Consider the following 264,337-nt stretch of genomic DNA (forward strand, 5'->3'; position numbering starts at 1 on the left):
TGTCTGTATATATTGTAAATTTGGTATATTTGTGCACATAAATTCCCTGCGTGGGTCATTGCTTTGTAAATACAGCGTTCCCCTTTGCTTCACCGGCTGAGCTAGCTGTGGGGTTTTTTCCCATTTCCTAGTTAGTGGGGGAGGGGAAGCTGGGCCTTCTCTCTCAACCCACCACAGGATTCAAAGAGGCTGAGTGGCATGGTTTAGCACCAGACTTGGTAAAGTTAGAAAATTATTGGACCCAAACAATTATGTGATTCTGTGAAAATCATAATGGGATAAATGGAGCTGGAATAGAGCAACTCCATATCTCTGTTCCAAGCAGCAGAGAAGACAACCCTTCCCCACTCTACTTACTGACACCTCCCTGACCAGCAAAATTCCTTTCAGGTATCTTGCAGACATGGGGAATACACTAGTGCCAGACCCAGCAGTTTTAGATTTTTGCCTGTATCCTGCTTGCAGAGTCTCTTAGTGGATTTCAAAATGCCTGGACTAACAGAGAGACAGGACACAAACCACTGCCTCTTCCCCACACACCCTTGCCTACTTCCAGGTCTCAGGTTATTTTAAGTGTTTTGTTCATTACAACAGGAAGATATTTGCTTGCAGCACATTTGCTCCACAGCTCTGCTTGCTAGGCTCTACCCTTCACTACCAAACTCAGCCCATCATCAGAGCAAAATAGCCTGTTGACCTTTCTGTTCGGCAGTGCCCTTTACATCCAGAACTCTTTCTGGAACAACTCACCCAAAATGTCCTTCATTTTCAGCTATGTGGGAAAGCTACAGCAGACAAATTATAAACTCATAAGGAGATTTTTTTAAAGTTTCACATAACACTTTTCAAGGATGCATGAGGGGTCTCTTCACTGCAAGGACAGAGCTGATGCTGGTCACCACTCCAGAAAGAGTCACAAAATCCATAAGTGAAATATTCATAAAGCTTGTCATCTGAAAAAAAAAAAAATATATATATATATATATGCCAAGAAAAAAATGTAAAGAAACACACAGAATCAAAGAATCACAGAATGGTGGGGGTTGGAAGGGACCTTCAGAGATCAGCCCAACCCTGCTGTTAAAGCAGGACCACTCAGAACAGGTTGCAAAGGAACATGTTCAGGCAGGTTTTAAAAGTCTCCAGAGAAGAAGACTCCACAACCTCTCTGGGCAGCCTGGTCCAGTGCTCCAGCACTCTCACAGTAAAGGATTTTCTCCTTAAGTTCACATGAAACCTCCCGTGTTCTAGTTTGTACTCATTGCTCTTTGTCCTATCAGTGGGCACCATTGGAAAGAGTCCAGCCCCATCCTTCACATATTGATCAGCACTGAGAAGATCACCTCTTAGTCTTCTCTTGGATGCATTCCTACGTGACCTACTCCAGGTGACATTGCTCTGGCAGGAGGGGGTCCCTTCTAGCCCCTAACACTCTATAATTCTGTGATTCTCCAGACTAAAGAGCCCTGGGTCTGAGCCTCTCTATCCTTCTAAGAGATGTTCCAGTCCTGCCAGGATCTTTGTGGTCCTCCCAACTGAACAGTGAAGTGGTTTTCAAACACTAAGTAAAAAACTTTCATTATCCTTCCCAGCAGAAATGATACCCACAACACAGAAGCTAAACTGACTCAAGCCTCTGTCATGGGCAGTATCAGAAGAGCTCAAGGTACTTACTCTCCAGTTCTGTTGGCTCTTAAAGTCACAGGGCTGTCATACCGGCCTGGCTGCAAAATTAAGTTGCTCTTATTCCAGGTTCCACAATGCCTTTCCTCTGATAGAAATCCTTGAGATGAAGCTCTGAATCCAAAATTGCACCCTCCTGTGGTTATCAGAGAAAATAAATTGAGCACAGCTGACTGAAATTATTGTGATTCAATTATTTCATGAACACTTCAACTAACCACATTTATCAGCCTCCTAAACTCATAAATCATAGCAATCTCTGCTGGGAAATTTGAAATTGATGTGGCCCCGCCTGAATCAGAGAAGGCAGTAGGCATCTGACAGCCTTGAGGAGCAGCCTTGTGTGAGTTGATTGGAATTTCTGGCAGTATTAATCTTAATAACCTCAGGTAGCTTCCTCCCCGCTGCTGATGTCTTTCTGTGCAAGTAGGGAGGGAGGGAGCACTGCAACAATTACTCCCTCCTTCTCTCCAGCTGACTCTGTTTTCTGATGACTATGGGCACCTCAGTCATGCTCAGCTTTCCTCTGTAGCTCTTCTTGTCCCTCAGCAATGACCAGTCCAAAAATCTGTACAGTTTAAATTGTGATTTGAGCCTTGAGGTATAGGACACAGGAACAGAAACTAAAATACCTGCCAATACAGCATCATGAAGACTCCAAAACAAATGCAGCTGTTTTTCCTCTCTGTCTTGCAAGAGGTGCCTGTGAACTGCAGTAGAAATTGCGCAGAATTTATCAATGTCACTCAAACAATAGATTGAAGATATTAAAGCAGTATTAACACTGGAAACAGATGATTAAAACACAGATCAGAAATATGCATCTATCTAAGAAACCAAATCCAGGTAACCATAACTCACAACTGACAGGATGGGCAGAAGAGTTGTTGAAGCTCTCTGGTAGCTTTCTCCTTTCTGGAGAAAAAGAGGCTAAAGGGTGGTCTTGCTCTCTGTACAGCTCCCTGAAAGGAGATTGGAGCCCAGTGGGGTTGGTCTCTTCTCCATAGTGACAAATGATAGGATGAGAGGAAATGACCTTAAGTCACACCAGGGGAGGTTTAGGTTGGATATTAGAAGAAATTTCTTAACTGAAAGGGTCCTCAGAGACTGGAAGAGGGTCCCCAGGGAAGTGATTGAATCCCCATCCCTTGACAAGTTTCAAAGATGCAGAAATACGGTGCTAAGGGACACGTTTTAACACCAAACTTAGTAGAGTTATACAATGGTTGGACATGATCTCAAAGGCCTTTCCAAACTGAAAAAATTCTATGATTCTATGGTATTTACTCGGTAAAGGATTAAACAGCTCCTATATGAGGAAGCCTTCAATAATGTATTTACCAGATTTCTCCCCTTTTACTAGATCACCTTACAGAAAGAAAGCAACAGCATCAAAGCACCTGTGCTCCATCTACCCACCAGCTGCTATCAGTAGACATGTATGGACCCCAGCCTAAGTCTCTTGTAATCGCAAATAAACGTGTCACACCGCCCATCTCCGAACAATGAGGAGATGTCTTCCTGTTTGTGCTAGTCTATCATTATCCTGAGTAGCATAATCCTTTTTTCTTTTTTTTTTTTTTTTGAAGGATCTTTAGAAAGCTAACTTCTGCTTGAAACCTTGATATATGTATACTGAGACATAGCTGAAAGGACACAAAAGTTTTGGTCTGTTTTTAGGGAAGTAGGGCATCTCTCTTACAAGGCTACTCCATGTAACACAAGGGATGAGCCACACTTTGTTGCATGAATGCAATCACAAAATCACTGACATTTGCTTGAATTTAGACTGGTGTTTATAATAAGAAAAAAAAAAACTGTAAGTAAAAACCCAAATACAACATTCATAATTTGGCTTAAATTTCCTCCCTCTGAAAGACATTTCCTTATCCAGCTCCATGCACTGCTTTTCCACATAGCTCCAAATATCATTTCTGCTATTTTCCAATCTTTCTTATCTTGTCAGTTCCCTGAAATTTTTTAGAAACTCGTCAGTAGTTCAGAGAATTTGTCTGCCAAGTCTGTTCCCACCCCAGGATTCAGCTCATCGAGTAGTATGTGGTATCTTTGGCTTTTCCAAGGTTTCCCATACTTTTCTAAATTCATTCTGTTTAAAAGCTTTTCCATAGTTCCTCCTGCCAAAATCCTGAACTCAGGGCAGCATCAGAATAAATGGACAATTTGCTGATAAGGTACGTTAGAGGTCTTCCCTGCTCAGCACAGCTGCTTGGCAGCTTTTGCTATAGCTGCAGGGCAACAGCAACCCGTACAATTGCCATGCTTCCCCACACTGGGAGCTTGGATCCTGGATTTAGTGAGACTCATTCATCTCTTTCTCCCCAAAGCTATCCTCTGTGCTGGAGCACTAAAACCCCCTTACAAAGTTGAGGCTGATGTAGGACCAAGAACTGCAGCAACGAAACAGGGCAGATTTTCACAAGAAGAGCTCAAAAGGCTTAGTGTGTGCCCAGGTAGCCAAGAAAACCAACAGCATCCTGGCTTGGATCAGGAATAGTGTGACCAGCAGGACTAGGGAAGTGATTGTCCCTCTGTCCTCAGCACTGGTGAGGCCACAACTTGAGTCCTGAGTTCAGTTTTGGGCCTCTCACTACAAAAACATTCAGGCGCTGGAGTGGATGCAGAGAAAGGCAAGGAAGCTGGTGAAAGGTCTGGAGAACAGGTCTTGTGAGGAGTGGCTGAGAGAATTAGGGTTTAGTCTGGAGAAAAGTAGGATGAGGGGAGACCTTCTGGCTCTCTACAAGTCCCTGAAAGGAGGTAGTAGTAAAGTGGGTGTTGATCTCTTTTCCCAAGAAACAGGACAAGAGGAAACGGCCTCAAGTCACACCACAGGAGGTTTAAGTTGGACATTAGGAAAAATTTCTTTACTAAAAGAGTGGTCATGCTCTTGAGGAAGGTGGTTCAATCCCCATCCCCAGGGGTGTTTCAATGACATCCCTGTGTCTTTGAAGCACAGGGACATAGTTTAGCTCCAGACTTGGTGAAGTTAGAGAGTTAGTTAGTAGAGTTCATAGAGTTAGAGAATGGTTGTACTTGAAGATCTTCAAGGTCTTTCCCAACTAAAATGATTCTATGATTATTCTTTTACTGGAAGGTAAGTCAGTGTGGAAAGGAGGATGTGCCTCAGACACTTTATTAATCACATCAAATATCTTGGGTTGCTCTCATAAGGACAGTCCCCTGGAGTCATAAATAGGGGGATAGTGTTTGTCATAAACAAATGCTTTTGCACATCTAACTAGTGTGAGTCAAGAACCAGCCTCCTTAGAATGGTCTCTCTCCCTTGGGTTGATTACCTACTGAAAAAGACTACAGCTGCTCGCACAGGCAGCTGTAATTTGATCTCTGAAAAGAATAATAATCACCTAAAAATTCTGACAATGCTAATCCAAGTTCAGACTAATAACTTATGGATGAACAAGAATTTGACAGCAACTATTCTAGAATAACCAGCTCCAATACCATCAACTAAAATGCTGCAATACAAAATAGCAATTTTCTGGCACTTAAATCTGTTAATAGAGGGAGATTAACACTAAATAGTTTTAAGGACCTTTAACAACATAGACAAGTAAATAATTTTATTATTGTTTTCAGCTTCTTAGTCCTGTATCTTTTACTTTACTTCATTTACTGCCAATTTCTTCCATCTTTCCTGTTTGTTTTCCAAACTCATCTTCCCCCGATCTTGTCTTTTTCAATTCACTTTTCCCTCAGTATTTGTCAGTCTTCCTTTTTCTTCTCCTTTGTCTCTTTCTCCAAATTTGTGTGTCATTTTCTTACCACTCCACTAGCTTCCCACTGACCAAAGCAGCAGGTGAGATGGTCAGGAGCAACGTGCAAATTATTGTGGAGATCATCCATGCCTTCACACCTTTATGGGAAAGCCAAGCTTCTCTAAAATCTGCTTTGCATTTAAGGCATTTCACTTCACTTGCTGTTCCAGATATCACAGGCTCTCTTCAGCCTCAGAACAGCATTTATACAATAGGGAACACAAAGTTTTAAACACTTATCCCCCAGAAAAAAAAAAAAAAAAAAAAAAAAAGGAAAAAAAAACCACAAAACAAACAAAAAAAATCTCCATCACCCTTGACATCCTCTGGGAATCCAAATGGCAGCTCCATAGCACTACCAACTTGTATTCAAACACAAATCTTAATGATCATTACTTACTTTGCACTGCTTCAGTTATGCCAAAAGAAGTAGCTACCTCTTGGTGTCAGACTAGAGTAGATGATACTGTTGAATACTATCTTAAACAGGATGTAGAATTTCAGTCTTAAATTACTGCAAGAGGTACCAACCTGTAGGATTTAGGAATTCCAAATGAAGAGGCAAATACAAAAACCATGTTGTTGTTGTTGTTGTTGTCATTTGGAAACTACAATGGTCAGGCAGCTTCATTCTCTGCAAAGCACTCTTTTCAACTAATTTCAGTGTTAAGCACAATCCAGATCACATGGCTTCTTATTTCTTATTTTTGTAATTCTACACTAGGCACATGCATTAAGTGGGTGACAAACAAAAGATGTCCAGCACCAAACCTGGAATAAAACAAGTTTGCAAATGGCAGCATTGTCAGCTTCACATTTTCAAGGAACGCCACAATTTGCTTTTTCAAATTCAAGAGCTATTAAAGCTTCTTACCTGGATGCAATCTGGGGGGATGGGGGGGGGAAGTCATTTAAGAGGTTGTTTGTTTGAAAACACAATGATGTGCTTACCAGTGCTGATACCTGACTGCATAAACAGTATTCTCCATGAGACAATAAAAACAACCCAGTGCTCGGAGATTGGTTAGAATTCATGCTTTGAATTTCCAAAGCAGTGACAGACTCCTTGCTGTACAGAAATCTGCCTGCTTCCATAGTCTCAGTGCCAAGGAGTGTTTGCAACAAGATAGTTTCCAGAAATAATACTGGGATTCAGTAAGAAATTCGTCTGAGACATGAGTGTTTTCTGAAATCCCCAAAAACACAACTTGCAACTACAGCAACAGTTGCTAGAGAGAAACAGGCAGGAGCGATGCGCTGTCTCAGCACTAGAAATAAAGCTTTAGAGAATAAGTTAAAAATAGTAACTCCTATTTTCTATCTTCACTGGCAAATAGCACCTGTCCAGGGAGGTAAGTAAAGAATGGACAGGCACACAGGGATTCACTACCAGCGCTCTTTGTAGTGTGCAGCAATTCATGGTTCAAAAGGATTTTCTAAGCCAGGGATGCTGCCTTTATATTTAGCTGCCTTTCATGAATTCATTGGTCAAGAACTGGTTCAGTTACTTTCAAGTCATGTAAACTTTAACATTAATGAGATTTTGTTTCTTTTGTGGGTGGAGAGGGTACGTGTTAAGGAGGAGGGCCATAGCTTACCTTCATGCCTGTAGAAACCACCTCATTTCATATGCTTTGAGCTACCACATGCAGGTACCATTTAATAATCTCTAGTTCTGCTTATCAGGAGAGACAGTGAACAATGACTCCCTATTAATCCTCTCCCTCTGCCACTTGTGATTTTATGGACTTTTATCATTCCCTCTCAACCATCTGCCTTTCAGTCTATTTAGTTACCCTCATACAGGTGTTGCATGCTATTCATCATTTCTGTCACTCTCCTCTAAAATTGTTCCTAGTTTTACTGCATTGGGTTTGAGATGGAAGAAGCCAGAGCTACAACCATTTTCAAGAGTATACACAGCAGAGACTTATAAATACATTGTTGAATGGATTTACAATATTTTATTTTCTCCTCTATTTGAATTGCAGTAATTCCCAACACGTAAAAAATTTCACCTCTATTAAATTGATGCTTTTAAAGATGCAGGAAACTCTTAAGACACTACTTTCAAGTAATAGCCATATATTGGTCCCCAGGAGTTAAGTAAAACGACTCTTTTACCCCATATCCATGGCTTCACATTTCCTGCACTGAATTTCATCTACTGTTTTATCACCCAGCCACTCCGAACTGAGGCCCTTCTGTAATTCTTCAGTCATCTTTACTACTCTGAACAGTATCTGCAGAACTTTGACATGTCTCTGTGCAGCCCTTTATCCAAAACATGAAGCCCAGGCACAGATTTTTGCAGACTTCATTGGTAATTTCTTTTTGCCATGACACGTGAATCCTGCTTTCTATTTATCTTTGAATCAGTTATTTAACCATCTTTGAACCTTTCCTCTTATCCTACAGCAGCTTGCTTTCTCTAACAGCCTGGGATGAAATCTTGTCAAAAGCTTTCCCTTTCTGAAGGTCATTTCCATATTGCTGCCAGTGCTGTACCTGTAGCTCAGATCCTGATTCAGAGAGCAGAAAATGATTAAACGCTGACCCTTTCCTGCTCTCTTGAGTCTACTCTAATATGTTCCATTGAAATTTGACCTGCTACTCCCTCCCTTTCCATTGTTCATCCCCTATATTCTTCCCCATGGAATGATACATACACTTGACAAAGCTAAAAGAAAACAAAGTATTTCATGTTACTGTTTACAGAGCTTTCCAGCCTGTGTAAATTTACAATATTAAAGAAAATACAGCCACTTAAAAATTAGTCTGAAATTTGTCCCAAATTTATTACACGCTAAAAATCAAATCAAATCCCACATACCTTTACATAATTTCCTGTTACCTTCACAGTGTGAGCCATGTGCATTAGCAGACAGCAATGCTTCATTAGACTTTTATTGCTCTTGTGAAGAATGTTTTAAAGTTTTTAAGCTGCAGGGTTTGTTGTTGGTTTCTGGTTTTGGGGGGTGAGAGGGCAGGGTGTTGTACAAAGACTGAAAGCTGCACATGTAAAAGTGCTGTACACAAGGTTGTGTGAGGCAGGTACTGGTCTCCTCTTCCCAGTGACAAGCAATAGGACAAGAGGTGCTGAGGGACATGGTTTAGCACCAGCATTAGCAGAGTTACAGAACGGTTGGACTTGATGGTCTTAAAGGTCTTTTTCAACCAAAATGATGATATGAATCTTAAGCTGAAGCGCAAGAGTTTTGATATTCAGACAACTGAGGCACTACTGATTTGGAAAATGTAATATTATTTCTTTTACATTTCACAGGTGAATAGCTCATGCCTAATTACATATTGAGACAATCTGAAACAGCACAAGTTTAAAATCTTAGCGCAGAAACCAGCCCAAGTGAATCCCCGACGAAGCATTCATTCTGGAGCAGACAGGCACCATCACCACCCAAATACAAGCAATAGGGCAGATGATTTAATTAGGTTACTTCAAACCCATGAATTCTTCCAAACAAGCTCTTTAAGAAAGCCAGAAGCAGAATCCAGCTTTCATCTATTCTGGATGTTTTGGGTTATAGCATTCAGCCAGACTCTCACAGAAACAGCTGTGTGTACACAACAAATCACTTCTGGACATGTTTCGATCTGCGAGTGGGTAAGGACAAGAGGAGGTGAGCAGCAGGCTGTCCCTCAACATTAACACTCACGGTTGCCATAGCAACAGGAGGAATCACAGGAAGAGGCTGGTATTGATCTTTCCATCCCAAGTTCATTGCTGTTTCTTCAGCGTGGCCTTACACAATGTCACCACAACCAATACTGCCACACAAACCCAGGCTCTGAAGTTAATGGGAAATAAGAGTGTTGAAAAGGCAACTGGAAATAATGAATGCTGAGGTTTGTCTGACTGCACAAAGAACAAGCAGGAAAGTTCTCTTCAAGCTGTGCAAGGGGAAGGAGGGATGTCAGTACACACAGGCATGTTCCACCATGCCCTCCACCTAACAGTTCAAGTCTCCTGCACATTCTCCTATAGGGCAGCATCTGTCTGGTCTCAGCATTTGTCAACAAGACAGCTACCAACACTTAGGCCCCGTATGGCTACCTACAGCAAAGGGGAGCAGGGATACAGCAAAGGATATTTTGTGCTTAGCTAAAAGCCTGCTACATCATTGCAGCATGCTGCAGAATGGCACAGAGCCAAAAGGATAAGAGAGACTACTTCCAAAAATTAAAGAGATTTTTCAGGTTAACAATGGCATAGCTCCAGAGTCCCTCAAAATATACTACAGCATAGCTAAATTCTACAAATGTGGGATAATACACTACATGAGTATATATGCCACTTCAGTAAAAACTAATATTGTTTTCAATAACAACACAGAGCTCAAAATTGCATTTAATTTGTAAATTACAGGATAGAACTTTGTTGAAATTACTGTAATGCTTAAATGGAAAATAACATTTTGAGCATTTCACCTTCACAATCAACATTTCTTCTTAAGATATGCAAAATAGGAGAAAAAGGGTTTAAAAATATTAGACTGAATGAAGAAAGCCTATTAGACCATGTATTTATGAACACTAAAGAATGGCCAGAGTATTAGCAGAATGTGGCCCCAGCTAATTGCTGAAGGCTGCTTCTATCAGAAAGGTAAAATATTATCCTTGTAAAAAAGCAGACAACTTCTGCTACATGCACCCTACATTGTCCCAGTTTTGGATTAGCATAACATCTCCGTAATCCATTATATTTGCATAAATCTGAAGTAATAAGAGTATGGCAAGTACTCAATAGACCCAGAAAACTTTATAATACAAAAAGTGATTAGTCCTTCACCCAAAAAAAAAAAATCACCTAATTCACATAACCTTCAGAAAATGCATCACAGTTTTCCAAGGCAAATGTGAAAGACAAATTGTCTATATTAGTACAGACATTAATAACAAAATGTTAACGTTATGCTTCAAAATACATAGATCCTGAAAGGAAAAAAACAAACAAACAAAAACCACCCCACCACCACAACTCTGAAAAAAATACCAAATGTGTACATCAAGGTAACACCTTCATCATAATCTAAATAAATTATAACAGTATGTGATATTTAAGAGCTCTGGGAACCCTGTTGATAACAAGTCTTCCATCATAACTTAGAGAGGCAAAAAGCCACGGATCTGCTGAGGACCATTCAACTGCATAAACACTGTCTTCATGTTCTTCATAAGTTGCTATTACACTGTCCTGAAGGGGCTCTTTAATCCTAAAATTGAAAACAGACACACACAACAAGAAAAAAAGTAAGGGATCTGTGAACACACTTGATTTAAAAGGCAGTATTTAAGTGTTACTAACATCTAGATATGCAAACTCCCATTTCAAGTATACAATGCAGTAGTAGCCTCAAAGGAAATATTCAATACCAGATGTCTGCAGGCACCTAAGTGTCAGATGACGCAGCAGAGTCAAGTCAGTACTAAAAAACCCATATGCAAGGACAAAGTGTCTCTTATTCTCAACCTCAGTGCATTTCAGTCTCTCTGAACCTAAACTAAGCATCTCTCTCTCAAACAAACCACAGAGTATGGTCTAAATGCACTTAAACACATTTTTTGCAACATCTTTTCTCTCACTGTGCTCTACTCCCTCCTTGGCCCTGTTGTTATTAATTTCTTAAAGTAACATATAATCAGAGATGTGGAGATAGCCAAGAAGTTGCAGTTCTTAAATCAGTCTTTCTGGTGTTGCCATCCCAGAGCCATTCTCTGCAGGGTAATGGAAGGGAGATGGAAGCACTACTCTGAACATCTCCTATTTCTAGTTACAAGACTGGATTCTCCACCTACTGTTGCACATTTCACCTGCCACTGCAACACCCAAGCTCCTGGTCACCTACATCATCACAGACAGAGATTCTCTTTTGAATTGCAAATATTTAAAAACAGATTCAGGCAATTCTCTGAAATTCAAACCACCCAAGAATCATTGATTCTGCTCTGCCCTGCTGCCCTCCACTCACAGAGGCAGTCTTTCCTCTCACTGCAACACCACAGCACATTATTCTGTAGCTACAGGGTAGGTGAATTTTCAGAGGATGACCTTAGAGCTCCCTCACCCACAGAGAATCACCTCTGACCAACAGGAATCAGTCAGCCTTTCAGAAACATCCCCCTGCCTCCCAGAAACAGCCTTGCGTTACAGCTGCAATCCTCCCAAGGCAAAGCAAAGCCAAAGAGCCTTGTGAATGCTACTCAACCATTTAAACAGATGTGGCTACAAAAATGAGGTGTTTGCTTTGGCTGTATATGTCCTGAACTGCTGCACTCTGAAAGCACAAAGAATGGGGGGGCTGAAAAGGACTTCTGGAGATCATCTAGTCCACCCCACTGCTAAAGCAGGGTCACCCAGAGCAGGTTGCACAGGGTCCTGTCCTGGCGGGGTTTGAAATTCTCCAGAGAAGGAGACTCCACAACTTCTCTGGGCAGCCTGGTCCAGTGCTCAGGCACCCTCAAAGGAAAGAAATTTTCCCTTATGTTCAAGCGAAACATCCTGTGCTCTAGTTTGTGCTCACTGCCCCTTGTTCTATTGCTAGTCACTACTGTCTTCAGTTGGAAGGGATTATAAAGATCATCTAGTTCTAACCCCCCTGCAATGGGCTGGAACACCTCCCACTAGAACAGGTTGCTCGAAGTCTCATCCAGCCTGGTCTTAAACATTTCCAGGGAGGGGCATCTCACGGGCAACCTGCTCCAGTGTCTTACTGCCCTCAGAGTAAAGAATTTCTTTCTAATGTCTAATCTAACACTGCAAATAAAATTCAATTGAATTTGAGAAAGAAACCAAAATCAGTCTGACACTACAGAATAGCTTAAGGTGTTTAGTTTCAAGGACTTTCATCATTTTCTTACACTACCTTTAAGGTCAACCAGAAGGGGAAAAAAGAAGAAAAAAAAAAGGTCACAGTACAACCAACACACAGCCTCTGGTTAATGGCAAAGAGCAGGCTTGTTTTGCACTTCTCCTGAATATGTACTTTGACACAAACCACCTAACAGCAGAGAGCTAATAAACACATACACACACACAGACACTTCATCTCCTCCAATGTGTTTTTCTAACTTCCTGTTAACTGACATGCCTGGTTAAGCGAAAGTTGGTCATGTCCCCAGACAGCAATGTGCTCCACACAGTGCTCACCCACTTACCCACAACTCCATTATTCTGAAGGTTTCAGATGTCTCTCTGGAGAAGCAGGGCAGTAATGCACAGTACACATGGCTGTCAGGGGACACGACCGACTTTCAGTTAACCAGGAGTCTCAGTTAACCAAAGGTTGGGTAAACAAGGACAAATACACTTCTAGATTATACTATTTTCTGTATGCTCTGAGTTGTTTCAGTGTTCCATTTAAATAACACAGCTCATCTAATTTAATTTACAGAAGTCATAGGGGACTGAGCATTCAGGAAAGAAGCCTGCAGATGAACTTCTGTTTGGCATTTCCATTTGGAACTACAATTTTTAACTGTCTTTTTTTATTGTCTATTATTGTCTAGACACTAAATCTCTTCTCTTGTAAGAAAGAAATTGTGCACCAGAAGAAGAAAGCACGTTATTCAACAGAAAAAGGACATGGACCTGATAGAGAGCGTCCAGAGGAGGGCCACAATAATTATCAGAGGGTTGGAGCACCTCTCCTATGAAGACAGGCTAATAGACTTGGGGTTTGTTCAGCCTGGAGAAGAGAAAGCTCCAGGGAGACTTTATAGCTGCCTTCCAGTACCTAAAGGGCGCCTATGGGAAAGCTGGGGAGGGACTGTTTAGAAGGGCATGTAGCACTAGGACAAGGGGCAATGGTTTTAAACTAGAGAAGGGCAGATTTAGATTGGATATTAGGAAGAAGTTCTTCACTATGAGAGAGGTGGAAGATCACACCAGGTTGCCCAAGGAGGTGGCAGAGGCCTTATCCTTCAAGGCACTCAAGGTCAGGGTTCACAGGGCTCTTAGCAACCTAATCCAGTTGGGGATGTCCCTGCAGACTGTAGGGAGGCTGGACTAGAAAACCTCCTGAAGTTTCTTTCAACCCAGTGCATTCTATGATTCCATGTGGTTCTTCAGGCCACAAGAATCCAGCTTTTGGTGGGGTTTTGTTTTAAATAGCACAGATCTACGATAGTATTTTGTGCAGACTACTTGTGCATAAGAATGGCATAGCTTTGAGACAAGTATTGAGAATCTGAGAAAATCCTTATGGTAGTGATAACTTGGTGTAAAAGAGCTAGATACTATACTAGATAATCAGGATGGAAAACCATAATTTCACCACAATCTGCATCTCAGGAATAACACAGAAAATCCAAAAGAAACTGTTCACAAGCATCCTTTACAAGCACAATGAATGAAAACAGATTAGCCTTTAGATTATGTCATGGGTAATGAGACCGGGATTCTGCTGGTGGAATAAAGAACAGAGTTTACTTCATGTTTGTGAAAGACTATTCAAAGTAATTTTAAAAGAGCAGATGGAATAAGGGTGGTTATGATGGGGTCTTTTTGGTGACAATGGGAATCTCTTGGAGACTTGTCTGCATTTTGGCTATGGGTGTGGTCTTTTTGGCAATCCCAAGAGCAGGCTGAGGATACCATTTTTGAATCTATATGGAGCGAGGACACTCAATTGTTCCGTTTGAGTCTCACAACAAACTATTTACTCTGTGAAATTTTGCACATTTTTATTTCTGAAAGAATCAACTCAGACTCTCCTAAATCCCCAGATATTAAACATAATACGGTCAATGTGAGAAGTTACAGATTTAGCAGCTATGACACTAACATTTACTTAAGCAAGGCAACAAATACCTTGACCAAAAAAACCCAACGTGTATATATACATAAACAGAATCTACAGTAAAAGAATATTTCAGTCACAGCAGATAGTGGAAAGTGTATTTATCTTAAGATGTTTTTATCTATTTAGATATTTTAATTATCCTTCTGTTTTTATCAATTGCTACAATTTCTCCTTAATACACCATAAGTAATCAGAGTCTAACACATCATAGCACTGATGAGCATGTTTTTCCTAATACCCTATTCTTGATGCATCGCTGATTAAAAGAACGCTGCTAGACTTTTATGTGCATTGTTCTTATCTCAGAAGCTTTCCATTTCGTAGTTGGCAACTCCCGATGACAACGTCCAGGTTATTTGTTGCCTTAAGTTAGATGCGTAACACCAGACACCGATGTGGAAAGCATTTAAAGTGGCCTGGACACTGCAACAGTCAGCAGATCTTTGGCAGGTTTTAGAAGGGAGGAATGTTCAGAACCTTAAAAATTTCACCAGTTAGGAAGTTCAGAAAGAGGAAGAGTACCTGTGCAGAGGTGAATACGAGATAAACTTTTTCTGTGCTACTTCAAGATACTTAATTCAGGTTGCTGCCAAAACACAGAGACTTCCATTTTTACATAAAAAGTAGAAGCTCAGAGGTGTACAAATGTAGTTGCTGTTCTACAGATAGTTCAGTGTAGGTGCTTGGCCTACTGATCCCTTGATAGGGCAGCCTGACCAAACTATATTTGACAAGCATACTTAGTCATCACTTGTGAAGTTTAGCATGCTATTTTCTTCCTAGTCTGAAATTTCCCTGCCTCTTAAAAAGTTCCTTTAGTTTATCCTTTTCCTGGCCAGTCTAACATACCCTTTTCCATCCTTTTCTATGCTCTTGCCTTGCATCAACTAACACAGCACCTAACTCTAATGTCATCAAGAACTCATAGTAAGAAATGTCTAATCTCTACCTACATTCTACGTAACTTGAAGACTTGTGCCACAGAGAGCTGAAACTGGACTGCTTTCCCTTTGTAGTCTTATTCACATTGCACAAGTCTACAAGCTTCTCCTCTGGAAGGAGAAGGGCTTTCATTTTGCTAGATAACTTTGAGGTTAATTGTGTTACAGACTTGAGAGAGAAGCCTGTTAAGCCCTGGATAATTGTTTTCATGTAGAGAGCTGTTATTTCCAATTACCTCTCATGCTAACAACCACTTAGGTTTGCAGTGCTTGCAGTTCTGTTTTGTCACCACAACATTCAGTAAAACGTTTTTCAGACTTGCAAAAAAAAAAATCATTAATTCCTTATCAGTGTCAAAATTAAATCCTCTTTAATCTAAAAATTACTATGAAATAGATGTGATTCAATAAAGCAGCAGCTTGTACTGCAGCATCCAAAATGAATCATGAAAAGCATGCAACTGGATTCCAGGATAGGTCCCATGGATGTCCTTTCCCTTTAACTGCAGGAGAAAACTTAGTGACTGCTAAGGTTTTGTTTCTGGTAAGATTAGACAACACACTGCTTCCTTTTTCACTCTTAAGGAAAAGATAATTCAACGATCTTTATACTGAAACACAATTTTTCATATATTATAATTGGCTAGTCATAATATTGTAAGCATTAACAGGCTGCCCAGGGAGGTGGTGAAGTCACCATCCCTGGAGGCATTCAAAAAGCATGTAGACATGGCAGGACATGATTTAATCGCCATGGTGGTGTGGGGCTGACAGCTGGACTTCGTGACCTTAGAGGTCTTTAGGTCTTTTCCAAACAAAATGATTTCATGGTTCTATGAGGGGTTAAGGAAAGAAATAACATGAGGAGGGGAATAGACATTTTCAAAGCAAAATAGTCTAGGTATTGGAAAGTGTTGCTGAACAAGATTTGGTCCACTTCCTACACATCCAAATCCTGAATATTACTATTCCCAAAACAGAAACTACTTAATTTGTTTTAATAGTTGATTCTATAGCATAATCCTATGATTTCTAGATATCTCCAGGCCACAAATACCACAAGCAAAATCTCTTGACAGCTGTGTGAAAATGCCCTGAAAGCCTGTCTTATCAGGAAGGTTTGCCAAATCCTTTTCAAAGTATCAGTGCTGACAATTCATTCCCCTGAAGTCACAGGTGCACACAAAGGTGTTATGTTAGATCACACAGTTTGGGTGCATTATTGTGAAACCATGCAATTTGCTTATTCAAAAAGCTCCAAACCATATTGCTATTTAAAAAAAAACCAAAAAACACAAAAACCCACACCACACCCAAACCAAACAAACAAAACCACCAAAACCCACCATCTCCCACAGAAAAAACTTTGAAGAAAATCTCTTCTTACAAAGAGGCCATTCTCTCTGGTCCAGTATCAGAACGAGAGGACACAGTCTCAGGCTGCACCAGGGAGGTTTAGGTTGGATATGAGGAAGAAGTTCTATACAGAGAGAGTGATTGCCCATTGGAATGGGCTGCCTGGGGAGGTGGTGGAGTCACCATCATTGGAGGTTTTCAGGAGGAGACTTGATGGGGTGCTTGGTGCCATGGGTTAGTTGTTTAGGTGGGTTGGATTGGTTGATGGGTTGGACGTGATGATCTTGAAGGTCTCTTCCAACCCAGTCTATTCTATTCTATTCTATTGCTGAAGATGTTCCTATACTTCACCCAAAGTCCACCACATGGACAAACAGATAAAAAGAGAAACTTCAAAGAATAATTCTTTAGTAAGGATCAAATACAGCAACTTATAGTTTGTGGTCTATTATTTTAAACAAAGATACATGACTGAGTAAAGAAAGTTATTTCCAAATAATTATTTTTTTGGCTATGAACCTTAAGAAGTAGGCAGTCACTACAGAAAATCTGTCAAGAATAAACATGTGGGTAGACTCCCTGTTCTACAGCACAGTTCTACATGGCTGAACAAGAGTTAAACTGACATATTTCATGCTTTTGTCCCCATCCAAGAAACAAAATTAGAAAGTTTAGTCCAAAATATATTAACGTTATCAAAACTCTCAGCTCCGTAGAATAGTACTACAAGGCAAATAAAGGTGGTTTTGCTAATTGGGGGGGAGAAGAGGCGAAAAACACTTTTAAAATACAACTAGTACAAAGTCTTCATTTTCCATATAATCCACAGAGTACTTTTTACTAGTTATTTTCTACAGACCATGAGAAAATAGTCCATGAGGAAAGAGCCTTTTTCCTTCTTCCCTCTTGATATTTCAACCTTCTTTTGAGTGAGATTTGGTCACTCATCCTGAGGGTGACTGGCTAGAGATACTAGTTGTATAGACACCTGCTCTTCCTGGTATATTTCAAGGTACACCAGAAGAAGACATTACCAAGACTTGTGTGCTATTAAAAGCAAACCAGATGTCCTCCAGAGATATTAACGCTTTCAAGAAAGTGTAGGACATACCCAAGCAGAAACCAGAAAATTCACACCACCCCTTGCCCCAAACACTTTGCCAAACCATACAAAAAAACCCTTGGGTTTTACAGAAGAGACAGGACCCACAGAATGCTGTGGATTCCTCAGAGAGGTCTCCAGGAAGAAAAGGGGTACTGAAGCCTAAGTATTTAGCACCAGTGATTGACTAAGAAGTATTCCCAACAGGTGTTACACCCTGCTTCAGTGGTGCATTCAGAACTAAACAGACATTGATCTGAAAACAATTTAAGGCTGGTGTGCACCTTGCAAACAACATTCCAGCTCAATGTGTATCTCAGAGGAAGAGGGAAGGAAAAAAAAAAAGCCAACCAACTTTCACAGTACTCAGCAAATGTTACAAAAGCCAGTGTGCTTTCCCAGTTTTACAGAGAATAGATTAGCAGCTGAAAAGCATGTATTTAGCAAGCAAATGCAGTGTTGATACTCTTGTAACCTCTGGGAACAGGTAAGGGCTCTACATCATTACTATACAAGTCCTTCATGATGTGGTTTGCATGCATGATATTTGTTGTATTGGTTTGCAGTGTCTTGGCTTCGAAATTTCCTATTGCAGAAACAATCACTTGTGTTTTAATTAAGCAATTTGCATAGTTTACAGCCAACAGAAATTCAGAACTCCAGATAACAACATTTGTTAAGCACACTATTTACTTGCGATGTTATTTATATTAATATATTCCCACCATATATATAAAAAAAAAGTGTCTTTCTCCCTTGCATTTCTCTTCCATTCAGAACAGAATAGAAGAATCAAAGGTAAGGAACCAAAAGACTTAAGTTTAAAATGCTGTAGGTCAGTTATTTTCTAGAATGCAAGTACATACCATTGATGTGAGCAATTTTCTAGGTGCTGAATTCAACACACTTTGATTTTCCAGGCACATACATCCCCTATTGCTTCTAGAAACATCTTGTACACTTAGAATTAACATTTCTGTATGTGGGACAGGTTCCTCATAAAATATTAAAAAAGGGTTTCAAAGTCCTTTATGTGAAGCCAAATCATCTGGAGTAAAACTACATCTTTATTAATAAAATAAAGGTGCAAGAGCAACCTTAAAGATGCAACTAGAGATGTAAGCTTAACTTTATTTAGCTAAAATTTAATGGAATTTTAACTGAAAGAGCTGAGTAATTGGATTTTTTTTGTGTAAGTTCTTGTCCCTCATCTCATCTGACCATTCTTCATTTAAAAACAAACTTAAAGTTCAGAAAGAAATGTGCCTGCTTCATTGAAGATAGCTTTGTGGTTTAAATAAATAAATAAATAACAGAAGTAACAAACCAACTGCTCAATGCAGAAATGTAGAACATGGATATTCACAGCAGCAAGGAACAGAAAATTACAGACTAAAGCCTGTAGGTCTCAAAGTATTTCACATGTTTCAGAATCATTATCTTCACTCTGTAATGAAAGAGTGTGCTAAAGATGACCATATAAGCTGGTCACAAAATTAGAAAGCCTCAGCCCACACTAGATCTATAGGATTCTCTATATGCATGTACATATTTATATATTCATAAAGGAGTACACAGATTAAAACAACAATGAAAAAGTTGAAAGCAGATTAAAATGGAGGGGAAAATAGATTGTTTTAGCATCTAAGTTAACTCTTTCCTAAAAACCCTATGGGCCTCCAAAATTAAATGCAAAATGTTTCTTTGCACACTCAAGAGGATGGTGTTTACAAAGACTTGTAATATCATGCACTATCCTCTACCAAGAGTGGTAAGAACAGATTTCTGGTTTGCTTGAAGTAGGTCTGATGAGTTGCTGGTTTCTATAGCAGTCACCATTATTATAAGAGAAATTTACAAAAACAAAAAAAGTATTTATACTTTTTTTCTCTTGGTGAGCAGAAGCTCACCTTTAGACTGGTGATGTTTGCCAAAGGTTAGAACACATACATAGAAAAAGTAAAAAGTAGACTGTCAGCTCTCACTTAGCCCACATAGGTGCATGTGCTTGACTTCATCCAAAGCTCCCCTTAAGTGACTTCACTGATCCAGTGAATTTCAGGACTGATCTTCAGCATCACCATCCCCTTCCTTGCAGTGAACACACAGTGACTGTGCCAAGCAGCTTTAAAGAGTGTACTGCACCCAAGATTAATTAAAGCAGAATGATGTATGAATTAGAACTACTTACCTGACAGGCCTGTACACAAAAATCCTAGTCAGCAAAAAAATAGCAAGTTAACCACTTACAATGAAGCAAGCCCAAACTATAAGCATCCACATAAAACTCAGGAAGCATCATACTTCTCTTCTTGATGCTGGTCCTCTTGGTCACTTAGTTCATCATCATCTACCATATGTCCAAAGGGTTCAGAAGAAATGGACACCATATTAGACAGGATAACTCTGCTATCACTGCTTCCTGTGAGGATCAGCTGATCATGAGAGTGATTGTACCTGACATTCCAGACCCTAAAAATGAAAGCAGAAAGAACAAGAAACTATTCTTGGAAGGTAGTGCATCAAACATTAAATGTTGTGGTTTTGTAAAAACTGATCTTTGACTGAAATGTTTTAAGTACATACAGAAGTGACATGCCTCATTCCAGAGATTGTTTTTTGCCACCTTCATCTGACTTTTAAGCTTCCACACCATCTGTTTTCTATGAAGTGTCCTTAAAACTCAACAAATAAGGTTCTTTAGAAAAATCCCAAGAACAAAACATACCATTCAGTGGTATCACTCCTTGAGGGTACACACCACTTCATTCCTTAGTATGTCACAGAAAGATTTAAGTTCTAATTATAAACAAATTTCCCCAAAGCAAAATGTGGGTTAGAAATAACCTGTTAAACAAAAATCTCACAACATTCTTAGAGTGAAGTTTAAAATAGACACTAAAACAAAAGGAGGATTATATTGCTCTTCAATTTTCCCATTTTACACATCAAGTTAATACCAAATGTCTTATGGTTCATGTTTTATTCTTCTTCTTTTAATCTTCTGGTGAAAAAAAAAAATGCTGCTTAATTCACATCTCAAAGTAGCTTCAGGGTCCAGATTTATCTCACAAGAATTACTCCAGCCCAAATTTATAAAACATGAACTGTTCCATTTTTTTCTTAAACACTGAAGCCTCCAAACATCAGACAAGATTGTCTCCTTGCTCCAGACACAGGCCAGAGCAGTAGATAGAAGCTCAAGATATTGTCTGAGAAAATACAATTATTCATTTGCATATTCTGGTGTAAGGACACTGAAGAGCAGGAAAAGACCAGAGCTGAAGTATTGAACATTTCAATCAGTGGAGAACAGAAGGATAGATGACACCTGCTTTTCTGCACATCAAGCTCAAGTTGGGAGGGCACAATTTTTTTCCCAGCCAGCCCCTACAAGCCCAAGTCTTGGTCTCAAAGGTGCACCTTATCTCCCAACAATGTTAACAGTTTCTTGCCAGTTAGACTAACAGTCTAAACTCTTCATTCACAACCACACAAGGAACACGTTAAAACATTTCCTCCGGGTGGGGGGAGACTGGGGGGGGAAGAAGGTTCACAACAGCACAAACATAGTTCATATTGTTCCCCAACAGTAAAATAATTAGCTGCATAAATTACAGAAGCCATCCACCCGCAAAGCGGCATGCAGATAATTTGTTCTACCAGTGGGAATGCTCCTCTAGTGTCTTCACTGGCTCCGTGACATTTCTTGTGTCCCAGAATTTCACCTTGCAGTCATCTCCACAGCTAGCCAGGTAGTATTGCTTATTGGGATTAAAGTCTAGGTCTCGTACCAGCTGTCCATGTGCGTTTTCTATGCAATATATCTGTCTGTAAAACACATTAAAAAAATTAAATGGTCTGTAAAGAGCTAACTGCACTCCACTGACAGGAATCTGTTTCCCTGGAAACTTGCATAATCCCCACAGCACCCACAGTCCTAGAGTTCCCATTGCTAATGCATAGTTTAGGGAAATCCCAGCTGTTAACCACAGTGACTTGGATAGATTTCTCAGCTTGCTCCGAAACTTTGCTCGTTTCTAGTTTGCATTAGGGTCATCTGGAGCTAGAAGGAATTAGACATTTCGGATGACTCTAGCACAGCTCTCTGACAACCGTTAGGAAACGTTTGCTACAAAGCCACAATATTTTCAGGTATTTCCTAAACAGTTAAGCTAACTCTGTATCTGTGATAGCTAGTTCTCCCTTAATGAAAAATTGGGATGCAAGGGATGCAGGAGATATGAACACAACTTTTTATTATTGCTCTGTTTTGAACTTACCTGGCATTTATTTATTTACCAGTGTCCCTTAAAGCACTCAGCCATGCACACACTGGACCACCTCTGGAAACATTTGCTGTTCAAAACATCATGTTCTGTCACCTTGTCTCTGAGTTTTTCTTTGTTTCCACTATTGATTTACCAGTTCTCAAAGCCTCTCATCTACCAAAGTTCTGCTTCGATTTGACTCTACAGCCTTCACCAGAACTTGTCAACACCCCATGTTCTTTTTTAGTTCTCTTAAATGAAAAATACTTCTCTTCAGAAAACAGGCTGACCAAAACTTTGCATTTCTTGAGTACACATGGTTTCCTGTCCAGCCCAGGTAGATAAGTCTTTTGCTGTTGATACCTCCTGACACAAAGCAATATAGCTCCATAAGGAGAGATTCAAAGCTTATTAAGACTATATGAAACCCTATCCTGAAAGCTATGGCAGTCACATGGGACAGGATATTAATCAGATATCCAGCATCAAAACCATTCTCAGGAGAGTGTTGCTAGCAGCAATAAAATGCCTTTTTCCTCCTTTATTGCACCTGTCACCCCTCATGGAGATGTGTGTAAGAGCTGAAAAAGAAACACCACTTGCCCACTGTATATAAAATGGTGCTCACCAGAAGAGCCTTTATCCCAACTCTTTCATAAAAGTTATTGAAAGTATTCATTTAATGCAAGATAGAGATGCTTTTTCTAACGAGACAGACCATGAAGCAGACTTTACCATATCTAGAATCACAGAATCATTTCAATTGGAAAAGACCTTTAAGACTGCCAAATCCAACCATTACCTAATCTCTACCAAATCTGGGACTAAAACATGTCTCAGCACCACATTTCAACATCTTTTCAAATATTGCCAGGGACAGGCATCCAACCCTCTCCCTGGGGAGCCTGTTGCAGTCTTTATAGCACTACTGTATTTAACATTTTCTGCTTTGAAACACAAGCTTAATCTTAAGGTGTGCATGATAGATGTTAAAAAAAGGATGATTATAAAAACATCACAAAAATCAGCCTGAAAAAAACTTCTCTCCTTTGACCTTTCTTTCCTGTCTCGAAAAAGATGAAGCTGGATTTCTGTATATCCTTTCACAAGGCAAAAAACCAGGACTTTCAAACCTGATCAGAAGTGTACACAGGGTGACTTTTAATTATTATATATTTATTTTTAGCTTTTGTTTCTTAAATTAAATAAACCATTTTGTCAAAAACACACAAGGCTGGCAAACAGGGATTTATTGCTAGATTCCCAAACTGGCAGAAACCATAGAACCAAATTTAAAGTCATCCCCCTTTAAGGCAACAAAAATTATTACAAGACATCAGTCTTCTCAGTTTAGTGATAAATTACTATGTGTTAAGGGGATAAAGTGTATCTTAAAAAAGCTTGCACAGGTTTTAGTAGTCATGGCAACAGATGTGCACAACATCACTCCTTTGCTTATCAAAATCATAAGTGAGCAGAGGAGAAAACACCTTATTAGGTATATTCAAAGCTTTAATTGATTGGGTTATGATTTTGATAGATTCAGTGGTTTCATCTCACTAGCACGCTGCAACATTTATATAGTCCAATATGTTTTCTGGTAAAATCAAGAGTGATGAGTGAACTTAACCTGTGAATTACCTTCAGAGATTGAAGCTACCTTTAAATAGCATGTTGAGAAGACAGTTCATAGCATAGTTAGGACTGTTGTTAAATCAATTTCAGAGTGAATTACAGAACATCTTCACTCGGGTAATGTTTATGCATTGAACAAATCATCCTGAGACTAGTACATAGTACAGTAAAACTCAATATTGGAGCTGGACTTGAACTTAGACATACTTTCCCACCAAGACACTTCCATGATTCTAGAACATCCAAGTCTGAAGCGACACCAAGGCAGGTGAAAGGACAGAAAAAACTTCAATAAATTGCAAACAGATCAGCTATGCAAGCCAAATCATTCCTTCTGTGAGTGATAGCTTTACCTCATTTGTAATCTTAAAATAAAATAAAAAGATACATTAGTAGTGAAAAGCCTCTCTCCAAAAGAGATTCTCTTTCTTAGAGAACAAGACTGTAATTTTTCATTACCTCATGCTTCGTGTATCCCATCCTCGAACAGTGGTATCATTGGCTGTTGCAATCTGAGTACAATTGTGGTGTGGACTCCATCTTCCAGAAGTAAATTTTAATTGTCCTTTCCCTTCCAAGGCTGCAGAACTAGAGAGCTAAAACAATGAAACAAAGCTCAATATGTTTCTAGATGCTACCACTGAAAGAAAATCAGCTCCACTGAAGACAAAAAAAATTTGCACGATAGCTTATTGCTCCACATGTAACAGACTACCGAAACCCTAGGATAAAAAACAGGAAAAAAATTAAAAAGCTAGAGGTGATTTTGTAAGTCAAAGTTCTTTGTAGAAAGCAACTTCTGCAATACATTCAGAAGTATTAGAAGTACTCGACTGAAAGAGTGTAGGATCATTTGATGAAGCAGTAGATAGACAATATGGGCACACTACAGAAATCTGTAGGTGCCTCAAGCAGACAAATAAACACAAAAATATCCATGAAATTAAATGTGTGAGACTTTTTCCATGTCAAAATGCCAAATTCTATCTGTAGGAACAGAATTATAACATCAAGAATAAATGTGTATCAGTGTATGGTCCCTATGCCTATGCCATCATATACACGCCTACTAAAATAGCAGTGGGTAGTAGATCACAAATCTACAACCTGTGAGAATTAACAGTTCCAACCCGAGGTTTGTGTGTCATTGAGCCGCCAGTTCTGCAGCCCCACTGTTAATAAAGAGAAAGTACAAAGTAATTGACTTTCCCTTTGAAGTTGTATAGCAAGAAATCCTTCAATTCCACCTAAAAATGGGGGGAAATGAAGATGCATATGCTGAAAATTACTTCTAATTACTTACTGAAACTCACTGTTTAATATGTAAAGGGAGAGGGAGAAATAAAAATCAAAATACTTGTATTTTAATTATTAATATAATTTATACAACTGTGAAGTAGCCAGGCAGACAGGATGAAAGAGACTAACATGTGCACACCGTTTAAGTAAACTTGAACTGATATAAACAGAAAAATACACTGGCAATACAAGATTGCTTAAGTCTACTTGCACGTGCTACCAATGTCCAGTTCTGTATTTTGCTAACTTTTGACTGTTAGCTCCACCAAGATCATATTTATTTAGCATTCCTATTAACAATCTAGCAATTACAACTCTTCCATCACTAGAGGCTATGCTACCTAAGATGTGTTGTCTTCCAAAAATGTTTCAGGTTTATTTTTTTTCCCCCTCTAAAAGGTAGAATTCCCAGCACACAAGATCCTAAATTGTTCATGAATTAACAAATGATGTAACACCGTGATCAAACTCCAGTATGGTTCCTTCTCAACTACAAATACTGTCTGAAAGTGTTCTACAACTTCCAGGTTATTAATACAAAGAAAAATACCGCACAGGGAAGTGGACACAAGATTAACAAAACAAAATAAACAAAAAAACCCCAAACTACCAAACAACACTGCTTTATTTTGACACATAAGAGATTCCAGGTACACGAGAAGATGCATCCTGTACTATTTCTTAACATAATATGGGGGGGGCCCACAAGAAAGAGAAATTATATGGATGTCAGATTGGCAAATTTATCCTTCCCTCCCTTGATGTGTTGCACTCATCTGCCATTATAAGTATTCTGCCTTTTATGCAAGGAAGAGTTCTAGTGACCTGGTAACATCTAATCTGAAGTCTGCATACAGAAACACTATCATAATTTCAGCAGAATCTACCCACACCTCATGAACTGGTTGGTCTTCTCTTGGGTTCAGATAATGATTATAATGATTATAAACAGCAAAGAATGGGCAATTTAATTGCAAAAGGTAATGATGCAGTGAGCATAAGATTAGTTTCAGCCAAGAAGGTAATGTCTTCAAAACAATAACAAAATAAGTTATCAAAAGGACAGCAGAAGTTTGCCTTAATGCAGATACAGGCAAATATTCCTATATTAAATACTGTAAGGAAGAAATAAAGCTAGCAAAAACTCCTGAAATGGGGGGGGGGGGGGGGGAATAAATAAATAGAAGAACAAAACAATGCAACAAGAAAACAGCAACAAAACCACATAAAATGAAAATAATTTTAAAAAACAAAACACAGGACAGCAGAAATCCCACAGAACTACATTAAATTATGATTAGTAAATATTTCCATGGACATGCTGACCAGAAAATTCAAAGAATTAACCCAACAATAATTTTATTACAATGAAGCTCTGAAAATATCAGGAACTTTAAAGTTTGTCAGGCTAATTCTAATCAGACAACGTGACTTGCAGCTCCCAGGCTGAGAGGAGATGCCTCAAATAAAGGACCAAAGTTTTGTTCAGTGCAGGCAAGCAGATCCCAATTCTAGCAACAGAAGGAAAAGAAAGTGGAAACCATATTTACATTCCCAAATGTAGTATGAAAATGAGGAAGTTAGTTTTGAGCAAACAAATAGTAAAAGGAAGATGTGACACGCAATATTTTAGTAAATAAATCCCAAGAACAATAAAATGGGGGGGGGGCGGGGATGAAAAATATTGGCATTCATTACAAGATTCCCACACATAATTCTAGAGACTGGTAACACCCTAGGCAGCATCCCAAAGAAAACCATATTTCAGAAACATTAGGAAAAACTTGAGAGTTGTAAGAAAGTGGTTGTGACAGTGAAAAAACCAAAACTAATTAACAGTCAAAAATAACTTCAGCGAGAGAGGACAGAAAGAGCCCAAAGACAGAAAGGAGAAGAAAGGGAAAACGCTAAGGAGTCTAACAGCACTTCAAAGAGACATGACCAGCTATAGCATGGAAGCAACACCATCCACAGAAGTAGTTTTTCATGAGGTTTACAAAAAAGCATATCCAAAACCATCTGTGTGTTATGCAGGCCTTAGAAAAGTAGTAATGACTAACACAGGAGTAATGCAATGCCAGCAGACATAATACCACAGACAAGCTCCTAGACTCTTGCCTTCAGAAACCCTCATCAATTTCATAAGAATTAATGATACTTTGAAGAGGGTTTGGAAGGTAACAACACCGATTTGAGTTCCAGGTGAAAAAAAGAAATGGTGAAGGAACCCAAAGACCTTAATTATGAACACAAAGGATTGCACCATATTACATTACACTGATACTAGACAAAACCTAGCAAAACAGTAACTCAAGACTTCATCTACTTGGACACAGTCAGACGGTACAGAGAAGGTGATGGACACAACATCTTGACTCTTCAAACCAAATGAGAATAGAATGGAATAGAATAAACAAAAAGGAGAAAGAAAAAAAAAAAAGAAGAAAAAAAAAAAGGTGATTCTGTAGCATCCAAGAAAAGAAAGTAAGCCTGAACAAGTGGAGCTGAGGAGTTCATTCAAGAAGCGTCAACAGATCAAGTGAATAATAACAATGTCCTTGACATGATCAATTTGCATTTTTAGGGACAGACACTGACCTAAGTGGCTCTATACAGAGCCATTTCAAGTGCTCCAAATACAATCTATATAATGACATAAAAAAAACCTACTTTTTCAATTTTCTGTAAGGGGTAGCAAAATCAAACAGAAATCTGTCACTAGTACCTTTTTACTTATGTTCCTGACAAGAAGGTTTTAGCTACAACTGAAATAATCTGAACAGACAACATAGGACTAAATTAAATTAATACTGAGAACTCAAAGCCGTACATAATAAACAGAAATGTATACTATGCTTATGCATACAACAGTTGTAAACTAAATAGAGGGTTGCATGGTGTTAACCAACACGACTCAATATCCTATTATCTGAATTCAACAACCCTTGGCACTGCCCATCACCAATTCTTCTCTGGTACACATTTATCAGATTAGCATTATTTTAGGTTATTCACTGTAAAACCAGTAAGAAAGGGGAAGTCTGGAAAAAGGAAAATACCAACCATTAGCAACACATACAAAATACTACATTTGAACACTCATATTCAAGAAAATTGGAAGATAATTCATTTTCCCCACCCATACTGAAGACAAGAAGATATTTAAGGAGCAGTTAAAAGACTGACAAATTCTGTGCCAGTGAATGCTGCTGTTTGTACCATATTCAAGTATGCCACGATGTGTTAAAAAAATCTCTTACCACAGCTTTGTCTGAACTTTCCTGCAAATCCCACAATAATATGTTATTATCAGCCAGCGAAATAATCTTTTTTCCGTCTCCCATTGGTTCCCACATAACACTGTAAAACAGAACATGAAAAAACAAAACAGAATCTAACATTAAAACCAGTCAGAATTTCCACTGCCAAGCTATTCTAACTCTGCAGATCTAATCTACTAAAACATTGAATCTTGAATACTGTTACGCCTTGAGTACAGCCTTCAGTTCTGAGCCACTCACTGCAAGAAGAGCAATGAAGCTAGTGAAGAGGTCTAGAGAAAAGGTCTTGTGAGGAGCATCTGAGGAAACTTGGATTGTTTAGCCTGCAGAAAAGGATGCTGAGGGAGACCTGGCTCTCTACAACTCCCTGGGAAGAGGCTGGAGGCAGGTAGGTGTTGGTCCCAAGTAACAAGTGATAGGACAAGAAGAAATGGCATCAAGTTGTGCCAGTGGAGGTGTGGACTGGATGTGAAAAGAAACTTGTTGACTAAAAGGATTCTCAAAATCTGTAACAGGCTTCCTAGGGAGGTGGTTGAATCCCTGTGCCTGGAAGTGTTTCAAAGGCAGAGATGCATTGATGAGGGACTTGATTTAGCACTAGAGTTAGTAGAGTTACATAATTGCTAGACTCAATGTTGAAGGCCTTCTCTATGAAAACATGATTCCAAATTGTATCCTTTATGGTTTCCTTCAGCTGAAATCCATTCCATATTTTTACATGCAAAACATGCCATTAGCTAGCAACTTAGCAATTTTAACACACTCTACATGATCATTATTGCATCTAATATGTTGTTCTCATTCTCAGTGAAAACATATGAAGAAGTACCTCGAGGTTTGTCAAAAGTCCATCACTAGACACAATTTTAAGTTTGTTTAGTTTTTAGCATGAATCAGTTGAGTATCTGGATTGAAGAGATGAAAGAAGGTTGCATGAGTAGATGCAGACTTGGGCAAGTGAGCCCAATATTAGGCAGCAAATAGCTACCTTCTTAACTTGGCGCTGCACACTATGCACGCTCCTATTTTATTCCAAAATTTGCATTACTTCTACCTTCCTAAGACAGTGAGTATGACCTGGGTGGCCTCAGATCTAAGCCAAATAACTCCATGTAATCCAGTGGTATAAAACTCTAAAAATACTAACACAAAGTAGATGAAACAGCTGGAGCTCTGACTAAAATGGTATGTTAGCTGATTCCCCACCCACTGAAATTTTCCTCATGTCAACACAGCAGATCAAAGAACGAACCAGTTTCTGCATGTCTTCTTCTGGAACCACGACCTGCATCTCTATCATGTTGTCAATGCATGGAAATTGACTACTAGTGGAAGCTCATTTGTAATGAGCTTTCATATATTAGGACAAAAATCACTTAATTTAGTGCATTAAGCTGCCATCAGGTTTATAAATGTGTTTTAGCAAGGACATGTAACTATAACGATTCTATGATTGCTTTAAATTGGACTGCTTTGTCTGTAGTATTGCTAATCTTATCTTCAAAAGTGTTTCTTGTTGAAGTTGTATAGCACAACTTGGGAGGAAAAAAAAAAACAAAACACAAAAACACACACAACAACACCCCCCCACACACACAAAAAACCCACCACAACACCAAAACTTAGAAGCAACTACAAATTAGTATTGATAAAAATGATGAAGCCTTTTCAACTGCATATCATTTTGCCCAGAAAACGAGAAGTAACTAACAGGCTTCAGCATGGGTATTTCACAATTTCAAGAGTTCTGCTGCACAGACATATCAATTACATCTTTCAAAGAGATTAAAACATTTTATGAACACATATAACAGGATTAAAATAGAAAAAGGCACTATAACCTGCAGGCAATCAAAGCCAACCTTTCAAAATCCAGTTTTCCCAGAATGAATTTAACAGACATGAGGATCATCACACAAGTGAAAGGGTAATTAAGGAATCTTCAGTTTGATTCTGATCACATTTATTGTAAATCCACTTTTCTTACATATTTCTGAAAGTATAACTAGTATTTGGGGTTGATATATGTAGGTATTTTAATTATATTAAGATACTAATATTAGATAGTGTAGTAGATTTTTTTTAGGTATAGACAAATCTAGTTTGACCAATTAACCCTTTAAGAGTTACTCCAGCCAGAGACCAATAATCTTTATATTTGTTGATGTATTTGCTGTACAAGCTAGACTGGAAGCACTTCCTTTGATGTTTTCAAAAGTAGGAAGAAATTTCACATCTTTGAATGTCACTGAGCTTCAGGGTAAAGAATTCTTATAGTTGAATATACTGTGCTAATTAGAGCCAATTACAACCCAGCTGACATACCTTGGAATGAAAAAGTCTCTCCATACTCACTCTGTCCTTGTGAGATGCCCATTTTGCTTCTATTTAACTTGTCTTTTATCAAAGATCATTGTCTTATGGGTGTGGTTGGAGCAATCATTTAGATTTTATAGGCTAAGTGAAGGTTATCCAAACCACTTTTTGTTACACATTCAGCTGTATTCTGCAGTCATGGGAGAGGGGAATGTGGGGGGGGGGAGGGGGGCAGGAAATACTGCTGAGTGAAAAGAAAAAGAAGGGGGAAAAAAGCTTATCAAGACAAGATAGAAATTTTAGAAATATTTAAGTTTTGGTTGAGAACAGCTTTCAGACACAGCAGAGCTGGTGATAATCCTTAAAAGAGGAAATCAGATAAACAAGGCAATACTATTTTCCTGAGTGTGCCAACAGTTGCCAATGCTTTCGGTTTGCAGAACCGGGCAAGAAAATTGTCAAATTCACAGCTGACACTCAAAAACTGAGTGTCGACATCATAGCTGCTCTTTAGATAATCTACAAACAGCAGAAGAGCAATTATATTTGTTGCCTTTTACCCTGTTTTGTTATCATCTGACTCCCAATGCTTCAAATTAGCTACTAGGTTTTGGAGAATTTTTTCAATTTAAAAAAAGAAAAAAGAAAAAAAACTACAAAGAATGTTATCCTAGTAAAGAAAAAAAAAGAGAACTTAAAATATTCACTCAAATGCACACATGAAAGGAGTCTATTATCTGTGGTTTATGCTGAAAAGATAGTTAACACCATCATTTATTAACATACTGAGCTTTTACAAATGAACAATTCAAAGTTCTCCATTATAGACTGAAGAAGAATAAAGCAACATGCAAAGGCTTTCATTGATGTGAACTGCAGTCAGCCACAATGTGTTGGACAAAGAAAGCATTAACTACTGCTTAACCATAATTATTGAAGTGACAACCATTTATTTCTATAAGTAGAAACATTGTGCTTGACTGAAAATTTTCATGCATAGCAAAATGGAAAACACACCCAAACATTCAGTAGCTGGGCAGAAAATCCTGCAGCCTCAATGCAGCCCATCAGAGAAGTTTGTGTTTTATGGACTCAAAACCCTGCCCTCTCTGCAGTACAGTGATTTGAATTTCAGGGCAACTCTGCTAATTAGGTGATTAAGACACTATTCCAAAAGGAAATAAAAGACTGAGGACAACCTGGAACCCACAATTCTTACTGTTTACACAAGTGCTCTATGGAGTGGCCACATTCCTGAATAAAAACAGTTCTGGATATTTTGTAGTGTGTTGAAGACCATCCTGCAAGAAGCACACATAACTTATTTTCAGCCACTAAGGTGCATTTTTGTGTCCAGCTCCTAAACCAGTAACCATAGCTTCGTGAAAAACTCTGAAAGTGAAGTTATTTGAAATGCTTTTCTAGGTAAGAGGCTTCTGAGAAGAATGAGAAATTAAGTTAAATATTATTTTGGCCAAGAGCCCTATGGACAGCAGGGTTTTACTCTGACTCTTAAATTATTATTATATTCAGAAAAATAAGACTGCTGTATAAAGGAATACAAACATAACCCAACAAGGAAGCAACACACAAAAAACACTTGCCTCTGAAATGTTTTTAGTTTTGTTTTCCTTAAATTATAACACTACAATGTTGGCAACCCCCTAAAATCATACTGGGGAAAAAAAAACTTAGAATAAAAGGTCATCACTGATACTTGTGTTTACTTCATTGCAGCTGCAATTAAACATGTTTAGAGTGAGCAAAAATAATTGAGATCCTTGCTTTGTGGGCCCAATTAATTTCAGCATTGAAAAGGTGTATATGTGCATGTAAACACAATAAAGCCAGTCGAATGTTAGGAATTCACAATCTAACAGAAAGCGTGGTGGGGAATTTATTACAAGAAAGCTCATTTGAGAGGAAACATATCTGCTTTGCAGGGGAAAACAATCTGAGGGCTTTCATATAGAATCACAGAATCACTTTGGTTGGAAAAGACCTTTGAGATCATTGAGTCCACTCTCTAAGTCTGCAATATGGTATTCTTCAGGAGATGACACCATGAATATAGCATACCTTGCTGTTTGCAACATACAACAGCTGCATGGTTGGACAGGAGATGATTAAAAACAACCAACCAACCACAACCACCACCACACACCCAAACAAGAATATTCCTCTGAGGACATTTCTCCAATGACTTGAAACGTGTGCCTAAGAAGAAAATTGTGATTATCTAGGACCTGCCTTCCTGCCTGAGGAAAATTTGTACCCCTTCTGTACAAAACAGTAAAACCAAGAATGATCTAGGTTTACCTGGCACAGAAGTAACCTCTAACCCCACTTAATCCAGTGACTATGGATACTAGAGGGATTTGAGGAATTCTTGACTGCAAGAAGTGGCTGGGACTCACTAGTGTGGTCTCAGTGCAGAACCTCCTCATCACCACTGCCTGAGACTGACCACTGGGCTGGACAGACTGCAGGGTGCTGCAGGACAACCCTTAAGTTCTCAAATATATTTCAACACATTTATTTAACCACAAATGTAACAAGGATTCATCAAACAAGCATCCAAAAGGCATTTCAGTGCCTTAACTGCTAAGGAAGTGTCAGCAATATTCTTTTCTCCAAAATTAACCCAGAATACTGTGCTAGGAATGAATCTTACCCTGATGAACAAATATTCTAAATCCTTAGTAGGGGTTTAGAGAGCAAGCTGGAGTCCAAGAGCAAGAAAACAGGGCAAAAAAAAAAAAATGTGCAAGAGTAGCCTCTAATGGCAAGGCTGATGACAGAGCCAAAATAAGCACTGCCCTTCCTACTGTGAGTGCATGATGCCAGACCACCACTGATCTCACACAAAGCGACTGTGTACACCAGAATGTTGGTCTCACATTGAAGTTTGAAAAGTATTTACACTTTCCATTGAGTAAAATTGCTTTTCTGATTTATGGTTGGTTCTAACAACCATTGTACCATGTCTACAATAGTTTTGTATTTTTCTAAGCATCTGAAATATGTAATTAAAAAAAAAAGAGAGGGAAGAGTATTTAAGTTGCTATTTGTGGTCAACACACCACTCAGTGGGACACAGCCCATTAAGTGACATAAATTTGGCACAGAAGGTCCATTTCCTCCTTTCTGTGAGCTGTTTCCACTTTGATTGAGGCAGGAATAGAAAAGCTTGCTCTAGAACAAGATCCTCTAACCCATCTGTGCTTGTCTGAGATAGCATATACACACCTTTTATCTCTGCCAGACAGGACATTTGAAATCTTTGCACATTATATATATATATATACACACACACACACATACACATACACACAAAGAGTGGAGATTAAATGTTAGTAGGTGTTTCTGAGCACTAGTACTGAAAAAAAGTCAAATGACAAGGAACAGAAAATTCACATTAACCTGCTACAAGCTATAGTAGAGGGAAAAAAACTGCTTTCTGGCATTCACATAAGTTCATATCCTGACATAAGCAGTGATATGGCCCCTATTCCTCCTCCAATGATCTGGCTACCACAGAGTTCTGGCGTCCCAGCAGGAGCACCTCTCCTCTGAAGACAAGCTGAGAGAGTTGGGGTTATTTGGTCTGGAGAAGGTATGACTCCAGGGAGACTTCACAGCAGTGCCTGAAGGGTGTGGGGATTGAAGAAAACGAGTTAATCACTTTTGAATCTGAAACAGACCTATACACAGGCCTATAAGAATGCTGGAGAAGGACCTTTTTACAAAGACCTGTAGTGACAGGAGAAGGGGTAAAGCAAGCAAGAAATTCTTCACCATGAGGGTGGAAAGACTGTAACAGGTTGTCCAGAGAAGTTGTGGATACATCCTCCTTGGAAGTGTTCAAGGCCAAGTTTGAGAAGTCTTTAAGCAATATGGTCTAGTAGGTGTCTCTGCCCAGGGCAGGGACGTTGGAACTCGATGATCTTTAAGGGCCCTTCAACTCAAACAATCCCATGATTCTATGATATTAATTATCAAAAAAAATTCAATGATAAAAAGATAATTAATCTGATAATTAGAAAGTATTCATACAAAAATGAGTAGCAAAGAATTAAGATATTATCATGAAAAAAAAATAGGAAGTTGAGATTTTTAGAAAAAACAGTCTAGACAATATACATTTGAATACACTAATGTCCAATCTTGTCCAAGAGCCACCTAACAAATATCACCTTCTATTTACTACTTCTGAGTTTAACTATGCATTTAATCTTCAAGGCTCAAACTAGAAATCAGCAGCTAGAAACAGATGCTTAAAACTTACAGTACAATGTATGACATAATTAAAAATCAAGTGAATTAGCTATCACTTCTCAAGTCTAATTTCTTCTTTTTCTACTAAACTAGCCAATGAATAAACATTTTCCTACAGCCAGATTTTGAAAAGGAACAGAGACTGATTTTAAGTATTGTTCCCTTTTGATAGAATTTAAAATTGCTTCTACTAGAATACATTTCAATATGACGACATCATGATGGTTACCTTAAAGAGCAGGTGTCTGCATACAGAAACCAAAGAAGGCCCCTTCCACTCCTTTGCACAACAGGGCAATATCCAACATCACTGTTGCATTGCCCTTAGTCAGTTTCAGTTTAGAGTTGTCAGATTTCATTTACAAAACCTTGCTGTGCTATCCCACCTTTTTTTCATTCTGATAACTGTCAAAGGGACTGTACAACACACACAGTCACCTTCTACTTTGTATCGTTTCCTAACAGGCAGACATTGCTGGCCCTACAGCAGACCATATTCTTACGATTTCAACTTCTCCTGCCAACGGTCAGGAAAATGGTCAGGTGGTCCCCAAAGTAACACTGCAGTCAACAAAATACAGACCGGACACACTAACATTTCTTTCATACACACACAAAGCACAGAACTTGCAAATACACAATGAACAAATTTGACTTTCATTTAAAGCGCAGAAGAGAAAGGGATACCCCCTGCAGTACTGCAGCTCTCCTTGTCTTTTCTTAGGCAACAGAAAGGAGCAGTTAAACAGGAATCATCTAACAAATTCTTATCCTTAATAAACAGTAAATTACTTGCACTTCTACCAAATCAGTTGAGCAAAGACTGAAAAACAAACACTAAAGTGCAACATCAATTTTATATTCCATAAAAAGACTGAAATGTTAAGTATCACACTTCTGTGCAACAAAGGTTTTGGATGGGGGCAGGTGAGGAGAAACACATTAAACCAGTACACAAGCTGTTACTCCATATGTGTTTGCAGGACTGTAATAAATGTTTTTAATCTATGAAACACGTGGGACTAAAACTCTAATTTGCATATTTTCTTCTGGCTTTTTTTTGTTGTTGCTGTCCAAGGTGGAATAGTGTTAAAGTGTATAGCATAGCTTCTATAATATAAATCTGCAGAAAACTAACAGCACAAGTCTGTTCTTTAAGCTTATTCTGCGAGTATAAAATATGCAGAATCCTACCAGGCCATATTGCCATGGGCTGTGTTGTCAAGGTGACAGAGTAGCTCCAGGGTTTGAGCATTGCTTGATGAATCATCAGGGGATTCATGACTGCCTGATTCCAATTCCTTCGGCATCCTCCAAACAGCAGCACATGTCATGACTTTACTGTCTGAAGCTAAGCAAGAGAGAATAATGTCAACAGATCATTGTACGGCAGACAGATTTTGTATACAGTGCACCAACATCTACACAAATCCATAAGCAATGCACATCTGCTGTTAAAAATATTTTAAAACGTTATAGCAAAATGAATTCAAAGAAGGCAGAATGCAGATCTCAAGTTCACAGTCCAGTTGCTGCCACACATAATTAGCACACATGGAAGGTGCTTATCCCTGTTTAAAGGCAAAACTCAGCGCTCATGGAACATAACTGGGGGTGACAAGCTTTCCAAGCTTCATTCCTCATATTGACGTTAATGAGGATGACCCACCAATTACATTGCTTTACTCCCTGAGAATAAGGATTTAAACTAAGCACCACTGCAAAGCACCTAGCCCTATCCTCTTGTAGCCCACCCTTTAGATATTGTTAAGATCCTCTCTCAGTCTGCTCTTCTCCAGGCTAAACAGTTCCAGGTCTCTCAGCCACTCCTCATCAGAAAAATGTTCCAGTCACCTCAGCCTTTTTGTGGCCCTCTGTTGTAGTATGGGTGTAGGTGTTCAGTCACCCTAGAGCACAGCTTCCAGGCCAAGATGTTAGCAGGCGAAGACATTTCTTACGTTACACAGCAAAGTTACGTACGCTATCAGAAGGCACATGTGTCACATCTTAATTGGTTATTTTCCAGTGACATGTGTGTAATTAAAGCATACATAAAGGTTAAAATAACAAAACTATATTCTAACATCCAACCAAATTGTGCCACATTTCTCTCTTCAAAAAAGAATGTAAACATCTTGTAACTAAGTCAGAAACCAAACATAGCTGTTCCAAAGCTATCAGAAAACAACCCTTCTCCTACAGCCCTCCATTAACATTTTCCTTTGAAGGGTTCTCTTCAGTTGGATCTATAGAATTATGTTTTACCCTTTACTACCAATAAATAGAAAACTCAATTTTATAATGAACAGTTAAGTAAACTTCTCTCATGGCCTCAAGTTGTACTAGGGGTGCTTTAGACTGGATATTAGAAGAAACTTCTTGACTGAAAGCGTTCTCAAAGACTGGAACAGCCTTCCCAGGTAGGTGGTTGAATCTTCATCCCTGGAGATGTTTCACAGCAGTAGAGATGCAGTGCTGACGGATGTGGTTTAGCATCAGACTCCATAGAGTTAGATAATGATTAGACTCGATGATCTTAAAGTCTTTTCCAATTAAAAATTCAAATAAAAAATACCATCCAAAAGAGAAACTCACACACACGTAGCAAAATAATTACATGATGAACAACCCAACCACAGAATGATGAGAAAGTATGATGGTCAGTGCACACCTGGCATTGCCCGTCACCCAATACAACAATCTGGAGAGATGCAGATGGGGAGAAGACCAGTGTAGCAATGTATATACTCTGGTGGTTCTAGCCACTGGCCCAGGTATTTATCCAGAAGATAAATAGGGCAGTGCCATCCACTACAGTAGGAACAGAAATCAGCCACAGCTATCTTAAGCAAAAGCTGAGGACCAACTACTTGCTGTAGGATGTGTTAAATGTGAAAAGCCCAGAGGACAAGCAGCAATGAACAATGTGCTTTCTCTGACATCATTTACATGCCACTCTTCCACAGTTCTTTCCCCAAGTACATCATATCTTAGAGTGCCTTATTACAGAGCCATAAGCAGACACAAGCAGTGTCAGCTTCCACCAGTGGAAAGGTAAACAAGAACAACTACAACGTGTGTGTTTTCAAAAGGAAGGAAGCCAACTCTGAAAAGGGTCTTCTTAGGCTAAAATTACATTAACAGGAGAAAAAAGGTCTTTGTTGTAAAGGTCAATCTGAACATTGTATATGCAAAACCAGCCCCAAACAGCAGAGAATAGGCCAAAAAGCAATTGATATGTAGGAAGTAAAGGCAAAATACAAGATTTCAGATGTATTAAAAATATAGACAAACAAAATAAGAACCACAGGTATTTAGGTCAAACCAGTAAGAGAAGAGAGTCATTTCTGCAAGAAGGAAAGAGAGGTAAGAAGAAGAGTTTAACTGCAAGCACAGAACTCAGAACACACAAGCACAGGGTATTTGATAGACCTACTAAATTTAAAACATGATGCACACAGCCTATACAAGTTGAATGCAGTATCAGAAGACCATACCTCTTGAGATAATGAATAATCTTTTATTAACACTTAATTTAACTAATTGCCATCCACACTAAACAGCTATTTCCAAACCATTTGAGGAATATCCTTCACTCTAAATCTGTGTGCTACTGAATGAAAAGGAGGAAGCAGAAGCAGATGTCCATGGAATCTTTTGTTTGGTTTGGGGTTTGTTTTTTCCTTTTTTTCCTCCTTTTTTCTGCAAAGAGCAAGTCAATGCACAGCATGCATCACGCATTATATAAATAATAAATCATAGACTCACAGAATCATTTTGGTTGGAAAAGATCTTGAAGATTATCATGTCCAACCATTATCTAACTCTACCAGGGCCGGTGCTAAAATCACATCCCTCAGCACATCATCTCTGAAACACCTCCAGCAGTGGGGATTCAACCACCTCCCAGGAGAGCCTATTTCAGTCTTCAGGAACCCTTTCAGTCAAGAAGTCTCTTCTCATATGCAACCTAAACCTCCCCTGGTGCAACATGAGGCCACTTCTTCTCATCCTATCAGTTGTTATTAGGGAGAAGATGCCAACACCCACCTCAGCACAACCTCTTTTCAGGGAGTTGTAGAGACCCAGATGATCTCCCCTAAGCCTCCTTTTCTCCAGACTAAACAAGCCCAGTTCCCTCAGCCACTCCTGAGCTGTTCTCCAGACCATTCACCAGCTTCATTGCTCAAACACCTCAATATCTTTCTTGTAGTGAGAGCCCCAGAAATGAACACAGTACTCAACCTAAACTGAATGTGCAAATAATAGCTCATAGGGTGAGATTTATCAAATGTTTCACCTTGATACTGTATACATGACAGAATATTAAAGAACAGCACAGAGGAAGTTCGGGTAGATTTTAATCACTGAGAGGTTGGTACTGTGCATACAGAGTGTGGGCTGTTCCACCATTATCAACATCTAAGAGAAGCAGCACGAAAGTATATCATGAAAAACAAACTACACATTTCTCAAGCCATCTTCCCTCTCAGCAGAGCACCACATGGCTTGAGATGGCCTTGAAATGTCATTTTTCATTTCTGACATTCTGATTGTATGTTCCTAGAAATATTTTTTCCTTTAAAAAGGCTTAGTTTCTTGGACAATCAGGTTTTAACATAGAAAATCCTGAAACAACTACAACAAGCACTGGTTTGAAGACTGAGGGAAACTGAGGAATGAAATAACAACCTAAATAAGTAAAAAAAAACCACCAAACCCTGAATCTTCCCCTGACTCAGCCTACTATAACACTTTGGTGTTCTGACAATTGTCAAGAGCCACTAATGAAATGAATCTGTTTGAATTTTTAATGTGTGCAGCAATTTTACCTGAACTTTATATTTGTTTTCAGCTTATTAGTACAGAATCTGCTACAGAGCAGGATTGAAATGTACCTTGATACTCCAGACAGAAGAGATTTGACTGAGCAGTGAGAACAAGTTTATCAGAGCTCCGCATCTTGCAGACTTATCTATGCCAGTTCTTGGAGCCCAGCACATAGTGCCCCCTCTGGAAAGCTGCTCGGCTGCTCTGATGATATGATGTCTATCAGGAGCTATTTGCTCTTCCAGAAAGCAAGAGAAGCTTATCTTTTGGAAATGCAATTTGACCACAGCAGATTTGTCTATTAATGGCTGATACTATGGAGTATGTTAAGCAATTATTACATTTTTATCATTGGAAAAAAAAAATAAATATTAATTGCTCTACATCTTCCATATGTGCATGGATTCTCTAAAACAGTTCTAAAAGTAAGGATACCTGACAAACCTACTAGGCATCTCTACAGCACTGTAGTCATCCGCTCTTTCAAATAGTGGAATTATTTCTTTTCTTCTGACCTTGTTTACAGTAATAGGTACCTTTTAATACCTGCATTAGATATTAAAGAAACATTAATAGCAATATTAAGCAACATCAAGAAAGGCTCAGTGACAGAGTTGCTTCTTCATTTTACTATAAATAGACAAATTCTACTGCCTTCTAAAGACTACATTAATTACATTTTGGTAGTAAGTGTTTCTTCCTATGCCACTGTTGCACATATGTAAAATTAGCTGCTTCTTATAAAATAAGCTTAGACAAAATAAGCTTATTATGGGAAAGGACTATTTGCAAAGGCATGTAGTAATAGGACAAGGGATAATAGTTTTAAACTAGAGAAGGGTAGATTTAGATTAGGCATTAAGAAATCTTTACTATGAGGATGATGGAACACTAGACCAGGTTGCCCAGGGAGGTGGTGGAGGCACAGTCCCTGGAGGCATTCAAGGTTAGGCTTGATGGAGCTCCAAGCATCCTGATCTAGTTGGGGATGCCCCTGCTTACTACCGGGGAGTTGGATTATGTGACCTCTAGAGATCCCTTCCAACTCAGTGCATTCTATGATTCTCTTGTAACATAGATACAATGACAAAAGGGTCTGAAGTACAGGTTGCTACAGAATTTTATGCCATTCCATGCCAGTTTCACTTAATTGGGAGCAGTGGTAAAGGATAACATTCACTATGCATCAGAAAGGGCAAACACTAAAAGCTGTAACACACGAAACTCCTCAACCCTCAGCCCATTGTCCTCCTCTTTCAGTTAGGTTTGAAGATGCTCATAGAAAATGGCAGACTCTCCAGCTGTTGGATGACTGCCCATCACAAGCTGTATGTGTGTCACAAATCTTCATATTCTAATTTTAAACCTTGGGTAAATTTTGCAATTAGATGCATGACTAAAACCTGTAGAACAGACTTGATCCAGAGCACTATTAGTTTCTCCTTGCATTTTTTTTCTGTACTTATCTACAGTTCTGACACTTTATTAATTCCCAGATGTGTGAAACCAAAATGGAATTGCCACAGCCTCCTGTAGAAGAAATTTTAGATACAGCTAGCCTTAAGGAAGGTTTACTTTTCCCTTACACAAAGATAACATTTTCTCCCCGATAAAAAGAGAGGGCAAACACTAACACTGAGTGAAAGTTTCACTCCATTATGACAGATGAACTGGAGCGTTTTTGTGAGTCATGATTCCTCTCAATCAAATAATCCCTAGCAACAAACCTACAGAAATCCATAGACCAAGAGAAGTCTCATTGCATAGAGATTCAAGTCCCACAACCAGCTTCTCCGGGCTGTGTGACAAACTCACTAGCAGTATACATATTTGTGGAGTCACCCATACAGCCTTATTTCCCAAGTGAGCATATTAAAGCTTAAAATTCCAGTATTGCTAAGTAATTTCACTACCACTTCTGTAGTGCCATTGCTTACCTAGAATATCTACAGGCATAGAGAAAAATCCAGGTTTTCTCTTCTTTTACTCTCTTCATATCACCCCACTGCACACATATACACCTAACATCTCTCGTATTATTTTTTCAGAATATGAGACCAATATGAATGCAACATTTAAATGACAATGCCAGTCACTCTATAAAAGAAAGAAATCCTAGCAAAATACATGGTGTCTATTTGAGTCATACTTACATGCCTTCCTTAAAGCTGTTTACATAGTTTGAAAGCTCTTTTCCATCCCCGAATCATACTGAAACCGCAATTTTTGTGTCACAGCACCAATGCAGAAGAGAATGGATAAGGTTAAGCTAGTTACTGTTGGAGTCATATCATTGAGTGTATTACAAAGAAGTTATTTGGTTTAACTAAACATTATTGAACCTTTGAGAATGTGTCGGTTCTAGTTTTATGGAGAACAAGTGAAAGTTTTACAGAAACTTTCCTGCATTCCTGAAATACTCTTCACATAAAATGACTCAGGAATGAAACAATGAACTTTTGAATCTGTCACATTTGTTTCTTCACTCAAGAGCAATGCCTTGTTCTAATTTATCACGCATGTTCTGTAAGCATTTGGGTAAATAGAGATAAGAATGGAGCCAGATGCACTGTTCCATCTGCAACAACCACCTGTTAAACACTGCCCAGGTTCATCAATGCCATCTTCTGGGCAGAGGACACCATTTGCTGGAGCGACCATACACAGCTTCATCTACCTGGCTCTGTTGAAATAACTCAGGTTTACCAACAATCTAACCAGAATTCAGGGAAGGAGCAACTAAGCTCACATTTTGACAGCACTGTTAGGAAGCAACTACACATGATGGTGGCAGCAATGAAGGTGCAGTAACCAGCCATGGGAAACAAACTGTGGTGAGTTCAGCTGAAGCCTGAGAGAAAAAGAATCACGGCTACAGAGCACGAGGCTCTCTTTAGATGCCTACTTTACAAGTCGAACAAGTGAGAAAAGTCTCTGCATGCAGAGTGTGCAATTTACAAAGGGTCACAACTTGGTCAAATCAATACCAATTTTCACTGCAGCACTCAGAAGGACTTCTCAATGAGGGCTATTTCCATTACAATTTTCAGCTTGCCACTACCAACTGTTCCAACACAGAAAAAACCCTAAAAGTTATAGACAGGTGAAGCATCCAGTTTATCCTCCTCCAAACACCACTGCCCTTGGAGAATTGCTTCAACTTGAAGTAATACCCTCCCAGAAAAAAATAAACCTGAAAAAAAAAAAATCTGCTCCCAAAATGTAAACATAGCAGTATGTTATGAATAAATTTTAAAAAGAACACATATGCAAGATTAATTACATGTACCTGTTACTCCTTAACAGAATTATGTCACAGGTAACAGCTCAATTCATTGTTCTGTTGCTGGAACACAGTAGCCAGCAGACATTCCTTAACTACACAATCTCTTAACAATTACAACTATAGTAGATGCAAAAGGAAATAACATGGATACAAAACTACAGATTTCTGATTCTGGGTGCAATACGTTTGCTCAGCACATGAAACTCATTCCTGCCTGTGTGAAAATTTGCTATTTTTTAATGAATTTGCAGATTCTTAAGCTACAAGGGATTGTCTATGCACTTAACACAACTTTGCTTCAGCAGTTCCTACAATGAATGCAATAAATTCCTATAGAATGAAATAACTGAGCTCTCTCATATCTCCAAACTTAGAATCGTAGTATTATTTCAGTTGCAAAAGACCTTGAAGATCATCAAGTCCAGCCATTGTCTAACTCTACTTAGGCTGGTGCTAAACCACATCCCTCAGCACCACAACCCTCTGCATCTTTGAAACACCTCCAGGGATGGGGAGTCAAGTACCTCCATGGCGTGCCTCTTCCAGTCTTTGGAAACCCTTTCAGTCAAGATGTTTCTTCTAATATCCAGCCTAAACCTCCCTTGGGGCAACTTGAGACCATTTGCTCTCATCCTACCACTTGTTACTAGGGAAAAGAAAGCAACACCCACCTCACTACAACCTTCTTTCAGGGAGTTATAGAGACCCCAAAGGTCTCTCCTCAGCCTCCTTTTCTCCAGACTAAACAACTGCAGTTCCCTCAGCCACTCCTCACAAGACATGTTCTCCAGACCCATCACCAGCTTTGTTACCCTATCCTGGACCTGCTCCAGCACCTGTCTTTCTTGTAGTAAGGGCCCCAAATCTGAACACAGTGTATTACTTAGAGAGAGAAACCTAAAATGTCATTCAGTATTATAATAAAAGACTTCATCAGAAAATGACAGAAAACTTCAAAACTTGAAAGAATTCACTGAGCATCCGGCATCATGCAAATCTGTTTATACAGACTTCTTGAAAGACAGAATTTGTTCTCTCTAACAACTTTTAAAAGACCTTATTACCCAACTCCAGTTAACATACTAAGAAACTGACTGATATCTGGACAACTGGCACGATAAATCAGAACAGATGTACAAGACAGACATTGTCTAGTTTATCACTGTAGAGAGTTAGTGTTCTTACTTAGATCTCTATTTGCTTTTAAGTTACTGAGAACAAAAAAAGCCATATTCATGTTGGAGCTGCAAAAGATTTTCCAATTGAAAGCAACCCAGTAGTTGTTTTCTTACACTGTATCACCTTACAGAAAGGTTTGTGGTTTGTTTGTTTTTGTTTGTTTTTAAAGAAGCTAAAGAAATCATTTTCTATTTTAAAACCTGATGGCTTGAGTTCTAAAAAGTGGAGACACTTCTATCAGTGAAATACTGCTAACACAAATTTAAACTAGAAAACCAAAGCCAATATATGGAATACAAAAAAATAAGCCTCATCAGAAGTGTGGATGAGGATCAACAGTCTGAAATTTCAGCAGGGACAAGGTCCAAGTATAACCAGAAACCCACCGACTTTATCTTTCAGATGTGGATTGAGGCACACCCAGAACTTGATTAAAGCCCTACTGCTTATCTGCATTCTGCTTGCCACCAGTTGGCCCACTGGAGTAATTGTTCCAAAAAGTGAAGTTCATATATTTACAGGCAGTAAATAGAGAAATTGTTTGGGAGTTTTTTAAACAGAAGAAACTTATGTCAAGAGAAGCTATTGAAAACAATATTGATCTTTATTCTTTGACAACAAAGATTAATATAAGATTTTGATAAGTTAACACTTGGTTCAACAGGGAAGTGAAAAAGATACTGCAAAAGTGCAAGAACAGAGGTAAAGGGACATATACAAAATACTACCACATGCCTCTCTCATCCCATCATTTACCAGGTTCAGGTGGATTCTGATCCCAGCTACACAGGCCCGTATAAGCCAACATTTCATCTTTCATTCTTCTGGCACACTTAATGAATAGAACCTACCATGCCACCAGAGTGTGCTCTGACATAGAGAACAACTGCAGCCTTGACCTGTCAGAAGCTTGAAGCAGTCATCCAAAGCAGCCTGGATCCAGCTCTACTCAGTCCTCCCTAATTACATCATTTTACATTTAACTTCTTCCGAGTTCAGATACATTGGAAGAGGTTGCCCGGAGAGCTTGTGGATGCCCCCTTCATAGAAGTGTTCAAGACCAGGCTGGACAGAGCCTTGAGCAACCTGGTCTTGTGGAAGGTGTCCCTGCCCATGGCCAGGGGTTTGGAACTAGATAATTTTTAAGACCCCTTCCAACCCAAACCATTCTATCATTCCTTATGGTCTTTAACTATACATATACATAAATCACCCTTGATTATTTTTTCTTCTCCCAAAAGTCAAGCTGGTTGTTGCTGGCCTCCTGTTCTCTTTTTGAGTAATTTCAAACCACATTATTTATGTTAGTAATTCAGGATTTTAAAACCAATTTTCTGTAATCAATAGCTATACACATCAGATGGCAGTATCTACAGGAAAGATGTTTTCATTTCACTTTCTGCTGTCATTCTGCTTGATTCCCCTGTGTTTAACCTTGAAGCCCAGATGACAATGCTTCCAACATCACTGCCTGCAGACATCCACACTGAAGCTGGAGGAGCTGAAGCATCACTGCCTGACAGGGTTTTGCTCTTTGATCAGCTTAGGTGGTGCAAAGCCAGCTGGCTGCAGTTATTCTGTTGCCCAGGGAACAAGTGAAGTGTATACTTCCTAAATCTGCACAGGAGGCCCTTATGCAGCATTGCCACAGCAGCTCTTACTGTGCAAGGCTGAAGTGGTGAAGCTGCTATAGCTACAGCCCAGCTGGTGCCCATTAATGCTCTCAGTGTGACAGGAACAAGCAGCTAATATTCAGAAGCCTCCTTCTTCCAACTGACAAAACAGAGTTATCACTCTTCCTTACTCATGTAAACATCCTTCCCCTAGCTTTAATAAAATGATTAATTTGGGGGGTTAATTCTTCAAGTGTGCATCTTTTTTTAAGGAATAACCTTGTAGGCTTTTTAGTCAACTGACAACAAGATAAACCATACTCTATGTGTTCGACAACAAGTCCCTCACAGACAAAAGAGGAGGGGTGGTGGGGAGGCAGAGAAATACCACACCATTTTTTTTTCTTGGTTAAGAAATTCATCCTTTGTGCTAAGAGCCCATGTAGCCTTTCAATTTGCATTTTTCTGAAACACATGGGATAAGACATATATAGAAATAAATATGTTTTCCTCCCCTCTACTCTGCCCTGGTGAGGCCATTCCTGGAGTATTGTGTCCAGTTCTGGCCTGCCCAGTTTGAGACAGACAGGGAACTACTGGAGAAAGTCCAACAGAGGGCTACAATGATGAGAGGATTGGAGCATCGCTCTTCAGTGGAAAGGCTGAGAGGATCTGGGGCTGTTTAGCCTGGAGAACAGAAGACTGAGAGGGGATCCTCTCAATGCTGATCAATATCTAAAGGGTGTAGGTCAAGAGGAGGCAGCTGGGCTCTTTTCAGTGGTCCCCAGTGATAGGACAAGGGGAAATGGGTACAAACTGCAACACAGGTTTCACTTAAAAATAAGGAAGGTGAGGGTGAAAGAGTACTGGACCAGGCAGCCCAGAGAGGTTGTGGAGCCTCCTTCTCTAGAGACTTTCAAAACTTACCTTGATATGTTCCTGCTCTAGGAGAACTGGATGACATGATCTCTGGAGATCCCTTCCTACCCCCACCATTCTGCGATTCTGCAAGGAGTTGTAGGCAGTTTATTTTTCTTTACATCACTTAAATGTGCTGCAGCCACTGCCACTTTTCTTTGGCTGCACCACTGCAGAATCTGTACCTGCACTAGCAAGGAGGTTGCACTGGATGATCTCCAGAGGTCCCTTCCAACCCTCCACCATTCTGTGAAAAGCTGCACAGCAGCACAGATAGGTATGTATTTCTTCTGACACTTCACATGACCAGATCTCCTAAGTCATGCTTTATATCTTATTTGATACCTCTCTAGGTATTTTAGCAAAGTAGGAAAGAATGGAGAAACCAACCCTAACTCCATACTTTTGTCTATGATAATTCTCCTGCTTTTGTCACCACCAGCACACCATAACAACAGTAGAAACCAGTGAAAAAAGCAAGGTTATCAGCAGCTGGATAAAAAAGCATTGAGAGCTGTAACCCTGTGCAGAGTGGAGCCACATAACACACCAATAAAAGTTAATGAACCATATTTACATGTTGGCTCCCACCATCACTGAGGCTGGTGAAGCTGAACACCATTATCAACATGGGTACTTTTACACAAAGAAGGACAAAGGCATGGCCTGGAGGCACTCATATCAACCACAAAGCCATGGCAGGTGTCAATTAAGTAGGGTTAGATTACAGCAATGAACTAAGTGTCCCAGTTGATGTTCTAATAGGTATTAAAACGCTTAATACCTATTACTACTTAGCAGGTTAATGGGAACTGCAAATTACTTATCCCCCCACTGAATCAGGCACCTTACCAGGCAGTTGTATTTTCAAGGGTCTATCTAAACAACCTTTAATACTCCCATTCTACTCCATAGTAATTCCAAAGACAATATGATGACTTGAGAGGTTCAGGGAAGTCTACTTCAAACAGGACACATCCAACATGAATAGTTTGTATACAGGGTAATGAACCTATCTTTTAAAATCAACCTAGGGGACCCCGGGATTGAAGAGAACATACTTTGGCCTGGTCAGGGGTCAGCTCTGAAGGATCCCATGGAAGACAGTCCTGGAGAGTAAGGAGATCTAGGAAAACAAACTGATTTTCAAGGTTTACATCCTCCTAAATTCAAGAGTGGTCCATCCAGACAAGCAGGAAGTGGAAGAGAAATAGCAGGAGGCTCACATAGGTGAACAAGGAGTATGTGGCTAAATTCAAACATAGAAAGAAAATGTACAAGAAATGGAAGAAGCGCCTGGCGACTTGGAAGGAATTTGGGAAAAAATATCCTGCCACGTAAGAATGTGGTAAGGAAACCAAATCTCAGCTGGAGTTGAATGAGGCAAGAGATGAAAGTAACACACTTCTACAGATACAGCTTCTACAGATATAGCAGCAGCAGAAGAAAGACAGGAGAAAATGTGCACCCACTTCTGAATGGGGCAGGAGGCTTGATGACAGAGAACACAGTAAAGTCCAAAGCAGTTACTGTTTTCTATGCCCCAGTTTTCACTATCCTCAGGATTCTGGAATCAGAGGCCCCCCAAGACAAGTCGGAAAGTCTAGAGCAATAAAGATTCACCCTCCACAGAGAAGCATCAAGTTAGGAACAATCAAACAAATGGGACCTGTGTGGATACATCCACAAGAGCTGAGGAAGCTACCCCATGTAATTATGAGGCTACTTTCAATTACCTTTGAAAGGTCATGGTGATGGGGAGAGGTTCCTGAGGACTTTAAGAAAGTAAAGGTCAATCCTACCTTAAAGATGGTTAAGAAGATGTATCTAATGAGCCTTCCTAGGAAGGTGATAGATTAGGTGAACATGAAAAATATTTCCAAGCATAGAGTGAGTATTCAGTACAAATCTAGGAAGAGCACACCGTGCCTGAAGAACACAACTGCATTCTGCTTGGTAAACATGGGGAGAGTAGTTGCCATTGTTTATCTTTACTTCAGCAAGACTGGTGGCAGCAATTTGAACATCCTGATAATGGTTGCCAAATAAAGATGAAATCCTAAATCAAGGGATAACAAGTCTCTCTGCTTCAAGTTAATTATATTATATATGCCCCTCTACTTCTTACACTTTCCCTATGTATCTTCTCTTACACACTGGCTGAGACACTGCTGAGCTTGACTCCTACAGCAGTCTTACACAAAACGGCTTCTAGTCCATGTCTGCCAACACTGGTTTGGCATCAGGAGAATCATAGAATCATTGCTATTGGAAAAGACCTTTATGATCACAGAATCCAACCATTATCTAACTCTACCAAGTCTGGTGCTAAACCACGTCTCTCACCACCACAGGTTAAGAGAACACAATCCAACAGATATCTATGCACAGAGGCTTTCAAACTCATACAGCAATCAACATTCACCACTTCTATAGCGATTTTCCATCCTATGGATCAGGCAGTCAATCATGATGCTTCAATTAAGGTTTTAGCTGAGCTGTACAGGGAAGTTGTGAACATCTCATCCCTGGAAGTGTTTATGACCAGGCTGGATGAAGCTTTGAGAAACTGGTCTAATAGAATGTGGTGGGTTGAGAGCAGGCCTAGCTCTCCCTCCCCCACAGAGAAAGAAACCACAGCTAACCCAGTTGGAGAAGCAAAGCTATATTTACAAGCATATATGGAATGCAGGTTGCATATACACAATATATACAGTATTTACAATATATATACAGAAATATACAGCAATGAAAAATAACACAACAAAACTCCCTCCTCCAGAAGAGGAGGGTTTCCCTCCCTGTAACCCCCTCTCTCCCCACTACCTCCCTTTTTTCCCAAAAAGGGCTTAGAGAGAGAAAGAAAGGCAGTTATTAAGGAAAAGAGATATTATTAGGCTTCAAAAGCACATGCAGGCATTAGTTTTGCTTATCTGAAGGTCAGCTCCGGCTAGTTTGCTGAGAAGCAGACAGGCTGGAACTCCGAAAAATTCCCACTGCACTAAAACTTAAAGTTGCATTCTACCAATGAAATTCGTTTAGAATATCATGTTTTCATTTTGATACCAAAACATTCAGCCAGAGTGTTTCAATACTGTCCCTTTCTTAAAGGCACAGCCTCAAACGGTCACATAGAAGAATTCCCTGTCCACAGCAGGAGCGTTAATTGAACTTGTAAATAAAGGATACAAATCACATGTGACAACTACAACTCCTAGAAAACCAACAGGTCCAGTTTACAGAGGATGTTAGAGGAACACCAAGCACATTTGTGTTTTTTCCCTTCAAATTACAGGAATAAACTTTCTTCTGTATATCCCACCACTACCATTGACAAGAGTACTGGGGAATATTTAGGGGGACGCATTCAACTTCCCTCCCCCTTTTAATGACAGTAGCATCTCACATAATTGTGCCAATGAGTTCTCTACATGGAGTGTTTTCACTACAGCTAAGGAAAGTGAAACCAATGAAGTCAGTGTCATCTGCTGTCTTCAATATTAAGCAGCTGAAAGCATCACCAGCAGCATTATTTCCAATCCCCTCACTGATGAATTTTCACTGCAGGAAAGTTGTGGGGGGTTTTTAATACATAAGTTTACTGTGCAATAACAGCAATGCACCAGACAGCCATAACTCACAGCAGAGTTAATGTTTTAAATTAATGGATTTGGAAATGCAAACTTTTCACCAAAATTAAACAGCAGTTTAATGGTTGTATGTCTCCACATTCTACAACCCAAGCTATTTATGGAATCTTCACAACCCCTGCACAGTGGTTATCTGTCTTGTTTGGAAAAAGAGAACAGAAACACAAGGTCTGTGTTTGCACATGGGTGAAGTTGAAAACAACCTTCTCCATTCACACTTCATGCCCTCTGGTGGCTTTGTGTGTCCCTACATGTGATGGAAGGGCAGAATCTATTCTTGTAGGAACTGAAAAACACATTTGCACTGGGAATGCATCCGTTTCCATATATTTCAATGGATTGGAGTAAGAATCTTTAATCTTAAGAGAAGCAGAGGCAAGAGCAAACAAAAGATGACAGCAAAATAGAAAATTTTTTTCAAGTATTTAAAACTATCTGGGAAAGGTTTTTAATCAACTTTAAGAGAGCTGCTTTTGTTAGTCACTCACTTTACAGATAGAATCGCTTTTGTTGCAATGGTAACAACTCCATATCAACCAACCAAAAACATGCAAACACCTCAATATTGTTACACTTGATAGAGATAAAGCTTTATTTTAATTCTTCCTACTGAGAAGAAACTATCTTGCTCTATCCCATGGGTTTAAAGAAAGGATATATCTGAAAGGCTAAAGCTCAAAACAGAAGACTAATTTCACCATGAGCTCCTCAAAGTGTCATTAGTGTGATGGTGCCAACTCCTAATCTCACAGGAGTTGACATTTTCAGGTAATTCCACGCCATGCTCCTACCAAAGGCAAGAACAACAAAGGAGACCAGAAAACTCGGTGGTCAAAAAAACTCCATCAGATTAAATTCTCTATGTAGAGAAATTAATTAATGCAGGTAGAGAAAAGACATTCAAGACATTCTGCACTAGGAACTGTTAGTTACAGCTCAAAAAAAAAAAAAAAGCAGCTTTTTATAGCAAGACTAATCTTTGAACCTAATGTACAGCAGTTTCTATGAAAGCCAGCAAAACACTGGACATCCTTACAAAGAGCACCAAGAATAAAAAAGAAATTATTTCACAGCCCCACAAGAACTTGTTATGCCTATCACAAACTGAGAGTGCAAGACTAGTGTCTAGATCCAGAGAAGGGCATAGCACAAGCTGGAGAAGGGCGACATAAACAAAGAGGATAGAACAGCTGTCTTATTAGGTGTTCAACAGGTTAGGATGATTTGATCCAGAAGGAAAACAACTTGTGAAGAACATGACCTAAGTTTACAGAAGCAGAAATACAGTGATAAGGTGCAAGAATTGTTATTACAGTTGTAAGTCAAATGCTTGGTAAGCTGTGTCTGTACACTGCCACCAGATGGTCTATAAGTACACCAACAAGATTAAAGCATAGAAGTCCAACTACTGAAATGTTCACTTTACCTTCAGCTGATTGCGCATTTCCAGTCAACTGGGATCTAAATATACTGGGGCTACCTTTCCTGTTAATACTGTTCTTCATACATTTTCCAATTATTAATTATTTCCATCATGAACTACTATACATGACACCCAAAAAACAAGACAAGTATTTCTCCTAATGCTTTTAGGAAAAATTTTAAGGAAGTTGCTGTCAGCTTACCATTCACACATCTTCCTTTTTGGCCTTACACTTCCAAGTGTAGCTCTGCTTAATACATCTTTCATTCTCTGCTCCCACAGGAAGTAGCCCTGAGTTGCACCAGGAAAGATTTAGGTTGATATTAAAAGAAACATCTTGACTGAAAGAGTTTTCAAAGACTAAAATAGCCTCCTCAGGAAGGTGGTTGAATCCCATCCCTGGAGGTCTTTGCATTGGAAAAGATCCTATGATTCAATGAATTGATAAAATGCTTTGGGTTGGAAGGGACCTTTAAAGGTCATCTAGTTCAACCCCCACTTCAGTAAGAATGGGCATCCCCAGCTCTCAAAGCCTGATCTTGAAAAACTCTAGGGATGGGGCCTCCACCACCTCTGTGGGCAATCTGTTCTAGTGTTCCACCGTCCTCATAGCAAAGAGCTTGGTTAAGAATTAAGAAGAAAACTCTAAGATTCTTCTCTAATCAACTCAGGATAAAGCATTCTGTGAAAAACTGCCCTAAATGACAGCTATCATTTTCTAATTGTACTTCATGAGACCAAAGTCACACATTTCAAGGACGACAAAAGTACCAGACAGCATGTGACACCAGTGGATTCAGAGTTGCCTGAAGTCTCAATAGTATCAAGAACAAGAAGAAATGTCAGCTGTTTTGGTGGGTTTGTTTTGTTTTTAACTAGGTGAAGGAACGACTTCTGTTGAAGATCATTCAGTGAGGAAAGGTAGGGGTGGAAGAATCGAGGCAACCTCTAAAAGAATTCTTCAGTATATTCCATATAATTTATTGACAGAATATTTAAGAGTTTGATTTATTCCCTTTCAATGAGTCAAGGCATGAGCATTTTTTACACCCCTGATTACACAGAACTTTCATATAAACTCAGAAAAGATGATCCTAGCAAAGAGTTCTCATCCATGATATCATTAATAATTCAGTATCTGAAAGCAGCTAGAAAAGAAATTAAAAAGTGCCCTCTTCAGAAACAAGAGGCTAGGATTATACAATTATCATTGTTAAACACACATTTGCCTCAATGAATGTGTGCACCTAATACCCAGTAATTAAACATTCACTTCAAATTGGAGAAGTGTGAAGCTTTATCTTGAATTCAACTTCAGGACTTACCTGCACAATACCAACCAATCCTACATCACAACACAACCACCCCGTGGCACTAGACACTGTGTAAATGCTTTATAAAAAGGAGAACTCTTCCAAAATAATCTCTTCTCTAGAAGGACTAAATTATCTCTCAAATTATTTCTCTCAGTGTTGTGGAGTAAGTGGTACAGCAGAACCATCACACCATTAACATCAGCAGAACATGAATTCTTGACCTACTTTCACGCCTTCATCTGTTTCATATATAACTTTATCATGTATTTGCCCTAAATTCTGAAGTAAAGGCATGTTTCCCTGCAACACATTCTCCAAACCAAACCACTTGTGTATTTTAATAACAATCTGCAATGATACAACAGGTATTTTATTTTTAGGTTACTCACCTCACATCATGGCCCTCTTCAAGTTACTGCCATACATATATGACCTTTATATATTACTCTAATATCCTGACATTGTTTTATTCTTGGGGTTACAATTTCCAGCAAAAGTTACAGCAGCAATACTGGTGCAAAAATCCAAGAGCAATCAGCTTGTCTGATGCCAAAACCCAATTATTAACCTTGGTTAAGGGTTTTTTTGGTCTCAGCAGGTGCTATCCCTCGCAAACTAACAGGTAAGGGATGTCCTCCTCTTAAATCAATGTTCGTATACCTCACACACTGTCCACATCTGCTCTCAACCCGCTTGACATTAAAGTAACTAATTCCAAACATCAAACATCATTTCACCATATTCTCGTTTTCAGGTTTTCAGCTACAAAAAAAGTATTTTTCCCAAACACATCATGAGCATTAACCCCCTCTACCAAATATTCTGTATAAGCACATTAAGGAAAAACACATGCAAGACAAACACTCTCAAAAAACACACAGAACCTGTACCAACCACTGCACATCCACCTAACCAGCAAAGCTTTTCAAACACCTGATTACTGTATTATAAACTGGACTGACAAATGCAACATTATTTAAAAACTGAGGTATTTCCAAGTATTCCCCAACCTCATCTTGACCCATGGATCTATTTTCAGCCAACCCTACAGCAGGGGCTTCCACCATTATATACAAAAATATTACACACTCCAGTCTGTTGGTATTTCTCCCTTTTAAATCAGAACACGATTAGAAGTCCATTCAAATGGCTTCCCCCTTTCCTTCCCATAGCCTGAAACTTCAACGATGCCAAGACCACACATAGATGATATTCCAACTAGGGCTTTGTCAGGTTTTCACTGTTCTAGTTCCCAAGTGAGTCTGCTCCCATGTGACCTATAGGGTTTTAGCATTTCACCTCACCACAATGAAAATTTTATCCTAGTGTAGGCTAGGATGCTCTGTTGAGTAGGCTTCTTTAAAACTTTAAGAAGTAATATACAAGTGAAATTATTTTCTCCTTAACAGGTGAATAGAGCTCTTGGATGGATACCAATTTCTTGCACGTTTGAAGACTAACTTATCTTCATTTTTAAACTTATGATTTAGCATACCATTATTCTCATTGGTTTATATCATTATTTGAAGGGTAAACTCTTGACCCTCATCCCACCCTGTCATTATTCTTTTCTGGTATTTAAAAGTGCATTTCTAGTTAGATGCTATAACCTTAAATACTTTGTCACCTTTCTTGTTCACTTTAAAATTGTCACTCCTGTCTTATTTTAATTTAAATAAGGTTAAAAGTGAAGAGTCAAATGACTACAGATAGTTAGAAGAGCAAAAAAAGGAGGAAGGTGCAAAGTTCCTAGATCTGTTCTGACAGGGTTTTTCCACTAAATACAGCATCCTCCATTTTAATTCAGAGCTGCTGCAAAGCAACTGATTTGATTTCTGCTTTGTTGAACCTACCTTTAAAATACTAATAAATACCAGATGCAAGTAAGCATGTGTATTTTCAGAGATTAAGCTTTAACCAACTAAAATGCAACTGTAGCACACTAGCTTATTGCCACTTTTACTGTCATCACTCAAAAACCTCTTTACATTGTACCTTTCTCTCAAAAACTCACCCTGAACTTTAACAATCGAATTTAATTTCAAAACCTAGACTACCAAATTCATTTCCTTGCACCCCCAGCCCACCCCCCACCCCAATTTTTACAGTACTTTGAAGCCATAGTAGTGAACATGAAGTAGAAAATGAAGAAAACCAAATGTGAACTTCCCCATCCAAGAGAGTCTTGGGTGTCGTAGCACATGCCAAGGGGCAATGTTTTTAAACTAGAGCAGGGTAGATTTAGATTAGACATTAGGAAGAAGTTCTTTAGTATGAGGGTGGTGGAAAACTGTAAGAGGTTGCCCAGAGAAGTTGTGGATGCCTCATGCCTGGAAATGTTTAAGACCAGGCTGGATGAGGCTTTGAAAATCCTGGTGTAGTGGGAGGTGTCCCTGCCCAATGGGAGGGGTGTTTGAACTAGATGATCTTTATGGTCCCTTTCAACTCAAGCCATTCTATGGTCTTTCAACTTTTGATTAAGAGCCCTGTCACATCAATTCAAACCCTCTTTCAGTAACACCAATAAGAGCTTTGGAATCCTTCTCAAACACAGAGTGAGGGCTTAAAGTTTTCCATTTGATTATTGACCCCATAAATAACCTATTTACTAGCTGGATACAAGTATTGGTTTTCCTCATACAATTCTTAGCATCCAGTAGAAATTAACAAATTTGGCATTACATTATTTGGTAAGTTTTATCCCTCCAAGAGAAAAGAAAAGCAAAAAACATCAGATCCAGAGTATTTGAAAACATACAGCAAGACTGCCAGTATTTGGCTTTGAGGCAGTGGTATTAACTGTCAAGTAGCTAATTAAGTAAACAGTTTGAATGTCATAATAATGTTACTGGGGATGATAACTGGATACTGTGGAAATATTTTTCATGGCATTTTAAAAATACGTTATGATTAAAAGAATAGCTAAAATCTGGGGAACATGAACCCTTTTACCTTGCATAAATCTGTTCTAGGAAAGAATCTGCCATCTGAAGAACAGAAAGTTCAGGTGGCTGACACAAAAATGAGGAATCAGTACTTTTGTGTCACTAGCTGTAAAATGTTTTTAAAAAGTTAATCAAGAACCAAAATCCCTCTTCAAACTGGGTACACAGTATTACTCTCTCAGTTCAACCGTTATTATATTCCCTAAGCTTCCCATACGAAAGGCATACCTCTACTCAGACAAAAAACAAAGGACATGGGAGCAGTGAGCAAAGTGCTCCAGTTGCACCCACTGTATCTTTTTGTCACCAACCAACATAAAACCTTATCAATATCTTGGTTATGCTAAATATAATTGACAGAAAATAAAAGAAAATTCACTATCTCTCCCAATATTAGAGGAAATTTCAAGACTCCTGTTTTGGGATAATGAGTGCTTCCTCCTATCAGCTTGCCTCTATAATTTACAAAACGCAAATGGTACATTCTTCCACTCTTCAACACCACGTTTCACCAATTAACGTAACCTCTAAAAACAGCTATCGATAATGGACACGCATCAAATCTCACTTCCTCAATCTCTGTTTCACCAGCAGTCAAGATTTGCCAGTTCTGGGCTCAGATACAAGAGATGGTCACAATTCCTATGACTCTTCCTGACAGCATAAGCTCATTTAACTGACACTGCAGTGAGGAAAAAAAAGCAAATACAATACATAAAAGCATCTTAGAGGTTTCAACTGCTTCATTTGGTTGCATTACTACTTCAAATAAGTTGTCTGCTAAACTCTGTATTCCTTATTATTCAGGCCCAGTGCTGTGTGCTTTCTGCTCTATGCATTGCTATTTAAAGTCATCAATAATCATTTAAGAATCTGATCTTGTTGTCTGTAGAAAGTTTATGGTTGATGATTTGCAATGAAGATGCATGAAGTACAAACAATAATGTTTAATGCTCAGAAACTAGGTAAACTAAAATCTAGAACACAAAGAAGCTAGAATACAAAACATGCACATGAATGAACAGGTCCACTAATGGAAAACAGAAATCTCAGAAATTTACACCATTTGCATACAGGCTGAGTTCTAGCCATTTCAGTAAGCTCTCCCCAAAGACCTTCAATTAATACCTATTGCTATAAGGAATTGCTATACCCTGCTATAAAGAGATAGTTTTACAACTTTTCTCAAGGCAGCCTATATTTAAGTACTGTTTTCACCATACTTTCTAGAAGAATACTTGAGCTCAAGAAGAGATACAAATGGAATAAATCAAGACTGGTTAGCATTAAATGGTACCTTAGATACGTGAAATAATGCACTTGATAAGCTATCTTGTATCATCTTGCTGTTCAGTTATGTAGGGAAAAAGGTATGTAAATTCCTTGAAGTCTTTCAAACAATTCTGTGCAGCACAATATTTTAAGAAAAATGTAAAAAACAGAGAAAAGGACAAAATTACCTCAGAAAAGCTAGACAAAGAAATGTGAGACTTGTTTTGATTTTCTTGACAACTTTCTCAGATTCTACTCTGAAACTAACTGGAAAATTACTAAAACAACTTCAGAGTTACAGGCTTGATTGCTGCTTTCTCATTTTCTTCATGGATCACTGGTGAGGGGAGGAAGTTACATCCAGTAAGTTAACCAGAGAGTAACAAGCAATCAAACACAGGCCAGTAACATTTCAATGCTCTCTCTTAGTCAAAATGCCCACAATAGTTTTCAGTTTAGAAAACAGGAAAAAGCTCCTTATTACTCTACTTATCTTCTCTAATTGTTTTTAAAAGATTCACATGGGATTTCTGAAAGAACTTAATATTTCAGCACTTTTGTTTCAATCCAAAGGAATCAGGAGAACCAAACAATTCTGGAACCTTCTCTGCAAACCAGCCACATGGTTGAGCAGCAGGAATTCCCATGTCTACAGCTGTCCACAAATTCACGAAGCCTGAAAATCACCACCTTATTCTTGCCCATTCTTTCTTGGAAAAACAGTCCAAAGACAACTGGACTCTCATTTACTAGAGGAAATATTATTTATTCCAATTGACAGCACAGATTTCTTGCTTGTCAGAAAGAAAAAGTACTCCCTTCCCCAAATGAGGCAAGTGGATTATTCAAGCCTCACAACGGAATCACCACACCTGCCTCACCATGGAAATGCACAGAGATCCTTAATGCCACCAGCTCTGCACCTAGTGTTTGGCTACACAAGGAGCAATGCTACTTTTTCTGAGGCAATATTTAGGTAAGAATTTACAGTTCCCTGTGGGCATACATACATTTTACATAACATTATATAATGGCCTTTTAAAGCTGCAGGTGAAGTTTGTTTGTCTAGAGCTTGGTGCTGGCATGATGCTGTTTTGAAAGACATTTACTTCCACTTTCAAAAGCAAACATAAAACCCAATAAAAAGAATGATGCCTAAGATATCCAGAATAGATTCTATTTGCCATACTTTGCATTCATCAGGCAAGCAATGCTTCTATTTTGCTGCTCTCCTTGACAGGAATGCAAGGTGACCTAAAGAAGTGAGACAAATAAGGAACATGTAAAGGTACAGCAGAATTGTTGTGAAATACCTTTGCTGGAAAAGACCTTTAAGATCATCAAGTAAAACCATCATCTAACTCTACCAAGGCTCTCAGATCTCTCAGCACCACATCTCTGCAGCTCTGAAATACCTCCAGGGTGGGGATTCAACCACTTCCCTGGGAAGCCTCTTCCTATCTTGAGAAGCCTTTCAGTGAAGAAGTTTCTTCTAATATCCAACCTAAACATCCTCTGGTGCAACTTGAGGCCATTTCCTCTCCCCCTGTTACAAGGGAGAAGACACAAACACCCACCTGACTTCAACCTCCTCTCAGATAGCTGGAGAAAGCAAAACACTTAAAACAACTTCAACATGATTAGAGAAGACTCACTTTTATTGTAGCAAGTTGCTAGTACACCTTTATCTGCAGGACTGGTACTAATGTGCCAAATTTCACCCACTTGATGAAGGAGAACATTTTTGTTTATAATGTTATTTTCATCATCAAAGTCTATGATGTGAATCTGCAAATACAATAAGAGAGAACATTAGGGTTTCAAATGTTTTCCTGTGGGTCTTAATTATATACGATGACTGCACAGAACAGTTTAACTAAAATTTTATAACCAATATCTACTTTAATTATTAGAATATCAATTTAATATATCATTGATTTCATGCAGGATATACTTTTCAAGAAAAACACAGGCAATTTCCTTGTTTTTGAGGAACTATCTTGTTTACTCCACTGCACTTTGTAACTTACAGCTTGAAGGTAATTTTTCATTTTATAGCTAATAATAAGCAAGCCACTGGTACTGCAATTCACACTTATAATATAACAACAAAAAATAACAATACAATTCATAGTCTAAAACGTCTGCACCAAGTCTGTATCCGAATCACTGGATTTAAATCTCCTCCAAAGAAAGGAGGCAGGGAAAGGACTCACATTTGAAATAAATACTGTAGAATCACGGAATCATTTCAGTTGCAAGAGACCTTTAAGACTGCCAAGTCCAACCGTTATCTAACTCTACCCAGTCTAGTGCTAAACCAGGGCCCTCAGCACCATGTCTCTACATCTTTTAAACACCTTCAGGGATGGTGATTCAATCGCCTCCCTGGGGAGCCTCTTCCAGTTAATACCCAACCTGCTATCCAACCTAAACCTCCCCTAGGGCAACTTAGGCCCATTTCCTGTTGTCCTGTCACTTGTTACTATACTAGGCAGAAGGGACCAACGCCCACCTGGCTCAAACCTCACTTCAGGGAGCTGTAGAGAACAAGTCAGAAGGTCTCCCCTCAGCCCCCTTCTCTCCAGACTGATCAGCCCCTGTTCCCTCAGACACTCCTCACAAGACCTGTTCTCCAGATCCTTCACCAGCTCTGTTGCCTTTTTGTGGACATGATCCAGCACTTCCATGTCCTTCCTGTAGTAAGGGCCCCAAAACTGAACTCACCACTCAAAGTGTGGCCTCACCAGCACTGAGTACAAAGGAATGATCACTTCCCTGTTCCTGCTGGTCACACTATTCCTGATCCAGGCCAGGATACTGTTGGCCTTCTTGACCACCAAGGCACACTCTAGCTCACATTCAGCTGGCTGTTGATCAACACCCCCAGGTGACTCTCTACTGGGCAGCTTTCTAACCACTCTGCTCCATGCCTAGAGCGCTCATGGGGGAGTTGTGACCATGTTACATAAATTCAGCAAAAATCTTTTTGAGAGTTCAATAATCAAACCATAGATCTGTACCAATATATAAATCTAACACTTTTTATACTATTCAGAAAGATATGGCATTAAATTTAAAGATGAGCAAAACAAATTATGTCTAAACATATAGATAAAATCTTTTTTAAAGACATACAGTAGGTTTTGTTTGTTGTGGGTTTTAAGTAGTTCCACATTACACTCTCATTTTTCCTCCTCATTTTCAGTTGTTTTTCTGACACTGCCTCAGAAATAGAAGAACTTGAGAAGATTCTAATCTGGCACAATATACACAACTAACTTTACTCATGGGAATAATTCTGCTAAGCTCAACAGTAAAATTCTCAAAGATTCAATATTTAGAGAACTGTATCCTCATTAAAAATTCTTTAGCAAAGGATGAACGATGAGGAGGGGGGGGAAAAAAAGCCATGCTGTCATGATAACTGCATTAAGTCCACTGAACTAACTACTGAATCATTGCAAAAATCTTACCTACGTAGTATTACAGAAAAGAAATGAACTTACACATCACTTTCTTTTTTCCCTTTGGCCAAACGTTGCCATCAGCAGTTCCTCCTACAACTATAACGCTGGGCATCACCTGTATTTTCTTTCATTCTGTCATCCCAGGCTTACACTAGCATCACTACAGTTCATTAGCAAGTTGTATTTTCAGCCTTCATGTGTGGCCCTTAACAGAGAAATCTACCCAGGAATCAAGACACCATTCATCTTGGGAACTGGGACATTATTAATCTACTCCAGAAACTACCTAATTTCTAACATAAGGACGAAACACCAAGTGCTACACAGTGTTAGCATCTAAAACACTGACAGAATAGAAAACCTTTTAAGTATTCTTCTCTGCTTTGAAATAACAGTATTAATGGGAAAACATTTTCATCAGACCTCCTACAAATGGCTGAATTGCTTCATACAGTAATAAACCTCAATGAGGCACAAGTTACCATGCCAGCTGTACAGCTCCTGTTCTTTCATTTGCACTACATCTGTCCATGACCAGAAGGGAAGAAATATTCTGCACTTAATGGCACTGAGTAAGAAACTTCTCTGTGCAGTGCTTGGTCAAGCACTAAAGGTTGCAAGCCAGCTCTTCAGCTAGGTCAAGGAGCTAAAGACATTTAAGTATACCTAGAGAACCTAGTGCTGAATTAAGGAGTAATGACTTGAGGCCTAAGGCAATTCTTGGGGATTAGCAACTAGCTGAGAAGAGCTGCTGGCCTGAGGCACAGCTAAAGGTCAATAACCCCCAAACATTTGTTAATGCCCTAGGAAATAATTTCTGTTATTAACATTATTCATTGGGAATAAAAAGCCTACTCAAGACAAAATGTGTAAATATTTCTAAAATACACCAAATCAGTTCACTGAAATCAAAACAATTATTGAAGATCTGCTGGATATGAATGAAGTGGGACTAATTCTCCAGCTACTATTTTGTATCAGGATTTAAGTAGTTGAACCAAGTGAAAAAAACCTCACATAGAAAAAAAATAATAATCAAATATCTGAAGAACATCTGAAACAGCACAATTAAAATATAACTGTGTAAACTGAGCCAAGGAAGTCACAAATTTTAGTTTAAGTTGTTAAATTTATGATCAGAAAGTACACAGCTGACTGACAATTATCAAAACCCAAAAAATCTAGTTTATGAAGCTTCACATAAATGGAACTGTGCAGGTAGCAGGAGTCCAATCAGATGCAATCAAGGTTTAAAGACTTTGTTTATACTTTGCACCTCACAAAAATTACAAGTGATTTGACAGAGAAATTACCTGATTATCATATCTGAGAGACTGTGTTCCAACCAAAAATCTTATTGCATCCGTTTCTGCTGTCTGAGGCGTTAAAGCCCGTGCCTAGGGAAGAAGAAACCATTAGAAAACTCCAGTTAATACAACCCATTAATTTCAGCAAAGTTTTTTAATGTTATGTATTAGATATCATTTGAAGCATTAGATTCTTACAGTCTACATACTGTCCTGCCCCTTATGTCTATTTTGGTTAATGCCTCTTTTTTTGTTGTAGTTTCTCATAGCTGTGAGGTGCATTTCAGTCTTCATAGTTATGAGGAGCCTACAGGTGCTAAATACATCATCTGGCCTTCAATATAACAGTGATGATATCCAATATTATAGGAGTTCTTCCAAACTAATTCTCCTTTTTCAACTGAAAATACTCTATAGAACAGTCAATTCCTAAACACATCAGCTACAATACAGAAGAGGATCTTCATAGTTTTCAAACCACAGAGGCTGAAGATACCAGCACAAAACCAAAATTTTCTCACCATTAACCATCAAGTTTTGAAGAGAGTTAAAAAACAAATTCCTTTTTTTCCTCCATTCCAGGCACTAGAGAAAATAATTGTCTGAGTAACAGCAGAAAATGGTGTTTATCTAACAACATTTTGTCATAATTTATTTGTTGTTGCTATCGTTAATGAGAATATTAGAGTGCCTTGCTGCTTCAACTTGCCCCAACCACAGTCTTGGAAGAAGCATCTAAACAGTTAAGGACCATCAGAGACATTAAGTATAGTTTGAACTAAACCTACAATTGCTAGCTTGCACTAGTCATTGGTGGAGATGGTAGCTAATTTTAAGTAAATAGAAAGTAAATTAACACTAAGAAGACTTTTACAAATCATAAGTAAACCGTGAGGAATGTCTACAACTTCCCCATGCAATAGATACCCAAATAATATTGTTCAATATTAATTTTCTGTCAAAACAGAAAAGAAACCATTGTAACTCACATACTATTTGGCATAGAATAGTTCAATGTCTGAAGATCTCTGCAGTCTGTATTGTAAGCGAATCTTCTGTACCTTGGGCAGTGTGGTTTAAGCACTTGCCAGTGAAGACTGAGGCAAAAAAGTTTGGTAATCTCAGCCACCTTCTTAACCAAAGTGACCGGGTGTCCTTCCAGATAGGGCTTACTTCTTCCCTAGTCTTTCTTTTATCAGTGACATGCCTCTAGAAGCTTTTCTTGTTGCCCTTGATGTCCCTAGCAGGATTTAATTATATCTGGGCTTTAGCTTTCCTGACCTTGTCTCTGGCTACTTGGACAATTTCTCTGCATCCTTCCCAGAATACCTGCCCTTGGTTTTACCTCCTGCAGGCCACCTTTTTGTGTTGAAGAGTGTCTAGGAGTGCCTTTTGTCAACCCTGCAGGCCACTTGGTGCCTTTGCCTGCCTTACTTTTTGTTGGGACAAAGAGGACAAATACTCCAGAAGGATTCAGGTAACTGCTGCATGGCACTTCTTACTGCCATCCCATTCTGCAGCTATCCAATAACTACATTCTGGATTCAAGAACATTTAGCCTCAATATAGTCTTGTTTGAAACATATTTTAAAATTAATGTCAGAAGGATGCCTAGAAGCTTGGAAGGGAATACTTGAAATACATTATATCACAATATATACATTTAGAAATACTTAATTCTAGAATAGCAACTTGAAGAGATTTGATTTTTCTTTAAAAAGGCAAAGCAATCCAAACCTTCATCTGGGAGCAACAAGAACCAACTCATTTTTCCAAATAAGCTCTGAACTCCTACAGAGCAGGTAATTCTTATCTTGCATCTGAAATGAGTGGTTTAGACAATGTGATATTTTGCTGAAGATTGAGCATTTAAAAAAGAGTTAAAAATGCAATGGGCTTAGTAAGTATGGGCTAGTGGCACAACAGTTGTATAGAAAAAAACCACCAGGGAACATAATGTAGTGAGTAGTTCCTGTTCAAAACATATTCAAACAGAGATCAGAGCGAAATGGTACCTGTTTATTTGTACTGTCCTATTTATGCAGTGCTTACCTACAACAAGCCTAGACAGTGTTTTTGATTGACAGAACCAACTAAAGTTCACCAAGAAAACTGCAGAAAAAGCTTTTTATTTTGTCTCAAACAGAATTTACATTTGCAGATCTTTGGCAAGAGCTCCTTTTCATTTCAGATCTGCTTTCAATTATCTTGAAGAAAACACTAGACATAAGCCAGCAGACATGTATCTCTTTCAATCAAACAAGCTTCTCTCATGTTGCTGACAGCCAAAGGGGGGTTTCCAGCTCTTTTAAAGCCTTTCAAGTAGTATTACAGAATCATAGAATTGTTTTGTTTGGAGAAGACCTTTAAGATCATCAGGTCCAAGCATTACCTAGCTCTACCAAGGCTGGGGCTAAACTATGTCCCTCAGCACATCTCTGTCTCTTTGAAACACCTCCAGGGATGGGGATTCAACTTTGGAAGCCTCTTCTAATCTTTGTGAACCCTTTCAGTCAAGAAGTTTCTTCTCATATACAACCCAAACCTCCCCTGGGACAACCTGAGGCCACGTACTCTCATTCTATCACTTGGTACCAGGAAGAGGAACTCCCACCTCACCCCACTCTCCTTTCATGTAGTTGTAGGGAGTGAGGCCTCCCTGCTCCTTGAATTTCTCCAGACCAACCTACCTCAGGGCACTCAGAAGACCTGTTCTCCAGAACAGATCCATACTGCTTTCAAAAATAAACAAACAACTCAGTATAACAAATACTGATTAATCTCAAGCAATACAGCTTACTGTTCTTATAAGAAGCCACCACCCACAGAAAACTAACCCGCACATAGCCCCAGAAAGTACTATTTACTGAGAAAGCTATTGTGATGCATAGAAAATATGCACAAGACACAGGAAAGATATGAACATGAGAAAACAAATTGTCCTTACACAGAGCCACAGTAAAGCTGCACATGCTAGACAACACAACATACATAATTAGGTCATTTCAGAAGGCCTGAGACTAGGAGAACACTATTAGCTAGCAAAGATTAAGACATCAGGAACTACAAAGAACATTTTGGTTGCAAGTCCAAATTTCACATTCAATAACAGCTCTACGATGACATGTACATGGTTTAGAGCAGGTAGTTTTATAAAACAGGTGTGGTAGGAAAGTAACTGGACTGACTGATGCCCTAACCAAGTATTTTAACAGTTTATAACTATGCCGTCAAAATGCCACTTAGCTAACACAAAGGAAATCCTGTCATTGGAAAGCAAACACTGAAGACTTCTCCATGTCATGCAAGTTTGCCAAGGAATCTGAACAAACTCCTCCTCCTTGGAGGCTTTTAAAAAAATCTGTGTATTTATTCTGTACAATAGTGTGTAGCATCCCCAGTTCTCGTTTATTCCATCAAATTACGGGCTGCACACGAACACAAAACAGAAAACCAAAAGGAATGCCACAATTATCAATTCATCCCTACACTTCCAGGGGAAATACATTCTTCTGGGTGACAACAGATGTGGAACAACTGCTGCAGAGACAGGAAATTCCATCATCATGCGCCAAAGGCAGTCCTGACCAGTAGTCTGTGTATTATGGCGCTAGACACTCTTAGCCACGCAGAGTCTTTCAAAATCAATTTGGAGAAAAGTTAAGGCTGAGGTAGAAAGGAGAGCACACTATCCTGTGCAACCTGCTCTAGGTGAACCTGCTCTAGCTTGTGGCTTGGACTAAATGATCTCCAGAGGTCCATTCCAATGCCTGTCATTCCATGAGTCTAATCTCAAGAGATTGGAGCTGCAATGCTTTTAGAGGCAGAACCACAAATTCTGCACAAACCACGTTCTACTTCTACCACCACAGAAAGCAGAACTAATCCCATAGACAAGACTGCCACTGAATCTCTACACTTTGCTGTTAAATTCTCCTTCCCTTCTTCACAATTTTTTTTTCCAATACACAAAGTTACTTTTTTAATTGCCTGTGAATGTCCTAAATACAGTTCAAAGAGAAAGGGATCTGTACTTTAATACATATTTTGTCTCGCTGATGCATTGTGCTTGTTTGGAATCAGCAAACAAAAAAACACACAAATATTCAAATGTTTGGGTCAGTGTATTACACTTAATACAGTTAAAATAATTTCTGCAATCAGTCTGTACTTGCAAGTAGCAAACTTGCAATACAAAATATAAAGGACATGGCATTTGTCTTCCAGTCCCCAAATCTCAACTTAAAGTTAGTTGACCATCTGTTTATGCTGAAAACCAGAAATAGTGTAGTGCTACTCACAGAGGGTGGGGAAGGCCTGGCCTTGCTGATGCCTCAAGTCTGGAGGTAAAATTGCAAGTTCCTCACCTCCCCAGAGAAGCCCCAGACTGCTAATGTCAAGAATATTATTTTTGCCTTCTGGCACGATTTCAATTTTCCAGTAGGAAGACTGATTTTTACCGAGGCAGGACAGCCCTGCTTCTCCCACCACAGTAGGAGATCCTTTATCATCAACTGTGGTGACTATCAGCAAAAAGGCTGGCAGCACACATGCCCAGGTGACCTTCAGGGCTCTCAGACAGCTGCTTTCTCCGAGTCTTTTACCAGAATTCCCACCACTGATGCATTTAGTGCACTGACCCTATTCCAAAGATTGACAGATTCTGTAAATACAGCAACAAAGGCAACCCTCAAACAAAGCCTTGCACAGCACAATCACACCTAGAAATTCCATTCATTTCTCCTGAACCGTAACAGTAACAATCATGTTTTAATAGTCCTTCAATTTCACATCAAGAGTCTTTATCATACCCAAGATTAGCAAGATCCTGCTAATTGAGGGTCCTAAAATAAGTAGTTTGCACTTATACACTTTATGCATTATGAACATGTTTGGGGGATTATTAAGAGAGTTTTGCTTCTTATTTATTCTCTTTCCAGTAAAAGTTTAAGCCTAACATGCTGGATTGAAGTGCCATGAGAGGTCCTCCAAATTGAAATGCTGCCCTCAGGAAGGGTCCTGATAAGAGAAGCAGATAGGAAAGTAACTGAAATAAGAGACTGGCACTCACAAAGCAAAATAACTTTAGAAAAGAAAGATGACTGAGACACGAACCAGGAATTTCACCAAGACATTATTGCACAATTTCTTGGACCAACTCAATTTCAAAATAAATCCTCCAAAGACACCTGTAAAGCTGTATCAAAATTATCATCTCAGTTCTGTTTAGTCCATTCTTTTACGCCACAAGACCACAAAAGCTTTCCCAGGGAAGAGAACACCACCGCCAATAGAAGTTATAGAATCCCAGCTGAATGGAGATTGGCAAAGATGACACCCATCTAAAAGAAGGGCTGGAAGGAGGACCCAGGGTACTGCAGACCTGTCAGTCTTACCCCACTGCCAGAGAATGTAGGTCATCCTGAGTACCATTATATAGTGTGTGCAGAGCAACCAAATGATCAGGCGCAGTCAGCATGAGGTGATGAAGGGCAGGTCCTGCTTAACAAACCTGATCGCCTTCTACAGCAGGGTGACCCACACAGTGCACGAAGGAAAGGTTGTGAATGTTGTTTATTTGGGCTTTAGTAAAGCCTTTGACACTGTTCCCCACAGCATCCTCCTGGAACAACTGGCTGGATATTAGGAAATACTTCTTCACTGAAAGGATTATCAAACATAGCAATGATTTGCCCAAAGCAGTGGTGGAGTCACCATCCCTGGAGGTGCTTAAGCAGCATGTGGACCTGGCACTTAGGGACATGGTTTACTGTCAACCATTGAAGGTTGGACTGGAAGATCTTGAAGGTCTCTTCCAAGCAAATATATTCTGTAATCTGTATTAACTTTGATTACAGCCACTTTCTAGGGCCTTTTGCTTCATCCTCCTGCCAGGCAGTCCTGCTCCCTCCTATAGAGCATGCAGGAGGTCCACAGCAAATGTGCAATTATGAATAAAGGCTGAGGGCCTTGGGGCTTTTTAGCCTGGAAAAGAGAAGACTGAGGTGCAATCTTCTCAACACTTATAAACACTTAAAGGGTGGATGTCACGAGGAGGAAGCCAGTCATTTTTCTGTGGTGCCCAGCAACAGGACAAGAGGGGGTTGGACTGGATAATTTCTAGAGGTCACTTCCAGCGCTCGTCATTCCTTGATTTGGGGCAGTGGGGCACAGGCCCACATTGCTCCCAGACAACACAAAGGCTAGCTTTCCAAACTTTCTGGAAGACTCACCATATATAACCTATTAAAAAGAAGCTATGAGTTTTATTAAATACAGGTGATAGATTCTATTCTGCAAGAGACTTAACTATAAGCTTTATTAATTTTGAAGCACAAGTTACAACCATCACAAGCCAATCACAAAATAATAGCACAGTTTCAGACTTCTGTAGATTCAGCATTTAGTGCAGGTGAATATTACACACTATCTCCTACACAAGAAGGAAACCAAACTAATATATAATTTGCTAAGAAGATCTATTGGTATAGGCAGGATGACAGAGCACACAACTCAGAAGCCAGAACACCCAAACCTGTTACAAAGAATCCTCACATATTACTTTCAAAAAAGCACCTTGGTAAAGGTGCCTAAAAAAATAATCAAAAGTACACTTGTACATCTGATATTTGTAGCACTACATCTGCTGTAGAATTAAAGCCTTGTCCTGTGAGCAGCAGAAGAAACAGCTGAGTTGTTATCAATGCTATAATGTTGCCAAAGAGAGTAAGTAACCGGTGAATAAAAGCTTTAGGGTGGTAAAGAATCATCACTTAGGGTCATTCTCACCCATCCACCAACCCAGCTGGTAAGTTCCCCAGAACTTTTAGAAACTTTTTAAAATACAAGACCTGGGTTCCTCCATGAAGATGACAAATAGAATCATAGAATCATTCTGGTCATAAAAGCCCTGTAAGATTGAGTCAGACCATTATCTGACTCTACCAAATCTCCAAATTAGTGACATGGCAGGTCAAGTTCTTAAGCTGGCCAGTCCCATTTTCTCATAGCCATAAACACTAATATGATGGACACACTTGTCCACAGACATAGAACCCACAGCAAGAGATTCACACACACATCAAGTAGCTTTACAGTTGGGTATAACCCACAAAAGTTTGGAACTTATCAGAAATAAGCAATTTCATGCCTTCTCCTCAAAAAAAAAAAAAATTAAAAATAAAAATCAATTCCTCAAAAGGAAGAAACAACGATAAGAATCTCTTCGAGATTGCTGGTATTTTCCTACCACTCCAGAGGCAAAGACTTTCTAAAGGTGGACCAGAGACTGCTGTCAGAGGCAGGCCTGGCCGTACCAGCCAGGCTGTGCATGACCATAAGGGAAACAACCTCAGCCCATGCACCCACACTAGTACACCTGCCCTGGAAACAGAAAGACTTGCAGCAGGGACCAACTTATGCCCTGCTCAGCCACCTTTAAACCCCGCAAAATGACGGGCAGGTGCCGAGAAGCACCAAAAGCCACTGGTGCCACTGGTACCGGCTCAGGGAAGGTGATGAGACTCTCTAACCAGCCCAACACAGCCCACGCCAGCACTCTGATACCCCGCTGCACACACCCAGCCTCGAAGCCACTACCTTCCCACGGGTAGAAGCGACACCTCCCCACTCACTTCCGCACCTACCTGAAACTCCAGCCCATAAATCACGGGCGCATCATCCTCCATGTCGACCCCACAGCACCACACACCTTCCTGCCCGCAGAGTTTTTGACCCTCGGCGCTGTCCGTCGCTCGCCGCTTCCGGGAGGTGCGTTCGTGCATGCGCAATCTCCCTCGGCCGGGCCCAAGGCGCAGGCGCGATAGGGAAGCGGCTCTGGGGCTGATGGTGGAGCGGTACTGTCATTGCCGGGTCGCTGAGGTGAGGGAAGAGTGGCCTGTGAGATAGTTGTGCTGGCTAAGGGGTGTCTGCGTGGGTGCTGAGGCTGCCTTGGGGCGCCCGATTGACCTGTTTGGGTTACGGCTTTAGGGAAAGCCACGTCCGTCCGCGTGGGGCCGAGGTTGGCGCCGTGGGGCGGATGGGAGCCAGCGAGCTGCTCCCATCAGCGCTTGCTTCCAACCAAGCCCCGGGCTCAGCGTCCTGCGCTGGTGACAGCCGTGAACTCACCCTTTTTTTAAATGGGGACCGAGCTGGTTTGGGGGAGCAGAAGAGTGGATACTGTTTTGTCTGTGTTTAGTAGGGAGGTATTTGCTCTTCAATCACAATATTTTTCCTACATGCGAAAAGGACAAAGAGGAAACCACCTTCAAGTTTACTTAATTCTGTGGGTAGGTATTAAATACAAGATGTCAGGTGACTATTTTTAAAGCAGGAATTTCAGTGTTTGTTTGAGACTTTGTTCAAAGCCACATATCAACAATACCTGAGTAATAAAATGTAATACTTGTTTTCATGGGGACTTTTCCCTCTTCAGCTACCATGGAGAACAATGAAAGTAATGTGAAAGAGGCAAAGAGCACCTCAGATGAAGATGACAGTGGAGACACAGTTCAGCAGAAAACTCAGGAAGACATTCTCTTTCATGAGGAAACCATTGATCTTGGTGGAGATGAATTTGAATCTGAAGGGAATGAAACTGTATCAGAGGAGTCAAATAATTTTGTAGATAAACTTAATGAACAAATGATGGAGAGTGTCATCATTTCAGATTCTCCAAATAACAGTGAAGATGACACAGGTGAACTTGGTTGTCTACAGGAGATTGTAGAACAAATGGAAGCTAAAGATACCCAAAAAGCGCAGACAGAAGTGGATAAAGAAGAGTTTTTAAGTAATGAAAGTGAAACTGAACAGGAAGAAACACCCAGAGATATTTCTGAGATTGGAACAGATGATCAGGCATCTCTAAAGGAAGAATCAGTTCAGGAGGCATTGAAGGAAGAACCAAAGTTGGGAAGCAATATTCCTGTTGAAACAAAACCAAATAATATGGAGGAAAGTAATCCTGAGGGCCAGATATCGGCACCCAATACTAGCAAACCATCTTCTGAGGCTGAGCCTATTCCTGTGTGTACCATCTTCAGCCAAGGAAGCAATGTTAATACACAACCACAGTTGTTCCTGCCTGATGGTTTTGAGCCTCAGATGGTAAAATCTCCCAGTTTTGGTAGTATAATTGAGACTCCAGTAAAGTCTAATCCACAGGTGGTTCAACCAAGTCCTAGTCTAAGCAAGTTCTTTGGCGATACTGTTAATACCAATACTTTAGCTTCTGATTTTTTTGATTCGTTTACCACATCCAATTTTATTTCTGTTAGTAATCCCAATGCAAGCTCTTCCATTCCAGAAAAAATGTCTTCTCTTGCTAATGGTGGAGACAGTTCTTGTGCATCATCTAAACCAACTCTTTCTGTGCAAAATGGGAGACCTGAGGGAGGTGGTCCTCCATCATCTCTAGAGGCAACTCAGTCCCCAAAGCCCTTCTCACAGATCCAAGCTGTTTTTGCTGGGAGCGATGACCCATTTGCCACAGCCTTAAATATGAGTGAACTAGACAGAAGAAATGATGCTTGGCTTCCTAGTGAGGAAACCAGAAATGTTCTTATTTCAGTTGCTACACAACAATACAGCACTGTGTTCATAGATAAAGAGAATCTCACCATGCCTGGATTAAAATTTGATAATCTCCAGGTAAGAGTCTATTATTATGTCTTAGTGTATGGTTATATTTTAGAAATACAACATAAGAGCTGTCCAGTAATGTGCATACCATAGTGCTCCATATTGTTGCTGATGATCACCTTGTATGTATTATATCAGTTCTCAGTAGAAAATTCCATGTCATTCCCTACTCATACATGAAGGGGATACAGCCAGATCTGATTTATTAATAATGAAATTTCTTGGGCAGTTTGAAAACCAATGTTGCCAGTTTTTGTAGTTGGTTGTGGGTTTAATTTATTTGTTTCTGGTCCTTCTACTCACATTTGGAATGTATGCAAGCTTACTGTGCTGTACTGTAAAGTTTGAGAGCAGACAGCTTTCTTTGCTTGTGGAATTCACTGTTGCAACCAAGAGGAAAATAGCATTTTTCACTGATGTTCACACTACAGTCAGTAAACTGCATCGTTTGTATCCAGACTGAGTTCTAGAGCAAGCTACAGGGAAGGGATAACCCCAAAATTAAAGGAAAAACTCCAGATGAGATCATGAAGGAAAAAACATAGGAGTAGAAACTCGTTTCTTTTCTCCTATCAGAGTTCCTAGCTGGTGAGAAGGCATAAAGAGGGTTTTTTTTCCAGAATGTGAGGAATTTCATTTGGCTCTGTTCAGTATTTCTCATGGAGCAGTTTTATCCTGGTTATTCAGACAAGGCTATCATAATGGATTCTTTTTTTTCTTGAAATAATCCTGCTCTTTCATCTATATGCCTCTGGATAATAGATTTATTGTCTGGAGAGATGTTGTTGAGGATTTGGATACTTTAATCCTTAATTGTAATATAACAAAGATTATCAGTCAGTACTCAAATACAAAACAAGAGGAATTATCTGACTAGTTTTTAGTTTTCTGTCACAAGCAATAGATAATACCAGTTCTAGACATCTGCCATACTGCTGCTACTTCTTGAGTTAGCTTTATCTTAAAACATGGTTTGTCATCACAGAGCCAAATAATCAGTGTGAAAGAAAATACTGTAATAGGAAGCTACTCTTTTTCCTCTCCTTCCAAAAATAGTGTTAGAATCCTTGCCATCTTCCCTCAAAAATCCTTTAAACCTTGATGAGTAATTTGAGTGTGTAGCATTTCTCTCTGATGGTTAATGGGGTGGACAGAAGGAATGATCTCCACTGCAGACCCCAGGAATGAGAGAGAGCTTCCTTATTGCAGGCCTCCTTTTTTACAGTGATTCCAGTCAAGGATTAAAGGCTTATTTGCTTGGAATCTGGGTACATGCCTATATACAGATCTACCATTTAGGATATAATTGAAAAGAAGATGTTATGGCAGTGCCCATGTGATGGATTTCTACAGTTAAGACCTGATGTAAAATCATCAGTGGAATTAAAGGGCATTCCTACTGCTTTCTCCATTGATTATAATTTATAAGCAGTCACACAGGCATGCCAGCAGGAACAAGTTCTGGAGTGCTTTATATTTACACAACTTTCCTCTGCTTCCAGTTACTGCTTTTCACCGGTCTGAGCACATGCCTTGACTGACCTGACATCCCCTACTTCAATGTCATTGTTTCACACACTTCTAGTACTACAAATTGCATCTTTTACTGGAACCATAATTGTAGAGTACTTGACATGTCAACTGGAACATTGTGAGAGGCATGTTTTCAATGTTAAATCTGCTTCCAACAATGGTCATTAAAGCGTTGGTATGAATAGATTGCTAATGCTAAATGCAGCTGCCAAGTTAGCTGGAAAGTGCATTTAAAAGGAAGCAACTGAAATTTTGTATGAGGTGTTTTGAAGAGCTCAGTCCTTTTTTTCTGTCCTTGCTCACTCAAAAAGTGTTTGTTCTTATTACAAGTGTGTTGTCTTGAGCATTAAGTGGATAACTTACATCAAAAAAACACTAAATATGCTTAATTTCAGCTGTGTGCTACACTTTGCGGGTCATTCAAGAAACATTGTTTAAGATGTTTTTGCTTGTGTGTATATGGTTCAGATTATCTGCATATTGCCCTCAGGAATAAGTTGGAATGCTGTTTTTTGCGCTCTTTGCATTATGGTTTTTCTTCATTAGTTACTGTCTGCTGTCATTATTTCCTTTGTTTCATTGCATTAATTTGTAATGTTTCCTCCTCCAAAGTACTATTAGGAAGGATTAAAAATGCCTTTGTATTTATGTCATTTTGCATGCACTGTCTTTTCTTAATCCTTCAGACTCTTCTGTCCCAAAGATGGAAATGTTGTTTATTCATAGGATAAGTGACAGCATTAAAGGTAAAAATTATCTATGTAGTGAAACAGTAGTTGCAGTCTCATTCCTCATGACACTAGTCAGAAAATGCAAGTGTATTTCCCATCACTGTCTGTGGGGAAAGTGCAAATATCAGTTCTATTTATTATAAGCTGTTCTTCATTTTATGCAGCTCTCCTTTTTTTTTTTTTTTTTTAGGCAAAAGGCTTTGTGGTTTGCTTCCTGCGCTCTGTGCTAAAAGCTTCGTACCTCAATTGTTCAAGGGAATGTTTTTGTGTTCCTTGCAAATATCCCTTGGAATGCTTAGATTTTTGCATAGTCCATCTTAATTACTTCTTGCTATTCAGGTTACCACAGATGTGAAAAGATATAGTGGAATGTAAATGAATTAGAGAAGGGTGGTGAGGAGTGCAGAGGCTCACTCTTACAAGAGTAGCTAAAAGGAGGGGACATTTCACTTCCAAGAGCAATAAGAATCTAAATTTCTTAATCTTCTAGTTACCGTAATTATTGTATGATTTTCTGGGTTATTGTCCTGCAGCCTAGGGAATTGTTTTTAAGTTACAGAATTTGTTACTTTTATTAAGAAAAAACAACCAAAAATGAGAAAGACAGGTGTTATGGGTTGTATGTCTACCAACGGGTGTTTAAAAATAGGCAAATATGTACCCTGCCACAGGTGGGACCATAAAGCTCTGGCTGCTTTAGGTAGGGAACACCAAATATGAGCTTCTCCTCTTCCTTCTGTGAACATTTGCTTTTCACCAAGAGGATGGTGATCAAGTCAAATCTTTGCTCAGGCTGAATAGGGGTTATAAATTGTTTTCTGTTTAAAAAAAATATATATATATATAAGTATACTGCCAATATATTGCTGAGTTTTTTTCCTTATTTCCACGTTTCTGTTCTAGATTAAAAACACATAAAAACATAAGATTGACAGAATTCTTACAAAAGCCATTTCTGGTACCTGTTTTTGGCACAGGATGACTACTAAAACCTTAGGGGACTGTCTTGTATCCAGTAACTTACAGAATCCCAGCATGAATAAGATACACACACACCCTCCCATCACACCCTGTCTTACACTCTGTAGTAGCAGACATGGTACCTAAAGAGTATGCAGACAGTAAGTAGAATAGGTTTCAACATCTGCCAGTGTGGCCCACAGTTTTTCAATAGCTGTTTGATGTTAAGTTTGAATTTCTTGATTGTGTGCTTAATATCTCTAGTAGAAAGAACCACAAGGATGCAGATGGGAGGGCAGAGAAATCAATAGCTGAACAAGTATTAGAAGGTGAAATCGAGGCACAGAGATGCCATATACAGAATTCATAGAATCAGTAAGGTTAGAAGAGACCTCAAAGATCATCAAGTCCAACCTGACACCCAGGACCTCATGACTACTGAACCATGGCTTCAAGTGTCATGTCCAATACCCTCTTGAACACCTCCAGTGATGGTGACTCTACCACCTCCCTGGGCAGCACATTCCAATGGCCAATTACTCTTTCTGGGAAGAACTTTCTCCTCGCCTCCAGCCTAAACCTCCCCTGGCACAGTTTGAGACTGTGTCCTCTTGTTCTGGTGCTGGTTGCCTGGGAGAAGAGACCAACCCCCACCTGGCTACAACCTCCCCTCCCTGGATCCTTCTGCAGGCTGAGCTGTCCTAACCATCTCAGCCTGTAGAGCCAGGCTTTGCCTTCTTTGTACTCACAGAATCACCAAGGTTGGAAGATAGCTCAATTTACTCAGTTTATTGCTAGAAAAGCTGGAAATAGAATGTGCGTTTGGCCTTTTGGCTGCTCTGTGTTGTAAAATGTAGAATTAATCTTGTCTAACTAGAAATCTTTTTCAAATGTCTGTCTCAACTACTCTCAAGTCTTCAAATTACTGATCTTGGAAGACTCCATTTTTCTGACTGATTCCTGCAGTTAATTCTTTTGACGTTCAGCCTACTTGTTGAAGGGTTGCTCTTTGTTTTGGTTTATGATCCCTCAAGGTTTCTTTTCTGTGGATACTTAAAGCTAGCTGATCATGTGCATCTTTATTTATTTATCAGTAGATTTCATCTTTCAATAATACCCTTTATGAAAACATGTAAAACTTACTGTGTTTTGGAAGATCTTTGAGGAGTATTTTGTAAGGATAATAATAAGAAAGGCAAGTAAATCTGAATGTTTCTATGCCAGCAGAGCCAAACAGTGGAAAAAAAATGACAGCAAGTGATGTTGAGTAAATCCAGAAGTTTTCATTAAAATGCCATAAACATATATGCATTTATATTCATTTCACACAAAAAGTACTGGAAAATAAACATTTCTCCTGGGGAAAGAACTGTCTTGTTAAGCTTTAATTCAACATTTCATTTTGCTGAAATAATGTTCAAAAGTGTCATGTTCTGTTTCTTCTTATTTTGTTCCATGACCACCAAGGGAGATGCAGTAAAAGACTTAATGCTTCGCTTCTTGGGGGAGCAAGCTGCAGTGAAGAGACAAGTTTTAAATGCCAACTCTGTAGAACAGTCATTTGTAGGCTTGAAACAGCTAATTGTAAGTAACAAATCTTCATAATTCAATATATATATATTAAATACAGAGCTTCCCTCAAGATAATTGAGAGCTACTGTCTGTGAGGAGAAACTAAAAGCATTCTGTGTATCAGTCTATTCGTGATCTTGCAAAAGTACAAGCCAAAGTACGGTAGAGAATGACACCAGGGTTTTAAGTATTTGGTTTGAAATGAGATAGTGAACTTTTTTATTATTAATATGCAGGAGATAGAAAAAAGGTAATTTTAAGTTATTATGAATTTCATTAGCTGTTAATTTTCGTGTATTGTAAATTGGTTGTGAAACAGATTTTAATTGCTTTTTTATTTATCTTTGTATGTATTATTTATTGGTTTGCCGTAGTGTTTTACAAAAGGTAAGGACATACCTGTTGTTGTAAATGGTGAGCAAAGATGATTCCACTTTAATTCTTTTATTTTAGTGGAGGAAAGATAAGGTCAAGTCCAACTATTGACTAATTCTACTAATTCTGGTGCTAAACCTTGTCTCTCAGTACCACATCTCTGCCTCTGTAACACCTCCATGGGGAGGGTTCAACCACCTTCCGTGGGAGCCTGTTCCCCTCTTTGAGAACCCTTTCAGTCAAGAAGTTTCTTCTAAACCTCCCCTGGTACAACTTGAGGACTTTTCCTCTTGTCCTATCACTTGTTAGTAGGGACAAGAGACCAACACCCACCTGTCTTTAACCTCCTTTCAGGGAGTTGTAGAGAGCCAGAAGGTCTGCCCTCAGCCTCTATTTCTCCAGGCCAAACAACCCCAGTTCCCACAGCCACTGCCCACAGCATGCGGGTGTAGAATTAGGATAGGCTTCGTTTTCAGACTGGTACCTGTGAGCTGGTGTCTGAATTCTGAAGTCAAAGGAGTCTAAATTTAGATGTGTAAATCAGAGATTCCATCTGGAAGTTTTAAGTACTGTCACACACACTGTAGGAAGACACCAGTGGCAGCTGAAATCAAAAGTGAATTCTAAGTCCTATTATGAGGAAATTTGTTAGGTTAAAATTCTCATATGATCTTGGGTAAACTCGTTATGGGAAGGAAAGAAGAAAAGAAAAGCAAAACACACAACAGCAGTATTCCAACCCTATCTGCTGCAGAGGTAAATGCTTCATTTGTATCTGCTGTAATTCTCTGTGGATGGAAAAATCATGCTAAATGACTCACCAGTATCCCAAATCTTCATACCATAGGTGTTCTGGTGCAACTTCGGAGCTTCTTTATTCTACCATCTAATTGCTTGTTAGCTTACATGGCCATTATAGTAAATACAAATACATTGGTACTGCTTTCAAAGGCTATTCTAGAACTTCATGCCTTTGGTGATTAATCAAAGGAATTCTAATCACTCCCCTCTCAAAATATTTTCTCTAATCAAAGATGAAATTGTTTAGAACAGATTGTTTTGATATCATGCTGCTTTTTAAGTCATTTTTCTCTTCTCAATATTTGCTTTCTCTCCCTTGCTACTTCAAATGGGTAAACAGTAGTGACAGTTACACTTCTCAGATTTTCTTTTCAAAGGCAAAAATAACTCTTCTCTGATCATCCCATCACATGTGTGGATTTGAGTCTCTTCTCCATAGTAGCAAGTGGTAGGACAAGAAGAAATTGCCTTAAGTTGAACCAGGGGAGGATTAGGTTGCAGATGAGGAGAAACTTCTTGACTGAAAGGGTTTTCAGACACTGGAACAAGCTCCCCAGGGAGGTGGTTGAATCCACATCCCTGAAGGTGTTTCAGAGATGCAGCAATGTGTTGCTGAGGGGCATGGTTTAGCATCAGCTTTAGTAGAGTTAGATGATGGTTGGACTCAATGATCTTAAAGGCATTTTCCAACCAAAATGATTCTGTAATTCTATTACTATCTTCATAATTGTCCTAGGAGCTCTTCTCAGAATTTCTCCTGGTTGAAACTAACATCTTTTTTAGTCTCACTGTGCAGAACTGAACACACTCATAAGTTACATGTCTCTCTATGTTAATGATGGTGTTCTACCTTTTCTGTTACTCTGATACTGTAAATCATCCAATCACTGTTTAGTGATGTTGTCCCTACCTACATTGACAATACCTCCTAGATGACCTTTACAAATGCACTTACCATCTGTGTTCACCCAGGTCACACAAAAAAAGAAAAGGATGAGTAACTTCTCACTTTCCAGTAAAGAACATTTACATGTACAAGCTGAAAAACAGTTCTGTGGGTAAGGTGAAGGTCCTGCTCACAGCAAAGTCTGATGGAGACTGAAGTCCCTTCTGGGGCATCATAGTGCAAACAGACTTCAAAGGTTATTCAAGTACAATTAGTTTTCAGAAAACAAATGCTATGAAGAAGGTAGTAATCTTAACTTCCAAAGGTCGCCTTGTCTGATGAGACCACCACCAGCAGTGTCGTTTCTAAGTCAAAAATGTGTTTCCCAGGAATTGAAGTCAGATTGTTAAACTCATCTATCAAAATGGTGTGTCCCACATGAATTTGGTCTCTAGTTGATTTGAGTAACCCTAAGGTGGATAGTTCATTTATAGATCACTTGTGCTTCCACATTTTAAATTTCTGTGATAGAATGGGAAACAGTGAATTGGAAATGGTTTCACTGGCAAAGAAGTTGAGCGCTTGAACTGATTGTACAAGTTGAGGCTTTTAAGAGATTGAGGAGAGCTGGAGCAGTGCAGCAATCTATGTGCTTGTTGTTAAGGTCTTAACTTGTAAATAGAGTTACATATCTGTAGAGGCTAATTGTTTACATTTTTCAACAGAAAACAGAAATCCAAGTTTTCAGTTTCTGAAAAGTTTTAGTAATCTGCTATAGGAACGTGCATTTACGTCTGGAGCAAAGAAACAGGGTCTTGTCTTCACAGCATTGCATTATTTCACAGCAGCAAATACAAGGTGGAAGCTGCCATCATGTTAGTTTCTGCTAGTCTGTATTTAAGATTGTTTACCCTCATTTGAGTAAACAGCACAAGTATTTTGTAATAGAGACTTCTTTAATATTTTGGGTTGTAAGTTGTTTGCAGCCATAGGAAAATTATGTCTTTGATACTTGGCACAGCTGAAAAAAAAAAAGCTCTATCTTTGCTCCAAGTATGCATTCACTTTTTCAAGCTACTAGACCAAGAAAGGGTTACTAACTAGGTTTTCTTAACTGATGTGAAAGTGCTCTACCAGCATAATTTACAGGGGAGAAGAATGTCATAGCTAGTGGAGGAGGACATTTTAATCACTTTAATGGTGTTACATGTAGAGTTAATGACTCCCCTTGAGTCTATTAAAAAAAAAAATCATACACTGTTACTTTTGCATGTGATTAATTTTGTGTTCTTACATATATTTTCAGTTATAACAAACTTGTATACAGTGGTATGGCATTCATGTTCTCTGTAATAAGTTGGAAATTATAGAATCACAGAGTCATTTAGGCTAGAAAAGACCTTTAAGATGATTCCAACCATTAACCCAACACTACCAAGTCGGATTCTAAACCATATCCCTTAGCACCATGTCTTCAGGTCTTTTAAATACCAGGGGACCCTGTTCCAGTGCTCGACAACTCTTTTAGTGAAGAAGTTTTCCTGATATCCAACATAAATGAATATTTTTGATGCTATAATTGAAGCTGTGGTATCCATATTTGCTTTGAGCATTTACTTGTGACTTACAGACAAAACTCATGCCTGTTATTATCAAGACTGTAGACCACTCTTTCCTGTGGTGTGACTGCTGATCTGCAGGGTGTTGAGGGGTATTTGAAACAAATGCATAAAGATTTCTGGTGGACTGGCAATTGTAAGTCTAGTGCATTTGCCAGAGACAACAATGTGTCCTGCTAATTTCAAATTAACTTATACAGCCAGCAGCCTGCTATTAAGCTTCCACAGAGAATTAAGCTCCATGACCACCAGGCAGCTCTAATTTTGAAATCATGATGAATACTATGTTTCATTTTCCAGCAAAGACTTGTTTTTACAGTGGTCATCAGACTAGCTGTCTTGTTCTACAAAGCAATTTTTGTCCATGCTTGAAACAGAATTTTTTAAATGTTAGCACCTAAGTTTGTCATAAATGTTCCATTATTATTTTTGGATCCTGACTCTCACTAGAGAAGAAAAGTTGATAAGATTTAGAGTCTGTGTCCACTTCTGTTCTAGGGATAATAAGAATTAATTTGTCTCTGCAGAAGAGGAATAAATTTCAGGTAATCCGTGTCAGCGTCTTTCTGCTTCTCTAAGTTGATACAGATATAAGTTGAAGGATGTTAAAGTGTCATTATCAATTCCTGCTCCTCCATGTAGATGTCTCAGAAGATGCTGTGTTACTTCATGGGCTTGCTATCAGCCAACTTGTGCATTTCCAGTAGAGCTCAAAATTTTTATCCTGGCTTTGACACTGCAGAGGAGAGGGATGAGGTGGTTAGTGTATGGAGATCTTTGTAGTAGACCTTTTAACTGTATGGCTTGAAAATGTGGGCTGGAGAGTACAAAAACTCAGGAATAGTATGATCAACATGACCAGGAAAGTGATCCTCCTTACTTGGTACTGTTGAGACCATGCTTTGAGCATTGAGTTCAGTTTTGAGACCCTGACTTCAAGAACATTATTGAGGTGCTGGAGTGTGTCCACAGAAGGGCAATGAAGCTGGGGAAGGGTCTGGAGAACAGATCTGGTGAGGAGCAGCTGAGGGAACTGGGGTTGTTTAGTTTGGAGAAGAGGAGGCTGAGGGAAGACCACCTGCCTCAATCTACAGCACCCTGAAAGGAGGTTATAATGAAGTGGGTGTTGGTCCCTTCTCCGTAGTAACAAGTGATAGGACAAGAGGAAATGGCCTCAAGTTTCTTAAGGGAGGTTTAGATTGGGTAGGAGAAGAGGCTTCCTGCCTGAACGGGTTGTTAAAGACCGGAACAGGCTGCCCAGGGAAGTGGTTGAATCCTCATCCCTGGAGGTGTTTCAGAGATGCAGAGAAGTGGTGCTGTGGTACATGGTTGAGCATCATCTGTGGTAGTGTTAGAGAATGGTTTGACTTGATGATCTTAAAGGTCTTTTCCAACCAAAACCATTCTATGAGCCTATGCTTGATACGGATTCTGTGTTCTGGGGAATGATAGCAAAGTCTGTTTTCATTGGAGGAACTGCACTAGAGGTTCTAACCTGCCTGAAGTCAGAGAGGTAGAAGTAGGCATTAAATACCTTGTAACAGCAAAATAACTTGGACATGATTATTGACATTTGGTTCGCAATTTTTTCTCCTTTTTGGAAGAAAACTAAATTATCACAGTATCACATACATTAGAGGTTGGAAAGGACCTCAGGAGATCGTCAGGTCCAACCCCTCTGCCAAAGCAGGATCACTTAGGGCAGTCCACACAGGAATGCATCCAGGTGGGTTTTGAAAGTCTCCAGAGAAGGAGAATGAGTACTATAGTATATGCAAACATGTAAGCAAACAAGACTTACAGTTAGAATCTCCTATGGTGATGTTTATTCTTTTGGTTTAGTGATCTGATAATACTAATACTTAATTTCACTTTTTGCTTGATTAGACCTGCATCTTTGACAAATGACATTCCGCTTCTCACTGGCCAGCTCTACTGACCTTGTCATTATTACTGATGAGTATGTGTAGCTGCTTCAGGCAAAATAAGCAGTTGTGCATTTTAGGGACTTGATGATTTTGCTGCTTATTCTTTTCTTCTTCCCAGAGCAGTAAGAACTGGAGGGCAGCAGTTGACTTGTGTGGGCGGCTTCTAACTGCACATGGTCAAGGCTATAAGAAAAGCGGACTGCCTACCAACCATACAACGGATTCTTTACAGGTATATTTCAAGTACAGCCTTGTCACTTTCTTCCAAGAAGTGGCTGTTGTGGTTTTTTAACATGATCAATCTTCTTTTCCCAGTTATTGCTTAAAACCTGAGCTTAGTGGTTTTGGAGCAAGTCATTTTTTCTCTTTGTTTTTCTGAAGTAGGCCTTCATTTACAACAAAATATTTTTTTAAAAGCAAAATTCTCTCTTGATTGTATGTTTTTAAAGATAATCATACTAGTGATCTCCTAGTGAAAAAAATAATGTCTTTTGCTATCTTGGAAGACTGCACTGAAGCTGACAGAGACCATCTAGATGGTGAACTTTGTAGTAAGGTTTCAAATGTTAGACATATGTTTCATGATGATAAGAAAATAAAACCCCAAATTAATAAAGGTTCTTGAAACATGACGAGTGTTTTACTGGACAAAATGTGACCAGATGACAGCACAGGGGTTTGGCCCTAGCAGCTTAACAAGCTCCTGCAATTTCACCAGAAACATAACAAGATTTTAAGAACTGCCCTAAAAGTGGAAAACCAATTAAAAATCAGATTGATACTACTTACAGCTAACTCAGTTTAAAGAGAGATGTTCTAATTTTGAAGCAGGCTAGTTTTTAACCTTCATCTTCAAAATCTCAGTACCTTTACAAACAATTGTACCATCAGTCCTCTGTGTTTTGTTTGAAGGATCTTATAAAAGGTATTCTGTGAAAGAGCTTGGAAACATAAATCCTTGTTCTTATCAGCAAGTGACATAGAAACCTGAAGTTGAAATTGTATTTGTGGCTTGAGGTTGAAGCTAATAGCATACTTTTCCTTTTGTGCCTTTTTTTTCACATATATATATGTATGTTAATTTTTAGCTCTGGTTTGTGAGACTGGCATTGCTGGTAAAGCTGAATCTATTCCAAAATGCAGAAATGGAATTTGAACCATTTGGAAATTTAGACCAGCCTGATCTTTATTATGAATATTACCCTCATGTATACCCTGGACGAAAAGGTAAGGTACTTGATTTATACAATGCTTTTTGGTTTTCCCAGTCATTATAAAATAAAGGATTTATTTTGCTTTATTTATTCCAAAGCATTAGTAAACTTTGAGTTTTATCTTCCCAAGATTTTTTTGTCATTGGGGGGTTTTTTGTTGTTTGGTTGTTTTTTTGAGTTTTGGGGTTATTTTTCCCCAGAAGAACATGGTTAACTACTTTGTTAAAATATTGTTTACATTATGGAGGTAGTGAAAAACAGTGACATAGAATCATAGAATTGTTTTGGTTGGAACAGTCCTTTAAGATCACTGAGTCCATCCATTACCTAAGTTCACCAAGTCTGGGGCTAAGCCATGTCCTTCAGCAACACACCTCTAAAGATTGCACATCTTTTAAACACCTCCAGGGACAGGGATTCAGCCACCTCCGTAGGGAGCCTATTACAGTATTTGAGAACCCTTTCATGAAGAAGTTTCTTCTGATACCCAATCTAAACCTCCCCTGGTGCAACTTGAGGCCATTTTCTCTTATTTTATAACTTGTTACTAGGGAGAAGAGACCAACTCCCGCCTCCCACTAGCCCCCTTTCAGGGAGCTGTAATGATAATGGTTAGAAAAAAAGGGGCAAAACTCTTCCATAACAATATAGCTGACACAGCACTGATTTGCAAGAGAGTTGGTTTTAACAAGTATAATAAAAAAGTTTGAAATGTTAAAAATACAAGCTTTAATAGTTTTGTCTAGCCAGAAACAGACTGTGACAGATGATGAGAGAGGTGGTAGAAACTGAATCTAAGCTTTTCCTCTTAAATTCATCCAGTTTTTATCAATATGCTATTTTTAACACTCACCTGCCCATGCACACATGCTAATTCAGATACTCTTTTCTTCAGTGTCCTGGTTTCTAGGTTGATTTTTTAAAGATGTTTAAATTTAGAGCTAATTTGATAATTTTCTATAGTGAAAACAAAACCTGCAACTGGTTAAATGTAATATTATTTGCTAAGTAATTTAAGATAAATAAAATTCAATAATTTAGTTTGCATCATGTTGTCAAAGAAGAAAGACACCATCAGCCCGAATTATTTGTAAGTGGTTTATCTGTCATTGAGGGTATCTATGGTAAAAACATGAACATAAGAAAAATACTCTTATATGCCTCAGTTAATTTTTTTAACAGTTGAACACACCAACTGGGACCCTGATCTGATAACTGTGTAAGGAAAACAAGATCAAGGTTATAGGGAACTGATCTTGTAGCTATCTCATGCAAACACAATGTGATTAAGATGTGGGAACAGCTCTCAAGCCTTCATTAGACACTTTATGGAAAGAGAGATGCTGTTTGCAGAGATGTAGGAGAGAACAAGCAATTCTCTTCTGGCTGGCATTAAACAACATAGTGCTGGATCATAGATGCAGAAATTTCCTATATCTGCATTATTAACCAGCTAATTTAGATTAAAAAATAGATATAAATCAGTCCTGTATTTTGCTTGAAATGAAACAGTATGAACCCACTGGTGTTTGGTAATTCTACAAATCATGTTTTGGTGTAACAATCAGAAAATAGTTTTGTTTCAACATTTTAATTTTGATTGATTGTATATAAATGGAGTAAGCACTTAAAAACCAAGAGTAGAGATACAATTAATCTGTACATTATTTATACCACTTAATATTTTGCATCATTTCTTTGTATTAAAAATATTCACAATAAGACATGTAATAAATTAGAAAGTTTTATGTTTTTTCTATGCTTGAAGTAAGGGGAGTTTATATACCTGAGAGTCTTACAGCAGTGAGGATCGTTCCTCATCCATTAATCTTTAAGAAATATACCTCAAAAATTGGAAATGCAAATAAATATATGAGGGCTTGAAGATGGGTTTTTTCCCCATTAATTTATCTTTATATGACCAACGTGGTCATACTACAGTTCCTCTGGAGCTCTCCTGAGGTTCTTTCCCTTTTGGCAACACGACCAGTCCCTGGTTTATCCTGAGATTTTGTACAGCATTTGCAGCCATGCTGTGCATGGATCCCATTACCGTTGTTTTCATTATGGCTGCAAGATCTTTTCTCTCTGAAATCTTTCTGTCCTGATTTCTATGGTATGTTTCTTTGGTCATCTGCATTGTCTGTAGGTGTGTACCATCAAGGGAGGTAAAAGCTCTCAGAATTCTTGTGTCAAGCAGTGAAATTACTTAAGTCTGTCTTTGACCATTCCTGCTTGATATGAAGTGGAGAGCAAACCAAAGATACAGCAGCATTGTGTGCTACAGCAGGCTGGAGGGTGAGGATGGAGAGTGGCAGTTTACCAAAAAAAAAAAAAAATATTAAACAGAGTGGCTGAACATGAGCCAGCAGTGTGTTTAGATGGACAAGAAGGCCACCAACATTTTGGCATTTTGGCTTGTATCAGGAATAGTGTGACCAGCAGGACGAGAGTGATTGTCCCTCTGTACTCAGCGCTGAGGAAGGCCATACCTTGACTCCTGGGTTCAGTTTTGGGGCCATTATAACAAGGGAGGCATTATGGTGGTGGAGCATGTCCACAGAAGGACAATGAAGCTGGTGAAGGGTCTGCAGAACAGGTGAGGAGCAGCTGAGAGAATTAAGGTTGTTTAATCTGAAGGAAAGGAGGCTAAGGAGAGACCTTCTGGCTCTCTCTCTACAACTCTCTGAAAGGAGGTTGGAGGGAAGTGGATGTTGGTCACTTCTCCCTAGCAGCAAGTAATAGGATAAGAGAAACTGCCCTCTGGTTGCATCAGTGAAGGTTTAGATTGGATATGAGAAGACACTTCTTGACTGAAAGGGTTCTCAAAGAGTGGAACAGGCTCCCAAGGAACGTGGTTGAATCCCCATGCCTGGAGGTGTTTCAATATGTGGTGCTGAGGGACATGGTTTAGCCCCAGACTTGGTAGAGTTAGATAGTGGCTGAACTTAAGGATCTTCTAGGTCTTTTCTAACAACAACAAAAAAAAAAAAATCTCTGATACTATATATTTTATATAAATTACATATATTTCTGTCAAAGTAGTGTGAGTCTGGACATACACAACTGTCGGTTTTGCATATTTCTCTAGGTCTGTATTACTTCGCTAATATCCACTGTAGTTAGAATTTTTAGCCAAAATCCATTTAAAAATGATACAAGGAATAGTTGACTGTGTGAGATTTCATTTTTAATGTGTCTGTGTTTACTCAAGCAGTGCTCTGGATTTGTTTCTTTTATTCAGTTTTGAAAAACAGATCCCCCTAAAGGAATCCTGTCATACATGGTCTAGAACTGTCACTCTAACCCATGTTGTAAACAAGTTTTTGGTGCTGATCACAGAATAAAATAGAATCGTAGAATCTTTTTTGTTTGGAAAAGACCCTTGAGTCCATCATAATCTAACTCTACCAAGACTGGTGCTAAACCAGAGTAGTCAGACTTCCAAATAAATTTTTCAGAAATAATATAGATATTTCAGTTAATAAATGTATAACTTTAAGGGGTGAGAGTATCACTAAAATATTTAATTGTGCTTCCTTTCCCAAGGCTATACCGTCTCATTGTAGACAGTACCAGCTTCATATAGTATTTCTTAAAACTGATAAAGTTACTCATTTCTAAATTCTGCCTTGATGCAATTCTCAGTTGGTAAGTTTTATGGTGCTGTCTTTATGGCAGGGCCATTGTTGCAGAGCCTTTCTATGTTCGTTTTCTTTGCTTCAGCACAAACTCCAGATTAATGAAAATGTATTTGTGAAACCTTTCAAACCCATTTCTTTATTCAGAATATCTGTGTTCTTAAAACCCAGTGCCATTAAATTCTGAACTGTATGGAAATTTCATGGGGGGAAAAAAGAGTATTTTCTTTCAGTGGTTACAAACTTTTAGGCTCCTTTCTGTTCTTCATGCTTTCTGGATTGAAAGTAGTAAGCAAAAGCTTGGAAACTAGTCCGTTGAATCTGGAATTTAAATGTGCTTCTAATTGTCAGTCAGTGAGTCTAGGATTCAGACATGCTACATCATCACTGTTAAAAATCTTACAGATTATACAAATAAGCTGTTGCAGATGTAAAGGTGTGTGTGTGCATAAAATCTCAAGGAATTTCTCTTTTATCCATTGAAGAAAGGGGTTGTTTGGGTTTTTTTTTCTTTTGACTGTCATAAGATCCCATTTTACAATTTCTGTAAATTTTGCCCTGCTGCTTTTTGGTATTTAAGGTTTAATGAATAAACTGAAGAAGGAGGAAAGCATTTCTGGTTGCTGATTTTGCAACAAGAAAATACAAAGATAAAATGGCTAGCCACTGGAATCCTCTTTTTTTTTTTTTTTATCTGCTCTAAAAGGGCTGCAATTTGAATTTGATTGACGTGAGGTGATGTTTATGTTATGACAGTTATGAAAATGTGCAGCTGTTCATAAAGGAATAGGAACTGAAATCTGTGGTCTTCAAAAATTCTACCTGATCTTACTAGTTATTCCATCTGTTCCCATGCTTTTGGTGTATCCATTTTACTTTCATCAGACAGCTTTTTCTCTTTCCAGTTTCGCCTTTTGTGTGTTGATTTTATGTATTTATAAAAATGAGATTAATTCATGCCAAAGTGATAGTCAAAAAACATATTTTTTTGAAAAATATTCTCCTCTGTATTTAAAAGTAATAGTTGAGAAAAGAATTATCTTAAACCATTTTTCCATTATGAATGTTTTATAGACAAAATTATTGTGAAACCCCGAAAGAGAAGTAGCAGAGGTCAACTCTAAACCATCAAGCCAGAATAAGACTTATTTAACTTAAAAGTAAAATCCCAGGCATGGCAGTAATTGTAGGGTTGCCTTTTGCTGAAATTGTCTGAGCTTAGCTGACATGGGTTTGCTGGGTAAGAGGTCATTGCTTCTTTAGAAATCCAAACATGAAGACCACAGGAGAATGGATTTTGCTCTCTAAGTAAACATTTTAATTACAGGATATGCTGATTGGTTTAAATATTTCCTTGACACGTTGCCTTGTTAAATTCAGGACTGAGTTAAATATAATAGAGGACATGAGTTTGATTCCAAACAGATTTGCAAAATGCAGCACATGCCAAAATCCAGTGTTTTCTATAAAATTCTCTTGATTCCTAGTGGGATATCAGAGGAGTATATATGCCCACATGCATAGGCACCCATTACAGAAAAATTTGTGTTACGCTGTGTGCCGTAAATAGGTGGCCCAGCAGTAAGCAAGTAGGTGAAACCTTTCAGGCAGTATAATGTCATTCTTAATCGAACAAACAGATGCATTTCTGCTACAGCTTAGTGTTACTGTAGCCTGCCTTATTCTGTTTCTTACCCGCTGCCAGTGTGTTTGATGCAAGTAGGCAGCTTTTGCCCCTGCTGTTAATTAAATTTTGTGCCCCGAATTCTACAACCTGCCTTTCAGATCTTCATAACACTATTACTATTGGTTTACTAGAGTCGTCAACAGATATCCTTTACCTCTTCCTAATTGTTTTCTTTTCACATAGACAAAGGAAAATGAAAAGCAGGATTTTGTAAGATCCCAATTCTTTCAGCTGTCACTATCTTCTTGCTAAAATGTTAAGGGATATTTACCCGAAGGCTAAATTTATAGTTGGTGGAAGACAAAGTGGAATCTGTGGTTTGTGGATTTGTGTGCAATTTCTTTTTCTGTCCTGTATACATTTAGTAATGGGGAATGGATTCCTCCACACTCTCATTCTTTTAGCAGAAAAGCTTCTGATGCAACATGATACATAGAACAACAAATCCACATCCTGTTGTTAAGACCAAACTTCTTGGTGAGCTCAGAGTTAACTGTTTTAAGTCAACATTTTGAGTGACTCTTTTATTCGCATTTTAAATTTTTTAGCAGTGAAATTATGAATTTGGAGAAGATTTACAAGAGTCACGTTATGGTTTGCTGGTTTGCCTTTGCCTTTTTCATCTCCCTTTCACCCCATGAAGCTCATGGTAAGCACACAGGCAACCATGCAGACTTCTGTGAGATCAAAGACTCCTAACCACCCACCCTGTGAAAAGATTTTTAGTATCTTGTTGCTTCTTTTGACTCTTTCTTGACATTTTTGTTTCAGAGAAGTTCAGAGATGATTCTTCCATTTTCTTTGAGAAAACTATAGATTCAGATTTTGGATGCTGGTGACAATATAAGTAAGAAATAACTCGGGTTTTTCCCAGCTGTTAGCCAGGAGGTATAGAATTATTTTGGAGAAGAAGTCTCTTCACGTGAGTTTTTCTGTTACAGACATCTATTTCTTCCTGAGAAATGTATGTAAATTGTAGTAGCACTTTATATAAGTAGCACTCATGGAAAGCTTTACCAAATCTAAAGTAAATTTATGGTCATTTTTTTAAGGAGAAATTCTTTTTTTCTTTTTTTCAACCAGTTTATTAGTGTCAGAACTGAAGTAGATATACTATCCATACTTCATATCATTTAACTAAACAGAAGTTTACTTGGAGACAGGAACATATCTGGGAAGATGTTCTTAAGCATGAATCTCAGAGTTTCTTTTTCATAAACAGAGTATTTAAGGTATATCTTTGGATGAGTGGCTTGGATAAGTGCTGCCTGTTTTTTATGAGCAATTTCCTCATCTAATTTGACTTGAAGTTATAAAAGACTGTTTACATGGAGAGGTAAGACAGCCTTAGCAGTTGAAAAAGCTTGTTTCTTCTCTCTCCTGTTTTCTTGCTTACCACACTTCTGTGAGAGCACACTTAACAGTTGTGTATGTCACCTGCAATTGATGAGGATACAAAGAAGGACAGGGACTTGCTGGAGAGGGTACAGCAAAAGGGCCTCAAAGATGATTAGGGGACTAGAACATCTCTCTGATGAGGAAAGCCTGAGAGAACTGGGTCTTTTAGTGTGGAAAAGAGAAGACTGAGGGGGAATCTTGTCAATGCTGATAAATATTTAAAGGCTGGGTGTCAGGAGGATAGGACCAATTTTTTTCAGTGGTGCCCAGTGACAGGATGAGGGGTAATGGGCACAAATTTGAACATGAGAAGTTCCATCTAAACACCAGGAGGAACTTCTTTAATTTAAGGGTGATGGAGCACTGCAACAGGCTGCCCAGAGAGGCTGGGAAGTCTCCGTCTCTGCAGACATTCAAAACCTGACTGGATATGTCCTTGCATGACCACCTTTAGGTGAACCTGCACTGGCAGGGAGGTTGGACTCAATAATCTCCAGAGGTCCTTTCCAACCCCCACCATTCTGTGAGTCTGTGAAATGTGAGGAAAAGGGCAGAAGTATTTGGTGATTCTGAGATATATTTTTTCAAGTTAACAACCTGTTTAATAAACAGTAAGAGAAATTCACTGGTTGGATTTGCTGAATGTCTACAGTAAAACTTCTTGCAGGATGCTAGTTGTGTCATGAGTTTCAAAAGGGGAAGAGAAGGAAGAGATGGTAGACTTTTAGAGCCTCCAGTGTGAAATAGTGATGTGAGTTCTGATTTTAAAAGTCATTGCACTGTCTACTTTCACACCATGGGCCAGCTTAGAATCATAGAATCATTCTGACTGGGAAAGACCTTTAAGATTGTCAAGTCCAACCATTATCTAACTTCACCAAGTTTAGAGCTAAACCATGTCCCCCAGCACCACACCTATGCCCCTTTTAAACACCTTCGTGGATGAGGATTCAACCATTTCCCTGGGAAGCATCTTTCAGTCTTTTAAGAACCCTTCCAGTCAATAAGTTTCTTCTGATAACCAGTCTAAACCTCCTCTGGTAACTCTAGCCTATTTCATCTTGTCGTATTACTTGTTACTAGGGAGAAGAGACCAACATTCATTTCGCTCCACCCTCCTTTCAGAAAGTTGTGGAGAGCAATAAGGTCTTCCTCTCAACTTGCTTTTCTCCAGGCTCAACAATCCCAGTTCCCTCAGCCACTCCTCAGAAGATCTGTTCTCCAGACCCTTCACTAGCTTTGTTGCCCTTCTCTGGACTTCCTCCAGCACCATAATGCCTTTCTTGTTGCGAACACCCCAAAACTGAACCCAGTGTTCAAGCTGTGGCTTCACCAGTGCTGAGTACAGAATCCCAGAATGTTAGGGGTTAGAAGGGACCTCAAGAGATCAGAGAATCAATAAGGTTGGAAAAGACCTCAAAGACCATCAAGTCCAACCTATCACCCAACATCTCATGACTAACTAAACCATGGCTTCAAGTGCCATGTCTAGTCCTTTTTCGAACACCTCTAGGGATGGTGACTCCACCACCTCCCTGGGCAGCCCATTCCAATGGCCAATAACTCTGATGAACTTTCTCCTCACCTCAAGCCTAAACTTCCCATGGGAAGGGGAAGATCATCTAATCCAACCCCCCTGCCAGAGCAGGATCACCTATACCAGATCACACAGGAACTCATCCAGGTGGGTCTTGAATACCTCCAGAGGAGGAGACTCCACAACCCCCCTGGGCAGCCTGTTCCAGTGTTCTGTCACTTCCATGGTCCTGCTGGTCACACTGTTCCTGATCCAGGCCAGGATGCTGCTGGCCTTCTTGACCACCTCAGCACATGCTGGCTTATGTTCAGCTGGCTGTCAATCTACACCCCCAGATCTTTCTCTGCTGGGTATATTTCTAGCCACTCTTCCCCAAGCCTGGAGCATTCATGAGGTGGTTGTCACCCAAGTGCTGCAGGACCAGACACTTGACCTTGTTGAATCCTATTAAGTTGACCCCAGCCCATCAATCCAGGCTGTCTGCGGATCCTTCCAACACTCTTTCCCAGTTTAGTGTCATCAGCAAATATACTGAAGGTGCACTCAGTGCCTCTGTTCCATCATCACAGAAATACCAAGTGATTGAGAAGTAATTCATGAATACATACATTAATAACATTTGGAAGCAATATAGTTCTGAATGCATATTACAACTGAGGTCTTAGTCATGATAGGAAATAAATCAGATTCTTACTGGGTCTTCCATTGGCCTGGAGTTGTATTGATCATTCTGACATCCTTCTGATGATGTAGATTGGTAATGGGTTCCTTCCCCTCCTGTGGATCCTAATAGTGTGGCTTCATTCAGCAATATGTAAGATTGATAGTTTACAAAATATGCAATCACAACAAGTGTTTTGCAAAACATTGTATAAGTGTTGTAAGAATGGATAACGTGAGACATTTCATCTGCACTCCATTAAATATCTGTTTCTCTGTACACTGAGCTGTTCTGTGACCAATTCATATTTTCTGTATGAGTATGAAATTGACCTTTACTGCATTTTACAAGAGAATGAGATGATGCCTACTTGTAGGCATTGTACTTGTAGAACATTGTCATTAACCAGAAATGTTGCTAATACTTCAGACTTTGTTTGTATCTCAGATTTTCCCAAAGCTTTTCTGAGGTGCAAAACCTTTTTTCTTCTTCTTTTTAATAAATATCTTTGCCTCACAAGTTCTGTTGAGTCCAGCAGTAGGTTCGTGGTTCTTGTATTAGCACTAATTAAGACTGCTTTCTCCAAGAGTACCAAACTAGCTGGTTTTAGGCACTGCTTTTTTTTAATTGCCATTGGATGGTGGAGCTAGAACTTGATCACCAGAGGGATGGTAGAGTTGGAGTCACAGGCTGCATTTACTGCCATAGGTTTGCAGTGCAGGTTCCTAAGTTTTCAACATGTCTACAAAGCAACTTCTCTGTGGTATTCTGGCACAGAATTTCCTTTGAAATTATTTTTACCTTCCTTTTCATTATTGTTCACCCTACACACTGACTGTATCTTCACTTGTGTCATTCTATGTACTAGTCTGGATATGTAGATCATATGTTTAACATCTTTTGTGACTGTTTGGATAACCTTTTACACAGAATTGTCTCATAGAATTTCCAAGGCAGCTTTGTTTTCTTCATCTCTGCTCCACATAAGATGATGCATGAAAGTTGTGTGTGTATCTGTTACTGGGACACAGCAGTCACAGAAGCCATGAGGAGTAGTTGGTACTAGTGAAAGAGAATTTATATAGATGTAGGTGGCTTACTCTGAAGGTCATAATTAGTGAGGTTTGTGATTGCAATTTTGTCAACCCTTAAAAAATGCCTAGAGGCAGTGACTCATTGTATGTAGCATTTAACTCTTTGCTGTACAAAGAGCAGGTGCAAAAAATCTTTCTAAAAAGAGAAAAGATGAGGTGAGAGGTGACTCAAGAGGGAAAACCCATTTGAATATGTCTAAAGTTAGCAAGTATACTATAGTAAAGTATTAGAACTGTAGCATGGTGTTTTGCAAAGCCTGTTTCCCCATTATGCTAGCTCTCAGTTGGTTTTAACAGTAGCATTTAGTTAAGTTATCCTTGTATCAAGATCTGCAGTTAGCCGAAAGCAAGATGTTGCACACACTAAGACTTCCTAAAGCTCCCAAAACTGCCCTTGAATTCACCCAGGATGCTCTTAAACTTAGAGAGTCTTTGCTAAATATAATAGTAATGATAAAGTAAACTACTGTGAAAAGGAAGACATTTCTTTTTCTACCCAAATGCTGCCTAAAATTTTTTCCCTATACTTTGTTTTCAGTAAACTAGAAAATACACAAAACACACCATCTTATGAGGAGTCAATCTCACAGTGTAGGGTCATTTAGTAATTCTTTGTGAAAGAGCTGACATTAAGGAAATACTACTCAGACTAAAAGTAGTTCTGGTGTCTTCTCAGCATGATGGACTCTGTGGACATTAATGGGGGGGTGGGGAGGGGAAAGAAAGAAAACACTTTTTAATACATTTTACTTTCCAGACTTGATCATTTTTGGACTTAATGTGTCTATTGTAATAGTAGTATTTTTGTTCATTATGCTGGTTTTATTTCTCATGTTGGATTTCTGTTATTGTAATTTTTCTGTAATAGGAGACTTTTCATATCAGCTTCATTTGGAAAAGTATTGCATAGGAGTTTTGCATGCCCTGATTATATAAACTTTCTCACAAACATGTTTTTAAGGCAAATAATTCCATCTTATTTCATACTCATTGATTGTAAAATCTGCATAATTGCTAGATGTGAGGACTAACACTGCAGATGCAACTTGAGTAAACTTCCATGGTTTTTAATCATTCATTTTAATTAGTTATAAAAATCTCTAATGGAACATTGTACTTCCTTTCAAAACTTGGGTTTGAAAATTTGAATTAGATGCACTTTTTTCTTGCCTTCTTGATTATGGCTACCTAAGAAGGTTACATATGTATTTACCTATTTTAAAACATTTTGCAGTAAGTGACATGTTACAGCTGAGGAAAGGTTTGCTCTTCTCTCTTATTTTACATCTTTTATCAGGAAAAGAAAAAGATGTGAAGGTAAAATGAACTTCATATCATATACACTAGTGAGAAATACTTTGTGTGTTATAGGCCAATCACAAACTCATCATTACAGCAAATTCATTCAGTACATTTAATTGTGTTTCTAGGTTCCATGGTTCCCTTCTCTATGCGGATCCTACATGCTGAACTTCCACAGTACCTAGGGAATCCTCAGGAATCACTTGACAGACTGCATAGTATGAAGATAATCTGCACCAAGGTAACAGCTTCTCTATGCACTAACACATCTTAATAGTTCAGAAGTGTATTTTATTATCCTTATAAAGAAAATTAAATTTCAACATTGACTTGATTTTTATTCCCATCTTGATACAAAGAAGGAGCTCACTAATAGAAGCAACTAAGCACTCCTGCCATTTTAGCATACATCTTTCTCTCCTCTGTGGTAGCTCTTGACTAAATTGAGAGGAAGAGTAAACATAATTCTCTTGTTTTCATGCTTTTGCCAGGCAAGACATGGAGGACAGTAAGCAGATGTCTTTAAGGGCAAGTAGAAGAGCTTTCTTCCCTCACTCAGCTGTGTCTAACTAGCTCAAAACCCAGTTGTTAATGATGTTGATCCTTCAAAAACAGTCTTGATTCTTCAGAAGTAGGGTTTGGAATCAACAGTTATTTGGAAATACAACCTGCCAAGTTCAGTTGGGAGTTTGTTTTGTTTTGTCCAATGCCTTAGTACAAACATAACACCTAAACTATAACTTGGATTTGTCAATACTAAAATTGGAGCAATAGTCGTCTACCTTGTCCACTAAATCCAACACCCTGACTGTAATGCGTTCATCCCCAAATGGTTTTACAGAAATTTTTCCCAAGTAGACTAATGCAACAGTGACTAGGAAAGTAACAATGCAGTATACTAGAAGAAATACGCTATCATGGAAACAGAGAACGGTGTCCATTGAAGAAAACCTTTAAGATCGAGTCCCAGACTCTACCAAGTCTGGTGCTAAACCAGCATCACATCTCTGACTCTGTGAAACACTTCCAGCGATGGGGATTCAGCCACCTCCCTGGGCAGCCTGTGCCAGCCTTTGAGAACCCTTTCAGTGAAATTTCTTCTCATATCCAAACTAAACCTTCTTCCCCTTGGGAAACTTGAGGCCATTTCCTCTTGTCCTGTTACTTGTTAGTAGGGAAACTAGGTGACCTCATCAATGTTTATAAATATGTAAAGGATGGGTCCCAAGAGGATGGAGCCAGGCTCTTCTCCATGGTGCCCAATGACAGGACAAGGGGCAATGGGTGGAAGCTGAGGCATAGGAAGTTTCATGTAAATATGAGGAAAAATTTTTTTTCACTGTGAGGGTGACAGAACACTGGAACAGACTGCCCAGGGAGGTTGTGGAGTCTCCCTCTCTGGAGATATTCAAAACTTGCCTGGATGTATTCCTGTATGATCTGGTGTAGGTGATCCTGCTCTGGCTGTGGGGGTTGGACTAGATGATCTTTTGAGGTCCCTTCAAGCCCCTGAAATTCTGTGAGTCTGTGAAGAGAGACTTGACACCCACCTTGCTACAACTTGTAGAGAGCAAGAAGGTCTCTCCTTAGCGTCCTTTTCTCCATTACTGGCAGGCTGTTCTCTCCAACCTTTTTCCTTCATAAACAGCACCCCTCAGTTTGGAGCAAATTTTTTCTTGCAGGATTTTACAGGGCTTCTGTTGATACTTGACTGCCCCAGCCTGCAGCAGATCAGCTGTTTCACACCTTGGTTTTGTGTGGTCTGGTATTAAGTGCTGCTTTGTCTCCCCTCAGTCATGAAAATGCCACTAGAGTCCAAAAAAATTGAAATGCTTTCTAAGTTCCTTTATCTTGGAATAGAGGAAGAATGTGAAGTGACTACTGAGCCATCTGGCTAGCTTTATTGAAGTGGCTGTATCTCAGTTATAGAAACATAGAATCAATAAGGTTGGAAAAGACCTCAGAGATCATCAAGCCCAACCTATTACCTAATACCTCATGACTAACTAAACCATGGCTTCAAGCGCCATTCCAATCCTTTTTTGAGCACCAGGGACGGTGACTCCACCACCTCCCTAAGCAGCACATTCCAATGGCCAGTTACCCTTTCTGTGAAGAACTTTCTCTTCACCTCGTCATCATGATTCTCCACAGATTAAAGATTATCAGTCAACAGAGGAATGAAAGAAAAGGAAATTAACTCCTCTCAGAACAGAATCACAGAACTGTCAGAGTTGGAAGGGACCTCAAGGATCATGTAGTTCCAACCCCTCTGCCATTGGCAGGGAAACTTTCCACTAGATCAGGTTGCCCAGAGCTCTCCCTTCTTTACCAGACCTTCAAGTCATATACAACCTTGAAGAAGCTCTGCCTGTGCTCTTTTCCATGAAGTGCATAGCCTCAGAGCATACCCAGTGTACCGTAATACAAGATTTTGTTTGAATGTGAGGTATATTAAACTTGTTCCTTTAAGCAAGGGAGACTGGATGTGAAAATGAAATAGAAATAAAGGAGATTTGTAAATTAATATATACATATTTCTCTGCCTGTATGTTCTTGAAGAAGAGTTTTGTTTACTCAGGTTCTTATTCCATGATCCCATTAACTGCTAGTGGCCTAAGTCAGTGCAAGTTCTGTGTGATCTCTTGTGGCCTTGGGGAAAGCTTCTTCAGGGCTGGCTATATGACTTCCACTAGGTCTTCCAAGAAGACTTCTGTTCTGTGCTCTTGCTCTTTGCTCACAGATTGAGTTCTCTTTTTTTATTCTGCCTTCCTCTGTCTGAGTCTGCAAACTTTCTCCCAGGTCAGTGTGTTCTGTTGCAGTCAGAAAGAGGATGATCACAGAATCAGAGGATAGTAGGGGCTGGAAGGGACCTTTGGAGATCTAGTCCAACCCCCCTGCATCTCCCTTTTCTTCCACTAGAGCCAGGATGCAGTAGCCAGGACAAGCCATTGTCTTTGCTGATGGTTGCCCCTTTTTGAAGTACAGTATACAGAAATGTACAAAATGGACCAAAAAAACATGCCAGCCTTCTCAAGGGAATATTGCTCATCAATTACTCTAGGCACCTCATTGCAGATTACTTCATTTGTTTGCATTCAATTAGTTGTCTTTTGGAGCAATTCAAAGACAGCTGTGGAAACAAGAGCGTGAAAAAGCACAGCTTGTAAAGACAAACACATTTTTAAAAGACAGTTGTAAATTGCTGATAATTTAACCATTTATAATCAGGATTAGCTGACAATTGACATTGTTTATATGTATATTTTGATTGTTGTACAAATGCTATTGGTCTAATAATCCTGATCTCACCTGGAATGGTCGAGTGTGAGGTTCATAATACATATGAAAACCCCTTACCATAACCAAGAAAATACCACAAAGGATGTATGCTTAGTAGTCTTAATATTCATATATGACACTTTGGAACCATTTGGGTTGTAACAGAAGTAATTGGGGAGCTTTCAGCCAAAAGCCTCTAATGTTTTATTTCCCTATTTTAAAAAGTGGAAAAATAATCTTGGGTCATCCAGATTTGCGCATGGGCACACAAATAGTCACTTGGTAAATGAGATGGTCTTGGAATCATAAAAGCTAGAAAAGACCTATTAGCTCACCTAGTCTGTCTGCAACTCAAGGTTGTTTTCTGGTTTTTAATGAGCTGGCCTATGGAGCTGAGGCCACATCCCCTGGGAAGCTATTCCAGGCTAATGCTAATGCATTCCTATCATAAGGAAATTCGTCTTTTTGTTTCTCATCCTTAATGTAATTGTGGAGTTTTTTCCTGCCTGATATGTCCTTTTAACCTGCTAAATTCCCTCTTGATTTTGCTTGTGTGGATTCTACAGACACGTGTCAGCTTAGGATGAGCCATTCAGCTTAAAGCTCTAACCATATCTTGGCTTGGTCTCTTCATCTCCCATCAACTCACACATTTCTGGTACCTGAAGCAGAGTTAGAGGTTGAGTCCAAAACCAATTTTCATTTTCCCTGTATAAGCAATAATACTTATGCCTTTTCCAGCAGTCCTGCAGATCTGTAGTTGGGTATTTTACATCTCTATCTACGGGTATAACATTTGGGAAAGAAATAATCTGTACTACTAAATTCCTGTCATAGCTTAGGAATGGAATGCAGTGAAATTGTTACTATCTGTGTGTTATTGCTGTCTTCACAACATGAATTGCCTCACTGACTTGTTGCCCATATAAGCCCACTTTGAAATAGTCTCCAGACAGCCAAAGCAGTAAGAGTAATCTAAATCACAAAACACTTTCCAAGCATTCATTTGAAAACATATGCATGATCTCTTCAGTGCTGAGGACATGCTAATAATGCTTACCTGGAGACCACAATGTGAGAACCACCATCAGGCTTAATCTAAACTCCTTCATTCTAGTGCCTAAGCTTCCTAGTTGATAGATGGAGATAGTGCAGCATATCTCAATTTTAACTCTTAATCCTTTAAGTGGCAGAGCTATACCTGGGCTCTTCAACTGAGTTGGAGTTGCAGTGGCAAGTGGGTTAACAGTTTTGCTTCATTAAAAAGCCTCTACAAGTGTTATCCCTGCAACAGTTTTCAAAAACAACGTGCCATTTGTCCACCAGACGCTCCCCATGTGGCATACCATTCTCCTTCATGTTCTTCCCTGACTCTTCCATACACACTCTTCACATCTGCTGGTCTCTTAGCTACTGACTGGATTTGGATTTTATTTTCATTCAACTTCCAGTTCTGGCTCAGTTACTAAGATCACATTAGCATTCTGGTTTTCTCTCATTAGAATCATAGTGTTGTTTTAGTTTGATAAGGCCTTTAACACCAATAAGACCATTCTCTAACTCTACCCAAGCTGGTGCCGAACCATGTCCCCCAGCACCACATCTCTGTGTCTTTGAAATACCGGTAGGAATGAGGATTCAACCACCAACCCGGGGAGCCTATTCCCATGCTTTAAAAGCCTTTCAATCCAGAATTTGTTTCTCATACCTAACCTGAACCTCCCCTGGCCATTGCCTCTTGTCATATCACTTGTTACTAGGGAGGAGAGACCAATTCCCCCCTCACTACAACCTCCATACAGGGACTTGTAGAGAGCCAGAAGGTCTCTACTCAGCCTCTATATCTCAAGACTAAGCAACCTCATTTCCTTCAGACACTCCTCACAAGACCTATTCTTCAGATCCTTCACCAGTTCCATTGCCTTTCTCTGGACATTCTCCAGCATCTCAATGTCTTTCTTGGAGTGAGGGCCCCAAAATTGAACACAGTACTCATGGTGTGCAGGGGGACACTCAGTTACCTGGCCCTGCTGGTCACACTATTCCTGATCTAGGCAAGGATGCTGTTGGCCTTCTCAGCCTACCTAAGCAAGCTGCTGTCTCATATTAAGCCTTTGGTCTGGGGAGTATTTGTCTTGAGGCCTTATTTGATGAGTTTGTGGAAACAATGATGGATCTGCACCAATCTGAGTACCCAAAAAGTTACAGCTCCAGAAGCACCAAAAAAAACCAAGAAAAAACAGCGGTCATATGTAAAACTGGTGTTTAAAATGAATTGCAGAAGTGCTCAATCATATTTCTATTTATAATAGAAACAAAGATGTTTAGAACTACCCCATGCTGTATCACTACAACAGTTTACTCTCTGTGGAAAAGTGGGATGAATTGCTAGAACTAAACATGTCGTGCCAACTGACCTAGAAATATTAACTGAGGAACTTCCCAAATCATTAATATTGCTGTTAAACAAGTCTTTAAAAACTGGGGAAATGCCCAAATACTGAAAAACTGTGCATGCTGCTCCTATGCTTCAGAAGGGCAAAAGGAGATAAACCTAGGGAATAAAACAATTAGCCTCAAAGCAGCACCAAGTTCTGTTTTAATTATGTTGAGCTTGAGGTGACAGCTAGATACTCCCAAGCAATGTCACAGAACAGTCAATGCAATACTCTAATTGTATGCTACATTTTTCCTTTTTTTAATTTTTTTGTTGATAATGTTAGCACATTTTCAGAGAAATCCCTTGCCTTTTTAAACAAGGCAGCACATCTTGTTGATGAACACACCTTACTATGTTTAGAATTTGAAGAGGAAGAACTTCCAGCCTGATTGAGAATGAGGAGTCATCACTAGATGCTTTCCAAGGGAAAAGAAAGATCATGGGGTTTAGAAAACACATGACAAACTGATTTTGATTTGTGGGAGAGAACTGGTAGAGGTTTTTTCCTCTGGCAAAATGCCTTATTACACACTCAGAGTTTCACACTGGAATGTGGTGCTTTGGCATCTAAGTGATTTCTAAGTGGCTACACTGCTTGTGATGTGAACCTGAGATGCTGTTTGTGATCTCCTAAACTGCCTCCTATCAACCAAGCTACAGTATCTACTGCTATATGCTTATAGTCTCTCAAAAGTTGGTATTAGATGATCCTACAGGTCCCTTCCAACACAGACTGTTCTATGATTCTGTGTAAATCTGAGGTGAGCCCTCTGTGAACAAGGCTTACACTGACTTGATGATCTTTGAGGTCACTTCCAACCTTGGTGCTTCTGTGAATCTTGTTACCTTGTATTTGTCATAGGTTAACAATTGCCTCAGCTGACTTGTGCTTACTGCTGTTAGTTCACCATATCTCTCCTTACTTTTAAGTTCCTTGTAGCTAAATGACACCTAACTTCAAGCTTTCACTCTAGTCTGTGAATAGAGCTTCCTATCTCACAGGGCAGTTCCCTCCCCGCTAAGATGTCTAAAATAGGTGGCATGGGGTTTTTTTAAAAGGAGATTTCAAGCATTGTTCTATAACCAAAGCTGTAAATCTGTAACACAAAAAAAGGGATGATCTGTGGGCATCAGCAAACAAATTTGGAGAATCACTAATGGGATTAGAAAAAGCATTTCAAATGGAACCTTGCATATGTATTTTAAAAGTGCTGGAGATACAAACTTCGTTGCATATACATTTTCATTCTCCCAATAAATGTTTCATTAATACAACAATTTACATCATTTAAAATCTATAATAAATTTTAAATACTAATAATAAAAGCCAAACTTGGAGAAGGAAACTAAGAACTAAGAGGAGTACTTCATTAAAGATAAAAGGGGTGAAACCAGAGCCCATACTTCATGTGTGAGAGTCAGGAGGCAGTGGCTTTCTGTGAAAAATCATTTTTACTTTCTTGGTGGTCATTAATGTTCATTCTCTGGGGAGGTCATTAATGTTCATTCTCTGGGGAAGCATGTTTCATGTTTTGCTTAACACAATGCATATGTCCCTTGAGTGTGCTGACATTTAACGTTCTGGAAGTACCATAAACCTGAGCTCTAACATCCTTCTACTGTACAGTGGCTTTCCTGGTGCAGTAGATCTAGCTATCATTATAATCAGTAATTTTGAACTGTACCTAGGTGAAGCATTCCTTCCTGAATTGGTTTACATAGAGACTGTAAGTTGTAGATCATTTGCCTTAAATACGTAGTACTATTTAAACTTACATTGATGACTTTAAAAAAATTTACTGCAGATATTAGAAAATTTGGAACAAGGCTTAGCTGAAGATGGAAGCATGACTAACATTACACAGGAGAACAGACAAGGTAGGTATTCCTTACCCATTTCTTCTCACAGGCAGGGTGTTTTTTTTAATCACTTGCCTAAATATGCCAGTAATTTTCACAAGACTGCCCCAGACTTAAAGAGCCATTACAAATAATTCTTTAAACCAGTGTCTATATGGGAAGGTGAGGACCTACCTGTCAGAACTCTTCTGCCTGGTCTTCAGATTGACTCAATGTAAAGCAGCTTTAATGATTTATTGTATTTGACTTAAGACAGCATCTAGATCTGTCCTGAAAAAGTGAACACTCACCTGAGCAGCATTTGCAGATACAGCCACATGAATACATTTACTGCCCTTCTCAAAGGACTAGGAAAAAGAGAATTAATCTGATATTGAAGATTTATCTGCAGCACTTCAGGAGTTTCTGTTCTCTCTGTACATCTTGTATTCTTCTTGCCTCTGTTCTCCTACTTTTCCCTGTTATCTCCTTTCTCCTGTCATTACCCCATATTCTTTTCCTTTTTACCACTTTAAAACCAAGGCACTGATTCTCCTTTAAGGTACAAAGACTTTGTCCTATCTGTGTCATAATCCTATGTCCTGCTGTCTGCCTCACTGGTGAGTTTCTGGCTCCTTGGCTTTTCCTCTCCACTGCTGCTTTAGAGCTGAGATGAGCTCAGGAGGAGGTGTAGTTAGAAAAGCAGCAACTAGTAGTTACCAAGGGACAAGGTTGCTGAAAATTTGGAGAGATCTTCATATGTCTACTGTGAAGCTGCCTGTAGGTTTAAGACTGCCAAAAAGCCCCTGGGACCTCTGCAGAGACTCTTGACTGCTGTTGTCTGTGGAGGTCAGCCAGGTCTGCTCCCTGTCTGCTTCTTCACTGCATTTGGAGCTCCAGGAGGCTGATAATGGGTTTGATTTTTTTTTTTTTCATCTGAGACTAGCTGAAGCAAACCTTATTAACTTTATGTGAAGACAGCCTTAATTCATTATGAGGATTATGCTTAGCCTGTAATTTCCTTATTGCTGAAGTTAGAAGGTGCCTCACCAATTGACTTAGGCTGCAACCAGAGCACCTTATATACCAGGTTTTCACCAGGCAGAAGGATTTAGCATTGCACCACTTGTCTGGTAACAGATTCCATGAGATGCCCATTTTGCAACTTCTCAGTGTTCAGGAGCTCAAGCTCCTATTGAAATGAAGGGCAGTGTAGAGTACACAGTCCTTGACAAATAACAGGAGTCAATATCTAGTTTGTTAACGTCTAAATCCTAAAAGCTGCAGGTGGTTACCAAACTATGGGGACATGCAAAAAAACAGAGATTAACATAAGTGAAACAAGAAAGGAAAGTTATTTAATTATGTCCAGCTTTTACAGACGCCCACAAGGAAACAAACCCAGAAATATACCATAAAATAATTGCTCAATGTTTACAGCATCTTCTCCATTAAGAGCAGTAGGGCTCTGTGGTCATGGGGGAATTTCTAAAACAGAAGCCAGGAGCAATTAATGACTTTAAGGTGCAGCCTTGAGCCCCACATTATGCCCCTCTTTTGAAAAAGATAATTTGGAGAGGATTGAAGGAGTTTTTCCTTTTAGGAAAGGAGCAGACATTTCACCAAGCTCTTTTCTTATTTGTAATGGCATTTATGTGTGCTGAAAGAATTATCTGTGTGACCTGCCATGCTTTCATCAGGCACTACATTATTGATACAAATGAGTGGTCTCAGTTATCACAGTCTCATTGAAATGGCTTCTTCTCCCTTTCCTCCCCCTCTTTCAAATCATTACAGTGACCTTGGCAGCAGATTGACTGAGATACATGTGTTTTCCAAATGTACTGAGTTAATACTCTTAGTGTTTATTTCTAAGGATCAGAAGAATATTTCTAGCATTGATCTCTGGTACTGTAACACAGAAGAAAATAAGAATCCATGTGAACCATTCTCTCACAGCATCAGGAGTCTGTCTGCAAAGCAAGAGAGAGAAATCTGCTGCTGCAGCTTTTAATACTCCAGGATCACGGGGAAAGCAGACAGGCTTGGCAGATTTATTTTTTTTTTTCCCTAGCATCTCTCAAAGCCAGAGGCAAGCACAAGCAGTCCCAGACTCAGTTCTCACCCTGCATGTTTTGGCTCTGAGATGACATTTTAGCTGTGTTTGATTTCTGTGGGTTTTTTTCATTTATCACGTTTAATGCTGTAGATGACATGTTTTTAAACTGATATTTATAGTCACTTGAATCTTTTTATGCACCTTTTGTTCTGATACTGAAAACCATGTGGCTTCTTTTGGTGGTTAGTATTTAGCCTGAGCTCAAAGCCGAGCTGCTGTCTCTTGCTCTGTGTTGTTGCATTGTGTACGGTACCCAGAGCTGCTTGAGCAATTTCCTGGGAGAGATGCAGAATTTTCTGTCTGATGGTGCAGCACGGCTGAGAATTACAAATTCTAGGCTAAAACCCAGTGGTGTTAACGAGGGGAATCTTTCAAAATCATAATTCATAGGACCAATAATTGATGGCAAGAAAGAACCTCTAATTTATTTGTGCAAATTCACAAGCTGCTCTTATTTTGCAGCCTCTGTTCAGCTGTGGAGGTCACGTCTGGGCCGGGTGATGTACTCCATGGCAAACTGTCTGCTAATGATGAAGGTACGTGGGTGGCAGCAACTGCAGAGGTACCGTATATTCCAGAAGAGAATGTCAGAGGAAGTGCAAGAGAATTACTGGTGCATAGATAAAGGAAGGCTGCTTGACTGTACGTGAAGGTTTTGCTTAGTGAAGGATTAATTAGACTTAATAATGTCTTATTCAATAGATAGCTGTTTGCCGTAATGTTCTTGGGAACATATCTCTACTTATTTCTCCCCAAATCATCCTAGAGAACATGCAATAGCAATACAGGATTTGCATTTTTTTTAAGTGAATTTTTCAAACACTTAACTAAATGCTGTAATTAAAAGCAATTATGTGCTCTATTTCAAATTGTGCACTAGGAATTTTGCTCTGTTTGTGAGGATTAATAATACTGTAGCCTTTCTATGTGATGAAGATCCAGAACATCTAAATACATCCTCTCTTGTCAGCCTGTCTCAGCTGAAGATAAATCTTCTTTCAAGTTTAAACTCTCACTATTGGGTAGGGATGGAAGAGAAAGTAATAAAAGCAAAAGTAACTGGCTTCCACCATTTGGGTTGAAAAATCCCTTGATACCTCCTTACTTCTTTAGCCAAGCCTGCTCCATTTGGCACAACACTCTTGGCTTCTTCCTATATTCAAGAAATAGAAAGGGAACTTCTGCCGTTCACCTCATGGTCAGGGAAACAGGCATCACCATTCTTGCAGCAAACTGGTGTTGTCCTGAGGGTACCTACTTCACAAATCAATTAGCAGAAGCAGCCTCAGAGCAGAGCTGTCAGCAGGATAATTTTCACAGGCCAAGATTCACACTGTTCACTCTGCTCTTTGATTGCCCATGGTCAAGCCAAACGTGACCCTCTGATGTTTACTGGGCTACTTCCCAAACAGAGAGCCATTCTTGATATTATAATACCTCCACAAGCATGCAATTTTTAGATAAGATCCAGTTATTAAGAATTAGTAAGCATTTGTGTTTTGAAGTAGGTACTTAACACAGTTGAATATTTTAAGGAACTTTGTTTTTCAAAAAGGGAGTGGAGAAAAGCAGGAGTTGCCATCCCAAATGAAGTAGAGTATGTAAATAAGACAATGCTGGCATCATGTTTTCTAGAATTTCGCTTTGCTTTTGTCTGTGAACTTCTTTTTAATGCTTTCAGTGTCTTTTCTTCTTGTGTGCACACAAATCCACATGCACGCACAGTCCTCACCTTTCTTCTGTTCTGGTCCCGTTAGTGCTGTTTTCTTCTTGTATAGAAATGTGTTTGTGAATATTGATTATCCCCTTTTTGGAAATGGTACTGCAGCTTAGGTGCTTCTAAAGACTAATTCTATTTAGGGTCCTATAACTGCATGCTGATAATTACTTCCCTACAAAATTGGTGTATCAGTGCATTAGCTATGGAGTAGTTGTGAGTCTGTTTTCAGAAATATCCCTATAATGGAGCAGTAAAGAGTTTTTAAGGAAGCTTTTTCAAACCAAGTATCGTCCTGCTGCAGTTAAAATCAGAGTAGTCCAAGAAGTTACATTTTCCTGTGTACGTGATGGATCCTCTGTGAGAGAATTGTATTGATTATTTATAAATATAATCTCTTTAAGACCATTCTAACATGCAGCAGTGCTATAATCATCTCCACCTGCTAGAGTATTCAGTATGAAACTATTCAGATAATCTTTCAGCATAGTTCTGTTACTTCACAGTTAAATGAGCAGGGTTCCACATATTTTAATTTACTGTTGCATAATATACTTTTCTCATTGTGTAATACACTTTTTAAACTGCATTTGTTGTTATTCAGGTATTTCAAGTGTATGTAATTTTTTTTAAAGAGGGAAAAAAAAAGAACCAAAATTGATTTTATTCTCCAAGTCAGTGCCGTCTATTGCCATCTAGCGAACACTTACAATATTGCAATAGGGTCATGTTTTGATCCTCAAGTACCATTAGGTGAATGGAGTAGTTTGTGTTATTAGTAGATTGATAATAAAAAACTATTGAAATAAAACTATGTGACATTGGTATATAAAAAAATTTAACCCCAAACAATAAAACACACACATGGGGGGAGGGGAGAAGAAAAGGGGGGAAAAAATTATTATCTTACTTTAACTAACCTCTTTCTTTGACCAAAAAGACTTCATCAGTATTTAATAGGGAATAATCCTATCAGGATTGACTCTTGGAAATAAATTTTAAATCCCCACTTTGGTTAGATGTAGAGCAGATAAGTATTTAAATCTATTTCAGTTATCTTCAATTCTAAGTTTATTTCATGTCATATCTCTTCTGCATTACTTACCTGACTCAACACTGTTTATGTAGCAAAACATTTTTTTTGCCTTTTTAAATATGGCCTCACTAGTTTCGTAGGTAAGTGTCTCATTAAATTCCTGAGGTGGAAGGATATATTATTTGGGAGGTGGTGAGTGAGATACAAATATGTGGTTCGTCCAGATTTGTGCAGGAAACATATAGTGGAACAGAAAATTAATCACAAGTCTCCTTTACCCAGAGATCATCTTTCCTAGCTACAGAATTCTGCCTGCTGTGTGCCTTTATCTGTGTGACCAATAACAGAGTTCAGGAGCAGTTTAAGGCAGTCCTATACAGATCTTTTCCTGATCATCCCCTTTTCTTTGTACAGCATTTCTTGAATGTATTCTAGCTTCCCTCCATGCATCACTAGTGGAGTTAGCCAAGTGACAAAATCAAAGGAGTGGTGCATCTCACTCATACCAACTGAATCAACATTTCCAGTTGCATGTGAACAAGGGACTACTTAAGGGAGGAGGTGGAAATACAGCAGGAGGGGAAGGGGAGACCACACAATGTGTCGCTTGTGTTTTCCAAGAAGCACAGACTGAAGTCACTATGAATGCATACCCTAACTATAGCAGCACAAGAGAATATTCATTTTACATGCCACTGATGCTTTACTTCAACAAACTAATTACAAAATGTCTGTCATTTTACTAAATCACCATGGAAGTGGCTTGAAAGTTTTTGAAGTTATTTCCATCTGAACTAAAACCACTTTTGACACTGTCTTACCAGACTTACCTCTCTAGGGAATAAACACTTAAAGTACTTCCCATATATATTCCAAATGCAGTCTAATTAAAGGCACAAATTGCACTTTTTAGACCTCTTCTGTGTTGTCTTAGCTGTTGCAGAGCTTGCCTTTCCTTCATAAAAAATAAAAGCATTAGAATTGATTTTAATTTGGGTCTAATATAATTAAACCTGTACAATGAAGGAGGTAACAGCTTGTACTAATGATGCAAGGGACTGATGCCTAAGGACTTTGGTTCCTCTATGATGTAAAGGAGAAAGGCTGCATGAATCATCATGTCTTTTGCCTGACTGTGGATTCATAGCACTCTGCTTTCATAACCCTTCCACAAGTGTGCTAGAGAGGAGGATAAGTTGTCCTTCTCCTCTCTTCCCAAAATACAGGATTTATGAACTTTGTATAACTGATTTTTAGTCTGTGGTTTATTGAAGCTACTCTCAGCATCCTACACATCATTTTGTGCTTATTTCTCAGTGTAACTAATAGTTTAAGTACTTCAGGTGGTGGTGAGGGAAACGTGTGTCATGCAGTGTCCATGAAGGAAGGTGTTTTTCTGCTGCAGTGCATCAAAGGAGAAACAAACCCCACTTGCCACTTTTGTGCGAAGAAAATCCAATAGCTTACTAGAACTCTTTTGGAGGAGTATATTTCATGTTAACTCTGACCTTTCATAAGAAAAGATTCTGCATTAAAACATAATAGGCCACCTCTTACTCGTATCCTGAGCTGTGTAATTTCAGTCCTTCTTTTGGGATCTTTTGTGAAGGTGTGGAAAATCTGAGGACTTGCAATCTTTAGAAATCAAAAAGTATTATCTTTAAATCTTAAGATCACAAGCTATAGTCACTGGGTTTTTCTACATCTTACTTCTCACAACCACAACATGTATCAGCCAAGATTGGCTCCTCTGGGAGGGTGTCTATTTATCATTGTCACAGACAATTTTTCATATACCCTGTCATATTAGCGAAGCTGGGAAGGAAAACAAAGTCTTCAGTAGATGAGAGCAATTGTAAAATATGCTCCTTCAGAAGGAACTGTCAAATAAGATGCTTTTATAACTTACTGTGTCACATGTAGGATACTCCAGAAATCACACAATGGTGTGAGGGGAAGAGTAAACGCATAAAAAATTCACTGTGGGATCCTGGAGTAACTACAAAATGAGGTTGGTTTTAGAAGTAAGCCTGTGATACTGTGATAACGTTCTACAGTTTCATCCTGGGGTCATCCTTGCCTGGGCTTAGGGGTAGCTGTGAACATACAGCAGTCTCTTTTCCTGTCCTGGAAGAACTGGATTGCATGCCTGACACAGGTACTGCAAGGCATGGGGTAAATAAGCACAAATGTGCTGTCATGTGGAAACAGGGTGCCATATCCACAGATGCAGTGTGCAGACTTCACCTCTACTATCAGATTTTAGGAGGTGTGAATGTTTACATACTCCCAGTTAGAATGCATACGGGGATGTAGAGTCACTTGATAGGGCATGCAAAAGGAGAAGAGAGCTGTTTGATTGACTCTAGGCCAAGTCTGTGTAGCCCCTCAGAGTGGACCTCCAAGACTGCTTGTTCCCAATAAGGATAGCAAAAAAAAGGTCCTGCAGAGTGCCTCCTGGGCTGTTTACTACTTTACTACTATGGAACTTGTAATTTCTCTCATATACAGATCAGACTCCAAAGACTTTTCTTGAGTTTTAGTGTGTATGAAATAGTTAGTATGTTCCAGACAGTGACCTGGTAGAATCATACAATGGTTTTGGCTAGAAGGAATGTTTAAAAGTCATCTAGGCCAGCCTTCCCTGCAATGAGCTGGGACATCTTCAACTAGAGTGGGTTGCTTTGAGCCCTATCCAACCTAACATGTTTCTGGAGATGGGGCTTCTACTGCCTCTCTGGACAAAGTGTTCCTGAGTCTCACCACCCTCAGTGTAAAATATTTCTATCTTCTATCTAAATCTCCCTCTTTTAGGTTAAACCCATAACTCCTCGTCCAGGTCCAGCTGAAAAGTCTGTCCTCATCTTTCTTAGAGGCTCTTTTAAGTATTGAAAAGACACCTTAAGGTCTCCCTGGAGCCTTCTTTTCTCCAGACTGAACTACCCCAACTCTCTCGCCCTATCCTCACAGCAGAGTGGTTCCACCCTTCTGATCATTTTTGTTTCCTCCTCTGGACTCACTTCAACAGGTCCATGTCTTCCCTGTAGTGAAGACTCCAGAGCTGGACACAGTGTTAAACCCTTCTAAGCAGGACCTCGGGAAAAGAAATTGATTACACATGGGGCATGCTGCCTCCTCACATTAAGCAGGAGATGAAGAGAAAATACCTTTACCAGCAGCTGCGATCACATTAGGGAAAAATTAAATGAGTACTATAATTTGACCAAGAAAAATGGCAGGGTAGAGAGTATCCCAAAATGTCTGCATTTTGAAAGATTACTCTTTGATGTCTTTTGCTTCCTAACACCTACTCCAAATACTTGTCTTAAGCTGAAGGGCAAGAGCTTCAGGAAGCACCAAATTAGTACAGCAGAGAGTCTTCTACCTTTGCATATGCCTGGCTTTTATAAGCAAAGACAGCTTTTCTCTGCTTCTGCTCAGGATTTCTCCAAGAAGCTATAGCTAAGGCTAGCACAACCCTGTGCCCATGAATGTATCACAGTATAACCAAGGTTGGAAGAGACCCCAAGGATCATCAAGTCCAACCTGTCCCAACAGACCTCACAACTAGACCATGGCACCAAGTGCCATGTCCAGTCTCTCCTTGAATACCTCCAGGGACGGTGACTCCACCACCTCCCTGGGTGTACTTACAGCACGTCTTTCAGTCAGCGCAGAGCACATGCAGAGTTCCTCAGGTATGCCTGCCAGAGACCATATAGCCAGGCTCTAAATATTTACTGCCCTGATGACTGAAGTTCTGCAGTTTAACCATGCAACACCCAGACTGCAGGAACCAGCCACATGGGCAATTCTTTTCAGTGGGAAATGGACCATGATTTTGTTTCATCTTCTGTCACTGGTTGTTATCTGCAGTGTACGGTTCCGTTTGGAGCAGGCAGATCTCAGAGCTGACACTTGCCAGCACAGTCTTTGTCACTTGGAGCAGTGTCTGGAGTTCAGAACCAGTTCACCCCTCACTTAATTTTAGCACAAATCAGCATTCTAAATAGATTACCTGCTCATTTTCCTTTTATCTGGTGTGGCACAAAGGAATAAGGGTTTGGGTAGAAAGACAGAGGTTTTGCTTCCCTTGGCAGTAGTGTGGTGGTCGGAGGCTGTTTAGGGGCCAGCGACCACGAGATAATTGAATTTTTCAGTATTCAATCAAACTAAGAGGGGCAGCAACAAGACCTCCACTCTGGACTTCCAGAGGGCAGACTTCAGGTTGCTCAAGGAACTAATTCAGAGGGTTCCTTGGGAAAAAGCCCTTAAAAATAAAGGCATCCAGGAGGGCTTGACCTGCTTCAAGGAAGAACTGAAGAAGGCGCAGGAACAAGCTGTGCCAATGTGCCGGAAGAGGAGCCGCTGGGGCAGACGGCCAGCCTGGTTGTGTAATGAACTTTTAATAGAACGAAGGGAAAAAAAGAGGGTATATCACCTTTGGAAGAAAGGTGAGGCAACCCATGGAATGTTTAAGGATGTAGCCAAATCATGCAGGAAGAAAATTAGGGAGGCAAAAGCACATTTGGAGCTTAAACTGGCCTCTGCTGTGAAGGACAACAAAAAGTCCTTCTATAAATATATTAATAGCAAGAGGAAGGGTAGGGAAAACCTCCACTCCTTGGTTGACATGGAGGGAAATGTTGTATCAAAGGATGAGGAAAAGGCAGAGGTACTTAACACCTTCTTTGCCTCAATTTTTACTAGCAGGACAGAACGTCTTCCAGACAGCTGGCCTGCAGAGCTGGCAGAAGGAGCCAGGGAGCTGCATAGTTTCCCTGTGTTCCAAGAACAGGTGATTGGAGCTCTCCTCAGCCGCATGGATCCCCACAAGTCCATGGGACCAGATGGGATCCATCCTAGGGTGCTGAGAGAGCTGGCAGATGAGCTGGCCAAGCCGCTCTCCATCATTTTCCTCCAGTCCTGGCTCACTGGAGAGATCCCAGATGACTGGAAGCTTGCCAATGTGATACCCATCCACAAGAAGGGCCGGTTGGATGAGCCAGGGAATTACAGGTCTGTCAGTCTGACCTCAGTGCCAGGCAAGATTATGGAACAGGTCATCCTGAGTGCAATCACACAGCACTTAGAGGATGGCCAAGGGATCAGACCCAGCCAGCATGGGTTTAGGAAGGGCAGGTCCTGCCTCACCAACCTGATCTTCTATGATCAGGTGACCTGCCTGGTGGATGTGGGGAGGCCTGTGGATGTAGTCTACCTGGACCTCAGCAAGGCCTTTGACACCGTTCCCCACAGCAAACTCCTGGCCAAGCTGTCAGCCCATGGCTTGGAGGGGAGCACACTGTGTTGGGTTAGGAACTGGCTGGAGGGCCGAGCCCAGAGACTGGTGGTGAATGGTGCCACATCCAGCTGGCAGCCAGTCACCAGTGGTGTGCCCCAGGGATCAGTGCTGGGCCCCATGCTCTTTAACATCTTTATTGATGATCTGGATGAGGGCATTGAGTCCATCATCAGTAAATTTGCTGACAACACCAAGCTGGGGGCAGGAGTTGATCTGCTGGAGGGTAGAGAGGCTCTGCAGAGGGACCTCGACAGGCTGGACAGATGGGCAGAGTCCAATGGCATGAGATTGAACACATCCAAGTGCCGGGTTCTGCACATTGGCCACAACAACCCCATGCAGTGCTACAGGCTGGGGTCAGAGTGGCTGGAGAGCAGCCAGGTAGAGAGGGACCTGGGGCTGCTGGTTGATGGTAGACTGATCATGAGCCTGCAGTGTGCCCAGGCAGCCAAGAGGGCCAATGGCATCCTGGCGTGCATCAGGAACAGTGTGGCCAGCAGGAGCAGGGAGGTCATTCTGCCCCTGTACACTGCACTGGTTAGGCCGCACCTCGAGTACTGTGTCCAGTTCTGGGCCCCTCAGTTTAGGAAGGATGTTGACTTGCTGGAATGAGTCCAGAGAAGAGCAACAAAGTTGGTGAGGGGTTTGGAACACAAGCCCTACAAGGAGAGACTGAGGGAGCTGGGGTTGCTTAGCCTGGAGGAGACTCAGGGGTGACCTTATTACTCTCTACAACTACCTGAAGGGAGGTTGTAGACAGGCGTATGTTGGTCTCTTCTCCCAGGCAGCCAGTACCAGAACAAGAGGACACAGTCTCAGGCTGCGCCAGGGGAGGTTCAGGCTAGATGTTAGGAAAAAGTTCTATACAGAGAGCGTGATTGCACATTGGAATGGGCTGCCTGGGGAGGTGGTGGAGTCGCCATTATTGAAGGTGTTCAGGAGGAGACTTGATGGGGTGCTTGGTGCCATGGGTTAGTTGTTTAGGTGGTGTTGGATTGGTTGATGGGTTGGACGCGATGATCTTGAAGGTCTCTTCCAACCTGGTTTATTCTATGTATTCTATGTATTCTAAGCTGAAGAGTAGATGTCCAGATTTTTCATTCTTGGCATTTAGCTACAAACAGAACATGATCCAGCTGGGGGAAAAAAAAAAATTCCCTATCTGTGCAGTTGTAGTCTAAGTGAGAAAAGACCAGTCTAGTCAGCTACTAGTGCCTGCAGTGATAGGTGGAAATGCTGTCCCGCTCACAACTTGCAGTGCCTTGAATTCCGCTTGAACAGATCTTTACAAAGAAAGTGACCTGAAGACTGAAGAATACTGACCTCAAGTATCTGCTTATGTGCTTTTCACCCCATAGGACTACGTGCTTGCTGTAGATGCTTATCACACTGTCATCAAATATTACCCACAGCAAGAACCTCAGCTGCTGAGTGGAATTGGAAGGATTTTCCTCCAGGTATGCATTTTATTCTGAATCTACTAGATGATGTTGGTGTTAACAGTTAAGTAGTGAATAATTGTTGCATTAAAAGTTCATCTGTTTTTATATAGAGTGCATCAAATTGTAGAGGCTGTGGTCAAAACAAACAAACAAACAAAAAATCTGCCATGTGACATTAGATCAAATTGGGAAATATAAAGCACCTATCCTATTTAAAGTGCACACATGGACATTAGTGAATGTGCTGTAGGAAATTGTGCTAAGAATTTAGTCAAAGAGCAGCATTCTGCTTTCCCTAAAACTAATGGCAAAAGCTCCCACTGACCTCAGTGAGCCAGAGCTTCAGGAAAAATCAGATTTCTCACTGCCTCAAACTGCATGCAACTCTCAGTCACACTGTAAAACGGGCATCTTCATCTATAAAAAATCTTTTGTCTGAGTTATATCCCTGAGAAGACCAGGGAGGGCACATTAAAAGAAAGAATAGGACTGCACAAGTACAATACATTTTTATTTAGCTATGTACTTACTATAATAAAATAGAAAAAAAAAATCTAAGTTCAGCAGTACTTTTGGTGTATCAGAAAATGATGCATCTAAAAAATTTGTATGCATGTTTTAATTTTTAATACAAGTTCTTTGCAGTTCTTTCACACTTATGGTACTGGTATTTCAAACTCTGCTTTTTCTTATTTATCATAAATCTAATTTTGAGTCATAGAGTATGTACAAACAATATTATTAGTGCCATTCATGTTATCCAATTCTATTGAACTGGAATAATTTGGTCTTGATAGACAATTAAATCATTAATATTATCTGGTTAAAATTGTAGAGTGTGATTCAAACTCAGTTCTGGATATTAAGTTCTTAGCACAAGCATGTTTTCACAGTGTGGCAGACATTTATCTTTAGAAGACTCTGATTTAAAGTGGATCTCCATCACTATAGAGTAATAATATTGTCTTTGCTGTGTGCATGAATTAGTAGCTAATAGGCAACCAGGTAATCAGGCATATTAAAGAATGGTACTGGAAACATGAACATGAGCCAGTGTGTGCCCAAGTGGACTGTATCAGGAATAGTGTGACCAGAAGGAGCAAGGGAGTGATTTTTTTTTCCCTGCACTCAGCACTGGTGAGGCCACAACTTGAGTCATGCATTCAGATTGGGGACCCTCATTACAAGCAAGACATTGAGGTGATGGACCAGGTCCAGAGAATAGCAACGAACCTGGTGAAGGGTCTGGAGAACAGGTCTTGTGAGTAGCAGCTGAGGAAACTCAGGTTGTTTAGCCTGGAGAAAAAGAGGCTGAGGGGAGACCTTCTGTCTATCTACAACTCCCTGAAAGGAGGTTGTAGTGAGGTGGGGGTTGGTCTCTTCTCCCTAGTAACAAGTGACAGAACAAGAGGAAATGGCCTCATGTTGTACCAGAGGAGGTTTAGGTTGGATATGAGAAGAAACTTCTTGACCAAAAGGGTTCTCAAAGACTGGAATAGACTCCCCAGAAAGGTGGTTGAATCCCCATCCCTGGAGATTTATCATACTGTTGAAAAATAGCACCTTATTCTGGTCTTATTCTGGTTCTGGTCTTACTGGGAAAACAACTGGGCACTTTACTGGTGCTGCCTTGCTGCTAAGAGTGTCTGCCCTAGTGTCAAAATCTCTGATCTGCTCATACCTCTGTTTGCTGTCAAGAGATTCTCACTCTCAGCAGGAATGCACTTCTTAACTTTGGAAAGAATTATATCTGTCCACTTTCAAAGTGGTGCTCATGGGCTCCATACAGTCACTCAAAGTCATTGACCTCCAGGACACTAGCTGTGACAACAGGCCTGTCGTATTTAGTGGGTTTACTGGACAAAACAAAAGCCAGTATGAAGAGGTAATGATTTTCTTTCATGTCGTCCAAGGTAGCAGTTAATAAAAAGCATCACTTCTAAATTGATGTCTTCCTTTCTTCTAGCACCTTAAGGAGAAAATTTTTTATCGTTTACCACATTGACCTTTTTGTGACAAAATCTTCAGCTCTGGCCGTTGCAGTAGATGCAAAATTTTGATGTATTAAGAGAAATAAGAAGTGTGCAGGTACAGAAAACCATGATGTTCAAATTAAAGAGAGAGAAACCTGTTGGAGGCCTGGGCACATGGTTTCAGTAAGATCACTGCATGCTTTGCACACTCTGTTGACAAGGCACTCAGTGAAACCATAAACCATCTTGCAGGGAAAATGGGACAGCAATATTCTTATGTTCAAACGTCACAGCTTCTCAAAATCAGGTAGTGATTCCCAAATAACCTCAGATTGTTTTCTTAACTTTGAACATCATCCAGGAAAGGCACAAGGGAAGCCAGACTTTAGTTGCTTATCAGCCACAGGTACTGTTTGACATGTATGAAACAAAGCAATAATGAAGTGTAAGTTCAGGAATTAATTAGATACAAAAGGTATCATTTTTCAACCTATAAAATCTTAATGTGTGTATCATTGGGGTCTTTTGAGCTTACTAGTGTAAGGCACCATGTCTCTTCATGAGGCTGGAAGAGCCCTAGATCTGATACAGCTGTTGCCTTAACGTAAGTGGGAAACTAGGAGGAGAGAAATGGGGAATGCAGGAAAAGACAGAGGCTATCACAGAGAAATCTTCAGAAGTGGCTGACCTGTGAAACAGAAATTCACATAAAATTGGGAAACTTAATAGATTTGAGTCTCTAGGATATTACTGGATGTTGCTAATAAACCATGTTTGCTGGCTGAAATTAAGTAACCACATTAAAGAGTTTAGAAAGTGGAAAGCTGCCTGAGCTCTGCCATACAGAGCTGAAAGCAGTAAGTAAATCCTAGGAGTAAGTGAGAAAAATAATCTTGGTTTCCAAAACAAACAACAAACTTTAGTGTATAGTACATTGGAGGCTCCTTGTCAGAGGACATGATTGTTTGAGGTTAACAGAGGAACTTTTATTCGAAGTGCTAATTATTATTAGATACCGAAGTAATGTTTTCAAGACTTAAGTTAAATAACATTAAATTATGAAGAGCACTTTAAATATTTTACCATTTTAATGACTAATTAAAACTAATTCTTTATATTAAGTGTTCTTCCCCCCAAAAAAAGTCAACTGTTTCCCTGTCTCAGAGGGGGAAAAAATGAAAATTAAAAGTTTGGCATGTTTGCTGAGAAGATAGAAGATGCTGCTAAGAAAGGAAAACTCTTCCTGATCACAAATAAGGTGTGATTTAGTCTCACAGCACATTAGATTTAAACTCATCAAGCTCCCAGTGGAGCAAACTGGTAGTGTGCTTTAGAAATTGATTATTTTCATGGTTAGGGACTTCCTTCTAATTTCCAGGCTAAAAATATTCAAGGACGGATTCATTTACACTTGTGCCAGCATTATCCTTTAGTTAAATGTAATTATTTTCATGGTGCTTTACACCTTTAGTGGTATTTATAGAAAGAAATTGTATCCTTTGTCATTATAACTGAATGTGTAAGTTTTTAGAATGACTCATTTTGTTCTGAGTCAAGTTACTTAACATCTGAGAGAAATGCATCTGTTTCTTCAGACAGACTATTAATGGGTATTCTATAAATGCTTTGGTAGTTGGACAGATCACAGGATGTTAGGGGTTGGAAGGGACCTCCGGAGATCTTCGAGTCCAACCCCACTGCCAGAATCTAGCACAGGTCACACAGGAGTGCATCCAGACAGATCTTAAAAGACTCCTGAGAAGGACACTCCACAAATTCTGTGGGGAGCCTGTTCTAGTGCTCCTTGATTGTTACAGTAAAGAAGTTCTTCCTCATGTTGAGGTAGAATTTCCTGTGCTGTAGTTTACATCCATTGCCCCTTGTCCCATCACAGGGTACAAGTGAGAAGAGGCTGTCCCTTCCTTCTTGACAGTTGCATCTTTGACAGTTTTTGATGTTCACTTGGATCATCTCTGAAAGACAAAGAAGAATAATTTCTTTATGTTGTCAAGGGAGAGAAGTAGTTAGAAGTAAAGCAGTATCTGTTACGTCAGTGATGTTAGCAGAGCTTTGGATCCTGTCACTATGATACTCCCATAAGCAAATTAGGAAGAATTCTAGATGAAACCTTGAGATTGGTGTTTGCTGTGTCTGAAAAATGCACTGGGATAGCCATTCACTGGAGGACTGGAAGGACTTGCTGGGTGATCTTTTCCACAAGGATCCCTTGCAGTGGGTTTACTTTTCAGCTAGTTGGTTGTGTGATGAAATTAGAAATGGGCTTGTAAAATGTACCAAGGGAGTAGTGCAGATACTGTAAGGGCAGGATCAGAATGCAAAATAATCTTGGTAAATTGATAAACTGAAATAGTGTATCAGCTGTGATGGAAACAGCAAAGGCAAAACACTACTAAAGACTGAGGGTAATACACAAATACAGAATGGGAAACAAGATACTGCTCTGTGGAAAGAGGTTAGGCAAAGGGGAGGTAAACTACACTTTGGTAAACAAATTGGACTTCCAAAATACTGTGGCATGAAAGCAAACTTTATACTCAGATGGGAAACATGAAGTAATTCTTCCATTCTCAGTGCTGGTGAAAGATCAGTTGGAGATCAGCAGGCACCCAGGGAGGATGTGAAGTATCAGGAGAGAGTTCAGAGAAGAACAGCAAAGTGTTACTGATGAGAAAGGGCTGAACACTGTTTTGCTTGAAAATTAATTCTGATTCTAGAAGAAACATAGGAGGAAGTGCAATAAAAATGTTCATGTGAAAGGCTGTTCAAAAGAAGGACTTGTGTTATTCTCCTGGACCGCTATGGATAGGAGGAAAAGTTGGGTTGCAGTAAGATAGACTGAGAATGTATTGGTAACACTGCAGGGGTGTAGGAATTCTGCAACAAGTTTCCTGTAGAAGCTTTGTAATATTCACCACCTGAGAGCTTTAAGGAGACCTCAGCACATTTCCCACAAACATTTTTGGTAATGCTCCTGAACTAGTTTAGGTTTACTCATTTTGATAGATTCGTTGTACCCAGTACTAAGTTTTCTTCTCCTTCCATCTATCCAGCCCCAAATTACATGAAACCTCACCAAAAGAGTGTATCCTTCTACAAAATGTGTGTTGCTTAGTTATCAAAGAGACCTTTTCCCAAGATTTATTTAATTTTTTTTCCATCTCATATAATAATGTATGTGACGTACCCTTCCCTTCCCTTCTAGGAATCCTCTTCCTCCCACATAAAACCTGTTCTTCTCTATGCCAGCCTTCAGATCCCTCATTCCTTCAGCCTGCATGAGCCACTCATCTCTGTGTTTTTTCATCTGCAAAGGGACTGTCTCCCTGGTACCCTCAGTGGCCCATTGCATTGGAGTTTTCTCGGGCATATTTTGGTGTGATGCTCTGAAGCTACACAGTGCTCCTGGCTAGGACCACATAAGCTGTGGGTTAATCACGCAGAGGTCCCACCTTAGCTACCAGGGAACTGTCTTCCAGTTCTCCTTCCTACTGACAGCTTCTCCCTTGTAGGCCATGCCTCTTGTCACTTCCTGCAGTCTCCCTGGAAGTAATCCCAATCTTATCTCATTTTCACTTAACTTTATAAACTCTGGACTCAGTTACAACAACAACAAAAAAAAGCCAAATGAGGAGGTGGGACACTCACGCCATACAGCCCACGGGAGTTCCACAACACACAGCTAAGAAACACTGCCTTAGTTAAAACCTCCTGTGCTTTTGCTGTTTGCTTGATGTGGCTCTTCAAATACCTTCTTTGCTAACAGGTTTTAGGCAGTCAGCTTGGTACCAAACGATGAGATAATGGACTTCAATCAAGGTGTCCATGTTCCTAAACTTTGTAAGCTGCATCTCCTTTCTTCTTCTTGTGGTAACTTTCTTATGGTTTTACTGTCTAGATTGGAGACATCAAAACTGCAGAAAAATATTTTCAAGATGTTGAGAAAGTGACTCACAAATTGGATGGACTGCAGAGCCAAATTATGGTTTTAATGAACAGGTAGGTAATGTAACACCAACATGAAGCTTTAAAACCGAGTTTTGCAAAGTATGCATTGTGAGCATTAAGCAGCCCTGGACACAAGCCTGTTCTATTTCTCTCTTCTGTCACAAGACTGAATGGCTTACAGATCCTGGAGGTGGGTGTTACTCAGTACAGGCTTGTTACCTGGATTGAAATTGGGATCCTTCACTTGACTGTACAAAGCTTTTTCTCCTTCCAGGGGCTGTGTATTTTTCACTCAGCTTTTTCAATATACATTTGCTTAAGTAACTCTGAGGAGAGGAGAAGCTATTTAGGGGACCGTATCCTATAAGGAGACCTGATAGTAAAATTACCACCTGATAGTTTCAAAGGCTGATGGAACACATTGTAGTAAATGGAGCTGCATGATGTGGGGCTGAGTTTGTAATGGTTAGCACCTTGACTTAATATATTTAGGAAATACTGTTCAAAAGTGCTCTGAAAATTATAGAGTGTGGCTAATTTAATGAAGGGAAATAATTTCTGGAAGAGGGTGTCTCTGCATTTAAATTAATAAAAACACAGTGAAGACTGTTGCTTTGGTAGGCAGAATATCTAATAGCCAGATGATCCAAGCTGTCATTCCATGTGTCCATAAATCAGTCTCTCCTTGCTGGTTGTAATTACCCCGTGTAGAGCAAATGTCAGAAACTCTCACATCTATAACACAAAAAATAAAAAATGGTGTCCATTCTTTTTAAAATCTATTATCACCTTGGGGTTTTTGAGGAGAACTCATTCATATGTCACTTACTTTCTAGAGCATTTCTCCACCTTGGTCAGAATAATTTTGCAGAAGCTCATCGATTTTTCACAGAGATTTTAAGGATCGACTCATCAAATGCTGTGGTAAATCTCCAAATTGCTACATTTATAATGAACACCTAAATTATTCTCATAATGCTGCATGCCTGGACTTAATTAGTACCCAGAATATGCTTAGAGCTTTATAGAAACATTGGGTGTGGGATGTGTGCCAAGGGGCTTTTAGTATATGTAAGGATAAGATAGAAAATGGGGTGGGAAATGCAAAGCTAATCTGTATGAAGGGGATGGATACTTAGGCATGCATATAGAAATTCCAGAACATTATGTTTTACAGGATCTTCTCAAAAGCACTTTGATTTCATTCACAGTTTGTAGTGTAGACACTTGTGTCAGAAAAGGAAATGGCAGCTGCCAAGGTCTAGAATATTAACTTCATTTCACACAGCATTGAGGGGATGACATTTATAACACATTGTGTATCAGAGCCTTGGATTCCCATCTCAAGAAGAGATGAGAGAAAAGCTGTTTGTTTATTTATTTGGGGGATTTCATAGAATTGTTTCAGCTGGAAAAGACCTATTAAGATCATCCAGTCCAGCCATCAACCTAAGATCACCATGACCCTGTTCCAAAATGCCATGTCCACACATTTCTTGAACACTTCCAGGGACAGCGACTCCACAGCCTGTTCCAATGCCTGACCACTCTTTCACTGAAGAAGTTTTTCCTAATACCCAACTTAAACCTCCCCTGGCACAATTTCACTATTTCCTTTCACCTGATACTGGGGAGAAGAGACTGATCCCCACCTCACTCCAGCCTCCTTTCAGGGAGTTCTAGAGAGCAATGAGGTGTCCTCTCAGCCTCCTCTTCTCCAGACTAAACAATCCCAGTGTCCTCAGCTACTTTCTTGTAAGACCTGTTCTCTAGTCCCTTCATTAGCTTTGCTGCCCTTCTGTTTCCTCATTTGGCAGCTTTCGGTGCATGGTCCTAGCAGAGTGCGCCCAAGAGCCGCAACACATACCCCCAGCAGCCTGATCCAAGGCCATCTAGAGACTGAGGGCCTGAGTTGAAGCTGCACAGGAATCACATCATTTTGCAGGCTGTAACGAAGGAGGAATTCTAAATTGTGGGAGAGCAGTAAGGTTTCCTGAAGGGAGAGAAAATGAATTTGTTCTGAAAAGGCTGTGTTCTTCCTTTGTCTGCAACTTTTAGACAGTGTGAAGGTTTCTGCTGCTAAACATGTTACATGGCTTTGTACTGAGACAATCTTTTTGTAACTCATAAAACCTGTTTTGTGTGGAGAAGAAAATGGAACCTGACTTGATCATTTATGACGTATTTAGACTGTATCTGCTGAATTTACTTGAAGTCAGTTGCAGATGCCTTTGTGAGAAGGTAATTCCTTCCTGTTGCCTATGTGGCTCTTTTACATGTAAGCCAGGCAGAGAAATACTTCTGAAGAGAGAGTGAAGTCATTAAAAGAAACCTGTGAAAATGAGAGCATAGAATTTCTGAAATCTGTTTCAACTGACTTTGAAAATTAACTAATGTCCTGCGCTATTTATATTTTCATTTAGACTTTGTCTTGTAAGAGTTTCAGCTCTTGGAAGTCAGCAAGTCCTAATGGCACAGGATATAAATCTTGAGAACAACAAGAGGAAAAGGATTGGATAATGTATTATCGTTACATGCACACACACAAAACAGTCATTCTTGCCACCCAGTAAATCTGCTCTAACTCTAGATGCCAGACTTCTTTTTTGTCCTCTCTCATCACTTGTCAATACCCACAGATGGGAATAAATAAATAGGTGTGTATTCAAAATGTCTTCTTTTCTAGGCTAATAACAACGCTGCAGTTTGTCTTCTTTACCTGGGAAAACTGAAGGACTCCCTCCGGCAGCTGGAAGGAATGGTTCAGCAGGACCCTAAACACTACCTGCATGAGAGTGTGCTCTTCAACTTGACAACCATGTATGAACTGGAGTCATCTCGCAGCATGCAGAAGAAGCAGGCACTGTTAGAAGCTGTAGCTATCAAAGAGGGTGACAGCTTTAATACTCAGTGTCTCAAGTTAGGATAGTTCATTTCCAACTAATTTTCTCCAGCAAGGCTAGGGTTTTTTAATTGTATATACTCCTGCTAATGTGTAAATGTAAAATAAAATCCATTCAACTATGAGTATTCAGTGCCATTGCTACAGAATCTCTTGTCTCTGACAGCCTTGCCACTGTGAAGACTTTGGGCTGACCTACCACCAGTCCCTACAAGGCTACTGCTGCTCAGTTATTCCTCATTACAGTGGACAGTATACTATGCATGGGTCCCTCAAGACCCATTGATGAGATGCAGCCACAGGTCCTGAGGCAACTGGCAGATGAGGTGCCTAAGCCACTACTTTCCATTGTATTTGAGATGCTATGGTAGTCAGTGGGAACTCCACTGGACCAGGAAAAGCAAACATAACCCTCATTTTTAAAAAGGGAAAACCCAGAACTACAGGCCAGTAACATCTCACCTCTGTGAGCAGATCCTCCTGGAAACTGCCAGGGCACGTGGAAAATAATGAGGTGATTTGTGGCAGCCAACACAGCTTCACTAAGGGCAAATCGTGACGGACCAGTTTGGTGGCCTTCTGTGACAGCACCACAGTGTTGGTGAGTAAGGGAAGAGCAACTGCTTTCATCCACCTGCACTTGTACAAGACATTTGATGCTATCCTGCACAACATCCTTGTCTCTAAATTGAGAGAGATGTGGATTTGATGGATGGATAATGAATTGGCTGGGTGGTCACCCTCAAAGAGTTGCAGTCAGCAGCTTGATGTCCCAAGTGGAGACCACTGTTCCTCTGGGGTCAGTACTGGGACTGGTGCTGGTTAATGTCTTTGTTGGTGACAGGGGCAGTCAAGGCACCCTCAGCAACTTTTGTCAATGACACCAAGCTGTGTGGTCTGCTTGACGTGCTGGAGGGAAGGGAATCCATCCAGAGCAGCCTTGACAGGCTGGAGTAGTGGGCCCTTGACAACCTCATGAAGTTCAGCAAGGCCAAGTGCGAGGTCCTGCAGCTGGGTGAGGGCAACCCCAAGTACAAATACAAGCTGGGTGATCAGTGGATTGAGAACTTACAGCCCAGAAAGCAAATCACACTGTGGGTTGCATCAAAAGCAGCATGGCCAGCAGGTCAAGGGAGTGAATTCTCCCACTCTACCACACTCTTGTGAAACTCCACCTGGAGTACTGTGTTCAGTTCTGCCCCCCAGCGTAACAAAGACAAGGAACTGTTAGAGCAGGCCACAAAGCTGATCAAGGGGCTGAAGCGCCTCCTCTGTGAGGACTGAGAGAGCTGGGGTTGTTCATCCTGGAGAAGAAAAGGCTCTGGGGCAACCTTGTGGAAGTTTTACAGTATTTAAAAGGGGACAACAAAAAAGGTGTGGAAGAACTATTATAGAGAGTAGTAATAGGACAAGGGATAATGGTTTTAAATGGAGAGAGGGTAGATTTAGATTGGACACGAGGCAGAAATTCTTTACTGCAAGAGTGAAGAGACACTGGAACAGGTTGCTCACAGAAGGTGGATGCCAGCTCCTGAGAAGTGTTCAAGGCCAGGTTGGATGGGGCTTTGAGCAACCTGGTCCAGTGGAAAGTGTCCCTGCCCATGGTAGGGGGTATTGGACTAGATGATCTCTGAGTCACAGAATCATTTCAGTTGGAAAAGACTCTCAAGGTCATTGAGTCCAACAAATTAAGGGCAAAAAAAAAGAGTGGATCATCTTTGGAAGGAAGGAATGGTTACCCATGAAATGTTTAAGGATGTTGCTAGGTCACGTAGAAAAAAAAATTAGAGAGGCAAAAGCCCATTTAGAGCTTAGACTGGCCACTGCTGTGAAGGAGGGGCAAGGACAACCTTCACTCCTTAGTGGACATGGAGGGGAATATTGTAACAAAATACGAAGAAAAGGCAGAGATACTTAACACCTTTCTTAGCTCAATTTTTAATAGCAGCCAGGCAGAAAGGGAAGTCATTCTGCCCCTGTACTCAGCACTGGTTAGGCCACACCTTGAGTACTTTGTCCAGTTCTGAGCCCCTCAGTTTAGGAAAGATGTTGAGTTGCTGGAATATGTCCAGAGAAGGGCAACAAAGCTGGTGAGGGGTTTGGAACACAACCCCTGTGAGGAGAGGCTGAAGGGGCTGGGGTTGCTTAGCCTGGAGAAGAGGAGGCTCAGGGGAGACCTTATTGCTCTCTACAACTACCTGAAGGGAGGTTGTAACCAGGTGGGGGTTGGTCTCTTCTCCCAGGCAGCCAGCACCAAAACAAGAGGACACAGTCTCAAGCTGTGCCAGGGGAGGTTTAGGCTGGATGTTAGGAAGAAATTCTTCACAGAAAGAGTGACTGGCCATTGGAATGTGCTGCCCAGGGAGGTGGTGGAGTCACCATCACTGGAGGTGTTTAGGAAGAGACTGGATGAGGTGCTTGGTGCCATGGTTTAGTTGATTGGATGGTGTTGGGTGATAGGTTGGACTTGATGATCTCAAAGGTCTTTTCCAATCTGGTTAATTCTATTCTATTCTAATTACAAAGTCTGGTGTCAAACCATGTTCCTCAGCACCACATCTCTGCATCTTTGAAACACCTCCAGGGACAGGGATTCAACCACCTCTCTGGGGAGCCTGTTGCAGCTTTTGAGAACCCTAATGTTTAACAGTCCCTTTCAGCTCAAACAGTTCTGGGATTCTACAATTCCAGTGAATAATTTTGACTGTGATATAGCAATTAACATTCTGTAACAGAGATTCTCATGCATTTAGCTGGAGGTCAGGGGTCATGCTGTATTATTATACTATCTTCTGTGCTTTCAGGAAGCTTGATTTGTCTTTCCCAATTCTACATGATCCACCATCATCCAGCACGCTCAAGCCATTTGTCTTTTTACAATCAAGGAGTAACATGCTTCCTTTACCTTATCCTCACTGCACTGTAAATAACAGCCTGTGATCTGAGCAGCAGAGAAGAATTTATAATCCCAGCAGTGTCAAATAAGCATTACAAAAGAAACATCCTGGAATCATCATCCCCTGTTTTCCGAGCTCCCCTAAATTCCTATTTATATGTAGTACTATGTTACTACTTCAATGTGTTTGCTGCCTTCTTGTTACTGGATCAAAACACCAGTAGAGGAGACTGGGACTGGGTGACCTCTAAGCTCAGTGAGCCATTAAACAAGTGACATCCTGGTAGACATGCAGAATAATTAAAATTTAAATGCAAAGGGGTGTGATCACTGCTGGATGTATGCAAATTGCTAACTGTTTATAAAGTGCCAGAGAGAGTGTCAGTGTCACTTTATGGTTTGGATTCAACAGACATAGGAGTTAAGTGTTTGAATTCCCCATACTCATCCAGTTATACATCTGAATGCTCTGTACACTGTTGAAGCATTAAAACTAAGGACAAAATTATTTGTCCTCAAAACATTAATTACACCAAGCAATCCTGTTCAATTCAATGAATTTGGCTGAATTTAATGCGGGTTCCTGGTGTAAATAAGGACAGAGCTCACTTTCAAAACACAGCATGCATGTGTCAGCTGGCCAAGTGAGAAGAGCTGTGGAAAGTGGAGCCTGAAGGAGCTGATTGTTGTATCCCAGTCTTAAAGCTTAATGTGCCTTAGCAGAAGTTTTGCATTTAAATTTCTGCTTTTAATAAAAGAGGAGCAAAGAGGCTGCACTTCAGATAATTACAATATGCACAGAGACCCTGATCCTCAAAAGGACTTAAGCATCTCTCTGTCATTCCAGTGATAGCTCAGGTGATAACAGGATCCACTAACCAGCTGGGCCCTTATGTTCACCCAGTGCCTCAGTTTTCGGTCTGGACTCATTAAATGTTCCTCAAAGGGCATATACAGACATGTCTGAGGCTCCACAGTGTGCTGGAAAGGAAAATCATTTCTCCACCTACCTCATTCTTTATGTCAGCAAGAGCACTTGTGCAGTCCTGTGCAAGCTGGATGAGCAAACTGACCCAGTGGAAAAACTCCCTCCTTAGCTTCATCCTCATCCTGATGCTTTCAACACAACAGTGTGCTGGGAATTACCAGCCCAACTGAGAAGGCTGCCAAGTTTTCTGCACTGTGGTTGCCTAAGAAGTGGTAGATAGAAAATTACAGAACTGAACTGCAGAAGTATTTTGGTTGGGAAAGACCTATAACATCATGAAGTCCAACCATTATCTAACCCTATTAAGCCTGGTGCTAAAACATATCTCTCACAACCACATCTCTGCATCTTTGACACACAGGGATTCAACCACCTCCCTAGGGAGCAAGCCTGTTCTGCTCTTTGAGAACCCTTTCAGTCAAGAATTTCTTCTCATAGTCTCATAGTATCAGTCAGGGTTGGAAGGGACCACAAGGATCTAGTTCCAACCCCCCTGCCATGGCCAGGGACACCCCACACTAGATCAGGCTGGCCAGAGCCTCATCCAGCCTGGTCTTAAACACCTCCAGGGACGGCGCCCCAACCACCTCCCTGGACAACTCATTCCAGGGCTTCACCATTCTCATGGTGAAGAACTTCCTCCTCATGTCCAGTCTGAATGTCCCCACCTCCAGCTTCATTCCATTCCCCCTAGTCCTATCACTACCTGATATCCTGGGAAGTCCCTCCCCAGCCTTCTTGTAGGCTCCCTTCAGATACTGGAAGGTCACAATTAGGTCACCTCGGAGCCTTCTCTTCTCCAGACCAAACAGCCCCAACTCCTTCAGTCTGTCCTCATAGGAGAGGTGCTTCAGCCCTCTGATCATCCTCGTGGCCCTTCTCTGGACACCTTCCAGCACGTCCATATTCCTCTTGTAATAGGGGCTCCAGAACTGGACGCAGTACTCCAGGTGGGGTCTCACCAGAGCTGAGTAGAGGGGGAGAATCATATCCAACCGAAACCTCCCATGCGGCAACCTGAGACCATTTCCTCTCATCCTATCACTTGTTACTATGGAGAAGAGACCAACACCCACCTGGCCCCAACCTCCTCTCAAGTAGTTGTAGAGAGACACAGAAGGTGTCCCCTCAGAGTTCCCTTTCTCAAGACCAAACAACCCCGGTTCTCTCAGACACTCCTCACAAGACCTGTTGCCCAGACCCTTCTCTAGGTTTGTTGGTCTTTTGGGGACCTGCTCCAGTATCTTTAATGTCCTTGCAATGAGGGCCCCAAAACTGAACCCAGGACTCAAGATGTGGCCTTACCCATGATGAGTACAGAGGCACAATCACTTCCCTAATCCTGCTGGACACACTGTTCCTGACACAGACCAGGGTGCTGTTGGCCTTCTTGAGCCAGCAGGTACTCAGGAGGCCAGGTTCAGCCAGCTGCCAACCAACACCCCCAGGTCTTTCTCTGCTGGACAGCTTTCTAGACACTCTGTCCCACTCTTGCAGCCATATGGTGGCCCACCTAATTTATTCTAAAGCCTATTACTGACCATCAACAATTTGTTTTGAGTCCTCTTGCAGAAAGCAAGACCACTGATCTCTTAAGCTGGTCATGAGAAACTGAGAGAAATGCCACTTTGGAACATTTTGGATTAAAGCAGAAACTAACACAAAGGTACCAAAACAGCTAAATGTAGAAGGGTTGGTTTTGGATAGCTTTGGAACAGCTATGTTTTGCCCTTGAGTTAGGAATGCACACCTTATCAGTAACTGAGAGAAAGAAAGAGGGAAATGTAGGGGAAGATTTGCCTTTGTTCGAATTAGAGAAGGTTGTGTTTGATCTCTGATTTCGAATAGAATGTAAACATCTTGTAACTGAAGGGAGAAACTTGGCAGAATTTAGTTGGATGTGAATATTGTTTTATTTTAACCTATTGCATGCCTTAATTACACACACACCAGTAGAAAATAACCAATTAAGATGTGACACATGTGCCTTCTGACGGAGTATACAACTTTGCTGTGTAATGTAATAAACATCTTCGCCTGCTAACATCTTGCCCTGGATGCTGTGCTTGTAGTGACCCTAGGGTGATCAAACACCAAAACCATATTACTACAGCTAACTTCAAACCCCTCAACTCAATACCACTTCTCCTACCTCACCTCTTTTGTTTTTTTTTTAAACTCTAGTCCTGGAGGAGTTGAAATATTCCCCCTGCCTGAGCTAACACTGCCAACGTGATGTTGCAGGAACCACTTACATAAATTTTCATACTACATCAATGCACTGAGATTTTCCACTAGCTGCAGTAAAACAGACTCATATTTTTGGACCAAAAATCGATTTCATTTGCACTTTTAGACACATGGTGTTTGGGAAGGGGGGAGAGAGTTGGGGGGGAACAAGGCAGGGGGGAACAGTGGGGACAGTGTGGGAAATTTGCCCTGAAAATCAACCATGGTTTTCAGCTGAAGGAGCAGTGTGTTCTTCCTTCCTCCCTCCCTCCCTCCTCTCTCTGGAATGATTTCTATTAATATTAACAATTTTTTTTCTCTCCAGCTATTTCCTCCCAGTGTAACCTCCCATATAATATCTTCACACGTGTGGAATCTTTACACCCAGCCCCAAATTGCTTTTTGTCCTGGCTGACAAAAAAACATTTTCAGAGAGCAAAGCTTTCATCACCCTTTCAAAGACACTTAGAGCACTAAAGGGCATGGGCTCAAAAAGCGTTGACAGCAAGACCCCCCCAGCCTCCAAGAGCTCTCAGCAGCAGAATGCATTGTGCTATGAAAATGATGAACGATCCCCAGCAGGGCGATCGTGTGTTATTCCTGACAGGCAGGAGATGGGAGCTGCACTGGGTGTATATATATTCCTCCAGAGACATGACAAAACAAGGTGGTTCAGTCCTGCTTCCCAGGTCACTTGCTCTATTATTTGGGTGTTGGTCTCTTCTCCCTAGTAACAAGTGATAGGACAAGAGGAAATGGACTCAAGTTGCACCAGAAGAGGTTTAGGCTGGATATCAGGGAAATTTTCTTGACTGAAAGGGTTCCTTGAAATAGCTCCCCAGGGAGATGGTTGAATCCTTATCCCTGAAGGCATTGAAAAGACACTGAGATTAGGTGTTGAGGGACATGATTTAGCACCAGCCTCAGTAGAGTTAGAGAATGGTTTGATGTGATGATCTTAAAGGTCTTTTCCAACCAAAACAATTCTAAGCTCACCCAAAGAAATGTAATCAGCAAGCTGCTGAAACCAATTGCTGTGGGCAGCTGCTTCACTGCTCATCCCCCATCACAGCCTCCAAACTGTAAATCCCTCCCGAGGAGAGGGTGTTACCTGCTCTCTCTTCCCGGTCCCTCTCCTAGTCTGCTATGGCTGTGCTGACAGCTCCTGCTGCTGCCTCCTCCACTTCTCTTGCTGCAGAGAGAGATCAAAATAGAAAGGCCCATAGGAGGAATGCAAAAATTCATGTTGACTATTGTTAAAAACTCCACAAAAAAGCAGAAGAAAGATGAGTTAGATTGGACACGAGGGACTGACACCAGCACCAGGAGAAAGCAGTCATTCCACTTTACATTCAGAAACACAATTTTCTGTGGTGTATAAATCACAGAAATAAAACTTGCTGCTGGCAGTAACTTGTTTATTCCTGTAGCTGTACCTTCAGAACTCCACAGAGTTTATTCCTGGACAAGTGTACAAGAGGACACTTGCTGTACAAGAGGACACTCAACTGCTCCTTCCAGACAAGTGGCACTAAACTCCCTGAAGTGATGAGGCAGATGACATGGTACCATGTCCAAGCAAGCTGACTTGATGGGTGTCTGACCAGAGTTAAACTCTGCTGGTGACACTGATTTTTCACCCAGGCTTGTGACCCACTGCACAAAAGCCAACAGCCTGGATGGAGCACTGGGCAGGCTTGCATTTTGCAAGCGTGGGTTGCGCCTGCAGCCCCCTCCCACAAATTCCCCCATGGGCAGAATGAAGGGTCAGCTGTGTCCCTGCATCTCATCTAGCTTGTAACCCAAGACCTTAATGCAGGAAATGTGCCCTTTCTGGTTACACTATCCAATTTAAGATAAACACTTCAAAATTGCAACTCTGTTTTCAGAAACACAAAGAAATAGAGCCTCCCATGCTCCCCGGAGGTGATTGAATTGCAATCCCCAGAGGCATTCCAAAGATGCAGAGATGTGGTGCTGTGCTACATGGTTTCACACCAGACTTGGTAGAGCTAGGGAATGGTTGGACTTGATGATCTTAAAGGTATTTTCCAACCAAAATGCTTCCATGATTCTATGATATAAAGGATGTCAAAATGGTTAAAAGTAACATAGCTCCGAAGAGAGTCAAATGTTGCCACCTCCTGAAGAAGGTCTGTGCACACCCATAGGGAAAACAATGGGAAAGTTCAGTTACCTACTGCCTGCTACACTAGGAAAATTCGCAGAAGCAAAAGCTTCAGCTTCTTTCTGGGTTCATGTTTACTCAGGACTGCAAGGCAAGAGCTTGTACTGTACCTGGCTGAAATCACAGAATCACAGAAACACTTTGGTTGGAAAAGACTTTTAAGATCATCGAATCTATCCATTACCTAACTCTGCCAAGGCTGGTGCTAAACAGAACTGTCAAGAAGTTTCTTCTAATATCCAACCTAAACCTCCCCTGTGCAACTAAGGACATTTTCTCTCATCCAATCACTTGTTACTAGGGAGAAGAGACTGAGACCCACCTCACTCCAACCTCCTTTCAGGTAGTAATTGGCATACAAATCACAGTCAGCACAAAGCCCCTAAGAACATCTAGAGAGATGATGCAAGCAGTACATCTGACCAGCTGACAAAATTTGTCATTGTAAAGAGCAATGACCAATACCAAAATGCTTCAGTGTCCATTGCTGAGGAGCTGCACAGGGTCATGGTATGGGTTCCAACACCCTTGGCCATGGGCAGGGACACCTCCTACTAGACCAGGCTGCTCAAAGCCCCATCCAACCTGGCTTTTAACAATTCCAGGCTTGGGAGCCTCCACAACTTCTCTAGACAATCTGCTCCAGTGCCTCACCACCCTGATGATAATTAATTTCTTCCTAATGTCTCATCTAAATACTGCAGGGCATGTACTGAAAATGGGATCTAGGTTGTCTACCTCTGCTCTTCTCCATCTCCAAGCAAAACACACACAGCTAATGCTTTCTCCCGTGTTAGAGAAGAACAAGCAGCAGACGCAGCACAAGGAACAATTACGGATTAACAACAAGAGTAACTCCGCTCTTCAACGCGTCCTTAACGTCAGCACAGAAACAAACAAACAGCATCCCCAAGTCAAAGTAATTTTATTAATAACTCCATAAAGCAAACTGCTACATTTTTTCTGAGAGAAAACCACAGCTTTAGGTACCCAGGGCAGAACTTGGGAAGCTGCCTGCAAAAATGCCTATTATGCAAATTTATCTGATGCACATTTTTAGACAAGAATGAAGCAGGGTTTATTTTCTTTAATTAAAACCAGAATCCTACATAGTTCATTAGCATGGATTCAGAGCAGAATGAATATTAATGTAGCCCACCTCTCCCAATTTTACCTGCCAGAAATATAAAGGAAAACTTAAAAAAAAAAAAGAGGTTAGAAAATGGATTCCTGAGCAACTAGAAATGCAGTGGCCTAATGTCACTGCAAGGCTGCCGGCATCTTTGGAAGGTCACAGAGATCTAGAAAACCTCTTTGACTGGAAAAAGGCAAATGACACTGCCAAACTGACACTGCCATCTTCAACAAGGCAAGAAAAAAGATCTGGGGAGCTCCAGGCTGGTCAGCCTCACTTCAGTCCCCAGGAAAATTAGAGAGTAACACTATGGAAGTCATTCCAGGCATATGAAATATCAAGTGATGGGCAACAACCACTTAAGGCCAATTTAGCAAGGGCATGTTCTGCCTGGCCATCCTCACTGCCATCCAAGTTGCCATGACTGGCCCTGTGGAGGAGGAGAAACAGTAGATGTCTTTCACCTTGAACACAGCAAGGCCTTTGACAGTGTGTCCCCAGGAGCCTTGTAGCCACTAAGGATGTGAACTACAAGCTAGGTGAAAAACTTCTAGACCATCAGGTTGGAATGAGTCAGTGAGCAGTTCAAGTCTAACTGCTGGATGACTACAAGTGATATTCCTCAGCAGTCAACACTGGGCCAAAATGTGCTGAACATCTTCTTTGACAGAAGACAGCACAGTTTGTCTAGGCTGGAGAACAGAAGGCTGAAAGAAGCCCTAACTACAGTTTCCCACTAGAGAAGGGACTGCAGAGAAGACAGAGCCAGACTCTTCTCAGGCATTCCCCAAAAGGGCAAGAGACAACTGCAAGCTGTGACTGGGGAGATGGCAGTAAAGAACAAAAGCTTCCCCATGACAACAGCTAAGAGCCAAAACAGCTGCCCAGACACACTGTGGAACCTCCACCACTGAAGGTTTCCAAACCTCAACTTAAGCAACTCGGTCCAGCTTTAAAGCTGGCCTGGTATTTTTCAAGGAGTTGGACTAGATGACCTCCAAAGGACCTTTCAGCCTGATTTTTTTCTATGATTCTGTGATCTCAGTTGTGTATGTAAGCAGAAGTCTAACCAGTGAGAAGCCACAAGTCACGTTTACTCTGACAAGGGCTCCAGGCTGTTCCACCTGTCATGTCTCAGACACCATTACTGTGCTCCTTCAGCCAAAAACTTCATATACTGTTTCCGAGCAGGAAAATCATCGGCAGGCCTGTTGTATGCTGTCCAGACAGGCTCTCCAACGAACAGCCTCATTGCCTTCACGTAATTCTGTCAAAGAACAAGAAGTGACAAGTAATTTAACAGCTCTTTGCCATGGGATCTTCATTGTGAAGTTCATGTTTCATTTGCACTTCTGCAGATTTTCGAAATCACTTCAGGATGGACTGAAAGCTTCAAGTGCTCCAGAAAATTACACAATTACACTGCCATTCCTGCTCCCAGCTACTGCAGTGGGAGATTTAGCACCTGTGCTGTGATACCTTGTGTCACACCCAGTGCCTCCAGATCAGGAGGAGGCAAAACTTTCTCCCTGTTTGAAAGAAACCTGAAAAAAAGTCCTGTCTTGTGCAAATCTTTTGCACTGGATCCACAATATTAGAGTAATGAAGCATCTAAACCCTACTTGCTTAGTTAAACAACAGCAACCAGAATACCCAAGATGGCTACAGGATGTTTTGGAGGAATACCAGAAGCTTCAAAGTGAGATCCATAAAAGCTCGAGTGGGGAGGATGTCAAATATCTTAAAAACCTCAACGCTACAGAAAGTGTAAGGTCTCCAGATTTCAACAAGAGAAGCAACAGTCCCTACCAGTGGCTCACTAAAAGTATGCCAGGAGAGAGGCACAGCTGTGGCAGCAGGAAATGTGATTCCATATAGGTCCTGGAGAAGTCCTCCAACCACTGAGTTATGAGGATCTCTTCTATCTACTATGCTTTAGACCTCACCTGTTTTGTAAACACTAAGTGCTTCTCTTGCACTCAAGTGCTCAGGATTGTCAAGGATAAAGTTAGGCCCTTAAAGAATTTAGCTGCAAAATGCCAAGGGTTTAAAAGCACCTCAAGAATTGACTTTGAAGATGGCACTTCTGGACTAAAGTTTCTGAAGTGGACAAACATTTAAGACTTCTTGTGGATACAACCCGGACCTCCAACGTTTTGTCTATGTAAAGAAAAATCCTTCAAATGGCCATTGTGGCTTACTCAGTGTGGATCTCAAAATGCAGATGTGAAAAGTTGTGGGTTTCACCAAAGCAGTATCTCCTTTTTGTGACATATTTGGTAGCTGCTATCTGGACAGTCGAGCCAAAATTACACAGTCCTCAAGACTATGACAGAGCTGGGATTTTGCCACAAAGGAGAGAGCAGACATTGCCCCATTTTTCCTGGGATACCACTGAGGTAACAGACATGGTTATAAAAGCCCAAAACGACAGACACACAGATCAGGACCACGTGTGCCAATCTCACAGCCACACTGCCAAAAATACTTTCTGAAATCAGGTCACCTCCTGTGGAGCCAGCATCCACTCTAGCACACGCTAGCTGCAAGTAGCAGCTCTGGACCCTTAAATCCTTCTCTCCCTGAAGGTGAATTCAGCACTCATGACAAACGCCACTGCTGGACAGACACACTCTGTCTATCCCCATGAAGACAAACAACAAGGCAACACAGAAGGATCCATCTCCCCCTCAACCGACAGCAGGGGCAGTTGTGGGAAGGCCAGTCACAAGGCTTGGCTTCACAGAAAGTACGCTAAGGCTATCACATGGCAATGACTTGCAGTTGCAGCTGACGAGAGCAAGCTGCATTTGTGACCTGCAGATGAAAGGTTGAGATGCTGTGAATTATTTAGTATTTTTCATATTCCTACTTCATATTTAATATGTTTTGCTAACGAACTGCAAGCCCCAGCGCATGCAGTTACTGATGTGATATACGCTCACATGGATCTGACATCAAAATGTGCAGTGCCCTCTAACAACATACATTCTCATCCAGCGTGAAGCGGTGGTAGATGCCAGCAGGGAGGGTTATCATGTCTCCTTTCTCCATGGAAATACGGATCCATTTGTCATCCTGGTCTCGAACATCAAAATAGCCAGATCCATCTAAGACGTAGCGGATTTCATCGTCTAGGTGTAGGTGTTCTTCGTAGAATGTTTTTATCTAGGAATAGCAAGTATCTCTTAAAAATCCTCAACACATGCTGGAGCAGGTGCTCGCACCCAAAGGAAGCTCTGATCCTGTGAGAAGCCCATGCTGGAGCAGGCTCCTGGCAGGACCTGTAGCCCTGTGGAGAGAGAGGAGGCCACACTGGAGCTGGTTTGCCAGCAGGCCTTGTAATCCTTTGGAGGACCCGCACTGGAGCAGTCTGTTCCTGAAAGCCTGCACCCACGCTAGAGCAGTTCATGAAGAACTGCAGCCCATGGGAAAGACTCACACTGGACAAGTTTGTGGAGGATTGTCTCTTATGGGAGGAACCCCCACACTGGAGCCGGGGAAGTGTGAAGAGTCCTCCCCCTAAAGAGAAAGGAGTGACAGAAAGAAGGTGTGATGAAACCCCCATTCCTTGTCCCCCTGTACTGCTGGGGAAGAGAAGGCAGAGAAGTGTGAGTAAAGTCAAGCCTGGAAAGGAGAGGCTGGGGGAAGGTGTTTTAAGATTTAGTTGGGTTTAGGGTGTTTTTCATTACTCTACTCTGATTTTGTTGGTAAAAAGTTAAATCACTTTTCCCCAAGCTCAGCCTGTTTCACCTGTAACAGTAATTGGTGAGTGATCTCCCTGGCTCTACTCTTACCTCAACACATAGTATTTTCTCTCCCCTGCCCAGCTGAGGAGTGATTAGAGGGACTTCAGCGGGCACCTGGCGTCTACTCAGGGTCAACCCACCACAGCTGGCAAATGAAAATTTGATGGGAATACAGGAAGTGTCATTGGGTTGCTGTCTTCAGGTGAGAGTAGCATGCCAGCACCTGGAAATAGGGAAAGCTCCTTCTAGGAGGCTCATCTGAGAGCCTGACATCATTCACATTCAGCTGTTATGAAATCTCTGGAGACTTCTTTGGAGTCTTCTCTGGAGACTTTCAAAACCCTGGATGTGTTCCTGCACAACTTGATCTATGTGAACCTACTTTAGCAGGAGGCTTGGAGTAAATCATCTCCAGAGGTCCCTTCCAACCCTCAGCATTCTGTGATTCTGTGACACAGTCAGGGTAGCAGCTTCCTAAAAAGGGAAAAAAAAGTCCTGTACAGGGAATGTACCCCACTGACTCCATGAGGTTAATATTCACTTTGAAAAGACTTATTTTGCAAGCAGCCATTAGGATGCCTTCAAAGCTCATGCCCAGGTGGTAACCACCTGCCTTCATCCCAGGGAGGCTGAGGACTGGTCAAACATTGTCAAGGCTATGCTGGTAAGAATCTTAAGTTTTGAAATTAGAGTATCCTTAAATCCTCTTAGTTATGAAATGCCACTATACTTAAAACATCTTTGGTTTGAAATGGCAATATCCTTGAAACTTCTGAAAGCAATCTACAGACACAAAAAGCCTCAACTACTTTTAGAACAATGTCAAATGTGTTTTTTTAATGTTAAGGACTCCAGTGCAGGCTGTATTTGACACATGGAAATCTCTCTGCAGCCCAGTATCAGAGTGTGCAGGTGTTCAAAAGCTGGCTGCACACCCTAGCGGTAGACTTCCAAAATCCTCAGGGAAAGCAAAGACTCTCATACCTTCTCCTCATAATTTGGAAGCTTGTCTTTATGTATTGTTATTATATCCATCCAAGAATAATTTTCTGCTCTCCGAATCTCTTTCAGACATGGATCAGTCTCATAATTATCAGCATCCAACTAAAAATAAATGGTAGGGAACAAAACAGATAATGATTTTAAAAACATTCAGACACGATTGCTTAATTAAGGATGCAATTCAGGTCACCAACGGGGGAAAAGCTGAGCTGCAGGGAGCGTGGATGTCTCCAGGAGTACAAAAGGCGCAGAGGTCAGCCCACCCCCACACAAACCCCTCTTCACGCAATCCCAGCATGGTGGGGGTTGGAAGGGACCTTTGGAGATCATCCAGTCCAAGCTCCCGGCTAGAGCTGAGTCACCCCGACCGAATCACCACCCCCTCCCAGGCTCGGCAAGCGCCGGCAAGCATAGAAATGGCTGCTACCGCCTGCCGCGCAGCGAGGGCGAGCACCGTCCCGGCGAGTACCGGGGCAGACCCGAGGCGCTGCCGCCGCCACCTCCCGGCCCAGCAGACGCGTCACGGGCCGGGCCTGCCACCCCCGCCCTTACTTTGCGGTAGACGACGCCGAGGCTGCGCAGCTGCTCCAGGCTGACGGCGCAGTTCGGCTGCAGGCGGTGAGGAGCCCTCTGGTCTTCCTGGGACTCGTCCATGTACCAGGCCTCCACCATCGCGCCGCCGGGACCGAGGCTGTGCTGCACCGCCCCGCGCGGAAGCGGCCCAAGGCGGGCGGGGCTGGAAGGGCCGGGGCGAGGAGCGAGGTTGTCTCCGCGTCAGCCTGTTTGGGGTGTTAAAGAGGCACGGTCCGCAACTCACAGTACGCTGCAACGGCACAAACTAGAACACAGGAGGCTTCACTTAAACGTAAGGAAAAACCTTCCTGTGGGGTGCCGGAGCCCTGGACCAAGCTGCCCAGAGAGGTGTCGGCGTCCCCTCTGGAGACTCCAAGGTTGTTTAGGAGAGCCAGGGAAGGTTTAGATTGGATATTAGGAAAAATGTCTGCTGAAGAGCAGTCAAGCATTGGAACAGGCCGCCCAGGGAAGTGGCCGAATCACCACCCCTAGGGGCGTTCAAAAAACATGCATCCTAGGACAGGTAGATTATTAGATGCCACCTCTTCTGCATGTTTGTGACATTCTTCTGCCTCAACCAGAAATCTGACCAGGGAAGGCAGGGTGTTCTCTTTCTGGCCAAACTTCTAAAGTGCATGAACAACTCAATGTCTAAATGGAGCCAGTGACAAGCGGTGTCCCTCGGGTCAATACAGCAACCAGGGGAAAGTCTAATCCGTCCACTACATTACCCAAGATAATTTTTACTGGGCAGTGAGAAAAAGCAAATAATCCTCAGCCACCTATTACCTACCAGACAGGCAGTTTCCTCATTCCGTCAGCTCATGAATGGTTTGGGTTGGAATGCACCTTTAATGGTCATCTAGTCCAGCCAATGAGCTGGGTTACCTTCAATTAGAGCAGGTTGCTCTGAGCCCTGTCCAACCTGACCTTAAGTATTTTCAGGGATGGGGCTTCTACCACCTCTGGGCAGCTGATGCCAGTTTTCCACCACCCTCATTATTAAAAAAAAAACACCACAAACCAACAAACAAAAAACACCCAAACCAAAAACCCACAACCACCACCGCTTTCTTCCTTTACATCTAGTCTAAATCTCCCTTTTTCGGTTTCAAACCATTACCCCTTGTCCTGTCACAACAGGCCCTGCTGAAGAGATTCCCCCCCATCTTTCTTACTGGCCCCCTTTAATTACTGAAAGGCCGTAACAAGAGCTCCTTGGAGCCTCCTCTGGGCTAACAACCCCAATTCTCAAGAGGAGGTGCTCCAGCCCCTTGTTTCTTGTGGCCCTTCTCTGGACTGGCTGCAACAGGTCCACATCCTTCTGGTGCTGAGGACTACAGAGCTGAACACAGGAATTTGTGTTAGTTCACACACAGAGGGACAGAATCACCTCCCTTGAGCAGCTGGCCACACTTCTTTTGATGCAGCCAAGGACACAGCTGACCTTCTGGGCTGCTTCATGTGAGTAAATATACGAGTTCATACTTTGCCACCGAGAAGATACTACAATGCATGAGAAGTACAAAGAAATGAAGCTTCAGCAGCTCTGTCATTTCCATATAGCAGTTAACCAACATGGCTTCACCAAAGGCAAATCATGCCTGACAAACTTGGTGGCTTTCTATAAAGGAGTTACAGTACCAGTGGATAAGGAAAGAGCAACTTAAGTCATCTGCATGGACTTCTGTAAAGCATTAGACACTGTCCCACATGACCTCCTGGTCACCACCAAACAGGAAAAGTATGGACTTGAGGGGTGGACCACTTTCTGGATAAGGAATTGGCTGGATTGCCCCACTCAGAGAATTGCAGTCAATAGCTCAACGTCTAAATGGAGCCAGTGACAAGCAGTGTCCTTCAGGGGTCAGTACTGCAACCAGTGTTGTTTAGTGTCAGCAATACAGACAGTGGCACCGAGTGCACCCTCACCAAGACTGCAGATGACACCAAGCTGTGTGTCCCAGTTGACATGCTAGAGGGAATGAATGCCATCCAGGGAGACTTAGCCAGGCTGGAACGGGGGGCCCAAGCCAGCCTCATCAAGTTCAACAAGGCCAAGTGAAAGGTCTTGCACCCAACTCAGAGCAATCCCAAGCACAAATACAGGCTGGGCAAGGAGTGACTCAAGAGCACTGGAGGACTTGGGGGTTCAGTTGACAAAAAAAACCAAACAAACCACACCACCACCACCACACACCAACAAAACCCACACAAACATCAGCTGGTAGTGTGCATCTGCAGCCCAGAAGAGCTGCATCAAGATGGAAGAGTCACCTCCATCATCCTGCTGTTCACACCCTCTACTCTGCGCTCTCAAGACCCCATCTGGAGTACAGCATCCACTGTAAGAAAGACATCAAATCCCTGGAGCAGATCCAGAGGAGGGCCACAAAGATGATCAGAGGGCTGGAGCACCTCCCCTCTGGTGACAGGCCGAGAGAGCTGGGGCTGTTCAGCCTGGAGAAGGCCCCAGAGAAACGCTATAGTGGTCTTCCAGGGCTTGAAGGGGGCCTACAAGAAAACCAAAAAGGGACTTAGAAGGCCCTGTAGTGACAGGACAAGAGGGGATGAAGCTTGAGGAGAGCGGATTTAGACTGGATATTAGGAAGACATTCTTTACAGTAGGGGTAGTAAGACAAAGAAACAGGCTGCCCAGGGAGGTTGTTCAAGGTTGGATGAGGCCTTCAGCAGCCTGGTCTAGTGGAAGGTACCCCTGCCAATGCCAGTGGGGCTTGGACCAGATGATCTTTAGGTTCCTTTTTAACCCAAACCATTCTATTAATGGAGGAATTAAATAAATAATTAGAGACTTCTAGCTTAAGCTCTACTGTTCAATGATATGAAGAAGGTACCTTAGAAAGAAGCTGACAAAAGACAGCATAACAAACCCATTTGCTTTTCCCATATGCATGCATAGAAAATAAAACTATGTTGATTACTGGTAATTACTCTCTAATTCAAGTGCACATTAGCCATTCCATTAATCTCATCATTGACTGGGGAAAAAAAATAATTCAAACACTTGACAACCGGAAGATCTGATCATCTTTAGTTCCATTTCAGATAAAATGGCCAATTATTACCTTTGGGACAACACTGAAGAGGAACTAACAATACTAATGAGAACCAATAAGCATTAACAACAAAAAAAAAAGATAAATTACTTAATGGGAACAGGAAGCCAGAAACAAAGAACTTGGACATTAAGCAGCTTGGGAAAGAACAGCAAAAATGTGTTGCTCAAGTTTACCTGTGACCTGGCTTTTTAGCTTGCTCCTGCTACCTTGCAAAGTAACATACAGAAATCTGCAGATTTCTGTACAAGTGATGATGCTGTGAAGCACAGGCAAGTGTTGCAAGCCCATCTGTAGAGTAGTTGCTGCTAGCACCAGAATGCCAAGGCGTATTCATGGACATTTGCGTTAAGACCTGACTTCTTACCAAACCAACACACACCAAAGTCACCCCACTCCCATCTATTTTGGGCTGTTAATATGTATCACTGTAAAACAAAACCAAACCCCGCATTTATTTCATTAAGAAGAAAATGCACAACATTTAGGAGAAAGACTGAATATTACTTCTTGAGGCTTAACATTACTTCTTCAGAAGCCTGCCTTTACCAGTGAATTCAGAAGTCTTCAAAACAGCTAAAAACACTGACCGCAGCCCTTCAGGAAGATGGCAAAAAAGCAAGCACTCTGTATCATCAATTAAATATTAACTTGATTGTAAAATAAATGCTACAGAAGCAAATGTGGGTTCTTCCAATCCAGAAGCTGATAAATATGTACAGTTCAATGTTCAACTCTGAAACATTTACAGCAGTCCAGTTGTTACTGGGATGTTAATCCTGTTGTTCTCACTACAACAGTCTGTAGTCCCAGTGTGTCAGGATGTTTGTTTACTAGCTCCTTCTCTTGCTAGTCTATCAGCTTCTTCATTTCCTCGAAAGCCGGCGTGACCAGGAACATGCATCTGTTAGGACAAAAGTATAGAGGCATTAGGTATGCAAGAAATCAAGAAAATAGTACATACATGAGATCTGAGCACACAACATGCTTTCATTCATACTCCAGTAGTCTCCTTAGAGGTCCTCCTATCACATTTAGTCTCAATAATGTTCATCTAAGAACCTCTAAGAAATTCCAGTCAAATGGTGAAAATCATTTTTATGGGAAGTAGTGAACTGGATAAGGACCACTTAGCTTTTAAGAAATGCAGACAACAGCTCCAGCTCAAAATTCCTACTTTAAGAGAAGAAATAAAAACCAATCTGGCTTGAGTGCTTAAAGCAAGCTAGTGTTTTCCCAGAAAGACAGCCAGCCTCGATGGTTACAGCACTAACTTGCATACAGAAAAAGGGTATGGGAGGAAATCTCTCAATTTTCAGATGTCTTAAAATCCATCCTTCAATTTGGAAATTAAAACACTTTTATCCTTAAGCCCATCCTTCTCAGAAGTAAGGGTGGAAGAGTGTGGGCCAGGAAGAAGAGAAAGAAAATGAAGCCTGATATTTACAAGATCTGAGAGGGAATAAATATAAAGCTGTGCACCATGGTATTAGGTTTACAGGGCAAGGTTTTGGTACTAGGTTATCTCTGTAAAGGTGTACATGGCAAAATATTGTAAGGACGGCTAAGCTTTGACCTTAAAGTTTTTTACACTTTCTTCCCATCAATAGGCAACAGCAGTTGTTACATAAGATCTAGTCAGCCTTTAAATTGGAGTCTCACACTCAGAAACAGAACAACATGAACGGAGTGGTATCTGCAACAGATTTCACATAGAAAAAGTGCACAGCAAAGATCCACCTCATCCTGTTTTCTACAGAGCAAAGAGAGAAGCCCAATAAAAATGCTATTACCAGCCACAAAGTCAATGTTACAGACATTTATTTCTAGAATAGAAATAGAGTAGAATTTAGAAGGAGGGGATGCAATAAACACAGTAGTCCCCACAATGTTTAGCACTGATGTTAGCAGTTACAGAAAAGCACATTCTGCCAGGAATACGTGTGTAGAAGGGGGGTTTATTAAAAATGGGTATTTTGTAGACTTTTCTGTGCCCAGCTTTCTTGGAAAAAAACACAGTTAAGATTCAGAAAAATGGAATTAGTTTATTGGGGGATATACTCTCTTTTTTCCCCACAGTTTAAAGACACGCTTAACTGAGTTACACCAACAAACCACCATCTTAAGAGTTCTGAAAAACAAATCTGTATTTCAGCTGTGACTTAAAGACACTGTTGTGTTTTAAGCTTAGATCTCCAGGAACAGAAATTTCATCCACAAGCAGTACTAACAACCTAAAAATAATTATTGCAAGCGTTTTCTAAGTAGTAGCAAGGCAGAAGACAAACATTAGCATACATTTTAATGAATAACATACTGGTTCCAAGAGCCTAGATCATGTTGCTTATTTGCTTTCAATAAAACAAGGGCTTTTCTGCATTTATATTTTACTTATGAATGTACAATATTACATGCTAAAATTCTTAGTTATGGTCACACTTGTAAGTGTTTAAGAGAAAGCATGTTGAAGATATCCATAAAAATAAGAACTGAGGTGCTTACCCACTGGATTTCTATGTCTTTTGATAGCTTATCAAGTCTTTCAAAATCTTCTTTATTTATTACACTTCCTCCTGAACTTGTTCTCCAGCCATTTGTTTTCCAGTTGTCAACCCAGCTTGTAATACCTACACAAAAGAAGCATCACCATAAAAATGCTGTTAAAGAAGCCAGCAAGGATCAAGATGGAGCAAAGGGCCTTTCAGCAAGGCATTAACTCTGTGTAGTCCCAAGCAAAGCCCCTGGAGATAAGACAATATTCTTGGCTGGTTCTCTACTGATTTCAAACTTGTGTGTTCCCATTAGTACCTGAATTACCCAACCATGTTTTCCTGAATAGATAAAGACTACAATCTTATATAAGCATTACACATTAAATTACAACATGAATGTCAATAAAATGAAGCTAAGAATAAACTAATATGGCTTTGTTGGAGAAACTAAGGAGAAACACAGGCATAGAAGAAAGTTTCTGCACACTGAACAGAATCCTTCACAGAAGGGCCACCTAAGCAGATTTCTACAGAACAAGAGTTAACATTCTGGCCAGAAAATTTACTGTATTACTACTTAAATAAAGATTTATTTATTTTTTTAAATATCTATGCTGGTTTCAACAATGCAAGACACCCTTACTGCTTTCATGACAAACAGAATCACCAATCTAGCACACAAAAATCTCCTAAAAACTAAACCAAACCACATTCATTTCTACTTAAGCACCTGTTTCTCTCTCTCTCTTATTTTAGAAAGACATTCTTGACACTTTACAAAATAATTTTGATTACACCAGAGTGGGACCTGCACCAACTTCAGAGTACTTTCCTGAGTACATTGTGAAGAGTATACACAGACAACTTTGTTTCTCAGCTGTATGTGATACTACATGCTTTAAACAAAAAATGCTGTAATTACTTGTCAGCCTTTCCTGTGACAGGCACTTTGTATTTACTTGCATTTCATGCGGTTAGCAGGTGACCCCTGTAATATTCTCAAGTTCTTCCACCCAAGCAGTCATGAGTATTGAAATAAGGTATGCATTCTCTTCCTTACACCCCTCTCCCCAGGGCCCAGCATGTTCGGGAACAGCCTTGTGTCATGAAAAAGCATGCAGTGTATCTTTAAGAATCTGGAAAATAGGAATCATTAACTTACCATTAATAGTGAACTTGCTATCAGTGTAGATAATTAGTTTCTTGATGTTTTGACTCTTTGCTTGCTCTATAGCTTTGCAGGCTGCCTTAAGAACATTTCAAAAGAATCACAGTTCAGAACAGGATTTTGCACACAAGTGATTAAAATACCAGCAAGGTACTTGAAACTAACAGAACTACACAGGGTATTGCAGTAATCTATCAATGAGAATCAACATGCTTTGGAGCAGAGGCTCCCAAAATTACACGTGCAGATGGCCACTTAATGAATCAGGCAAAAGGGAAGCCACTTAAGTTTCACTGGCAAGAAAAACCCAAAGCATTATGATATTCAGCTTTTTACTGAAGGAGTAAGCTCCCTAACCAATTTTCAATCTAAGCTTCCATCAATTGCACACCAAGCATCAAGGCATTTTCTCCATAATTTTGAGGAACATTCCAACATTCTAGAATCCCTAAAAAACATTGTTTTATAGTATTAAAAAAAAAAAAAAAAAAGAAAGATTAAGAGGGCAAAGTAGATGGGTTTGGCTGTAGGGCTGAAAACTTCTCCACTGGCAAGTTTGATCTTTGGCATAGCACCACCACCTCTGCTTGTCCCTCTCTAAAATCAAATTCCTGTAGTTTTTCATCAGATCAGTGTTTTAATGGCCATGGTGGTGTTAAGTCAAAAGCTGAATTTGATGGTCTTAAGAGGTCTTCTCCAACCAAAACAATTTTATAATTCTATGAATTCCTCATTTCACTCAATCCCAAACACACAGGGCAGGACAGCAGCAGTACTAAAATGAAGACGAGGTGAGAGGGAAGACCGAATCTGTTGGTGCCAACACAAGTTCATTTCAGGAGTAACAGAGATTACTTCTCAAAGCTTGGAATTGTTTGTTATATATATCTACGGCATATGACACTATAATGGCCTGCATCAGGAACAGTGTGGCCAGCAGTAGCAGGGAGGTCATTGTGCTCCTGTACTCTGCGTTGGTTAGGCCGCACCTTGAGTACTGTGTACAGTTCTGGGCCCCTCAGTTTAAGGACATCGAGACACTTGGAACATGTCCAGAGAAGGGCAACAAGGCTGGGGAGAGGCCTTGAGCATAAGCCCTATGAGGAGAGGCTGAGGGAGCTGGGATTGTTTAGCCTGGAGAAAAGGAAGACTCAGGGGAGACCTCATTGCCCTCTACAACTACCTGAAAGGTGGTTGTAGCCAGGAAGGGGTTGGTCTCTTCTCCCAGGCAACCAGCACCAGAACAAGGGGACACAGTCTCAAGCTGTGCCAGGGGAGGTTTAGACTCGAGGTGAGGAGAAAGCTCTTCACTGAGCGAGTCGTTCGTCATTGGAATGTGCTGCCCAGGGAGGTGGTGGAGTCACCATCCCTGGAGGTGTTCAAGGGGAGATTGGACGTGGCACTTGGTGCCATGGTCTAGTCATGAGGTCTGTGGAGACAGGTTGGACTCAATGATCCTTGGGGTCTCTTCCAACCTCAGTTATACTGTGATACTGTGATTCTCCCCCTGTACGCCGCAGTGGTTAGGCCACACCTTGAGTACTGTGTCCAGCTCTGGGCCCCTCAATTTAAGAAGGATATTGAGACACTTGAACGTGTCCAGAGAAGAGCAACTAAGTTGGTGAGGGGTTTGGACCACAAGCCCCACGAGGAGAGGCTGAGGGAGCTGGGGGTGCTTAGCCTGGAGAAGAGGAGGCTCAGGGGAGACCTTATTGCTCTCTACAACTACCTGAAGGGAGGTTGTAGACAGGCGGAGGTTGGTCTCTTCTCCCAGGCAGCCAGCACCAGAACAAGAGGACACAGTCTCAAGCTGTGCCAGGGGAGGTTTAGGCTGGATGTTAGGAAGTTCTACACAGAGAGTGATTGCCCATCGGAATGTGCTGCCCAGGGAGGTGGTGGAGTCACCATCATTGGAGGTGTTCAGGAGGAGACTTGATAGGGTGCTTGATTACATGGTTTAGTTGATTACGTGGGTCAGATTAGTTGATCGGTTGGACGCGATGATCTTGAAGGTCTCTTCCAACCTGGTTTATTCTATTCTAATACTATCACAATAAAAAGCTGATTCTCTTCTTAACCACTACTCAGCAGCCCTCACCCCAAAGTCTGAGATATACACATTAAAAATGCAAAAGATAGTAAGCAGATTTGAGGACCAAGCTGTTTTAAGTATATTTGGGAATTCTCAAGGTGAACTACCTTCCTTGTTCAAAGCCAAAAAAGATCACCCTGAGAATAATTTGTTTGAAGTCATAACTCCTGATATCCATCGGATATCAGAAGTAACTCACTCACTGAAAGGGTTTTTGATAACCCTAATAAGGTGGTTGAATCCTCATCCCTGGAGGTGTGTCAAAGACACAAAGATGTGATGTTGAAGGACATGGTTTAGCACCAGCCTTGGTAGAGTTAGATACAATTGGTCTCAATGATCTTCAGTCTTTTCCAGCTACAAAGATGCTATGATTCTATGTTTGGTACACTTCCCTCACAGCTCTATAACTAGTTTCTGAAGGCCAAAGTTAAAATACTCATGAGTGCAGTAGTGCAAACTAGCAGGCAAAATAATTTCGTGCCATTTACTACTTACATGTATTTCTGCTCTTTGATTAGTTTGCCGTCCAGGAAGCCTTTCACTGATATTTCTGTGTCCAAGGAATGAACAGTAGTTAGCCCAAATATTCAGAATGGGGTGTAGCAGCTACACATTAGAACAATGAACACAAGACAGCTACTTTTTTTTTCTTTTTTAATAAAGGAGTCTCCCTAGTAACAAGTGGCACATGGAAACATCCTTAAGTTGCACCAGAGGAGTTTTAGGTTGGAGATTAGAAGAAACTTCTGGACTGAGAGGGTTCTTAAACACTGCAACAGGCTCCTCAGGGATCCCCATCCCTGAAGGTCTTTCAAAGAGACAGATGTGGTGCTGAGGGACATGGTTTAGCAACAGACTTGGTAAGATTAGATAATGATTGGTCTCAATGATATTAAAGGTCTTTTCCAACCAAAACAATTCTACAAATACATACTCTAGTTGCAACTTCAACCCACATACTGCAACCTGCCTATCTGGACTTGTCATCACTATTCAATTACATTTGCTGTCTTCTGGGCACATTTACATCTATCTTAAAGACCTCCTGCATCACCTGAATGGTAGCTTCATTCCCTAAAAATGTGACTTGTGGTTGATTGTCCCCATGTTCTAACCTCCCAGAGAAGCTGCTTTCTCTTTTCCCCTCAGTAACTCAATAGACTCATAGCACTGTCACTGTGAGTCTCAACAGCACCATTTTGTATTCAAAAGGAGACTGGTACTGTAAATCACTAACAAAACAAACAATAATATATTTCTTAAAAATAAAAAATCCATCCAGCTACTTACAAAGGGTGACCTGGTCCCCAGTAGACACCTATTCCAGCACGTGCCCTATTACGTCCATTACCTGAGCAACAACCATCTGTATAAACAACTGCGAAGTCACCTAGGAAAGAAGTACCCAGAGCAGAAATTCAACCACCCCTTCAAGGACATAAGACTTTTTAAGCAAAATAAAATGTCTGTCAGCAGATTAATCCCCAAAAACTTCCCTCTTCAGAGAGCTCTTCAAAAAGTTAGCTACAGAAGACATGTCAATTAGTAATGTAAAACACCACAAGCCCCACTGTAGCTTCGTACCCTCACTCGTGTCAAATTAGCCAGCCTCAAGAAGCACCTCTGCCCCAAGTTCCATACTCCCACTGCAGATATTTTCTTCACTCAACTTTAAAACTTCCCAGCCACATCTGTGTATTTAAATACACACATAAAATGTCATCCATAACAACCAGATTGCACTGTACCATTTAAAAGCAGTTGAAATCACACTGGAAGACGATGTAAACAAAGAGATCACTGCTCTCATTTCCATTTAGAATAGAAACAATGTTAAGCTGAACCTGATGTTGCCGTACACAAACCTCCTTAACAAAAACTTCCTGATAATTAATTTGTTACTTAGACAAGACTGCAAAGAACTGGAAAGAGCTTAGGAATAATGAAAGACCTCACCCATATATGAAAATTTATCTTCAGTGACTGTGGGTGCTGAGGCTACTTCATCCTGTTTTACACGCTTTGCAGTGTGTTCTTCATTTGCAGACTGCTCATACGGCCTTTTGCATGTATTGCAACACATAATGCTTCCTTCCAGCTCCTCTCTCTTGTCACCGTTTTCCTGTGTTATGGCTTGAAGACCACATGCCCCTTCCAAAAGGGTAGAAAAAAAAATTTTTAAAGATCCAATATTTGGAACAACTGATTCCAAAGACATCAGTTGACTCAGAACTAGGATAAAGCCCTGCAAAGAATAGATTCGAGTTCTTCCTTCAGCTAGGAGGTTGCTCCCAGGCTTGGTTGGGGTTGCAGTGAACTGCAAGATCCTTCACCCACTAAAGGAGCGGGGCTCATGTCTGGGATCCTGCTAGACTGATTAAGCCTTGTTCATCAGTCAGCTCTTAATGGCTTCAAACTGAAAGACATTAGATTTAGACTTAACGTTAGGTAGAAATTCTTCCCCAGGAGAGTGGTAAAACACTGGGAAGAGGATTCCCAGAGAAACTGTGGAGGTTCCAAGCCTGGCAGTGTTCTAAGCTAGGCTGGATGGGGCTTTGAGCAACCTGCTATAATTGGAGGTGTCCCTGCCCATGGAGGTGGTTGAAACTAGATTATCCTTAAGATCTCTTCCAACTCAGACCATTCTACAATTAGCAATACTAGCCTGTTAACTGATACCATCTCTAAGTTGTTATGCAAATAATATTATAGCAAAGAACAGTCATTCTTGATTTTAGATGAAACTGAAGACACACACATAATGGTCCTTAAAACAGACATACGATAAGCAACGTCCTCCAAACACCTACAGAAACACTTCAATTGCACAGACACATCTACCGCCGTGTCCATGGGCAGAGCTAGCACTGCACTTACTCCCACAGCACTTCGTCAGTTACAAGACACCCACACAGCAGCCGCTGCCCGCGTTTAGCCAGGCACCGCAGTGTTTACAGAGCCACCACGCAGAAACTAAGCGGGCGGTACCAGTGAGCGGTGCAGCCTCCCTCTCTCCTCCCCAGCACCGCCGGGACGCTCCCCCTTCCCCACCGGGGCTGAGGCGAACACGAAGCTACCTGCGGGCTCGGGCTGCTGCTCCTGCCCCAGGACAGCACCCCGCACAAAGGCCCAGGCGTCCTTTTCAGTAGCAAACTTCTTGAAGCTGGCGGAGGGGAACTTGTTCACCTGCTCCTGACATTCTGCCCTGCAATACAGAGACAGGGGAGGACTGAGGGTGGCCCGGCCCGGGTGGCGGCTCCCTGCAGTACCTCTGCCGCAGCCCTTACCAGGTGCGGTAGACTCCCGTCCGCCGACCCTTGCGCACAGCATAGAACATGCTCTCACTCTTGGAAATAAAACAGGAGTGACTGAGCACAGACACAAGCCACCGTAACATGGCGTGGCCCCGCCGCCATTTCCAGCCCCGGAGCCCGCCGCAGCCGCTGGCCTGCGCATGCGCGAAGGCCGTGAGGGGGCGGCTGAGAGGGCCCATTGAGGACTTCCCTACGAGCCGTCAAACAGGACAAAATTACTGGAAAGGCCTAGGGTTTCATGCGTTTTCTCTTTTGTTGTTGGGGGTTTGTCGTTCCCTCCTCAAAAGCAGCACTTTAGAATACATCTAAATCAGCTTCTGTTTGGGTGAGTGGGACATGGAACGTATGAAATTACAGCACTTTACGCAAAATCCTCACCCCGACAGCCTGTTACTAAAAGAGAAATAAAATCTCACAGGTGTCCTCAGCTGAAGTTCTCTTCTAACAGCCCAAGTAACGTGCTCTCTGCAACTACCAGAAAGGTTGAAGCCAGGTGGATCTTGGTCTCTTTTTCTTAGTAACAAGTGGTAAGACAAGAGGGAACGTCCTTAAGTTGCGCCTGGAGAGGTTTAGGTTGTGTATTTGAAGAAACTTCTTCATTGAAAGGATTCTCAAAAGATTGAAAAAGGCTCCCCAGGGAGTTGGTTAAATCTCCACACCTGGAAGTGTTTCAAAGAGGAACATGGTTTAGCACCACCCTTGGTAGAGACAGATAAGGCTAAGAAGACGTGCTAGAACACCAAGCAAACGCCTCCTACCTGCCCCGGTGCCAGCAGCACCGCGCATGTGATGCTCGACACTGTCCCCTCCCCGCAGCACCAAGAGGCTGGCACTAACGTCATCCGCCGGCGCCGTGCCAGGACTTTAAGTGCCCATTCAGGCTTCATTTTGCTGTAAGTAACAGGCGATTGGTGGTGCAGGAGGGTTTGTGTTTTGCCCTTTTTCCTCCTTCGGCTTCACTACTGCCTGGGCGGGGCGAGCGCCTTTCCCAGGCCGCGATCTGGGGCGCTCTCGCGAGAGCTCTCCCTTTTCCTAGGCCGGCGCTGACCGAGGTGGGTGTCTGTGTCCTGTGCGGGCCTCGGTGGTGCCGAAGTTTTTTTCCACACCGCCGCGGCAATACGGAGCCGGGTGACGAGCGACTTTTCCCGCGGTAGCCTCCGGTTGGGGATGTCCCCGATTACCACCAACCGGAGGCCCGATGGCCGCCCGGTGCCGGAGGAGGGGAGCTGGCGGGAGTGTGCCTCCAACGGCTCCCCCAGGGAGGCCGCGAAGCGGGAGGAGGGGGCCAGAGCCGGGTGCGGAGCCCCGGGACCGGGGAGGACTGTTCGTCCTGGCCACCCGGCGGTACGTCGGACTCTGAGCGGCCGGGCAGCCTCTCTAGTTTAACTGAGCTTCACATAGACGGCGCATTAGCGCACACGCGGGAGACCGGGACGGACAGGGCCCTACGTTCCTCATGGGAGTTTTCCCGTGTTGTGGCCGGTAGCTCCTGGAGCGACGCGTTGGGACTTGAGTGGTCCCTGGGGTTCTCTCTGGCTTTTCTTTGAATTGTGGGGCTGGGGAGCCGGGTGGAAGACTCTCGCTGTTTGTAGTAGAAGATGTGCGCCTGGTGACAACTGAGCTCTTTTGTCTTGCAGAAAGGCCATGTTCAGCTCTAGTGCAAAGATTGTGAAGCCTAATGGTGAGAAGCCAGATGAGTTCGAGTCTGGTATATCTCAGGTACGTGTCGTTTGCTTTGCTGTTTGGTAACCGAGTGCAAGTTACGGAGATGGTGTTACAGCAGTTAAACTCCGAGGATAGTGCTGTTCAAACGTGGAACTGGAGCAGTCAGCCTGTGCTCCCACTAGTTGAACTTGTTGCATCTGTCGAAGTGACTTAGAGGATGTTAAATGAAGCGTCTGAAACCCAGGTTTTCTGAGGAGCATCTGGGGGAGTTGAGGTTGTTCAGCCAGGAGAAAAGGAGGCTGAGGGGAGACTTCTTCACAGAAGGCTGGAAGAGGCTCCCCCGGGGTGGTGGTTGAATCCCCGTCCCTGGAGGTATTTCAGAGAGACACAGGTGTGGTGCTGAGGGACGTGGTTTAGGACCAGCCTAGGTACAGGCTACGAAGTGGTTGGACTCAATGGTCTTAATAGCCTTTCCCAACCAAAACAATGCTGTGATTCTAGAAAATCTTTCACATTGACTAGTAAATCTGTAGCTGTATTCTGGTGCCGTGGACTGGGTTTGGTTTCAAGGGTTCTTAGGAATTAACTGTAACAGATTATTCTACCCTTTCACTTCTCTAGGCTCTGCTAGAGCTGGAAATGAACTCTGATTTAAAGGCTCAGCTGCGGGAGTTGAACATCACAGCAGCTAAGGTGAGCTGGACCTTGTCCACAGAGTTGTGTGGTGACTTGCTGTGTGTGTAATTTTGAATATATTAACCTACCAGGTAAATGGTGGCTTTAGCTGTTTCTTGCAGTCTGTGATTATTTTACCATTTACTGTTGTGGTTTATCTTCTCGTATTTGCTCTTAATGTATAGGGCTTTGTAATAGAGGGGTTGGTTTGGCAGCTGATCTGAAAAGTTACCGTAAGAACTCTAATAGCAGTTTGGTGTTTTAAGGAAACATGTTTAAAAGTAATACCCTTGTTTTCTGTTTCTGCAAACTGGGCTTGAGGTCTGAAATGTGACATTTTGTGTGAGCATATGGGCTGCCAAAGTAGGCACTGCAGAATTTTTGTCAGAAGCATGAACTGTAATACTCCTTGTAAAATAGTTTTTGCTGTAAATTCTCTTCTGTGTGTCAAGTGGGAAAAATGAAAGTAGATCAAGGTGTTAGACTGACTTGGTCACGTTCAGCCTGTTTTAAATTGTAATTTTAATTTACAAAGGCAACAAACTTGAAGGAAGAAGAAAATCAGTGTAAAAGGAGAAAGAAAACTAATGTTAGTGTTTGGGGCCCTCAGTGCAAGAAAGGTCACTGAGCTGCTGGAAGTGGGTCCAGAAAAGGGTGATGAAGCTGGTGAAGGGTCTGGAAAGCAGGTCTTGTGAGTAGTGGCTGAAGGAAGTGGGGTTGTTTAGTCTGGAGGAGACTGAGGGCAGACCTTACTATCTAGAACTCCCTGAAAGGAGATTGGAGTCAGGTAGGTGTTGGTCTCTTCTTCCTGGTAACAAGGGATGGGATGAGAGGAAATGGCCTCCAGTTGCACCAAGGGAGGTTTAGATTGGATAGTAGAAGAAACTTACTGACTGAAAAGGTTGTCAAAAGACTGAAACAGACTGCCCAGAGAGGTAGCTGAATCCTCATCCCTGGAGGTTTGTTAGAGATGTGGTGCTGAGGGACATGGTTTAGACTTGATAGTGTTAGATAATGGTTGGACTCAATGATCTTAAAGGTCTTTTCCAAACCAAATGTTTCTATGATTTCCATGAAGTATCTCAAGTATGAGAGAGAGATTTCTGTAAAGTTCATGGAGAGTCTATAACAGACCAAGTAAAATTTGAAACTTTGTATTGGCATATGCTCGCCTCTGCAGATGTGATCATAAAGGTTCAGTATAATTTGGATTCCAGCATTCTGAGTCTTGTAGAAAGAATGAGCTTCATTGTTTAGAGGATGAGACTGGGCAATAAATCCCACCACTCCTTTCAGCAATCACTCCTTTACAGCAAATAAGTTCTCTGACAGAGGTTTTTCTATGTAATGCTTGCTCTTAAATGCACTAAAACAGGTACTGCTCCCTGGTGCTTTTTTCCCCCAAAGTTGTAAGAAGGCCGTCAAATATCTGTGTTCAGAGGATTCATGACCAAACCTTTAACTCCTTGAATAATGCTCACCTTCTGTTTCAGGAAATTGAAGTGGGTGGTGGCAGAAAAGCCATCATTATCTTCGTACCAGTTCCTCAGCTGAAATCCTTCCAGAAGATTCAGGTGCGGCTAGTTCGTGAGCTGGAGAAGAAATTCAGTGGAAAGCATGTGGTGTTCATTGCTCAGGTAAAAACCCTTGGAGTTATTAAAATTCTGGCTTGAAGGGATCCCTGGAAGTCCTTAAGTCCATCCCCACACATGAATTGGCACTCTTGCAAACATGACATCAGGTCAGTTGTGATTTTGTCTTGTTTTGATCATCGAAGGATGAAGATTCCACAGCCTCTCTGGATAACATGTTCTGATGCTGCAGTACTTTTCTTGTCTTTTCCCTTCAAGGCAGCATTGATACAATGCATTTTTTTTGTACTAAGGGGATGTGTAATGAATTTCCTGCAGATGGGAGCTAAAATCATTTTAGATGTCAAACAAGGCTATGTAAACTTGGAGATGTGAAAGTTGTTTTTGGAGGAGGATATTGCTTTCATGTTGTGTCCTATCTTAATCCTTTAGCAGTCTGAAAAGCAAAACTTGAAAGCGGTAGGGAGCAGATAATACAGACACACAGAGTGGTAGTGGCTAAAAGGGACCTGTGAAGGTCATCTTGTCCAACCTCCCTGCTAGAGCAGGATCACCTAGAGTCACTCACATAGGAACATGTCCAGGTGGGTTTTGAATGCCTCCAGAGAAGGAGACTCCACAGCCTCTCTGTGCTGCCTGTTCCAGTGCTTCCCTCACAGAAAAGTTTCTCCTTAGGTCTCAGCAAAACCTCCTGTATTGTAGCTTGTGCTCATTGACCTTTGTCCTGTCACTGGGCACCACTGAAAAGAGCCCAGCTGTATCCTCTTGACCTCCACCCTTTATGTATTGAGAAGCATTGAGGAGATCCCTCTCAATCTTCTCCCTTTCCAGTCTAGAGAGTCACAGTTCTCTGTCTTTCCTCATCAGAGAGGTGTTCCAGTCTCTTTGTCATCCTTGTGACTCTCTGATGGGCTCTTTCCAGTAGTTCCTTGTCTTTGAACCAGGGAGCCCAGAATTGGACACAGTACTCCCAAGTGTGGCCTTACCAGGGCACAGCAGAGGGCAAGAAGCAGCTCCTGTGACCTGCTGACCACACTCCTCTTGATGCATCCCAGGAGACCATTGGCTGCCTTGGCCACAACGGCACATTGATGGCTCATGGTGAACTTGTCCACCAGCACTTCAAGGTCCTCTGCAGAGCTGCTTTCCAGCAGGTGCACCCCTTGCCTGTGGTGGTGCTGGGGGTTGTTCCTCCCCAGGTGCAAGACTCTACACTTGCCCTTGCTGAAGTTTGAGGTTTCCCTATGCCCAACTCTCCACTCTGTCCAGGTCTGCCTGAATGGCAGCACAGCCTGATGGGGTGTCAGCCACTCTGCCTGGTTTTATGTCAGCAAACTTGCTGGTGGACCACTGTCCCTGCATCCGGGTTGTTGATGAAGATACTGAGCAAGACTGGATCCAGTACTGATCCAGACCCATATTAATAGAAGTCTTGCTAGACTCAAATAATCTAAGCATGTAAAGCTCAATAGGAGAGAAAGTAAACTCTCTGAAGTTCTGAATTTATGGAAGAAACTAAGCCATAAAAAGGTGATAGGTGGCTCTCTGGACAGCAGTAGAGATCTGTATGGAGAGCAGTGTTGCTAGACTGAAGCTCTTTTTATGGAAAATTCTGTAATATGTTAAGAATCAAAGCACCTTGCCCATAATCTTTGTGGAAGAAGACTTCTTTTTGTGAAGTGCCTCAGGCTTACCTAAGCTAAGTGGTTGAAAATTCTCTGATAGCTTAATCACATTTCAGAAGGCAGTGGGTGCAGTTTTTCTGCTGTCAGTGAAATGTTACTTTTGAACATGATGCAGCCCAGTTTGGATTGCAATAACCCCTTTGTGAACACAGCCACGTGGCTACAAATGCAGCTAAAACTTGTTTTAAAACATCTACCCTGGTAGATAGGGAAGTAGAAAATCTGTTTTACAAATCCAGGCTGTTGTGCATATGCCATAGATGCAGCTTTTGGAACAGATTCCATTTAAAGCAGATTTTAATCTCGATTGTGTAATATTTCTCATGGTGTGAAGTAGCATTTCATTTTACATGTCACCTAGCTGTCTATGGGACTGAGGTACTTCACTGCTTCACAGCAGAGGCTCAGTCTAATAGAAACTGCTCAGTTCTTGGAGATTTCTGTTCCCAAAGAAGCGTGCTCAGATTGCTAGTAAGACACAGTAGACCAGGTTGGTTGTATTGGTGACAGCACTGGAACAAGCTGCCCAGAGAGGTGGTGGAGTTGTCTTCTCTGGAGACTTTCAAAACCCATCTGGACATGTTCTGGGTGGTTTACTGAAGGTGATGCTGCTTTAGCAGCGGGATTGGAATAGATGATCTTCAGAGGTCCCTTCCAACCCTTTCCATGCTGCGATTCTGTATATTGATTGGGAAGGAAGAGATAAGATTGAAAGAAACTTCTTGACTGGAAGAGGCTTTCCTAGGGAGGTGGTTAAATCCCTCTACCTCCTATGTGTTTCAAAGACTCAGAGATGTAGTGCTGAGAGACCTGGTTTAGTAGAGACTTAGTAGAGTTAGAAAATGGTTGAGCTTAATGATTTTAAAGGTCTTTTCCAACTGAAATGATGCTATAAGTCTAAAGCAGTACCTGTAACTTACCTTCTGCAAGTAATACCGGGTTCTAATGCTGCACTTGGACATACTTCAAGTATCCTTTTCAGTGTTTCATTCATCTGTCTCTAGCAGAAAAAAGTGTACATGTTTTATGGTGGAGGGGGGTTTCAGTTGGTTGTAAACACTGCATACTGACATGCCTTTGCCTGTTTTTTTTCAATTGCCTTACAGAGAAGGATTTTGCCCAAGCCAACAAGAAAAAGCCGCACAAAAAACAAGCAGAAGCGTCCCAGGAGGTGAGTAAATAATAAACTGTCTCAGTTTGACACAACTATTTCTGGTAACTGGCTGTAGCCAAATTTTAGCCAGCAATAGCTGGTGTGAGAAACTCCAGCCCCCTGTCTCTGTTACTGCAGCTTGCTGACAATTGCTTGTTTTTTTTAAGCTGTAGAAAGAGACACATCCAGCTGACATTTCAGATTGTGCAGAAAGCAAGACTGGCACCTTGAAGGGGTGCAGTAAGAGGCAGTGTCTGAGGAGGGATGTAGGTATGTGTAGTCCCTCTGGATGTGAATTTAGCAGCAGCAGTGTAGTCATGTGGGTTAAATGGCCTCTCTGCTCTCATCTAGTTTCTTTGTTGCCCTTTATTGGTGTGGCCCTGGGCATCCTGATCCAGTTGAGGATGCCCTGGATTACTGCCGAGGGGGTTGGACTAGATGACCTTCAGAGGTCTCTTCCAACCCAGACCATTTTGTGATCTTAAAGGTCTATTCCAGCCTTAGTGATGCTATGATTCTGTGACATGAAACAGCACTACTATGGCATCCTGGCCTGCATCAGAAATAGTGTGGCCAGCAGGAGCAGGGAAGTCATTCTGCCCCTGTACTCAGCACTGCTTAGGCCACACCTTGAGTACTTTGTCCAGTTCTGGGCCCCTCAATTTAAGAAGGATATTGAGACCCTTGAATGTGTCCAGCGAAGGGCAATGAGGCTGGTGAGAGGCCTCAAGCACAAGCCCTGTGAGGAGAGGCTGAGGGAGCTGGGGTTGTTTAGCCTGGAGAAGAGGAGGCTCAAAGGAGACCTTATTGCCATCTACAACTAACTGAAAGAAGGCTGTGGACAGGTGGGGGTTGGTCTCTTCTCCCTGGCAACCAGCACCAGAAAAAGAGGACACAGTCTCAAGCTGTGCCAGGGGAGGTTTAGGCTGGATGTTAGGAAGAAGTTCTTCACAGAAAGAGTGATTTGCCATTGGAATGTGCTGCCCAGGGAGGTGGTGGAGTCACCATCACTGGAGGTGTTCAAAAGAGGATTGGATGTGGCACTTGAAGCCATGATTTAGTCAGTCATGAGGTGTTGCGTGACAGGTTGGACTGGGTGATCTCTCAGGTCTTCTCCAACCTTCCTGATTCTATGATTAAAACTAGCATTGCACAGTGGCCAGAGAAGTTGGTATCTGTGCATGGTCAAAATTGCCACTTTAAGCACGAAGGAAGAATTGCGCAGGGCTGTCCCTTTTTTCAGTCTAGTGGTGGTGTAATCATAGGAGTGTGATTGATTGACTGTCTCCCTTAGCTGTCCCAGTGTTTGCAAGTTTGAAATGCTGCTGTAGAGGTCATAGAGCCTGGTGATACTGCCTTGAAACTGAAGCTGGAGCTCTTAACTAGTCCTCCAGACTCATACACAAAATAACCTGGATTAATTTTGACTCACTTCTGGATGGCTCATGAACACAAGTGTAGACATCAAACAGACTTTGAAGCATGGAATAGAGATACCCACTATTTTCCTTTTAATATATTAGTGTTATAAACTGCCTGGGTTTTAGGCAGATGAAGAAACCAGTCTTTCTCAACTGGTCTCCTTGGAACATACTCTGTGTAGTTGGAGGTATTTGCACCTTTAAACTCTTCCAGAGAGTGGTTGGCAATATTGCAGATGGGACAACTTTGTTCTAATTTAAATAAAATCTTCCTTAAATGTGTAGAAATAAAAGAAAGCTTTGGGGTTGTTGCTGCAAAGCAACGTGATCTGAAAGGTCAGAAACCTGGGTACTGGCCCTTTGCCCTCATGCAGTTACTAAGTTTTTCAGTATAGGATCTAGCTTTTATTTTTGCATGACCTGTGTAAAAATACACTATTGTCATATAGTAACAGTGTAAAAAAAAAAAACCCAAACAACCAAACAGCACTGAATTTTCAGCTAAAGCATGTTGTGGAAGGCTTACACGTTGGCAGACCGATGTGTTTTAACGATGCAAATGTGGCATTTCAGCCGCACGCTCACTGCAGTGCACGATGCCATCCTTGAAGACCTGGTCTTTCCAAGTGAAATCGTGGGCAAGAGAATCCGTGTCAAACTGGATGGCAGCAGGCTCATAAAAGTCCATTTGGACAAAGCACAACAGAACAATGTGGAACATAAGGTAAAAAAAACAACCAACAGCTTTGCTTTCTCCTGCAGGTTGGGGTGGCATCCTGACAAGAGCTAAGGGGCTGCTAATGTGATAAGAGCAGAAAGACTGCCCTTTGGCTTGTGGCACAAGATGCTTCTGTTTGCATTTGGAGTAAAACGCCAAAGATAAGGCAAGACAGTTTTGAACTGAAGCTCTAGTTTAACTTGCCAGAAGACCTGTATTGGAAAGCAGCTATGTGTAACACCTAGCAGAGCAACCTGATCTAGTAGAAGGTGTCCCTGCCAATGCATGATCTTTAAGCTCCCTTCCAACTCAAGCCATTCTATGATTCTGTATTTGTTCCTTCATGAAAGCAAATGGGAGTTTTTTAGAGTTTGTTTGGGGGTGGTTCTATTTGGTTTATCTTTTAAGTGAAGTACTTAGTTTTGGCCTTTAAACAGATGGTCTTGGTGTCCTTATTTCACTTTGGGAATCCCAATGCCCCATCACTTTGCTTAGGTTTTCTTTCTGAGGGGATGTGTTCAGGCCTACTCACCTCTCTGAGTCTCCTGTAGTTGCACATCAAAGAGGTTCCAGATAATCTCCAGACAGCTGTGCATTTAGACAGAAAATAGGCTACCTTAATTGGGATAACCAACCTCAAGGGTTCACTTCAAAGTGAAGATGCAGTTGGAAGGGTAATAATATTTGCCTTTCTTACACAGCATGTATAAACAACATTGTTTGTCTTCACAGGTGGAAACATTTTCTGGTGTCTACAAGAAGCTGACGGGCAAAGATGTGGTGTTTGAATTTCCAGAATTCCAGCTGTAAAGTGAAAAAAAAATGGCTGAATAAAAAACTGTTCATATAAGAGAGTAATTTCATGTAAATTTTGAATTCCATAAGCAGAGGTGGGGATTAACTGGTTCAGGGGATGACTCGACTATCTGGAGGAGTGGCATTTGTCTATTGAAGTGTTAAGTCACACCGGCATTATAATGGTAGCCCCTTCTAGGTTGTTCTTGGTTCTGTCACAACAGAACTCTGGATAAGAAAGTCCTGAGTCTCCTAAGAGTTGGTATTGAGAAATAAACTGAAGTATGTTGAGATTCACCTTTTGGGGAGAATATGAAGAATTACTGAGAGCAGTGGAACTCCCCAAGTTTTGCACATAAGAATACTAGTTGGGAGACCTACGTGTTCCTGACACTGGAACCCTACATAGCAGGTGGTGGAAGCTCTGAAGCATGAAGCAATGACATCTGAAAAAGGAGTTGGAAATTTTGGGACATATGTTTGGGGAAGTATAGCTCGAGGTAATTTCCTTGCTCTTTAAAAAGGGACAGAGTTACATACTGCTTCTTGCCTAAAGTGCAGGTTCTGAACTTCTCACCTTTGTTGAAGTGGGGAGGTGTCCTCAGTTTCGAGTGTTTGACTTGTTGGACAGCAAATGCAGAAGCTTTAGATACTGCTTTTGCTTTCAGAAATTCTACTGATCTGTCTCCATGTATTAGCAGTATGTATGTCTGTATAGCATTGTTGAGGTAACCTTCATGGCTAATAACTGAAGGCAGGAATAGGTATGCTGGCGTGAAGAGCAGACTGCTGAAATGTCATGGAAGGTTCTGAAGAACAGGTCTTCCTTCAGCTAAGGGAACTGGGGTGCTTCAGGCTGGAGAAAAGGAGGTTTGGGGGAGACCTTGTTCTCTACAATTGCCTGAAAAGAGATTGGAGCAAGGCAGGTGTTGGTCTCTTCTCCAAAGGAACAAGTGATATAAGAGAAAATGGCCTCCAGTTACCCCAGGGGAGGTTTAGATTAGCTATGAGAAGAAATTCCTTGACTGAGGGTTTTCAAAGACTGGGAACAGGGCTCCCCAGGGAGGTGGTTGAATCCCCATCCCTGGGGGGTGTTTCAGTATGCAGAGATGTGGTGCTGAGGGCCATGGTTTAGTACCAGCCTTGGTGAAGTTAGATAATGGTTGGGCTTGATGATTTTAAAAGACTTTTGCAACCAAAACAATTCTGTGATTCTGGTTTTTGGGGTTGTTTCCTTTATGTGGTGTTTTAACAGTTTAGTACACACTTGTCAATACAGGGAGAGGTGAGGAAGGACTAGCTTGTGTCACAGCAGCCAAAGGCTGCAAGATGACCTCCTAAAACTGTTGATTTAGGTCTGTGGTTGGAAACATTTTCAGCAAGTGTCCTGTTTTTTTTTTCCAGCTCAGGGGAAGGATGTAGTTCTCAGCAATTCATATGGATTTAGTCCTTCGTTGTACTCTCTGCTTAATACAGTAAGAAGCATCTAATTATGGAGACCACCTATTGGATGGAGAGCAATGTAGGTAACAGCCTGTGTACCAGGAGCTCTTAATAACTTGCATCTTCCTACCTAAGAGGAGATACAGGACAAGTGCCACTTACTGTAGGGCTTTGTAGGTTTACTTTCTTTCCTTATTTCCTGTGGTTTTAATTGCTTCCTATTTGATACCTCTCTTCTCCAGTTGTGGAGGGAAAAAAAAGGTTAAAACAAGTTCTGAGTTACTTTTCCATGGAGGAAGTGGAGATTTTGAACATGTGCCATAAGTTCTGTTCAGTAGGGTAGGACAGAGAGCCCTGTGCTGTTAATTTTGGTGCAGGCAATGCAAAGAGAACTAAATAAACACTTGTGCCCTGTTGCAATTAGTAGTTAATTTTATGCCACTTACTGACAAAGCTTGAATGTTTGCACAAAAACACCTCTGAAGAAGTTGGCTTGCCCTAAGGGGCTTTTGCCTCCTTTTTTTAGACTTCTGTCCCTGGAGTATAACTTTATTCCTTATTCCTCAAGTATTGCTCATCTTGGATGATTCAGCAGGAGTGAATTCATCAACTTCCTTTAGAAATTAGATAAGGGGAATTGTAGGTACATAGTAACGCTAGTTCCTGGCTGCTTGTGTGGAACCTGATCGCAAAAGATCTAGCGGGAGTGCCAGAACTTCAGAATGTATTTTTTCATTTCAAAATGGGTACTGCTCGGGTTGGAAACCACCTCCCCAGTGCCCCCAGGATAGTCCGGTTGTCTGACGTGTTACTAAGCTTCCTGCTACAGCAATCGCGTATTAGCCTGTGCAAATAGATGTGTGGGTTGGAAGAAGTGGACTTGGGAGCATTTGGAGATTACCAGATGTTAACTACCTTTAGTTAGAGGTTGATGAATCTGCTGGGGCTGCGTAACATCTGCAAGAAGAGGCTGATGCTCACGGGAGGCTTCAGTAGACTGCATTTCCTTTTCTGTGGTGAAAGGTAACTCGGGTTTGATCTCTTCATACTAATAAAAATGTCAGTAGTTTTGAAGCACTGGGAAGGGGTAAGTGGAAGAGGAGAGCTCTGCTAAACTAAGTGCAAAGATTGCAAACGTTCCCAGGCGTTGCCAGCTGGCAATAGATGTTTCTTGGCTCTGGTTGCAAGCCTTTTGAACTATTTGAAATGCAAAAGCCCACGATGGCCCTGTGAGCAAATTCTTTGAGTGAAAGGATAATGCTGTGAAAGCCATTTATAGTATTTACATTAACTAAGCTGCAAGTAGAGGTGGATTTTTATGGCATAAAAATACCAGGCTGTGTGCTTTGCAAGAGGCTTTAGTCCTAGTTTATTGGCAGACTCCCTTGTGTGTTGGTGTCAGCAGTGCAGTCAGACAACTCCCTCTGTCCCTTGACAAGCATATCAAGTGAATGCCTGCAATCTGGAAAGTCAGTTGATGCCATCTGGTCAAGTGCTAATGAGGCTGCTGGAATACTGGTGTCAAATGTTACCTTAACCTAAACAGACTCCATAGGAGATGATGCTAGGTTTTTCCTATGCTTTTCATGTGCTGGCACAGCTGAACTCTGAACTCATGATGTCTTACAGTTGAACTGTGTCACAAAGCAGTGGGGCATTCTGTACCAAGACCCTCTGCTAGCAGTAGTACATGCATAGTGGCACTGTAAAGAGACAATCATGTAGTGAAGAGTGTAAAAAGACTTAATTCTTTCTGGTAATAACCCAAAATAAGGCGGCCTTTGCATCTGTTAATGTGCTCTTGAGACTTGCACTTCACATTAGAACTTTAATTGTTTATTCCATGTGAATCCTTCCACACATCTTCAAATAATTCTGTCTGTGAGGAGGGTTGTTCCCTGCTGATGCATCTTTTTGTGTCACAATTCTAGTGTGGTGGAACTTGGAGTTTTGGGTGGTAAGTGCTTGACCCGTCTTGTATTAATAAAATTTGAGGCATGATAATACCCTATCTGATGTTAGCCCTTACTGAATGCAACTGGGAGCACCTGGTAAGTTTTAATGCGGTGATCCTTACATCAAGCAGTGTTAAAAGGAAATCCTATCACTCCTGCACTGTGGAATGGAGTTATCTATTTCCTGTGCCTTTGTTTTTCCTAAGTTTTCTAAGTGGAATGCCAGAGGTTAATCCCCTGCTGTATCTAACAGCCAGAGCAATGCCAAAAAGCTAGACATTTTCCTCTTTGTGGGATGTGCTTTCAAGGTCATTGAAGGTGTATCGGAATGGTAGGGGGGAAAGGATACTGATTGCAGAAAGCCCTGAAATCTCATAAAAAGAAGTCTTGTGGTTAGGCTGAGGGAGTGTGAGTTTGCCTGCCTGCCTGCCTGCCACATGGGTGTAACTGCAGCATTGATCAGTGCCAGTGGCTGACTCTTTGTAACAAAGCAGTTTTGCTGTGCCTCTTGCTGCCTAAGAATGCTTGTGTGAATCCCTGCCCTCTGCTGAGAGCAAGATGGGTGACACGAGCATCTCTTTGTACTGATGCCCTGTTTCCTACAGAGCTACCTGTAAAGGATATTACTTGTCTTGTGATCAAGAGGAGAAAGCTGGATTTGTTAGTCTGCAAATTCAAATATGCCCTTCTCTACCCTCCAATTACTTTTTGCTTTTTCATTTTTCATTTTTTTTCCTCTTAGGAAAAAGCAGTTGCTGATAGGTGTTGCTAAATGATGAATAGCTGATGTTTTTCATCACTGGATAATGACATGTCTGGCCCAGTTTTGATCTATATCTAGAGCAGCAAAGAAGGAATTTTAGTATTGGCAATTTTATTCTCATGGGAAATACCTGATAGGGAACGTTGCTGATACTGCTGGATGTTTTGTCAAAGCAAGAGGAGAATTAGGGCCTTGTCATCATGCATGTAGTGCTGAGGGACATGGTTTAGCACCAGACTTGGTAGAGTTATATTAGATTGTGGACTTGATGATCTTGAAGGTCTTTTCCAACTAAAATGATTCTATGATCTTCTCCATAACATTTAAAAATAGCCCCTGTGTTTTTCAATAGGCATTATGTTGAATCCTCTTACAGACACAAACAGGGTGAGTGAATGCTGGTCTGTGGGTCAAGCTGAGCTAGCTGGCCTAACTGGTGTGTCTTGCTGGATCCCCTAGCCTGTGAGGGTTGTCCCTCTCCGTCCAGCAAGAGTGGCTGGAAAGCCTTGTGAGTCAGCTTTTGAAGTGTTACAGTTTCTCAGACTCAGGCTCTATTTCCCCCTTGAATTCTTTTTCTGGCCTCAAAGTTACTTGCCTGCGTTTACAGGGAGAGTAGATATGTATGTAAATGAACGTTGCCTTTGCCGTTGTAATACGATCTTCAAAGGCTAGGGCTGCAGTCACTTTCCTGCATTCTTTACATCAAACGTTTCTCTTGGCAAGTTGCTAGCAAGAGTGCTGCAAGGGCTAGATCCTGCTAGCTGTCTTCTGCTCCCACGGAGCTAACAGGGCTTGTATGCATAAAAGTGATCTTTCAAATGAGAGGTGTGTGGTCCTTAGCCAGTTATGTTTGTGTGCTACCATTTTAGCCTTTCCTTACTGGTGTAATCTGGAAGTGATCACCCATTCCTAACTTTTCATGGCCATTTGGTGTGCAATAAAGGAATTTATAGCAATGCAAGAGGGTAGCTGGATTCCATCCCAACATGGGAACAGGGTGGTTTAGGAGAGATCCTCCTTTCTGAAGGTAGCCCACAGTGAGTCCTGAGTGTGAGGCACCACTGCCTGTGCAGTGCTGCCATACCTGCAGCACCCATTTTTGTCATCTTTGCCAGCAAAGCTGATCAGCTTGTTTGATGGAGTGGGCAGGCAAAGCGGGAGCTGTTGGTGGGGAAGGAGGTTTGCTGTGGAAGAGAATACAGCATGTGAGCAAGGCAGAAAAGAGTTAATTATCATCAGCTTCTAATTGCAACCCCTACTGCAGCATGAAGTCATTAATGGGTTGGACCTATCCCTCCTATAAGGGAATCAGAAGGGTAGTAAAGAAATAACACCACACACTCCTACTACACCTTTCTCTACTACCTCAGTCTAAAGCCTTTTTGGTGTTCCAATACTTACCTGCTCTTGGGACTGTAGAAAATAGAAAGGAACCTCCTGCTGCTGCCCTAGCTACCATCCTAATCTTCCAGTAAAAGATCACATACTGGGCTTTACCCTGTCCTGTCCTGCTGGATGCTCACTTACAGCATTATCTGTCAAACCCTATCTGGAAAAACTGGAAGGGGAACAGTGACATGAGCAGCAGCAGAGGTTTGTGAGCTGCCTTTATTGCTTTTTAAGAAGCAGCAGCAGCTTATCAGAGCTGCAGCCTTACAAATACAGCAGCTGTTCAGTAGAGCCTGTTAACTGGTGTAGTCACAAGTGGGGTTCCTGTTATTAGCCCTGGAAGTTGAAAGTGAAGCCAGTAATACCTGTTGAAGTATAAACTGCTGCAACAGGATGCCATTGGCCTTCTTGGCCACCTGGGCACACTGCTGGCTCATGTTCAGCCTACTCTCAACCAGTATTCCCAGGTCCCTTTCTGCCTGGCTGCTCTCCAGCCACTCTGACCCCAGCCTGTAGTACTGCATGGGGTTGTTGTGGCCAATGTGTAGAACCCAGCACTTAATGTGTTAAATCTCATGCCGTTGGACTCTGCCCATCTGTCCAGCCTGTCGAGGTCCCTCTGCAGAGCTCTCCTACCCTCTAACAGATCCACACCTGCCCCCAGCTTGGTGTCATCTGTAAATTTACTGATGATGGACTCAATCCCCTTGTCCAGATCATCAGTAAAGATACTGAGCAGGATGGGGCCCAGCACTGATCCCTGGGGCACACCACTAGTGACTGGCTGCCAGCTGGATGTGGCACCATTCACCACCCCTGTCTGGGCTCGGCCCTCCAGCCAGTTCCTAACCCAGCACAGAGTGCTGCTGTCCAAGCCATGGCCAGGAGTTTGCTGTGGGGGTCAGTATCAAAGGCCTTGCTGAGGTCCAGGTAGACTACATCCACAGCCTTCCCCACATCCACCAGGTGGGTCGGCTGATCATAGAAGGAGATCAGGTTGGTGAGGCAGGACCTGCCCTTCCTAAATCCATGCTGGCTGGGCCTCATCCCTTGGCCATCCTCTAAGTTCTGTGTGATTGCCCATAAGATGACCTGTTCCATAAAGATGATTATTTTCCTGCCCAAACTTATGTGGAGTACTGTGTTTTACCCAGGGTTCCAACTAGTCAAGATACGTAGAAAGGAATCTAGAATTGTACATTAATTTGGAAGTGAAAGATTTTTAAAATTATTTTTTTCTTTTTGCCTTCCATTGACACAGAAAGTGATGTCAAAAAGTGTTGTAAAAAACCCCAAACAATCAAAAAAGAAGGTTCCCTTATTAGGAGTGGTTGAGTGAACTGGGGTGGTTTGGTCTGGAAATGAAGGGGGATGAGGGGAGACCTCACCTTCCTCAATTCCCTGAAAGGAGTCTGGAGCAAGGCAGGTGTTGGGCTCTTCTCCAAAGGAACAAGTGATAGTATGAAAGGAAATGGCCTCAGGTTGCCCCAGGGGAAGTTTAGGTTGGATATTAGAAGAAACTTCTTGGCTGAAAGGATTCTCAATGACTGCAGCAGGCTCCCCAGGGAGGTGGTTGAATCCCCATCCCTGGAGGTGTTTCACATGTGCAGAAATGTGGAGCTGAGGGACATGGTTTAGCACCAGCCTTGGTAGAGTTAGATAACTGTTGGACTTGATGATCTTAAAGGTCTTTTCCAACCAAAATGTTTCTATGACTCTGAAAAAACAACCCTCCAGATTCTGTGAAGAAGCCTGCCATGGGGTTAATTTAGCCTTTATGTTGTGGAGTGTTGAGACTTAGCTCTGAAATAGTTACATGTTCTAGTCAAGAATGCAACAGCCATTGCAAGAATGGGGACAGATTCAGTAAAGGGAGAGTGTGTTGATTGTCCAGCTGGGATGCTCACAGTTGTGCTGTGTTTCATGTGTTTTCTGATCCACTGAAGCAAAGCAGAAGTGCTGTGCTGGGGCAGTGTGAATGCATGGCTTAGAGCTGAATAGATGTAAATGGTTAAAAAGGGGTTCTCTGCAAGAGGGGAGGAGGGGAGAGTAAGAGTGCATTCCCAAAAAAGTACATTCCCAAAATAAAAAGCTTACATCATGGACCTCTTCAGCTTTCCCACACTTCTTTCCTAATTATTGTCCTGCAGGACAGCTGATCTATTTCAAACAGGAAGCTGTTTACAGATAACACTTGCAACTGTTTTGTCTGATTTGTTGAACTGTCGAAAAGCAAAAGACAAGCTCTTCTCAAATTAAAAACTGTCAGACTTCTGTAAACAGCAGCAATGAGGTTCATCTGTGCAGTGTCCCTGCAGGCACAGAGCATCCTGCAGTTCCCGTTTTCTCAGCAACCATAAGGTAAGAGACTTTTTATACTTTCACTCTTTAGAAGGGAAGGAAAAAGCCTGGATGTTTGTTGTTAGGGGGGCTGCCTTGTAAGTGGCATAATATAACTGACGAGCCCCAAACAGCGGGGGGAGGTAAAGGAAATAAGAGATCTCTGTGTGCTACCGGGTAACGATAGACCTTTGGGTTGATAAGCAGGCATGGGGGTTAGACCATTGAAGTGGCAAGTTCGCCTTTACAGCACATGAATGCCATTGGAAGAGCTCACTTGGAGTAAGAAAGGACAAAGCAGTACGTGAATTTTAACTTTGCCAGCAATTAACTCCTAATTAACTGCAGTAAGTTTTCTGTTTCCCCATAACAGATACTGTCAGTTTAGTTCTGGAAATGCTAAGTGGTTTTTTTTTTTTCCATTCTTCTGCTTTTGTTCTTTAAATGGCTGCTTTCTGCTTTTAAAAATGAGTTTTTAACACAGCTGCAAAGCAGGGTCTGAAGACTGACACTGCAGAAGTGAATCAGATGACAGAAGATCCAGGCTGGAGTCACACGGCTGGATAACTAAGAGCAAACTCAGTGAAAACCAAATGTAGTGAGGAGTAGTAGTACACAAGATGTATATATTTATGTATATAGTTAAGGATGTCTAAAGACTAAAAAAACCTTGCTCTAAATGATCTGGAATGTGAGAGCAAGCTGTACTTCAGTAACTAGGAAACATGCTTTCATTTCAGTCATGAGGTATGAACAACAGAACTCGTAAAGGGACTTGAGAGTTTCCATTCTGACCTCTGTGCATACAAACATATGTGGTCAGTAAAACGAAATCACTGGAGGAATGAATAAACCGATCTTTGCTTGCCCTACAGTAGAACAGAGAGAGCCTCTGCAGTGCAACTACTACAGCTTTGATCCTTGGGTACTGAAAGATCTAAAAAATGTAACAAATGTAAACACTGCTGCCCTGTTTCCCTCTCTGTAGGTGAGATATTTCGTATTTCATCTCTGTATGATTGTTTACGTGATCTTTAATGTTTAAGGTTTATAGCTGATCACAAAACACAGAACACCGGTCTCATTTATAATAGTGATTTGTGACTTGTTAGATATAGCTCTAAAATTACACTACTGATGCAGTGTAATGAGGTATGTAGTTGTTGTAGACAAGAAGAAACACTTCTGAGTGTTCCTTTTAGAAATGGACTATCAGGAAAATCTTAGCTGTATCTGTTAAAATGAAATTATTGCTTTAATTAATACATGAAAGAGAATAGTCAAAATGGCATTTAAACACGATGTAGTGCTACAGCCAGCAGAGAGCTGCACTGTGGAAGCAGCAGCAATCTGTGTAGCTTATAGATTGTAAATGATGTTGAGGGCCTTTTTTTCTGATTACTTCTGAGTGATTTTTACACTATTTCTAAAGCTCTTATTTAATCATCTTCAGGGCTGTCCAAAGACTCTTGAACCAGAATCCTTTTGAAGTAGGAAATCTTTTGGCAAAGTAGCTTTTTAAAGGAAAGTGTCTGTTTCCCGGGGTAGGTTAGGGTTTGGGGTTGTTGGTTTTTTTTTTTTGTCTAAATATTTTGGCTGAAAACCAGAAAAGTTTAGCAAAAAAACATTCTCATGGTTTCTCCTGGGAAGTGTAGTTTGTGCTTTGCATTACATTTCATTTCTGGCTGAACTTCACAGCTGAACCATGTTTCCCATAACCATGTAGTCAAGGTCTCACTATTTTCATATCCCTTGATTTATTGGGATGTATTTTGGGAGAGGTGGTCTAGTGAAAGAGTCACAGACTAGGCTCATAAAGCATCAGAGCCCTTCTGACTCCTGGTCAATAACTAGCTGGCAGCTTCCTAGCACAAGCAATTCTTTCTGGTTTACACAGGAGCCACAGGCCATCCTGTTTGTGTGCTGGGAGAGTAGGACCCTTCAAGAAGGCTTAATATGTCAGCAGAAGGCTTAAAGCCTTTTGAGGTTTTTAACTCTGCAAGCACCTATACAAAGCAGAGAACATATGAAAATATTTCTATGGCTTTGTTGGTGCTTCTGCCAACTTTCAAGCTAGAAGTGCTCCAGTGTTTGGAACTGAAAGCTGTAAGGGACTGTGGCTAGGTAAACTCTTAAGTCCAGAGGAAAACAAAGTGCTAAGAGCCAGAAGATTTTTGGAAAATCCAGCAAAGTCTCATCTTGCCCATCTGAGTGCCTATTCAGAAAATGCTAGTTCTGAGTGATTTGCCTGTAGTTGTACAAGGTAAGAAGAGAATGGAAGTTCATCTACTCTAGTTCTTCATTATTCAGCAAGCCTCTTGCCTATTTATTCAAATCCTGGTAACGGCCTATGATTATTTGAACGCTGCTTCCTCAAAATAGTATCAGAAGATTGGTTAGGAGATCCATAAGGTGTCCTGGAGGCCAGCCCAGAGCAGTAAGACAGATGGTGAGGAGTTTTAGGGTTCACATTGTTTTCCTTCTACAGTGAATCATAGAATGATTTAGGTTGGAAGGGACTTTTAAAGATCATTTAGTCCAACAATGAAGCATGTGAATGTAACAAGGATATGAATAAATAATCTCATACTGCTACAAGTCAGACACCTGGCTCCAGACCAAGAATTCCTGATGTTTATGTGCTATATGGAGAAAATGGAAGAGAGCTAAGTGCTGAAAAAAGTGGCTCACTACAGCCAGCAAAGTGTTTGATGGCTACAGAAGCCACCTGGAATGTGCTTGTGAGGAAGATGCTTTGGGATTCCCATTCCTGCAGGAATGCAGGAGTGGATAAATTCACCACCTTTAATGCCAAGTGCCTTCTGAAACTCGAGTTCCAGAAGCTGGAGCCCCACCGTGAACCACAGAATCATAGAGTTGTTTCAGCTGGAAAAGACCACAAAGGTCATTGAGCCCAACTGTCAACCCAAGACCACCATGGCCATTAAACCATGCCCTGAAGTGCCATGTCTACATGGGGTTTTTTTAACACCTGCAGAGATAATGACTCCACCACTTCCCTGGGAAAACTATTCCAATGCCTGACCACCCTTAAAACTTTGAAACTTTGAGAACTACCTCTGAAAAAAAGCAGTTTTCTGCAGTTCTCTTTGCAAAATGGCCCACTGCTACCCAGCTGCCATGTAATAATCTACAGGCCAGGAGCAATTGCCTGGGAAGCAAATCTGCATGAAAACCCCCTCCTCCCACCTGCTGGAAAGGTGCCTTTGTCATTAACCAACAATATCTTTTGGAAGTTAGACCACTGAACATCCAAGGTTGTGTCCACATCTCCCAAGACAATTTCTAGTGTTGGCTCTGCTTTGATTTTTAAAAGTTTCAAAAAGAGAAAGCCTAACCAGTCCAGGAGAGTCTGTTCCACTGGGGTGAGCACTCCCATAAGAAGCCACTCGGCAAGGGAGGAAAGGAATGGCAGTGTTTCCTATTAGCCTTAGAGGAGGCTGAAGGAGTTCGGATGATTTTCCTTGATAGCCATAAACCGGACAGGTGGGAGAGTAGCATTTTGCTGCTCCGTTCAGGCAAGATGTTGGCCATCTCTGGTCTGTGCAGTAAGAAAAGCTTAGACACCCAAGTTTTCCAACAAAACCAGGCACCTCCTGCCTCTGAAGGTGGCTGAGGTGTTGAAAGATGGTTTTGGATGCTTTCTTGTGACTTGCATGAGGATACAGTTACAGATTCAATAGTAGTGTTGCCAGTGTTTACTTAAGCAGGCTTGAGGATTGAAGACTGGGGGGGGGGTGTGCACAAAAGATGGAGAGTGAGAAGAGAAACTGCTTCATCTGTGGCTGGTTTTTGAGTGGGGACCTCAAAGAATGAAGCAGTATGCATAGCTGTGCTCAGGTTCCTGATGCCCATCATTGCTTGGTCTTAAACATGGCTCACTGTGATTATTGTGGGTTTGGCCCTATTGTTACAGATTTGCAAACCGAAGAACAATTAATAATAACAAATCCTACATATAGCACTCTAAGATTTTCAGTTTGAGTGATTTGTTTTTCCAGGCTTAGTTGTGGCTCACTCCAGTTTCTCCTGTGATGGTGTTGATGATTTCAGCAGATATTAAACCTTGCTGATAATAGGCATGTGTTTATTCATCTTTAGTGGACTCCTTAGGAAATAATCTATAGACCTCCAAAAGAACAGAGGATCAAGGGTTGATCTTGCTCTGGGCTGAATGTTTGGGGCAGTCTTCTCCTTTCTGTGCTATGAGGATTTGACAACAAAGCTTACATGAAGTGGTTTCAGGCTGGCTGAAGAGCACAAACTACACAGGGACCGAAAGCTTCATAAGCTGATCACTTTCAACAAAGAAGGCACCAAAATAACTTGTGCCCATTTCAAAAGGCTTCACAAGCACTTCTTTGTTTAAATGAGTCTTGTACGCCAAAGGCTGTTGGTTGTGTCAAGACAAGAAAGCATCAAAGTTTTTGTAAGGACATTCTTTTGTATATTAAATAGAATTTTAGGATTACCATCAGAGAAAGATTTATAAGAAATCATCTAATTTTGAGAAACTAAGGAGCTTTTAGAAAAATTGATACATGAAGGAACTGCCAGTGTTAGATGGTGTGGTAATTATGGCCATCAAAATAGAAAAATCAGAGGAAGAGTGCAATGAAGGCACAGGAAACAGCAAAAAAAAAGGTCTTGTTCTAGGAAAAAAAAACAATTGTCTTGAGCACTTTTGTCAGAATAGCATTAATGAGAAAACAGGCTGACTGGTTAGTGGAGGTACCTATAGGAGCTGTGAAAGAAATATACAAAGAATGTGTGGCAGGGCAAGAGAAGCGCTACTCATAGGTGCCATGGAGACTTCAGGGTGGTGGACCCCTGTCAGCACCATCTGCAAACGCGTTTACAAAGCTTCTCCCTGGCTGTGCAATGGGCTTGCCATTTGAAGCCAGTGCAGAGATGAGGTGAGATAGTGTCAGCTGAAAACCCTCTTTATCAGAGGCTTTTGGATTTTGCTTTTTTCCTTTGATCATTTAATAGTTGGACTCTTAATCTCAGAGGTCTTTTCCAACCGAAACAATTCTATGATTCTATAACTTCGTATCGGCTTTGCCTTTCACTTAATTATGGAGAGCCAAAAACTCAGCAGTGTCTCTCTAAGCTTTCTTTTTTTATGAATGTTATATCAAGCCTTCTTGAATGCATGAACTTAGACCAGGAATGTATAATTAAATAGCTCAAAATTAATTTGCAACCCTTAGACAACATACAGAGATTATGCCTGCTCCATTTAATTAATTTTGAAAAACATCACCCTAAATGTTAAATCTTCAAGGGGAAATTATAGATTCATTTTTTTCAGTACAAGGCTAGCATTACAGAATCACAAAATGATGGAAGGGACCTCTGAAGAGTTCAACCCCAGAGAGTATCCAGAGACAGAGACTCTACCACTTCTCCAGGAAGCCTATTCCAGTGCTCTGCCACCATCAAAGAAAAGAAGTTCCTTCTCATGTTTAGATGGAACTTCCTATGTTCAAGTTTATGCCCATTACCTCTCGTTCTGTCACTGGGGACCGCTAAGAAGAGTCTGGCCCCATTTGCCTGGTACCCACCCCTGAGATATTTGCAAGCATTATAAAGATCCCCCTTCAGCCTCCTCTTCTCCAAGCTAAACAGTCCCTGTATCTTTGCATGTGCTTTTTACTAACTCACATCAAACCCATAGCAACATGTTTCTTTTCTGGTGCATTTTGCTTCTGCAACCATTTCTATGTACCAACCACTATCTTCTCTTAATGTGGGGAGCCACTTTGGTAGTTTCACCATCCTTTTGTCTCTTTTGCCTTATCTGCAGTAGGAAAGATGTTTTAGGACTCAAAGAGTGAAAGGACATTGTATAACACCATTGTTCAGGTTCACACTTCCCTTGTCCAGTGAAGATATGTGGCTGTATTTCCTGTAAGGCTTACTTTTTACTCTTAGGCTTTTTATTTTTCTCCTACATTGAGGCTTGGCTGATTTACTAAAGTTATTTCTGGTCTCTGTTTCACCAATGTAACTTGCTTCCCTCCTTTTCTCAGCATGCTGGGAGCCAATATGGAAGTTTAGCAGAGGACCACATGCAGAATATAATTTGCAGATCCCCAGCCTGAGAATAAAAACCAGCTCTTTTTGGGTCGTTTTTTTTCTGGGCTTGGGGTTAGAGGTTTTTTGGTTGAAATTGCATTGGCACTGCCCCAGTTCAAATGCAAGATCATGATTGTGCCTGCTTATGTATCACAATGTTTTGTTATACTATACTATCATTCCAAGAAGTATTTCCTTGTCATTTGAGGATAACACTCTTGGATCATTTCCATGACTCTTGGACACTTGCATGCTATTGCAAAATGCTTTACATTGTTGCATCGCCCATGCTTTCTATCTTTTGCTGGATACTGTTTTCCATTGCAGCCTGGTGTTTTGACATATCTTTCCTCCTTTTAAAATGTTCCCACTCTAATTATGTGCCCCTTTTTGTTTGTTGTTTTATTGGGCTTGTTGTTTGTGGTTTGGTGGATTTCATCCCCTCCAGGTGACTTTAGTCCCCTTAATTCCTTCACTTTACACACCTTTGTGTTTTCTCCATGCTGCTGCCATGTGAGGGCACAGTTTTGTAACACATTGAAGCCCGTTTCAGCTGCTGCCAAGGGCACTTCTTTCCCTGGCTGGCAACATTTCTCACAGGAGTGATGGCCATTTTATCCTTGCCAGGAACCAAAGAACTCAATCAACCACAAAATAACACAACAAAAAGAACAGCTCTCTGCTGGCCTAGCAGCCTCTGCTAGCTCATGATGGGATCTGCTGGTGGTTGGCAGCAGTACAGAGAAGGTTAGGGTGATGTGTAATTGCATTAGGGGAGCCAGGCTGCTGGTAGCCCTCCCACAGACTGGTTTAGCTAATTGGTGACTCCCCTCTCCTCACTTTGCATGCATACAAAGCCAGGCTCCCCTGGAAGGTGGTTGAATCCCCATCTGTTAAAGTGAAGGTGCTGAAGGACTGGTTTAGCAGCAGTCTTGGAGTTAAATAATGCTTAGACTTGATGATCTTAAAAGACTTTTCCAGCCAAAACATTTCTACATAAATCTATATTGGGGCAATGAATAGGTACCTCCAGAGTTAATTACTTGTCCTGTTTTAAGATGGAATGGCTTTCCATGGTGAAGTGTCTTTCTCCAGCTTGGTTGTTCAGGAAGCTCAGGGTGATTTTTCTCAGACTGAGCACCTAAACCAGAAAGGTTAAATCTCATCCAAGTCTGCTTACAACTTCTGCTAGCTCATGATCTGGGTCTAAGAGAAGTTCTCCTGATAAATCGCCATCTCTTAAGGCCACCCATACTCTGTTTTGTGGCTCGCTTTTTGAGAAGTCACACTTGCAGTGCTGAGAAGCAACCCTTTACTCTTAGAACCTTCTTTAAATGTAGATGTTTTGTATCTAATATGTGGGGAAAAAAGGGGGAGGAAGCTGTATTGAATCTGGATTCATTCTTCTCAGTGAGGAGCAGGATGCTAGGGCAGCCAGAAGCAAATCTCTTTCTCATCTCCTTGCCCTCTTGCTCTCCTTGCCCATCTTTCCCACTGTCCTTTCTCTGCTGCTCTATCCTGGTCAGACCTTTCTGGGTCTTTTTTCTGTGTTTTGTCTTTCCTACTAGTAGTCTACATCCCATGTCTCTTCTCTTTACTCTTCTAACCTTGCAAACAGCTTTGCTTAGACTTTGTCTTTTGTCTGAGCATTTCTAACCTGCCCATGTGTTTTACATGAGTCAACTCACCTAGAGTGGCCATCCCTTGGGAGCAGTTATGCCGCTGGGGAACTGGAGCTGTGGGTTCAAATCCTTTTAAGGAGCTTCCACAGCTGGAATACCTCGCCTTTTGGATCAATACTTCAGTGGCCTTTCTGTCGTGCAAAAGGCATGTGTCACTGCTGGCATGTCCAGTGTGACTGGCTGAGGCTTGATAGACCCTTCTGCCTCTTCTAGCTCCAGGAACATAGCTCCAGGACTAGGAGCAGGCCCCTCAGTTAAGTTTGCCATTTGAGCCTGTCCAGTGCCCTCAAAAAAATAACTGTCAGGCCCACTTCTAAGTACCTGGAAGGCAAGAACGTATTGGAAAGCATAAGCTGGTTGAATGACCAGTAAGAAGTATTGCACAAACATCTCATCTTCTGCAGCCAGAAGTGGAAGGCTGAAAAGTGATGGCTGTGAAGTTTCATAAATACAGTGACAAAAGTGTATGTAAGTAATCTGTATTTATTTATGTGAAGAAGCATAACCTGCAGCATTCTCCACATTATTTGCTGATTCTTGGTGAGTCCTTGGTGGTGTAGGTGCTACAGATAGGTGTGTGAAGATAGTGTCAGGTTCTCATATGGATATTTTATAGGAGCAGGGCTGAACTGAGATAACAGTAACAAGTTTTAGAAGAGCTGACACCTGTATTTCAACCCCATATTTTTTATTTGTTTTGGGGTTCAGCCTGGAGAAGAAAAGCAAGGGGACACCTTGTACCACCCTTGTAATATTTGGAATGGGTCTACAGGAGAGTTTGGGAGGGACTGTTTACAAGGGCATGTAGCATTAAGACAAGGGGCAATGGTTTTGAACTAGAGCAGGGTAGATTTAGGTTAGACATAAGGAGCAAGTTCTTCACAATGAGGGTAGTGAAATACTGGAGCAGGTTGCCCAGAGATGTGGTGGAGGCCCCATCCCTGGAGAACCTCAAGGTCAAGCTTGATGTGACACTGAGCAGCCTAATCTAGTTAGAGATGTCCTTGATCACTGCAGATGATTGGACAAGATGGCCTTTGAGGATCCCTTCCAACCTTATGCACTCTGCTGTTCTATGATATATCAAGGAAGGCACCCACAATCACAGCTGCAAACGAGACTATGAAAGATTTTTGTCATTTAATGGGGACTTCATTTGAAACATTACAGGAGATTTTTTAGTTTATCTCTGACCAACATTTTACACAAAGATAAAATTCTATTGGAGTTAATCCTGTACCATGTAAAAAGCCATAGAGTGCTATCATGAGAGATTTGGCACTTGAGTCCCATTACCCTTTAGCCATAGGGTTTGAAAGCATACTTGCCCCTTTCTGTCACTATTTTCATCTCACTCCTGATTTTATATTTTCAGCAGAGATGACAGTTAGTTAATTCTGATATAAACTCATTGACTTCAGCAGAAGTACATCAGAAAGAAATGTGTCTCCATCTTTAGAAAGATCCTTCTTGATGAAAAGTGAGGCTACTACTCTTACAGAAGACAAGGGCACCTACGTTGTACAGTCAGAAATAATAGTCCCTTACACCTCACAAACATCAGCTGAGGAAATAGTTCTATTGAGCCAGAATGAAGGGTACATTGGGGAGTAATCAATGACTTCCTATCATTTTTTTAAGTAATGTCAGTCTTTTGTCCTCTGCAGCAAACATCATTGCTCTTCAGAATCATGGGGACCTGAAATGTGTTACATGTCTCTGCTTTATGCTGCTTCATGCTCCACAGATTTCACAGAGGCTTTTTGCTGCAGCGGTTATGGTCCTTATTTCTGCAGTTCTATGATAATGACATGCAGGATTTTTGTTTGTTTCAGGCCTGTTGCTTTAACCTTTAAATCAACATGTAGAATTTATCTTCAGAGCCTTCAGTGTTATGAAAATGGCCACCTGTTGTTTAAGCAGCTTTATCATTGATTCTGGCTTTTGCATTCCACCTAAAACATGAACTGTTGGTTACTCAAAGTAATGCATGACAAAGCTCAGAGAACAGAGGAGAAAATGCTTAGATGAAGTAAAAGCATGGCTTCACAAGACATCTGTAGGTTAGGAGGATCAGCAAGACTATAGAAGAGAAAGAAGAGGTCAGTGACACAGGTTTTATCTCCACTGCGTAAGATACGTTCTCCAGGGAATGATCAACGGCCCTTGGGGCAAGGGCTGAAAAGCAGCTTGGATGCACAGTGCTGGAGGATTGTCTCTTCTACCTCTCCTTGCTTCATGTTGGGGCCCTCACAACAAGAAAGACATTGACATGCTAGAGCAGGTCCAGAGAAGGGCAAATGTAGCTGTGGCCTTGCCTCCCCCGTGAAAGGAGATTGTAGTTGGGTGTTGGTCTCTTCTCCCTAGTAACAAGTGAAAGGATGAGAGGAAATGGCTCTAAGTTGCACCAGGAAAGGTTTAGGTTGGATATGAGAAGAAACTTCTTGACTGAAAGGGTTGTCAAAGAGTGGAACAGGCTGCCCAAAAGGTGGTTGAATCCCCAGAGATGTGGAGATGTGGTGCTGAGGGACATGGTTTAGCACCAGAACTAGAAAATTATTGGACTCAGTGATCTTTTCTAACCAAAATGACTCTATGATTCTATGAAACATACCCCTGATCCACACTGGGCCCTGGTGTTACCCTTGAAGCCCTAGGATTTAAATGTTTTGGAGGTGGGTTTTTTTTGCTTCGATTTGTTTGAAATAGTGTGAGGTGTGCGTCACAGCCTGCATTTCACCGACATGGTTTTGTGGGCATGTGTTGCATTCATAAGCACACGGCTTGGAGTCTGCCAGGGTGTTTGGGGAGACACAGGCTGCCAGATAAGTTGTGGGAGGTGTCAGGATGTGGATGGCAAGGACATGAAAAGTCAGAGCAGTGAAAATTGTTGAAAGTTGTTGATGTGTCTGTAGCGTTGATTTAAACCTGCTCGGGAAAATCCCCCAACAAATGTGGCTGTGGTCTTGCAGATTCATGTGCATGTCTGTAACGGGAGCATGCGCAGTTCAGAGTACAGATGATGCAGCTCAGATCTCTGACAATGAGGTATAGTTTAAAAAAAAATAATAATTTAAAATTGTTAGAGTGAAAACAACTCAGCACTAGTGGAATACAACCAGCTCAAAGAGGAGTCCCATAGGATTATATAGAGGATAGAAGGGCAACGAAGCTGATGAAGAGTCTGGAGCACTGGGCTTGTGAGGAGGGGCTGAGGGAACTGGGATGGTTTAGTCTGGAGAAAACAAGGCTGAAGAGAGACCTTCTCACTCTTTACAACTTCCTGAAAGGAAATTGGAACCAGATGAGTATTGGTCTCTTCTCCCAGGAAAATGGCAATGGGATGAGACTAAATGACCTTAGGCTGCACCAGGGGAGATTTACGTTGGATGTTAGGAAAAATTTCTTACTGAAAGAGTGGTCAGGTATTGTAACAGGTTGCCCTGGAAGGTGGTGAAGTCACCATCCCTGGAGATATTCAGAAAATGTGTAGACATAGCACTTTGGGATATAGTTTAGTGGACATGGTCATGTTGGCTCAATGGCTGGGCTTCGATGATCTTAGAGGTCTTTTCCAACCATAATGATTCTAGGATTACAGACGTGCTGTAACTATTGCCTGGCTGAGCATTAACGCCAGTGAGCCTCATTTTCCTTCTGTGCCTTTCCTTCTTCATTTCCTTCTCAGCCATTTGGATTCAGATAGGCAGATCATTTCCTTTGCTGCGTCTAGTGCCAAAATAATGGCGTGCAATAAGCCACTAAGCCCTGTGGAGCAGCCGCTGGCAGATGCAGGATCTTCATGCATGAAGCATTTGCTATCTGAAGTGATCTGCAAGCTTTCCATCCACAGCTGGTGAGGGGTAGTTGGGGAGCTCAGGGAGTGCTGGATGCCAGCTGGCCTGGCTTGTCCCAGAGCGGTTTTGAGCAAGCCTGTGGTTCCCTGGGGATTCTCTGATGACCTCTCAAGGATTTGTCACTTGAATCTTGGCTTAATAAACCTCTTTTCTCTTGGCAGCTGAGGTAGATTCCCTAAAGCTGACAGATCTCAAAAGTTCTTATGAAATTAATGTGCTAGTTGCATTGGTACGTTCCTATTCCTAACGGGAACACAGGCCATTTGCTACTTTATTATTAATTTTTAAAGGAAAAACTGCTTAAATGCAGCTGTTTCCTCTTCCTCAATTTTTTATTTCCAAAGCTTTTATCTCGCCCTTTCAGTGAAGGGTTTAAGTGAAGTCTACACATCAGTGTAGACAGAAAATATTCATACATTTGCAAAGGGTGACTGTCTCTAGGTTTCTTTTTGGTGTTGGTTTTGCCAGCACTGAAGATACCCCAAATATCAGGGTTAAAATGCTGTTGGGAAAAAACAGTCTGACACATTCTCCTGGGGACCAGTTTCAGTGGAATTTAATTTTCTAAATGTCTTTATGGACCTGGGTCTGAACGGACTTGAAGGTAGGTCAGGAAGGCAAGGAATTTTCCAAGGCTTTAAAATGAAAGGCACTGCTGTAGTGTATACCTGGGGAGCAAATCCTTGTTTCAATCATATAAGGCAATTTTAGCTGCAGAGGAGAAGGGTTATTTTTAAAGCAGGAAAAGATGGAGTAAGTGATATCCAAAGTGGTTTTGGTTTGATTTCTTACACTAATGTGTCCCTTTACTGCAGCTGTGGATTCTATATAATCTGCAACCTCTTCAGAGATTTCCTCTGCTGGTGGCTCTTCTCAAACCAAAGTAATTTCCTGAGTATTCACACAAGTCTGGGTATGGTGACCTGACTGACACTGAGATGCTCAGTCTTCTTGAGCAAGCCCTTTTCCTCTGCAAACCAAGCCAACATGTTGCTGGATATTAGGAAAAATGTCTTTACTGAAAAAATGGTCAGGCATTGGAACAGGCTGCCTAGGGAGTGGTGGGGTCACCATCCCTGGAGGTGTTTACAATAACATGTAGACATGGCACTTCAGGGCATGGTGGTGTTGGATTGAGGTTTAACTCAATGATCTTAAAGGTTCTTTCCAACTGAAACAGTTCTGTGATCATGAGGTGGGGTGAGGTGCAACTGCTGTGTCTCTGAGGCTTGTAAGCCCTGCAGCAAGAGCAGACCAGTGGGAATGTGATGAAGCTTTGTTGGAGGTTTTGTTTTCCCCAGAAACTCCTTTATCTGGCTGCTGAACAGATCCACCAAGCAGCCCTGCGACTTCTCTGCCTGCCTCATCTCAGAGCTCTGTATGAGTTTGCAAAGGCATATTAATATTTAACACACCTGTAGGCTTTGATCTTTCAGTTGTAGTCTGGGTACATCTAAAAACCTCATAAAATGCAACTAGAGGAGGTGTTACTGCCTTTTTATTCACTAATGCAAAGACAGGAACACCCTCCCAATTTCAATTCCTCCTTCCATCTCAGGCTATTTCATTCGCCTCTCTGCCTCATCTGTCAAGAATATGTATCAGAGCCTGCTGGGTGTTCATGCTGAAACTGCCTCATTTCCATACTTTCAGCTGTGTCTGAACCACTTGGCTTGAAACTCCCTGAGAAGGGGGTGAAGTGAGGTGGAAGTCTGTCTCTTCTCTCAAGAAACTGGCAATAAGGTGAGAGGAAATGGCCTCAAGTTGCACCAGAGGAGGTTTTCATTGGATATTAAGGAAAATTTCTTTACTGAAAGAGTGGTCAGGCATTGGAACAGGCTGCTGAGGGAGGTGGTGGAGTCGCCATCCCTGGAGGTGTTCAAAAAACATGTAGACATTGGGCTTTGGGTTGCAGCTTAATGGGCATGATGGTGTTGAGTTGACAGCTTAGAGGTCTTTTCCAACCAAAATGATTCCATGATTCCAGTTTGTTTGCTGACTGTTGTGAATCATAGGTTTTGCAAAAAGAGGCAGGACCATCCACTGGCGATACAGTAAGAACTTCTAGGCCACAAAGTATACCAAGATGTAATACCTTGTACCCTGGGGCTAGGAGCCTCATTTTTGGGCATGTAGGGCCATATACATTAAGCTTGAATCTGATGTCATTTGCTTGATGTGGACATGAGGACAGTGCTATCACAGAGATCTGTGATATTTCAGAACTATATCAATATTGTTGTTAAATTGTTGGTATAACCTTAGGAAATAGTTGTGATGTGGCCAGTTTTTTGACCTGGTTACTAGTTGAGACTGGCTTTGTGTGTAGGCAAAGGAGGCAGTAGTCCAAGACAGAGGACAGCAACACAGCAAACATTTACATTTTCCTGCTGGCTTTGTCTGTCAGAGCCCTGGGAAGCTGTGATGGTTGCTGCTTTTTCATGGTAGTAGAAGCCTTTAATCCAAATTTTCATTAATCTTTCCTTGTCCCCACACAGAATCATGGAATGGTAGGAGGTTGGAAGGGACCTCTGGAGATCATCTAGTCCAACCCCTCTGCTAGAGCAGGTTCATCTAGGCCAGGTTGTAAATGAATGTGTCTAGCTGGATTTTGAAAATCTTCCGAGAAGGAGACTCCACAACCTCTCTGGGCAGCCTGGTCCAGTGCTCCAGCACCCTCAAAGAACTATTATTTGTGTCCAGAGAAGGGCAACAAAGCTGGTGAGGGGTTTGGAGCACAAGCCCTATGAGGAGAGGCTGAGGGAGCTGGGGTTGTTTAGCCTGGAGGAGAGGAGACTCAGGGGAGACCTTATTGCTGTCTACAACTACCTGAAGGGAGGTTGTAGCCAGGTGGGGATTGGTCTCTTCTCCCAAGCAACCAGCACCAGAACAAGAGGACACAGTCTCAAGTTGCACCAGGGGAGGTTTAGGCTGGATGCTAGGAAGAAGTTCTTCACAGAAAGAGTGATTGGCCATTGGAATGTGCTGCCCAGGGAGGTGGTGGAGTCACCATCACTGGAGGTGTTTAGGAAAAGACTGGATGAGGTGCTTGGTGCCATGGTTCAGTTGATTAGATAGTGTTGGGTGATAGATTGGATTCAATGATCTCAAAGGCCTTTTCCAACCTGGTTTATTCTATTCTATTCTATTCGTATACCTTTATGATGTTCCTCCTTCTCTGGGTTCATCATCTTTGGGTGGCAAGATTCAATTTTGCCTGTATTCTTGAGAAGCCTTGAGTGATATTGCTGCAGCTGTGACAAATGTAGTTTAAATATTTGAGCAGCCAAGGTCTGTACTTCTGTGGGTTTCTACACTCCTTGTAATGCCCAAGCAAGGTATTTTAAAGCTGATCCAGACACATCCATGAGCTGCAGTCATCTTAGTTGTAGTGATGTAAGCAAAATGTTGGGAACTGAGCACTCTCAAAAGGGTGGGGGTGGGGGTGTGAATTCTGTAAGCATCTGTAAGTGAGTGAGTCTTGTCTGTGCCTTGTCTATGTGGTAGTCTGACAGGAGTGATTGTGAGGGTACAAAATGCATCTATAGTGAGGTAGTCTATGTTGTCATCTGCTAGACTAAAAGGTAATAGGAAGCTGAAACAGAGGTCTCGAAAATAAAATTGTTGTGTTACAGCTTAGTGGAAACTTCCTTTATTTTGGTCCACACTCCCCTGGGTCTTCTCACTGTTTGGAAAAGCTGGTCTGTGAAGTAGTTCATGCCTGTCCTACTACAGCAATGTGGCATGTTGTGTCTGTGAACATTTTCAGATAGTCCCTGTTCCTCCCTTGCTCCATGGGAGGGTTACCAAACACCAGTGTTTTTCCCCTAGGGTTTCCTGCCCTACTGTAGCCCATTAGTTTATGACTGTATTGAGATCCCTTGACCCAGGACCTCTTCCCAGGTACAAGCATAGACTGTGCTTGGCTTCATGGTCCTCTTTGAGCAACCTGGTCCCAGTGGGAGGTGTCCCTGCCCATGTCAGGGGTGTAGGAACTAGATGGTCTTTAACATTCCTTCCACACCGGTCTGTGCCCCAAGTCTAGATGATCAGTGCTAAATGGGGGGTGTAGTGTTGAGCATGCCCACCCTGCAGTGTGGGTGTTGTGAGTCACAGAAACCTCTCCTTTAACTCAAGACACCCCTCCCCACATAAGGAGGGAGGCAAAATCTGCTCCTCTCTGACCCCCCTGCTGCAGTCTGCTCATTTTATCTCCTAGAGGATAATGGAAGCACAAAATGGACAGCAATTCAGAGGGATAATTTATTTCCCCAACTCCCAAGGCATCCACTTAGTCTTGCTGCTAAAACGTCTATTAAACATATCAGAGTTGATGGTGGGATTTAAAATGAGAACAAGGCTTTTTAATAGGAGAGGCATGATGAATTTTGCTTCACTTGAAGGACAGTCTGCTTTCCTCCTGCTCCATCCCTGTGTTTTGCTGTCTGCTTCATCGGCTCATGAAGCTTCTTACCCTGTCACTGCTGAAGGGCAGTTGCAGAGCCATAGAACTGTTGAGGTTGGAAGAGACCTTTGAGATCAAGTCTGATCACTTGCCTAGAGGTCACAAACCCACCACTATTGATAGCTTCCAGGCCACCCCCAAAATGTCAGACCCAGAATATTGAGATACACAGACCCAAGTACTGACCCCACACCTGTACCTTCTTTCTGAAGGGAACAAGGGAGTGGAGGATAAGATGTAGCCCAATCTTGGTCCAAGATGTAAAATGCACACATCTCTATGGTGGCTATAAAAAAATTATGTACAGCTGCTTTCTCTTGAAACCCTGATTGTTTGTGTGATGCAGAGCTTTGGTGAAAAAAGGGCTGGGGAAACATATCAGAAGTATATAAATAACACTTTTATCAGAGAGTATTTTTATAGACCTCCTAATTATGGGCTTTTAATGGTCCTTTCACACAAACTCTGTTTCTGTACTGTTATTTTCTGAGAGATCTCTTCATGGGTGAGTCATTTCACTTGTAGGCTTAAACAAGGGTATGTTCCAGAGGTGAATCTCTTCAGAATTTATGGAAGACACTGATGAAACTTCATTGCATGATTAAGTGAAATATTCTCTCCCTTCTACCCTGGATGAGTTATGCAAGGGCTATCATATCAGACAATTTGCTGAGCACAATTTCAGTGCTCAGGTAGGTGGGAAGTGAAATTTCAGGTTTTTAGTCAGGTCTCCTTGTCTCCTGAATTGCCTCTGTAGAGCAGCATGCACTCAAAGTGGTAACAATGCGAATATCTTTCAGTGCAAGGCCCTGTACTATATCTTCTCATTTGACCTTTTGAGCTCCCTGCCTCTAACAAGAATTCACAAGCACAGAATTGCCTGTCATTAGCATTGCTGAATCTCCTGCTTCTTGACCAAATTTCTTCTGAGCTTTGTTTTAGCCAGTCTAACACCAAAACAAGCTGCTGAATGCTCTTCTGCATGCTTCATGTTTTTTCCACAAGCTGCTCAGAGAAGGACCTGGGAATGATGGTGGACAAGTTCACAATGAGCCAGCAATGTGCCCTCATGACCAAGAAGGAAAATGGTCTCCTGGGGTGCATTAAGAGTGTGGTCAGCAGGTCAAGTGAGGTTCTCCTGCCCTCTACTCTGCCCTGGTGAGGTCTCATCTGGAATGGTGTGTCCAGTTCTGGGCTCCCCAGTTCAAGAGGGCAGGATCCAACAAAGGGCAATGAGGATGCTGAGGGGACTGGAATCTCTCTCTTATCAGGAGTGGCTGAAACCTGAGGCTATTTAGCCTGGAGAAGAGCAATCTGAGAAGGGATCTTCTCGATACTCATCAATATCTGCAGCCTGTATCCTGGGCTGCATCAAAAGAACTGTGACCATCAGGACAAGGGAGGTGATTCTCCCCCTCTACTCTGCTCTTGTGAGACCCCCACCTGAAGTACTGTATCTGGTTCTGGGACACCTTCATAAGAAGGACATTGAACTGCTGGAGCAGGTCCAGGGCCATGAAGATGATCAAAGGGCTGGAGCACCTCTCCTATGGAGACAGACTGCAAGAGTTGGGACTGTTCAGCCTGGAGAAAAGGAGGCTTCGGGGAGACCTTCCAGTATCTGAATGAGGCCTAGAAGGAAGCCATGAAGGGATTCCTTACAAGGCATTTAGTGACAGGACTAGCAGGCATGGATTGAAGCTGGAGGAGGGTAGATTTAGACTGGATTTTAGAAAAAAAATTCTTTCTAGTAAGGGTGGTGAGACACTGAAACAGGTGACCCAGGGAAGTCATGGTTGCCCCCTCCCTGGATGTGTTCAAGGCCAGGTCAGATGAGGCCTTGAGCAACTTGGGCTAGTGGAAGGTGTCCCTACCCATGGCAGTGGGGTTGGAATTAAATGAACTTTAAGGTCCTTTCCAACTCAAACCATTCTGTGATGCTAAAAGGTGGAGAGCATGAGGATGGGGCTGGGCTCTTTTCAGTGGTGCTCAGTGCTAGGACAAGGGGCAACGAGTACAAAGTAGAAGACAGGAGATTTCACTTGAACTTAAAGAAAATTTTTTTCTTTTAAGGGTGTTGTAGCACTGAACCAGGCTGTCCAGAGAGGTTGTTGAGTGGAGACTTTCAAAGCCACATGGACATGTTCCTGTGCAGCCTGCTCAAGGTGACCCTGTTGCAGGGGAGTTAGACTAGATGATCTCCAGAGGTCCCTTCCAACCCCTACCATTCTATGATTCTGTGACTTGCACATGATGTTCTCGTGCTGTGTGGGTTATGACATGCAAAAATACACTGTATTTGTAGTAGGATGCTGCATATGTTCAGAAACTGTTGAAAGTTTTTGGAATTCTTATAACTGTTTATTCATTCTTTTGTTTAGGAGTCAGTGACCTGTAAATGCTCATTATGAAGAAAGATCTGGTTTTCTTGGTGACTCTAATTAGTCTTGCCTTCCTGTTGCTGCTAAGGTCTGGATATGCTCAACATATTGCAGAGGAGTCCTGTTCTGTTCAGATTCTTGTTCCAGGCCTCAAAGGTAATGTGGAAGCCTCCTCCATCATTCAAGCACTAACCCTTTCTTTTCTGACAGGCTCATTTACACCACTTAGATAGCTTCTAACAGAGACAAAGGAGGTTCCTGTCAGTTGCACTCTTGTCCTGTTTGTAGCCTCCTTAAAAATGGAGCTTTGACATCCGACAAGATGAAGTCTGCTAAAATAAACATGGTTCCAAGAATGCATGCCAAAGCTTCCCAGATCTGCTCCCCATCAGCAGGGCTTGTTCCTTTGTTACAAATTCTCCGTGTTGGTGTTCAGGTGTGCTACACATACCCAAAGGCTGTCAAATCAGTTCCTACTTTACACCTACAGAGGTTTTCATTGACATTTAGCAGTGTAATGAGAAGTATTTTGGATTTTCTAGTCTTCTCTGAGTATATAATTCTGATTTTCCTTCTTTGTCTTCTCCTTTTGTTTTTAAATACTGAAGTGCCTTTTGGAAGAAATTTAAAATTATTTTGGTTTTTTTTCAGCATTTACATAGTTTCTGTGGATATTTTGACAACATATGCCCACAAGTTATTGCCCAGAAAAAGTCAGTATAATAAATTATTGGGTTTTTTTCATAGCAAGAAAAATGTACTTTAGGTAGGAAGTAAATGACTGGTAAGAATTAGTATTTTAAACAAACAGCATCCATCATGGTGTGAAATCCCAGCCCTGTTTAGTCACTGACAGTAATTCCCAGTTTGTGAAGCTATGATGGTTTTATTAGAGTGTAAGGCCTGTAAGCATGAGGAAATGCCTGTTAAGGACACACACACACACAAACCCCAAACAAACAAACAAACAAAAACCCCCCACCGTTTTCTCATGAACAATCAGCAAAACTTGAAGGTTAGTCATATAATGCTTATACAATTTTCTTTTTATTGTGCATTGTAGTATCACAAAACTCAGCTAACAATGCTCTTACCTAGTACAAATGTGGGCTTCACCATAGTATGCACTACAGGCACTGTCTATGCTGGTGAACTGATCGGTGAGGACGAGGCTCAGTTCTGCCCTGTAGGTGTTTCCAGTTAAATTGTGAGCACAGCCTGGCCACAGGTTTGACTGTGGTGTAAATTGCCTTCTTCAGTCATTGCCCAGTTGGGATGTGGCTCTCCTGTGCTGGAAGCAAGACTGTTGGGCTGTAAGTTGTGCTTGGTTAGTTGGCTTCAGGACCAAAAAGGTTATACTGTTTTATTTGTATTATAGGTGCAGCTTTGGATGCCTAAGCACAATCAAAATCTGTATTTTAGAATTTTACTTCAGTAAGTGGCTGTTGAAGTCTTAGTCATCTTTACACCACCTGCAAATGTTCTAGCTAGGAAAAACAGCGCTATATCCATGTCTTCCGAGGTTTGAGTAAGCCTTAGAATCCTTAAGGTTAGAAAAGACCTCTAAGATCATCAGGTCCAACTGACAACAGAACAACACCATGCCCACTAAACTGTGTTCCAGAGTGACATGTCTACACATTTTTGAACACCTCCAGGGATGCTGACCCCACCACTTCCTTGGGCATCCTGTTCCAATGCCTGACCACTCATTCAGTAAAGAAATTTTTCCTAATATCCAAAGTAAACCTTCTCTGGTGCAACTTGAGGCCATTTCTTCTCATCCTATCATCAGTTTCCTGGGAGAAGAGACCGACTCCCTCTCTGCTACACCTCCTTTCAGTTGAGTAAAGTTGCTCTATTTGTTTGCTATATTTACTGTAAAGTAGGCTCAAGTTGGTGCTGTCCATGTAACTTGCAGAGAAGATTATAATCCATTTAAATATATGTTGTCCAGAGTTACACAGAAGATCAGTCAAATGGTCAGACTACACAGCACTGGGATCTGAAGCTTTGAGACAGTTTTTCATTTCTAAGAAGCTGACAGGTTTTGCCAACTTTTGTAACTTCCTTGCCTTCAGTTTCTTTGCTAATTTTGACTGATTACACAAATATCTATGATGAGCATTTTTATTTGGGGATCATTATTATTTTTTGCTATATACAGCAAAGCTTCTTCAAAAATATAGAGAGTGTAGGACCCTGACCCTTTGGCAGAAGGCAGTCCCGAGACCTAGAAGCGAGAGAGAGTCCTGAAAGCCATCATGTGTTAATTATTTTACTCTGCTGCAGGAGAGGTGAGCCTTGCAAAAGTGGGATTTGCTCGCCATCATGTGCTGATGATTTCACCTGCTTCATGAGATGTAAGCCTTGCAAAAGTGAGAGACTGATGGACAAATTCAGCCAAGCAAAAAAAATGACCCAATTCAGCCCTAGTTAATGTGAAATCCCTAAAAGGTCTCAGTACTCTAGCTATGCTGTCAGGGGGACTAGCTCAGAGAATGGGTAATTAGATACTGCTGTCCTCTACTGGCACACCTCCAACCCATTTCAGCAGCCAAGGCTTCCTTTAAGCTGAGCATATATGTGGCTGGGTGCCCAAATTTCTGCTCCCACACAGTGGGATTTGCTCCCTGCAGCGTTTAGATCTGCCCTGTCTTCTCTGATGGCAACATCTCCAGCCATGAACAGAGCCCCACACCACTGTTGGGAATGAGCTTTTGGGGATTTGGGAAAAATAGGTATAGGGAAGAAATGAGGAAGATCATGGGATGTATGAAGAAGAGAAAACAGGAGGAGAGGGTTAAGCCAAAGAGGCGGTACAGAAAGTGGACCATAAATGGGGTGGTGAAGGAGATGTGAGCTGAGAAAACTATCCAAAAGTAAGGGAGAAGTTTTAGAGCAGGAAGAGATAAAGGGAGAAGAAGGGTACAACGAATGAGTCTGAGTGCAGAGAGTGCAAACTTTAAAAAAAAAAAAGAAAAAAGATTACACAAGGCTAATTAAGAGCCCACAGCATAAAAGGGGAGGAGGAGTCGGAAGGAGTGTGAGACGAGACTGGAGGTGGAAATGGAAGATGAAGAAAGCCATTAGAGACACCAAGAATAGAAAAAGGCACAAATAAGGTTAAGGTCAGCAGCTTAGGTCTTAGGGACTGATTTTTTAAATTTTTTTATTTTATTTTATTTTTTAAAATTTTATAACCTTAACAGGGTAAAGGAGTAAGATTAAATGCAGAAGGGGAAACATACCGTGGCTCTGAGAATTCAGCCAGCAGACTGATCCATGTTTTAGAAAGCTAACAATATTAACTGTAAAAAAAGTGTGTTGTGTGTGAGGAAGGGATGGATGATGAAGCCTTTCTATATTGCTCACTCATGTTCTTCCTGAAGTCCAGTTCCTTTTTACAGACCTATAAGACTGAAGTTAATACTAATGTGGTGAAAATAATGACATGAAACAATTCATTTCAGTATCACTAAGGTTGGAAGAGACCTCAAAGATCATCGAGTCCAACCTGTCACTACTGCCCACCGCAGGCTTGAACTCACGACCTTCCCATTAAGGGTCTTATGTGCTACCAACTGCTTCAAAGCTTAATGCTTCAAATGTTCCATTTGCCACCTTTTGTCTCCCTTCTAGAAAGCAGGAATTCTCTTAATAGGCTGAGTGCCATACAATACATTAAAAAACTGGTGCTACATAAATAAAATAACACCAATTTTTTTATCCTCACACTTGCTGTGTCTACTCACACAAGGAATATGAGTTATTGAAGAAAGTTGTATCCAGACAAGGAATGCTTAATAGCTCATGTGTTTAATGTTTGGTGTGCTCTTTTTATTACAGCAGATGCTCAGTGACAGGACAAGAGGTAACAGGCACAAACTTGAACACAGGAAGTTCTATCCCAACATGAGGAAGAAACTTCTTTACTGTAAGGGTAACAGTGCACTGGCTGCCCAGAGGGGTTGAATGACTCTCATTCAAATCTACCTGGGCACCATCCTGTGCATCCTGCTCTGGCAGCAGAGTTGGATGAGATGATCTCCAAAAGTGCTAGATTTGTTTTGGAAGTGTGGGGCATGAAAACACTGTGGAACACTTCTGGGTACATCTCACCCTATCTCAGCTGCATGGTCCAGAGCTACACTGCCCTGAGGAAGAAAGTACTCTTCCATGCCAGAAGACAGGAGCAAAGAGCAGTTTGGAAAGGGATGGGTGAGAAGATTGAGCAGGAGGTACAACTGCAAAAGAACTGTGGCTGGTGGAGGAGGCCATAGTGGAGGAGCCAGTCTTACTCTCCTGTGCCAAAAAGACTGGGTGTAATGTGTGGCACAGGGGCTGATGATCCAGAGAGGCGCAGAGGTATCTCTGTCTAAATTAATTTGATTTTGTTTTGTTGTTTGTTGTTTTTTTTTTTTTACTTTCATTCAGGAGCCAAAAGTTGAAAGCTAGTGTTAGTTGGTGATGAATTAAATTGAAGCTGGGACAAGAGCAGGCCTCAGGTTGCACCAGAGGTGGTTTACATGGGACATTAAGAAAAATTTACTTACTGAAAGAGTGGTCAGGCATTGAAACAGGCTGCCCGGGAAGGTGGTGGAGTCCTCTTCCCTGGCGGTGTTCAAAAATGCGTAGACACAGCACTTTGGGCATGGTTTAGTGGGCATGGTGGTGTTTGGTTGACAGTTGAACTCGATGATCTTAGAGGTCTTATCTAACCTTTATGTTTCTGTGATTTCTTGGCAGAAAACTGTTTTGTTGCCCTCCACACCTGCACAAGCTTTGCTTCCTCAGCTTGCAGAGTGCTCAGGGTACATACAGCAGTAATAGGAACTTAAAAACACAGCAAGGCTGAACTGGACGACTAATCAGTCCCTCTTGTCCAAGGTCTTGCTTCTTTAAACAGCTGATAACAAAAAATTCCAAGTGCTCTGTGGCTGAGCCTGTAATGGGGTAATCTTCTCCCAGGGAAAGTTTCTCAAACACCCAGTCTAAGGAATGCAGTGTCATCTTATTACAGGAATAAATGCAGGCAAGTGTAATGGCCTGGAGCAAGAGTGATCTATTTTATTGATCCCTAATGCACAGCTCTCACTCTAAAGAACGTGTAGAGCAATAGCCTGTAATAGCCTGCTCTCAGCCTCCTGAGAGCAGGGGAAAGTCATTGTCAGGATTTATCTTTGGGAAGCAAAGAACTCATAACCAGCCCTGAGAGGGGAAAGGCAATCATACAAAGCCCGTTGGTTACCTGATAATAAAAAAAAGTGGCGTTCCCAAATGTGCCAAGTAATAGCCTGTTTCATACTAACAATATTATTCACTAGGGATGATGTGAAGTTTGTCCTCATTAAGGTCAAAGAATGGCCTATTTTTGCATGTCTGAAGGCAGGGAGGATGGTCTGAAGCCTGCTGGCAGCCTGAAGAAGGAAATATAACAGATGGAGGCTTGATTTCGGCTCACAGCCACAGTATGTAGATATACTACAATAAGGAGAAGGAGAGCTGGAGGCTGCGTATTTGAAATGTGCCGTGCTGTGGCTTGTTTTCACATGTGACCTTTATGGTTCCTCTTTGAACCACAGATGCCAGCTATGTCAGAGAACAGAGCCTGAAGGGTGCATAATAACCATTCCTGATATGGTGCTCCCTTCAGCTTCCTGGAGAGCAGGTAATGCTCACTCTTCACAGCACGGCAGGGTCAGGTGTGCTGCGCTAGCTCTAGCTTTGAGATCCTGGCAATTCCTTTTCTGTGGAAGCCAAAAAACTTTCTTCTTTTTGATATAAATCTAGTTTTTTTCAAGATAGTTACTTAAACAATTCTTTAAACTTGTGTTTAAGAGATTTTAGTTTTATGTCAATGGCAAACTAAACTACAATAGCAATACAATAGTAGGTGGTAAACCAAGCCAAGCAGCTCCACATTTCCAATGAAAAGCACCAGGGAGGCAAACATTTGTAGAAATTGATGTTTAAATATAATAATGATAATAACTGATGCTGAACATAATAATGTGCCATGAGCCATGTGCATGTAAGTACAATACATGGTGGGTTTTACCACAGAGATTAAAAGACACAACATATGACTGAGAATATGGATTAAGAAGATACTCTTTGGTGCTTAAAAATGATCCTCCAAAATGCTGGCTGTATCAATGGCATCCCACAGGTCTGCTTACATGGGTTAAACATTTTTCTTTATTTTTTCAAGTTGAGGATATAATTAAGCCATTTTCACTTGAGACTTAAGCATGTCCTTAGCAGAGACCCTGTGCTCAGCGAGCACAAGCTCAGAATTTTATGTGCCAAGTTGGAGCCTCATTCTGAAGCTTTTACTTAAGTGATTTGTGCTGTTGGGATTTTTGCAGGTTAATCATTTGAGTGATGTCCACAAAACTAGACCCATTGTATGAGACTTCAGTAGTGGTATTGGCTTTGGTTTTGTCAGTGTTTATGTCAGCTGCAGGAATCTGTGTTCTTCATGCATCAAGCAAAGCTGTTAAGTCAGGTCACATTTGCTTGTGGCATTTCCCCCTCTTGTTATAGTAGGTTTTTATTTTCACTGGGGAGAATGACACTCTTGTCACTGCCACCAGCAGAAAATAGTCCTGGTTTAATGATTCCTCCTTTTCTTTTGTGTCAACAGGGGAGGCTGGAGTCAAGGGGGAGAAAGGTGCTCCAGGTCGTCCAGGCAGAGTTGGGCCTCCAGGAGAAAAAGGTAACTGTGGAAAAAGGTGCTTTGGAAGTAATTTGTAACCAAATGCTTCCTTTTGTAGCAAAGCAGTGATGATGGATATCTTCTCTCTCTTTGCTGGTTGACTAAACCATGCACAGTTGGTTTTTAACCCCTGTGGCAGCTGAGCCCCATGCAGCTGCTTGCTCACTCTCCCTCCTTGGATTGGGGAGAGAACTTGAAAGAGAAAAATGAGGACACTTGTGGATTGAGAAAAAGACAGTTTAACAGGTAAAGCAAAAGCCACCAATGCAAGCAAAATAAAGAATTCATCCACCAGTTCCCATTGGCAAGCAGGTGTTCAGCCATCTCCAGGACAGCAGAGATCCATCGTGTGTAACAGTGATTTGGGAAGACAGACACTATCACTCCAAGTGTCCCACTTTCCTCCTTCTTCCCCCAGCTTTATATGCTGAACATGACATCATACGGTATGGAATATCCCTTTGGTTAGTTGGGGTCAGCTGTCCCCGTTGTGTCCTCCCTCAGTTTCTTGTGCACCCCCAGACTACTCACTGGTAGGGTGGTGTGAAGGGCAGAAAAAGCTTTTACTCTATGTGAGTACTGCTCAGTAATAACAAAACCATCCTTGCATTATCAACTCTGTTTTGGTCATGAAACCAAAACACAGCTCCATGCTAGATATGATGAAGAAAACTAACTCTGTCCCAGTACAACCATATGTATTCACTTGTACACTATTGCTTTCTAGTAAAATATATATATATATATTCCTAAGTTGCCTTCTGCAAATGGAAACCTCATATAGGATCAGAAGGGGAAAAAAAATCACAATCTTTCAATTTTCTTTTTGTCACTGAGAACACTCAATACCTCAGTTAAAGCCATAAAGTGAAGGCAGTAAGACATAACAGGTAGAGATGTCCAGGAGTGATTCCACATTTTCTGAATCACAGTTTGGTAATATTTATGAAAATATATTGATCATTTGCATTGTAGTTCAAAAGGTCTTGGAGCTCTGCAGAGGAATATATGGCCCACAGCAGGATTCAGTTTTAGAGCTGAGACAAACATAGCTTGCAGCAAATTCTGGTTTTCCACATTTGTTTTTCCTCCTGAAGCAAGGAGGAAATTTAACCTTCAAAAGTTTATCAGAAGGCCCACATTCTGGGGGGGGGAAATAATAAAAACACATTAGAAGTAGTCAAAACCTTTAATTCCAGTATTGAAATTAAACATATGAAATTCCTGTCATCAGAATGATGGAGTGAGTTAGTTCCTGCTGAACTGAATTTCTAAGCTTCCTTCCAAACCAATTGAATTTACACTGCCTTATGATGAAACACAATCCATTATGTAGTTCTTTTTGGCAATTATGGGAATCTGATACCTGCATTTTTTTTCTGGGACCAAAATCCATAGCTGGAGCTCTGCCCCCTTACAAAGCACTGAAAATTTTACAACTCCCATGAGGGATGTGGGTGTTCAGTCCATGTATTTCCCTTATGGAGGTGTACCCTTCAAGGACAATTCTTATTAGAGATACTGGAAACTAAAATTTCAACTCTTGCAAGGTAATGCAGCATGTAGAGAAGTTAAAGTACCACAGAATCATTTAGATTAAAAGGTCATAAAGAACTCATGCAGTCCAATCTCCTGCTTAAGATAGGCCAGACTCCAAACTTATGTCAGGTTACTCAGACTTCTGCAACATTTGTAGAGGTTTCTACTTTTGGAGTTAATTTACGTTATTAGAACCACACCTTTTTTTCCTTTTCTCTGCCCTTTATTTCTCAAGCAAGTTCATCCTAAGAAAATGTACTTGGTTTCTTTGAGCTCCTTAGGTATCTAATAATCAGTGAATAAATAATTTACAAAAGAAATGTTTCTCTTATGGTATATTGTACCTGAAATTAACACCTTCAGATTAGAAAATGTTGCAAATGCTTTTATCTTATCCTCTCTTCACAGTATTTTCAGATTTTGGTCTTTCAGAAACTGATGCACATTAAAGCTTTCTGGTGGTGGCCTGAAATAAATCTGGTTCTGAGCATCCTGATGTTTCAGGGTGACATCAGACATCTTGATGCCTTTGGGCACTGATTAAGGTTAAATTCCATTTACTTTCTCCATTGCTTTTAATTAATTGTATAGGTCAATTATGATGCATAGCATGTCAGCAGAATATAAAACTGTTGGTCTCTGTAAAGCATAGAACACTGGATCAAGTCCAGTGGCTGATTCAGATGAAAGTGGTGTGTACTCCAGTGCAAGTTTTGGAGTGTGAACTCCATGGATGTAACTTTCCCCACTTGGACTGACTGCTGTACTGCACACACCCATCACTGAGTCATGATCCAATCTGTGAGACCATACCTTCCATGTATACGAATTCCACACAGGTATTTCAAGAACAATGCAATACTGTGAATATTCCCAGGGTAGAATGGATTCTGCTTATGGCAATCATAGAATTGCTTTGGTTGGAAAAGACATTTAAGATCATGTAGACCAATTGTCGAGCCAACACCACCATGACCACCAAAGCATGTCCCAAAGTTCCATGTCTTTTTGAACCCCTCCAGGGATGGTGACTCCACCTTCTCCCTGGGCAACCTGTTCCAATGCCTGACTACTCTTCCAGTGAAGAAACATTTCTGAGTATCCAGCCTAAACTTCCCCTGGTACAACTTGAGGCCCTTTCCTTTTGTCTTGTCAATTGTTAAGAGGGAGAAAAGACCAACACCAACCTCACTCCAGCCTCCTTTCAGGGAGTTGTAGAGACTGAGAAGATCTCCCCACAGCCTTGTTTTTTCCAAACTAAACAAACCCCAGTTTTCTCAGGTGCTCCTCAGAAGACCTGTTCTCTGGACCCTTTCACCAACTTTGTTGCCCTTCTCTGGACACTCAATCAAAATAAGAAGAGGGTGAAATTATTGTTGGAATCCTTATTCAAAGGAAGAATTCATTTAAAATGTGTTTTTGAAGAGATTTTACTTTTCTTAAAGCCATAAGCATTTGAAAATATGTTTTTTAGTATCTTAATTTTGTTCTTTCTACATCATAGTTCATTTATACTTAATTACAATGCTGTGTGGAGTAGTCACATGCTATTCTTAGGTCTGGAGCTCAACTCTCTCCCTTTGCAGTGATAACACAGTGATTCTGGCTTTCCCAGCTAACTTTCACAGGCAATTCTTGGGCACATTTTGGGAGCTAATACAATGAGCAGCTTGCTGGTGATTATCCTGGCTTGAAGGGTAAGACAATATAGTATCATGGGGTGCAGTATTCTCAGCCACCTGGTTCACACTACCAGGGAACAGTCCCAGGCATTCAGTTGACTAGTACAGGCAAAGCATCTTAAGTGTGAGAGAAGAGTCATTAATTTAACTGGATTGGAGCCAGAGTGTTCAGTCATTTGTGTAATCAAATTCTAAAGAGAGGTAATAATATCTTAATTTATATTTTAGTATTACTGGTTGCTCATTAATATGTAATCAATCAATCCTTTACATTTCTGTGTCAACTTTTGCGTGGATTTATTGCTCACTAAGGAGTGCTGCAGGCAGGATTCCGTATGAAAGCCCTGACATTGACAGTTGTCGATTCACAAAGTGAGTATCTGGTTTAAAGCTGTCTTTCAGTTCCACCTGGATTCAAATAAGATCTTGAGAAAATCCATGCTAATCTGAGTGGACAAGAAGATGGGAGATTGGCTTCAGTATAAATAAATGTATTGCCATGTGACATTAGGGATACATAATTTAATCCATTTTTCCATGATGATAAAAACCCAGAACTGTCACTTCAAACTCAAGAGCTGCTCTAAAGTTACTAGCAGCAGCCCCAAAGCCAACAAAACTGCCCATTATTAGAGAAGATGCCAAGGACAAAAGCGGGAGCTCATGTTTGCAGCTGATTTTGCTGTGCCTAAAAGCCTGACCTCCACAGCAACAGCTGATCATGGACATGCTGTTAGGTCAAGGGTTGGACTTGATGATCTTAGAGGTCTTTTCCAACCAAAACAATTCTATGGTTCTATGACGTGCACTGGCCTCTCTGATTCTGACAGAGATACTGACCTCTGTCTCTCAAAAGGGACAAGAGGCTAGAGAGGAGCACCAGAGATGTGAAGGAGGTGGAGGAGCTGCCTCACAGGGTGAAACTGGACAGGTTGAGAATGTTTCATCTGTACAGAGTAGCCTGAGGAGGTTATGATTGAGGTTGCAGAGTCACCAGATACCGTCAGACCTGAGCTAGGAGGCACAGACTTAAGTTGCTGAGGGACTGATTCAGCAAATCTGCAGACTGCAGACAGTGGGTGGAGCTGTGTGGCCTCGCTGTATTGTGTCTTCTCCTGCCACAGTGGGAATCAAAGTCCTGGGCTAGAGGGACCACTGGTCTGAACAAGCTTGGTGTTGTGTTGGTAACAGAATTTGGGTAAGATACAAGTTTTGTGAGGGCCGTTATTTGTGTTTGTGAGCATCTGAACATAAACTTCCCTATTTGGGAATGGACACCATATTATTTCCATTTCTTTTGAATCTACTTTAAAATCATTTAAACTTTTCTGCTCCTTTCCTAGGTTGGATTTTTTTCATATTATCTGTGGTTTCCTTTGCAAATTTTCTAGCCTTTCTAGTCAGTATGGACTGATAATAGTTTCCTCTTTCATTTTTCTGTTTGTTATGCAAAGCTTTTAAGGTTTCTCTTTGTTAGTAGGACACATCTAGAATGAGTAGGATGGCTCACTGCTGAGAAGTCTTTATTCTTCTATTGCCCACCAAAGGAGATTAGATCCAATTAATTGAATCATAGACTCATTTAAGGTTGAAAAAGACCTCTAAGATCATCAAGTTCAACTGTTAACCAAACACCACCACACCCACTAAACCATGTCCCAAAGTGCCATGTCTACATGTTTTTTTAACACCCCAGGGAAGGTGACACCACCACCTCCCTATGCAGCCTGTCCCAATGCCTGACCACTCTTTCAGTAAACAAATTTTTCCTAATATCTAATCTAAACCTCTGCTTGTGCAACTTGAGGACATGTCTTCTTGTTCTATCACTAGAGACCAACACCTACCTGCCTCCAGCCTCCTTTCAAGGAGTTGTAGAGAGAATAAGGTCTCTCTCCCAGCCTTCTCTTTTACATAGTAAACAATCCCAGCTCCCTCTGCTGCTTCTCATAAACCTGTTCTCCAGACCTCGCACCAGCTTTGTTGCCCTTCTCTGTCTAAAAAAACCCGAACTTTTGCATGGCTAATGCTGGGTGAAATTTATTTCCCCCAACTACATAAAATACCACCTGGGTGGGATTCTCCACTGATTGTTCATATAAGACGTAATTATGCTGCAACCACTGTTCCCTAGCCAACCACCAGTCTTCAATGGTGTGCATAATGAAAGAATAAGGTGGTACACTGGGAAAAAGACATTGTAGTCTTGGTATCCCACACTCTTTTTCTAAGTATTCTCTGAAGATTGCTATCAGGGACAGCATTAGAGTCAAGAGGCCTTTGTTCTGGTTTGGCACACTTCTACTTTTGTTGTTAGGTAAGTGTCTGGGATGTCAGCTACCTCAAATCATGAAGAATTTCTATGTGATTTGTCTTCAGATCCTAACGTTTGGGAAGTAAACTGCTGCTCTCTTCCCTTTGACACAATTCAGTTCAATTTGTCTGGTACATGGTGAATTTCTGTTGGATTTGTCTTTTAAACACCTTTTTCTTTTTTTAAGAAGTTTTATACCTTCTTGTCTGTTCCAATTAATTCTGTCTAAAGAGACTGGCCATACGTGCGAAGGCCTCTATTTATAGCATTGCACAGAGCCTAAGTCCTCATTTTTCCACTGGTGAAGCAGCCCACCGTTCTTCTCTGGTATTTTATTTTTTCCCTTTTTGGTAGGCCTGAAAAGTTTTCCTCTCTTCAGCTCCTTCCAAAATCCTTCAAGTCTTTTATAATTGGTTCCAGTGTATACCACCTTCATCTGAGAGATGACAGATGACTTACTTCATATTCTTGAGTCAAACTTTCTGTTAGATTTTCTACTTTTGGTCTACGGAGACTTAATTTCTTTCATTGTCCTCATTTCTTTCCAGCTTTCTCTTCATGATTTCATTAAGACTTTTTAGACTGCATTTTTGGCAATCACAAGGCCACTAAAAAGGACTTTACAAAAGGTATTAAAACTTTTGATACCCTCAAGGCAGAAGGGTCTCTCTTGAAACCTTGTGATTTATTCTGCCGAAGAAGCAGAATAAGCAAGCCCCTGGAGTAGAGGCAGGGGTTAGTCACTGCAAGGGAAAACCAAATCCAAACAGTTCTTTTAATGAGCACAGGAGACTTTATGTATGTCTTCATTGTTTGAGATAACACACTTTTACTTCTGAGCAGATCATGTTGGTTTTGCTGACTATTACTGCGAAGTAGTTCATTTCCTGGGCAGTATTTATGAGGAAGAAAGTGAAGTCATTCTATGTATTGCATTTTATTTATGCATCAGATCTATGTGTTCATTTAATTTCAGGTGTAGGAGTCTGAACAGAGAAAGCACTCCAACATCTGGGGTTGTTTAGTCTTCAGAAGAGGGGGAAATCTTATTGCCCTCTTCAACTCCCTGAAAGGAGGGGGTGGTCTCATCTCACATACAAGTGACAGGACAAGAGGAAGCGAGCTCAAATTGTGCCAAGGGAGGTTCTGGTTAGGTGTTAGAAAAAATGTCTTCACAGAAAGCATTATCAGGTATTGGAACAGGCTGCCCAGGTAGGTGGTGGAGTCACCATCCCTGAAGGGATTAAAAAGACATGGATGTGGTGCTGCGGGCCATAGTTCAGTGGTAGTAGCTTAGCAGCAGCGGTGGGACTGCAAGCTCTACGCGAGCAGCTGGACTTGATGATGTCAAAGGTCTCTTCCAACTTCAACAGTTCTATGATCTGACACTCTGTTACAGTAATCCTAATTCATGAATATCCAAAGCAAGAAAGGTCACTTTCAGACAAATTGATAAATTCATTACAAACTGATACTTTAGATAATTTCAAGGATACATAGATTGGATAAATAAGCAATGGTACCATCAGTAGCTTTATAGCCTGCACAACCCAACAGATTCCATCCTTAAGGTAGGCCATGAAGCGTTGTGAAAGTGATAGGAGGAGAGGAGATGGCCTCAGGTTGCACCAAGTGAAGTTTAGATTGGATATTAGGAAAAATTCCTTTACTGAAAGCCTGATCAGGCATTGGATCAGGCTGTCTAGGAAGATGGGGGAGTCACAATCCCTGGAGGTGACTGTGTAGACATGTCACTTTGACATATGGTTCAGTGGTTATGGTAGTGTTGGGCTGATAAGCAGACTTGATGGTCTACCATATTTTCCACCCTTAATGATTCTATTAAAGTATTTTGTGATTCCTGTGGCTCTCAGGCAAGATCTGTTTCCATTTACACCTGTGTGCCTTGTTAATGTGAATTGCTTTGTAAAGATTAAATCACTGGCTAGGTGATTTATGTACATGTAACTTCTTCACAGGGAGAGAGGAGGACCTCAATGAATATTGGGCATATAGCATGGGTTTGCTCCCTGTAAAAAATGATCTTGCAAGCATTACATTGCTACCAAGTGTCTTTCCTCTTTCTGATCCATACAGGAGAAATGGGAGACAAAGGACAGAAAGGCAGCATGGGACGACATGGAAAAATTGGTCCTATTGGTTCAAAAGGTATGCAAGGTTCAGCTGTTTCTCCATTTGTTCTGTATGAAAAGTCTGTGATCATTTACCTTTGAAAAAAATTTAGGGGCTTGCAAAATACTTATCAAGTATCAAAGGTTCCCTCAGTAGAGTTTCTCGTACTGTGTTTACCCAGATGACTGAGATATCTCCGACAGTTACCTTTTGCAGTTACTTTTTTGTGTGTGTTTAGCTTTAAAGCAGCCTGAGAATCCTAGTCAAGGCTAAATAAAGAACTTTGTGCACCATCACATGAGTGTGGACAGTAAAAGAGGCAGATGGGAAGATGCACTGTATTTTGGCAGACTTGTAAGAGCCAAAAACCTTGAATCTTCCACTTGCTGCTGAATCTTCCACTTTCTAAGTGAGTGTAGTTAAGGACCAGTATTCATTGAAGTGTCTAGATTGTGAATCTTAATTTAGGCACCAGTGTAGCATATCCAACCCTTTTCTCTCTACAGCATCTGAACTTACTGGTTCTGTGAATCACAGAATGGTAGGGGCTGGAAGGAACCTCTGAAGATCATCTAGTCCATCCCCCCTGCTTAGAGCAGGATCACTGGGGTAGGTTGCACAGGATGGCATCCAGGTGGGTTTTGAATGCCTCCAGAGATGGAGAACCCCACAACCTCTCTGGGTAGCCTGTTTCAGAGCTCTGTTACCCTCAAAGTGAGCTTCATACATGTCAGAAAAAATATATTGGTACATATTCTTTATGTTCATAGTCATGAAGTTTCATAGCTTTGGCTGGCCTTTGTTGTGGAACAGCTAGCACAGAGAAGTCTTGTGTTTTTCATGGGCATATTTCTACTTTCCACAGGTGAATGTTACTGAAGTAAAAGTAAACAAGTGCTAAATGAATCTTTGACCCAAAAAAGCTGCTTTAAATTTATATTCTTTTTCATGTCTTTAGGTGAAAAAGGAGATAACGGTGACATAGGACCACCAGGTCCTAATGGCGACCCAGGTAATTCATGACACACCATGTGTATGTGAAGGATTTGAGTAGATGCATGCGTCATCACCAAAATACATGTCTGTTTGTAGTGGGGGAAAGAAGGAACAATTACATGTTTGTGTGGGCACTGTAATATTTCACTGTGGTTATGTTCCAATTACTTAAAATTATTTAGGATGCAGTAGTTGCTGGACTTGTATATTTGTCTCAGAGCTCCTCAGAGGTGTGATCACCCCAGAAGACCAGTGGGAGCTGAAGTGAACTGTCCATATCATTCATCATCAGTGCAAAGAGACATCTCTGCCATATTCCACTCTGGCTCCCAGCCAACACAAAGGAAGCTCTTCCTGCTCCATTGATTATTGTTATAAGAGCAGGAGATTACCAGAAACACAGATCTTCCAGAGGAAAATGGCCAAAGCCTGCCACTAGAAGTGTAAGCCCTACGAAAGCAGCAGATGCAGATTTTAGCTAATTTGTCCCTTCCTGGCAGGGTGCACTAGAGGTGCATCAATTAGTTGTCTCTGGGGAACATGGTTTGTCACTGGAGTTCTTGAGCCAGACTGCCAAGCCCTCAAGCACACTTTCGCAGTGTGAGTACTTGATGCTGTAGACCCCTAAGCCTACCCTAACTGTGTAGTCAAGTGCAAGCTTGAGTATTTACACATAGAACTGGAGTCGAATTCATCACCTTTGTGAAGCCATTATCAATTAGGTTAACCAATGGTCTTCTATTGTCTTATTTTATTAGAAGTACTGTAAATTCTGTGCATAAGTACAGAGTTACGTTTTGCAGGCAATTATGTGCACTACGTGGTTGGAACATTAGCCGTTTTTATCTGCAGTGTTATGTTCCTCAGAAGGAACAGGTGAACAATGTGCTGTGCAGAGTTTTTTTCTGTGGAAAAAGCACAGTTTGGAGAAGACTAAAGAGAGTAATTTTACTCAAAAAAGGGAATTTTGACAATTCTTTTAGTTTAAAAAAATAACTCATGGTTGGTTTTTTTGCAGGGAATCTGTCTGTCTTCAGGTTAGCTCTAATTATGCAGGCCTGAAGCTTCATGGGAACTGAAATGAGCTGTTCTGGAAAGGTCCAGACACCCGTGAAAGCCTTATGATTGGGCAATCTAGCAAAGGCTCTGGGTGTCTGTCCGGGGCTGCCAGGCTGGGTGTGCTCATGAAAGTTGTTCACAGAAAAGGACCTGGAGGTCCTGGTTGACAGCCAGCTTAACGTGAGCCAAGAGTGTGCTCTGGTGGCCAAGGTGGCCAACAGCAGCCCGGCCTGCACCAGGAATAGCGCCACCTGCTGGCACAAGCGGGCAAGTGATTGTGCCCCGTACTCGGCACTGGTGCGGCCGCACCTCGAATAATGTGCTCAGTCTGGGGGCCCTCGCTACAAGAAAGACATTGAGATGCTGGAGTGTGTCCAGAGAAGGGCAGCTGTGGCAGTTTAGGCCTCAAACCAGGACAGCAACGAAGCTGGTGAAGGAACTGCAGAACAGGCTGTGTGAGGAGCACCTGAAGGAACTGGGATTGTTTGGTCTGGAGAAAAGGAGGCTGAGGAGAGACCTCATTGCTTTTTGAAATTCTCTCAAAGGAGGCTGTAGTGAGGTGGGGGTCAGTCTCTTCTCCTTAGAATCAGATGACAGGATGAGATTAAATGGCCTGAAATTGTGCTAAGGGAGGTTTAGGTCAGATAATTCGGAAAAAATTATTTACTGAAATAGTGGTCAGGCATTGGAGCAGGCTGCCCAGGGAGGCGGTGGAGTCACCATCCCTGGAGGTGTTCAAAAACATGTGAACATGGCACTGCAGGATGTGGTTTATTGGGCATGGTGGTCTTAGGTTGACTGTTGGACTCAATGATCTTAGCAGCCTTTTCCAACCTCAACTATTCCACGATTCTATGAAATGGATTAAGCAATTACTGCAATTAGAGAGCTTTCTGATCTGGGTGTATCCCTGTCGGTTCGTAGGCATCCCCTGCGAGTGCAGCCAGCTAAGGAAGGCTATTGGTGAAATGGATCTCCAAGTGGCCCAGATGACGACGGAGCTCAAATTTATCAAAAATGGTAGGTGACTTTTAGATAAGTGTTGTCTGTCCTTGCTGCCTCTTCACTGCTGTAACTGCGCTGTGCTGACTTGTGAAGCTGTGTAGGGGTGTGCAGTAAGTTGGTTTATAGAAATACGAGTGCTCACTTTTCAGCACTGCCCTCCCCCGCAGCTGTCGCTGGTGTGCGTGAGACAGATAATAAGATCTACCTGCTGGTGAAGGAGGAGAAAAGGTACAAGGAAGCCCAACTCTACTGCCATGGAAGAGGAGGAACGCTGAGCATGCCCAAGGATGAGACTGCTAACAACCTGATTGCCTCATACATCAACCAAGCTGGGCTCACCAGGGTTTTCATTGGGATTAATGACCTAGAGAAAGAAGGAAATTTTGTCTATTCTGACCGATCGCCCATGCAGACCTTCAACAAATGGCGCAGTGGGGAGCCCAACAATGCTTACGACGAGGAGGACTGTGTGGAGATGGTAGCATCTGGAGGCTGGAATGATGTTGCCTGTCATATTACCATGTATTTCGTGTGTGAATTTGACAAAGAAAATGTCTAAGCCTGCCTAGTCTATCTTAAGAAAAGTTTCTTAGGCCAATTTACACCATGTCTGTAGAGTGCAAGTACAGGGCAGCAGAGTTGTACAGCTGTAAATACAGTTTAGGTATTTCAAATATCAGTATTTACCCTTTAGAAGGGAAGAGCAGTGCTAAGATACAGCTTGAGTTTTTCTATTAGAAAATATTTGTACTTAGATAAAAATGTGATTTGAGGCTAAATTCTACCCTCAAATGCACTTGCATGACTCTAAGGAAAGGCAGGATTTGGCCTCTAGTTGTTAGAATTGTAATTTCTGAAGAAGTAGTAGATTCTTGATATTCTTTTATCTTAGCAAATTTTGTTATTAGAAATGTTAATTACTTTTAGTGCTACAGGGGTATTTCAACAGCAAGGCACATGTTTTCTATCTTCCAGTTAATGAGTACAAATACTACTGTACATGTTTAGGATGAGAAGATATTACAACTTTTTTTTTTCCTTGGCCAAAACAAACCAACAAATTTGGGGTCCTACCAATTTTGTAATGTTTCTTTATTAAATTGATGTGTACATTCACAGATGTATGACAAGGAGGCACTTAAGTAAACTTAGTGTTGAAGGATGACAAAGTTCTTACCTTTTAGTGCTGAAAGGGACTCCCTGCAGATGGGTGTTTTGAGGTTGACTAAAGGTAAAAGTAAAATTCTGGGTTTCTACATTCTGTAGTTGAGGACAGATTCAGCACATGAACTGTTTCAGGTCCCAGATAAATCCTTTGATTGCTTTACTTTCTTCCTAATAAAGGTAGGTATGTTAGGTGTTCTTCCCGCTGCATATTGAAATCTGCTCAATAATGTGAGTATGGTTCTACACCAACGTTCAAAGACTTCACAGAATTTGCAGGGAGCTAACAATTCCAGTGTGGAGCAATTTGTGTGCTTAGAATAGTGTAGAATAGTGCCTTTTGACTGTCATTATTATTTCCTGCCTGCATAGAAATCGTCAGAATCCCTTTAAATCTCTAACATACTTTTGTCAAATCATTTTAGCTATACTAAAACGGTCCAAACCTGAGTTACAGATATCTGGAGCTCCCTCATGTGTGTGCTGAAGTTGCTAACTTTGTTTTTCATTCAGGTTTTGAATGTTTGATTTCCTCAGAAACATGAAAAGAGGTCTTCTGAGGAGGTAGGAAGTTCTTTCAGATGATAAATGCTCCTAGTATAGCTGAAAGTCACTCCATGTTTATAAAGATTGCCTTCATGTGTACAGCATTTAAGCAGCCTCAATTTCTATTAAAATGAAAAATAAAGGCAATGGAAAAAACAAAGCAATGTTTATGTCTCCCAGTTACTATGTTCTTCAGTACATATTTTTGCAGCTCTTGGAAATTATTTGTATTGTCAGAGCCCTGTACATTGGCTGCAACAGTCCCTGTGCCACCATTTGGCCAAGGGGGCCAAGGCTAGTGTGTGAAGTCTCTAGCTGTCTGGCAAGGAGCAAAATCTGCACTTCTGATGTTTACCTCTGCAAGGAATTGGGCAAGAAGTCATGAAAGGACTGGAAATGAACAAGCCCTACATCCTTTCTTTTACCCTGCTGACCCCCATAGAAGGAAACCTTTACTGGAAGCAGAAATCAATGTTGCATGTGGCACTCAGCCTGTATGGAGCAGCTGTAGGAAGTTTATTCCCTAGGAATAAAACTGTGTGGTTCAGTTTGCTCTGTGGTGTACCTTGCCTCAGAGAGGTTCTAAAGGTTTTAGTTGATTTCTGGATGATTTAACACATGTACAATCAGGAGAAATTACGTTTCTCATCCTAGTGACTTTTTTTTTCCCTTGTAGGAATTTATACAGAAAATAAGTTTTGCAAAGTTGCCTTCAAATATTGTCTTCTCTCTGCTTTTGCCAAAGACCCCAGCAGTAAGACAGGAATAGGAGTGGGAGCAAGACTGGGAAAGATCAGGAGGTTCATCCCTGGAGTTTAGTAGCAAAATGGCCAAGTGGGAACCAAGTGCTGTCTCCATCCAGGGAATGGTGTTAGTTGAATAGCACTGTCTTCATCGTCTGACTGGAACAGCTCATACAGAACAGCTTCTTGGCATTTTGCTCCTCATTTGTGTCTGACAAAGTTGGGTTTTGCTGGCTCAGAGGCTAGTGCTTAAAGAGAGCTGCAGACCTACTGTTAACTCTAAAGTTATTTGATTTCAATTAACTGTCATTTTGCTATTGAGTTGCTACAGCTAATTCCATCAGTGCAAGAGTCTCCAAAGGTGACCCCCTGCCTTCAGATGGCTAGTGGCATCAAAGGATGCAAGTGAAAAATGTAATGTGCTTCTTTCCCCAGTCATAAATTCTTTCTCTCTAGGACTCTGGTGAAATTTGAGCAGCACTTTTCTGGTTTCAGTGAGGAAATCTGACAAAGCGAGCAGGGCGACTGAGGGTACAACTTGCATTCAGCCCATGCTCCAAACCTGCAGCTTCAACCCACCCTGCTCACTCCCAGGTTCTGGATCCCAGCACCACCAGTCCCTTGGAAAGCCATGCTTCCATTTGGGCATTTCCAACAGCTTTCCTCAATACCCCCTCCACTGCCCCAGGGTCTACAGTCCCTGCTTCTCCCCAGTCATCTCTGGTTGTTGGAAAGCTGTTGCAGAGGGAAACCTGCCCAGGGAATGTGTTTTCTGTGCTTCCTTTGTTAATAGCAAAGCAAGGTTGGGATGAGAAAGTTGCTTTGACTTAAAAACTGAAGCTTTTCTATATCATATCCCTTTCTGCATCTGTTAGTGTCTTATTTCCACACAAACTTTCTCAGCTGAAGCAGTGAGAAAAGTTTAGTATAAAGGTAAGTACAACCAAGCCCTTCTCAGGGCCCCTCCCAAGGCTTTTGAGGGGTTGGGAAAGCAGTAAAAATAACCCAAGCTGCAGCACAGAGCTATTTCTGAGCCTAAAAGGGATGCCTGATGCATTACTGTTCTGTATAGAAAGGGGATTTTTTAAAACAGCATTTCCAAGTGAATTTGAAGTATCGATTCAAGCACATTGTGCCTGTCAAAGCTCAGGATTCCCCATGCCCAACATAAAGAGTGTGTAGATATATTTAAACCTGAGCATTAGATACATAGCATTAGTAGCTGTAGCAAGGGAAACTTTTGTACTCTCTGATGTCTGGAAGAGAGATACTCCTATGAACTCTTACTAAAACACTGAAATCTCATAACCAATCCCTCCAGTGACTTGATACTGGTTATCAAATGGTTCTGCTAAGAGCCCTGTCTCTGTGAACAGAGGGACTGGGGTTAAGTCCTAACGCAGCTCTGCATTGTACAATGCACTTAAGTGGTGTGAAATGATAACTGCTCTTAGGTGGGACCTTAGAAGGTCCTTACAGTAACTAGGAAGAAGTGCTACACATACAAGCTTTTGTCATACCCACAGCGTTCCTCAAAGCTCTGCCTTTTGTACTGCCCAGGAAAAGAACATCACAAATGAAATAATTTGTAGTTTTCCACTTTATTAATATACAGATTGACACAAAACATTGTATTCTTGCTAAGGCCATTTCATGAGTAAGTTTTCACAGTACAGCATTGTGTACTGGGGGGAAAACAGAGCAGAGTGGCAGATCATCATTGTCAAACTGTCACAACTGACCACTGGTAACACTGGAGGACATGCTGCAGCCTACTGACACAGAACTGATGGTGTTACTCCAGAGTGCAGTAACAGACCTCACAGCCCCATGGGTATGGTCTTTTGCTCCACACGCAGCTTCTCACAACTGCGAAAGGGAACAAACAAACAAAAAAAGGCAGAAAATCCTTGCTTTGGGTCTGCCTGACACTAGGTAAAGGAACCCCGAGGCTCCAAAGGTGCTGGACACAAACCCATCACTAGGAGCGTCCCTGCTTGCTAAGGAAACAGGTAAATGAAACAAAAGCAGTTCCAGCCCTGTCCTTTTACCACAGGTGCATTTGGCAGCTGTTATATCTGGTCCAAGATAAGATCAGAGTTGCAGGTATTCTAGCAGTAAAATCACCCACCTTCCATGCTAACTGCATCCTAAGCCTGGCACTCTCTCTGCCTAGAGGAGGTGGCACAAGTGAAGGATTCTGGTACAGGAATGGGACACACTTGGAACATCTCAATTGGTCCTTGTTTGATGAGCAGAGGTGTGCGCTCATCTTGGGTGGAGACAGAGCAGGACCATGCACCAAGCGGGATTTCAAGTCTGGATTTGCCAGGTTGGGGGAAGGACAGATCTAGCACACAGCACTCTGAGTTACAGCAATGGTTCTGTTGGTCATGAGCAGCAGCCTTAAAAATGCCACCAAGATGTGAAGAAACTGAAGTGTGTAAGAACAAGCATCACCCATGCTTTTTTGATACATTCACCTGGCCAGTCTCGGCTCCTAGGACTTTTCTAGCACATTGGGATGTCCTGAACAGTCTATGGAAAGTAAGTGACTAGACAGGTCAGTTACGAAAGCAAAACAATTTGGGATGCACCAGGAGGGACTTTGGTTTTTTCCACAAGCCAATGGTAAAGGAGTGCTTTAAAAGAACCCTTCAGACCAGTAAGATAAGATGTCTTACACTCAAATCACAGAACCGTAAAATGGTTTAGCTTGGAAGGGACCTAAAAGAGCATCCAGTTCCACTTCTGCCGTGGGCAGGGACACCTACTGGACCAGGCTGCTCAGGGCCACATCCGACCTGGCTTTGAATACTGTCAGGGCTGGAGCCTACACAACTTCTCTGTGCAACCTGTACCAGTGCGTCACCACCCTCACAGTGAAGAATTTCCTCCTAATATCTAATCTAAATCTAGCTGCCTCCAGTCTGAAGCCATTACGTTACTCCTCGTCCTATCACTGCATGTTTCTGTAAATAAATAATTTAAATAAATAACTTTAAATGAGAAACCAACCAAAAAGAAGTGCAAAAAAAGCAGCATTTTGGTCACCAGAGGCTTATCATTTCATCAAGATAAGCTCCAGGCAGAGCCCACCAAAGCTACAGTATGGAAGAGGACCCAAACATCAGCTCTGACACATAAAGCAACTAACGATTCATTCATTCTTTGCAGGGCCATTGCACTGCTGAAAACATCTTCGATGCAGAGAAATATTACATAGAATACATAGAATAAACCAGGTTGGAAGAGACCTTCAAGATCATCACGTCCAACCCATCAACCAATCCAATTATTGAGTGACAATTCGCATGGGCGCTCAAGTCCTCCTTAATATATGCACATGGAATAATCGGTAGCTTAATTGCTTCTAGTTAAACAAAGCCCTGTGTGGAAAACCCTTGGGTTTAGGCATTTTAGAATGCATTCCTAAAATTACTGCAGGGATTGTTAAATGTTTCTACCCTGTCTCAAAGAAAGCTCGCTTCACCTGTCACCCAGACAGCTACAACAAGTCTCAGTCAACCCCTTTGCACATCACAGGAATGAGGTGGCTTCACAGAGAGGTCGGAAACTGCAGGGATATTGCCTGGTGCAGACAAAAACCCATCGTAGTGACACCAGCAGGAGCTTGTGGCAATGACACATTAGAAAAATAGGTTGTTACTTGGGTCAGGGGCAGTAGGATGCACCAGAAAATAAAGTGGAAAAATAGATGTGAGGAAAGAGGGAAGAGCCTTGTGGTTTATATTTAGATCAAATAGACAACAGCAGTGCTGAGGGCTACTCACCACAGCTGAAACCAATCTGACTGGGAGGGTGGCAGGAAAGCAGCAGCTGCAAGTGTAGACTTCGGGTTCATCAGCAAAGGAAACCAAGGTTTCTGCCAGATGTGCTGCTTTCGCCTCAGAAAGACCTGCCAGTGCTACCCAGAGCATTGCGGCTCAGCTACCCACATTGTCACGACAAAGAGCAGGGCACTAAAGAAACACACAAGTCACCGGGTGTGGAAGCAACAAACTAAAGCGAGCTATTGGATGGGGTATCCCACAGTGGTCCTTGGCTGTGACACAGAACGGGTTACTTGGGCTGCATGCCATGAACACCACCCACGCCTCACTTCAGGTCCCCATCCCCTTCACCCTGGATTGACTTCTTGATGCGAAGCAACATGGTTGTGAGCCACTGGTCCAGCCGCGATATCGAGTCAAATTCCTTAACCTATCCAAAAGTGAAATAAATGGAAAATAAAATGGATTAGATTAAAATAGCATAGAATGAAATAGAACAGAATTAGAAAGGAAGAGCAGAGGAGAGGCGAGAGAGAAAAGATGAGACAAGTGAGGAGAATGGAATGGAAGAGAATAAAACCAGACTAGATTTGAAGCGAACAGAATAAAATGGATCTATCCAAAACCAACCAGTGCACTTAAAGCCCCTGTCAAAAACTGAAAGCACCAGGAGCAGACCCAGCCAGTATCTTTACTCAACTCTTGCTGCTAAACTAGCAGTTTTAGTATTAAAAAGTGACAAGTGTGAGACCTGCCAGAGCACAGGCTGGAGCAGCTCTGCTCTGGCCCAGCTGTCCTAAGGGCTCTTTAGCATTAAGCAGTGATATGCCAGTGGTTTGCCCCACTGCACTCAAGTGGCAGTACTCAAGCTACTGAGGATTTAACAGCACACTCCCCAAAAAGATATAAAAATGTAACAACCCATCATCCACATGGCTACTTACTGCTTCAGTGTATGCCTCACTGTTCTGCTCCTCATGGGCTTCCAGCAGTTTCTATACACAGTTAAAAGTCAGAAAACGCTCCATTACTGTATGTTCCCACAGGGTACCTCGTCCCCAGGAGAAAGGAGACCCCTGCGCCCACCCTGTGGGGCACCCACATCTCCAGCAACTGATTTAAACCACCCACCACGAATGCAGAAATAATTTGAAGGGGGTTAAGTCAGCTAGAACAATGATTATTGTTCTACTGCAGCTGCTTCTAGTATAAATTCAATGCAAAGTAGCTCTGATGTCCTCTAAAACATTTGAGTAAATAACCACACCTACAGCAAGGTGAAAAAGCACAAATTAAAGGGCAGTATGTGATTATTTTCATACAGCTTTTCTCACTTTCAATAACTTGCACTCCCGGGAGTCTGTGAAAGCTGGGAACATTTCTTCATACTTCTCAAGTGCAAGCTGAAAGAGAAGAAAGCTCTTAAGAAGTTTTCCACACAAAGCTGCTCACTTTTCAATTCAGTTTTTCCTTCTAGCCTTAAAACTGCACAGAGAGCTTGGGAAAGTTATTCCCAGTAAATGTAAAGGTATGAGCTCATCATAAATCCAACTTAACTTCAGTCCATCCAACAACCACACAAACCCTGTGCACACAAGAACATTATTTCACCCAGGCAAGGCTGATTAAGAGGGACAGGGGAAGTCTAGGGTAACGACCCCGAGCCCACTGACTGACCTTCGCGTTCAGCTCATCCACAATGAAGTGGCACAGAGCAGCTTTGAAGAAATACTCTTTGGCGCTGTACTTGAGCAAAGGATTATCCATTGTATTTGTTCCGACCTAGGAACAAAAACAGTAAATCAAAAGAATTACTAAAAAGGTAAGTAAGACTTGGAGAAGAAAAGCACATCATTAAGAAGTGAAACCTGCCACAGTATGACCCCTCCAGAAGCACAAAAGTTATTTCTATCTGGTATTCCCAGGTAAATATCTGGCATAAAAGCAGAAGAATTAAGTTTACAACTTTTGCAGGAAATTTTTCTGCCAAATGTATTTGTAAATATGATGAAAAGTGTCATTTCAGATTTCCTGCCCCCAGCCTTTCTGTAGGATCAACAAAAATCAGGGGGAAGAAATGCCTTTGGTGAATTAACCCAACTCTTCAAAGCCAAAGGGCAAGCCACGTCTCATAAAAAGCACAATCCACCCCAAAGTAAAATGAGGAGCTTCCAGGCTATGGCAGTTTTAAGACACAGACACAACACCACAGTTTTCATCTCCAAACAGTTTTTGCCATGTCAGATGAAGCACACTCCTCACCTGCTCATAGATTTCTATCGCCTTCTGGTACTGCTCCAGCTGCGCGGCATAGGCAGCCACCTTCAGCAGACACTTGTTGGCTGAACTACAATCAATTATAGCATTAAAGTAATTAATTGTGTCCTGGGGAACAGAAAAAAAAACCCTGCCCCACTATCTCCAAGCACTACCTGTACTACTTAGCGTAGATAAAGCTGGGCCCAAATGCTGTGAATCAGGGGAGGTGTTTTTTAACAGCCCAAACTGAAAAATACAGGCACAAAGACCTCCAGCTCAGCACAGACCTAGCATCACAGTGTGGTCAATCCCTCTGTGCTTTCTCTGCACCCCAAAGCAGATAAGCCTGAGTGGAGGAACTGAGATCTAAGTAGAACTGGGGCATCCCACATTTTAGAAGAGCCTGGAAGGCAAAGCATGCAAGCCAGAGATAAAACCCCTATCCCCAGTCCTCCTCTGTGGCAACTCTTTTACAAAGACACTTGCCTGTTGGATTCCTCTCCTTTGTAATAGTCTGCAGCCTGCTCATAGTGCGCAATTGCCTGGGGACAGAAACATCGTGCTTGAATGCTGTGGCACAGAGACACATTATCACCGGAGCAGTGTACAGTGACCACAGTCACAAAAGCCTGTCCATTCCATGTACTATGGGGTTTCTGGTGGAGCAAGGCACACATTCCCTGTGTGCTCAAAACATGAGGCTGCCCTTGGAAATTAGACCATGGACTTGCAAAGCAGCCCAAAGATTTGCAGTCAGTTGAGCTGCTGTAGGATTCCTGTTCAGGGCTTATGAGAATGAGAGGGCTGGTGGAGAAGTGTGAACTGCAAATAACAGCAGCTTTCTTTGGGTCCACCAGAGAATAAAACCATAAAACAGAGAAAATAAAGTTCTAAAGCTTTCCCAAATTGAAAGAGATGTGAAACACCACAAAGCTGGTGAAGGGTCTGTGCTGGGTTACACCATCCTGGGGTTGGGTTGCAAGAGCCCTGCCTCCCCCAGGGGACAAAAGAAACCTGATCCAGGTGAACGTGGTTTCTCCCTCCTGGGAGAAGGGGTCCCCCAGGCCTAAATTGGTCTGTTCCGCTCCCCCTTCCTGTCCAGAAAGACTATAAAGGGGAGACCGTGGTGGCCATCTTCGCTCTTTGCTCCAGCCTCGCCTGTTCAGAAGGACCCACCGCTGCTGCTAGCCTCCTGGTTCTGCCACGTGGTCAGGCCTGATCTTCTCCCTGCTGCATCCATGCTTCTCTAAAGGACTGAAATCCACATACATCGAGGGAGATACAAGGCCATTCAAATATGGTTTTGTGTATTCTCCTATTCATCCTTATTCTTTACCCTTGTAAATCCCCTGTTATTGCTATACATATATATATAGGTAAAAAAATTTACTTCTCCTACTTCCAAATTGACTCCAGATTATTTTTTGGTAGATTAAACTACAGTTAAGGCTTAAACCACCACAGGGTCTTAAGCACTAGTCTTCCAAGAGCAGCTGAGGGAACTGGGGTTGTTTAGACTGATGAAAAGGAGGCTCAGGGAGACCCTCTCATTCTCTACATCTCCCTGAAAAGAGGTTGTAGTGAGGTGGGAGTTGGTCTCTGAAGAAAGTGATAGGACAAGAGGAAGGCTTCTGGTTGCACCAGGAGAGGTTTAGATTGGACATAAGGCACAATTCCTTCCCCAAAAGGGTTGTCAAGCCCTGGAAGAGGCTGCCCAGGGCATCGGTGGAGATGCTGTCCCTTGGGCAATTGAAAAGCTGTGTAGATGTGGTGCTGAGGGGCACGGTTTAGACATGACCTGAAATGACAGATAAATGTTTGGACTTGATGATCTTATAGGCCTCTTCCAATCAAAACCATTCTATAATTCTGGAGAGGTTTCTCAGTGGGGCATTCCCACCAGTCCTGCCATGTCATTGCTCAGCAAAGGGGCACACAAAACCACCAAGATTACCCCGCAAGAGACCCATGCTGGGAAAATCATCATTAACCTCAAATTAGGGGTGACTCAGTACCTACATAAAGCAGGTTTTCTCAGTAGAGTGCAGTTTGGTACTGCTCTGGCTGGGGAAGGAAACGCAGCACCTGCAGCATCCTCACCTTCTCAATGTCCACCAGCTCAGCCTCGTAGATCTCTGCAATGGTGATGTGGTGCTTGGCAGCGATGGTGAATCGCCCCTAGAGAAGGTAGAGGCTGTGTGTCAGAGGGGGGCTCCCCCTCTGCCCAGCACATGGATGGCATTTCCCAAGCTGCAGCTCTCACGAAGCACCTCGCTCCACGAGCCCCCAGCACAGCTTCTTACCATGTCAGTGTAGATATCGATAGCTGCATTTAAGCAGTTGATGGCCTCTGCAGCATGAGTTTTCAGGAGAAACAACATAGTTAGACAGTGCCCAGAATTCCCAGCCCAAGACCTCCTCCCTCCAAAAATCTTGTCTTGATAATGTTCCTTCTCACCAGACCAGACTGCCACCAGCTTCTCAAATAAATATCTAAGCATACACTTATGTACAGCTGGAATGGCAAACATGACATTTTCAACTCTTAACACCTACAGGCCCCCTCATTTTTGCACCCATAGATCTAATCCCAAAGCACCCAGCCCAAACACCCCCATCCCAGTGGTTCAACAAGGCACAAAATTGCAACACAGAAGGGTAACAGTAAAAATTGGGTTGGGCAAAGCACAAATGACTTGTACCCCAAGTTTGTCAGGTTGCATCCTCCAACACAGCCAAATTCCAAGTACTGATTTTCCCAAACACGCGGAGGCTGCCATTTTCTAGGGAGTTCCAGTGTTCTATGACTACAAAATAGTATTACCAGCCCTGAGATAGTTTCAGCATCCCCATGACCCAAGAAAGCAAGGGTGACAGTGATGTGTTCCCAAGCACTTGGCTAGGATATGGAAAATACGAGGTCTTCCAGAACACTCTTTACAATCAGCTTTAAAGAATCCAGACCCTTGATCCTCATCCCACTATCTCAAATATCAGTCCATTTTCCTCCCACTTCTTCTCTGGGAAACCTCTGAGAATGAGGCTGGGACTAACAGTAGAATCCCCCAGTGATCCAGACCCAAAGACCCGCTGCCTTCAGTATTCCTTAAGAGGTAAGTACTTCTCCGAAGTCAAGATAAACCAAGAAGGAAGCTACCAAGGGGTAGAGCTTCACATCAATGCCAAAGATCGCCTGAAGATGATATTCCTACGTGTGGCAAACCAAGACAATAGTGACTAGCTCACATCATCTGAAAGCCTATCCTGGAGAAAAGTGCAAGGAGGTATTAGAGCTTTGAAGGCACATGCAGCAAGGACCTGCAGTCCCACAGAGCTGGTAGCTTATGAAAGCCTCAACAAACCACATCCTCTTGGCCACCTTCTTCTATCTTGATAAGACACAATCCCAGATTTTGCTCCCCTTACCTTGCGGGTCTGCTTTTTTGTAGGCATTCCCAGCATCCACAAAGCTGGTGGCCGAGTCATGTTTGCTCTGCAGCTGCATGTGCAGCTTGGCCGCCTGACAGAACGCATTTCCTGCGGCTGGGAGAGAAGCACACATCGAGCCCATGAATCTCACCGGCCTGGTAACAATTAGGATAGCCAAAAAAGAGAAGCTGAGATGGAAGAAACCAAATTTGTTTGAGTCTTGGTGCTGCTCATCTGCTGGGGGTTGATGAGCAAGCCAAGGGCAGTGCCCCTTCAGCAGTATTCCTGTCTCATTTAACACCAGGAACATTCTGGTTGCCCCTCTTTCCCTGCCCTCCCAGTACTGAAATCATTGCATGGCCAGGATTTGCACTGCCATGGGGACAATCCCTACAGAAACAGCCTAGAAAGTGAAACTCTTTGTAAGAAGACATTCACAAGGTCACCCCAGCATCAGCCCCCCCTTACGCAGACCCTAGAGGAACTGTACTCACCACTCCAGTTTTTGGCAATCTTGAACATGTTGGCAGCCCTAGTGTACATCTCACAGGCTTCCTCCACCCTGGTGTTGCCCCTGAAAGGCAGCAAGACACAACAGCCACTCCTGAAACACAAGCTCTGAGGGTTTGTGTGCTCCTAAAGAGTTTAGAGCCTGAAGCAAGCCCCCATTTGTTTCTTGGCTCCTGTTTCGGGCAGGAGCAACTGGTTTACAGGAGACATTCAACAAAAACACCTGAAAACAGCAAACTCGAGCAGGCAACAAGCTATCGTTTAGAGAACATAGTGCAAATTAAGTATTAAGAAATGTTGGACAACCTATTGGGAAAGAACAACTCCAAAAAGCCATATTGATGGGGTCTAGCAGCATAACTCAGCTCCCCAAGCCAGGTGATTAATGATTAGCATATCTTGAGGAAGAATATTAGTATTTCTGAAAGCAAAATGCAGATTTCTTCAGAAATTTACTCTTAGAAGCTCAGTGCTGCCTTCTGCATACATGCTCCTATGACCCCATCAAAAGGCTGCTACACTGGAGATAACATTTATTATTCCTCCTGGCAGAGGAATTCCACTTCTAAGCACAGGCAGGGTTTTTTGGACCACTTTTTGCCCTTGAAAAACACCTTTTGCGTGAACTAAAGCCAAAGGAGGTGGCGCAAGGGAACACTACACCCTGCAAGGCATCCAAAACCTGGATGGTTTTCAGCCTTTTTAGTCTCAAATGAAAAAGGAAAGCTCTTGTGCAAGCTAATGGAGCTCTTCAGGAAAGAACCCGGCTGTCAGCAATGCGTTTGGCTGGGCACTCAGTGGTCTGGGCATCCCCTTTCCCCAGGAGGACAGACAGAGCAAAGTCAAACACCACTTTTTCTTCCATTTTAAAAGCCATTTTTCTTGCATCTATTTTTAGCTTGAGAAAACAAAACATGTGCCTCTCAAAATCTCTGTCAATTCATTCCAAGGATTTTGGGCAGTGTGTTGCCTGGATTAGGCCCCTGGAGCAAGCCCTGCCCAATTAATCTGCTGGAGGCTGGGGGAGGAATTTATTTTAACAACTTCTCATTTCAGGGCTGTGGGCACTAGATTTTTCCAGGCTGTTGTTTAGAAACATCAAGGCCTCTGCAGGAGCATCACTCCACAAATGCTCTTTTCTTAGAATTAAAAAAAGCCAAGACTGCGGTGACCAAAACTGCCAGTTTTTCAAAACCCTTCCAGGGTTCCCTACTTCTGAACAAAAATATCCAGAAAAATGGATTATTTTTTTTTCAGGGAGTATTGCTCCCCCCCCACCAGAAACCTGGGTTTCACTCCATAGGGTTTCCCTGCCCCATGCCATGGGTTCAGTGCTGCAAGGGGATGGAAAATCACTGTAAAACGCACAAATGTAGTCCAAACCCCTACCGGAGCTGCAAAAATAAGAGGGGTGGATGGTGGGGGTTTGAGCCAAGCCCCCAGCAGAGTCCTTGGGTGCCTAGCGGGCTGCAGGTGCTCCCGTGGATACGAAGCCCATGACCCTGAAGAGGATTATCAGCCACGCGTCCCACCGGGATCATGCTGCAGGAGCAGGAAGGGGGCTGCTGGAGCACGCCTGATAGATACAGGGAGATTGTTTTCTTCTCCCCTCTCACGTCCTACCACAACCCACCCGCTACAGAGACTATGGGGGACCTTCACCCACGACGAAGGGGGCCACATCACCTAGGGAGAGGAGCAGGAGCTGGGGCTGCTCCCCTGTAGGAACCCAGAGAACAGGGCCCAGCTCTCTCAGAGCAGATGAGCCTCGCTATTTTTGCAGCCCCTCCTTTCGCACACCTTTCAAGCCCCACATTTTGCACACTGTGCTCCCCCCTTTTACAACCCCTCTCGCTGCACACCTTACAAGCCCCCCTTTGTATAATTCCTCCATTCGGACTCCTTGCAAGCCCCCCATTTTGCAGTGCTCCCTCCTTTTGGCAACCCCTGCCCCCATTTTTTGCAACGCCAAGCCCACCCCCGTACACCCACACAAACCCCCCAGCCTTTGCACCCTCGTCTTTCTCACTCCCCCACCCCCCCTTTTAATCCGGGCCTCCCCTTTGCGCTCCCAGCCCCCAAGTTCTCCCTTTTCTCCCGCCCCCTCCCCGTCGCAGCCGCCCCGCTCACCCGAAGAGCCCCCGCAGGAAGGAGTGTGAGCCCTTGACCCGCTTCTCGGCCTCTGCCATCAGCTGCACGGCCTCCCGCTCCTTGCCCGTGCTGTCCATCGCGGCACGGCCTCCTCCGCTGCACCGGCGGGCGCGTGCACACCGAGGGCGGCAGCGACGGGAGCGCGCACGGTGAGGGCGGGGCCTGTGCATCACGGCACCGTGCCGCGGGGCGTCTGATGCGTGTGGTGGGTTGCATGTTGCGTGAGGATTGTCACACGGTGCTGCGCAATGCATGTCACGTTGCGCTGTGTCTGTTGCATGTTGCACGCTGCGTCTGTTGCATGTTGCACGCTGCGTGATGCCACACAAGGCACAATGCTGCACGACGTCTGGCACACGCTGCTGGGTGATGCACGATGTGCTTTGATGCATGTCACACAGCGCTGGGTGCTGCAAGTTACAGGATGTGTGTGTCATGTGTGATGCCTTTTGCTACACGATGCACATCACAATGTTGTGTGATGCACGTTGCATTACATTGCACAATGCACCATGCGCGGTGCATGTCGATGCTACGCAATGCACGTTGCATGATTTATGTCACAAAGCATTTCACAACACGACACACGTTGCATATTGCATGATGTGCATCGCAATGCATGTCTCAGTTTTGCACAATGCATGATCTTGCATTATGCACACAGCATTACACGTCAACAACACACAACGTTGCATAAGGCATGTTGCATGACACACATTGAGTCTTACACCTTGCACATAGCCCCCAGTCTTCACCACCTCAGCTCCTCACCCCAAAAGGGAGGAATGGAGCTAGCCTGTTGCTGTTTTCCTCAAGCTGTGCAGCATTGTGGAAGCAAAACCTATGATCCACGTTTGGTGTACTAGAGTGAGACCTTAGGACTCGCCTGCAGCTTCTTTAAACAGAGCTGAGTGAGTTGGCTTTTGCACCTTCACAAGGGGATAGCATGCAAGAGAGTGGAACTTGTGCCACCATGAAAGCATCTGGAACCCTCAGAGTTAGAGAAGTTACTTTGAAAGGTAGACTCATTTATGGTCTTCTGAAAAATGCACATCCCCATTAGGAAATCAGCTTTCGATAGGATGGGCACGCATAAAACAGGAGGAAATCCGAGCAGCATCCAGTTCTAGCACTTCATTAGACATCCATGAGCAGCATACTGCTAACACCAGTTCTTGGTCAGGATCAGTCCTTACATGTCCACATCCAAGGCACTTACCCACATCATAAAGAAAAAGAAAATTCATTCCAATCTGAAGGCCTTTTTGATTTTTTTTCCCCCTACTTTTATTTATGTTACTCTCCAGGTCTCCACAGAACTATTCAATGCAGGAGGCAAAGCTCAGTTTCCTGGGAGAAGGACTCTCATTTTCAGAGGATATTCTGCACTAAGTATACAATAAAAATCAGGAGAATGCCCATTTTCTATTGCACATGCATTTGTGTTTTACCCCGATTATCTGAGCACACAGATGAGTCCCCCCAGATTTGGCCAAGCAGTCCAGCACAGGGCTTACAAACTTCACCAGTTGACAGGAGACAAGGGGATGGTAGAAATCTCTCCTATACCCTGTAAAGCTGCACCAGCCTTGTTCCTTTACTGAAGGCTAAAAGGCCGAGTCCCTGGGAGGGCAGGAGCCCAGGACTCAGGCAGGCCAGGTACAGGGAAGGAGCCCTCTGCATGTATTCTCTACCCACGGAGCTCCTCACTTCCTCAGGCTTTAGGTAACAGTAGAGTGTCCACACACACACAGGCTCACGAACCCAGGCAGGATGGCAGTGGGAGGCAGGAAGAGCATCCCATCACGCAAGAGTGTGAGGATTAAGGGCTGGAAGGGCCAGGAAATAAGCCGTGCTGACAGCTGGCCACCGGATTAGGCCGATTAAGGCCCGGAGCGTTCGAACCCGCGACTGGCTCTGAGGAGGGGACGGGCGGAGGCGGCAGCCTGGCTCTGCCGCACAACGCCGTGAACTACAGCTCCCGGCGCGCCCTGCGGTTCATGGCGGCGCCGTCCTGCGACCGCCGTCTCCTTGGCGACACTGCTGCACCCCAGCACCCCGACATAAACACCTCCCTCCCATCCAGGGGCCTCCAGCGACCCGGGGGCCGAGGCAGCACTACAGCAATGTGCCTGGGCTCCAGAGAGCCGGGGGGAGGCCCACGGGGATGCCAGCTGTCATCGTAACCAGCCGCCCTAACCGTACCCACGTATAGCCCTTGCTTTCCACCTTGTCCACAATAATCAAAGTGTAATTTTGGTAATCAAGGCGTAATTAATCCCCCTCCCAGCCTGCTGTTGTTGTGTGGTGGTCTGGGCACCCCCATGTGCCCCCTGGCTGGTATCGCATCACCATCACAGGGCCTTGACCCCTGGAAGAGCCCGTGACCCCAGCACTTGGTCAGGTAAGGAAATACTGTCCCTGCCCTCCCTGGGCTCACCTAACTACACGCATGGAAACTTAGGACAATGTGATGGGCATCTCAGACACAGCTGTGCCCCAGAGCCGAGCAGTGCCAGAGGATCCTTTGCCTGCAGAACTACAGAGCCAGGGATCCACAACAGGAAAACTAAGGGACAAGCAGCTTGCCAACCTCGTTGCAAGGGAACTAAACCCTCACTGGGAGAAAATAACCCCACAGTATTTTCAACATTCTTGCAGGATGGAAGGATCAAAGCTGTCATACAAAGTGAAGGTTGCTGGTACAACTGGTAACAGTTTACAACACTGCAAAATATAATCCCAAGGTTTTGTTTCCCCTCTTCCAGGCAGGATGCAATGGAGTCTTTTTATCTCTACAACCTTGCATTCCTCTCAGAAAACAAAGCTATTCAAAAGATCCTCTGCCCCGTGGCTGCACAGCTCTGCCATCTAATCCTCACCCTGGAATGGGAAGATGGGATTTGTCACGTCTTTCCCAATTTAAGGGAGGAAGCAGAAAAATTAGCCAAAGCCACAGAAGAACTTGCTTCTGTTGCAAGAAGGTAAGTTTGCTGGGTGTCTCCTGGACAGATATGGGGGCTGGGAGGGAGGAAGAAGGTATGGACAGAAACCAGTAGGGAGCCTGCCTCTCCTGCCTGCACCTTGCTGAAGAGGTGGGAACATGAGCGTGGGAATAAGACTAGGAAAAGGAGAGAAGAGAGAAAGCAGGAATACATGCTTGGAAGGGACATGCAAAGTCAGCAAAACCTCAGTAAGCCACATTTAACCTGAATACATCTTAAAGTAATAGTCAGACAACTGACTGAATGCTTCAGTGAACTGCAGCCACTGAAAAGGTGCTGACAGGTTTGAAAATACAGCTAAATTTAATTCCAGCCCAGTCCGAGTCTAAGGTGGTTAATTGGGATGAAGCCTGAGATGAACACATGCTACCCACCAAGGGTGGTACTCCTGAAGAGCTGAGCCCAGTGACTTCTGTTCCAGGTTGGCTGAGGAGTCCGGTGATGAGGTGTTCAAGGAAGAAATGTGGCCTGTAGCTGAGTCCCTCATCCTGGCAGGGAGGTGCATGCTACTGGCAGCCCACAAGCTACAAGTACAGCCAGAGAACCTGAGCCACAGGGAGGAGCTGGCTGCAGCAACAAAGAGGATCTTAACAGAGACAGTGAAGGTAACTGCCAAACAGAACAGCGCCAGGGCAGGCTGGGACACAGCACTGGGTAAGAGCACAAATGTAGGAGGGACTGGAGCTGCCCTCCACCAGGACAGGGGCTGAGCTGAAGTCCTAGCCGAAGCATTGGTTGTTTCTTCAGCATGTGCTCAGGTCAGTCCTCTCTTCCCCTCAGGCTGCAGTATCATGCTGACCATGCAGGGATGAAACAGTAAACAAGAATTCTTAAGCCTCATCCACCTCAACCAATTTCTCTACTCTTTTTTTCTTTTTCTTTGTTTTCTTTCTTTTTCTTTTCTGGTCAGATCCTTCATCTCAAAGATGCTGCTGGGGCAAGGAGGGTAACTGAAGCTGCCAGCTGGCTTTTGGAGTGCCTGAGCACACTGTGGGATGCAAGGGACATGCCAGGACTGCTGGCTGCTTTCCAAGAATTTTCTGAGGCCTTGCTTCTGCTGAGCAATCTGACAGAAAGGCACCTTGAGGAACTCCAAGAATGTCCTCGCCAGAAGAGCTTGGCCCAAACCTTGCAGCTCCTCCAGCAGTGTGTTCCACTGCTCCATGCAGCCAAGCACAGTGATCTTGAACACTCCGGGGGTCAGCAAGTCAATCTCTCCAAAGACTATGCTTTCCAGCTGACACAGAGGACCATCAAAGAAATCACTTCCCTGCTTGTCAACAATATAGGCATCAACAGACCACAGGACAGAAATGGGACCTTCACCCATCATGTGAGCAGACTGCTGGCTCTCCTCTCCCACCCAGACCCAGCACACCTTTCCAGCAGCAAGTTCAGTGCTCATGTGGAGGCCATCGTTTTCTACTGTATGCTTCTAGCAGAATCATCCAGACCAGATCTGAAGCTGGACCTCGTAAAACGTTGCTGGGTTCTGCTGCAGCTGAGGAAGAACATCTGCAGCCACATAAACCAGCTGGAGGAACCACAAGGGCAAGGCTGGGAAGAGAGCAGCTTGGAGGAGGAATGTCACACCATGAGAGGGAAAGTGGAGTCTCTTGACCAGGCAGTACTCACCACTAATCTGTGCCAAATCCTCAACACCTTCTTTGAAGGTAAGGAGCCCCTGGGCCAGTTGGTTGAAGATGCCCTTAGCCTTGCTGGTACAAGGTGTTTTCCAGCAGGACAAGGTGGATTTTTGAGGAAGCTTCAGCCCCTCATTGCCACCTTCTTCACACATGCCCAGCAGATGCTACAAGTGGCAGACTTTGTTCTGGCCAGGTGCACCCAAACTCAAACTGCTAGAGAAATTGGAGAGCAGGTGGAGTATTTGAAGCAACTCCTTGCCAATCTCCCTCCATTGCTCACAGAGATGAGCAGAAACACAACCCAGATGAGTGCTGCTGAGCAGCTGCAGTCCTTGTACTACATGTGGGCTGAAGCAACAGAAAGCCTCCTGCAGTGCTTTGAGGAGACTGTCAGCATGCGAGAATTCCTTAAGTTGTCTATCCAGGACATGGCCAAGCACAGGGATTGGTGTGAAAAAGCCCTGGAGAGTCAGGACCCTGAGAGGTTCTCTCTGCATGCAACTCACCTCACCAGCTGGGCTCAGTGGGTGGGTGAAGCCACCAACAGGTATATGGACAGAGCCACAGACCCCATCTTCAAGAATGGCTTGCTAGTTTGGGTTGAGCAACTAGCCAACTCCCGCCTCAAGCTGAAAGCAGTCACAACCCTTTGCCTGGAAAGACTCTCCTGCTTCCCAAGCAGGGACATCTTCTCAAAGGCAGCGAGCTGCCTGATGGATGCTGCTCACCACATCCAAGATGGGCTGGATGGGCCCAACCACCCTGGTATCCTTAGCCCGCTCTGGGAACAAGTGCGAAGCACTGATGTTGGCAAAGCACTTGACCTCAGCCCATCGCATGCTGACCTAAAAACCATGACAGATGAGGCTGCACAGCAAGAAGACATCTTAAGTTTTCCACCTTCACAACCAGGAAACTTACACCCAAGGAAAGGAGATACTCACCCTGTCATTATGGCTCTGCTGGCAGCAACAAGAGCCCATGACACGGCAGCTGTCAATGCCTCTTGCTCCACCTTGCTCGAAGTCTCCAACTGTTGTGTGGATGCTGCAAAGGAAGTGCTGCCCCTTGCTGAGTCTCCCCAGATGGAGACAATGTTGAGGCAGTACCAGAAGATTGTGTTACTGACACCATGCATTATTACCCTGGCCAGGGAAACAGCCCCAAGGCAGCTCAGTCATCCAAGCAGACTTCTCCCAATGGCACTCATGCTCTCCAGAATGATTTGTGAGGTCAAAGCGTGCCTGGAAGCTGTGGCAGGCTCTTGGTATAGTCTGTCTCAGCAAGTATTTGGCTTTATCTTGTCTGATGACTTTCTGAGAGGCAAACAGGCTGTGGATGACACCATGATGAGTTTAGCAGAAGAAGTTCAGTTAGCAGGAGATATTACAAGCATGGTCTGTAGCAAGGGAAATCCCATTTCCCCTCATGTCCAAGAGAGCTTTCTCCAGGTCCAAACCAAGTTTTCACGTGCTCAGATGAACACCAAAATGTTACTTGAGAAAGCAGCAACCTTTCAGGGCTCCAGCAGAGTGGGAAAGGCCAGCCTGGAGCTGCACTTTGTCCAGTGGGCTGTTGGCATGCATGTCCTGCTGGGAGCTGTGGATCACTTCATTGGCAGGGATGTCCTGCACCTTAGGGAGCTGAGGAGTGCTGTGAAGCACAAGGTTTGCTCATGGAGCCTCTTGGCTGCTGTGTCTGAGAACTCCCTGAGGCTGCAGGAGACCGCCCGGCTCTCTTACTTGTCCTGCCCAGAACAAGTTGGTTGCAGTGAAATCCTAACACTCAGGGAGGAGATAAAGGTGCTAATGGAAGCACTGCTGGAGGCCTCCAGCACCCTCTCAGTCTCACCACTATCTACTGCCAGCTTGGACATTCGCTTTGAGCTCCTGCAGAGAGACTTGGCCCTCAGGGCCAAGGCATTATTGCTCAACCTAGAGAAGGTCAATACTGAACATCTGCAGGTCATTCGAGATGTTATCAAACCAGCTTTGTCCCGCTTCTCTCAAGAAGACAATGAGAAAGGCAAACAGGCCTTTGAGGAGAAGGCAAGTGGGTTAATGGCAAACATTCAGTGGGTCAAAGCCACCCTCCAAGATGTTCTGGAGACCAGTTCTGAGGCCAACCTGCTATCTGTTGCAGACCACCTTCTGGTCCTCACGTCAGATGCAATGGCCAGCACCAGACAGCTCTTCCAGAGCCATGGGGACAAAGGACATCTCCACCTGGACAGTATTGTCTGGTACTGGTCAGCAATGGTGCACTACCTCTTTACACAGCTTCAAGCTGTCCAGGGCATCAGCAGGCATGTCCTGCAGCTCATTAGACAACACTTGCAGAATGCAGGGGACCAGTACTCTCCCAGACAACACAACAGCACAGCAAAGCTCTTCTCAGCCAAGGAGCCTGATGGTCTGAGCCACATCAAGTCAACAGACATCTGCCTGAGCAGGAGTGGACAAGGAAGTGGAGCTGCCAGGGAAGCTCAAGGAACGGTACAGTATAGAACCACAGAATCATACATTTTGGTTGGAAGAGACCTTTGTGATCATCAAGTCCAACCATTAACCCAGCACTGCCAAATCTACCAGTAAGCCACATCCCTCAGCACCACATCTGCACGGCTTTTAAATCCCTCTAGAGATGGTGACTCTGCCACTGCCCTGAGCAGCCTGTTCCGGGGCTTGACAGCCCTTTCAGAGAAGTAGTTTTGTCCCTCATCAGCACTTACCACAGGGTGATGGCCAGGGCTGTCAGTCCTGGTACTCCCACTGTAGAGCATTAAGTAAGTGCTGCTGGCAGGAACCTCTGGAGGTCAATAGTCCAATCTCATGGCCACCTTCAAGTCTGATCAGGTTGCTGGCTGCCCAGTTCAGCTAAGTTCTGGATATCTGATCTTAATCATGCAATTAATCATGCTTCTCAACTGCAGGCACTGTCAGCTCACATGACAGTTACTACCCATTAGGAGATAGCTCCAGCAGATGATGGCATGAGGCACTGGAATTTGATAGTACCACTGTGGTTGAAGGCAGGGGACAGCAGGGCTAGGTGGGAAGGAAGAGCAGAGGGGAGTTCTCCCATCTCCTTTACTCACCAGAAACTGCTTGAGAAACATGTGGCTGTAGGTTTCTCAGCATTGGTGTCTATATGCTCTAGACTTCATGAATTTTCCACAATCTCTCCAATTCTTGTTTTGACAGCACCAGAATGGTCCTCCCAGCACCTCCTTTACCAGTGGCCCTGAAAAGCATGAGAGAAACGATAGTGACACATGGCAGGGTGCCTCCACCAAGATGTCCCAGGTCACCAAATACATGGCAACAAGGATGTTTCACATGACTCAGTTCCTGAGGAAGAAGGGCCCTATCACGGTATGGAATGTTTCACCCCTCTACCCCAGCACGTTTTCTCCTGAAGGGCAGAGTAAAAGGTCTGCTGAAAGCCTGCTCATCAGAGTGGCACCAGCTATATTTATACAAAGCATTAAAATTACTTCCTCCTGATTAGATGTGAAGGTGACATCCAGTCCTTTCTTCATTTCAGAGTACCTCTAGGTTTCCTGGAACCTCCCTTTTGCAGGAACAGTGGTCTTTTTTCCTCCTCCTCTCCCCAGACACGTTTCTCTTTTGGTTTAGAGCAAGGAACAGCTTGTCTCCTGCGCGAGGCAGATGGCTTCCCACGGGCAGGCGTTTGTCAGATTTGGCCGCATCGTGGCAAAGAACTGCCTTGACCCGAGGTGCTCCACAGAGCTGCTGTGCGCCACTGAGCAGACCCACACCATCAGCAGCCAGCTTGGCATGGTGGCCAGGTGAGCTGCTAGGGACAAGGGCAAACTCCTGCAGAATCACAGCATAAGGGGGCTGGAAGGGATCTCTGGAGATCGTCTGGTCCAACTCCCCTGCTAAAAATGGATCACCTAGAGCAGGTTGCCCAGAATTGGGTTGAGGTGGATTTAGAATCTCTCCACAAGGATAGAATCGACAATCAGCCTGGGCAGCCTGTTCTAGTGCTTTCCCATAGCTGATGGTGTTCTTCAGGACATGCACATGCTGGTCTCCAGAGGTCCTTCACAGAGTTGTGTGTAACCTTGAGTTCTGCTACAGTTCAGGGGGCCCCATCTCACAGAATCACTTTGGTTGGAAAAGACCTTTAAGTTCAGAGTCCAACTGTTAGCCATCTCTGCCAAGTCTGGTGCTAAACCACATCCCTTAGCACCACATCTACGTACCTTTTGAACACTTCCAGGGATGGTGATTCAACCACCTCTCTAGGAAGCCGGTTCCAGAGTTTAGCAACCCTTTCAGTGACATAGTTTTCCTAATACCCAATCAAAACGTCCACTAGTGTAACTTGAGACCATTTCCTCTTGTCCTATCATTTGTTACTTGGGAGAAGGGACCAACACCCACCTTGCTACACCCTCCCTTCAGGTGGTTGTAGAGAGCTCTTCCTGTTGCTCCTCTTTAAGTTGCTGTAAACAGCCCCTTCCTCCTCTGATTTGCCTTCTGGTTTTGGCGTGTCAGTTCTGCCCACACTGTCTGATGTCATTCCAGTAAAAGCCTTTAAAAATGTCTTTGAAGGGTAAAAGCAGTTACTGCAGAGAGCAAGTCCTCTTTGGAGCTGCTCGTGAGCAACACACAGAACCTAATTCAAGCGGTTCTGCATGTTCTGAAGGCAGCCGAGGCAGCATGTATCAAAGTAAGTTAATTGTGATGGCATCAAACAGGCTTTGCAAGGTGAGTCCATGCAGCCCAGCCAAGTTCAGACCTCTGCAGACTCTAGCTGGGGATAAGCATTCTTACTGTGATGGTTTTATGTCTTTCTGTCTTGTTTCTGAAGCCTGCCACACATCTTTCTAGGCATTGAGTCTGCTCTGTCAGCGCTCCCAACTCTGAAGTCATCTTTGGCTGGTTCACATTCCATTTTTGGACAGGAAAGCAGCATCTTTTGGAGGCCTTTATTTGGAAACAGTCCCTGTCAGTATTAGCTGTTCTGTTTTCTCACGATGTGCTTTGATCATACCACCCCAGAGCTTTTCTTAGAGCTGCTAGTGATGGTGGATTGATCTGACTGAACAGTTTGTGAGAGCAGACTTTATCTGACGACACATGGAAAACAAGTGCAAATACAACCAACCAGATTCTGTGTTTCATCATGTGCCCCAGCCTCCTACATAGTCCCACAACTTCTGCTGAGCTTCAGCATGTCCTTTCAAAAGAGACACAGGGTTGATTCATATCCTATTGAATGAAGAATCAGCCACAGGGGTCAAAAAGCTCCTCCTGAAGTTAATTTTCCATATATACACACTCTTTACTTTGCTGATGACTGCATGCAGTAATTAGCCATTCTTTTATTTTGTCTAGATGATTTATAACCTGGCTTTTCCCCCTTTGGACATTTTCCTGCTTAGCAATAAACTAACTATATTCATTTTATCTCTCACTAAGCAAGTTTTCAAGCACTTTGAAGCCTTTTTTTTAACCGCTAAGAGGTAGAGATGTCCCACTGATCACACATATCAATACACTAAGACTTGTACATCAATTGTTTTCAGTGAGTTCACATACAGCAATATATTCAAGCATGCAAATTTTTTGTCTGCTAGGGTTTGCAACAGCCCCCGCCTGACTCTGAAGAAGAAGAAGTAGCTGCCTTCTGTTTGCAGTGGAGAAGGAACCTCTTGCGGCATAGAGCCAAGGAGTCTCTCAACTCAGACAGGGATGAATTAGGGCTCCGCAAAACTCAGACAAGGGCTGAGCCCACCCTGATGGCTATGGTTCAAGAACAATCGCCTCAGACCAAGAATACCACCATCCAAGCATCCAAAACTTACTAAAGGACATACAATTATGGAGAACCACCTGCAAAAACAGGGGGAGGCTTTGGCTGGAGAGGACCTGTATCTGGCCTCAGCAGAAATAACACGGCTCTTCACAGTTTTCGTCTCCCTGCCAAAGCTGCTCTTGCAGGGGACCCACAGCACAAGGCCTGTAAAGGCTTTTGTGCACTGGCAGATTCCACCCTGCCGAGGCTGAACAAAGAGAATAAAATGGTGTCACATGCCAGGGTACTTCCTAGGAGGCCTCTGTTCCAAATAGTGTTTGGAGTTGAGTAATAAGATGCAATACCAAGCTGCAGATGACATGGGAGAGAGGAAGCAGCTTTAAGACCCAAAGGGAAAACAGAGGGTTTCCTGTTCAGTAAAACACCAGCCAGTTACCTGGTGCATGAGTCACTCTAAAACCATGAATCAATGGCCATGAAGTGGGGCTACAATTCTTTTATTGTTCATATCCTACATGCCTCAATCCAGCTGCAAGTCAGCTCTGGCTCTTACTCAACCAGACTTGTTTTCCTTTTCTTTGGCACACATCAATATAAGGAAAACAGCATTTAATGAGCTACCTTCATTATATTCCTTCAGCAAACCACATCGTCTTCAGCACCCAAAATATGAACAGGAGGATGCAGGAATGCCCCTGTAGCAGAAGCAGCAAATCTGGCTGGAGGGAAGGATCAGGAGGTGCTACAACTGTTCATCTGCTGCACAACAAAGTTTCAGAGCTGGGTCTTTCTTGGCCCTCATCTTCAGCATACTATCAAACTTCTTAGCAACCATCCCCTTTTTCCCTAGGGGCAGCAATGGTAACTCCCACAGAAGGGCAGTCAGAAGTATCTAATCCTGCAGAAGAGATATGGCACAGAGCAGAGTTCTCATGCAAAATGCAAATTTGGAGAACAACATGCACTACTAAAACTGGAGGAAGAACTGTATGAGGAGACTAAGGGTTAGATCACTGGCTTTGAAATGCAAAACAGGAGTGTAAAGAAGTATTCTCTGCTTTGCAAGGATAAATTGATTTAATTTGCAATACAAGGATTTGTGTCAAGAGTCTTATCATCATGGTAGAAAGATATTAAAGGCTATCATTCTCCCTACAAGTCTTTTTACCATGGGGCAGCAAATACCAGGTGGTGATCTAGCAATGCTCAAGTATTTCTGCAGCACAAATATCAAATATTTTACTCTTTCCCATCTCCAGAGCTAGCACTTCACTCAATAGATCATGCAGAGAAATGGGTCTTTTCTCTCCAAATCCCTTTCAGCCCTAAGACTCTCTTCTCCCCACTCAATGCTAATGACCACCCTCCACCTCAGCTTCAGGCTTTCACAGTATCCTGTACCAATGATACCAGCTGCCCCCAGTACTGCTCTCCAGGGGCACAGCAGTTGCAATTGTCCCATAGAAATGCTGCTCCATGCCAGCATTCTGAGCTTGTGGAGAGGAAAAATAACTGAAAGACTCAACGAATTCACACGGCAGATCAGACTTGACTTGCTGGTGGCTACAGCCTGCTCCAGCTCACTTCGGTGTGGCAAGACTGTTCCCACCTACCCGCTCTGCCACCCCAGCACCTTCCCTGTATCGGGCTGGTTTAGTACTTGCCTTGTAGCAACAAATCTCCTCCATGTTTCAAGACACCACATGGAGCAATAGCCACACCAGAGTGGGTGTAGACTCAGGAATTTCCAATAAATACATCAGTGAACACAGGCAGAGGAGCCAAGGAGAAGCTTGGGAGGGCTGGGGAGATACACAGGGACTTGCTGGCTGGGCACAGCTGGATCTAGGAAGAAGGAAGGAGATGGTTACACATGGATACAACAGGCTACAAGGACTAGCTGGGCCCTTTCAAATTACATTTCCTTTTTACTCTGTACCCTTTCTTTTTCTAAATATTGTATTAAAGATACCAAGAGGACAGTGGATCTCCAAGGTTAGATGCTAGCACTTTGTGTTCCCCTACTACAACACGCCCTGTAATGCCTGGTCCATGCCCAGACTGAAAGCAAACCACCCGAGATCCCTCAGTTAACTATAATGCATGTCACTTTGCCCTTGGTATCAGCACTTTTCCTTTGATTCTTTATTTTTCCAGTACTTAAAAGAAAAATGCACAGAGAACCCAATCGAGCCATCACCATCCTACAAGAAGCTGTTAACTTCAGGTTAGAGCTGGGCATCCTACAAGTACTTCCCTAGTCTAAACATGAAACTATGTGGATTTGACTTCAACACTGTCACTTTTTCCCTTTGTCCCCTATTTCCAAATTATTTCTACGTTTCCAGCAGAAAAGTATTTCTATTGGTACAATTCTGCCAGCTTGGCTTTTTTATGAAGCTCTTGAACAACCAAACCTGTCACCAGACAAAGAAGAAATTTTGTAGGGCTGTCTACACCAAAACAACCACCAAGATTCACACCTGTTATCCAGTAATTTTGAGCCAAGTGTGATTCAATATATTGTAAAATCAATTTATACTCTGGGAAATTAGGAAGGCAAATTTAAACCATTATTGCTGTGTTTTGCAGATGTAGAAATCAGCAGCTTCCCTTGGTTCATCCAAGTTCTGTTCATCAACACTAAGATACTTGTGTTCCTGTCTCATAGACACAAGAATCCAAAACCTTACAATCTGTGACAGAACACTATACTGTCCCAGTTGCAAGGGTTACTTGGGTCAACAAACTGAAATAAAGAGGGGAAAAGGTCCACCAAGGGAGACACTTAATGCAAAGAAACATTCCAAGTGGGCGGGAACCAGATGGCAATTGAGCAGGCGGCAAATTTTTATTGTAAATGCAGCTAGCAGGGTAGGACTACAATTCCTCTGGAGAAAAAGCAACCCAAAAAGCAAAACAGGAAGAGGCTTTGAGGACAGTTGCACTCTCAGCATGCAACATCTTCAGAAATTAAAGAACATGCATGACATTTCTCACAGGGATGTTGATAACTGTAGCAAAAGAACAACGATGACTCTCTCCACGTCATCTAACACCATTCAGATCCAGTACAAGGCGAGTTTCAAATACCCGACTACACCAAACCCAGTTTTAGTCACCTTCACTCACCCTGCAGGCTCCCCTGCTGCTCTGTCCCCGACACTGACCTAGCTGCCATTGTGCCAACATCACAGTCGTTACCAGACTTTATCTGTACCCTTTTTAATTGTTTTGTTAAAAATGTCGTAGAGACACCATGAATACAAGTACTGCAGTTACAGCGATACAAAAAAAGCAATACAAATTAAGCGGCTGGATACAAAAATACATTGAAATACAGGAACACCACAAGGTAACTCAGAGCACTACTCAGAATTGTGTATGCGTGAAAAAAATTAAATAAAAATCTTTCCTTGTATCAGACAACTAAAGTATTCTCCACTTTGAACAGTAACTTCCCTCTAATTATGTACTTCACAATTTCTTCTATATACAGCATAGAATAAAATACTTTTAAAAGATATGACATTTTTAATCCTCCATATGTGATATAAGTCTCTTTTACACTAAGAATATCGACTGCATGAAGAAAAACTGTCAATGTCTTCCATCAACTGATCTGAAAGGAAGGAGCATCATTTTCCTTTTCAATCATTTCCATGGGGTTTGAAATCAGTTTGGCTTGATGCGTCGGACAATTCTTGTCAGCGTCCCTCACAGTAATGTACATAATATTGCTTGGTTCTATACAATCATACAAATGTCAATCATATCTAAATGTGGTTTATGAAAGAGACAGCTCACACATATACAGGTCTTCGGACGTCCTTAATGACTTATTTACAATGAAAGTGCTTTTATCAGCTCTAACACAATACGTGGGGGGGGTTGGTTTGTTTTGTTGGGTTTTTTTTTTTCCTATTTGTCAATTATTAGTCTCCCTGAAATTGGAAAAAGTATTCTATAGAAAATACCATAACTTTGCAAACACTAGAGCATACTGTATACCGGCGTGTGGTTCTGGGATTAGCAGCTGAAAAGTGTTGATAATCATAATTTAAAAATAAATAAAAGCAAAGAGGTAAACCAGTTACAAAACTGCAATATTCACAACAGTAAAAAGGTTTCAAATCTATTGCTAACAAAACGGTGAAGCAGTGGGATCGAAAGTCTTGAAAACATCTTTTAAGGACTTATCATCCGACTCCCCATTTGGATCACTCTCCTGCGTCTGAGCCACCTGTCCAGGCTGCCTGGCCTGCCGAGGGTCGCTGTACTGCGGCCTGATTAACCCCGATAAAGCTTGGATGGGGAGATTATGCACCGCAGGTGCGGCGCTGGAGTGTTTAGCCTGAGATTTACTGCTGCTGTTTGCTTTATCCAAAGCAGTTTCTGCTGATCCTTCTGGAATTTTCTCCATGTTCGAAGCAGCCTTTTGCAGCGATGTATCTTCTGAGAGGCTAGGTTCATTTTTACCAGAGTTTTTCAAAATGCTTTTTTTCTGGTTCTCTCCATTCTCTCCTGAACTACCTGGAGCTGTGTCCGAGGACGAGCTGTGATCCCTGGGATCGTACAAACTAATCCCACTGAGTATGGAGCTTGGAGTTCCCAGCCTAACACCACTCGAGGATAATTTGGGCGCATAGGGAGGCAGAGCATCCGGATCGGATTTGGCAGCTGCCGCTTCCGAAGCCTGGGACGAGGCAGCAGCAGATCTGGCGAGGCGAGGGTCAAACTTAGGAGGGTGGGAATCCTTGGTGGCTCCATGATGAGTTTCTGCACTTGACAGTCTGTGAAGCCTGGGATCCACATTTTTTTGTAAGCGAGGATCTCCCAATTTGCTTGAGCTAGTGGGATGTGAATCCACAGAGGGATCCAAATAGCTGCTCCTGCCTGTGAGGTTGTTTTTTGCCTTGGCAGCAAGTCGTGGGTCAGCTGGCATTGTGTTTGGATGGGTATCACTCTTCAAACCCCGCAGTTTGTTAAGTCTCTGGTCGGCAATGAGTGGAGGGAGAGGTAAATTGATTGAAGAGACAGGGTCAGGTTTAGGCAAAGGGATTGGGAGCAAGTCTTCAGGTGCCCACACAATGTGCTTTGCAAAGTTTGGCTTCATCAGGGTAACATCCATCTTAATGTGGCTGAACTGCCTGAGCTGAGATCGGGGATCCCTTAATGTAACGCCAGGCAAAGGTTCCAAGGGTATAAGGAAAGCTCGTTCTCTCAGCTCTCTTTCAGAGTCCTCCTCATCATCGTCCATCCCTTTTTGCTTGACTTTAACCCCAGCATGACTGTGGTGTACATCAAGCTTTGCCCCACCAAGGGACGAGCTGGCATGGCCACCCTCGTTGACCTTGTGCATCCTGGGATCTCGTACCAGCCGTGGGTCCAAGGACACCGATTCTGAGGGTTTTCTGGAGTTGGACCTTGGGGAGGCCCGAAGTCTTGGGTCAGCAGCCTGAGACCCTGAGCCTTTCTCCTTGGCCAACCTCGGGTCAGTAGGAATACCAAGCATGTGCTGCTCTGAGGAATGTTGCTGCCGATTCCTGAAGTTTTCACTCTGTTTCTTCAAGGTTTTTAGTATGGATTTAACACTGTTCCCCTCTTCCTCTTCACTACTGGAATACCAGTTGACGTTGTCATCTAAACAAAAAATAGAACATTACTGAAGCAAATCATCACCATGGAATGCAACACATTTACTCAGATAAAGGGTAACTTCTCAGTAAAATCAAAGAGAAAAGGCCAGATACTAAGGCATCACTCCATTTATTATAGCAACCATAACCCATAATTACAAAAATGAGTTTCAATGAAGAACTGACATAAAAAATATCTATCAGTTAATTATACAAAAAAACCCAACCACCACACACAAAAAAACCCAACAGAAACCAACCACTTAAAATCTGAGTCTTGATGAAAAAGATATTCCGTGTGGGACTGTAGAAGGAAAAGTAACATAGCACCTCACGGTAGTTTTAAAACCAGCTGAACAGGTGCAATTTGCTGTCCTAATTTGAACTTGGCAAATCAGAAGGTTTTAGAGCATGAGATTTGGTCACAGAAGGTTGCATAAGACACACTCAGATTAAACACTGTATGTTTCAGGTATCACAGAGAAAGAAATAATCCTCTGGAGAAATGGAACATGCAGGAAAGATGAAGAGGGGCAACTGATTAAACAGAACTGAAGATGAATTATTAGCAGTTAGAAATAGTAACCATGGATTTTAAAAATCAGGGATTTTGAGAAGTAATTCAATAAACAATACAATCACCCAGAGGTATGAACTATACCCAAAAATTACCCACGGATTTTTCTACTTGGAACTGAAATGCAGCAACTAAGCAAACACTAAAATCCTGATCAAAATGGGAAGGAAAGCAACAATATTCAGCTGAAAATAATATTTGAGTTCAATTCACAGTCACTGGATGGCAACACACTGGAAATTCAAGTCAGCAGATTTGTTCTGGGCTAAAAGATGATCAATAAGTATGTTTAGACCTCTAACAACATTATTTTTACCTTCATCTTTGCTCATTGCCCTCTGACCCTGGCTGCTGATGGAGTCTCCATCTCTTTGATGCTTTTGACTAAGCCTTGCATAAAGGGCTTTCTGCATCGCCGGCAGAAAATCCGGCACGTTCATGGCTGCTTTATGGCCCATGTGGCTGCTCATGCAGTCCGACTCATTTCCGCCTTGATGCGATTCTTGAGCCATGAGGTGAGCTTGATGATCTGTAAATTCTCCATGCCATGTTCCATCTGCAGTACCAGAAAAGACGACAGTTAGGAGTTAAATCTATACATGCCTTTACACCCAAGGAGATAACCATAAAGCACAATCAAGCAAAACACGTGGAAAGCATCAGGTGAATAAAGTCTATACACTGCATATTCCAGGAGGTTTGTTTTTCTGTCCAAAATCACAGAATCATTTGGGTTGGAAAAGACCTTTAAGGACAGCAAGTTCAAACATTAATACTGAACTGCCATGTCCACCACTAAACTATATCCCTTGGCACCACATCTACACATACTTTAAACTGCTCCAAGGATGGCAATTCCACTACTTCCCTGGCCAGCCTGTTTCAGGGACAAAATTACTCCTAATGCGAGGCTGTTTCCTCTCATCCTGTCACATAGAATAGAATAGGAACAGAACCGAATAGGAATAGAATTAATCAGGTTGGAAAAGACCTTCGAGATCATCAAGTGCAACCTATCACCCAACACCATCTAATCAACTAAAACCATGGCACCAAGCACCTCATCCAGTCTCCTCTTAAACACTTCCAGTGATGGTGACTCCACCACCTCCCTGGGCAGCCCATTCCAAAGGCCAATCACTCTCTCTCTGAAGAACTTCTTCCTAACATCCAACCTAAACCTCCCCTAGCACAGCTTGAGACTGTGTCGTCTCATTCTGGTGCTGGTTGCCTAGAAGAGACCAACCCCCACCTGGCTACAACCTCCCTTCAGGTAGTGTTAGACAGCAAGAAGGTCTCCTCTGAGCCTCCTCTTCACCAGGCTAAGCAACCCCAGCTCCCTCAGCCTCTCCTCATAGGGCTTGTGCTCCAAACCCCTCACCAGCTTTGTCGCCCTTCTCTGGACACAATCAAGTGTCTCAATATCCTTCTTAAATCAAGTGGCCCAGAACTGGACACAGGACTCAAGGTGTGGCCTAACCAGTGCTGAGTGCAGGGGCAGAATGACCTCCCTGCTCCTGCTGGCCACACTATTCCTGATACAGGCCAGGATGCCACTGGACTTCCTGGCCACCTGGGCACACTGCTGGCTCATGTTCAGCCTACTCTCAACCAGTACCCCCAGGTCCCTTTCTGCCTGGCTGCTCTCCAGCCACTCTGACCCCAGCCTGTAGCACTGCATGGGGTTGTTGTGGCCAATGTGTAGAACCCGGCACTTAGATGTGTTCAATCTCATGCCATTGGACTCTGCCCATCTGTCCAGCCTGTCAAGGTCCCTCTGCAGAGCTCTTCTACCCTCAAACAGATCCACACCTGCCCCCAGTTTGGTGTCATCTGCAAACTTACTGATGATGGACTCAATCCCCTCGTCCAGATCATCAATAAAGATATTGAACAGGATGGGGCCCAGCACTGATCCCTGGGACACACCACTAGTGACTGGCTGCCAGCTGGATGTGGCACCATTCACCACCACTCTCTGGGCTCAGTCCTCCAGCCAGTTCCTAACCCAGCACGAAGTGCTGCTGTCCAAGCCACAGGCTGACAGCTTGGCCAGGAGTTTGCTGTGGGGTCAGTGTCAAAGGCCTTGCTAAGTCCAGGTAGACTGTTCTTCCTGGCACTGAGGTCAGGCTGATGCGTCTGTAATTCCCTGGCTCATCCAACCGGCCCTTCTTGTGGATGGGCACCACGTTCCAGTCATCTGGGACCTCTCCGGTGAACCAGGACTGTTGAAAAATGATGGAGAGCAGCTTGGCCAGCACATCTGCCAGCTCTCTCAGCACCCTAGGATGGATCACATCCGGTCCCATGGACTTGTGGGGACCCAAGTGCCTAAGCAGATTTCTAACTACTTCCTCCTGGATTACAGGGGAACTATACTGCTCCCTGACTTCACCTGCCAGCTCAGGTGGTCAGCTGTCTGGAAGACAGCCTATCTTGCTATTAAAAATTGAGGCAAAGAAGGTGTTAAGTACCTCTGCCTTTTCCTCATCTTTTGTTACAATATTCCCCTCCATGTCCACTAAGGAGTGGAGGTTGTCCTTGCCCCTCCTTTTGCCATTAATATATTTGTTAAAGCATTTTTTGTTGTCCTTCACAGCAGTGGCCAGTCTAAGCTCTAAATGGGCATTTGCCTCTCTAATGTTTTTCCTACATGACCTAGCAACATCCTTAAACATTTCACATGGGTAACCTCTCCTTCCTTCCAAAGATGATACATCTATTTGCTACTTGGGAGAACAGACCAATCCCCACTTCAGTACAACCTCCTTTTCTGGGAGTTGGAGTTGTAGAGAGCAAGGTTTCCCCTTAACCTCCTTTTCTCCAGACTAAACAATCCCAGGTCTCCCAGCCATTCCTCACAAGACTCATGCTCTAGACCTTTCACCAGCTTCATTGCCCCTCTCTGGACATGCTCCAGCAACTCAATATCCTTCTTGAAGTGAGAGGCCTAGAACTGAACCCAGTATTTTAGGTGTGACCTCACCAATGCAGAGTACAGGGGCACGATCACTTCCCTACTTGTGCTGGCCACGTTATTCCTGATGCAAGCCAGGCTGCCATTGGACTTCTTGGTTACCAGAGCAAATTGCTGGCTCATATTCAGCTAGCTATTGACCGGCACCCCAGGCTGGACAGTTTCCAACCACTCTTCCCCAGGCCTGGAGCATTCATGAGGTTGCTGTAACCCAGCTGCAGGACTGAGCACTTGGCCTTGTGCAACCCATTGGCCTTGGCCCATTAATCCAGCCTCTTTAGATGAATTCTTTCAGATGCTCAACTGAAAATTTGCAATTTAACAAATTTTATCAGCTGCTCACCTCTGATACTACACAACTGCAAAGCACCATATCAAGGAATAATGATTTTTGAATGTCCTTACCACCAGAGTTATTAGCAGGTTGGAAGTTATGTACAGCTTGATGAGAATAGTAATTGTCGTAGAAATCAGCTGGGTTCTGAATGGGCTCATAATTCATATTGGGCTGCCGATCACCAGGCATCTGCTGGTATTGTGGCCCTGGAGGACAATGATTTTCTCTTGGCATGTTCACCATATGTCCTTGAACTCCTGGGGCGTTGTAAGATCCCCCAAGCCCTGGTGGTGTAAGAGGTGGGCCACCCTGCTGCCCTTGCATAGGCATACCAGTCTGATTCTGAGGGCCCAGGTAGCCTGGCGGAACACCCTGCATAGGAGGACTCTGTGGCATTCCAGGGCCTTGAGGCCCTCCACATGGATGATGGCCAGGAGAACCTGGGTGCATTGGTGGCCCATTATGTCCCTGTGACATGCCAGGTCCTGGCCCTGGACTGGAACCTGGGTTATACATATGTTGAGAGTGTGGGTCATTTCCCTGGAATGGTGGTCTCGGTGGTGACGCGCTGTTGTAGAAGGTTGGTGGCCTGTAGGCAGAAGAAAATTAGTTATCAAACTTTGCACCTACAGTATATTAGGTGTCTCCTATGCTCCTCACTCTTACAGATGTCTGTTCAGTCTTACTTAAGATCAAGTTGGATAAAAATCTGAAATAAGCAAAATAATTTTCAAGGACAGTGACTATATATATTAGATATGAGAGAGCTTGTCTGGAAGTAGAACATTTTTCTACTATGAGCACATGCAGAACTGGGTATTTGCTGCAGCTGAGAGTTCTAAACATCCCAAGGCAACAGCCCCCCACCAGAAATGCCCATTCACTTTGGTCAAGTAAAGATAAACAGTAAAAAGACTGTTGAGGAGAAGGAACTTTGCTCAGCCTGCAAATGGAGACAAGCAAGGCAGAGCCAACACATGAAATGCCAGTGGAGTGTCCTTCTGGAAGTATCAAGGCTTAAGAATTTCTCTTCTATGGAAAGCATTAAATCAGTAAATAATTATGACAGTCAATATTTGAGAGGTCATTAATTTGGAAAGACAGTAGGTAGTATCCATTTCTGACAGAAACAGAGAATTGTTTAAATATTTATGCAGCCATGATTTAAGGAGAAGTCTACACGAAATTGTGAAACCTACTTTTTCCCAATTTTGTGTGCTAAATCCACAGTAGGCTTCACAACTATTTCAAAGAGAGATGGGATCTTCTTATAATCTCCTGAAGGATCTTGATAATTCTCTATGTCAGACTCAGAGAAGGGATATTGCTCTGGTGGGGTTGGCAGAAGTCCAACACCCGGTGGAGGCTTAGGGAGAGGAACTATGCCACGCTTTCTGAGTTCCTCCAATTCTTTCTCATCTTCATTTTGTGGCTCCTCCTCATTATTCAAAACCTGGAACAGACATGTAGCAAACATTTCATACATTCTGCAGTTATGTGCAATTTAATTTAGTCTTGCACCCTCCTTTTAAATATAATTACCTGCTACAATACTACTACATATTGACACCAAACCCAAATGAATTCTACATTTATTACATCCTGTTTTGCAGGACCCCAGTTCACAGCCAGGAAGAAAACTATTTCTGCAATCAGGAAGGGACAATTTCATACAAGTCCACCTCCTTTACATGGTCATTTTAAGCAACAGAAGTTGAAAGACTTAGTCTAAGATTCATAAAGTTCTGAGTGTTAAATTCACATCACTTTTCTGCTAAGGCCTGTTGTGCTGTAACTGGAGGGGAACAGGGATACCCTACTTTACACAAAAGTCAAGGTTTTATGAATCATTAAGATAAGCCACCTCATTCCTTTCCCAGCTCTGAGTGCAAAATCAGGTATCCAACATCTACGCAGTTAAAAGCAGGCAACGGAAAAGCCACACTTCTAGTTACAAAACACATGAAGATTTCCACAGTAAGAGATGTAAAAGGAAGTATAAAATAAAATATATCCCACATAACTAATGGAACAAATGAGGCCAAGGGGAATTCCTGGTACTGAACCCAGTCACAGACTTAACTTTAACATCCCACTCCCCAAGAATCCCAAAGGAAATTCTAGCAACCTCCCTCTCTATTCTTTGTATCAACAAACTTGTGTTTAAAGACCATGAAGTGCTCACCTTATCTAACAGCTCTTTTGTTTCTGCAGTCAGTGGAGCATGAGAAAATTTGCACTTATCTCCTTGATAGCACTTTGCTCCTGTGTGGTAGAACTTGCAAGGGAATTCATGTAAGCAACAAATTAAGGATTTCTAATAAAGGCTGATTTCTAGTTTGGCAAGTGCGTGAATTCTGCTGTCAACTACCTTTCAATTCTTCACCAGTACTTAATTCTTTACATGCTGCTTTGAAAGACTTTGAAAGCTAATAACCAACTTACCTCCTAATTCCGTTTTACATTCTTTACATTACTGTGGCCTTAACAATATTTTTGACATGATTCTACAACTGCAATTAAAAGATGAAAATCCCAGCTCCAGATCAAACCTCTTTACCACAAACAAGAACAGAGCAAGGTTTTAAAAATATGTGGACAAATGCATGTGACTTCAAGGGGTTTATCTTTTAAAACATTAAAAATCCTTAAAACTGAAAACAAACTAGCAATTTTACTCTTTCTCCTTCTATTTGAGCAGGAAAAAAATAGTATTCTTGAAGCATATCTATATAGTCTTTGTTATAGTCTCTTAAAAGAAATGGCTACTCTTAAAAATCACATCAGCTAAGGGTAAATATATACTTTCAATTTATTTTGTTTGGTGTTTTTTAAAGGATATTGTGCAAATAAATGCAGTTCTCTCCTTTGGTGCAGTAACCCTGTATGTAAAACTTGCAGATTTCCTTCTTTTTTTCAATCTCTGCATCATGATCAAATTTACACTGCTCTCCCTAGAAGAAAGCAAGGGAAAATATTAGTAGCCTTATCTGCCAAGCAATTCCATTTCTAATATTTAAATAAAACCATCCTCCTTAGCTGAATTTAAACATTTTATCTTAACTAACACACAACTGCATTATGAAGATGTTCCTAAAAACTGTGAAGAGCAGGGGAGCTGGACAAAGAGAAACAATTCCTGAGCCAGGGTACAAAGAGTATGTGTGGCAGTTGCAGCCAACAGGCTGGTCTTAGAGTCCTTGCTCTCTTCACTGCCTCCACCTAGCAACTCAGACAGAGGTACTAAGACTCTCCCATGTAGATGAAACAAGTCCAATTACAATATCAGATTTCTATCAACCATATCATGTTGTGCACTAGGATTATTTTTCTGGAGAGGGGGATGGTGTATTTCTGGTATTTGTTTTCATGACAAATATACCAAGTGCTCTTTCAGCTACTTGTTTTAAATCTGAAGGTGGCAGCAAATACTTATCTTGCTGAGTGTAGCACACTAAAATAGATCAAAGCAGCATCAAACACATCCAATTCCTGCCTGGTTTGGGAAAAAGCATACTCATTTTCACCTTGACTTTGAAAGAAAGAGAAAATGCTTTACCTCTAAATATAGAGAGGACACAAATATGAGGCACTCACTTATTGGAGAAACATGTCAGTTAAGTGTGTTTTGTAAATGACTGAAATAGTCTGACATCAGAGGATGCAACTTCACAGCGGCATAAGCTTCAAAGTGAAGCAGTAGCAATGTTTTTTTGTCTAGTACAAGACTGTCTTGGTAGGGCTGCTGCTGGACAGATGGCTGCTCTGAACACCATTCTCTTCTTTCTGCTGCTTTCCACTTGCTGGTTATTTAGTAGAGGAACTATTACCACAATCCCACTTTTTAATTCAAAGAGAGAAGCAATTGAGCATAATTGAGCAATTCCTTTGATGTTTGAAAATCAGCAGCACATAGAAGAGAAATAATCTAATACATTCAGAAACCAGTGCCTGCTTACAGATCCCATGCTTGTAAATATACATCAAATCTTGCCTGTGATACACTGCCAGTGTATGTTTATCACACAAATCTTCTATATACAGTAATTTAAAAATACAATTTCTTATAATTCAAAACATGTAACAGAAAGGAATATTTTTCCACCAAGTACTTCTATTAGCATTCCTCTCTAATACTCAAAACATGAGAAATCAAAACACTGAGTTTCAACATATAAATTCTCTCTGGAGCAGCTTACATAAAAAAAAGAAGATAACATATTCTCCCCTTTCTCAGACCGATAGACACAGCCCATAATTACCTTGATACACCTCCCTTCAAGGAAATATTTACAAATCTGTTTGCCTTTGTGCTCCACTGTATGCTGATTGATGAACTCCTGACTCATATTAACCCACTTCTTCACTGGTTTGCCATCCTGTAAGAAAAATTAACATCCTGATGATTCTGGTTACAAAAATATTAGAGCACACTTGGTGCACTAGTTATCCCAAAAAATTATTAAGTACATCATGATTCTTACAAGTATTATATACCACAGCTCAGAGTAAATGTAAATACAAATACTTATTCTTAGATGCTTTAATAAAAGCAAGCAAAGCAGAAACTTGTTGCAACACAGACCACAGACACAACAGATCTGTTACATCCAGATTTGGTTTTCTCCCTTTTTAATCCCCTTTAGGAAAGAAAAAAAAAAACACACAAAAAAAAACCCCAACCAGAAAAATAAACAAAACACCAAACCTGTTTGCTTCATACCATGAGGCAAAGCAGAGCAAGGAAGCACAATTCAATTGTGATCTAATGTGTACAAATAATGTACCTGGTGAGGCAACTAATTGCTCCCTCTTATGATTTGATTCTCATGTGGCATATGCACTGGAGATAAACTTAAGAGACCATGGTAAATTCATCTAACTAGAGAGTCTGAGACAGATACTGTGCGAAGTCATGGCATTAGATGGCCTTTATCATCCGCAGTTATCACACTGCATCATGAGCACACATAAGCATCAGCATGTGAGTCCGGTCTCAATTTTGCTCAGCAGGTTAAGGAATGTCACAAAACTTTAAGAATGAGAAGCAGAAATCTTCACACTAGAAATACCACTCCTGGACCACAGAATCATAGAATGGTTTGAGTTGAAAGGGACATAACAAAAGTCATCTAGTCCAACCCCCTGCAGTAATGTTCCATTAGATCAGGTTGCCCAGAACGCTGTAGAGCCTGACCTTGATTATCTCTAAGGACAGGGCCTTAACTACCTCCCTAGGCAACCTGTTCCAGTGTTCTACTACCCTCAAGATAAAGAGTTTACTTCTAACATCCAACCCACATCTACTCTCCTAATTTAAAACTATTGCACCTCATCCTATCACTGCAGACCTTGGTAAACAGTCCCTTTCCAGCTTTCTTGTAGGACCCTTTCAGGTACTGAAAGGCCATTACTAGGTCTCCCCAGTGTCTTCTCCAGGCTGAACACCCCCAGTTCCCTCAGCCTCTCCTCATAGGAGATCTCATCAGTCAAGATCAGTTTTCTACTATGAACACATTGAACCCAGACAATTCTCAGCTGCTTCAGACAAAGCAGTTTTCAATCTATTAACTGATCCTCTTCAAGGTTAATGCAAATATCACTCAAATGCTCCAAGCATCTCTGGGAGCACTGCAAACTGTGCTTGAAACAATGGGCTGAGGGAAGTTGAAATTCTCCCACCATGTCCCTGATAATCCCAAGGACATCACTGTGCAGCTCAGGAGCACCACAAAATTCATTATTTCACTGTAGCCAGGAGCCTGGCTTTTTGTTTTCTGCCTGCTGGGAACTATCTGCAGCTGCCTTCTCACCTCCACCCTTCTCTATGGCTTGGGAGACACAGCTGGAGGATAGGGCATGCTCTATAGCAACAAGAAGGACAAATCTTACAAAAGAGGTATCCTCCTAGCACATCAAAAAGCTGCCCTTTTCCCTACCACATGCTGGGCAGGGAAAGGAACATCTGATCAGGATCACCCAGAAGCTGCAGAGAGTCTGGAGAATGCGGGGTATAATTAACATGACTGAATCATACATCATTGCATTAGCAAGGAGCCAGTCATGTGCATTCCTGAATGCAGGAGGGAGGAGAACAACAGACACTTCAGTTACACTATAGAGAATTAAGTATGATTTAGCTTAAATAATGCTCTTCAGCCATGGATGGTTTTGATTAGTTTATCAAATTTGTATTGTTTCTCATTTAGATGAAGATTTAGGAACACTGTGGCAATACTTAACACTACTTTCTCTAATTCCTATGCAAAGAATTACTGAATGAAAACCAAGCTCATCTATATTTCCATTTCCACAGTCACAGCTATGGGAAGAGAAGGAAACTTCTTCATAATTTAGATGAGAATTGGCAAAAGCTCTGAAAATGTTCATTTTCTTTGTTGAAAAATCTCCTAGTAGCAGTAAAACAACTTATTTCAGACACAGTCAACGTTGAAACTCATGCACAATTCAAAACCAAAGCTCACTAACTACCTTCTGCTAATTTTTCACATTTCCAAGGAAAATAAAGTTACATATAAGCTGAAGTTACCAATTGAACTATGTACAGCAAGTGTTGTAAAAGTCTCGTTATTTTTTAGATGAGAGAAAAAAAGTTTGAATAGATGCATTTTTAAATACTCTTATTAGATCAAAACATCCAGCCATTTGAAACAACTCCATTAGGAATTCAGCTTTCATTCCACGTACCTCATGGAAGCCATCAGAGCCTTTATTGCCCCCTCTTCCCCTTCCACGATCTTTACGCTTCAATTTCTTTTGCATACCACGCCCTCGACCAATATTGTAATTATTACCTCTTTGAGAAATACCTGAAAAACAGCAACAATCTCTTTAAATGATCTCAGAAAGCAAAGAAAAATGGCTGTCTACTGACACCAAATACAGACCATTCTAAATATCTATCTTTCTGCAGTCTGAATTCCTTAATACTATCTTGAATGATGAGTTGGCAAGTAGAACCACACCAGCCCACTGCAGCTCTGTGTGGCCGCCTGCTCTGTAAAGCTCAAAAATCCCAATGGTAGGCCAGCAAACTGAATATATGATTAATCTCATTCAAAGTGAGGACAGGTTATGTCTAACAAGCCAAAATATTTGAAGTATTTTGTGCCCTTTGGTCACTTTCTGAACTGCAAATGGCTCCCAAGTAGGTGCAAGAAAACTGAGAACAGAACCTAAGAAATATGACAAAACAGCTTTGAAAATAAAAATGATCAGGTAACTCTTTGGAAGCCTCAAGACAGTAATTATCCAGCCAGCAGCATGTTAGGAGTCCTATTCTAAACTAAAACCATTGAGACAGAATATTGGCTTTCTCATCAATTGAAAACCAAAGAAAACCTGTCAGACGTGTAGACATCACACCTGCTTCAGGCAGCTGCCACCTTGCAACAGCAAAGCTACTCCCAGTGAAAACACCTTGATCTCACCTCAGATGACTTGCAGAGATTTTGAAGCATCATTGCTGAGCAGCACATAAAAAGCCTTTTTTGCCTCAGTTGAAAAGATTCTGCCAGTCTTTTGCCAATTGGTTTTATTGTGAGCCAAACAAGAAATGGGACAAACCTTCACTGCAGTAGTAAATGGCAGACAGTAACATGCAATAATACAAAACTGATTGGGGAATCGGAAATCCCTTCCCAAGATGCTTCCAGTTGTGGGCATAGAAGTGTTCAGATACCTGTCATAATTTTTAAGTATTTAACTACTTTTTATTTTGCCTAAATTAAGTTTTGGAATTGACATATTTACATTTCTCCCCTTGACAAGTCCTATTTCAGAGTTTCATAAACTAACAGCAGAAAGTCACTGTATAGCACCATGATTTCTCATTCAAACAGGTACACAACAAAGACCTTGGCTTTTTAATAAGGTTTCATTACTACATACACATTACCCAACATTTGACCTTTTTCTTCAATATGTGCATCAGTATGACCCAATGATACTATTCCTTCCTGAAGGGCAGCATCAACACTTACTGACAAGAGACTGCAAACTCACAAGAAAGTCACAACTGGCAGCTTTCTTCATTCAGCTCTCACAGAATCATTTAGGTTAGAAAAGACTTTTAAGATAGCAAGTCCAACCCTGAACTCAGCACTGCCAAGTCACCACCAAACCACATTCCTCAACACTACATCTACACAGCTTTTCAACACCTCCAGGGATGGGGACTGCATCAGTTCCCTGGGCAGCCTGTTCCAAGCCTTGACAACCCTTCCAGGGAAAAAATTGTTCCTTGTGTCCAACCTAAACCTCCTTGGCAGAATTTGAGGCCATTTCCTCCTGTCCTATCACTTGTCATTTGGGAGAAGAGACTGATGGCCATTTTGATACAACCTCTTGTCAGAGAGGAGAGCAGGAAGGTGATCTGTATGCCACCAGTTCTCCAGACAAACATCCTGAAATGATGCACAAAACTACTGCTACCACCCATTACTAGAGTTAATAATTCAAATGATCTTACCTTTCTGTATCCCTTTCATCCCCTGTTTTTTCACTGGTTCTTTTGGGAATGGAGGTCCTAAATCAGTGCCAGAGGTCTCTTTAGCTTGTCTGTACTGTTTGAGCTGATCAGCAAAATCTTCATCCTTTTCTTCTTCATTGTAATTCCCGAAGTTCTCATCGCTGTAATGACTATAGTCATCGTACTCCTTACTTTTGACATTTTTTTTATGTTGCATCTTCTGTGAACTCATGTAATTTCCTGATAGGTGTCCATGCTGCACAAATGAGATTGTAAACTCAGTACTTCAAAAACCACCCTTCCAAACTTCTCTAAAACCAATGTTTTTCTCCCTGTTTTTTGTCACGCCATCTACCAGATTTCCACAAACAGACATTAACAGTGACAATCAGTTATTTAGTAAAAATGTTGTGGATGCATCAAAAGAACAGCATTAGCATCAATACTCCAGAAAACTTCTCAGTGGGGTTGATGATGTGTTTTAACATAATCAGTTCACTTAGATGAACTGTGATTAAAATAATTCTTTTCTATTCATGATCTCAGATGAAAAAACACAGATGAAACAACCCATCCGGTCTCTGTCAAGATGAAATACTGCTTATGCCCACCTCCAAGCCAGCACTGTGTCTTCTCCCGTTTCTGCAGACAAGACCTTCAGGTCTTTAATAAATTCATCTGGCTTAGAGGTTTCTGTAATGGTTTCAACCTAAAAGTTAAGCCTCCTCTCCTCTGAAGTACCAGTTCCATCAATTCCAGATATTTAAAGGTGGCTTTTCAAGAGGTGTTTCCTCTCAGGCAATAATAAAGATACTGTTAAAGAAAGCCGTTGCCTGATGGAGGTAGGATCAGGCTTGTTTAAACCACCTACCTACATGACACAGATAATCCTTTATGTTTGGAAAAGAGAACTCAATGTGCTTCCTGAAATCTGAGAGTATGGGCACTGCGAATAAGTCAGCCTTCACAACCTGCATCATTGACATTTGCATTTTAAATTACACGTAAATAAAGACATGAGAATCCAGCTTTAAAAATATACTACCTGACTGAAGGAAGAATCATAATCTCTGTATGAAGAGCTGCTACTCTTTTTATGTGGTCTTTCTGTACGCTCAATATCAGAGTCATGGCTGTAGTCTGAACTGTCATCACTGGAAGGAGAGTTATGCTGAAAAAAAGGGGAAAGTTAACTCTCAAACATTGTTACATAATTCTCTGTGTAACCTGTCTGCTCTGTATGAACTTAGAAGTATTAGCCTAGTAAAATACTTTAACTCTCACACTTGCCTCTGGAGCAAGCTAAGGAAAGCACAGCCTTTGATGACCCATTTTTTCCATCAGAGAAAGAGATCAGACCCAGCAAGGATTCCAAATGTAAACACTGAGGGTTCCCTGGGTTCTATCAGCTTCCTGTCAGTCTGTCAGCCCTGCTTCTTTGCAACATCACAGGGACGCTGCTGAGAAGCTAACAAACCTGGGAGATGGCTATAGAAATTATTAGCATCCTGTAATTTTCTGCTGGGAGAAAACTCACCATTACTGCATTACAGGTGCTTTATTTCAGCGAATTGTTTTGCATACAATTCTGAGGGGAACCATACAAGAGTATTCCATTTCTGTTATTCTTAGAGAATTACCATCGGGTTTCATTTTCTAGGTTAAAAATTTGTTAATGTCTTGCACTTAAGCTGATTAACATACACATCTTAAAGAACTTAATGAAGAATTCACTCAACTAGCTTAGAATATTTTCTTTCCAGAAAAGCAATAATTTTATATTATAAAATGGTATAATTATAAAAGTTTGGTAAATTAAATTTTAAAATGATGCGTTTACATTTTGCCTCACATCCTCCTCAAAATCTCTCAAATCTCTATGGTTCAGCCACCATTACATTTGACAGCGGCCAGTGTTTCATTATCTAATGATGTGTCTCACTCCCCATAAAAGCTGCCACTGAGATGTGTGAATCTGCACTTCCCCTGGGAGTTACAATTATTTCATACTGAAGTGCATTGGTAAGACACAAATACCAAAACTAACCCTCAAGAGACCAAAGACTGCCTAAACCACAATAAAACCATCTTAGATTTCTTCTCTAATTGCCCAGATCTTTGTCTAAACCTGGGACCCTGGAGTTAAACCAAACACCTCCAATATTCTGGCTTGCATTTCCTAACCTTATGCTTATCCCGTCTTCTCCTTTTGGATTTTTTCTTTTCTTTTTCTTTTTTGCGTTTCTTCCGTGATTTTCTATGTCCTTTTTCATTTTTCTGTTTATCATCACCTTTTGTACCATGTTCTTTCACATCTTCATATGCTGCATCATCTATTTCACCATCTTCTAGCTCTCCATCTTCCCTGTGGGAGGGAAAACATTGACACAATAAAATTACTTGTTATTATCCACCTCCTCTGACCAACAGCAGAGTAAAATCAACCACACCCAGTGCTTCTTTCCACCAGTTATATTTTCAGACCTGTGTATATACTTTATGTAACAATCCAAGAACTACTAGGAATTTAGATTTTCTCTTTTAGTTGAAGAAAAATGCCTTGAATTTTACTGCAAAATTAAGAAGTTGAAAAGCCATAGTTCTTTCTTAGCCATATCATTTCTTTCACTAGTTAGAACAAAGCTCTTTTCTTCCTACCTACTTTTCTCCAGCCTAGATTAAAAAACCTGACTCAATAGAAGGCACTATGTTCTCCTTAAAAACACTTCCAACTCAAGAGGCAGTTTAGCTGTTAATGTCTAGAAAGACTTCTACTCCAATTACACGCCTTTATTTGCAGAGCATACGTGGTCAAAATGGAAGGCAATTAAAACTCCCTGAAAACCGTATGGTAAAGAGAAGCAGTAACAAAAAGGAGCTGGGCACAGCAGGAAAAACTGTGTAGTGATACAAATGTATTTCCTTCCACACATCAGTTCCTGGCACTACAGATGGGTGTAATGGCCAAAGTCAAGACATTTGTAGGGCGTTGTGTCATACAACAATAAATCACAGAATCCCAGCATGGTGGGGGTTGGAAGGGACCTCTGGAGATCAACTAGCTCAACATCTCCTACTAAAGCAGGTTCACCCAGAGGACGATGCTCAGGATTACAGATGGACAGGTTTGGAATCCTTCCAGAGGAGACTCCACAAACTCTCTGGGTAGCCTGTTCCAGGGCTTCAGCACCTTCACAGAAGATTTTCCTTACATTCAGAATGAATTTAAGTTTGTTCATGCCCATTGCCCCTTGTCCTGTCACTAGGCATCACTCAAAGTCTGGCCCCATCCTCTTGACTTCTGCCTTTTACATATTGATCAGCATTGAGAAGATCCCCTTCTTTATCTCTCTTCTCCAGGCTAAGCAGACCCAGCTCTCGCAGCCTTTCTCACCTTGGAGAGATGTTCCAGGCCCTTCAGTATCTTTGTAGCCTCTGCTGGACTCTCTCCAGTAGTTCCCTGTCTTGCCTGAACTGGGAAACCCAGATCTGGACTCAATACTCCAGATATGGCCTCACTAGGGCAGAGTAGACAGGGAGGAGAACCACCCTTGACCTGCTGACCATACTCTTCCTCATGCACCCCAAGGAACCACTGGCCTTCGTGGCCAGGATACTTTGCTGGCTCACGGGCAACTTTTTGCCCACCAGCATTTCCAGTTTCTTTCCACAGAACAGCTTTCCAACAATGTGCTCACCTACACTGGTTCAAATACTGTAAATGAAACAAGATGCATGTGAATGTAACTTCTGCATATGTATGTCTCAAAAGTCTCCAAGTTGGAGTTCAAGCACTTTAAGTGCTTGTAGACTGAAAAACAGGAAGGTTTGTGCTTGTCTCCATCACTAAGGAAAAAAGTTTGTATTATTATGTAAGGCTTTATATACAGTTTTGTCTACTGACCCAAACAGTAACAACCCTGAAAATATTTTGCCATGAAAGAAAAGTTTTGACAACACAGCTAACCTACTTCTCATCCCTATTTCAGACTACTGCTGAAGCAGTCTCAATTCCCCTTCTGCTATTTGGAAAGGGTAAGAACTCACCAGGAATTGAAACACATGGGTCACCACAAGTAAAAAGCAGCAAGTTAAGAAATCAGAAGCAACCCAAAGTTGCAATTTTTTGTAGGAGAAGTAAATGGATGTCAAGGAGAAGAGAAGTGGAGAAGACATGACTTCTGTATCATCATCCCATACGTCATGAAACTTATTAGAAGTAAATGGAACTCCTAAGAGAGTGTTGGGGTTGTTCAGACAGTAGGAAAGAAGGCTCTGCAGAGACCTTATTCTGAATTTCCAGTAGTTAAAGGTGCCTGTGCAAAACGGGACAGACTTTCTAGCAAGGCCTGTTGCAACCCGACAAGTGGTGATGGTGTTAAACTAAGAGGGGAATACTTAGACTAGGCAGAAGGAAGACATTTCTTAGGCTGAGGGTAGTGACAGGAGAAGTGGTTGATGGCCCATCCCTGGAAATATTCCAGATCAGGTTGGACTGGGCCCTGAGCAACCCAATCTAGTTGCAGATGCATGTGCTGACTGCACAGGAATTGGACTAGATGACCTTTAGAGATCACTTCCAACTCAAACATTCTATGATTCTAAAGGCAACCATAATGCAAAAAAAAAAAAAAACAAAAAAAACATCCCCAAAACCTAACCAAAACACACCACCAAGACATGACTGAGAAAGAAACTTGAGGAACATTTCTAAGCAAAACACAAAGGGAGCTAGAGTATAGCAACTGAAAAAAAAATTACTCTGGAATGCAAGAGAAAATAATCTTCTCAAGTATTGAGAATAGCTTTGTTTTGCTGAATAGCATGAAAGAAGGAAACTTTCTAAGAAACTCTAGAACATCAAAATATTAAGTCCAAAAAGTACAGACACTTTGTTAGTGCACCTTTATGGCCATAATTCTTTACTTGCACACAAAAATTATACTGCTGTACAAAGGAGAACACAACATCAAGATATACTTAAGGTGAGATAAAGGATATTTACAACATGTATCCCAAGCATAAAGTAAATCCTGCCTTCAAACATGATGGTGTTCATTATCCCCAGCATTGCCTGACAAATTCTGAAGTCAGATGGGACTTCACAGAATATCCAATCTTTCCAGGAAATATTTGATTTATCAAGTGTGCCTAATGAAAATGGAACACAAATATTTATGAAACACCTGCAGCTATTAAAAAAGCAGTATTTCAGCTCTTGGCAATGTGAGCTAAACCCCCTCTCTCAAGGATGCTTTATTCAATTAAAATACCCTTGCAAGTAAATCACTTTCTTGGGAAATAACTGGCTTTTTTGCCAGCTACCAGTTCCTCTGGGAACTGCCACCATATATTTATAGTTCTGGGATCCATCCAGGGCTTCAACAACTCTCTAGGTAAAACAATCATGCAGAATCCTGGTCATACAAACCTTTGGGCTGCATTTCAAAGGTATGATTACAAAAGCCCTCCAATATCCAAATGCCTACATTCTTTCCACAACATCCCAGAGTTTTCCAAGCACTGAACTTCAGGAATGTTTTGGGTGTGTGGTTTTTTGGTTTGTTTGTTTGTTTTTAAAGACAGTGGATAAATATAGTTTGAAGAGATAATGGTAAAAAACTTATAATTCATTAGATCTAATTGAAAATATTTTCATTATTTCACCATTTCCAAAGAAGTTTTAGAAGCTCACTTCCTAAATATAGTCCGCAGACTTGGCTCCAGCAAGTAGCTATGGGAAGGGCTATCTGCACCTCCTTTGCCACCTCCTTTGCCACTATGAGTAATACAAGTCAAATAAACAGATGTGGTTTGGAAAAACACAGCTAGCAGATGATCTTCTAGGAAAGGAGTCAGAGTCTCAGGTTACCATCCCTTTGGCAGATATCAGCAGCAAAAAAATCACAAGGGTAATCTAATGAGAAAGGATGTGAACTTGTTTTGTGAAGTGCAGCTCCTTGCTTACACAGTATCATAGCATGCTTCTACCATTGCTGAAAATGTCTGACACACAAAAACCAAAGCCTAATTTTATTGTCTTTTTCAAGATTCACCTCTTTCAAACACTACAAAAACACCCTTCACTGAAATAATGCCAACTAGCTGTGAGGGGAACAGTTTATCGTGCCTACACAGGGCATACCTCAGGAGTCAGAGAGACAAAATCTTTAGATACTGCCCTGTGTTACTTTCTTGGACTGTATTGTATTATTAGGTTCTCATACTTGCAAAGGCTAAACTAAATCTGACCTAAGACAGCACAGACCTGCAGTATAAAATTCAGGGACAGGAAAGAGGAAACAGAATCAAAGATCTCAGCTACCTTTACCAAGCCCTTCCCATCCCAGCTCATTTCAAGTCTTTTTGGGGTTAAGTGCCATCAACTAGACTCCAGCAAATCCTAACTAAACAAAAGGTAATGCAATAGCCACGACCTTTCCTATCAGCCCCTGCACAACGACTGTGGTTGATCCCTAAAGGCAAGAGAAAGAACAAAAATCACTGATGGATCACTCCCTCCTCCTGCAATACCCAGGTACTCAGAGCTTGATGGGCAGATGAAAGCAAAACCAGAAACTCTTTCCACTGTCCCAAGTGTATTTCTAGAGCGTCCCCAAAATGGATCATAAAGCCACAGAAGTCAAATCGTCTTTCAGAGATAATCAGTCTGGTAAAATCACTGAAAAAGCAGTTATGCAAATATTTGCTCAGGGGAGAAGGCGGCGGGGGGAGTCCACACACAAAGTAACTCACTACTGCTCTAGTGTTTATAGTGTAATTTCTAACATTCCAGCTTGGCTTTAACTCACTTTTCTTGCCCTTAGTCAAAGTCATTTTTAAATACAGCATTCTTTATGTTCAAAGAAGATTTACAGCTCAAGCTCCTTAAGCCCAAGATACAAGAAGAAGATGAATTTTCTCAGCACACTGACCACTGCAGCTGTCAAACATTTTAAGAGAAGCTTTAAAAGGCACTTCCCCCCGCCCCTCATTGGGGTTGTTTTTCTGCCACCTAAGAACTGTATTTCTGTACACTCTGAGAACTTACGTGAACAATCCTACAACAAAACTGAATCTCTACCATCAAACGTTATTTTCTGTTAAGTCCATTTTGGGGAGATAAGATTCATGACTGACACTGGTCAAGACTCCCTGAGTCAAATAGCCCAGATATTTTTCCTCCTTAGTGTCCTTTGGGCACATTTTCTTTAGTACCCCAAACTGAATTTCTCCTTCATCTCCTCTATTCCAGCTCCCCATACACTCCTGCTACTACAAATAACCTTCTTGCACCTATTTTCCACATCCAACGAGTCTAGAAAAGACACAGTGCCATGTAGTGCTTGTGGCACTGCTACAATTTCTCATCACTATATGGTTACTTATGTCCTGTTCACTGTCACATGAACCCACAATAATCTTCACAGGTCAGATTTTTGGTTTGAAAAAATTATGAAGAGGACAGTAACTCAAGTGCAATTTCATTACATTAAAACTGTGTACCTATAATGAGATGTCAGAGGGCTAAAACACATTAATTTATCCTAGCACACTGCTACACTAAAGAATTTATGAATAACAAAAGTAACTACAAAACTACAAGGTGGTGTTGCAGTTACACAGGTCACCAAGAATCAGCACTGGCTCCTTTGACGTTGTTACAGAAGTTGTTCACAGCACTTTTAAGCTGCCTGTTAGTTTTGGGCATCCTGCAAACATGAGGTTATTTTAATCTACAGCCAGGCAGTGAGACAGCATCATGGCAAATTACACATCACACCACTTAGGTTCTTTAACCTCCTTTAGATTTCATAACCAGGGATGGCTGTAACAGATACTGGGTTCCCATAAAATGGGGAACGAAGCAAGAAAGACAGAAGTGAGGCACAATAAAAATAACTTCCCATGGTGTCACTGAAGGCCAGGGTTTAGAAATCCACCTTCCTACCCCACTGCCTAACCATCTCCAGCCACGGAGGTGAATACTGTAGAAGAAAGTACAGAAATCCATCCAGGCCATCCCCTCTTCCCCAGGGAGATGAGAGACATCAGGCAGCTGCATTTTTGCCCCTCCTACAGTGTTTGCTGCACAGTGAGCAAACCTAGTGTCTGCACAAGGCATATTTGTGAGGGATAACCTCTTCACTTTCCTGTTTCCAAACGTCAAAGCGTTGAAATCATACTCAAATCCAGTAAATCTCCATAAAGCTACATCCAGCAATCAAAAACAACTTCAACACTACATGAACCATTCTTTGGTGAAAATGTATCTCTAAAACTAGCTACTAGCTAAGATTTCAAACTCAGCTACACACACAGAGCGGGCATTAAAGCACCAGGCAGAATAAAGGAGGCACATTTAACTCATTAACTAAACATGGATGGAAACCTTGTGACAAAGGAGACTGGGAGAGCAGTCAAGCTGGATAAAGCAACCAGTATTAGAGATGAACTTTAGCCCTTCTGCTCCACAAATGCTTCCCTGATCCTTAACACTTCAGAGACCAGAAGCCACATGGCACAGGCAAAGTCATCTACAATAATGTTGACTAAGTAATGGGGAAAACATACAACAAAGGTATATAAAATAGATTCAGTTAGTTGTTACTACTCTTGGTTTAGTCTGTCACTTGCATTTTCCCCTTTCCCTGCCACTGGCTATAATTTAGCAGGTCTCCATCAGGGTGAACCAGACAGACCTGTTTGAGCAGCACAGTAAATCATGCTCACTGAGGACAGGGATGCAAAACATAAGAGTGCAAAACTGGTATAGGGAGGGGGAGCAGGCAGTTCTTGAGACAGTTAAGAGAGAAAACCAAAGAAATAATTTTTTTTTTTTTAAATCCCACATGGTGGCTGGGTGAAGTCTTAATTCACCTAGCTTCCCTGTACACACACAAGCCACACAAAGCTGATGAAGGAACAGTGGTTTTACACTTTGTAAATATCAGATCAGCTTATCTTGAAAAGTGACCATACCAACTTAAATTCTCAAATGTAAAAATGGTATCAAATCCATAATGAAAAATGTATGCTGAGGATTAGCTTTTTTCCTCAGGAAAAGTAACTAGAAATGCTCTGAAGTGGCATTTCTGAAAACCCTCTGCAAAAAATTCAGCATGACTGTCTAAAGGTTCACAGGCCACTCAGATGCCTGTCAAGAGTCATCTCTAACTCTGTATTTCCTTTATTGTACCATGAGCAGGTAAAAGGGGGTGTGATACTTACAATGCAACTTGTAAACCCATGTTAGCTTCAGAAGCATTACAACTCTAATCCATGAGTTAGCATCTCAATGTTCAGACCTCTTACTAAGTCACTGCTATTTTTACAGCAGTTTGAATAGAGTGTATCTGTGAAATCACACAGTACCACAGTATAATGGTATAAATCTCCAAGGCTATAAATTAAGTAACAGCAAAGCAGAGAGCCAACAGAAAGCATCAGCACCTACCTAACATTTTAGATTTGTAAAAATAAACTTTATAAAGACACTTGGTATCTGTGTGTACAGCAAGTCTCAACTACTTCACCAAAGAGAATGTTTCCACAATGAGTTAACTACAAATATTTAAGGAATGAGAACATTCCTTGGTGAATCAGGTGCCCCATTTACAAAGCCAGAAAACAAAGACTTTGGATTAAGACAATCTTCACACTTCAAAGTGTGGACAGACAAGTTTCGTTACTCTTTTCTACTGCACAGATACACTAAACAATTTCTTTGTAATTTTACAGATCAGTTCAAAACCAAGCTAACCATTCACAGAAACACATTTATGCTGCTTCCTGTTATGGGCCCTACCTGCAGTAAACTAGTCCTGTTGAGCTCCCAATGCAGTGAAACATTTATTTGCAAGATAAAAGGTACTGAAAGTAGACAGTGTTAATTTAAACCACCAAACTAGTATTGCAGTGAGACTCCAATTCAAGGTTAACTCAGAGCACAAGTGTACCAGGTACCAGTGTCTTTTCTATAAACCTTCCAACTGCCTTTTCAACTGACTGTAACGGAGACTGGACAATACCAATTCAGTACTAAAAATGCTCACAGTTAAAGCTGTGCTGCTCCTCCCCTTGGTGAGTCAACCCTGTTTTATGTGGCTGGGAAAGACCCTGTTTCACTTTAGGCCTGCCCAGGCACCAGCTAGTAAGGAAATGGTTGTAAACTTTAGATTAAAATGTTTCACTTTGACAGGGCTACATTTGCACACCTAATACACTACAAAAACGTTTTGTATTTGTAGGGATTTTTGTTAACAAGGCTCTAGGTGTATTAAGAATACATCTGACACGTCTCAGACAAGAGGGAAGCAGTTTTATAGAAGTCTCGTTTACAAAGTATTATTTAACAGGTAAATGTGTTTATCATTCTTCTGCTCTTCTGAAATAAAGCCATGTTCATAAAGTAGCCTGTGTTTAAAACACATTATGTAATTAGGTAGCACTTATTTGTTACATTTCATCATTTACCAGTGTAATAACAAGCTTACTGGCAAGAGCAGCTGGTTAGAGGAACTCTACTGGTCAGCACTGCATGAGTAACCCCAACCTAGAAAAACTATGCTTCCAGCAGAACAGCTAATCTGGACATGTCCTCCAGGAGGACTTTTAAAACACAAAGCACTTTCAATCCCTGAAACAGTAAAAAGCCACAGACTTACCAACTCCAGGAACTCTACAACACTCTGCCTGCCACTCCTGCACAATTTTAATTGGTAGTTATGCTCTAACTTCAGCAATCCCAGTGGATTACAAGTTTTCTCTTTACACAGCACTCTTTTGGAACATGCAGCATGACATAACTATACACTCTTTCACAATTAAAAGCAGGAAGGTGAAAAACAAGAATCAGCATCTCTGGGGCGTGCCATGAACTTGCACTAAATCACAGCACGATTTTTGGACCAGTCACTCAGCCCGTACAAGCCCTCCACTTCCCAATTTGTACCACAGAATTAGTGAGTCTTTCTCCCGTGAGGGAACGGCTACACTCACTCAAAAGCCCTTTTCAGTGTTTTTCAGTCCTCTGAAGCAAGTACAAGCACGGATGTGGAACTGTGTGGGGAGGACAGACTGAAGCCCAGCTGTCAAAAACCAACATTTTTTTAACTCCTGCAGTTGTGTCATGAATGCTCTGAGTAGATAGAAATGGAAAGACTGATAGCTGCCACCCTGGCACAGTATTTTTGGAACTAGTTAGGGAGGCCAGGGCTGCCTGGAGAAAGGATTTGAATTTCCAGCAGCTGCAGGAAAGAAAGGGAGGGAGGGACTAACACAGGTCCTTTCACCAGGAACAGGACTCTGGTTTTCTGCGCATGAGGACTGAGAGGTGGTAAAGATAACGTCAGTCAGACCTTAATCTGCATAAAAAAAAGATCCAGTTAAATGTGGAAGGTGTAATCTGGCAAGAAAATGACGATAAATATGGATCTAGTGAGGAATTCTTGTATAAATAAAAACAACCGGGGGGGGGGGGGGGGGGGGGGGGAAGGGGGAGGGAAAGGGCAAGGGAAGGGGGGTGGGGGAGGGGAAGGAAAAAAGGAGGGGAAGGAAAAAAGGAGACCAACTCCAAGCACCCTTTCCTACCTGACTAACAGCGCCAGGGCAAGGGAGAAAAAGAACAATGGTGACATTCAACAGACACCCGCTGGAAAGTGCAATTTATGGAAAGAAATGGAAAACAGTCCCCATTCCCAGCCAGAGTAAACAAATGAAGATGTAAAATGCATGCATACAAAAAAATAAAACCCTGCTAATAATCCACTTCTATTTCAGTGACACCCCCCCTCCCTTCCTTGCATTCCCCACCACCACCCCAGTCGTCACCCCATTTCTTCCAGTCTGAAGGTGACCTGCCCCCACAAAAACATCGTTAACCCCCTAGGCACATTAACACACAGCATCATCATCATTATCAGCATCATCATCACCCCACTAGTATCACCATTATGAGAAGCGGAGAGAGAGAAGAATGTTACTCGACCTTTCGTCCCCTGCATGTTGCCTGTCAGAGTCGGGCATGTTTGGGTCAAGAATTGGGTTTGGGGGTTTGGAGAACAGGCTTTCAAAGGCCATTGTGCTGGCTGTGGTGTGGTGAGGAGGAGGGAGGTGGAAGAAGGCAGGACACTGCCGCTGCCCGTGGTGCGGAGGGAGGAGGAGGAGGTGGCGGCGGCGGCGGCGCGCACAGCCGCTCTGGGGGCGGCTCGGTGAGGAGGAGGGTCGGGTCCCTCAGTGAGGAGAGATGATGAAGGTTTCACTCACGGTTACTTAGTAAGACACTAACGGGCACTCAGTGCAGGGCGAGGCTGCACAGGCTGAGCCCGGCCACCCTGCGCGGGCAGGAGGCGGAGAAGGCGGCAGCGGCGGCGGCTCGGAGGAGCAGGCCCGGGGCACAGGAGAACGAGAGGACACACACACGGGGGAAGGGAGGTGCTGGTGGCCGGAGATGGCTGCCCTAATTCTTCCTTACAAACATGGCGCCCGCTCGAGGCACTCTCACAAAATGGCGGCAGCGGCGGCAGCGGGCGGGCGGCAGCGGCGGCGGAGAGAATGGCGGCAGCGGCGGCGGTAGCGACGCCCCCGGCGCTTGCCCCCCCTGTTCGCTCAGCGGCCGCGGCCACGGCCGGCCCGCCCGCGCCGCCGCCACCACCACCGCGTCTTCCTCGCCCGTCGGGGCCGCGATGGCGTCGCGTCGCCTTCGCGCTGGCCGCCGCCGCTGCCGCCGCCCGGCGATCGCACTCCTCCTCCAGCCGCCGCCCCGCCCAGCGCACGCCGCCGTTGGCTAGCGCCTCCATACGTCACCGCACCGCCCAGGCTTGCCATTGGCAGCCGAGCCCCGCCCGTCACGCCGCCGTGACGTCACGCCAGCGCGGCGGGGCCTCTCCCTTTCTCTCCATTCCTGGCGCCCCGCGCGTGGCGGCGGCGGCGACGTGTGTGCGCGCGCCCCAAGCGGGAGTGGCGGATCCCCGCCTCGCCGCGCGCGGGCCGGCGTCACGTGACGGCAGCTGCGGTCCGTTATGGCGCTTCCGCCCCGCGTCGTCTCGCGAGAGCCGGGACTTGGCCCCAGACTCTATTGAGGTCTCGTTCACTATTCGCCACCCGGGTCACCAAGCAACGGCCTCCCGCTCATCCTCCTCCACAGAGAGGCCTTCCACCCGGTCCACTTTGCCGCTCCTTTCCCTGGTGCTGCCGCCATGGTCACCCCGCAGTTTTCAGTTTTCCTCTCCGCTTCCCCACTGAGAGAACTAGGCCTCCCTTTCTCCCGGCACTTTTTGCCGTTCCCCTCCTCGGGGCTGGGAACGCGGTCTCCTATCATCTTCCCTCCCCAACCCCGAGGAGACCAGGTCTCCCGTCCACCCCCAGGCAATTACTTAGCTCCGAAATTGACATTTCTAATTAAAAATACTTTCTTCCTCAGTGTGGTTATAAGACTGATAATTCTTCGAAGGAAAAGTTTTTACCCTGTGCTTCCTTAGACTGGGAACCGTTTAAAGTAACTGGCCTAGAAAAAAAATCTCATTAGCCAAGACATCATAAAATTGTTGCTCAGAGAAGGGATTATTTGTCATACTGTGATAAAAAGTAGTATTAACGAGATTAAGAGACATTAATTGTTGGACTCGGCAGTCTTACAAAGCCTTTTCAAACCTACATGATTATTAATAGCCTATGTAAAAGTGTAAGCGATTATTTTCACAATTGTTTTAATAAAAAACGGAGGAAATTCAAGAACTATTTAATAGAGCTATGAGACAATGCTGAAGAGTATTATTGAAGAAGGTAAGAGAAAAAAATACTTGAAATACTTGTGTTGGTAACTCTAAGATAAACTGAACTCTGGTGTAGCTGGGTTAGGCCTGAGCTGTGACTTTAGCTAGGTGACAGCGTGGCACCGTTTGGTTTTTGCCACATTCCCCGTGTTCTCAATAGTGAGGGGAGAGCTCTCAGCATCATCATTTTGCATTTCAGGTGAATGTCCTGCTATTCTGCGCTACTCCAAGGCCAGCACCTTCTCAGGACAGCCCTTTCTGACTCAAGTAAATAACATCAGCTGCTCAGTGTCATCTCTTTGTCCATCCCCTCTGCCATAAACTTTATGTTTTTGTTTACAGCAATACTGGCACCACAATGGAGATAGCCCACCTGCTTGACCTCCACATGCTGAGAGCTGGCTGCTTGCTCCTGCCCTGGTTCTGCTGACTCTCGGCAGTTCACAGTCCCCAGGAGACGCTTGTTTATTGTTCTCTAGCCGTTTTAATTAGTTTTTTTCTTCTAACATTATCTTTTGAGGGACTTTGTCAAAACTTTCTGGAAAAACCCCAAGTTACGTCAACTTACTTTCCTTTCCAAGCTAGTCTCCCTGGATGCATGACTCTCTTTTTCCAGTGCCAGCAATCTTAAACTATCAAATCAATGAGAGAAAAAAAAAGAGAACACCCACATCGGTTCCCACTCTGCAGGGACATTTTTCCCCTTACAGAGGCAAAGCACGAAGAGAGACGTTTTTCCACATCCTCATGCACCACACCAGTACCTGAGCACAATGAGCAGGGCAGGACACCACAGCCGAGGTTGACCACAGCCCAGATCGACCACAGTCTAGGTCAACCAAGCAGGTCTCCCCAGGTAATGAGCCAAGAAAAAAGAAAAGAAAAAAAGAAAAAAGGTTATTTCTAATTCAGGCTAAAACCCCAGGTCCTGGTTTTCTTGCAGACAAGTGCAAAAATCCATTTTAACCTAAAATCCTGTAGGCAGGAGCCATGTGTAGCTGTTTGATTAAATATCACTCTGTGTGGGGGCAGGGAGAAAGGTACACTCCTGAAAGGCTCTTCATTCTCCCAAATTATAAATAAATTTGGCATTACCAGCAAAATAAATTCCCTAAGATACACTCTTGGGTATCACAAGTGTACAGGAAGCTGGGACATGATGTGGAGAGCATAGCAACATACCTAGCAACCATAACAAATAAAAATGGGATGGTTCAACACTTTCCTAAAGCCTGTAAGAGGATTAATAACCCTTTTGGAGTTTGTGCTTTCTCTTCAGCAAGGACTCAGATCTGCGTGGTGGAAGGAGACAAGGTGGTGCTGAGGGATGGGCTGTGCTTCAGGCCCAGACTTCTCAGGGATGGTAGGTAATAAAACAGAGATTTTAACCTGCAGTGGAAAATAACCTGTTGTTCTCATGTGCTTTAAAGAGAGAATTAACATTCTTTCATTTGCAGGGATATATCTCATTAGACTGAGGGTGAGGAGAAACACAGGGAAGATCAGAACTTGGGATGCTCAGCAGGGAAAGGGCCATCCAGAATAAATTTTGGAAGGAAGATGAGAAAACAGGACAAGAAGCCATGATTGCTTTCTCTCATCCATGCCCTGAGGTTGGGGCTTGTTTCCTCAAAGAGCAGAGGAAGTGCTTTCCCATGACCTCAGAAATTTTCTTCTTTGTGTCCAGTTCTGGGCCCCTCAGTTTAAGAAGGACATCGAGACACTTGAACGTGTCCAGAGAAGGGCAGCAAGGCTGGTGAGAGGCCTTGAGCATAAGCCCTATGAGGAGAGGCTGAGGGAGTTGGGCTTGTTTAGCCTGGAGAAGAGAAGGCTCAGGGGTGACCTCATTGCCCTCTACAACTACCTGAAAGGTGGTTGTAGACAGGAAGGGGTTGGTCTCTTCTCCCTGGCAACCAGCACCAGAACAAGAGGACACAGTCTCAAGCTGTGCCAGGGGAGGTTTAGACTCGAGGTGAGGAAAAAGTTCTTCACTGAGCGAGTCATTCGCCATTGGAATGGGCTGCCCAGGGAGGTGGTGGAGTCACCGTTCCTGGAGGTGTTCAAGAGGAGATTGGATGTGGCACTTGGTGCCATGGTCTAGTTATGAGGTCTGTGGAGACAGGTTGGACTCAATGATCCTTGGGGTCTCTTCCAACCTTAGTGATACTGTGATACTGTGAAATTCACATTTTTTTCCTGGCACCTTCAGCTTTTGTATCCTCACCCCCAACCATTTTGGGGTGAGAAAGTGTGGCTTTGGGGATCAGGCAGGGTGGACAACCCCTCCCAAGGCTTGCAGAGCACATGTAGAGTCAGCTGTGCCCATGGAAGGGAAGCAGAGGCAAACCATCTATTTTTTGAACTTCAAAATATTATCACAAGAAGTTGTATTTAGCAGGGCCAGAAGCCTCCCCTCTGCACATTCCAGGTTCAGGAAATCTGCAAGATGCTGGAGTGGTGGCTCTGGGAGTAGGAAAAAAGTCCTCTTTAGTCAGCTTAAACACTGGCCAGAGGTTTGCAGCCCATTCCAGATGCCAGAGAGCCAACCTTAAATATTTTGGGGGCTGAAAAGGAGCTGTGCAGCCAGTTCACGCTGCAAGAGACGGCTGAGCTGGCCCTCGAGGCAGGCAAGAAGCAGCTGGGAGGATGGGCATGGCTTTGCAAGGTCTGGCAGTGTGTCAGCCTGGCCCAGAGAGGTGAAATCAGTTCACCTTGGCCTTGGGAACTGGGAAAATGTTGTCAGTACAGGGCTGTGCTGCAAGGAAAAGCGTCTGGTGCAAAGCTCCAAGCGCCTGTCTCCAGCCTTCTTAGGTGGTTAAAGCATCATATGGAAACTATTCTGCTCCATCAGGAGCTTATCCTCTTACTGACCCCTGGGTTTTGGTTCCCAGACCCCAGCAAGGCCAGGAGAGGAGGAAGTGCCATCAGGGCAAGGCTGATCAAACACATTGAGGTACTGAGGCTAGGAACAGGTGATGGAGATAGCAGAGGTGCAGAGATGAGGCACCAGGAGCTGCTCCTGGCACATCCTGAGCCTCTTGTTCTACATCACTTAGAATCATTTTGGATGGAAAAGACCTTTAAGGTCATAGAGTCCTAACACTAACCAAACGCTACAAAGTCTGGTGCTAAACCTCATTCCTCAGTACCACATCTATGCACCCTTTAAACACCTTCAGGGGTTGTGATCAAACCACCTCCTTGGGGATCCTATCCCAGTCTTTGAGAACACTTTCAGCGAAAAAGTTGTTTTTCCGGTATCCAATCTAAACATCCCCTGGCACAACTTGAAGCCATTTCCTCTTGTCTTATCACTTGGTACTAGGAAGAAGAGCTCAATACCTGCCTTGCTACAACATTTTTTCAGGGAGTTGTGGAAAGTGAGAAGGTCTCACCTGTGCCTCCTTTTCTGCAGGCTAAACAAGCCCAGTTCCCTCAGTCATTCCTCCCAAGACCTTTTCTCCAGACCCTTCACCAGATTCATTGCCCTTCTCTCTGGACCTATTCCAGCACCTTAATGTCTTTCTTTAGTGAGGACCCCAAAACTGAACCTAGTACTCAAAGTGTGGCCTCAGCAGTGCTGAGTACAAGGGCACAATCACTTCCCTGGTCCTGCTGGTCACAGTATTCCTGATGCAGGCCAGGATGCTGTTGGCTTTCTTACCCACCTGAGCACATTGCAGGCTCATGTTCAGCTGCTGTTGATCAAGTGCTTTTACCAGAGTGCATCCCCAAGTACAGGGATTTCTTTATCACCCCTAAAACCCAGTAACAGCCTGTTGCAGAGCCATGTCCAGCTACACTGGGCAACCACAACCTGCTCCAGCTAACCACAGGCTCTCGGGTGCCTGTTCAGTAGACTTTTTTCCCCCAACTTGGTTTTCTTTCTCCAAAGCTTCCCATCCATCTTCAGCTTCCCTAAAAAAAATAAAGTGAATAAAATATTCCTTCTTTTAGCTCAGCTCCCTTTCCTGTTACAGCTTTCGCCTTCCAGCAGGGATTGTTGGTGGCGTACGAGGACATTACCAGCTGCCTCCACAGCGCTGCTCTCTTATCTAAGGTGCTAATTTAAAACACATGCTGGGCTGGGTTCAAGAGGATAAAACTGCTCCCTTTCCTGGCCATGTTCTCTTTAGCTCTGAGGAAAACCTCATCGCCTGCTGCTTGGGGCATCCCAGGATGCAGGCATATGGCAGAGCGGTCCAGCCTTCCCCAACCAGCTCCAAAATGCCTTCTTCTCCATGCCAAGGCCAGCTACATGGTGACACATCTCCCCAGCCCACTTCAGAATTGATTAACAGGATGCCCTCAGCAGGACAGGAAGGTCCTCCTGCCTTGGGAGAGGACACCTCAGCCTGTGTGGCTGCAGAAGGCACTGAGCTGCCACACCAGCCTCTCATGTCTCCTTTTCTGATGGTGCTTCTGGGCTTTGTCTTCCTCCCATATTCTCTGTGGATCTTTACCAACTCCATCGAAAAG

General features: G+C 42.2%; 8 protein-coding genes across 10 annotated transcripts; 3 read left to right on the forward strand and 5 right to left on the reverse strand.

The window, feature by feature from the left end:
- Positions 1 to 10,292: 10,292 nt before the first annotated feature.
- EIPR1 (EARP complex and GARP complex interacting protein 1) lies at positions 10,293 to 69,756 on the reverse strand. The gene is made up of 9 exons (XM_009902085.2): positions 69,634 to 69,756; positions 61,994 to 62,077; positions 58,866 to 58,998; positions 35,973 to 36,129; positions 28,164 to 28,263; positions 24,064 to 24,200; positions 21,362 to 21,529; positions 20,003 to 20,170; positions 10,293 to 10,711 (listed from the first exon to the last, which is right to left on the reverse strand). The coding sequence occupies exons 1-9, from the start codon at positions 69,673 to 69,675 to the stop codon at positions 10,537 to 10,539; spliced, it is 1,164 nt and encodes a 387-aa protein (XP_009900387.1). The 5' UTR covers positions 69,676 to 69,756; the 3' UTR covers positions 10,293 to 10,536.
- A 30-nt stretch (positions 69,757 to 69,786) lies between these two features.
- TRAPPC12 (trafficking protein particle complex subunit 12) lies at positions 69,787 to 123,293 on the forward strand. The gene is made up of 12 exons (XM_054180011.1): positions 69,787 to 69,868; positions 70,422 to 71,638; positions 76,321 to 76,437; positions 82,153 to 82,266; positions 83,123 to 83,261; positions 94,697 to 94,809; positions 102,096 to 102,168; positions 104,711 to 104,784; positions 113,665 to 113,763; positions 119,638 to 119,738; positions 120,524 to 120,611; positions 122,374 to 123,293. Exons 2-12 carry the CDS (start codon positions 70,427 to 70,429, stop codon positions 122,614 to 122,616), a joined length of 2,373 nt encoding a protein of 790 aa, XP_054035986.1. The 5' UTR covers positions 69,787 to 69,868; positions 70,422 to 70,426; the 3' UTR covers positions 122,617 to 123,293.
- Positions 123,294 to 131,798: 8,505 nt separating this feature from the next.
- On the reverse strand, positions 131,799 to 137,510 carry ADI1 (acireductone dioxygenase 1). The gene is made up of 4 exons (XM_009902084.2): positions 137,329 to 137,510; positions 136,759 to 136,878; positions 135,014 to 135,193; positions 131,799 to 133,292 (listed from the first exon to the last, which is right to left on the reverse strand). The coding sequence occupies exons 1-4, from the start codon at positions 137,446 to 137,448 to the stop codon at positions 133,170 to 133,172; spliced, it is 543 nt and encodes a 180-aa protein (XP_009900386.1). The 5' UTR covers positions 137,449 to 137,510; the 3' UTR covers positions 131,799 to 133,169.
- A 3,253-nt stretch (positions 137,511 to 140,763) lies between these two features.
- On the reverse strand, positions 140,764 to 149,603 carry RNASEH1 (ribonuclease H1). 2 transcript variants are annotated; one of them, XM_009902083.2, is made up of 8 exons: positions 149,469 to 149,603; positions 149,259 to 149,386; positions 148,138 to 148,332; positions 147,472 to 147,571; positions 146,677 to 146,731; positions 144,081 to 144,165; positions 142,929 to 143,053; positions 140,764 to 141,330 (listed from the first exon to the last, which is right to left on the reverse strand). In XM_009902083.2, the coding sequence occupies exons 1-8, from the start codon at positions 149,576 to 149,578 to the stop codon at positions 141,244 to 141,246; spliced, it is 885 nt and encodes a 294-aa protein (XP_009900385.2). In that variant the 5' UTR covers positions 149,579 to 149,603; the 3' UTR covers positions 140,764 to 141,243. The 2 variants fall into 2 exon arrangements, with proteins under 2 accessions (XP_009900385.2, XP_054035987.1); XM_054180012.1 differs by lacking the exon at positions 148,138 to 148,332.
- Positions 149,604 to 150,452: 849 nt separating this feature from the next.
- On the forward strand, positions 150,453 to 159,267 carry RPS7 (ribosomal protein S7). The gene is made up of 7 exons (XM_009902081.2): positions 150,453 to 150,547; positions 151,133 to 151,214; positions 151,782 to 151,853; positions 153,329 to 153,472; positions 156,219 to 156,283; positions 158,260 to 158,410; positions 159,137 to 159,267. Exons 2-7 carry the CDS (start codon positions 151,140 to 151,142, stop codon positions 159,212 to 159,214), a joined length of 585 nt encoding a protein of 194 aa, XP_009900383.1. The 5' UTR covers positions 150,453 to 150,547; positions 151,133 to 151,139; the 3' UTR covers positions 159,215 to 159,267.
- Positions 159,268 to 166,917: 7,650 nt separating this feature from the next.
- Positions 166,918 to 203,984, forward strand: COLEC11 (collectin subfamily member 11). Its single transcript, XM_009902077.2, has 7 exons — positions 166,918 to 167,110; positions 185,577 to 185,732; positions 192,226 to 192,297; positions 199,930 to 200,001; positions 200,924 to 200,977; positions 202,945 to 203,040; positions 203,193 to 203,984. Exons 2-7 carry the CDS (start codon positions 185,594 to 185,596, stop codon positions 203,582 to 203,584), a joined length of 825 nt encoding a protein of 274 aa, XP_009900379.2. The 5' UTR covers positions 166,918 to 167,110; positions 185,577 to 185,593; the 3' UTR covers positions 203,585 to 203,984.
- A 4,248-nt stretch (positions 203,985 to 208,232) lies between these two features.
- NAPB (NSF attachment protein beta) lies at positions 208,233 to 217,774 on the reverse strand. Of its 2 annotated transcripts, XM_009902073.2 has the most exons (11): positions 217,601 to 217,774; positions 215,455 to 215,534; positions 214,958 to 215,074; positions 213,835 to 213,881; positions 213,632 to 213,709; positions 212,018 to 212,073; positions 211,535 to 211,619; positions 210,950 to 211,054; positions 210,607 to 210,675; positions 210,217 to 210,267; positions 208,233 to 209,702 (listed from the first exon to the last, which is right to left on the reverse strand). In XM_009902073.2, exons 1-11 carry the CDS (start codon positions 217,696 to 217,698, stop codon positions 209,598 to 209,600), a joined length of 891 nt encoding a protein of 296 aa, XP_009900375.1. In that variant the 5' UTR covers positions 217,699 to 217,774; the 3' UTR covers positions 208,233 to 209,597. The 2 variants fall into 2 exon arrangements, with proteins under 2 accessions (XP_009900375.1, XP_009900377.1); XM_009902075.2 differs by lacking the exons at positions 213,835 to 213,881; positions 215,455 to 215,534; positions 217,601 to 217,774 and having other exon boundaries at positions 214,958 to 215,017.
- A 12,916-nt stretch (positions 217,775 to 230,690) lies between these two features.
- ZC3H6 (zinc finger CCCH-type containing 6) lies at positions 230,691 to 258,701 on the reverse strand. The gene is made up of 12 exons (XM_054180013.1): positions 258,073 to 258,701; positions 248,268 to 248,448; positions 247,129 to 247,254; positions 246,084 to 246,339; positions 244,301 to 244,422; positions 241,855 to 241,971; positions 240,433 to 240,546; positions 239,778 to 239,885; positions 238,792 to 239,045; positions 237,661 to 238,181; positions 234,595 to 234,834; positions 230,691 to 233,705 (listed from the first exon to the last, which is right to left on the reverse strand). Exons 1-12 carry the CDS (start codon positions 258,162 to 258,164, stop codon positions 232,204 to 232,206), a joined length of 3,633 nt encoding a protein of 1,210 aa, XP_054035988.1. The 5' UTR covers positions 258,165 to 258,701; the 3' UTR covers positions 230,691 to 232,203.
- Positions 258,702 to 264,337: the final 5,636 nt, after the last annotated feature.

This window comes from Dryobates pubescens, chromosome 3 (genome assembly GCF_014839835.1).
Source record: "Dryobates pubescens isolate bDryPub1 chromosome 3, bDryPub1.pri, whole genome shotgun sequence".
NCBI lineage: Eukaryota > Metazoa > Chordata > Aves > Piciformes > Picidae > Dryobates > Dryobates pubescens.

Excerpts from the sequence above, each read along its gene's own strand:
- EIPR1 (XM_009902085.2), bottom strand. The coding sequence starts at position 69,675 with ATGGAGGATGATGCGCCCGTGATTTATGGGCTGGAGTTTCAG. Across the intron at positions 58,999-61,993 it reads CTCTCAGATATGATAATCAG|ATTCACATCATAGACTTTGA; the intron begins GTAATTTCTCTG and ends TTGTATTTGCAG. Across the intron at positions 21,530-24,063 it reads TGGGATACACGAAGCATGAG|ACAGATATATTGCATAGAAA; the intron begins GTAATGAAAAAT and ends TGTGTTTTACAG.
- TRAPPC12 (XM_054180011.1), top strand. The coding sequence starts at position 70,427 with ATGGAGAACAATGAAAGTAATGTGAAAGAGGCAAAGAGCACCTCAGAT. Across the intron at positions 94,810-102,095 it reads TGAAGATAATCTGCACCAAG|ATATTAGAAAATTTGGAACA; the intron begins GTAACAGCTTCT and ends AATTTACTGCAG. Across the intron at positions 120,612-122,373 it reads TCGACTCATCAAATGCTGTG|GCTAATAACAACGCTGCAGT; the intron begins GTAAATCTCCAA and ends CTTCTTTTCTAG.
- ADI1 (XM_009902084.2), bottom strand. The coding sequence starts at position 137,448 with ATGGTGGAGGCCTGGTACATGGACGAGTCCCAGGAAGACCAGAGGGCT. Across the intron at positions 135,194-136,758 it reads TTCCAAATTATGAGGAGAAG|ATAAAAACATTCTACGAAGA; the intron begins GTATGAGAGTCT and ends TGCTATTCCTAG. Across the intron at positions 133,293-135,013 it reads GCTTCACGCTGGATGAGAAT|AATTACGTGAAGGCAATGAG; the intron begins GTATGTTGTTAG and ends GTTCTTTGACAG.
- RNASEH1 (XM_009902083.2), bottom strand. The coding sequence starts at position 149,578 with ATGTTACGGTGGCTTGTGTCTGTGCTCAGTCACTCCTGTTTTATTTCC. Across the intron at positions 147,572-148,137 it reads AGATAAATTTTCATATATGG|GTGACTTCGCAGTTGTTTAT; the intron begins GTGAGGTCTTTC and ends CTTCTTTCCTAG. Across the intron at positions 144,166-146,676 it reads ATCAAAGAGCAGAAATACAT|GCAGCCTGCAAAGCTATAGA; the intron begins GTAAGTAGTAAA and ends AATGTTCTTAAG.
- RPS7 (XM_009902081.2), top strand. The coding sequence starts at position 151,140 with ATGTTCAGCTCTAGTGCAAAGATTGTGAAGCCTAATGGTGAGAAGCCA. Across the intron at positions 151,854-153,328 it reads TGAACATCACAGCAGCTAAG|GAAATTGAAGTGGGTGGTGG; the intron begins GTGAGCTGGACC and ends CTTCTGTTTCAG. Across the intron at positions 156,284-158,259 it reads AAGCAGAAGCGTCCCAGGAG|CCGCACGCTCACTGCAGTGC; the intron begins GTGAGTAAATAA and ends GTGGCATTTCAG.
- COLEC11 (XM_009902077.2), top strand. The coding sequence starts at position 185,594 with ATGCTCATTATGAAGAAAGATCTGGTTTTCTTGGTGACTCTAATTAGT. Across the intron at positions 185,733-192,225 it reads TCTTGTTCCAGGCCTCAAAG|GGGAGGCTGGAGTCAAGGGG; the intron begins GTAATGTGGAAG and ends TTGTGTCAACAG. Across the intron at positions 203,041-203,192 it reads GCTCAAATTTATCAAAAATG|CTGTCGCTGGTGTGCGTGAG; the intron begins GTAGGTGACTTT and ends CCTCCCCCGCAG.
- NAPB (XM_009902073.2), bottom strand. The coding sequence starts at position 217,698 with ATGGACAGCACGGGCAAGGAGCGGGAGGCCGTGCAGCTGATGGCAGAG. Across the intron at positions 212,074-213,631 it reads AGCTGGTGGACATTGAGAAG|GCAATTGCGCACTATGAGCA; the intron begins GTGAGGATGCTG and ends TTCTGTCCCCAG. Across the intron at positions 210,268-210,606 it reads GGGAGTGCAAGTTATTGAAA|AAACTGCTGGAAGCCCATGA; the intron begins GTGAGAAAAGCT and ends AACTGTGTATAG.
- ZC3H6 (XM_054180013.1), bottom strand. The coding sequence starts at position 258,164 with ATGGCCTTTGAAAGCCTGTTCTCCAAACCCCCAAACCCAATTCTTGAC. Across the intron at positions 241,972-244,300 it reads GCTCTGATGGCTTCCATGAG|GATGGCAAACCAGTGAAGAA; the intron begins GTACGTGGAATG and ends TTTTTCTTACAG. Across the intron at positions 240,547-241,854 it reads TTGAAGGGAGGTGTATCAAG|GGAGAGCAGTGTAAATTTGA; the intron begins GTAATTATGGGC and ends GCTTTCTTCTAG.